Source organism: Colius striatus, chromosome Z (genome assembly GCF_028858725.1).
Source record: "Colius striatus isolate bColStr4 chromosome Z, bColStr4.1.hap1, whole genome shotgun sequence".
NCBI lineage: Eukaryota > Metazoa > Chordata > Aves > Coliiformes > Coliidae > Colius > Colius striatus.
Window position 1 is genome coordinate 49769711 of NC_084790.1, and position 203769 is coordinate 49973479.

The following is a 203769-nucleotide window of genomic DNA, read 5'->3' on the forward strand; positions in this document are numbered from 1 at the left end:
GAGAAGCAGTGCTCCAGAAAAATGAGAGTGGACTCAATTTAACTATCTGGGAATGCAGCCTCTATAGTGAGTGTAGACACTGGAACTTGACTCTGGTAGAAGTTTGTCAGAGAGAATCCCAGGTAGACCTTGACACCCTTGAACTGTATCTATTCTGCACCACATGAGCAAGAGGCAGCTATAAACCTACCTACATCCATTTACAGATACAGATACAGATATGTCTTCCCTGCTTTCTCTGGCCCCCTACAATCCAGACAGACCACCAGGGAAGCTGGTTGCAGACACACTTTAAAGACTCTGAAGCCCAAGTCACACAAGCCAGCACTGGATCGGTGAGTCCCAATGGATCCAAGGGGAGTGGTCATATTGTCTCTGCACAGCACTCCAGGCATACTTCATTAGTCTTTTTTCCATTATCTGAAGCATCTCCACCTCCTTTGGCCTAGATGACAGAGAGCTGACTATTTAGTCAGCCTGTTGTACTGGTCCTGCCAGCAAACAGTGCCTAAAGAACATTTAACTGCAAGACGACAGGTCATCCCTCTTGATGCAAAATGTAGGTAACATACTCTCCTGGCTGTTTGTTAATCAAAATGCCTACTATGTTCATATTGAATTTAACTCGGTTGACTCTGTTCAAAATGTCCATGACAGACCAAATGTATTTGTAATGAAACGTGGGTCCCAAAGGTCTGTTATGGTAGGTAATCATTATGCCACTTCATTGCCAGAACAGCTATGCATCTAGACATATGCTATATGTTTTCAGCCATCATAGCACAGTTAGCCAGACAAAACGAGTGCCAAACTTGGTGGGCCCAGATGATATTCATTGAGGACTTCTCAGAAAACTCTGGTACAAAAATAGCTGAATTAGTATCAGAAGTGTGCTACTTCTTGACAAGATTAATTTTAATACTGGGGACCAATGCTGTAATCATTAATTAAAAAGAATGTTCTGAGATGTCCAGGGAAATACAATTTTGTGAGCCTGAGCTGAGCGATTAGTGAAGAGTACAAAAAGGGTGGTCACTAAGGAACTTCTGGGCCTTTCTGTGAAGACACTATGGGTTTTGTAAAGGGAAGTCTAGGCTTAAAAACCTTGTGGAGTTCTCGGAAGAGGCCAAAGGCATGTGGAGATAAGGGTGATCCAGCAGATCCAGTCTGACTGGATTTCCAAAAGCCTTTTGTCAAAATTCCTGACCAAAGGCTTTTAAAGAAAGCTAGGTAGCTAGGGATGTAAGAGGGAAGATGCTCTTGTGAAAAAAAAAAAAAACAAAATTGATTACCAGTAAATAACTACAAGGTAGCAAAAAAATGGTTGTTTTTCACAAAGCTAGTTATTCACTTGTGGTGCTAGACCTGTACTATTCTGTACATTCATAAATAGCTCGAAAAGGGTTGAGCAGTGAGGGACAAAAGTTTGTTAATAACACAGACAAGACAATAAGGATTTAAGCATGTTGCAGAAGACTTCCAAAATAACTTTTTAAGACTGACCAAGCAATGAATTGGTGGATTGAGTATAAATAAAGTGAGGTGTATGAGGGAAAAACACCCTACTTGACACACAGAACTATGGCTTGCAAAACAACTGTAACCACTCAGGAAAGACATGTAGTTATAGCAGCTACATGAAAACACCAACTCTCAATGCTCAGGAGCAGGGGAAAAAAACCCAAACCAAACCAAACCCAGCCCAAACTTAAATACTGTGTGGAGCTTGGTGACAATGTACAGGAACAGGATTATCATGTGTTACATAGTGGCTGTGCCGCACAACTGAATTGGGCAGGACTCCTCAGCCAGAGATGTAGCTGAAAGAAAGGTGATACTGGCAAAATTGCAAGTCACTGGCCAAAACAGTGAGGGACTGGTTCACATCTCTTCTAATAACTAGAGGCCCCCAAATGAAGATAGTGGACTGTGGTTCAAAGCAAATAAAACACAGTTGATTTTCACACAACAGCTGTCACTAATTATAACAGCCAAATCAGACTTAAAACTCCCACACTGAAGAGCTTGGACATTGGGAGACTACTCAGAGGGATATGATATATGCTTGCACTGATTTTATGACAGGTAGGCACTGCTTGATTCCCAAGACAGCCACACACCCAGACACTGGTACCAGCCTGGGTGCCTGCCTGGAGCTTCTTGCTGTTATGCATGCTCTTTGAGTCACAGATAAATCCTCCTCAGCAGCAGTTTTCCAAGCAGATGTCAGTGAGCTTAGCTCCCCCAGCCTTCACTTGCCTCCTTTTTTTCTGAAGTCGACCACATTTCAGTAGTCTGAATCGCACTCACATAGTGCAAAGCAACAAACTTCCCTGTCCATATCTGTGCATCTGGTACGTTGGCCAGGCATCTTATGCAGCAGACCTATAGTATTTTGACATGTCCCTTGCCACTTTCCTGTCTCACTGACCCTCAAAGGCATCAGTGAGCAGATTACCCCAGCCAACTGGATGGACCCTTGGTCTGGACCAGAAGAGCAGTTCCTAGTGTCACAGATGAAGGCTTGCTCCCTGCTGCTTAGGTTAGGCAGAGGCTTCACAGCTCCCACGTTTCAACTTGCCTTGTGGTTGCACACTACAAGCCCATGTTGGTGGTGAAAGATGCAGTGTAACCTCTCGTCCCTATGCTGAGCCACAAGGTCATGCAGAAAACCAGTCCAATGCTGTTCCAAGGCAAAAGCAAACTTTCTTCCTTCCTCCTCCTGGTTTAACTTTAATCCAGAACTGATCCAACCCAACCCAAGGTCATGCATGCATGTGACTGTACATGGGAACAGTGCCATCGTGCAGTCAAGGTAGGGGAAAGGCTAGTCTTTCTTATTTGCAGCCACATGCTTGAGCTCTTTCTGAAACCGTGACACTGTACACATAAACTGATGCTTTCATGGATGTTGCACTGATTACTCTTGTAGCACCCAAAGCTTAACTCAGTCAGAGGTTGTTTTTTGTATCTCTTGGTGTTTGAATTGCAAAGTTGGCACTGTTCAGGAATATATTTACTGATAGCTGCAGATGACTACCTTTATACTAATCAATTCAGCTAGAGAGTACAGTCTTAAAAAAAGGCTGTCACCTCTCCACTACTGGGCTATTTATTCTTGCCCCATCACTACCTGGGCTGCAGAGGCAAGGAATTAATTAATCCATTGAACAAGTGGCCCTATTAATTGGAGCAAAATAATTCATATTAAATCCAAGATGAGGATTTGTAATGAATTCCTTGCACTTGGGGTGCAGCAAAGACACACTTGCAACATTTTATGCGTAGAAAGTACAGATTGTAAAAGTAACTTGAGGTCTGATTGAATTTCCAGTTCTCTTCTTCCCCTCCGATCCATGAAACCATTACATGCAGAAGACAGTGTCCTTCCCTATCCTCCCTAAAGACATGAACCTAGACAGTATCACTAAAAGAGCTATAAAAAAGCAAAAAGGGCAATAGTAGTCTTTGTTATGAAACAAAACTAGACTCAAATCTTTTCAGCTCCTAGAAAGCATAGTTTTGAGGAACAGCCTTCAGATGACTGAATGCTCCTTAAACAGTGTTCTCCAAAGTTGTCATACGTAGTACAATCTCTGTTTAAAATAAATCTATTAAAACTTTTTCTCAAGGAGCTTTCAACAACACTGCAGTAATGCCTAAGTTTTACGTGTGTCATTGTCAGACCTCCACTGCTGCTGCAGATAAGAGATAGTTCTTTCTTGCAACCTGCTTTGTCCACCTGCAGATGAAGAAGGCTAGAAGGGAGAAGTGGTCATAACAATCAGCACTTCCCTCCACGTAAACCATGGTGGAAGGATCTAGACAGTCCCCAACTCTAATCTCATTAACAAGAGGAAAAACAAAGAATAAGAGCACAGATACAAGCATTATTCGGTGAACTTCTGATTCATTAATAAATCAATCTTATCCTCCAAAAGACGGGCTATTTTAAGCACATTAGTTTTTCAGCAATTTACAGTCACCCATGAATCAGGAGTGCTATCTTTGTGGTATTATATAGACACATGTAGACACCTTTACGACATACCATCAGTAACCCTTGGACTCCAGGCAGAAAACAAGCAGTGCTGTAATCACATGAACCGGACAGCCTTCCTTCGTGTTATTCACTACCGTATACAAAGCAGGAAGCACACCAGGCTGCTTAGCAAAGTAAAGGACATTTTTGTCTTCTGTTTATCACACACGGATTAAGGGAAGAGTTCAGATGCAGATGTCTTCAGAAAGGAAGACACTGCAATCCCCTTCTTCCACCATTGTTCCAGTGAACTATGGCCTCTTACATACAGTTACTTTCCTGTAAGGATGCTGCATTACAACTTCTGTTTTGTAATAAGCTATTACTTCAGTGCATTTTTGTCAGGACACAGGAAGAGCAAAATGTTTATGCCTGAGAAGCACTTGTGTTCCACATCACCTAAAGAGCTGTAAACTCTCCACTCCTCAACGAGGTATTCATTAATGAAAGTTGGTATTTAGCTTGGATATCTGAACTACCATCACAAAACATTCTGTTAACATGCTAAGAGTTAGTAGAAAAGGCTGTAGCAGGTAAAATAAGTTAGAGCTTAATTAATCCTTCAGATGAGATATCAAACACATTAAACAAACGTTTAAGTCTTCGTTACATCTGAGAGGAAAAAACTTTTTACTTTCTATGCAAATTGATCTAGGTTGACCTGCTTCTAAGGTGGGGGGTGGACTAAATGATCTCTAAAGGTCCCTTGCAATCTCTACCATTCTACGATTCTATGATCTATGATACTGAAGCAGGGGGAGAATGTGGAAATCAAAGAACAAGACAAAGAGTAGACCCAGCACACAGAAAAAAAATAATTTATTATATAGATTCTTATGGCCTTTAAGATGTACAAGACTGCTCAAATTCTCAATACAGTTAAATCTATCCCCATCCTTACTCCTCATACTTGAAATGGTGAACACTTCCTGACTATGTACCATCTGTCTCAGTACTTTTTGGACAGAGGACTATATAATTTGCCTGTGTTTGTTAGTGACCTAGCTGACTAAGGCTCAGGGCACATGGATGCAAGTTCAACATACAGCTTGGTGAAACCTATCAGGATCGCAAGATTTGAAATAAATACATTTCAATCCTACCCCTAAACATATACCCAACAGCATTTCAGATTAAAAGTGATGCCACATTTCTGAGTGGCCACAAATATTCTGGGTGAAGGACAAGGGCTTAAGAAATTTCAGAAATCCCCTAGGGCTGAAGTTTGTCATCTTGTGAATGTGTTCATTTATTATTCCCCCACAGTTCTGAACCATTTGGTTTTAGTCATCTGCCAATAAGATGAGGGAAAAGTTTTGCTCTAATGACATGTAGGTAAATTTTACTTAACCCATTTAGACATTATGACTACAGTTGTCAAGATTTCTAATTCACTGTTAGGAATAATATGTTTGCTACCTGAAGCCAAGCAAGTGGAGTTACTCATCATTTTAAAAAGTGTGTAAAAGCATACATGAAAGCATCCAACTCAACTGTGTTTTTTATATATATATATAAAAATCTTATTTAGATATTTTAAAAAATACGAGACATTATATAAAAGCAAATAGCTATTCATGAAAACTTTTTTAAATCGCCCCATTTAAGTTCATGTAATGGCCAGTGTTAAGTAACAGCTCATAATCTCAACTAACATTTTATATCAGTGCTAGGTGATAAGTTGAGCTTGTCAACTAAACTGGAGAGCCTTACAGGCTTCCACCATGTTGCTATTTACAGCACAGTAACTTGGAAAACAATACAAAACTACATTACGTTAAAGACAATAAGCAGTCTACACTGCAATGGTGAAACAGATTCTCCTTTTCTCCCCTCTACAGTTTCAAATAATGTTCAGTCTAAATAGGTACACAGAGCAAGGTTCTACATACACAATCTGTTTAATACATTAAAGTCAAATAAAACAGATTTTTTTCTGTTAATTAAAACGCACTAGCAACACTACATAACATTCCAGTGACATTCTGCTTTTTACCAGCTTCAGTATGGAACAAAAATGTCTTCAACCAGAACTTGTTTCAGGTCACCAGCATTATTGCAGAGCATCTGAAATGTCATGATTTTTCTTCCTCCAATCTAGTGGTAACATTTATCTGCTTACAATGCCTTCACAGGGCAAGCAGCTGCCAGTTCTGAAATCCAGGCCTCAACGCAATTAAAAAAACAGAGATATGTGTTCAGACTCTTGTAAAAAATAACTCTCTTGTCACTTACAGCCTTTCAGTGGTAGCAGTAAAAGTTCGTTTTTCTTGGATTAAACTCAGTAGGTTGATTTAGTGGTCCCATTTGAGTTTGAAGAGTAAGAATTTGATTTCTTGGGGTATCTACCTGAAGACAGGGACACTTGCATTCTCCGTGTAGTTCGCACACTTCGGCAAAGCAGAGCATTTTTGAGGTTGTCTCGGAAGTCTTTCGAAATATAGTAGTAGACAAACGGATCGATACAACTGTTGAGCGTAGAAAGACACAGTGCAATCACGTACGAAACATAGAGGTAGCTCTGGCTGTAGGTTTTGAGGAGCAAGTAGTGTGCAACCAGCAGCACATTGCTTGGTGTAAAACAGATGAGATACATGGCCAGGACCACGACAATGAGTTTGATCGCTCTCTTTCGTTTCTTCCCAGTGCTTACATCTGTGATGGATGCATTCAGAGTCTTAATCATTAGTATGTAGGAGACAGCAGTAAGGAGAGCTGGGATTAAGAAAAGTCCAATTGCAAGTGACAGGAAATAATTGAACATGTCATGAGCCAAAACATTTTCAGGCAACACATCATGGCAGGTAGTTATGTTAAGATTTGAAATATACACAGTCTGATTAACAAGATACAATGGAATGGTGCCCAACAAAATCAGTACCCAAATGGCAAGGGAGATGCCCAAGGCAATTTCAGATTTCCTTCTTGAATGCGCTATGGGGTTCACTACAACCCAATACCGTTGCACGCTGAGACATGTCATGAAGAGAATAGAACAGTACATATTTCCATAGAAAAATCCCACAAGGACTTTGCAGAGACCTTCACCAAACAGCCAGTTATTGCCATTTACATGGTAAGCAATCTTCAGCGGGAACCAGATGACAAAAAGAAGGTCTGCCAATGCTAAGTTAACCATATAAATTACAGCTGGATGTTTCTTCTTTGTTCGGAAAAAAAAGACCCAGAGGGCCATGGCATTGCTTGGTAAACCAATGATAAAGACAATGATACACACAATGGGAAGAAAAACTGTACTCAGCTTTCCTGTGAGGGCCTTTGCTGCAAATTCATCCACTTCGTATAACTCTTCAGAGCTGTTACTTGTATTTGGAATCTTTCGGCCAGCAAAACTTCTTCCTTTAGAACTGCTGGTTCCACCACTCTCTAAAATTAGAAAAAAAAAAAAAGGTTATTTTTACTAAGTACAGAATTTTTGGCATTTTAAAAAATAATCCCAAGGTTATTTATTCTGACAAATTAAACAGGTCTCATCAACCCAAAGGTGATGACTGGTTTTCAAACACTTGATAATTTTCCTTCCCTTTGTTTTATTATCCAACAGAGATAAGATCCACCTTATATCCCTAATTCAAGAACCACCAAAATGCTTTACCATCTCATCAGTAATATAAAATAACACCTTCTTTGATGGCTGTCAGGTGCTCCTACCATCTGAACAGTTACAATAGAAACTGCTTCAGGTACTCCAGGGCATCATTATCATTCATGGGGCACTGCCAGATTACCCAAGTGCTGGAAATCATAAAACTTTGCAGCAGGCTAAAGTAGATGCAGTGGAAGTTTCCTCAGATCAGATGGCCTGAAAATCAGGTATGCAGTTAAAAAGTGCATGATACCCTCAGATGAACTAGAACCGAAACTCAGAGCACAATGCCAAAAGTTATGCACAAATGATCTCTAGGAAAAGAAAGACGTGTTATGCTGCATCTGAATTGGAACTTGAGCAGACTAACTTTGTGGAAGAAGATATGACAGAGCCAGTCATCCTGTGACCTCCTCCCAGTTCCTGACCAAGATGGTCAGACAATCTCTGCTGCTTCTACTCAGAATGCTAGATGTTAGAGCTGACAGCTATGGCTGCTTCACACAAGACAGCTATCACTTCAAGTTTTGCTCTGCCTCTGAACACAGGAACTTGCAAACTGTATGGGCAAGCCAGCTGTTCCTGATTGCTCTGTCTTGTACAAGCAGCATTCAGCCAGCTCAGTTCAGAAGCCCTCCAGACCCAATACAGTCCTCTTGCACTCCATAGAACCAACTGCACAAACAGATCCTGTCCATGAACTCGCACTACTCCAAAAAGTCAGACATTCACAAAGCTAAACTGTATGGATATGGAACTTGATTGTCTATGAGAGAATTGGTTATATCTCAGTTTCAATATTTGTGGATTATTTCAGCCACCATTCTTCCCTCTCCCCACAAATGGAGTATAAAGGTGAGTCGTCTTGAGCAAGTAGATCTGTGTACAACCCGTCACAAACAGCATGGAAGAATGGACCCTTTGTGATTTAATAAATAAAGTTTCGATACAAATTCTGAATGAAAAATGCTTAAGAAAGGAAATCTCACACAAGAATGTCTGTTTTCCTGTATAGATTCTCTAAAGTAGGACAACTTTGGACAGCTATTCCTTTCAAATTATTGCTGCAAAACTGATGTGCAGCATTGGCATTTTGTAGAGACTGTGTGACCTCCTAAAGAGGTATACATAGATAAAGCTCATAGATAAAGTGCTCTTTTTGAGTTTTGAATAAGTTACCTTAGCTCCACTTAACAAGTATTTGACAAGATCCAGGCATGGGCAGACTTCACTGGGAAACTGAGGTGTAAGAAATCATTTTGCAAGTACAATGACATGGACAAGTCTTTGCAGCACACTGCATGAAGACTTACGGCTAAACTGCACCAACAACAGTCCTAAACGAGTAAATACAGATGCTAAATAGTCATTTTGGCCTATATGTAGTGCCAGCACAACTAGTCAGAATTAAGCAAATCCAGCTCCCAGATCTTCAAGTCACATGATTATGTCAGCAATACTGTTAAAGACTGACAAGTTTACTTGTATAACAGAGAGATCAAGGTCCCTAACCTGAGCTATGAATAATAGAAGCCATAAAACCAGCTCGGAGAACATGGTTTACAGAGATATTAGATAATGTAAATGACAGTTGGCTAACCAATACCTCTTTTCTAAGGCTGGGAACCTAGCAGAGAAATATCCCAGAGATGCCTGACAGTAGATCCTTTATTCTGGCAGCAGTTCTCAGAGTACTGCAACAAGGCACAGTGTACACTGCTATGCCAAGCACCTGTCCATCAGTAACTAGATGATATTATCAAATTCCAGTCATACAATTCCAATCCAAAGACTTACATTCTTGTAGAAAACTGGAAGACTAAATATTACCACTTCATTCTTATTAATGTTTTCTCATCAGATATAAAGTAATGCTTTGCAATTGATGTTCTTAGATTGGGCTAAAAACCAAAACAAAACAACCACAAACACACACCAAAAAGCCCTAAACTGTGAGTATGACACATTACAGTAAGAGCTAAAATAAAGTGGATGACAGACATGTGAACGACAATAGCAGGAGTGGCAGAAGAGACATGGGTTTGTCTTACTCCATTTTTTAAGCTAAACGAGTGATTTCAGAAACCAAGTCTTGCTTTTATGCTGACTTTTAGTATATCCATCTCAAAAGTTCTGACTGCTGATACTGGGCAGCCCAACTGGCACCCAGATGGGAGGGCTTTTCAGTCTCTTGTTTGCAGTTAACACTCCCTCACCGAGCAACCAATCCTTTGTTAGGTATGTGCATTTTCTACATCCTTTTCTTACTCCTTGCAGCTTTCCATAACAATTGAGTTCTTTTCCAAGCCTAGTTTCACCCTGCCTGACTCATACATGGAGAATGCAGATGATTTGCTAATCTCCTACAGGAAAAGTTTCGTTGGCTTCACGAGGAAAAACATACTGTCCTCCCACAACAACACCTTTGCCATTTGTCCAGAAGATACAACCCACTGCATGCCAAAGAAAGGATTATGCCTACCTTCCAGACACAAAAGTGATAGGAGCACGGAGTATCAAAATTAACTAGCTTAGGTCAATGGTACTAATACACACACACACACATACACACAGAGGACTATGGTTAGGATCACTCTGGTTCTTGGATCTGTAGCCCAGATTCATCACAACTCCGTAAGAGTATTAGCCTGTTTGAAAACAGACATGATAAGCCCTTGGCATACAGTGCATCTCCCTCGGTTGGAATGGGATCACAACTCCAGCTCATTTCACCTCCCAAGTCCAGATCAAGCACCCCACTACAACTTTCAAGCACACTACTTCACCTCCCACTCTGAAATCCAGCAGAATTTCAAATTCCACCCCTTTGCCCTGGTTAGACAACTAAGCTACTGAGAGGCAGTTTCATTTTGGAATCTCTGCTCTGAACAACAAAGTATGAGACAGTAGCATGTACCCCTCTACAGGGCCCACCATATGCTTGGCTTCTGTATTTACAGTCTTTTGGCATAAATTTTTGTTATGTAAATAAATCCAGGACAAACAACTACTGAAGGAAGGACACAGCCTAAAACGATGCGTAAATACAGCAGCGGGGGGGGGGGGGGGGGGGGGGGGGGGGGGGGGTACTATAAAAGGAAGTGAAACATGAGCCCCAAGGCAGAGAAATGTTCACATGAATGACTGTTTCTGTTTTTTCCCCCCAAACAGCACTGATGTTCACTAAGCAGTTACATAAACTGACAGAGAAAACAATCAGGATTTTTAAAAAGTCCTAGCTTTTCAGAAGGGAAAAAAGGGTGAAGAGAGCATTTAACTTATTTTACTTTCACATGCAGCTTTTATCGAGGTTGCTAGACAAGACACAGATTAGGTACAGCTGCAATGCGAATGACGCAGGCCACGCATGCGAGCCAGCTCATGCGGAGAGCCCACGCAGGACACCTGCGCCCACTCAGGGCGTGCGGCCCTGCAGCCGTGCTCGCCGGCTCCGTGCCTCACAGAACTCAGAACCGGCTCGACGCCGCGCCCGGCTGCGTGCCCGTCGAGCTGTTCACCCCGAGCCGGCGGGGAGCCCGGCCGGCAGACAGCGTCCTCCTCGCGGGACCCGGCGGCTCCAAGGCCACCAGCTCCCGTCTTCCGAACCCACTTGACTCCGCGGAAACCTCGCCCAGCCCGCTGCGGCCTCCGCGCACCGCGACCAGGGCTCAGGCATGTGCTCTCCGGCGCAACGCGGCTCGGCCCCACCAGCCCTGCACCTGCCCGTGCGCCGTGGCCCGCCCTGCAGCCCAGAGCTCTGCCGCCGAGCAACCAGCACGGCTCCGCGGAGCACCACGAGGGCTCGGCCGGCTCCAGCTGATCCCGATAGCTTTCGCGCCCGTCAGCAACGGATCACACTCCTCCTCTCACCCGCAGGAGTAGCGGCTCCCATCAGCGCGCAGAGCAGCAGAAGCAGCAGACACAGTCTGGTGCGCGTAGCCATCGTTTCGCCGCACACCGGCCACTGCTGCCTCTCCCGCGCGCGAGACCAGCTTCACCTGATACCTGAGCTAGGAGGGAGCAGAGGAGGCGGCCCATCCCAGTACCAGCCCGGTGGCGGGCGGGGCCACACCACACCAGGCCGCATCCTCCCGCCTCGAAGGGCTGTGGGGCTGCCCCTAAAATGGCAAGGGGAGCGTCCCGGACGGCTCAACCCCGTGCGCCTTAAAATGGCGGGGCTCGCGGTGTCGCGTTTTGCCCGGCCTCATGCCTCTCCTCATACCCCGGCCCCAGCCCAGGCCCCTGCATGGCTGCTGGCTCTGAGCAGGTGCTGTAGGGCATGGCTGTCACACTCTCAAGCTCTGGCGGTTGCCAGGCTGTGTTAACTGTGCTGTTACGACCATGTAGCTGTGTGAGCACTCAGGTGTTGGGAGAAGTGGTTGTGCTTCATGCTGAACTGATGCTGGAGCAGAGCGGGCTGGTTCTGGGGCAGGAACTGAAAGGGAATTTTCTGCTGCTGACTTGTATTTCTTTGTCTGTGCTAGATTTCTTAGTTTTTGTTGTTATGTTGTTACCTGACAGGTGGGCAGGAAAATGTGTAATGGCTGCTTACCCCAAAGGCATTGATGGTGCTGTGTGGGCATGGCCCACACAGTGGTAGGAAAGCGGTTTTCACTTGTCAGCCTTGCCTAGGCTTGGAGTTGACCATTTATTTATTTGCTTGTTTATTTTAAATAAGAAATGTCAAGAACAAAATGAAGTGCAATGCAACATCAGCAAGAAAAGTTTTTAGGTTTGTAAAATCAAGCACACAACTTTTAGAAAACTCCAAAACTGAAATGAAATATTTGCCCCTGGTGTACACCTCTAGACCAGTTCTCCAATTACATAAGTAATGCACAGATGAAAAGTGGGAGTTAAGAGATTAAGGTAAAGGTCCTTGATATCAACTCCAACACCCAAAACTGCCAAGTGCATTTACCTTTATCTCCCTCTACAGAGTAGACAAAACAGCATTGCAAGTTCCTTGAGTCTTTGCTATAAGTTACTCCATACTCAAAGCCTGGCTCCTGTTCATCTTCCACCCAGCAAAGCCTGTTCACAGAGTTCTCACCTAAGTCTCAGCTTCCTTGCTAAGCACCAGGAAAGTCTCAGCCCATCCCTCCAGACTCTCTCCCTCTCTCTTTCTGTCTCACTTGGCGGTGCCATTTTGTTTACGGTACCTATGCAAACTGCTTCATAGGTACTTAATCCCCTGCTCCTAATCACCTTGTCCAGTTAGTTGTAGTCTTCTCATCTGGCTTCTTATCTAATCTCCCTTTCAAACAGGCGTGTATGTACATATTCTGGCTACCGGTCTCTACAGTGTTTTCTTCTCTGATCTCTATTACTAAGGAGTGGTCAGTCCTCCGTTCATCCGGTTCTGCTGTACCCTGTGTGTTCCTGCCAGCACTCAGTCACAGTTTTCACTGTTTGTTTTCTCTTGGCGTGTTCCATGCAGTCTGCATTTTTGTCTCAGTTACATTCAAAACAGGCAGCTCCTTACCTCTTTTCCGTGGCAACCATGGAAGGGACTGAGAAAAGCAAGGGAAAAGGATTATTTGCTGTCTCTCAACAAAATCTGCTTTAGGCTGTCCCACGGCAGGTCAGCACTGCAACTGCAGCAGTTCTGTGGCTGTGTGTAGAAGCAGGTCTCACTGCAGGTGCATCTTCTGGAAAGGCATTTTTGGACTTAGCCTCTAAATATAAGGAAACCTTGTTAACAAAGGTTTATAATTTGGTTAGGTTTTCATAGGGAGTGTCAGATACATGTAACTGACGATCAGCTGCATTCAAAATCTTATACAGAATTCATTAGATTCCAAGTTATTAAAAATGGAGCTTGTGAGAGGAAGTGTCAGGCAACTATAATACCAGAGAACACTATGAACCTGCCTTATAAGGGAAACCTTATGGTGGCTTTTCAGTACTTGCTGACTTTGGCATCTTCAAAGACCTGCCTGAAGGAATCTCGTAAGTAAAAAAATCAGGTAAAAATTCAGGTTAGAGACCTGCTTGGATGAACAAGGAACTTCTGAAATAACCCAAATAGATGAGGGGAGTCCATGGAATATGGAAAAGAGCCTGGTTTCTTGGGAAGAGTAGAGGAAAGTTGTTAGAGTATGCAGGGATGAAACGAGGAAGGGTAAAGCTTTCTTGCAATTGAATCTGGCAAAGGAGGTAAAGGAAGAAAAGAAGGGCTTCTTCAAGTACATTCATAGCAAAAGGAAGATTAGGGAGAACTGTGAGCTCACTGCTGAATTAGGTGTTTGCCCTGGTGATGCAGGGCACAGAAAAGGCAAAGCTACTGAATGCCTTCTTTCCTTCAGTTTTTACTGCTAAGGCTGGCCCTCAGGAAGCCCAGTCCCTGGAAGATAATAAGATAGTCTGGAGAAAGAAAGATCTTCCCTTAGTGGGGGAGGTTTGGGTTAGAGATCTACGAGACAAACTGAATACCCACAAATCCATGGGTCCTGATCTGATGTGCCCACAAGTGCTGAGGGATCTGACTGATGTTATTGCTAAGCCACTCTCCATCATTTTGGAATGATTGCAGAGGACAGGCGAGGTGCCTGAGGACTGGAGGAAGGCCAATGTCTTCAAAAAACTTGAGAAAGAGGACCTGGGAAACTACAGGCTGATCAGCCTCACCTCCATCCCTGGAAAGGTGATGGAATAACTCATCCTGGATGTCATCTTAAAACACATGAATGAAAAGATGGTTATCAGGGGGAGTCAACACAGATTCATCAAGAGGAAATGCTGCTTGACCAACCTGATAACCTTCTATGTTGGCGTGGCTGGCTGGCTAGGTGAGGGGAGAGCAGTGGATGTCATCTACCTTGACTTCAGCAAGGCTTTTGAAACCATTTCCCATAACATCCTCATCAGAAAGCTCAGACAGTGTGGATTGGATGAGTGGGTGGTGAGGTGGATTGAGAGCTGGCTGAATGACAGAGCCCAGAGGGTGGTGATCAATGGCACAGAATCGAATTGGAAGCCTGTGGCCAGTGGAGTTCCACAGGGATCGGTTCTGGGGCCAGTCTTGTTCAACATCATCATCAATGACCTGGATGAGGGGAGAGAGTGTACCCTCAGCAAGTTCACTGATGACACCAAACTGGGAGGACTGGCTGATTTCCCCAGAAGGCTGTGCTGCCATTCAGCGGGATCTTGACTGGCTGAGGAGTTGGGCAGAGAGGAACCTCATGAGGTTCAACAAGGACAAGTGCAGTGTCCTGCACCTGGGAAGGAACAACCCCATGCACCAGTACAGGCTGGGGATTGACCTGGTGGGGGGCAGCTCTGTGGAGAGGGATCTGGGACCTCTGCCAGACAGCAAACCGAACACGATCCAGCAATGTGTCCTTGGAGTCAAGAAGGCCAATGGCATCCTCGGTGCATTAAGAAGAGTGTGGTCAAGGAAGTTCTCCCCCCACCTCCTCTGCTCTGATGAGGCCTCATCCTATGTCCAGTTCTGGGCTCTCTAGTTCAAGAAAGACAGGAGACTTCTAGAGAGAGTCCTGTGGAGGGCCACCAAGATGATCAGGGTACTGGAGTAGTTCCACATGACTGGAACATCAAGGAAAGCCGGAGAAACCTGGAGCTCTTTAGCCTGGAGAAAACTGAGAAGTGGACTTTATTAACACTTACAGGTACCCGAAGGACAGGTATGGATTGGATGAGGCAAGCTTTTTTTTTTTTTCTGTAGTACGCATTAATGGTACAAAGGATAACAGACACAAGCTGGAACAGAGGAAGTTTCACTTGAACACAAGAGAAAACTTTTTTCGTGTGAGGGAGCCCTGGAAGGAGTTGTCCAAATGTTGTGGAGTCTGCTTCTCTGGAGGTTTTCAAAACCCACCTGGATGTGTTCCTGTGTGACCTGATCTAGATGGACCTGCGTTATCACGGAGGTAGGGCTAGAAGATCTGTGGAGGTCCCTTCCAGCTCCTACCACTCTGTGATTCTGTGAAAGGGAACGTATGAGAAAGATGGGGAGACACTTTTTACTGGGGCCTGTAGTGACAGGACATAAGCTAACATTTTGAAATTTAAAACAGTTTGAAATTCAAAAAAGGTAAATTTAGATAAGATGTAAGAAGTAAATGTCTTACTATGAGCATGGTCAGACACTGGAACAGGTTGCCCAGAGTTGTAGATGCCCCATCACTTTGTAAATGAACACAAGACAATTAGTTTCCTGTTCACACAGAACGATTTATTTGCATTAAATACAGGTGCCACGGGAGGAGTAAGTACATGACCAGAGGTACTTATTAAACCTCAGTTCTCCATTACTAATCGGTAGTTTCTTGTTTTTTCTGACATGCATCATTTTTCTGCTACAAATACATGCCTATCTCTGTGTGTGTATATATATAAAATGATCTGGAAAGGATCATCTTGCACCTTTATACAATGGCTTAAAGCGAGCTTTCAACTTCGAAGTCATTGGTTTCGGGATTATTGAAACATACCTGAAACTGACAAAAAGATAAGTGAGCATGAGCTCCTAATTCCGTGCTCTAGCAATGTTTATATGAGGCATGTTATCAGGAAAGTCTTGTGCCCCTTTGGGCAAAGGCCATAATTGGAAATGTGCTCTCTCTTGCACTTTGGACAGACAGTGAATGTGGTGTTACTAACATGGTTTAGCACAGCGGCTCCCTAAGGGGACCTTTCAGGGTATAGACCTTATGTCTTGATGAAACAGCAAAATGATGTGATCTAATCATGGAGATGTGTGACTATCAAAAATACTTGGTACACCTTTATTAAATGTGAAAGGGATGTGGTTTCATTGCAAGACACTTGTCAGTACTAGCAAAATTCATGCTAGTACAGATGAGTGGGTGTGTTTTCAATATTCAGAGCTTGGTTTGTGTGCTTAGTTTGTGGGAATTTCTGAATTCAGATGGCAAATTTGTTTACAGTGAGTGTCCTAGTATAATCACAACACATATCTGTTGTGAGAGAACGTAAGGGATGGTTGTTTGTGCCATATGTTTTGCACAAATATTTGGATGATTTTTAATTTTTTTTTTTTAAAGCAAGAAGATCTTTTTGGAAGTGAAAGGAAATAAAAATCTCCTAACTTAAAAATTATCACAGCTTGTAGATATGGGAGAACCACTTAAAATAGCCTTCAAACAATGCAGTTAGTGCAAGTCTTCAAAGAAGGAAGGTGACATTTGTTTAAAATGAAATCAGGTGAATATTTTAATTAGAAAAACTCTTTCAGTTTATTATTCAGAAGAAGCTGGTGCATCATCTTTCAGTGCTTTAGCCAGTCCTCAGGATAGCCACCTGCTATCTTAGAAACTAGGAAAGTATCTGGGTACTAGGTTACTGCAAGGTTCTGTAAGGCTCTGCTTTCACAGTGCAAGACCAGATCCCTGAGTATAATAAGCTTTTTGATAACACAATGAAGCCCCTTGTTCTTCCTCCTCCTGTTTCTCATTCTTGAAAGTCCTTGTGCCATCTTAGACAGTCTGTCTGGCTTATTTTCCTGAGTTTCTGAACAGATCTCTGTGTTTCCTGCTCAGTTCTTCCTGGCAGGCTTGTTAGGTACTACATAATGGTTGTCACTAATGTCTTTGCTCTATGTGTGTCCAGCAAGGATCCTTGGAATCCCTTGGAAACAATTATGGGAGGCAACTGTATATTGTTCTGTTTCTCCAGCAGCAAAGATCATTTTTGTTTCACTATGTATTTAGGAACTCACTTTCATTCCCTCTGTTACCCCATCTACCCCAGGATTCTTGAAGTTTTTGGAAATTCTGGACGTTGCTAATATGTACTTTATTAGGATGTTGTGCCTGTGTGCTATTGTGTTTTTACTACTTGAGCTGCCAAGTAATTGTTAATTCATGGCATTTTGGCATCACAATAGGTAGTATAGGTTGTTTAAGGTAGCCCCCTTAATGGTTATTTGAATGTAATCCTGATTTTTCTGGACTTCTGTCAGAAGAGTCCTCATGTTTGGCCTTTAACTCTTTGTGTGTTTTCACTTTTCTGAAAAGCAAGGAGATCTGGGACTTGGGTTGGAGGCATGACAAAGAAAAGTGGCAAAAGGTCTAGAACAAAATGTTAGGTATGCCCAGTGCCTGAGGGGTAGAAACATAGATGGCCCATTCTGTGACATGACTTCACACCCACATGGAAGTATGGCTGTTACTGCTGTTCACCATGACCTTGCAGTAAGAGAGGACATGCAAATTTAACAAAACGGCTTAGTCTAGGCAGAATCTAAAGCTGTGCTTCTGCACTTGTGCTGCAAATTGCTTAACTTATGCTATGTGTATCTTCAAGCATGCTTACACTTATGTGAAAGAAGACTTGTGCCAAAATCAAGCAACTAGAAATTAGGAAATGCTATAATTTTGGCTTCTTGTGCAATCTTAGTTCAACGTGCTTGAGCATTTACATTTTGAAAGGGTTTTAGTTATGACACCATATCCAGTCTTTCTGTGCATGGAGTGTGCTCATGAATAAACAGTTAATCTGTTTACACCCCTTCTTACATACATAGTTATACTCAAGATATCACCATTTAGCTGGTACTGACTTATCCTGCTGCTGTTGTAAACCAGGGAAATACCTTCTCTACATGGATAGGAATGCAGAGAAAGGGATTACTAGCAACTTGTCAGTGCAACCACTGGGTTAGTTTCTATGTCTGATGTACCAAGTGTGATTCTGTTACCAGCATTGAAGAAGCAAAGTGGTGGATCATTGTTAAGGTAGGATAAAATTAGGTAATAGTTCAACAAAATGAAACATTGTTAATGTGTTGGCATGTTTGTTAGAGCGAGTGTTACTACCTCCTTGGTAATAGCCACCTGGTCTCCAGAGCAAACCAGCTGGAAGCAGTTGATGATAAATGGAAGCTTACATCAGCACATGTAGTTTAAAATAAGGCCAGCATTACAATGGCAGAAACAAGATCATTAAAGATCTGTATGTTTAGATATACAGCCTATTTGCAGTACAAATGTAGTGGGCAAGATTGTGGTGGAAAATAAATCACAGTATTAGTTGTGATGAACCAGATGAGGATTTTTCACGTCTTCCTTTTTCAGAATCCTGTTGGTCCATGTCACATAGGAAGTTTATTGATGGCTTATCATGGTGATAACTCAGTTTGTATTGACACTATGGGACTATCCAAACATCACATTACTTTTAGGAATGGATCTTTATTAGGTAACCATTAAAAGGGATAACTGAAAATGTCGAAAGCATTCTGAAACATCTTAAAAGCCCATAACATTTCTCAGATAATGTCTACTCTTTGTATTTCTTTTAGTAGTATAAATCACACCTGTTCCATGGAATGATTTAACTTAAATTTTACAAAACCTTTACGATGCCAGGAAAAGGTTGCAAAGTCTGGTGAGTATAGTGGAATGTTAATCCTATCCAGTGAGAAAAGGTAAACAGATTTTCCTTCTGGAGATTAATTAAGTGAATATTGGGATACATTGACCTTTTTTTTTTTTTCTTTTTTCTTTTTATGCTTCTCTTTCAGCTGAGCTGCTGTTTGTATGCACTGGTTTGTAAAACTTTTGAAGGGAGTCGAAAGTTATTTTCAGTAGGAGTCTATTACAGTTCCTGTCTAGCATTTCTACATCTCACTGGAAGGAATATAGGGTGGGGTGTATAAAATAACAATTCCTCTTAAGGTAATCTGAATCATTACAGTGAATCACAAATGCAATGGGAGTCAAGAGTATATTGTCTTGCAGTAAAGAGAGTTGTTGTCTGTAATATATGTGAAGAAGTCCTTCCTTCATTCAGCACCAGGAAGTTATTTGTTGGACAGTATTTTTAATTCGGTCCATATCTTCCTTAAAGAAAACTGGACAAAGTCCAGAGAAGATGTGAACAACTGGAACAATCTGGAGAATGTTTGGAGCAACTAATTTTGGTTTGGTCTAAAGAAAATCCTGGAGAGACATGATGACACATTTTTAAGTATGTCCAAGGCTACAGCATGTTTTCTGTTTTCAATGAGTGAGCTGAAGTGCTTACAAAGTTAGATATTAGGAAAAAGGTTCTAAAATTGGCAAAACTTTTATTGAACTCTCACTTTCTAGGGAATCTGTAGGACTGCATCATTAGCAGTTTTAAAGCAGTTTAGACAAACAAATAATATAGATATGTACAGTTCACACTGTCAGGAGAAGGAGGTGATATCTTAAGTAACTCTTCCAGCCCAGCTGTTAGTGATTCTACAACAATGTTCCTGGCAGAATAAAGCCCCAGTCTTTTATTACACTGACCTCAGCGGTCTTGCTTCTGTTTGGGAGCTGAGTACCAAGTAAGATTTGAGATGGTGTTCAATATTGTGAGTCAGCCTCAGTGGTTTTACACTGGTGTACCTCTTTTCAAAAACAGATGATATCTAGGTCTCATCTTGTCTGATTCTAACTGGGAAGAGTTCACATCTTTAGGTCATGCTCATCTTTACTGAACAATCATGACTCAGGCAACAGCAAGGTCTCCTGATGTGATCCATCACATCTTTGCCTCTGGGGAGAGGAGCTTGTTCAAACCACTCTACATTCTTGATTCCGCACCACACAGAGGACAAGTTTTGCAACTAAATTAAGGCCCCTGTCTGAAAGTAGAAGCATCCAGGTACAGCACTTGGGAAGAAGAACACCAGTTAGGCTTCAGGGTGGCAGTAGATCTTTGGGAAACCTCATAGGATCCGTAATTATTTTGAACAGTGGGACAACAGTCATGGAAATGTGTGTATTATAAGCCACTATAAGGTGAATACTGGGGAAAACTGTGCTTTGTGAGTGAGATAAAGAGCATGAGGAGAGTGAAACTGAAGCACACACCTGGTCACCTTCACAAAGCAGCATGAAGAGGTGGTTGCAGAGGCTTGGGAGCTGACTAAATCACAGCCAGATTTTGGAAACTGGAGAGACACAAACCAAAATTTGGGTAGGGGGGCATGGGCAGTCAGTGCTGCCAGACATTTCAGCAGTCCTCTGATAAGGAAGAGCCTTGTAAGCCATTAATCCCATGTGCAAAACACATACAATCATAGTCATGTGTGCCTTGTTTTTCCACAGACACATAGGCAATATATTGCAAGTTAACTGTTGAAATCTTTTGTATGTATTTGCCTGTTCCACTCATGGATTTAAAACACAAAAATGTCTAAAAAATGAAGTGGTTATTAGAGCATGTAAGTGATAGTATCTCTCGTCTTCTTCTGGACAGTAAGATTAAATGCATAATTCTTCAGTTAAGCAATGCAATTCCAAAACAATCTCTAAGGATTGATACTTTTGCCTTTGTTGAGCTACTTCAGCTTGGGAGAACACCACACAAACAAAGCAGAGTATTACAGAGTTCCTGGGTTTTGTCATGACCTTTTTGAAGTGATTCCTTCTCTGCCTTGTGAGCATATGTCTCAGATTTTCAGCAATCTGTAGTAAGAGTAACACACAGGAGAAATAACTTACAGATAAGCTAATGCAGTTACCACTCTGACTTTTGACTTCCCTACTGCCTTTGTTTATTTGTCCTGTTTCTCCTGCTTCTGCCAGCCTGCATAATAGCATTACCTGCCTCATGTGTCTGGTTTCACCAGCTATTCCATGTTTCCTGTTTTAGTAGAAGCGTGTCTATTTTTCTAGTGTTGTTCTTTTACCACACCATTACTACTTCTCAGTTCCCAGAACAGTCTCAGAAAAGGACTTTTTTCCCTCAGTCTTCTAGCTCACTTCTAGGGCATGCCTATAGAAAAGGAATCCAGAAATCGAGGGGAAAAAAATCGTGATGAGTTATGGGTGGTGGCCTGCAAACACTTTTTTTTTTTTCCTTTCCCCCTCAAGAGCCCTTCATCTGTTGAGGACTTGCCAGAATTACAACATACTGTGCAATGTTTAAGTAAATCATGGAAAATCTACAGGGGAGAAAAGTGTATGTGGACATGTAAGGATGAGTGAAGGAAGAGTTGTGTGAAAGGAAGAACAGACTTCCTCAAAACAGTCTCATGAAGTTCACCAGGTTAAAGCTGTAGACTTGCTCTGATGTAACTATAGTCTATAGAAGGCAAGTTGGTGCTTTCACACACACAGAAGTGAACAGGCAATAGAATTTGAGCTGTGATTTGGCAAATGCATTCAGCCAGTCTTAGTTTCCAAAGGTATTGATTTTGATTACATCAGTTTTATTGAAATTATGTAAACATCTTGGTGTAGGGAAAACATGGGACAGCTGTATGGATGAATGAACTGTGGCTGAAAGCTGTTGATGGCTTCTGAGGAACTTAGCCTGTGCCCAAGTACCATAGAATCATAGAATCATAGAATCGTAGAATGGTGGGGCTTGGAAAGAAACTCTAGAGACCTTCCTGCAGAAGCAGGTCCACCTATATCAGGTCCCACAGGAACATGTCCAGCTGGGTCTTGAAGACTCCAAGGAAGGAGAAAGGAGACTCCACACCCTGAGCAGCCTGTGCCAGGGCTCCCTCACCCTCACGGTAAAGTAGTTTTTTCTTATGTTTAAATGGAACTTTTTGTATTCCAGCTTCATCCCATTACCCCTTGTCCTGTTGCCAGATACAATAGAAAAAAGAGATACAATAGAAAAAGGAAGGGGGGGAGGGAGGCAGGGAGTAGGGCAGGGAGTAGGGGTTTCAGTCAGTCTATGGCCAATGACTTCTGCTGTTTGTCCCTCCTCAGGACAGGTGGGCTCTGCACCCATCCTCCCTGCAAGTCAGTGGGGTACCTCACACACACGGCAGCCCTGCATGGGCTGCTCCAACGCGCACTTATTCCAAAGGCTGCAGCTCCTCTCTGCCTCTCGTGTGGGGCTGCTCTGCTGCGTGCAGGCTCTCCAGCACGGCCTGGGCTATGGCTGTCTCCCCACACAGTCCCTCGCCCGTCCGGGCTCACTCACATGGAGCTGCTGGTAACTCTCAGTCCTGCCATGGGTCTCCATAGGTTGCAGGGGTACAGCTGCATTCTCTTCACGGCTTGCAGAGGGGTCTCTGGTCTATTGCTTCTCCTTCCTTCCCCCTCTCTGGCTGAAGGGTCTGCATGGTCACCTCCATCTTGTATCACTCTTACACCTCCTGCCAGCACTTCAAATTCCCATCCCCTAAATAGTGATTGCAGAGGCGCCAGATTGGCCCAGCCGGGCTGGAGGTGGGTGTGAACCCAGGAGCCGGGGGAAAGTCCAAAAACTCTCTACTGGGTCTTCACTGCAACCCCCTCCCCCTGTTACTGAGCAAAAGCTGCTCCTTGCTAAACCAGGACACCTTCCCAGATGCAGGACTCTGTACTTGTCCTTGTTGAACCTTACGAAGTTCCTCTCTGCCCAACTCTCAAGCCAATTGAGATCCCGCTGAATGGCAGCCAGTCCTCTCAGTTTGGTGTCATCAGGGAACTTCCTGAGAGTACACTCTCTCCCCTCATCCAGGTTATTGATGAAGATATTGAACAAGACTGTCCCCAGAACGGATTCCTATGGAACTCCACTGGCCACAGGCCTCCAACTTGATTCTGTGCCATTGATCATCACCCTATGTAGTAGTAATGCCATTCTCAGTTGTGAAAGGATGCCAAGAGTCAGCATCAAAGAAATTATTTAGTGGCATTAATGAGATCCTGTTTGCACCATTAAGCATTAACTAATGCCGGGATCTATCTAATTAGAGTGTCTATTTAGATTCCAATTTTTATTTGAAAAAAACAAAATGGAAATTAATTTTGAGAGCTTCACAGAAGGTTTCTATGCCAAGCTTTTAGTTCAATTGAACAGATAGATCTGTAACGTTCGTTCACAACAGGAGCATCTGATGTAAAAGTTATATGAATGATTCCAGCACAATAAATGAGGACTTGAGAAAAAAATTTATAGATCTGAAAACCCTCTTACTCTAAATAGTATTTGTCTTTCTGATTTTGTGATTGCTTAATCAAATTTCTGGTTTTAGGACCTGTCTCTTACTATTCCTTGAAAACTGAAACTTGTAATGAACGATAGAAGTTATAACTGTTTTATTAGGTATGAAAGTCTGATTTGTTGAATCATGATATCATTTTCTTAAAAGGAAAGTGAACTTCATCTAAGGTTTGTGGTGTATCAATCCATCTTTCCTTTATGAATATGCTTTAATATGCTGCTAATCTGAATTCGTCTGTGTGTAGGAAATAGTATTTTGACTATTGTTCCTGTCTGACTGTGGAAATTTTAACAGAATCATATATTTATTAACTTCTGATCATTAATTCCATTTCAGGCATTTGACCTGGCTGTTTAACTGATCTGTTTGTATCTATGATGTGTTCTGATGTTTCATCCATGTTATATCCACATGTTCTTAATTTATAGATGGTCTAAATAAGATATGAATAATTGTAACTTTTCTAGTCATCATGATCGTAAAATTAATGCAATAGCCATCAGGTAGAAGTATGGGGAAGAAAGAGAAATAGTTGTAAGGCCATAGCTTTTTTTGTTTCCCTCACCACCTGCATGGGCCTGCACTATCCCACTCCACTCCTGTGTGCTTGCGCATGGACTGGCACAATGCCAGAAGTATCACGGGATGCTCATCCAACAAGAGGCAAAATTTAAACAGAATCTGCTCTCCAGACTAGTTGAAGGCACACCTGTGTTGATGTAAAAGAGGGAGTGTTTCAGAGACGTACACAAAAGTCCAAGGACATTGAGTGGGTCAAGCAGTTCATGTGGCAGCAGTCCTGGCCTATGATATTTAAACACTACAACAGTAGTTGGGGAATGGGCAAAGGGCAGAATGACAAGTAGAAGGAATTACAGTTTTGATAATGCCTGGTTTTATGCCAATAAATTGAAACACAGAAAGTTAAGCAACAGACACATGAATGTCTCTGAAGCTAGATATGAGTGAGATTTAAGTTAACTTTAATAGCAGGGAATAATAGGCAATGTCGTGACCTGGTCACATTGACAAGTTAAGCTCTGATAGAGTCCAACAATATATATGGCACATGATAGAAAGTGTTCAGTAACTTCTCTATGAAATCTGACTAAGCAGCTGAGGACACTTCAGTCTGTTCACATCCTCTACTACACGACTAGATGCTGGGGCCATCCACTCAAATACCAGGAGCCAGGTTCAAACATAAAAAAACACAGCACAAAGCACATGCAGCAGGTAGGAAACCTGTTGAGCTCCTTAGCAAGGGGCACTAGGGATCCAAGATGTTTCCTTAAGTTCCTGGGAAGACTGGGAAACACTTGAGAGATCCATTCAGAATTACTAAGGAGACAAACCATAACTTACTTGGGAATTTTCCCAAGCAGAATGTAGTGAAAGAGTGAGAGAGCATTGGGATATACCATTTATGTTTGTCTTTTTATTTTCTGTACATCTGCTTGTGGTCACTATTGTGGCTGGTATCCAGGCTAGTGGGCCTTCCTTTCAATAGTTTGATCATTTGCCCTGGTTATCAGGCTCTTCTGAAGTGTAGGTTAAAGCTGAGTTAGTTTGTCAGCTGCCCATATGGCCACGTGGCATTATGGATGTCATTTAGGTTTCATTGTGTGTCATCCAGTACTTTTCTGTGTTTCCTCCTGACTGCCTGGCAGAGATGCAGTTTGGTGATGGAGAGGACTGCTGGAGCTGCTCCATGATCTCCAGGGAGAGCAATATATCACGTCAACAGGACCCACAGGCTCAGCTAGGTGAGCGCAGCCGAATCCCACAGTAGCAGACTGCAGTAAAGCTCACAATTTGAAGGATGTTCTGGCACTACTTCACCTGCCTTGGCAGGGCTCCCTTTCATCGTAAGTTATCCAAGGAAGGATAGGGCAGATTTGTCCACACTACCTTGTGAAATACCTTACTGCTGGTTTGAGAGCAAATGCTAACATCTCCTGTGGCTTGGAGATGAGAGAATTAAGAAAGCTGGAGGGGAAAAGGCACCTGTGCTAGAAGTTGGTTCTCTTGCAGCTCTCTAACATGAAAGGGATGCGTCTGTCTGGCTTTGAGTATATATCATATTTTCATAGTTTCAATGTCACCTCTCTCTTGCTTAAATTAATGCTGGTTTACCATAGTTCAAGTAGTTTGCAAACTGCTTTTTTTGTGAATTCCTGCCATCATGGTCACTGAGGTGAAAGAGGACTGCCTTTGTTCTGCTTGGGGTTCATTTGTTAAAAAACACAGAGGTTGGAAAGATTTATGTGTTTGATCAGCAAGATTGTAGTCTATCTAGAAGCAGAGCCCAGTGTCCACAAAGAAATGAGTTTAGTGGAAAAAGGATACCAGTTGCCCAGGGCTCCAGAATATTATTTGGAAGCTACCCACGCTAAAGGACATGAGGAGGAGTTCCACACAGCTGTGCTGAATCACGCACTTCCCACACAGCCATCCCATCTGTTCTCACGGTGTTTATTTAGTGTGTCAGGATCCAGCCTTGTCCCCTCCCAACCTCCCAGCCCACCTCCCACGCACAGCACTGTCAGGGGAAAACCACAAACACTTTATCAGATCCATTGCTGTTATTTGGCCCAAAACTGAGACCTATTGACCCACCAGAAAAAGCTATCATGATGATCAAAAATAGTTATTTTATTCCATCATTACTTTTTGAGGAAGGACTTCTATTTGTGGAAACATTTGTGATTGAATTAATTAATTTGGAATTGGATTTGCAAATTTATTTTAATTTTTAAGTTTAATGAACAACATAGCTGTAAATATTATTCACATCTAGAAAAGAAACTTTTTTCTTCTACTTACCTGAAACTTGTCAAACATTAAGACACCAGACGCACATGTCATATCATCTAGATGCTGACTATAAAAAAGCCTAGTCAGCATGCATTTAGAAGTGAAGAGTGCTGATAGGATTTGCAAGTAACTTGCTGCACATACACAGCAGCCACTTTCACTGTTAAAGAGGTGAAAGTGAATTATTATGAAAGGTTGGGAAGGACAGAAAAAGGTGCTTCCCTCTGCCTTGCTGCATGATTTCTGTGCACAGCATGGCAATACAAGAGCCTACTGCAGACGTGGGGCTATTGCAAAGCACAGTGTCAGCAAACTTTGTTTTTCCCCGTCTTTCTGCCTAAAACTGTTCAATATCGTTGGGGCATGCACAAGGTGGGAGCAGGATTTGAATTGTTAGTCAGCCCCATTTGAATTGTTAGTCAACCCCTAACACAAGAAGCAAACAGTTAATTCCTTCAGGAGAGGTAAAATACTTTAATCTGACAGTTGGGATTATTTCAGGTGTGCTGGATAGCACCATTCCCCAGCATTTTTCAGCTCTTTTCATGGCCAGGTGACATCTACTTGCAGCAAGATGCTTTAACTCAAGTCACAGAAGTAACAATTATCAGTAAGAGCCAGTCCTTCACCTGCTTCTTTTAAGCGATAATTGGGGTTTTTTGCTCTGTCCCTCTGTTCCCAGTTTGCAGGTGATGATGTACTGAGGCAGCAGCCAGGGTCTGCTTCAGAGGCTTCAGGTCCCTGCTTCTGCCATGGTGCTGGCTCAGTGTCTGCTGTAAGACTGGGCTTGGATCCACAGGCAGGGCTCTCCCTGGATCCCTCTTTCTCCTGAACTTAAGGCCACGAGTCTCTCTCTTGCTGAGCAAGGTGCTGCTTTCCCCTTTCCCTCTCTTCTGCCCTCCCAGCTGAGCATTGCCCTGGCAGGGTGTAGTCAGAGATCTCCCACTAGTTTCACCCACAGCTAGGGGAAGCTTCTGCAGCCTTGGTTGTAAACTCACACCCACCAGCTTACTTTGATACATTTTTACAAGTAAAACCAATTATACTACAGTTGATAGCTTTACATTTAAAAAAACATGTAAAAATTACCCCTGTATTAGTGTCTTAGCAGTCAAGGAATGTCTTTTTGCAAAACTGTATAAAAGGTTGAAGTGCACAAGCAGCAGTACTTGCATTTAAATTGTGTAAAAATTCCTCGTGGTTGTTACAGGTACTCAGTGTATTAGTGATCATTACTGGGTTTGATGGCAAATTTACTAGGCGTGTTGGTGTGAGAATTAAGAAACTCTAAAAGTTCCACTAATATTTGCTCACTGAAAGCTGTATTCCTAGGGTTACAAAGGTTAATTCTCCATATTTAGCTGAACACATCACTTGATGATGACCCCAGCCTTTTTACTGTTCACTTTCTGCAAAAGAATAAGCACAATGTTTTTCTACCTATTTTTTTTTCTCTCTACTGTGGTACCAGGGATTTGAAACAAAGAAAATGTTGTATTTTTGTCCTCCCTGCTGTGTTTAGGTTTGTTTATGCTTTGGTAGAGAAGCTGGTAGATCCGGTTTTTCCAGGATGGAGTCGTTACTGTATTACCTTTCCTGACCTGGTGAAAGACTTTATTTTTTTTTTAACTTATTTTTTAACAGCATGCATATTATGCCCCACATAGAGAAATAATTGAAATATAATTAAGTTGTTTCTACTTAAAGAGATAAGTTGCACTTAAAATATGTGATTAAATACCCAGTACAGGTCATAGGAGACTATAATGAAGTGTTCTAGGAAGATTTGAAGGAGTGATTAATTAGGTGGTTCAGAGTCAAGACCTGTTCCAAAACTAAAACTTGTGGTATCTGGCTTCTGACTCCCTGTGAAGAGTGTAGCCTTGCTCCTGTCAGCCTCCTATGCTGGGCAGAAGGCAGCCCCAGTGAGCTTGCATGTGGGTAAACCGCAGATGTAGGCTGCCACTGATAGAGAAAACTAGCTTCCTTTGACCTTATTGGGAGTTACCTATAGCCTCTTGAGGTAAAGAGGTCAAAATGATTCATGTGAGTGGAGTGTAGGGAAAACATATCCTACTGTCTCTGTTCTGTAAGAGTCTGACACCACAGTAAACACCCCGATTGCAAAAAAAAACAGAGGAAAGCCACCTGTACTTTTGAGTGCAATTCCTGCAGGCACTGAGGTGGAACACCCTGGTGCCCTAAGGGCTCGGGTGGAAACTGCTGTGCAGAAGAGTGCAGCCTGCCCTATTCCTAAGACACATCAGGTGTCTTAATTCAGAAAAATTCTGTTTCTGCTTTGCCAACGGATGTGGCAAAACAAGGTTCTTCCTTTCTTTCAACCATCATCTCCTCAAAGAGGAGAAGAGGAGATTGAGGGGTGATCTTATTAACATTTATAAATATCGAAAGGGTGGGTGTGAGGAGGTTCGGACATCCCTTTTTTCTATAGTAGATAGTAACAGGACAAGGGGTAAAGGGATGAAGCTGGAACACAGTCCCGCTTAAACATAAGAAAAAAATACCGTGAGGGTGAGGGAGCAGTGGCACAGGCTGCCCAGAGGGGTTGTGGAGTCTCCTTCATTGGAGGTCTTCAAGACCCACGTGGACATGTTCCTATGCGCCCTTATCTAAGTGACCTTGCTTCTGCAGGGGAGTTGGACTAGATGATCTCTAAAGGTCCCTTCCAACCCCTACCATTCTACGAATCAATGATTCTATGAAAAGAAAATCTGAAGAGAAAAAAAAGGAAGAGGAGCTGTGCTCTTTTTTGCCCTTAAGATTTGCGAATATAGAAGATCAGTGAATTAGGGTGATTTCAAGTCATGTATCTCCTTGTCCTAAAATATAGATCCTGCTTCCAAGTTAAAAGACTGTGTGCTTGGATATTTTAATTTTCTCCTAGTGAAACTATTCCATTTTACTCAAAGTATTTAGGTGTTCATTAGCACACTAGCATCTTGCATCCTATTTATTAACAGTGACTTGGTGAGATGTGACCTAACTCAACAAAATCTTTACAAATGTGAGATAAAACCACAAAGAGACAATATCTGTGTTACTTTCCAGGTTCTCAGTGCCTAAAATAATGAAGCGTACAACTAACATGCAACAAAACTTCACAAAATTTTCAGGTTCATCCCCAAGAGCAATGAGTTCTCCTATTTCATAATTGACTTAATAATGTGATGGCAAACATGACATCCTCACCCAGGACCAGCCTTTCTTGGAGTGCTTGGTTGTGGTGCTGTAAAATAATGCTTGCATTTCATTTGGGATTTAAAGTTTATGCATTTTTAACTAGTATTTGTTTTCCTCTTTTTTAAGTCTCTCTCTTTAGTTCACAAAATATTACCACATACCAGGCAACTGGAAACAAAAAAAGTCACATCTGTTGAAAGCTAGACAGTGGTAACAGCATGTCTGTAGGCAGGAGTTAAAAAGGCGTTGATAGTCCCCACCCAGGTTCATATTACTTTGTAAAGTAAGAGCATCAGCTGCTCATTTATTGTCTGTAACTTGAGCCACTGGAATATACACAGGTTGCATTTTTAAAGGATTTTTTTTTTTTCTTCTGAGGAAGTTGGAATTTGTTTTTTGTTTTTAAATACGACCTGGATTCTCACATGACTAAGTTCAGCATTAAAATTCTCAGAAAAAAAAAGCAGTAGTTATTATAATCCTCTTAATACAGCCTCTCAGATGGTAGTTACCAGCTCTTGAGGGCAAGATTGCATAGTAGCTTACTCAGTAGGTGCACTGTTTTTGTTTGAGTTGTCTAGGTGCTATAAAAATATACATTCATCTCACCTATAAAGAAAAACCCAGCCTGAAGTGAAGAAACAAGGAGGTTACCTGGCGTGATGCCAGTGTCTGCTCCATGCCAATACTGTGTGAAGAGCTCACTGTGCACAAAAGGCAATTTGGATGGATACACATTGCCACATTTATCTTTCTGTTTTCTGTGTTCTCTTCACCCACCCATATATACGTATTGGTGGTACACTAACAAGAGTCAGGTGATTCTGTGCACTATCTCCACTTCCACAGGATACAACATCCCCTCCCCACTGGACTGTGCTAAAAAAAACCCATGTGAGGTCTCTCAGTTCACCCAGTAAGCCTGTACCTGAGTATGCTGTCTGCATCTTCTGATGATTTTCTGCAGTCAACTATGACTAAACAATATATGCTACAAGGTGAGATGGTGAGAAAGAAAACTGGCCTGCCTGAAACAGGCCAGAGGTCAGGAAAACATAAGTTTATGACTTTTGTAACAAGGGACAGGCAACTCAGGAGGACTACAAGGAGGCTCTGAGATTGTGTAAGGAGGAAATTAGAAGGGCCAAAACCCAACTACAGCTTAATATATCTACCACAGTAAAAGACCATAAAAAATATTTCTATAACTACAGTCACACCAAAGGAAGGCTAAAGAGAATCTTCATCCTTTATTGAATACACAGGGAAGCATAGTCAAAAAAGATGAGAAAAAAGACTGAGGTGCTTAATGCCTTCTTTGCTTCAGTCTTCAATAGTAAGATCCATTGTTTTCAGGGCACCCAGCCTTCTGAGCTGGAAGACAGGGACAGAGAACAGAATAAAGTCCCCTCAGTCCAAGAGGAAATGGTTTGTGATCTGTTGCTCCACCTCAACATACAAGAGTCCATGGGGCTGGATGGGATCCACCCAAGGGTGCCAAGGGAACTGGTGGGAGTGGTCACCAGCCACTCTACATCATCTACCAGCAGTCCTGGCTCACCAGGGAAGTCCCAATGGACTGGAGGATGGCAAATGTAACACCCATCACAAGAAGGGCAAGAGGGAGGATCCTGGGAACTACAGACTTTCAGCCTGACCTTGGTGCTAGAGAAGGTTAAGGAGCAGGTCACCTTGTGTGCCATTACATGGAACGTAAGGAACAACTAGGTGATCAGACCCAGTCAGCATGACTTTATCAAGGGCATATTCTACTTGACTAACCCAACCTTCTATGACGAGGTGATCCACTTATTTCATGAGGGAAAGGCTATAGATGTTGTCTACTTGGACTTTAGTAAAGCCTTTGACACTGTTTCCCATAGCATCCTCATGAAGAAACTGGCTGCTCGTGGCTTGGACAGATGCACTCTTTGTTGGGTGGAACACTGTCTGGCTGTCTAGGCCCAGAGAGTGGTGGGGAATGGAGTTAAATCCAGTTGACACATAGTCATCAATGGTGTTCCTTCCCCAGGGCTCAGTGCTGGGGTCTGTTCTGTTTAACATCTTTATCAATCATCTGGATGAGGAGATTCAGTGCATCCTCAGTAACTTTGCAGATGACATCAAGTTGGGCAGATCTACTGGAGGACAGGAAGACTCTTCAGAGAGACCTGGATAGGCTGGAGCAATGGGCTGAGGTCAATTGTATAAGGTTCAACAAGGCCAAGTGCCAGGTCATTCACTCGGGCCACAACAACCCCAGACAATGCTACAGGCTTGAGGCAGAGTGGCTGGAAAGCTGTCTGGCAGAAAAGGACCTGGAGGTGTTGGCTGACAGCTGCCTGAACATGAGACAGCCCTGTGCCCATGTGTCTGAGAAGGCCAACAGCATCCTGGACACTACTATGACCAGCAGGACTGGGGAAGTGATTGTCCCTCTGTACTGGGCACTGGTGAGGCTACACCTTGAGTGCTGTGTTCAGTTTTGGTCCACTGACTGCCAGAGGGACATTGAGGTGCTGGAGTGTGTCCAGAGATGGGCAACAAAACTGGCGAAGGGTCTGGAGCACAAGTCTGATGAGGAGCATTTGAGGGAGCTCGGTATGTTTAACCTGGAGAAGTGGAGGCTGAGGGGAAACTTTATCGTTTTCTATAACGACCCTGAAAGTCGTTGTCATGAGATCTGTGTCTGTCTCCCAAGTAACAGGGAGTAGGACAAGAGAAAACAGCATCAAGTTGTGACAGTGGTGGTTTAGATTGTATATTTGCAAGAAAAAAAAAAACCCTTCTCCAAAAGTGTTATTGAGCAGTGGCACAGGCTGCCCAGGGAAGTGGTTGAGTCACCATCCCTGGAGGTATTTGAATGACGTTTGCAAAGTGGTGTAAATGTGGAGCTTAAGGACATGGTTTAGGATTTAAATTGACCTTAAAGGTCTTTTCTAACCTAAACAATTCTACAATAGACAGTTATTTTATTTATATTTCTAAATTCTTAGATTTAAAGGAGGAATCTTTCATAGACAGTGTTATTCCTGAGAACTGGGGGGAGGGGAGTGGTCGTGGTGGTATTTTTTGTCATAACAAATGGGAGGTTCAGTAGATGTTATTGGATGGTTTCCATCAGCTGCTTTTCCTGCAGTTTATATGTTCTTCATTTGTCACAACTATGTATGAAATAGGGATTGAGAACTTGGATGGAGTTTTCCCTCTAACTTTCAAGGGATGAAAATACCACACTTGATCATTCACTGAGGTTTGCCTCTAAGTCCTTATTAATTTGGATCAAGTGGTGCACATTGTAGCTATTAACTGCTTTCAAAGGACTTGAGAATGTTCCTTTATTGTGCTTAATTGGAAGACAATTATCTCAAAGTGCTTCACAAAATAAATATACTCACTTTCAGATAATTCAGAAAAACTTTGCATTATTGAATTCTGATATAAGACATTATAAAAATTGTGGTAAAATATTTTGGGTGATTAAATTAATCTCATTTCATTATGTGCTTTACAAGAGTGGTCTGTTATGATTAGAAGTGTTTTTATAGAAAAAAAATACAAGCTTTTGCATTTGGCTGGGAGACATAAGCCTAAATATGATGCTTACAGAACAAAAGAAAAAAAAAGAAAAAGCATAAACAGTAGCTTCAGTTCATGCATCCAGACCCTGAACACTCTGTTATTGTCCAGGAAGTTCAAAGGGACATACCTCTGTCTTTAAACATATGGGCTTTTTTAATGCTTTTGAAATGTTAAAACCAAACACAGAGAGTAAGATTTTTAATTAGTCAGCTAAGATACCCTACAAGTTTTCTCACCATTTTTTTCCATTTTTATATTAAGCCTGTTGTGTGTCCAGCTTGTTTAGCATAGTGGCCATTGGAAGTAAATGTATTGTAAGAAAGCAACTCCAACAGTAGTACAGTGGTAAAAATATCTTAGTTCCAATAATACGATTCACTGTTGTCACAACAAATACAACAAGTTCTATACAGAACCAGTTCCTCCTTCATTGTGCTTCTGTGTCACTCTACGGAGAAGAGTGCGGAGGAACAAAGGCTGATTATCAGTCAGCTATATCCTGCTCTTGCAAAAAGACACACACCATATGAGTCAAGAAAAGCATAAACTGGAAAACAAACCACATCAATGAATTCAAAGTCTCAGCTGGAGTACGGTGCTAGCACCATATTTCAGGAAAGAACAAAGAATAGAACAAACTGGCCAGGGAAGGAGAATACACCATCTAGAAAACAATCTGTAAAGACAGTTTGAAAGGATGGGAATTGTTTAATCTAGAAAAGATCTTTAAATAGAAAAGAGATAATTTTAAAAATAGAAATAATTTTATTTAAAACCCAAACAAAAAAAATATCAGGAAATAAACAGGTCAGCATCAGATGCTGAGGGGAATTGTCAATTGTCCATCACTGAAGGTTTCTGGAAATGGATTACACAAGCATTGATGAGGAGTGATGTACTGTGATCGTGTCTTGAGGCAAGCCAATAGTTTTCTGAAGAGCCTTCCTTCTATCCTGTTTTTAGTGACTCCAGCACATGAACATTTGTGTTGTTCTGCACTCCAGAGTTACTGAGATGATCATAGTGCCACAAGATGCCAGAGCAGCCTTTGCGAACTTTGTCTCGTAAGTCTGTTCCTCAGTGTTTCCCATCGCCATACAGACTACAGGAATGGAACAGCTGAACCTATCCCTTTGCTATAGCAGGACTGAAGTGACTCCTGACCCTGCTCAAAGCAGGTTATCTAGCAGGGGACCCATTTGTTGTCTTGTAGGCAATTAGGCATTTCTAAAACAGCTGAGCTCCAGAACCAGGAATCAACACAGACAGAACTGGGATGACTAAGCATTTATTAGAGGAAAACGTTTTCATGGCTATTAACTTTGTTTCGCTACCATACATGTGGGTGATAGCTTTTCTGACTCATTAGGCATTATATAGTAGTCTAAGTAACTTACATTGCATGCCTTCTGAGTAACAACACTATTAGAACAGATAAGTTCATTGATATTTGGCTAGATGGTAAGATAAGGTCAGAATTGTGAATGCAGACTTGTTCCTACAGCATTTGAAGGCAGGAGAGCTTCTTAAGAAATTACTCCTGAGTGCATGGTGAAAGAGAAAGAAGGGAACAGGAGTCTCCATAACCAGTGCACCAGTGTAGGATGACAGTCAGAGGGGCTCCTCTTTTGGACAGGCGCCCTAAGGGCTGTCAGCTTCAGTTTAGGTATCTTGGTTGCTTCCAGAAACTTCCATGGGAATGTGCTAAATAATGAAACCTCTCCCATCAGTAAAGGCATGCTTAAGTCTTTTTCCTTTCACCCTGGCTATGGAGGGACTTTGAGAAGTGTGTGGAGCACTAAGCTGGCCTCTAGCTTGGTGAGAGGCCTCACAGGGTCTGTATGTTTAAGTAGAAGAAGTCTACTTGTAGTATCAATTGTTGCACGTTAGCACACGCTTAAAAGCAGAGCAGACCTTCAGCAAGTAAAAGGCTCTGTAGTCCGGGCCAAGAGTAAGAAGGGAAAAATCTCTTGAATGCAACAGTAAAAGCTAGACAAAGGGTGACAATCTCCTGGTTGTTAATGATTACCACATTCTTGATTTACAGTAAAAGAGAAATTTATTTATGAACCTGTCAAGACTGCTTCTCTCTTATCAGTTTTTCCCAGGCCTGCTTATTTGCACAGTGACAAGAAGCACAGCAAGGATAATATATGGAAGGAAGTAATCTGCAAAACAGCTTAGTATTTGGACAGTTATGAAGTCATGCTTTCTACTTGGCAGTGAATTTTATGGTAACTATTACAGAGTGAGCATTTCTGACACACTTGGCAATGCTGGTCTGCACTGTGCTGAATCTCACTGAAATTGCAGGGTGTAATAAGTTGTCTTTAATTAAAGAAACAGTTATACTTGATAGAACTGGCTGCTACACCCTACACACAAGTCCATGATTGCAAAACCAAGATCTGTGTGAAGTATGTTGGTGGTGACTCCAACAGTAACCTCAGCCACAAAGCCTAGAAAGTTTTTTTGTATTGAACACTGACCATGCAACAATGTGAGTGTGAGTAGAGAAAGGCAGCCTTGTTTTTCTCTAGATAATACATTCAATCTTTGTGCAATTAAAAATTTTAGTGTGATGAACAGAACTGCCACAGTAGATATTTACCCTTTTCCAGTTAAACTGCTTACAACTTAGGATAAGTGGTAAATGTATTATAGTGCTGAAAGCTGGCTGTAAAACCGGGACTGTCATAACAAGCTGCCCTGGTCAGAGTGCCAGTCAAGCTATCCTTACCACATTCCAGTCAAAAGGTTGTTGTCCAATACAATAAGCAAGAATAAAAAGCTCTCTAAGCAAACTCTGACACAGAAGATAGCAATGATATTTGTCCCAAAGCATTTTTTTATGAGTTTCAGGAGCTACCATCACCTGCAAGGACCCTCATATGTGGTATTTCACCTTTGCTAAAGTGAGCTCCAGATGTTTTTTCATGTTTCTTCACAGTAAACTAAATAGGAAGATTGTCCTTAAATATGTCTTCCTTTTGTTGCGTGCAGTCTCATTGCTGCAGAATGTAACTTGTGGTTTGCTAGAGAAGGCTTGGTTTTAATCTGTGGGGATGGACATCTTTATCAGTGTCATTACGAAGTGTGGTCGACTCTCTTTATGGCTCATAAAACATCTGGTTTCTGTAACTTGAGAAAGGAATACAGGAAATGCCTCTATGATGGTGCTGCAGTCACAGTTACAGCAATGGATTAAAATAAATCTCTGGTGACTAATACATATATACAAACACAGGCTGTCATTCAGCAGGATCTCAACTGTCTCTAGTGTTGGGTGGAGAGGAACCTCCTGAGGTACAACAAGGGCAATTGCAGAGTCCTGCACCTGGGGAAGAACAGCCTCATGCACCAGTACAGGCTGGAGATTGAACAGCTGGAGAGCAGCTCTGCAGAGAGAGACCTGGGAGTCCTGGTTGATAATAAACTGACCATGAGCCAGCAATCTGCCCTCGTGGCCAAGAAGGCCAATGGCATCCTGGGATGCATCAAGAAGAGTGTGGCCAGCAGGTCAAGGGGGGTTCTGCTCCCCCTCTACTCTGCCCTGGTGAGGCCTCATCTGGAGTCCTGTGTCCAGTTCTGGGCTCCTCAGCTCAAGAGGGACAGAGAACTTCTGGAGAGAGTCCAGCGCAGGGCCACCAAGATGCTCGGGGGACTGGAGCATCTTCCTTATGAGGAAAGGCTGAGGGAATTGGGGCTGTTCAGCCTGGAGGAGACGGAGTGAGGCCCTCATTAACACTCACAAGTATTTAAAGGGTGTATGTCAAGAGGATGAGGCAACACTTTTTCTGTTGTCTCTATTGTCAGGACTAGGGATAGTGGACAGAAGCTGGAACACAAGAAGTTCCACTTAAACTTAAGGAAAAACTTCTTTACCGTGAGGGTGAGGGAGCCCTGGCACAAGTTGCCCACAGAGGACGTGGAGTCTCCTTCTCTGGAAGTTTTCAAAACCAATCTGGACACATTCCTATGCAACCTGATCTAGGTGGACCTGCTTGTACAGGGAGGTTGGTCTTGATGATCTCTAAAGGTCCCTTCCAATCCCTACCATTCTATGATTCTATGTACATGTTGGCATGGGTGGGTTCCCAGTGACTGCACCTTGTGTATCAGCAGCATTTGTCAAGATTGCTCGTAACTCCACATGCCGGCAGGTCTCAGACCAGCGGAGAGGCAGTTCACCAAGCCAAGGGCAATGTCAGCCATAGCTCTGTGGTCCCACCTTCCTGCCCCATTGTAAGATCTGATGCAGGTTGCTCCTTTTAGGAGAATAAATCTGTACACTGGTCATGCAGGAAGAGGAGATGCTGAAGGAAAGAAGGAGGCAGATAGACTTTTTTCTTCACCACTGTGACCAAAATAGGTTACCTCTCAGTCAAAAATGAGTCCATCCAAGGTCACTCACATGGGCAAAATCACACAATTTAAGGCAGGAGAGGCTTATTTGCTGTCTCATATGTAAAGTCCTGTTTCCTCTCAATGGAATTGGCTAAATTTTAATGAAGACTTGTAAAATTCAAGAGCTGTGCCTTGTTTGTGGCACAGGCAAGGCTGGCACCTGCCTAGTAACGGCGACAACAAAAATGCTTGCCCTGTGTATGCTAGAGGATGCTCAGTCACTATCTGGCCCAAGGACCCTCAGGGGCAGGACATAAGCTGTCCCTGTGCTTGAGCTAGAGGTTAGGCAACCTCCCGAGCCCCAGAACAATGTGAAGCACAGGCTTGCTTGCTTGTACATTGCTGTGTGCGATAGCCCAAGCTGTAGCAGAGATCTTCAGCCACTGAGATAGAGGAAGGTAGAGGCCGCCTTTACCCTGCCTCACTCTCCTTCTCAGTTTCAGTGTACAACTGTGCTCATGATTGTTGGGCAGGTAGGTAACCAAAGGGCTGAGGCAGCACAGGTCCCAGAGGCTACTCCTCTCCACGCTGAGCTTGCGAAGGTAATACTGGGCTGAGTACACAAAGCTCTTAATGTAGCTGCTAATTGTCTGCATGCTCTGCCGAGAAACATCTCATGATTCTATAAGTTTTGCAAGAATAGGTTGGCCTTTCTGTAGTGCTTTTGAAAATCATAACAAGAAAAATTGAGATTAGATTCCAGGATCATTATCCAGTACAGATATCTGTCTCCCCTGTGGAAGCAAGGAAAAGTTTGAAAGAAAATATTGCTAATATTTTTGTACAGTTTCCCATATCTTCATTAGACAACTGTAACCCTCAACTCTGGGCAATGCTTCTACAGACCTCGGTCTACTTCCCACATCAAAAAATAGCACTAAATAGAGAAGTGGCTTCTCCTTGATGCTGCTCTTTTCTCAGTTTGATTTTTACATGCTAGTCTGGAAGGAAGGGGTGAGGAAAGACAAAAAAAAACAACAAACCCCACATCTTCTCGTTTCATTAGAGTAAAAACAGGATATACTGTGATCAAGTAAAGATAAAATATTTTGATCAAAATAGCAATAGCTCTTGAGGACTGATTTTCAAATGAAGAAACATTTTCACTGCTTCAAACACAACAGCAGTAGTTGTACAGAGCCCACCGCATTACTGATCTTAGTTTAGATACTAAGATCATAGAATCACAGAATTGTGATTGATTACTTTCAAGATCATAAAGTCCAACCAGTAACCTCACATTGCCAAACCCATCACTAAAGCATGTCCCTAAGCACTTAATCTACATGTCTTTTAGATATCTCCACAAATGGTGACTCAGCTACTTCCCTGGACAGCCCGTGTCAGTGCCTAACAACCCTCTCAGTGAAAAAGTTCTTCCTAATCTCCAAACCAAACCTCCCCTGGTGCGACTTGACCCATTTCCTCCTGTCCTATCATTTGTTATTTGGAAGAAGAAACTGACCACAGTCTCCTTTCTGGTAGTTGTAGAGGGCAATAAAGTCTCCTGTCAGCCTCCTCCAGACTAAACAACTGGAGTTCCTTCAGAAGTTCCTCATCAGACTTGTGCTCCAGACCCTTCACAGTTTTGTTGCCCATCTCTGGACACACTCCAGCACCTCAATGTCCCTCTGGCAGTCAGTGGACCAAAACTGAACACAGCACTCAAGGTGTAGCCTCACCAGTGCCCAGTACAGAGGGACAATCACTTCCCCAGTCCTGCTGGTCATAGTAGTGTCCAGGATGCTGTTGGCCTTCTCAGACACATGGGCACAGGGCTGTCTCATGTTCAGGCAGCTGTCAGCCAACACCTCCAGGTCCTTTTCTGCCAGACAGCTTTCCAGCCACTCTGCCTCAAGCCTGTAGCATTGTCTGGGGTTGTTGTGGCCCGAGTGAATGACCTGGCACTTGGCCTTGTTGAACCTTATACAATTGACCTCAGCCCATTGCTCCAGCCTATCCAGGTCTCTCTGAAGAGTCTTCCTGTCCTCCAGTAGATCTGCCCAACTTGATGTCATCTGCAAAGTTACTGAGGATGCACTGAATCTCCTCATCCAGATGATTGATAAAGATGTTAAACAGAACAGACCCCAGCACTGAGCCCTGGGGAAGGAACACCATTGATGACTATGTGTCAACTGGATTTAACTCCATTCCCCACCACTCTCTGGGCCTAGACAGCCAGAGAGTTCTCCACCAAATGCAGATTACACCCACTCAAGCCACGAGCAGCCAGTTTCTTCATGAGGATGCTGCGGAAGTCTGTGTCAAAGACTTTACTAAAATCCAGGCAGACAACATCCATGGTCTTTCGTTTATGCACTGAGAGTCACCTTGTCATAGAAGGTTAGTCAAGTAGGACCTGCCCTTGATAAAGCCACACTGAGTATGACTGATGATCTGTACATTTCATGTGATGGCACACAGGATGACCTGCTCCATAACTTTCCCCAGCACCAAGGTCAGGCTGACAGTCTGTAGTTCCCAGGATCGTCCCTCTTGCTATTCTCGTAGATGGGTGTCACATTTGCTATCCTCCAGTCCATTGGGACTTCCCTGGTGAGCCAGGACTGCTGGTAGATTATGTTTTATTGCAGTTATATTTATAGAAGCTTTTCATATTGTCTTTTACAGCGGTAGCCAGCTTAAGTTCTAATTGTGCCTTGGCCCTTCTAATTTCTTCCCTGCATAACTCAGAGCCTCCTTGTAGTTCTACTGAGTTGCCTGACCCTTCTTCCAAAGGTCACCAGTGTCTTTTTCTTCTGAGCTCCAGCAGAAGCTCCCTGTTCAGCCAGGGTGGTCTTCTGCCCTACAGGCTCACCTTCTAGCATGTGGGGACAGTTTGATCCTGCATCTTGCGTAATTTCCTTCATGCAGAATGTCCAGACTTCCTGGACTCCTTTGCTCTTCAGGACTATCTCCCAAGGGACACTGACTGCCAACTTCCTAAACAGTCTTCCCTCTGGAAATCTAAGGTGGCAGTTCTGCTGATCTCCCTCCTTGCTTCTCAGAGGATCAAGAACTCAAATCATTTCATGATGACTGTGCCCAAGATGGCCTCAAACCATTACATTTTCCACAAACAGGTCTCTGGTCACCACCACCAGGTCCAGCAAGACACCTTCCCTCGCTGTCTCACTTTCCAGCTGTGCAAGGAAGTTATCTTCCATACACTCCAGGAATTTCCTGAACTGTTTCTTCTCAAGTATGTTGAATTTCCAGTAGATGTCTGGTAAGCTGAAGAAAATAAAAAACTGGAAAACACAGAATAGTTTATGGTACCTAAAATATGGTTTGGTTTGGTTTGGTTTGGTTTGGTTTGGTTTTCCCTAGCACAATGTATCAGTTGGGTTACTAAAAGATAATACATTTTTAGACAAATCTGTCTCTCAAATATTCATAACATTTAAAATGTTATTTTGAAAGAATTTTCAGTGACAACATCCAGTATCTCTGAGATAAAAAAGGCCTAGAAATATCTAAATTTAATAATTTAATAATTCATTTAATAAAAACATCCCTATAGTCCACAAATTTACAAATATTTGTCTAGTGAGTGAAGTGCAGTAAATGCCTCCTTTCAAAATTTTTTACTAATTTTTTACACAAAAATAGGAAAAAAGAGTTAAAGCAAGTGAGAGATCTAAGCTTAATTTCAGACCTTCTGTAAATATAATTTTCAGTGGTAGGAGTACTATTTTCTTGGTCACCCTTTGCTTGTGTCTGAGTGACAGAAAGTAGAATTTTTCAGCATATATTTTCATTTCTTTGAACATCAAAGCTGTAGTAAGTAGCTAGATGTATTATATTCCTTACTGGGTAGAATTGCATGTAGCTTTTAGAGTTGGAGAAGGTGGAGACAAAAAAGTGTGAAAATAACTTGACACTGGTATGCAGGTTTATTCCTTACGTGACTTATAGGAAAAGCATGCAAAAAAAAATCTTGCAATTATTCCAAAGTAGGGAGATTTATTAACACTTGGACAGGCAGATAAAACAATGTAAAACTTTGAGAAGCAAAGTTTTTTCTCTTTCTTTCTCTCTGCTTTTCCTCATTTGGAACTGAGTTCTCAGCACAACAAGCTTTAGGCAGCTGTAATGCTTTATGCACATACATGTTATGCAATTATTCCAGTTATGCTAGTTGACCTGATTTTTTAACTTCTCGCATTTTATGGTTCCTGGAAAACACATCAGATGTGATTGATCACTTTACAAATCCACAAGTTTGCTGCAGGCAAGAGCACATCTATTTGGCTTTGCAACAATATTTATGAGCAGTGAAAAACTGGAATGGCAGTAAAAATTGTTTTAAAAGAGAAAAGAAAATAGGAGATTCACAGGAGTCACCATTTCAGAAAAGAAACAGGAAATCAATATGTTAAGCTGTCATGAGTAAAGACTAACTAGTTGACAGTAAAACCTGTGTGATTTGAAAGTAGATCCCCAAGGCATCTTGCTTTATAAATGGTGAGGAGGAGTGTGTGGGATATTGTCTTGGGTAAGAGACACTCACTGTTTAGAGAGGTTTCAGTAAACAGGACATAGAGTGGGAGGTGTAAGTGAAAGAACACACTCTCCAGAGCTTGATGCCTGTTTCCATTAAGTGCCATTCTGCAGGAAAGGAAGTAGACTCCCACTGCACATTTGGTAGTACCATTTCCGACAGTGGGTACCTCTGACTTCTGTATCACTGTATCAGGTACACAGTGTTCAAGGGAAGCTCTACACTCACTAGAGTGTAAATTGAGTAGATGCATTTTGGTGTCAGGCTGACACAGAGATTTGAAAGGTCTGGTTATTTTCCTTTTCAGGCTTCTGAAGGAAGTAAGTGTTTTGTCTGCCATCTCTAGGTGTGCTGCAGGGTGAAACAAGGCAGTGTTAGCAGGTGGCAAACCCTGCAGGAGGGTGACCTGGGAAGGCTCTGCACCTAGGCCTTGTGGCATAGCCTTCACCATGGCTTGGGCACATGCTGCCCCATCCACAAGGATGGAATAGCACACAAGAACTTCCCCTTGTCTCCAAATGCCTAACAGAAACCACAAAACAGATCAAACAAAGGCAAAGGCACTGACTTTCCCAGTCTTACTACAGAATAAAGAGGACTTGACTCAATGACATTTTTATTTCTATGAAGGAACATCATGACAGATTTTCATTGTAGTCTGACTTAGTGTCATTGTCAGGTATTGGTTTTGAGGAGAGGGGCTAATTCATGGCACTACAGGCAACACAGATGTAAGGCTGGTAGCACAAAGAGAAGAAAAAATATTCCCCAAAACTTTGCAGAACCTTTTACAGGTTTAAATAAAGTCACTCACTTTTCCAGTGCATTCCCATCCATTTTGTCTTTTCAAACCCATATGTTTGTTTAGAGGCCTAATAAGTCAGTGTGATGTTCAGAACTGCTTCATAATGGCCTCATCCCCAATAAGCCAAATTACAACAGCTATACCTAGTTATTTTAATGCTCTCTAGTGTTGACTTGGATTATAGCATGCTATGTGTTCAGCCTCTCCAGCTGTATTATCTTTCACTAAGCCATCACTGTAGCACTTGTAAAATGTGAAACACCACGAAAAAGCACTTATATGTGTCATTAATTTTAGATGTATGAAAGGTCTCACTCATTTTTTAAAATTTGCTTAGCATCTTGCAGGATCAAACTGTGGTCAGATCAAAAAAGACAAAAATAATAATAAAAAAGGCTATATGCAGGAATTTACTTAAATTTTGCAGCTGACACACCTGGGCCTTCTCATTCCTCCCCCATCTCTTGTATAGCTCTGGTACAAAGTTATAGCCAGCTCATACTCTCTTTCTGTTTCTGGATCCCATCTCAGCTAGGGAGAAATACAGTGGCCTGGTCCAGTTTGCCAGGTCCAAAACCTGGTGAACACACTTTGCAGTCACGCTCAAGTTTCTGGTTAGGAGTCATCTAAATTGGGAAACAGAGCTAACAGCCAGCAGACTATACTTTGCCTGCAGCCAAGGTCCAGGGAGAAGCTTGTACAGAACAGGAACCACACTTGTTACAAGCCTTGCTGCTACCAATAATGCCACAACATGAAGCTGGCATATCTGGAAGATTAGCAAGCTTTCTTATGCATGTTTAGTTCCTCGCCTCATCTCTTAATGTTATTTGGCACAGGTTTCTTACATGGCTTCATATGGAAAATGATGGCATTTAACCGAGACATTATGAAAAGAAACAAAGAATGAGGAGCAGAAGGTACAGATGACACAGCGTGTAGCATCCATGGGTTTCATTTCTTGTGGTCAGATTTTCACTTCTTCCCCCTGTAACATGCTTTTCATTTTCTTTCCCAGCTAGCAATGCCAGAATGCATCAAGCATGAAGAGGTGGTTAGCTTTTCCTCTTAGCTTAAGCATGTCAGGTTTTGGTTTCCTCAAAAGGATACCACAATGTGCTTTGCTGTATGGCCACCCTCGGTAGTTACAACCTGTTTTGCAAATGCTGTTTGCACCTGAGGTTGGCTCCATAAACTGCTGCTGCTTGAGCATTTCTTGCACTTCTTGACATCAAGTATGTCAGCAAAGGCAGACACTGAGAACTGTAGCAACTAACTGGTTGCACAGAAATGCCAAATTCAGTAAGAGCTGAGGTGTCATTGCCTTGGTATAAGACTCCTCCAGTCACATAGCATTATGCCTCGACAAAATACAATGAGAAAGCAGAAGTGCTTCATTTGCTATGAAAAGATGGTGTCTGCTGTATGTTTTAGCAGGTGCTATGCTGTGTGGCACGCTGACTTGTTAATCGCCTCTCCTCATGTAGCAGAAATATGCATTTGCAGGCTAGCAAGTAGCTTGCTAGAAGCACTTGAAAGCACCAGTATGACCAGGATGTCTACAGACATGTCATTCAATGGTCTGGGTTGACTTTTAAAGGTCTAATCTAACCCTCTTGCAATGAGCAGGGATGTCTTCAATTGTATCACTTCTGAGGACAGGGTACCCACAATTTCTCTGTGCCTCCTGTTCCAGTGTCTCCACCTTCATCATAAACCAATCTTCCTTATATTTGATCTTAATCTACTCTCAGTTCAGAATCGCATCCTTTGTCCTGTCACTGCAGGCCCTGGTAAAGTCTCCCTCTGTCTTTCTCTTAAGCCCCATTGAAGTATTGAAAGGCCACAACAAGGTTTTGCTGGAGTCTTCTCAGGCTCAACAATCAACAACTTGCTCAGACTGTCCTCACTGGACAGGTGCTCCAGCACTCTGATCACTTTTGTTGCCTTCTTCTGGAATCCAACAGGTCCACGTCTTTGCTGTGCTGAAGACCCCAGAACTGGGCACAGCACTGCAGGTAGCATCTCACCAGAGAGGAACAGAGGGGCAGAATCCCCTCCCCTGACCTGCTGCCCACACTGCTTTTGATGCAGCCCAGGATACAGATGGCCTTCTTGGCTTTGAACGCACATGGCTGGCTCATGACCAGTTTTTTATCCTCCAGTACCCCATGTCCTTTTTCCCTCAATCCCATCCTCCTCCAGCCTGTATTGATACAGGGGGTTGCCCCAGTCAAGGTGCAGGACCTTGCCATGGGCCTTGTGGAACCTCACAAGGTTCACATGGGCCCACTTCTCAAGCTTGTTGAATGTTGCATTTTCAAACATGCTTAGACAACATAAAAATACTTTCCAAAGGCAACTTCAGCTAGCTAACAAGAACTCTGTTTAGGTTTTATGTACAGGCTCTCCGCTCCTTGCAAAGCAGACGTGATGGTCCCTTTTGGTGACCTAAAATTAAACCACTACCGTGAACCTCTGCAATAAACTGAACTAACAATATGAAGGATTTGTCTGAAAAAAAAAGTTTATTGAAAAACACTCATCAGCTATTATTAAGAAATTGCTCTCCCCCCTCTACATTAATGTATTTACATATGCTATATATATACCTATACAGAGTTCTAATTTGAATTGTGCGTTTCTATAATGAATCCATAGAAATATGTATTGTACAACAACTTGGTTTAAGGTTTTGCACTTCTTGGAAATAATAGAGTCTATTTTGTTCCTGAATGTTAAAAAAGTTAAGCATGTGTAATATATGTTACCTCAATGCATTGCTAGTAATTTCCTGTAGACACTGTTATTCACATTAGTAGAGCATGTGGCCCTTCTACTAGTGGTGGATATCGACTGACCAGTGCTGTTACTGCTGTTAGGATCAAAAGTCTTTTTGCAATTGAAGAGACTGAAAAGTTGTCTCTGATACTGGGAAGAAGCATAGTAGTAAATGAAGGGGTCAATGCAGCAGCTAATGCTGCTGATACAAACACAGAGTAGATAGGCAAAGTAGAGATACTCTAAGCTGTTGTCGTAAGTGAAATGGATATAATGAACTAACAGGAGGATATTTGTTGGTCCGAAGCAAATAACAAAAACAGAAAAAACAGCAACACACAAGAGTAAGGCACGCGTCTTCTTGTTTTGTTTTGCAACAATGGTAGAAGAACTAAGACATCGGATGATACACACGTAGCAGACAGTAGAAATTATAAATGGCACTACAAAAAACACGCAAGAGAAGATGGAGAAGAAGTGGAGGTAATAGCCATGAAGTTCAGATTCTCTGAGCACGTCATGGCAAGTAGTTATGTTTAACTTGGGTATCTCCATTGTTTGCTCTCTGATGAGGAAAGGTATAACCCCAGTTATTGCCACAAGCCATATGACGAAACAGACCAGTGAGGCCCGTGTTAATGTGCGCCACCCGAGAGACTGCATGGGATACACCACTGCAAGGAAGCGATCAAAGCTTATGCTTGTCATCAGCATTATTGAACAGTACATGTTACAGTAGAAAGCTGCAGTGATGAAACGGCACATCTCAGGCCCAAAAACCCAGTCATTTCCAGAAAAGTGATAAGCGATCTTAAAAGGGAGCACGCTCACAAACAGGACATCTGCAAGGGCCAAATTCAGCATGTATATTACAGCTGGCTTTTCGATTTTCATTTTTTTCAGAAACACAAGTATCGCTGTGATGTTCAGAGGAAGGCTCAGCACAAGCACTAAGGTGTAAACTGAAGGAACAAAACGTGTCAGCCACGGACTAGTGAGGTATCTTGCTGTTTGCACTGACACTGTTCGCTGTTCATGTAGGAACAATCTGGTCTGATTAGGGGCTCCTGATCCAACTTCCCCGTCATTTTCAGTATCATCTTCAGTTGGTATAGGATCATCCTCGTAACTTAAAAAAGACATCACAAAAGTTCTAAGATGTGGCATGCTGTCGTTACGTGGCGAAACTGAAAAATAAGAAAGCATTAAGATCAATATGCAAATACTTACATGCTATAGGAAAGTGAAAACGTCTTTCAAGAAGGAAAGCTAGTTCAAATCAGCAACACAGACTGTCCACAGATGTTAGTCTGTCCTTTTTTACTTTAGCTTCTGTTACAAGTTTGGGTAAGACGTCCTCCTTTGTCTCCTAGCTCTTAGCTTGGAAGCTTTTTACAGTAGGGACTCTATCTCTGCCTAAGGACATAATTTCCCACTCTTGAGCTGCCTTTGCCAGACTTCACAGAGTTCGTAAGAAATTCAGTGCTGAGATAAATACTAGTATTCATACACAGAATTCCCATTAGAAGTATTTGCCACCAAAATAACAAAAAATGAAAGTGCAATTAAAACATAAAGTTATTTCTGTGTGCTCTGGAGACATCTTACTCAACCTGATGGCTGCCATCAAGAGTGATGGCCAAAGTCTGTGTGCAGTTTTCAAGGCAGATGTGGATTAACCTTTTGCTTGTATCAGACAGGCCAACACAGACTGCACAGAGATACTTCCCTAGTTCTATTTACATTACCCCACAAGAGGAATAGCTAAGGACAGCTTGTGCTGAGGACAGCGTGTGCTCAGCGTGCCCTCAGGGCACTTCTGAAACCTCCCATGAGTGTTTTCCCCATGGCATCATCTTTTGCAGCACAGTTCAGTGGCTGTGACTGAGAAGAAAAATGTCAAGACAGGGCACCTCTGTTTTTTGCATGTAGCCGTAAACAGTCTGTAATTCAGCGTTACAAAGTGTTGGATGTGTAGTATGGGTTTATTTATGTAAAAAAAGAAAAAAAATCCAAAAATCAAAATAATTATGTTAGACATTATTTTGGAAAAGTTGTTTGTATGGAGACTTATTTTGGAAGACTGTTGTTTTCAGCTTAATCTAGTTTGGCATAGGATGAGTCAAGCATATTATGCACAGGCAGAAGTCAGCTATTATTACTTAATCAATCATCTGCCCTCTTAGCCGTGCAGTCGATTCTTTATTAAATTCTAGGCAACTAAAGTAAAAATGCAGTGCTAGCTTAACTTGGAGTGATACAAGAACTAATCAGTAAAGATTGTCATGTAGGTGTTAAGAGAAATTGAGGCAAGATGCTTATTTAGTGCTCACAGGTGTAGACAGTAGAAACTGTGTGGTCAGTAGGAAGACATAAGTAAGAACTAACAGAGCTAATCCAGAAGACAGAAAGGAAGATATGGGGAGGAGGTATTAACTCAGAAAAAGATACAGTGGCTACTAACAAGATTTTTGTGAATACACCTGCAACTAACAAGGTCTTTGTGAAAAAACACTCCTTTTAAGTTGACCCATTTGGACTAACTACCTCAGGGTCAAAGAGCAGACACTCCAAAACAACCACCAGGGACCTCCGACTCAGGTCCCGGAGCATGCACAAGGTGGTGGTGGGGATATGTAAAAATTACAGGAAACTAAAATGAATATGCATGTATTTTCTGAGAAATATAATGAATATGTAACTCGCCTAACAACAAAGACAGCTGTCTTAGTGTGGTAAGACAGACACACTTCAAAGGAAATATCCTTGTGTGTCCTAATTGCTGCTGCTTTGAACAGAAGAACGTCTGCTTTCTAAAACTCCAAACTGAGTCTTAGAGACTTAGACCTGCTTTTACAGTATCAACTGAGCTGAAAGTACACGCATGTTTAATTTGTCTAAGAAGCTACTTGTTAGAAGCAATTACTTGTTCTACAGTAATTACATTGTGTGTGGGTTTTGGTTTGTTTTTTTGTTAAATGCGGATGAGAACAGCAGCATCTGATGGGGGCAGACGGCAGACAGAGAGCTGGCTGCAGCTTTAAGTGTCCAGCTTGTGCAGAAAGTGCCCTGCCCAGCTTGAATTTTGATGAAATTAAGACTTCAATGTGTGCGGAGAGATCAGAGAGCGGTAGGGAAATTTGAGGGTTTAAAAAAGCTGCTGTGCTCTATGTGTCATAGCAGCATTCTGAAAGCAGAGGCAGCAAAAGAAGGGAAAGATCTCAGATAATGGTTTCATATTCAAAGTGACTAGATTACAGGCTCTGAAAGCCAGAAGAAAAGATGCCCAATGAGAATTTCAGCCTGAGAGTGTGTTGCATAGACTACAGTAGGAGCAATGTGCTGCTGGCCAGCAATTAATACTAATTTCTGGGCATTAGTGATAACAGCTGCACCCCTACCACTGGCTTCTAACAAAAAGTTGTTATCTCGTCTTTTTATAATCCACAGTGATAATCATCTAGAATCTAAATTACTCAGTATACTCAAAAGCAGTGGAAAGCATGCCAGACACACCTATAAGCAAGATAAGACACAATCTTGTAGGACAGATGACAATTATTTACTTTTGTAAAAAAACCTCACCACATTGTGGTTAAAAAATCTTCAGCTCACATTTCTGTTGATACTATTATGTTGATTCTATTATGTCAGTAATGTGGTAACAATTTAAACACATTTTTCCCAAGTATTGTTTTTTTTGTAACAAGACGCCTGTTTCTTTTTGCTTTCCTTTCTAAATCTCTTTCACCACAGGTGCTGGCTTCAAGCAATGATAATATCTCTCTATCTGGCTATGAGTGTCCCAAGGCAGGCGCCTGGACAACTAATCTCCAAGCACTTATAGCACCAACTTGCTTAGCACCAACCTGCTGCCGATACACTGCTTTCTCACCTACCTGCAGGACCAGCACAGGTCAATAACATGACTGACTGTGGCTATTGAAGGACCAAGGAAAAAGCAGGGGACAAGCTGCAGGTGCAAGGGCAGAGCAGACCTGAGGGTACAGCACTGCATCAGTGAGACACATTAGGTACGTCATGGCAGAGATGGGGAAGGTTATCTAGGAAATACTGCAGTGGGAGGAGTATAAGGAGAAGCAGAAGAGGTTCACACAGCCAAACTTTAGTAGTTCTACTGTGCATGAACTAATTTGTTTTTATTTTTTCTTTTCATAGTGATGTCATACAGTAACTATTTCAATCATTATTTCCTAAGAAACCAGCAAATAAATGATGTGATTCGGAGTGCTATTTAGTGAAGACTTTAATTGCAAAAAGCAGGAAAAAAAGTTTGAACGTTTCCATGAGCTGCAAGAACAGCACCCAATAGTACAATATTTTTTCTAGGATTAATATGTATAGTTTGTCTTTCACACACATATCCTTTTTTTTTTCGATAAGGATATTTTAGACTTCCATCACAAACATGATTGCAATCTCTTCATTCCCACTTGCCCTTGTGCCAAAAAGTTGTTTAGCCAAAATTATCTGTCCTTTCTAATATCTTCTTCCCAGAATAATTAAACATTCACTCTCTTCCTTTTCAGCCTTCATTTTAGTAGTCCAAGTATACCACGCCTTGAAATTTTCTCTTACCTGTTCCTCTTGTGAGCCTTTTTTCTGTGTGTAAAGCTTGAACTAAGTCTTTCCAGCAGGCATCTCATGGGGCACAGTTATTTGTACAGCAGCACCATGAGCACTATGTGACTGAAAGGCATGTTGAACTGAATTTTATGGAAGAAAAAAAACATTGCTAATTTCTACATGTATAATCTTGCCCTTTGTACTGTTGCATCTCAACTGGAAACTGTGGGGTCACATGCAAGTGTGTCTTCTCTCACTTTTCTTCCCTCAGCATCTGTCTTGTGAGACAAGTTCTGAGCTAGACAGAGCCACAGTCTCACCAGCTTTTGCAGTGATGTTGCTATTAAGGCCGTTTCTAACTAAATAACCACAAAGGTCATCTACTTGGAGAGGTATTCTTAACTGTTTTGTGTTGGCAGGTGTTCCAAACTTTGCGCTGTCTACAAATTCACCCAGCATTCTATCCTCTGAAGTTGGTAATGAATGCCAAAGCCTCTTTTATAAGAAAGCCCATCTCACTAACCCCATCGCTTCTTTCCATCATAACTTGCTATTGCCAGTCTGCCTCCTTAGCTACAGGACAACTCTAACCCATTCTTCACCAATAACCTCACCTGTGGCACTGCACCTCCCTTGATCTGCGTATTTCAGATCTATGACGTCTCCTTTATTAAAAAAAGTGTACAAAAAGTATCTGCCTGCCGTTGCTTCACCCAGGGGGTTAACTTTTATGTTTCAGCCCGTTGCTGTTGCCATGAGAACAAACGTGGGCAGCGCCTCACAACGCCGGAGAAAACTCGATCCTACACTCCTACTGAAACTTCAAAGCGGGAGCCCCCTGGCCTGGCTACGCGCGTGCCAGCGATGCTGGGCGCCGATCCGTATTCCGTGGCTTCTCCATCGGGTCCCACGGCTCCGGCCTCGGCCCCTCTGCTCGCCGGGGGCCCGGCCTCCGCCTCCCGCGCGACCCTTCCCCGGCGGGGCTGGAGCATTCCCCCCGCCTTTCCTCCCTTTAGCCCCTCTCCCCCGGCAGCTGCCCCGCGGGGTCGACGACTCACCGAGGCGGGCTGCGGCGGCCGCCGGGTGCGGGCAGGCGAGGAGCGCCAGGAAGCAGAGCAGCGCGGGCAGTGCCCGCGGCCCCATGGCCACCGCGCCGCCTGGGGCAGCCGCACCGCGGGGACCTCCCTCCGCTCCCTCCGGCCGGCCAGCTCAGGGGACGCGAGTGTAGCCGAGGTACCGGTGCGCGGGCCGGCGCTGGGCCGGCCCAGGACCCGCCGAGGCTTCCTCCGGCGGCGGCGACGGGGGGCGTAGGCGCCTTCCTGCCGCGCCGCGCCAGCGGGCGGAGGCGAGGGCGGGCAGAGGGACGGAGCTCGGCCGCACCAGGGGGGAGCGGAGCTGGGCCGGGGGAGCGGATAGAGTCCAGCGGCCCCGCGGCACAGCGTCCCGTCGGACAGCGGGAAGCGCCGTGAGAAGGGGTCATGGGCTCGGGCAGGGTGAGAAGGCAGTAGGTGCAGAACAATGGGTCATTCTCGAGGAACCGTTCTAAGCTTAAGCTGCGAAATTTGGCGTGTGAAATCGAAATTGCTAATGACTCACAGCTGAAATATCTGTGTTACTCGTAACTGGAAGATCATGCTCATTCAGAAAAGCTCCTTAGCAGACAAATCTGCTTCCAATAAAGTAGACAACATCAAAGCTTGCTTGTGTTATGTGGCTTCAGTAAGTTGAACTGCTCTATAAATACGGAACACTCTCATTACCCAGCTTTGCAGTCCTGGAGTCTGTTCTTGAAAGACCCCCGAGGAACTGATGCCACTCTTGAACTCCAGAGGCACACACCCGTGGGCAGGAAAACTTGTTCTCTCCTTAGGAGCTCCTTATGAATCAACAGCTGGTTGAACAAAAGCTATATGAAACCTGTTTTCCTATAGAGGAAAATATTTTGTTAACTTTGCGGCTATTATTTAGGCTCTTCTGTTTGAAAATATTTATTCCATTGGTGGTTTGAATGCTTTGTATTTCTTAGGGCTTATAACCCCATCAAAAGCTTTACAAATGGATACTCTTTGGTTTGCTAGGGTATGCTATCCCATTGTCAACTGTATAGCCTGTTTACAGCATTACAATAAAAAAAAAACAAAACCAAAGGTGCCCCAAAAGCTGCATTTAGAATTTCCTTATATGTATGAAGTGCCATTATTACTGCAGAAGCACCCACCTTTGCTCTTAACTGAGAGTGAAACCCATGGAAAATAATCATTGATTGCAGGTACTGGTTCTCAGTAAGTTTGAAATCTCTCTGATGTTCTTCCCACAGTCACTTGCTATGTTATGACACTGTTAAGGCTAACTCCAAATCTGTAGAGTAAGGGCAAGTAATAAACACAAGTTTTACAGCTAGCCAGCCTTTCTACAGCTCTATTGTTCCAAACACACTAGGGAACACACACGAAACACCTTACACTTTATCATGAACTATTCTTATCTATTTAGAAAATGCCTTAGTCTGTTTTGGTAAGGGAAAGTGTAGCTATTCTTAGACGTTCCTGTAGTCTCACAGCTCTAGAAACATTTCTAAACCCAAAATAGAAGGGAACTTCATTAAGATAAATGTGTATCTCTAAATGTTATAGCTTTTCAAAAAAAGCATACATTGACAGTATTAGTATCCTTAAATTTCAAGAAGGCTTAATGAGTGGGCTGGTGCTTGAGAAATAAACTATTCTTCAGGGTTTGTGAAGGATATGAGAGAAAACTCAGACTTCGTCTGCAGAGGATACCTTAGTTACAGGTACAAAGAACAGTCATAGGGCTATGTCCTTTCACCTCCACGAATTGTATTGCTATAAATATAGTAAGTGAATAACAAATCCCTGTGTTTGTTACTTTTTCTGTCTGCATATGGGAACAGAAAAGAATTTAATCCACCACCAACTAAAACGTAACCATAAAACCCCAAAACATAACAAACAGAAAACAAAAGGGAGTGGTACAATGATGAAGAGCACAACCAGCCCTTTAAGACCACCTTCTCCCCACCCCTCCCTCCCCTCAGAGCCCTGATCCTGGTGTCTTTTTCTTCTCCCCCTCTGAACAGCCCAGGGGGCCAGGGAATGGGGGTTTCAGTCAGTCTATTCATGATGGCTCCTGCCATTTTTTTCTCCTCAGGGCAGGTGGGTTCCTCACTGATCCTCCCTGCTTCAGTGCAGGGTCCTTCACAGGCCGGGCAGCCCTGCACGGGCCGCCCCGACATGCTTTCATCGCAAAGGCTGCAGCTCCTCTTTGTCTTTCATGTGGGTCTGCTCTACGGTGCACAGACTCTCCAGCACAGCCTGCACCATGGCCACCCCCTCACACAGTCCCTGGCCCATCCGGGTGCACTCACCTGGAGCTGCTGGTGACTCTAAGTCCTGCCATTGCCCTCCATGAGTTTCAGGGGCTCAGCTGCGTTCTCACCCCGGGGCTGCAGAGGGGTGTCCTGTCTGGTGCTTCTCCTTTCCTTCTCTGAGTATGGGGTCCACATGGTCGCCTCCATCTTGTACCACTCCTACACCTCCTCTCAGGCACTTCAGATTCCCATCCTACTCCCCGTAACCAAGCAAAAGCAGGTCCTTGCTAAACCATGATAGCAGTTTACAGCAGCCTCCAAAATACCCTTTTTTCCCAGTTGTATTTGGTAGCTGTTAGAAGGGAGGTGGTTAGTAGGTGAAGAGAGGCTCTTCTCCCCTTCTACTCTGCCCTCATGAGACCACGTCTGGATTATTGTGTCCAGTTCTGAGCCCCTCAGTTCAAGAAGGACAGAGAGCTGGTGGAGAGACTTCAGCCAGGGCCACAGAGATGATGGACTGGAACATCTCCCTTCTGATGAAAGGTTGATTGAGCTGGGGCTCTTTAGCGTGGAGGAGACTGAGGGGTGACCTCATTAATGTTTACAAATATGTAACAGGCGGGTGTCAGGACAATGGAGCCAGGCTGTTCTCAATGTCCAATGATAGGACAAGGGGCAACAGGTATAAGCTGGAACATAAGAGGTTCCACAGAAATACAAGGAATGAGTTCCTGTGTGACCTTCTCTGGCAGGGGGTTTGGACTAGATGATCTTTCAAGGTTCCTTTGCAGCTCTTAAGATTCTGTGATTGTGTGACAGCAATAGGTGGGCGCAAGAATTACTTTGGTTATTTGCATGCTAGTTGGTACTGTCAAACTTTTATTTAGATAGGAATGTTCGCAGCCAGTCCTGTTTAGTGGGGTTCCTTGTTTGCTCAATGACAATGCCCGAACTAGTTAATTACCAAAGAAGCTTCTAAATGGGTTTAAAGAAATTAAATGGAAATTACTCTTTGATGTGCACTGGAGGAACAGGAAGCCCAAGAAATGATTGCATAAGGTGAATGCTAGCATACACACAGTACCTTTCATATATGTCATTACCTGGGAACCAAATAAGCTTTCCTAAGCTTGTGTACGTCAGGAAATAACCAAGGAACATGCTGTTTGTATTAGAACTGAGTAGTTAGTAGGTGTTTTCACCCTCCAATACAGCTATTTTAAGTGAACCAGGGTATTAATACTGCAGCATTTGTGTTATATTAAAATGGATTATACATAACTATCTAGAAGGAAAATAGAAGCATGTAGGAGCTGTTTACCTTTTACTTAGGGACAACAGCTGTTTTAAGGTAGTAAAGTATACAAATGTAATGCCATGTATGAATATTTATCTTGAAAAAAGTGTAATAATTTGTCAGCTTCTACAATACCAGGGGCCAGTATACCAACTAAACTCATAGTCTGTGTGTCTGCCACTGACTTTACACTGGCATATTCCACCTTCAGAACTAATACCCATTTAATGTTTGCTTTTAACACACATATCACAATATCGCAATGTCCATGTTTTAAAATATTTGTCATGAGAAAAGTGACAGTAGGAATATTTTATCTTGGTTTACATATTTATCACATTACCTGGTGAAAACACTTCTGCTCTGTAGATACAACTGAAAGTTAATCAGCAAGAACATCATCATAGGCCATGAAGACTTCACTGCTGAGAAACCTTCCCAAAGTGTACAGTGAGAGCAATCAAGTTAATTGGATTCAATTTTATGCAAACACTGAAGAAGTGCTTTCACTACCATCTGGGTTGATGATTTAATGACTCTTAAATGAAATTCAGGAACTAAGCCAGTTTAATTAGGTAATGTTTATTTCACATAGAACAATCTCCAAAGAATATTTAAAAAACTAATCTAAATACTGATTTTATTGCATTTGTTTTCTTACAAAAAAAAAAGACAGGCACAATTTATGTATTCAAATACTTCAAAGTGAACAACAACTGTTCACTATTCAGATTTCCCCAATGCCACTCCAAAGGCTGTGAAAGTAGAAAATGTCATCTTACATGAGGCAGTAGTGCATTTAGTAGGAATGAATCACAAAATATCTTTTTGTGCAGTAAGACGTTATTGTCACTTTATAATTACCTATAAAAAATTTTGAATTGCACAATAAGTTTGCTTTACAATTGACAACTGCCAGAAAACAGGCTTAGTATGTAACTAAATATTTGCCCAAACTATCCCCTCGAAACAAATCCAGATTTCTTTTGGTAAATACTCAAAAGTCTAATAAGAACTATATTATATATCTGAGGTAATTTTAAAATGTTTTAATAGGAAGAGATTTATATATTCAACTAAATTCAATTTCTGCCTACCTTAAAATCCATACAAATCACAATAGCAGAGCGTCCTAAACAGTATTTTGATTTGAAAGTACCAACACCAGTGAAATCTGGAACTGTTTAATCTGTTTCCTGTTTTTTTGCTTAATTATCAATGCTGAAAAGGCACTGTGTACATTCCTCTGAACATTTGGTGTTTTAGGGTTTTTTAAAGTTAAGAAGCATCCAAAAAACTTAAACCAAATATTTAAAAGCAAAAAAACATACTGAATAGACTTCCCGCTGATGGATGCAGTCCATGATATCTGAAGAAACTCATTTTCCATAGAACTTCTTATTCAACAAGAATATGAGCAGGTTCACATTCACTTTAGCTTTATCAAACATTTTCATTACAGCCACGCCTTCATACTGCATCTGAAGCAAATCCTGTAGTTAGAAATAAGATTGTTAGTCTCTGTTTGAATCCATACATTACAGCAACAATATGGGGTCATTTTCATCATGTCATAACTGTATCAAACTCCAGGACCTTCACAACTGAAACAATTACAAGCAACTATTGGGTAGGTGAAGAATAGGTAGATAGGTGTCTATTCTCTAGATCCCAAGTTGTAGACTATCAGTGATAGGAAACCAGAGGAAATGCTGTATATTTTAATTTTCTTTTGGTGTTTGCTGCTTGCCACTGAATTAATGTGGCATTTGGTTTCATGCAGTTGCCCCAATATAAACATTAACCTAATTCCAATGTGCAACATCCCACAGGAGTTACGTACTTATTGCACACATGATCTGCTGCTCTGTACTGATTCAACAGTTTATGAATACTTAAGAAAAGTTTGCAATAGTTTATACTTGGAAGAAATGCAACTGTGGCTATATAGCAAAATAACAAAATTCAAACTACCTGGAAATGGAGCTGCACTTTTTCCATCTCAACACCCAGAAATTTTGCTTTGATTTCAAAATCACCCACTTCTTCTCCAGGTGTGATATCAAACATCACGTTCTTAAACCTTGAAGGAAAGAGAAAGCTAAGTGGTTACATATGCTGTGCAGTTTTGTGTAGTCCAGAGAGTTTTGCGGAAAAATCCTACAGAACACAAACCAACTTTCACTGTACCATTGTAAATGGTGTAGAATGAACCACTCTATCCCTACTCTGCAGTGTTGTCTTTGAGACAGTCAGGTGTGCATATGGTATGGAATAAAGAGCTCTGAAGTGTTTTTATAGTGGAAAAACATGGGCTGTGGGAACTTCATGGAACAGAGATGACCAAACATCCACAGCATGGGAACAAGGTGGACAGATTTCTGTTCTATCGTGCCTGAGTGCTCCTCACAGGTGCATATCCACCCTTCTCTGATTTCAGTTTGTGGCTTCCTCTGCCTAATGAACCCACTTAAAAAAACCAAACAATTTTTTTCCATGCAAAAGATGGATGGAAGGGTACAGAGGATGGAGGACTCACTACAGTGGTCTAAAAATGGATAGATTTAAAAGCAATGCTAAACCATCACACCCATTCACACTGCAAAAAATCAGGGATTTTACTCAGTTATATGGAGCTAACTGGTCAGTAAATAAATAAAAAAATCCTCACACACTAAAACTGCTTAACAAGTCAGTCATTAGCAGTAAGTGTGCCTCTCCTCTTGTACTACTCCCATCTAAGGCAAAGCTAAAATAGGCTTATTCAAATATTTTTCCAAGGTAATCTTATAGCAGGGTACAAGGGAAAAACAAAATATGACAATTAGGCTTTATCTGAGGTAATTTGAGGTATAATAGAGGAAATTATGAAGAAGCTTTCTTTTAACAAAAGCCAGGCCCCTTAACAAGCTGTTGATTAGGGTTGTTTTATTCCATGCTTACTGGTTGGTTTGAAGATCTTCAATTTCTAGGATGACACCTTTTTCATGCAGTCTTGCAGCTGTGTACTTTAATGAGGTCTGCTTCAGTTTTTTACTTCCCTTTGCCTCTTCTTTTCCATCTAGCTTAATTGACCTCCGTGAATTTCTGGGAAGAGAACAAGAAAAATGGCTTTTATTTAATCTACTAGGTCTTTCATACTTGAGCTACTCTTCTAGCCGCATTTAGTTTTCCTTTACTCTACCTTCTGGAACAGCTATTAATAAACAGAGTTAATGTTCAAAACAAATCTAAGAATCAGAGAGATTTTTAGCACACAATGAATAGTCTAAACATTTTAGCAGTTATTCTAGAATCAAAACTTTTTAACACTTGTTTAAACTCTACTGTGAAGTGCAAGCCTGATCCAGTGATGTAGGTATTAATAAGATTGGTCATTAGAAGTCAGTGAGATATGCACTGGGAAAACACCGTTGATGTAAAACGTTTTCATTTTGACACTTCAGTGGCATTGGCAGGGGGTGCTGCTCTCAAGTAACTGCATCATCCCTGAAAAGCAAAATTCTTTGGGCACTTTTTTCCCCCTTTCCCATTCTAAAGACAAAACCTAATCCTTTTAATGAAGAAAATCAATAATTACTTCTCCAGGCTGCATGACTTCAAAGCATGCTAATGGATCTGCAAAGTAGCACCAATTAAGTATATTGAAAACATGTACACCTCAGCCAACTTTCTGTACGGCAGATTTAAATAAATGCAAGACTTCACACTTTTAAGGTTTTGACTGAAGTCAGTGACAACTCCTGTGGACTTTTTATCCCATGGATTATAAATTTATTAGAATCACAACTTCCAACTTCAGACTAACACCTGCACTCCCCTCCTGATAAAAAACACTGAAACATTAAAAGACAAGAAGACTCCACTCACTTTCTTGTTAAGTTGTCTAAACAAGTTTTTATGTAGGTGTTGTAATAATTAATTTGTTCTTCATAAAATGCCGTCTTGGAGTTCAGTGCATTCAAAGTCTGTTGGAGTTTCACCAATTCAGCTTTTCGATGATGTCTATATCTTCTTTGATTCCGGATATCCTAAATAAATTTATTAATGTAACTGATTCATTAATTCAATATTTAGAAAGTCTCAACTTATTACCAATCAAATCTGTAATTAAGCAGTCTGACTTAATTACCGGGAGAAAATATGAACTGTGATGTTAGCTCTCAGAAGCACAGTACAAGTAGTGAGTACCACAGTTTGCGTGACTGCAGGGAAGATGGCACTTGCACTACTCCTCCTATACAAGTGGTGGTATTCTCTGCTGTGAACTCTGGGGCATGATAGACACAGAAGTCATGTGGAAAACTATAAGGAAAGCTTCTATTCATAGCACAGAGACTTCTCAAAGCTAGTTTCTGGTGAGAGGCCTAAGAAATGAGATCTTGGGCTTCTATTAGATAAGAACTAGCTACTGATAGCTAAAGCTTGCATTGAAGGTAACGGTTGAGCTGAGGTACTTGAAAGTAAAATAAACCCAGCTTCTCCAGTCCTGAGGTGCATCCTAATCTTCAGATTGCCTAATGGCTCAGAACAAAGCATCTAGGATTGATTAAAAGATAAGAAATAAAAATGAATGGGCCACTAAATATACACATGTGGAACGGTTTCATCTCAAGTAGAAGTAGATGCAGACACTTGAACAGGGCTTTAAAATGGCACTTCAGAGTGGGTGCAACGTGACATAATTATATTAGAGACTTGCTCAACAGAATTATTTACTAATTAATATATCCAAATATACTTGCATCTTTAAAAAACACTTACTTTAAATAATGTAACTCATTCATGTGATCTATGAGTAATTTGCTCATGAGTAATTACAGACAATCCAATACACTAGAATTCTTACAGCCAGTATTGGCTGCAGATTTGAAACAGGATTTGCCAATTTGTATACAACAGGCCTAGTGCTTTATCAACCCCAGAATAAGCATTGCATTGGCCCACTGTTTTACTTGTGTCCTGTCCAACCACTGCAGATCAGTGTTAATACTGATCTCTAATGTTTTGAGGGTTTAAAAATTCTTTTTAAACCTTATCAAGAGTACATTAATTATTGAAACACTGGTGGGTGATCCTGTTTCCTTTTAAAATACAAAAAGCTATATGGAAGCATGCTGTACTGGAGAAGTTTAAACCATATCAATATCAAATCTGGATAACAAAATCTACAATTTTATGTCATTCCATTCAGGTAGTTATACATGGGAATACTGTCTTTCACTTATTTGCTGGTAAAAAAAGGTGATTTGTTTCTTGTGTGGATACCTCAGTGATTTAGTGTACCATTCTTTGTTGTATACCTCTAGCTGGAATGGATTTAAGAAACATGCCTAAAACCCATCAATATACATGGAAGGATGTTCCATTTACCTTAGCAATCTCATTTATGATCTCCTGATACTTGGTTGCTGAAGACACTAGTCCCGCTTGTTCCAGTGTCCGAAGATTTCTCTGAAGCTTCCTTTTCTTTTGTTCTATTGGTAGCTGCCCATCTTCAAAAATAGACTGATTGTGCTTAATTTTCTCTGGAGTTTTGGAATCTAAGATGACACGTTTTTCTACAAGTTTCAAGTGCTCAGATTCCTAAGTTAATAAAAAATATCCAGAACAGTTACTTTCCAACTCATAACAGTTAAATATTCAAGTACATTGGACTCTCAAAGGAGATTATCAAGAACCAAAGTGTAAGCTTTATTTATATCCTTTTACCATATGGGCTGACAGTACTCTGTTTACTAAGCCATTTGACTTACCTTGAGTAACTAATCACTACAGCTAGACATGCATTTCAATAAATCAAAGCATGTCTAAAAATCAGATAGACCAAGACTACACTTAGTTGTGAAAAGACTGTCCAGATCCCACACGTGTCCCTTCCATGCAAACATGCTGAGGTAACCTAAAATGTGTGCATTATTGAGCTGTAGCTATGTGTGTCAGTACCTATGGGTAAGTCTTCAACTGTGAGCTCTTCCCACTCAGTTCCCATACTGAGGATAGCAGTAGTTTTTCAGGCAGATGTTTGCCTGCATTGCTTAAGCAAATAAACTGTCAGGGAACTTGAGTTAAGATATTGAAGTTCATGAGAAAAAAACCCAACAAACTCGGATTAACCTCGGGCTATTTTATTGTATTAACATAGGAAAGACTCTATTTTCAAAAAAGGTAAAGAAAAAGTATTATTCTAGTAGTGCCAGTTGACAGAAAGACTTAATTTTTCTCTTCTTCTGGGGCCGTTGCTGATTATACAGTAAAAGAAAATACGCAAGTTTCACATTTTGAAGGCTCTCCATCTGAGTACTCTAAAAACATAAACAATGATTTCACTATTATAAAGTGGTGGAGAATGCTGTCAGAGATATTTTCAGGTTTTCAAATAGCTATAATAAAATACATATTTTTCTTCCCTACTTAGGAAGTGTCATGGCACTTACCTGTTGTGCAGTGGCTGGTGTTTCTAATATTTCTAAGAGTGTATCCCCTGGCTGTGTTCGTATCACGTCCACAATAAGTCTTTTGGTCCTTTTAAAAAGGATATATGGATATTACAAAACAATTGTCATTGGATCACTTGTGCATTTCATTTCTTCAGCAGTAAAACTAGCAAGCTCCTCTATTATGCGTACTTGGTAATGTTTACCTTCCCTAACTTTTTACGTTTCAGAGTTTCCATTAATAATGTTGAACATATGGCTTCTACACAAGTCTGACTAGAGAAACACATACCTACTTTTCCCTCTTACTTTAGAAAAGACGTGACTAACACGTGAAACAGTTGCCATTAACATAATAAAAATCCATACATCTCGCATGTGGATTTTAACTACAATCATGACAAAACAGCAAAGCCTGAGCCACACATAGTTCCATTAAGGGTCATGTTTACTGTCTGAAGAGGAAATGCACTCAAAACTGCTGAACTTCTAAAGGAATTTTACATCTGACACAGCACATTTACATACATCACTTAAGGGCAGATACTTCTTTAGTGGCAATTTCCTTGCTAAAAAAAGGAAGCTGCTACACCCTGATATGTAAACTGGTCCTTTTTTTGGTAAGAAATTATCTCAATCCTACTATCTCTTCATTAATAACACTTCCAAGAACATCCTGCTTCAAAATTCTGTTAATTTAGAGGACACCACTACAAGTGAGATGTAGCTTATTATTATTAAAAAATAACAGAAACTTAAAAATACAGCTTAATTTTCCCAGGCAAATGTCTAAGTATGATCAAGGCTTCTGTGATAAAACTTCATGACTTATTTTAAAATGATAGTTTACCTACATAAAGTTGGTGGTTTTCCTGGTGTTTTCGGGACTAGAAGTTTTCAATGAAATAGGACAAAAGATTTATTCGTATACAGGCAACGTTGTCCAAAACCACTGAATATTTGGGCGTGGTCCAAGCACCCATGGAAATGGCAGCAAGGTAAGAATGACTGACAGCACATGCAGACCAGAAGCACTGCTCATTCCATATGAAGGAGACAACTTGGAAACTAGTTTGCTCATCCAGAGATGCTGTTAATTTCACCAAGCAGCTTTAGCACATTCAACAGCTTCTGAAGGACTGCTGATAATGTGTTTTTCCTTCACGAATTCTCTTGGAATCCCTTCCAGTTTGAGAGGAAAAAACTCACCCGATCAATACCAGAAAATTTCCCTAAAATTGATTCATTTGGGCTATCTCAAAATCATTGCTGGCTTTCTCTGCCCAACATAACTTCTGTTAGTCTTTTTTGGCCACATTAACGTACAGCCTACATTAATGTGTGTAGAACAGCATTGCTTTATGCACTGCCTTAGGAACAGGTGCTGATATGGCCAGTAAGATACAACGCTTATTTCCACCTCCTCTCCCTTTGGTTTTCAAAGCTGTTCAGCTCTGTTTTCCAGGAACATCCCACTTAAGTCTGGATGTCTTCTCCCTCACCTGCCATTTGGCATGTGGAACCTGTGCACTCAAGATCACCTTAGAGACCTCTAGACAGGGGTGCCAAAAAATCTTTGGTAAGTTACAGAAAAACCCTCAGTCCCTCAGTGTTTTCTTGTTTAAAATTCAGATAAAATATGTGCAATAACAGTGGAAAAACTCCTATTCCTTTTTAGAATGAATAGTAAGAGTTTTCTTGCACTTGAAATGAGATTTTTTTCCAGACTTTAAGCAGGCACTTTTGGCTTTTATAGAAATTGCTTTACTTGCTACAGACATTATAGATAAGAAGTTTCTTTAAAACTTTGCATTTAACCTAATAAATTCTGTTTACTGGGTTTTTTTTAATTATTATTTGGAAAAAGAAATATCATAAATTAGAATTTAATTACAACCTTTATCTACACTCCTAGTGCTTACAAAGGAGTAAACTCTCTCCATGCTTGCAAAGTTGTAAACCCCCTGTCCTGTAATTCACTTCAAAGTGAACTTCTAAATTCCACACTCACAGGGTAAAAACAAGTGTAGTAGTAGAGGAGAGCATCATCCTGGTCTGTCCTTTGTTAAGGAAGCACCAGCATTTTATGAGACAATCCTTGTTCTGGATAGCTTGAAATTACTTCAAAAGACAGGTGCCAATATTTGATACTAAGTGCTTTTCTAAAAATATTTTCAACTAGAATTAGGCTACACCTCAGAGTAACAGGGTAACCATTTCTTAATTTGCTCACCAAAAAGAATTAAGGATCATTTTCTTTCCCTGAGTAAAAGCATGCACTATTCCTGCGGAAATGACACTCACATCCTGTTTGAATTCTTGATGGCAGAATGTCAGGGAAGTGTTTTCTTTTGAGAGGTGGGGGAAGGCAGCATGGTAGTGTCTGCCTCTTCCAAGACTAGACAGCTTTTCATCTCCACTGTCCCAAAGCTGTGGTATTTTAAAGCAGAATGCTTTTACAGCTTCGTGGGAAAGCATTTACGATGTTAATGACCAGTCATGCTCCAAAACACAAGTGGCAGTATCTTTATCTTTCTGTAAGCTTTTTGCAAAAACTAACAGTTTTTCAGACTTTTGCAAAAGTTTGAACAGGACTGAACACAAAATAGCTTTTACAAACTGAGTGCACTCAACATCTCAAAAGTGCACTTAGGCACGACAGCAGCATGGAAGCAACTTTTTAAAATAAATCAAGCCAATACACAAAAAGTGACACCAGAACATAAGGTTTTGAGCAAAACTTACTTTATCATCAGGCTTTTGAGATCCTGATCTTCTCCTTCTCGTAACTCGTATTTGCTTGTCAGAGACAGTGAAATCTCTGTTTTTGCAAGTTGATTCAACGTGCTTTCCCTGTTGGGGTCATTGGAATCAACAGCTCCTTCCCCTATAAAAGGAAACATCTTTTACTTCAAATTTGCCAACTTTCCCATGATTCAATGCATGAAGCAAACAAGACCCCAGATAGGTCACTGTAAATCATCAAAAATGTTAAGTCTATTAAATACCACAGCCATTCCTTCCACTTCAGAAGTGGTCTCTTTTTGAACACTGAACAATTAAAAACATAAGTCAGCTACTTGTAAACCCAGTTAGAACATTTTGGAAATACCACTAACTCTTGCTTTCAAGCTACTGTTGTGCAAGAGACTCACTTATCTTTTCAAAGAATATAAACAATTTAACATCCTTTGTCCTAACATGCAATGATAGTGAAAATGAAAGAGTAGCAGCGATGTTAAAAAGCTCTTTGCTTGACCTTATTCATTACATCTTAGCTACTTTCTAAACAATTCATGTCTTACTATAATTAAAGCAAATTAAAAGTCACTTTTATTCCTTACAACTTTCTAAAAAATGAAGTTTGAAAAATTATGCAATTTTATATTTGGATGTCATGGTTTAGCAAGGAGCAGCTTTTGCTTGGTAACAGGGGGAGGGAGTTGTAGTGAAGCCCTGGTGAAGAGTTTTTGGACTCTCCTTTGGCTCCTGGGTTCACATCCACCTCCGGCCTGGCTGGGCCAATCTGGCGCCTCTGCCATCACTAGTTAGGGATGGGAATTTGAAATGCTGTTGAGAGGTGTAAGAGTGATACAAGATGGAGGCGACCATGTGGACTCCACAGTCAGAGAAAGAGGACGAAAGGAGGAGCACCAGACCAGAGACCCCACTGTAAGCCATGGTGAGAACGCAGCTGTGCCCCTGCAACCCATGCAGGGCAATGGCAGGACTGAGAGCCAACAGCAGCTCCAGGTGAGTGAACCCAGATGGACGAGAGACCGTGAGGAGGCGGCCATGGCTCAGGCCGTGCTGGAGAGCCTGCAGGCCACGGAGCAGCCCCACACAAGAGGCAGAGAAGAGCTGCAGCCTTTGGGATGAATGCACATCAGAGTGGCCCATGCAGGGCTGCCCGGCCTGTGAGGGACCCTGCACTGGAGCAGGGAGGATCAGTGAGGAACCCACCTGCCCTGAGGAGAAACAAATGGCAGGAGCCATCATGAATAGACTGACTGAAACCCCCATTCCCTGGCCCCCTGGGCCGTTCGAGGGAGGCAGGTTGGGGGGGGGGGGGGGGGCGGGGGGGGGGTGGTGCAGGGAGGACGTAAAAACACCAGGATCAGGGCTCTGAGCCCAGGAAGAGGGGAGGAGTGGGGAGATGGTGTTCTTAAAGGGCTGATTGGACTCTTCATTGTTGTACCCTGTTGTTTTGTGTTGGTTATGTTTTGGGGTTTTATGGTTATGCTTTAGTTGATGTTGCATTAAATTATTTTCTGTTTTCCTCCCCAGGCCGAGTAGCCTGGTCTGTTTTGGCAATCCTCAGGTCTTTGGTACTTGAGGCTAATCTTGGTCTTTTGTTCCCTGATGGGCCTAAGCCAGAACATGGGGTCATTGCAAAAATAAGAAAAAAAAAACCCAGCTGCTTTAATTCCCTGCGCACATTTTGTAAGTTTCCAGCCAACATTATCAAATCTTCAGATCAGCTAATTAAAAACAACTTGTTTTCTAACTGCAATTTGTGCACAATTGAGTCATTCTCCTAAAAACATTGTTAATGTTTGGATTTTGAATCACAGCATAAACCTTTAATATGAATACTACAGTTAGAAGTTTAAATGTTACAAAAAGTGTCCAGAAAATAATTGTATATTAAACAAAAAAGCTGTCATGATCAGAGACATGAGAATATTTAAATCAAGTTCCCATTTAATTCTGCCCCTACAGTGAGGCTATCCATAAAGATAAAGAACAGCATACCAAGGAAAGACTCTACATCAGGAACAGGTCCCAGCCCTTCTAGCAATTCATTCAGCAGGTCATTGGGCTCAGTGGCAATGGCATCCTGATGTTCTAACAGTAGCTATAAATAAACACAAATGAAGTCATAGTCCCACATCCATCAACATTCCCAGTGCCTTGTTAAATAAATCAAGAGACTAAATGCTGGAAAACAGACTTGGTGTGCTCAGGATTATGGGGGACTCAAGAGGAAGAAAAACGCTCAGTTCTAGAGTTGAGAATTGCTCTTGCTGTAAAACAGCTTGCCATGCTCCTATGGAAATCGTCTCCAGAGTGACAAACATCATGGCTGAGCAGAAGTTAAGATTCACTTTAGGACCAACAAAGTATCTCACAGTAAAGGGTGATAATCCCAAGCAGAGCCTTTCAGTGCTGCATCCTGAACTATGCACAGAGAGGTATTAAGACAGTGTTTATGGTCCACAGAAAGACATTTTCTGTGTATCCGAGTAGCTTACAATAGCATCAGTGATACCAAATGTCACAGAACAGCAAGGGCTGGAAGGGACCTCTACGAATAATTCAGTCCAGTTGCCTGCTAAAGCAGGTTCACCTTGATCAGGCTGCACTGTTTCCATAGTGTATCTGTGGTTCTTTGTAGAGTTTGTGTGCTTTTTGAGGGAGTGTTGGGAGGTGTGTGGGCTTTTTAGGGGAGAGAGCAGGCAGGCAGGGGTCAGTTTGGATGTCAGGAGACAGTGATATCTCAGCTTTAGGAGAATCATGTTGTAGATGTTTAACTTGCACAATAATGACTCATACTACAGACTTCAGTTAATCTGTTCCTCAGTAATGATAAACAACTGGCAGGGTGCCACAGCTTCAGTCCCTGTAAATTGTGCATTTGCATCCAACAAAATATGACAGAGTGCTAGAGTCACAAAATACACTGAGTTTTCCTCTACTCCCAGAGTCAAAGGAGCTTCCTCAAATTGGTGTCACTTTCTTGGCCAAGACAGAGAGGCATTTTTAAGTATAAATGGAAGTATTTGTAAGTATAAATAAGTTAGAAATGTCATACTACATTAGAACATAATTGTTCCTCTCATAAAAAAATATTACATTCTACTTCTTATTCAAGATTATGCTTTTTACATGGAAGCAGTCTTCTAGGAAAAAGGCAATCTAATATTCAGTTCCAGACCATTTCAGAAATGAACTGAAGAAATTATTTTAAAAGGAAGGATTAATACTAAGACTTCCTGAGAGACAGTTTATTGCAAGCGTATAATAATCTATGGACTTTAGTCTATTGACTAGTATGTTTTCGTTGACTTACTGAATGGGTATTGATAATTTCTTCAATGGAGATATATATGACAGGTTTGCTAAGGGTCACCATGTCAGAGTATTCATCAATATTGAATTTCTCCTCTGGTTCAGGAACATCACATGCTGCTTGAAAAAAGTTCCTAAGAGAAAATGAGAAAGAATATCATTGTCTATAGGCTCACTTTAGTAAGCCTACATTAAAGAAAAAAATTAAAAAAGAAATCACAATCAAGTCATTGATGTATGTCAAAATTGTTCTTGTAATTGTCACTTAGTGTTTGAAGAGACCTTTTGGAAACAATGCATTTAACATTAATAAAAATGACAGTGTTCTGTCTTTTCTTGACAGGCGGTGGAAGATTGTTTTAAAGGTTTGGGGTTTTTTCTCCTTGTTCAACAGGAAGTGATAAGTTGGTAAATTTTAAACACTTGGAGAAGTCTATACTTAATGTTTCACAGGTTGCAAGTGGACTTCCACATTGGGAAAGGAGGTAGATGATCTCAAAAGTTTCGAAGGGTTTGGACAAATTCCTGCACAAGTTCATAAATGCATAAGACATCTAGCCACAGCTGGTAGCTTTTAACATAGCTGACACTGCAATTGCAGTTGCTGGGTGCATATGAGGGGAACAGGCAACTGACAGCAGTGGCTGTTGGTATCTAAAGAAGATTTAGTTAAAGTATGGAGTGCAGTCACTTAGTTTTGTGTAAGGTTAGCTTAATTAGGAGAGGAAGTCTTCCTATTGTAGTAATCAAAGGGCCAACTAGAGTAGGTTTTCTTTTGTTAGAATGTTATTCATACTATAGTGCTTTTTACTGTATTGTTACCTCATGCTTATATCATGCCCTTAAACGCTTCAATAAACAGAAGGCCTAAGTTGAAGTACTTTGTGTTAATGAGTACTCAGTGAAACCCATTATATGGGCAGGTACACTTGCTTTCATGAAGGGCAGACACCAAAGGTAGAAGTTCTGAAAGTGAGTTTGTCATAAGACTCAACAACATGTCAAGATAATAATAGCAATCACCCAGAAACATGGGCAATAATACAAAAGAACTTCCATCCCACAGTGTCACAAAATGTGCCCTTCCCTGTGACTGTGCAAGATCAAAGAAAAAAATCTGCATGGAATCTCTCAGCAAAGATGAAAGAATAAAACAAAAATCCACAAACTTCTCCTGACCATTTAGATTTTTCCTTAGACAAAATATACATCTGTCCTCCTGACCAAAAAATCACATTTTTCTGCTGGATATCAAATAGTGCCACACCGCTCTTACAAGCTGTGTTTGCAATAAGAAAGCCTTCCTGAAACCAAGCCAGCAGAGATGATCAGCTCTCAGAGTAATACTCAAGCAAAAATTCAACCTTGATTCCTGCATCAACTTCCTCAGCAGTGAGGTCTTCCTTATGGCAGACCACACAATATTTTTAACTCTGAGCAGCGAATTCCTATAAACAAGGAGTCTACCTGTCTTACTTATCCTAAAGGAGTGTTCTTACTGTGTAGGTATTTGTGAGCGCTCTGCATACCTGAACTTCTGGTATGTCTGAGAGAGGTAAGCGTTCATAGATGACAAATGTTCACTCTCTCCTTCAAAGAGTTTGTTAGAAGCTGCATGTTGAAGAACTTTTGCCACACAGCCTAGGTTTCTCCTCTGGTCAGGGTGTATCTGGCCCCCAGCTGTCATATCAATTATATCAAAACCATCAGGAGCAACAATGGCAGGGTTCATGTAACGGTAGTACAGGAGGTTGCCGACAATCTAAAAGAAAATAAAAAGAGATCTTCCCTTTGCACACAGTAATTACATTTTACAAAACATGAACAATCATTTCAACTTCTGAAATACACAGTAGGAAATGGTGCTAGAGGAATCCTGAAGACATATGTTTTCTGTGTGGCTAAATGAAAGAGCTTGGGGTCTTTTATCTTACAACACCTCTGTAAACATCAGCCACAAACATTTACAACTACATTTCAATTTGGTGCTGGGTTTAAGTCAGCTAATACAAAGCATTGAGTTGAACACAGAGACAAATTCAGCCCATCTTTCTTCTAGATTTTGCAAGGTTAAGCTCAAGAGGCTCATTCTCTAAAGTGCTACAGAGATCTGCCAGCATTTAATGCATTCATTGACAAGGGACCCATTGTTTCTCTTAAGGACTGCATGCAGCCCTAAAAGACTAGAGATCAGATTTTCCAAATGGCAACTTCTATAATGATGTTACAGTAACTTGTATTGTGCAGATGGTGCCTTCAAATCATTCTTGATCTCAGAAACTCACGGGATTTTTTTTAATGCATTTTTTCTAAAGTTTGTGTATAGTCAGCTGCAGAAATTCCAACTTAAAATTTTTCTACTGGTTGCCTTGTGCTCTGTTTGCTACTATTTTTTTTTCATAAGTTCAGCAATATCTTAATCTGTATTGTTGGAGTGATGCACAGAAGTATGCCACAAGTGCTACTTGCAAGGATTTAAATGCATTTTTAAAATACATAAAAGCACAATTTTTCATATGAGGCGTTTGAAGTCCTCTAGGCACCAGTATATATGGTTTGGGTTTTTTTTTTTTTTAGAAACACTGAATGGTATCTTTTTGAATAATAAGGAAATAGCATTGAAATGTATACCTTGTAATTTTAGAACCATTTAATTAAACACTAATGTAAACATCTTTATTGAAGTGCAGATATTCCAATTTGAGAGCGCTGTTGGTCTTTCAGCTGTCTGCAAGTCTCATGGAGCAATTGCCCTTTGCCCTCTGAAAGGGTGCTATGGCTGTGATGGTTTAGCAATCACCAGTGTGCCAGTACCATGCTTATCACTCACACTTTACTTTTCAATCTGTACAAATGCCACCCCTACAACTTTTACAAGTGTCTTGAGTGTTTTGTGGTAATCTACTTGCAATTCCATTTTAGAAGCTTTTGTCATTGCATTTACATTACAATATCAATACATTGTTTTTAATATGTTAACAACTTCAAGTGAGGGGAAAAAAATAATAAGACCACAACCTTAGGTCCATGAAAGGATTGCTGGTGGTAAGGACCACAGTACAAAACCAAACCCTGGGATGTTTCAGATAAATTCCAACCTTCCAAAAACAGTTACTATCCAAACCAGATTGAACACTGTCTTCCATAAGAACTGCTGAGCACTCAGATTAAGATAGCTAGGTCATGGCAATAGAGTTCCCTTCTGCTCCTCTTCCACCACCCCTTTGCAACCCAAGAAGCGTCAAATTCTTTCAAAAAATACTGGTATGCTCAGTTCCTTAGAAAGCTTAATGTCAATAAAAATGCCCTTTGGCATTAAAAGAAGCAGCTGCTGGAAATTTGCCCTCGGAAGCCTACCTTTAATAGTTCATCTTCTGTTGCATCTGGGAATTTCTCATGGAGTGAGCTCTTCAGTACTTTGGCTATATACCTCATTCCATAACTACATGTAGAACAGATGAAAAAGAAAAATATTGGAAAGTCTTAGACAAAACACAGAACAATCATTCTAGTCAGCCAAGTTACTGGCTTTCTCCTCCCAGCCACTTGAAAGATAAAATGAGATGATAACAGAAAATATAAATAGTTTCAAATACAGTGAGACATTCAGAGGGTTGCTAAAGCACAGTAGGTAGAGAACCACTCCCTCTCCTGGGAGGTCATTCAAGAGGCATATATCACAAGCCATGTAATTTGAAAGGATCTCTGTCCCTGAAGCTTTACTGTGTACATTAACTGCAGCTTGGGGAGTCCTAACCCAGCACTTACGGCATCATATTGAGAGAAGAGAATATGGATGCAAGAACTTTGTCGGTTACTGATCGCAAACTCTGAATCGATGATTCAAGTTTATTCACCACCTCTGTATGTGCTAATGCTTGTTCTGTGGTGACATCATATGGCAATTTGCTGCAAAACAAACAAATAATAGACCAGACTTAATTGTGTTTGGGAATAAAATACTACTTTGCTTCACACGGGTCATTGACGAACAGAAAAAAATGTCAGACAAATACAGATGAAGTTGTCTAGTAACAAAAGTCTCAGATGCATTAGCTTCCTTCTTTTGGAGGGAGGCAGTTTTAGATGGGAGCACATATGCTATCATGTACCTTCCCTTAATTATAAAAGCAGAATCCTAATTTAAGGCACGCATCTCCTCACCCTGGTCCTAGTATAGCTCCTCAGAAGCCTGGGATGCTATGAATGTGCTGTTATAAAACCCGGAGAGAAGTCTGTAAATTCTTCCATGGTATAGTCTGATAACTGACTTTTGAAGTGTAGTAATCTTTATAAGTTCATGACCAGGAAAGGGATCCCTTTGTTGCTCAGAAGAGGTTAAAGCATCTGTATTTCAAGCATCTTTCCTCAAAAACACTTGGGACTGCTGGAAGATAGGGAAGGGATGCATAGGCACAAGTGCAATTTGTCAGAGAAGGAAAAGGACAACAGAACTGAGGAATACCTTGAGTTTTTAAATGATACACTATGTCCAGCTTCCTCACTCACCTAGCCTCACCAGTCTGCATTTCCAACTGGTTTACCCATGACTTGTACACATCCACAGGACTAGTGTTGATTACGAGGGACTTGTCCTCCATGATCTCCTTCACCACTGGAGCCAGGAGCTGGCGCAGAGTGTTCTGTCCACGAGCACCTCGATTGAAGCTGACGACCATCTTAATGACAGTGGGGTTTCCAGTAACAATGTCCTGTATCTGGTCTACCTTAGAACTGTATAATGAACAGAAAAGTTCTTAGATCTGGCTTATGTATGTAGTTATCTATGGTTTTAAAACCCACACTTTTAAATCATCTTATTTCTATGTTCAAATGTATTTATACAGTTTATTTCTTATGCTTTCATATAAAATACAATTATAGAATCCACTCTCTGAATTCTATGTGTGTTACAATAATGTCCCTGGGACATAGCACACTGGCAGCTGCTAATATATACCTGATTCAGACCCAAATATCTGTTCAACAAATACCTGTTAAGGGCATAAGACAAGATTTTATCATTTCTGGATGAGCTACCACTCCCCACTTACAAAACATATGTTTACACAGAGAAAACAAAGATTTTCTCCACCTTTAAATACTCAAGGACAAAAGCAAGATACCCTAGTGTCTGGGTTTTTTTCAAGCTTCACTTTTATACAAAAATACCGTCTGCCATAGGAAGACTACTTTTCTGAATTGGAAGTAGCTTGAGTGAAATAAAGTTACCCTGAACACACATTCCTCTAATAACAAAAATCTGTATATAACTTTTACAGCATGTTACAGATTAACCATCGAATTTTACGTATTCATTGAACTGTGTGAAAAACAAATTAACTAAAGTCTCCTTGTGAGCACACATACTTTATCTCCTCTTCTAGAGCACTTTTGAAGAGCTTGAGAAGCAGATATTCTTCTCGTTGATTGGAAGCATAGTTGTATAGAGTGAAGATGACTGTATCCATAAACTTGGTTGATTTATTTTGTGGCATCTGGAAAATCAGCTTTGCCAGATATGTGGGATTAGTCTACAAAACAAACAAATGACTTAAATACCATCTTCTGGGACAAACTACCCCCAGTTTGGAGGAAGCCGCTCTCTACATTTCCATTAACAACAAAAGTATTTATGTTGATTCTCATATATGCTGCATTTCCACACTAGCATTAATTTTTTTTCCAAATCCTAATACATAAGAAACACTGAATACTGCACAGTTACATATCTGTGAGTAGCACCAGTGAGGATTTCAGCTGTATTCTCCAAACAGTACCTCTGTGCATCAGATCTATGTTTCTGATGACAATGACAATTTACCACATGACAACGTCTATCTACCAAGAAGACATTGCATACTACATGTCCTTTAAAGTATTACAGTGCATCTGCTCATGGAAAATCTGAAATTCTTCTAGGAAAATTTCAGTGAGATGAGAAAAAAGAACAAAAGAACAGATTCATTATATGCTGTCAGCTGCATAGCAAACAACTTCCTTTCCACCACATGTAATGCACAGTGACAGTAATTCACATGAAGGTATACAGAGAGGAAAACATTTCTCTTTGGCTCTAGTACAGAGTGAAGTTATTCAAGAAAAAAAGCACACAATCATATTTCTTGCACAGTTTAAAGACAGTAAGGATTTTCTCAATTACAGGGAATTTCAGAAGTTGCTTACAGTATTTACTGCAGTGTGCATACTACATCAAAAACAATTATAATCACTTCAACAAAGCAAGGGATACACTTCTAGTTTTTCTACAGTAATTTGCTGCCATGTTAACATTTGTTTAGGTTTACCTGTAAAAGGTAGAATAAATGTTGATATGCCTCCAGTTTTTTTCTTCTTTCTTTACTCAAGCCTTTGATGCCCTGTTTGTCAACCATAACCATCTCTTCCAGCTGACTTTTGCTCTTTTTATTAAGTTTCTTACTGTGAAGTACCACATCCTGCAGAAGATGATCAGAAGTCTAGATTTCACATTCATAAAAAAGACAAATTGGGAAACTAACATTTCCCCAACCACGTTAAATGTGATGTTCCTCCAAGGACCTCTACAGCAACTACATATTTTGCTGCTCTATTCACCATTGAGTCATAGAATCATAGAATAGTAGGGTTGGAAGGGACCTTTAGAGATCATCTAGTCCAACCCCCCTGCATAAGCAGGTCAACCTAGATCAGGTTACATAGGAACATGTCCAGAGTCTTTTCAATATCTTGATGTTGTCATCAGTATAGTTTGCCAGTAAACACTGTCTGGGAACCCTTATCTCACCTACAGAATCGTTCATCACTTAATAATTATCAAGCTCCCAAATATGTTCAGAAGTCTACTCTAACACAGAAAGATGCTTAAAATGTGCCAAGCAATTACTGTTGTCAACAAGAAACAAAACAGAGAGTGACATTCACTAGCAAACTGGCATATCACTCAGGACAACAGAACAACCTCTATCACAGAGTATTTTGATAAGATTACTGAAGACACACAAAGAATGTGCTCAATTTACTAGGAATTTTTTAACTAAGAGTGACCAGACACTGGTAGAGTTGTTGTGGAGTCTCTACCCTTGGAGGTATTCAAAACCTTCTCTGGGTGGCCCTGCTTGAGGCCAGGGAGACTGAACAGAAGTCTGCTGACCTGAAGAGTGATTCTGTTTTTCACCAGCAGTCCAATCTTTATATCCATTAAGTTCAAATCCTTCTCCAGCTGTTGATTGGATCGAATTTTTGTAACCACTTCTTCCCTTAACCTTGTTACTTCTAGTTCTTCTTGAAAGTCTAAGTCACTTTGGTCCAAGAGGTAGGCAAATTTGCGCAGAACAGTCAAGGGTGGACTTTCAGCACCGACTGTAGTTGAAGTAAATAGGCTTGTCAGTTAACATCATACTGAAAACCCTTAAACCCCTCAAGAAACCATGCATAAAATTTTGGAACTGCTAAGAGAAGTCTATGCCAGGTAGAGTTATATTTTTGTAATACTGCATAAGGACAAACATAATAAAAAAAAATCATCTGTAAAACAATTGATTTACAAACACTTGCATCTGCTTTTAACATGGAATAGGAGATTTAGAAATCCCATATGAAAGTTAAAAAAACCCAGACCAAATACCTCTAAAATATACAACATTCAACTGTTACAACTTACTTAGTGTTCTGTAGTCCTCCCTGGCTTTGTTTGCTCTGAGAAATGCTTGTATCTTCACAATTTCGTCATTCTAGAAAGGACAAAGTTTAGGGAAAAGAATCTAGTTATGACACATTTCTGCTCAGAAACACTGCAGAACCTGAACCGTTTTTCCTGAGATTCATATAACTGCCTGTGCAGCTATACTATCTGATTTTAATGCTTCACGTTCAAAGTGAAGAAAAAGGACTTACATGATCTTTGAAGTACTGTAGACGTTTCCTGTAAGCTCTCTTTGCTAGCCACATTTTGACCCATGACTGAATCTGAAAATTAAATAAAATTATGTAAAAACTTAACAGATACTTCACAAATTGTTTTGTGTGTGTTTAAGACTTGCTTCTGACAGTCTTCATGCAGACATGCGGTTCTCACATGCTTGGGGCCATCAATAACTGCACCACTGGGCTCCTACAGACCAGGGACCAAATTAATAGGCTTCAACTGAGAAAGCAAGTTGGCTTCAAGGCTCTACCACCTATGTGTAGCATTATCAGTAGAAGGCATTTCTACCTTGTAGTTTCCGCTCTTAGTTGTAAACCAGTCTCCTTCAGAGACAGCAATCTGAGATCTAGACAGTGTCATATCAGCATCTTGGGAGACTGAATACTTTTCAGAGATAGATTTGGCAGCTTACAGTGGAATGATAACACACTAACAGCTCAAATATTTTCTACTTTAGTATTGTGGAAGGGGAAGCAGAAGAAAATCTCTATTATGGGCCACTGGAGTTCAACAATGCCTGACAGATGTCTGACATAGCTTGCAAGAAGCAGTTTTCTTAAGCTGTCAAATAAAAAACTTTCACAGGACCACAGTATCATTTAGGTTGGAAAAGACCTTTAAGATCATCAAGTCCAGCCATTAGACAGAATGCAAATTTCTGGAGCATAAACTCTCTGGTTTGTGTTCCTAGTCTGATTCCCAGGTGATGGAGAACCAAGCATATTCAGGCCTCAAAGTACAGTGGGATCTTACCTTAACAACAGCAGCAACATTGTCTTGAAGCACCTTTAATCTGTCAACATAGCTTTTCCTTTGTTTGAATCCTTTCCAAAAAGCCTGTTTTGTAAAAGGCAGGAGAGCATTATTACTAACAAGAAATTAATTTTTTTTTAAATCTGCATATGTATGCTAAAATCATTAACAGTGTTTACCTTGCAGATAAAAACTGTCATTGTGGCAAAGTGATAACTGAAGTGTAAGTAAATTATCTCTATTTTTATAGTTTCCTGATATACTTAATGTTAATTTTGGTCAATCTCAGCACAAACACTATCATTAAATGACATTTCCTACTCTCCCCTGAAACAATCCTTACTCCCATCACCAATACACCTACATCTTTTAGCATCCAGGTCACCGGCTTCATCCCACACAGGGAAAACCCTGCCAGCTTTTGCCCGTAGCATTCAAATACTATCACCTATCTAGCTGAACCGTCATTGTTCTTAGCCTGGTCTCTTTCCAAGGTCTCTGGTCTTCCAGAATCACTCAGGGTCATCTTTTACCACAGACAACAACCTCCCAGTTCCCTCACTAGGCTCTCCCTTTGCTGGCTCTGAAGAAAAACTCTTGGCAAGGAACTCAATGACAGGGCTAACAAATAACCTCATTGCCTTTACCATATTTTGCCCTCCATTTCTATCTAGCCAGTGAGACCAGTCTTGTCCTCTACTTGTTTTTTTACAAGTTATTTCTACTTTAATGCCCACAGAAGAGAGAGAATCACTTTGCCTACATTCCTCCACATTTTTACACCTGTCAGCAGACCCTGAATTCCTCAAAGAACAGTACAATCCCATTACTGGGCTCAGAAACCATGCTGGAAAATGAAAAGCAGTGCCCATTGAGAGCTGCTAGTGGTAAAGTCATTTATCATTATGAATTGTTAAATTAATATCGATTAAAAATATGTTGTACATTTTTTGATAGTTTGTTGGGGTTTTTTTTTCAGGGGGAGTGGGTTGTGTGTGTCTGACTGGTTGTTTTTCAAGATTGGAATAAATTGCATCTAACAGGAGGTGGCTACTTCAGCATTTAAAATCAGTGTGCACACATTTGTTGGTGTTCACACCCTCAGCAGAAAGTTTCCTTTATACTCCTTTTGGAGTACAGAAAACTGAAGACATCCAAGAAATACTGTCAGAACCTGAGAACACCAGTGGCTGCCACTCTCTACCCAGCTATGACTTTATGAAGCAGAGGCAAACCACTTACAAGTGGGGATAGTCTAGAAAGGAATGTATTTCTCAAGTCATGCTTTGCCAAGGAATTTTTGCTTCAATACTCAACAAATATCTTCTGATCTTGCACTGTGTGAGGTTAGATATGCCATACAAAATCTAAGCACCTCAGAATAAAGACAGGGCTATGTATTTCTGAGCTTTCCTCACTGAAGTAACTAAGACTGCAAGATTTATATGATCTACTCTTTTAGAACTGGGTATTTGCTACTTGAAATCACAATTACTCCAGTGAGGACAAGAATGTATTTGCAGATGTAGAAGTTAGAACTGCTGCAAATGAAAACAGGGAGACAGACCTGTATGAGAGAATTTTATCAGCCACATCACTTGTCATGTGCACAAAGTTGCCCAAGCCATGTTATCCTCTTGTTCTAGAACAATACCTGTATTTTGATGGCAGATGGTTCCTGGTTGTGAAGGTATGCTTTCCTCTCCTGATAATATTTTCTGACTAAGAATCCTCTTGCTTGGGCTTGCAGCTGAACAATCAGATTTTCATTAGCAAGCCACAGCTGCTCTCGATTGTAATCTGCTGTAACTTGCCCAACAATGCTCTGTTAAGAGATCATGGAAAAAGATAAATTTAGAAGCAAAAAAACCTCAAGCCAAAACCATCCTGGAATTTGGTCTATGTTCTCTCCATAATCTGTACAGCTTATATTCATCCTATTCAAGCCTCTCATTTACTTCTAGGTTTTAATCAATATGAGGGAGAAGCTGCTTTGCTAACACTGAATTTTATGTGAAGGGTAAGAACCGAGCTCCTTTTAACTCTTAGTTATTCATCTAGACGTACTATTTTGAGAGCTTTTTCATACTTTGAGAGTTCTGTTTTTGTAATACTTAAGTTTTTTTGTAGAAATCAGACATTTAGAATTACTAACTGAATTGGGAAGCCTCTATAGAGAGAAACATGTACAAAAGTATTGCTGCAGTCAGAACTTCAGAAGGATCTACATGGTGACTTGAGGTTTTTGTGCAGCAAAGTAAACCTGTAACCTAGATGAGCTTCATCAGCACAAAAAAATCCCACCCCACATTGTGAAGTGGCTTGTGTGGTCTGTTTTGTCCTGAGTTGCATTTAATGACAATGCAAAACCCTTGCAATAAGGGAGTTTAAGTATCACACTCATCCCATTGAACTTGGAGATACAAGTGCTGTCATATTATTAGATTTAAACATAAAATGGTGCTTCTGCCTGCTCCGAAATATATAATGAAGTTCCTTCTCATAAGCTGATGTGAGGTCTAAAAAACATAAGAGAATAAGAAAGCAATTATGCTTTCCTCCATCACTGTATGTAGATGGACAGTAAAAGAAATGACAACTTCCAGTTAGGAAGCCTCTGAATCATTGTCAGACATCAAACAGGAGGCTGTGCTATCATCATCTGCTTAGACTTAAGTTGCTGCTATTGTCAGAAGCAGATATTGAACTGATCTGGCACAGCCTCTTCCCTTGACACTGCCATATCTTGCTGTCTGTCATGTTTATGCTATTTTTGCAATAAGAATCAAATGTTTCAGCCACCTACCTCAATTTCTTCACCAGTTAACCATGATGTTTTTGGTATGACTCCTTCAGGGGCAACACAGGTACCTTCCTCATTTTCCACATTGTAATAGTAATTATAAATGTTTTTCATTATTAGTTTAATCCATGGGCTTTCATTAGAATCTAAAAGCAATACATACCATTAGGATACATTTATGCCTTGTTAACACTGATTACAGCTCCCCTTACCCATTTTCCATCCCTACATTTGCCACAAAGCCATTTTACATGCAAAATCACTATATTTTTTTCAAAGTCATTATATATGTTCTCAAAGAATCCTGCTAGGTGAATCAGTATCATTCTCCTAGAATGAGACAGCTATGAGCTTGGTACCTATCTATTGCCAGTTCTCCAAACCCCAACATGCCAAGTTAGTGCCTGCTCCTCAAACTGTGTGTTATGTCTTCCATCACCACTCAGAGTGGTGCTTATAAAAAAAAAAATCCCTGTTGTTCTTGTCTTCTGGCCAAGTGCTGGCCTTATTGACACTTAGCTAATACAGGACATTTGCTAAATCAACATCATTGTCTTGTTAGTGCTCTGGTATACAAGGCTGTATCCTGACAGGCAGGAAAAGCCTCATTTCCTCACAGACAAAAGGCCCTATGGTAAAGCCGATAAGGTCATTTATGCAAAATGCCCTCTCAAAACTCATGTTGCAGGATGAAGCATGCCTATCTGTTTTAAGAAAGTCTAGTATGTTCACAGTAACTTTTTTCCCAATTTTTAGCTAACCTTGGTTGCATTAGCTGTGACCAACTTGCAGACAAAAAAATTCTCTTGTTTTGGTATGGGAAGATTCTAGATCCAACTTTTGCCAATTCCTGCTACTCCAGCAATGCACAAGGACCATAAATAGGATATGGACACTCTGTCAGAGCCTGGCTTGATCTTTAACTGTAACCCATATGGCTGAAGAGTAATAAACAGAGTAATGTGATTTTCTGAGAGGGCTGACTAGTCTATTGATAGTCACAAAGAAACAGCCCTACATAAATTTACTCAGAGGCTAGTTTTGTACTCTAGGAAGTCTTAGCTAGACTTTGGTCCAGATGATGCATGCAACAGTTCATCATGAAAAGCACTTGAACAAATATAATGTTTCCCAAAAGATTTAAAACCATCATCAATCTTCCTCGATTTTGCAGTGATTTTAGGTAAGCCTTCTGTGCTAGTTTTCCAGTTGCCTCAGTGATATGGTCATGTAGAACTATCCTATTCAGGAAGGTTTTTACCTTCTCCAGTTTTCAGTTTCTTGGCTTCAGAGAGGTTCCTGAAGTAGGTTTCAGCACACTCAGGAATGACTCGCAAGCCAAACTTGGACTGCAGTATCATCAGGATCTGCTGCGGATCACCCTTCTCCAAGCTTTTGTTAATCATTGATGTTCCAACAGCCACTAGGATAAAATAACAACATAGAAAATTTAAGTGCCTTATACTCTAGGCACCCACAAGTCCAGCCTCCAGCAACTTTCATAATGGACTTCTAAGGCTGGCACACACAAAGAGCATGACATACACAGCAATTCAGTGCTTCACCCATTTGCAGCCTCCTTCATGCTTGTAAGGACAAGTATTTCAGAGAATAGCAAGCTTGTTAGAGAGTGTGCACTCCACCCAGGCTGGGATGCAACCACAGCACAGCCGAAAGCAGTCTGAAGATGTAGCTGCTCCCTCATCAAGTACACACCAGATGATATGAGGTCAGGGGTTGAGAATGGCAGGTATCGCTTGACTCTGCCTGCCCTAACAGACAGGACAACATCTGCTGATCACTTGGGAGCCTTCTAGGCATGTATGAAGTCATTAGGTTACAAGCTGTAAACCTTAAGATTCACTTTTACTGTACAAAATGGGAATTAAAAAAACTATTGCCCTGAGCAAAGTTTCGCAGCACTAACAGCATCCTAGTCGGGATCCTGAAGCAACCTTTTATTATCCTTGCTCCTTGGAAGCTTGTTTAAAGCTGATGCAGCAAATTCATGCCCTTGAATTTACCAGAGATGCAGTTTTTGCTTCCAGGACACATACAAGTGTCCTGAGAGGTGATGCTGTGAAGCATGTTCAGACGTTGTATGACATTACTCATACTCTGATTCAGGACTTCCTAAGCATCCTTTGCTTTGTGCAGGTCTCACCGTCACAGAAGGAGCTGATACCACCACACCTGACAGTATGTAGCAGCACACTGCTTCCAAGTGCCTTGCACACTAGAGCTGTATGCTGCTTTTGAAACTGCTGCTCTGGTCTTTAATGGTGTTCCTTCACATCTAAATTAAGATCCATGCACAGAGGAACAAATGAGTAGACACACGGCTAGATTATATGTATTATGTACTGGCTTAACCAAATCTAGCTACCTTCGCATCCCAGAGCTGTGCTTTGTGCATTAACAGCAAACATGTTTCCTTACCTTGTGTATATCCAGATAAATACAAAAAGAGTCCTTTTCCCTACTCTGTGCTCTGTCTACATAGAACTGACACAAAAGGTGTTTAGTGTCAGGAGCCCTTGTACAGGAAAACTGCCTAAGACTGAGCTAGCAGGAAAGCATCTCAGCAAGAGAAACAGTTTTTTCTCTGTGGTTAGTTTGACTAAAGTGCAGTGGGTAGCTTTGACTAGACAGTAACAGATCAATCTCCAAATACATTGGCAGCCAGCTGAGAAACAAAGTGAACACATACCAACACCATCTGGACTTCTACCAGACAGCATCCTGCTATTTTTCTGTGCTTTGAAACAGATCCCTAGTGAGCATGCACGTGCTGCTCCCTGCAAGACTGGAGATGACTTTGAACCACAGCTATGGTATTGTGATGCCCAGGCATCTGGCCTCAGCAGCAAGGAAGCAGGAAAAACTGGAAAGCCACACATTACCAGCTTGCTGCTGCTGGCCCAGGAGGCTCAGCCCTACTCATGCACAATCCCATGTGCCTCATCACTCTGGTCACCAGTATTTTAATGCCTTTCTTCCTCCTTTCCATTCTGTAGTTCTGGATGCTGGAAGCTATTTTTATGAAGACAAAAGACCACAAAACCTAGCTAAAAATTGTTTCTTTATATCCTCTGCTGCCTGGCCTTTTGACATCTTTTGATTAATTATGCCTTTATTTTTGAAGAAAAATGCGAGAAAAATGTTTAGTAAACACCCAGTTCAACGGAAATTATTCCTTTCTGTTAAAGTGCTAGCAATTAATACTGTGGCTGATGGTCTAAAGAAGGGCTATGTAAACCCGGTAAAATAAGCTAGTTGGAGCCTAAGCTATCCCTAAGCCACAAAAGATCTGTGGGCTTTGGTTTGTTCCTATAGGAGTTCATCAACCAGATCAACATTGTGAAGGGCTCTTGCCCACACTCATGCTCCCTTCAAACAGCTACAATATACAAAGTTGCATCTGTCTGTTCTGATAAGCCTAAACTCTCAGCAACATCAAACATCAGCTTTTTCCTGTAACATGGACCTTTTCATGACAGACTTTTCCTCTGCAAGACTGAGATCACCATTGGTGTCTATTCCTCAAGGCTATATCTCTTATATTTAGCCAATCTCATTTTGTGTTCCACTTAGTTAAGGAACACCATGGTTGAACTTCAGGCAAAACAAGGCGACGCAAACTGCAGAGCAATCATAACACAGAATTAGGAAGCACATCAGCACTTCCTGAACACATCTTCCTAAAGTAAGATGCAAGACACAGAATCCTTTACTGATAGTTCCTAAAAGCTTTTAAATTTTTAATATTGTAAATAATAAAGTAATAAAACTGAAAAAAAATTAACAATTGTATAAGGCATAAAAATTAGTTTGCAAGAGATCAAGGCTATCTCAATGCAGCTTTCAGCACCTTATTTTGCTGCGTATTTTATTACCATTACTGTGGTAATGCCAAAAATATACTTTGTTCTCACCAGAAACAAGTCTTTGACTGACTTGCAAAAGTTTTGGAGTGGAACATGGGGAGTTGTTTACTTTTCAAAAATAGTGTCTCACAGATAGATAAAAATAAATGTTCATATCCATGCATGAACATAACAAGCCGACTTCCTGAGACAGGATGTGTTATAGGAAGCATCAAGTTGCTGTCGTGGGGAAATTTTAAATCTTGGATTTATAGCTGCAAAACCTTCAAGCTCTTCTGGAGTATGTGCTGCACTAACACTGCTTCCTTTCAGCCCAGAGGGCAGAGTACAAGAGATTAGCAGTTATCTCTGGAAGTGACTTCTTACACTGATAATTCTTATGAAAAGAAAGCTGTGCATTTACTGCAAACACAGATTATGTGAAAAGATTTTACTGCAACAGCTAGGTAGCAGTTGGAGCAGTGGCCATTAGCAACATTGTATGGTATGGGCATATAGTTAAATGCTGATTTCTGCAGGCCTTTTTTTTTTTTTAATGCATTCTTAATGCTTCTACAGCAGTGGACACAAACAAGGAAGTCTCCACGTTACTCTAACTGACATTTGTTTATGAGCTATACATTTCTTTCCATTCTCTGTGCTCAAACATTTTCTCATACCTCTGGGTGACACTGATGGCAAACTGATTTTGTTCACAAAAGAAAGTTTTGGCACTCCTGAATACAGGGGCTTAGTCTGGACAATGTGTCTCACTCTTTCTTAGAAAACAGAAGCCAGGTGCTTTCACCACAAATGCATGATCTACAAGAATACTTCAAGTGCATTTAGTGTATCTGACTGGTAACATTAAGACTGTATTTATTGATTAAATAAGTTCTAAAGAAATGCTAAAGCTAAAATGCTAAATTCTAAAGAAATGCTAAATGCAACATTTCAGTAGCAGAGAAAGATTTAGTAACAGCTGTTTATTTTCTTCCACTCAGAGCTTCCCAAACTACTAGCATAGCCTGCATATAAGCTGTCGCACTGTGCTAACAAGGGAGAATGCAGCCCTACAGAAATGCACCAACTTCAGCAGTTGCATTCGTAGGCTCTTAGGGTGCAAAAGAGGGAGACATTGACTCACTCAAAGACAAGTCAATCAAAAAGTGAACCACTAATCAGTGCCAAGCTAACAGCCTCCTCTGTTCTGTGATAACCCTAGGCAGACACAGGTAGGAACATCACCATGCTCTCCAGTGTGCTCCATAGACCCAGCTACACTTGCTTTTATGTTATTTGGCAAAGTATATGATGTATTATGAATATTTTTGAAAATTATTGTGTTCAATACAAACTTTCAACAGAAGGGGTTGAGTGCATCCAGCACACAATACCTCTAACTTGGTAAGCTTCATTTTTTCCCCACAGGTTTTCTCTTACAGATTGGAAGAGCACATACTTCTCCAAAAAGCCTGAGTGCTCTTTTTACACTATTTTTAAAACTAATACATTCTTAATTTCTGTTTGTTAGATGTTACAAAAGACATTATAATGAAATAGGAATAAGCAAAGCTATAAATATATAAGAATTTGCTCTTACAACGTGTATCATTTTAGTCTACATAAGCTAAATAAGCTCCTGAATGGTGTATCCCTTCCAATTTACGTATCTTCTTGTTTTACCAGCTCTGTGAAGACACACTGACACTAGAAATCTTGGTCATGATGTTAACCCATGTAACCAAATCCACTAAATTACTAGTCAAGACTTAAGGATTGCCACTTCAGATAAAACCATTCTTCTTATGTAATTAAATGGTTGCCATATTTCTCTGAAGTGGAAAGAAGTAATTACTAATTTCAGTTTTCCAAGACTAAGACAAACAAGAGCAATGCAGATTCAGTTTAAATGCTTACAGATTGCTGCTTCTTTTATATTGTTATTGGCATCACAGATTCCTTTTTGTATTTCATCCAACCACAAAAGAGCTGATTCATCTTGGGATTCCTGTAAAAAAAGAAAGAGAAAAGCCTTAAGAACACAAAATTATGAACAGAAGCTGTCTGAACATACTTAGAACACTATGATATGCAAAGTCCTTGGACGCTAAAAAGAATTTGATTGCTTAAAATCCACAATAAAACACATTAATATTCTATTTGCTGACTTGAATATGCTCCTGTTCAAAGATATGAAGGTTTTCATGTATAGAAGACATCATTTTTCTAAAGATCAATAAAAATGTTTAGCAAAGCTAGTAATGTTTTCATTTGCATGATATATAGGCAAAGTAATCTCAGTGTCAAATAAAATCACACATTACTCAACAGCACTGCAGTAGTATCCTAAAGAGCACAATGCAGAAAACTGCAGGAAGTTATCTTTCTTTCAGAATCCGTTATTTGAAAAGAATCTGCACATACACCTGAATACATATTACATTAGAAAATAACAGCAGAAACTGACATAGAAAGACAGCTCAAATTTAGTAATAATGAATGCTCAGGTGCCAAACATTTCCGGAATGAAGCAGCAGAGGATGTCTCACTCTTCCTACAGCTTAACAGTGCATGGCATTAAATCAAAGTTTAAAAAAGAAGGTACAGGAAAGCGAGCTCAGCATTCCCATCAACCAACCCTGCTCCAGCTGCCCAAGTTCACAGGTGAACCAGCACTTTAGCTGAGAAAATAGGGTTTCAGAGCTAAGATGACATTTAAAATATAATCCAGTAGGTGGGTGGAAAAACCTCATTCTAAAGAGGAAGTAGGAGTGCCAGGTCTGTAATAGACTAATGATGAGAGAAACTGGAATGTACTGATTCGATAAAGATCTAGGAGTGTATACACTCCTATATGTGTATGCACTCACATATTTCAGTAAGAAAAAACCCAAACCACAGAAACTCTCCCAAGGTAAGATAGTATGGACAAAGAATCAGTTCCACAATGAACACCTCTCCCTGGTTTTGCACCCAGTTTTAGGCCAAAAATCCACTTAATCTGTTATCTGCAGAAATTATGAAGGGAAAACAAGGTAAAAAGACACCTAAAGAAAGACTCTTCCATTTATATCACATATATAAACAAGGTAGAAGTGTACCTAAATCAAATAGTGTCAGGAGATCTCACAATAGCAGATACACACCAAAAGTTTTACTAACAAGTTAGAGTTAAGGCTTCAGACAGCATATACCAAATTGCCAAACTACAGCTGAGGATTTTGCAAAAAAGGATTGAGAAACTGAAAAGAATTCCTTATTTGGTCTCCAGCATTTACACACTAAATACAATGACTGACACAAATACTGCTCTGGAGCTAAGTACACAGCTTATGCTGAGCCTTGGCACTAGCTTAGAAGCCAGACCAAGTCTTGGGCTAGTGTTGTCTGCTGAAGCAAGCTGTTGCTTGGCATTCAAGGGAGGAACAAAGGAAGAGAAAAAAAAAAAAAGGAAGGCAGAGAAAAAAGAAGAGATCAACAAAACAGAAAATGAAATCAGGGGAAAGGTTTTCAGAGGCTGCAGGCTGTGAAGGAGTGAAACTGTCTGAACAGAGCCGGCAGTGAGGTTGAAGGAGGGCAGACAGCTACCTGTGGATAGAAGGGTAGAAGACAAAGAGAGGACAGTTTTGTCAAGGCATGTTTGTATGTGTGGTTTGCTTTCACCTTTGCTAAACAGAGATCACTACATTTCTTCAAGCATCGCTTCTTTAATGAGGATACAGAGTACAGCAACATTTTGGTCTGTGTATGAGACCTGTGAGGATTTACTAAAAATATCCTTTTTTTTTCCCCCCCAGGAAACACCAAATATCTGTGTGTACAAAATCCAGTAGAATCCCTCACATCAATTTTAGAGTTGTGGTAAATTAAGAGTTAAGTGGCTGTTGGAAAGCAATTTTATCTCTGTGTTGAGCAGAGGCTGAGACTGAGTCATGTGTGCATATTTGGATACGTCACACCCTCTTGCTGTAATAGACAAAGGACAAACTAGCTCCTTACCATAAACCTCATGCCTACAGGATGCTTCTGAAGGATGGATCAATCATTCTTTAGTCCCTCACAGAGTGGGTGAAAAAAAAAGGTCCTTGACAAAATATCTCGAGATGAACTAGAACAGCATTGTTATTTGGCTGGTTGGATTTCACCCACTACAATGAAGATACCGGTTTACACCGGACTGTTCTTTCTAACCTCCAGTCTTTTCACAACAGGTGAGTCTTCCTTTCTGTATCTATTCTGTATTTTAGACAGTAATATGGGCTTTTTGATAACGCTGGTGTCTCACCAACTTCAGTGGTTGTACACTACAGAGAACTGTGCTCAAGGAGGTCTCACTTCATAAGTGAATTTTTATTATTCCACTCCAGTGACACCCTATCTCGCCCCATCCTTTTCTAAAAGAAAAGTTACTTAAGGGATCTTTCTAAGCTTACTGGAGATGCATTTCCTACCTAGCAGTTCTGTAGTGATATGACAAATGTAAGTAAGCCTGTAAAGTCTTGTTTTCTGCTTTAAAATGTTCAACACAATAACAACTTTCACAGATGATGCTATTAGAAGGAAATGCTCAGAAAACTATTGTGACAAAAATAACCAAAGGAAATGATCAAATAAGCAGCTTAATTTTTTTCCTCACTAGAATTAAAGTTGTTTTCAAATGAAGTTCATTTTTCAAAGTTATTTTATATATGTACACAATATCTATATGGACCTGCTTGAACGTATATGTCTGAAAGAGTAGTTGAAATTCATTTTCTCAATTACCATCCAGCAAATTACTGAAAAGGTTGCAGCCTAGTAATTATAATTTCAAAACATTCCACCATAAACCTGACAGTAAGCACTGATAAGACTGTTTTCCATATTTTACTCCAATATGGAAGGGTAAAAGAAAAATCCACAAGTTTTCATCCAAGTTTCAATTTCCTTCTGAATTCTAGTTTCAAGATGCATGCTCCAAGCTTTACACTTCAAGTCTTTTTGCACTAAACACTGATAAGACTGTTAAATGACAAATTTAAACACACAGCTATTAATTTTGAAAAAGCTCTTTTTAAATACATGGTTTTAGAAAGTATTTTGAACAGCTTTGTGCTTCATCTGGAGTTGTCAATGCCTTCATACAAAGTTTACTAAGAAAAGACTGAGGAATGGGCTTTAATAAAAACGGCATCATTAGCTTTGCCAACATGCTAATGATATTTACCTAAAATTTTCCTGCTCCACAAAAAGATTTACTCATGAAAAAATTTGATCTATTTTTTTTTTTTATTTCTCAAGACTAAATGCCTTTTCTCGTATATGAGAAAGTGAAGAGATCTGGTTTGCTTTAGAAGCTGAACAGCATTAATTTGATATGAGACCAAAAAAAAAGTAGGGTTATTTAACTTTTCTAATTTGAAGGTTCCAGCCTGTGTTAGTAAAGACAGTGCTTTCTGTAGCTTTTGCAGTTGCGCATTTCATCCATGAAGTGACAAGGATAGTACTGCTTTTTGCTTTGGAAATTCTGATTAGGCCTAAACCAAGGCTGCTGCTTACGTGACAAATTACCAACATTGCTAGTTGTAGTATGTAGTACTGGCAGAAACCTTCTACAGGTGACAAATTACATAATTGTGTGGTATATTTTTTGGGAAAGATTACTAAAAACATGAAAAATGCAGAAAGATGAGCTTAACGCTGAGTTCATGCTGAATTTTCAAGGCTGGGTGTGAGATGACAGAAAGTGTATTTGTTATGAAAACCCAAAGCAAAGGAGAATGCTATCAAGTCTTTTAAGCATAGATGTGAAAAGCAATGGAGATGTTTACCTTTCTCTGTACCTGAAGGCAAATTATGTTGATAATCTGGTAGTTTGCACTTATTAACAACTTTTTTTTTTTTAAGCTTCAGAATTTTCGCTGAATGGCTCTGCAATTAAAACTGTGTCTCTCATCAAGACTTTCCGTGGAATTTCTGCAAGAGACTATGATTACATCCCTCCTTATGCAATAGAAGGGGAGACAACAACCATCCACATCAAAGAACGAAAATGCTCTTCAAAAAAGGCCAATGACTCCACTTTAACACAAGTGAACAATACCACGCTGGAGTATCTGACTAGTTCTCTGAGCACCAAGCTAATACCCACTGTCTATCTCAGTGCTGTTTTATTGGGTGTGCCTTCTAACGCTGTCATTTTGTGGATGCTGCTCTTCAAGATCCGGTCTGTGTGCACTGCCATCCTCTACACAAACTTAGCAGTTTCAGATCTGCTCTTCTGTATCATACTGCCATTTAAAATAGCATACCACCTCAATGGGAACAACTGGGTTTTTGGGGAAATGATGTGCCGAACTACCACTGCTGTGTTTTATGGCAACATGTACTGCTCCATTCTGCTGCTCACATGCATCAGTGTCAGCCGCTACATGGCTATTGTCCATCCCTTCACCTACAAGAGTCTGCCAAAACGTGCCTACGCCATCGCTGTCTGTGCCACTGTGTGGATCATCGTCTTCTTGTACATGCTCCCACTTTGCATAATGCAGCAGAGCTACTACATGAAACAACTGGACATCTATACTTGCCACGATGTGCACAACACCTGTGAAATGATATCTTCCTTCCAGTTCTACTACTATGTTTCATTAGCTGTCTTTGGGTTTTTAATACCTCTTGCAACTATCGTTTTCTGCTACGTCTCAATTATACGAACACTCAAGACTCATGAATGGTTCTGGTATGTTAAAGTCAGTGTTTTGATCCTTACCATCTTTGTTATTTGCTTTGTGCCAAGCAATATTATGCTTATTATCCATCAGGTCAACTACTACTATTACAACACAGATGGATTGTATTCTTTTTATCTAATTGCTTTATGCCTTAGCAGCTTGAACAGTTGTCTTGATCCTTTCCTTTATTTCCTGATGTCAAAAATTAGAAGTCAATCCAATATTTATCTAACAATGGTTAAAATATCCAGGGAAAAATGAAGTTAGTTCTATATTTGTCATCAGAATTATGATTTTGTATAGTATTAATCCAGACAGCAGCACACCTCAGATGCAACATTTAAACGTAAAAAAAAGTTAAGTGTTAAAAACCACAGTCTTGGTAAAATTTACTTCCTTACTACACAAGAAATATCTTCACAAATACACTTCAGCCCTACAGTTTTAATCACACATATTGCAACAACTGCTGTACCTAGGTTCAAGGAAGTGGCTCTGCACCTCTCCTTCCAAGAAGATCACTTTTATTGCCATGGAGAAGAAACCAAAGTAAATCACCATGGCTTCTGAACACCAGAAGAATCAATACCTGAATGACTCTTTGCGGCCCATTCATGATTTCCAAATGCCTCAGATTAGCCCTCAGCACACAGTCACTGCAGGAATAGTGACGTGAAAACAACTTTTTGGCCTAGGGGAAATAGGAATAAGTAAAAGCACTTCCTGTATGTCTGGGGTCTATTGAGCTTTGTGCAACTCCCTTTCACATAGCTAAAAGCAAATGCTGCCCTGAATGTTAGAAATAAAGAGTCAGAGTCCCCATAGGTTCAAGGAGCAGCATGGCCACAGAGACAGAGCCTGACACTTGGAAGGCAGCATGTCCTATGAGGCTGCTTAACCAGCTTTGCACTGGAGACTTGTTCTTCCACTTCGTCAGCACCTCCACTTCTGTAGTCCATGAGGAGCCAACCCTTATCAGTGTGAATCCAGGCATGTGTTATTCTTGCTTGGTAAGCAAAACAGGGAAGCTATTTTGTAGTATTCTCTATTTCCACATCCTCACAGGAAATATCTACAGCGTTACAAATAAAGCTAGCTCTGATTGATTGTCCATGTTAATAAAGCAAAAGGTCAGCTTTTATGTTTACAGAAACACAAAAGCTACAGACATACTAAGTTCCTATGGAATGGACTCAGTGGTGGGAGTTTCTGTTTGTAACTGCTGTGTAAGAGGATGAGAAGAAAAAAGTTTTATGTCAGTTTGGTAATAGTACTGTAAAAGACTTAAATAAAATCGTTTGCACTGGAAAATGTCTTCAATGAATTTGCAGCCTGGTAAGATTCCCCCTCTGCAATTTCTTCAGGCTCAATTTCAGTTAGTTTTAATCATGTCATAGTCTCAACATGCACAAGAACAGATTTTAAAGGTAACTTTAAAATAATTCAGATGTTATGCAGCTATTATAAACACAAAAACCTGATCCAACTGTAAAACCTGTGTGCCTATCACTCAAAAACCACAGAGTAACACAGGAACCATTTCACACAGCTATTTAACTTTTCAGGTATCTGTGATACACTTCCTAAACAAAAGATTTATCTTCCGTGGGACCTGAATGCACTTGTTTTGAAAATGCCTTAAGAACTGTTAGAAATTGTAGGTTAAGGTTTCAGGAATACCTACATTCCAGGTTTGCAGTTTCAATTTCAAGCAAGAAACAAGTAGGTGAGATTAAGACCTGTAATGGTTACTGGGAGATCCGAGTGCAGACTACATCTCCAAAGTCACCACAAACAGAGGGACGTGACAGCAGGATGGTTAGAATAAGCACACAGGTTTGACCCATATGTTTTTACAGATGCTGGGAGACACAGGAAGTTCACTATCTGATCCTTGTAAATTAAATACTTCCTTTTACCACAGCTCACTCCTAAAAACATGCTAAACGCAATTAAAGGCAGAGCTGCTTTATAAATAGGGCTCAGAAAAAGTGGAGAATAGACAGATTTTGGACATTGCAATATTTTTTAAATGTTGTTTGGATATTTAATTTTCTTTTTTCTAAGGAAAGTTTAATCTAAATCATATCTTTAGTGATATCTGTGTGACTGACCAGCATGGAGAGCAAGTCAGATTAATGTATCTGAGTATTTCCTTTGGGAGCACATATAGTACAGTGTTTTGTTCCCTTAACAGCAACAATGCTCCCTTTTACAGAGGAGATATTTTAAATAATTCTCAAAGGACTGCAAAACCAAAATGACCTCAGGAAAAACAAGTCAATAGAAGCCTCTAGGGACAAATCACGAGGTTCTCAGAGATTGCACAATTTCTGTTCCAAAAGTCAGAGACAACTATGAGTGTCCTACCAGCACATTCACACAGGGGTAGGAGTAGGTAACAGGTTTTCAGCAGCAGCCAGCAGGAACAAACAAGAACAGAGCTGGTGTGTGCAGGCACAGCGGCACTTGTGGGTAGTTAAGTGGCTGCCTTGGGGACATCAACTCACTTGATATGCGTGTGCAAAGGGTCTGACATGCCCTGAGCCACCACTGCACAGCAAGCACTCAGCACACTAATACCAACCCTGGCCCTTCCAGGACAGGTGGGGTAATCAGCATGTGACAAACTGTCTCCAGCACACACAGCAAGGGAGGCTTTTCAGGACCAAGGGCTCAGCAAATCTGGCTCTTACCTGGGAACCTAAACAAACACCTTTCAAAAGGTCTGACAATGGATTGCAGAAACACATTTTTTTTACAGAAGGTGAGGTAGCAAGATAGCAAGAAGATACTTCTACAAGCCAAAATTCAGGGACTTCCTTCACCTGAACACATCCTGAGAATTTTAAATGTCTTCTCCAAACATTAGACATTTTAAGTGCTGTGCTGGTAGCTTTAGCTAATCTTGTGTTCAGTCATATCCTGTAAGCTGTTACGCTGATCTTTGTTTATGCTTCCGTGAACTGTGAAGCTAACCAATGCACTGCTTTTGGGGAAGCAAATAGCAATATCCTGCTGAGATAGGTTTAAAATGAAGCCACATGCAAGATGGCCAGTCTGTTGTTGCATGATAAAGCCAGTACAGAACTATACACAAAACTTCACTATTATAAAACACCAGATTTAAGCAACCAGGACTCCTCAAAGTATTTCCCAGAGTTTTATTGAGGAACACCATGACTCCTTCAGCATGACTATGACTCCTTTCTGGAAAAAAACCCCCTCAATTCCCATTCATACTACAGCTACCTGTCTGGCACAATCTAGTAACCAGATCCTTACAAAAACTAATAACTATGTCAGGGCTGTTGCTGCCCATGTTTTGTAATAGCTGCAGTAGCCCAGCAGAATTAAAAATTAACAAGATTACATGAAGTTGGTAGTGATGCACATGCAGAATGTGTTAGTATTAGTATATCCAGAACAAATCCCTTTTGCCAGTCAGAATAAGTTGCAGTGGAAAACTACTTTGTGTCGGTTTGTTGTCATTGGTTTATTTACAACCTCATTGGTACAGCTAAACCAAACACTGGAGGAGCAGGGCAGGGACACACATGTAAAGTGAAAGTAATTGGCATATCAGTTCTGACAGACAGTAAGAGTCAAAACTCTAACCTTGCATTTCTGTGCTTTGGCATGGTGTAGAACATCCTGATAATGCCTTGCATTTGCTGCTCTCACATCTTGCAGCTTGGCTGTGGGCAACAGTAGGGTTCCTAGAGTTTTCTCAGGCTTTCCTTCGACAATTGCTTCATTGATTTGGCCAATTGCAATGATTCCTATGAAATGAAAATTTATTAAAGACGTAGTTATCAAAGAAAGATGCAACCGATCTGAAATTGTGTACAAACAAAGCAGTAACAGGAAGAACAGAAAAATCAAGTAACAAGAAGCAGACGCAGCAACAGCAGCTGATTTAAAATTATTTTTCTCAAATATGCATGTAAATCTACTAAACTGTACAATTTTCCTTTCTGCCACAGTTTGACTCATCTGAATCTACCTCTTCATAAAAAGCAAATTTATCCTTACTGAAGGAAAACGGTTCTCTACATTCAGGGCAGGAATACCTACATGAGGCCTATGGAGAGGCAGGGTCTCACATCTAAATATTTTCACCTATATATTGTGTTACAGTGATGAAGGAGTTATTTTCCAAGTGATTTTATACAATATTGCTTGAAACCTTGATTTGGTCATGTTTACTGACCTCCCAGATAGAGCATTACACAGCTACTTAACCTGATTTCTTTAAATTTCAGCGTTAACTGATGTGATAATGCTGACCTTATGAGAAATCATTTGACCATTCAAGACCAGTGGAACTCAGGACTTGATTCTAAGTACCACAGACCAGTGTATTTAATAAAACCTGCAATTCATTTTCTTTAGACTTGTTTCAACATATTAAAATCAGTGCTGAAATGCACTGCTTGGGGGTACTTTCTTCTTAAAGCCACCTCAGAAAAGCACCAGCCAGGAACTTCCACACCTTCTGTGAGGAACAATCATTTCTTACCCAGTCTCTTCCAGACCCACCACAGCCCAGCTAGTGGAGTCACAGATCCATGTCACCATCAGGCTTTGGGAATGAGCAGTTTTTCTGGGATGCTGTCAAAGAGGGACAGTGCAGACACGCGGGCTTGCTTGTGGCAACAGAGCCTACCCTACTTCCTCTCCTATATACCTCAGGCAACCCTGGGCAGAGACCAGTGTCACTGAAACCAAGTGCAGCTGCTTTAGTAATGATGACTGGCCCTCCTATTGCAAGACCACCTTTCTCAAGGCCTATTTCAGCTCCTAGTGACTGCAGAGATTCAGGCAAAAAGGTGGTTGTGTCGGTCAAACTGCTCAGCATCCTACCCTACCGGAGTGTAGAAATTTTGAGCAAGCTGTGAGAGTCCGCAGCAGCTGCTTGACTAGATTTGGGAAGCATCAACCCAGTTAGTTTGAGTATTTCTCTAATACAAAGTTTTTCTTACCAGTATGAAACTGTGTCATGCACAACAGTGACGATAGCATGGGAAGGGCACACACATCATGAGCCAGTGTCATCCTGGAAACAACCAGCACCTTAAGAAGGCTCTCAAACCATACGCCAAACTGCTTCCCAATTAGCAAGCAGCCTGAGAGCTGCCCTCTTCCTTTCTTTGACAGAGAAAATAGGGCATAACTTGATAGCCTCAAATCTTAAATAAATAATCGTACTTCCATACCCAGTGGAGAAGCTTTGTCCTTTGACATTTTTGAAGGACAACTGACGAGCTATTGCATTTACTGCCACCTTTTTTTAGGACATTCAGCTTAAAAGAATGAACTCCAAGCCATTTACATTAGGAAAAGTGAGCACAAGTTACTCTCTGGTAGAAATGTAAGTAGAAGAAAGCTACTCTCATGAAGGCAATCAAGAGAGCAGGACAAATAACGGCACTGCACAAGTTACCAACTCCCTTGTGGAAAATAAGGGTTGTGAACTCATTTAATGTCAAAGAACTCTATTCCACTGGACACTGCCTGTAATTTCTTCCCCAATATGCTCCTTGCTTACAATTTCTTCAAGGATATTTAAAAGCCAATAGGCATTCAAAATTATTTAACGCTCTTCTCTCTTTAAGAGTGTCTATACAAGGCCATTCAGCACAGAAATTTATGTACACTGGACCAGAATATCATCTCTGTGAGTGATGTAGAGGAATAATTACTTACTTTCATTTTCTTCTTGAATTTGCATATTAACCATGTCAATGCAGTTCTGGATATCATTCCAGCTTAAATAATCTTGGCCTTGAGATGAAGCCTCTGACTTAATAGACAATAGTGTATCAGCATAACTATAAGAAGATATAAAATACATAAGTGTATTTCATATAGACAATAAACTGCTGTAAAGAATTTGTTAGATATATCATCCATTATTTGTGCCTAGTCTTTTTTCAATTAAGGAACTGCAGGACAAACTCATATCTTGATGAGAGCTTGCCTTGGTGGCTCTATGCACTCATTTCAGGACCTGAAATAATAGCTCTGCACACTCAAGTGCTATTCTTGACAACGTGGAATGATGATAATGTGTACACTGGACATATACTTTGTTGTATGGCACTACAGATAAATTTGGGAGAAACTATGGCCATTAATTTATCTATTCCAATTTGAGATCTTACATGTTCTTGAGGAATGGCTCCCACTATTTAAATGTTTTGTGAAATGGCAGTTCCTTAGATAAATTTAAGACTTGATATTTAATAGTGTCCAAACTTTTCTAGCTCCAGTTCTTCAAAGAAAATAAACCTGAAGCTACAAGAGAAGGTAGCAGCTTTTATTAACCTTCCCTACAACACATGCACTTCTTCGAACCCATGTCTAATTTACTCTATATTCTCTCTTCTAGGAAATGCCTTCCTAACAAAAGTTCATCTCTTCTGGTCAAAAGCCCTTGAATACCATCTCTGTCACAGAACTTTTTCTAGCTCTGCTGTATTCTTTCTGGTACCATGCAATTAAAGCTTTCTGGAATATTCAACATGTGGTTGACAGCACAGATTTACACAAAGGCATAATAAAATTTTATTTCCTAGTGTTTAATTTGTGGTGAGTGGCAACTAAATGTAATTCCTTATTCCTTAATCTAATTGCCTCTTATTCCTTTTCTGACTGCTCTCCTTCCAGCTTTGTGACACCTAGCGAGATTTAGGTGCCCTGGCAGTCTGGTTAAGATATTCATCCATTTCTGTCCCTTTCATCCAGCAGCACACAAGGTTTTCACCACCCATGACAGAGGCAAGAACTGGCCCAATCCTCTATGCTGTCCTCTACATGCTGAGGGGCTCAGGTCTCACACAAATCAGTGTTGTCTGATACTTTTTGCAGATATACAAAAGAGAGTAGAGGTCACAGCTGTGTGCTGTGACAGGTCAGGTATACTGCAGTGCAAGCAGCTGGAAGCTGAGTGAAGGTTTAACTTAACATTAGGCATGCACACATGCCACAGCATTGTATGCTTCTTTAGCAAGGTAGATTGTACCACGTTTCAGAACTTCTAAATTCCCCAGCAAAAAAAAAGGATCAGATAAGATTTTAAGAGACCTCCTGGACTTTAAGTCATTAAATACTATCTCACTCCAAAGGTCTTTTAGTTTTGCAGGAACGTTACTGATTAACAGTTTTCATCTACAGTTCATATGTTTTAGCATCTGCAAAAATTCTTGTAAGTTCTCAGTGTTTTCTTTCCACGGATATTTTACCTACATCTCACACATCCTCTGTCTTCAAACTTGTGAGAGTGTGTGATTGCTTACACTTAGGGATTCAGCAGTTGTCACATTATCTCTTATTAAATTACAACACAGATGTTTATCTTGCAGCTTTTTGAACTCCACTGCTGTAACATAGAACAGCCCATCTAGTAAAATGCCTACTTATCCTTTTATAGAAGTTGGCAAGTCTCATCCAGACAGGACAAAATGAACCTTTACCGTTGAAAGTTTTCCTCTTCCAAAGCATTGAAGTCAATGCATGGGTTTCGGAGATGATTCTTTATCATTAGGATGTCCTTATTTTCCAAGGCCTGGTTTAGCAACACAACAGCTGACAACATTTCTACTGCAATATACAGTTCATCATGTGCCAGGTAGTTCTGTAGGACAATAACGTACCACAGTCAGGAAGCTATTTTATGTAAGCAGTGTAACAAATTGAGTTACACAGTCTAGATACCATCAAGGAGATGGACTCAATTAAAAAACCTGGCAATTCTCCTGGTCACAGACATGTTAGATTAAAAAACACCACTGGTGGCAGAGCTTATGGGGTTTGCTACATGTCCCTTCAGCCTTCTCTTCTTTTACCCCACAAACCCATCTGTTCTAGTCTTAGCTTCATAGCAGGGGACTACTTTTCTACACAATATATAAAACAGAGTCAGTTCTCATTTTGATGATGCAACAATTGACAAATGTCAGTTGATTTGTTGCAACACAAGAGCTCAGGTAGAGCAAAGCATGTCAAGAAACAAATTGTGATTTGACATTGCTTATTCAACCCAAATCATTCATGTAATATGTGACATCATGGCAAGAGAATTAAGTCTCATTTTACACAACAACATGCTATGTTTGTGCTCTTTCATGGTTTGACTGTGTAACATCACCGAGCAGGTCATAAGCTTTTCACTCTTACCACAGCATTCTGTTGTTGGAGGTTGAACAGCTCAGTCTGATAGATGGCAGCAGCAAATGAGTGAACAACAGGCAGCTGCGCCTCCGGTTTCATCAGTGCAACCAGTGTTTTACTAGGATCACAGTTACGAATTGCAGTATTGATATTGTCAACTGCTATAAGTTCTAGAGAATAGCAGGGAAAGAAAATCCTATTAATTTTCATATGTCATTTGCACTTTATGCCATGTAGATGACAATTAGGTTATTCCAATGAATATAATTTGCTGTCGTTAGAGATAGCCAATATTTATATGAGATTCTCCAAGACACAACCATGAATGCTTCAAAAACAGCGTCTATTCAAACTTGTACACCAAATAATTGACTGGAGGACTTCAAAGTTTCTGGACTTTTAGATATTAGAGACTGCTTATTGCTACTTTTAATCCATACCAAGGAGCTAACCCCATCCTAGCACACAGAAAGAACCAACACCTCTTAGGGGTTTGCTTGCGGCAAGTACTGCTCAGTGTGTCAGCTCCAGTGTTTCAGTCCTGCATAATCCCAACTGCTCCTTTATTTCTGGTCTGTATTTCCTCCTTTGCCACCTTCTTTCAGCAGGACCTAACTCAGCCAGCTAGAAGCAGCCCATCCTGAAACACCAAAGATGTTTTATTGTCTATTTCAGGTGGCCTGGTAGAAGTCAGACAAATATGTTGGTGGGCTGGGGTTTTCAGCAGCTGAATTGACATAAAACCACACCCTACAGCTTCTAGGACATATTCATTCCACATTTGTTCATTTGTGTGGAAGACCAGTCCTCACAAGCACTGCCATCTAGAAATTACCCCTTTCTCCACAGCTCAATTTTCAAATTAAAGAGATCATCGTGAGCTTTCTAGTACCTGAACAACTTGCCTCTTTTGTTTTTTGCCGAACAGATTTCAGCAGAGGTTTAAACCCCAGAAGTGCTGAAAAACACTTCACTTGGGCAGCTGCAGAAACCTTGCAACACTCCTTAGCTTAGTCAGACATCATCATTGCACACCTTGAGGAGCCAGCTGAAGAAACCCAGGCCAGGACACACCCAGGAACATGTTGTACAAGCAACTGCTCTGGTCTTGCACAAAGAGAAATTACTTTGAAGGTTAAAGTGCATGTGGCAAAAAGGACAGTTATGTAGATGTCATTTCCATCAGCAAAATAACCCCCATCTCCTTCACCTTATGTTTTTTCTGTGAACTACTATCCAGGGAGTGTTTTTGGTCACACCACTGCTTGTACAGACAGCCTCCACAGTTCATGTATACAGCAGTACTCAGAACTTAAACAACAACTTGGAAAACTTCTCTAAGTAACTAGGCCCACCTAAACAGGTCCCTCGCCTTTCATTTCAATTGCTCTGAAGAATGATCATATGAGGTCGTACTGTTCTTGAAAGCTCTCTCTTGGCTGTTCCTCGAGTTAGAAAAAAAGGAAGGGTCTCAGAGCTACAGCATGCTTGCTTTTAAAGAAAATGCCAAGAGAAAAGAGTTAATAGTCCACAAATGGACTAAGCCAGCTCTGCAGTCAACACGTAAGCCATTGGTTTCTGGTTCAGGAACCAAGCATGCAACTTGCAAAATGTGCTTAACATTGCTCACATTCCAGTAACAAAACTCACTATTTCGTCCTTTCCAAGCAAACTCAAGAAGTAATTTTCTCTCCAGATCTCTGTTACTGCTTTTCATACATCAGTGAGGAGCAACTCTTTTAGAGAAAGTACTGCTTGCCATGCCTAACCAAACAAAGATAAGCTGACATTTGAGGTAAGCAAGTCAAACTGCTTCTGACTAAAGCTAACCTCAGAGAAGAACCTTTAAGTCACATTACAAAAGCAATCAGTCTCAATTTAAAGCATTGGAATTAATTTCAGCAACAAAACAGCCCCTAAGCCGTGCCACGCATAGCATGAAATGACAGCATTTTAACCAAAGTTGAATTTCCTAGCAAAGAAGTTTCCAGTCAAAAGCAGCAATACATGCACTGCAAATTTAGATCCCCCTAAACTATATTTTTTTTACAAAGTGTAACTTGTGTCTTGTGACACTCTTAGCAGGCTAAGAACCGGTTAGATTTAGTTATCAATATCTGAAAGCAAGAATAATTTTCCTCTGTGATGTAATTGCAAAATATTCTTCCAAATGATTATTCTATTTTAATCTTACAAGGATGGTCATTGCACCTGAGGATTAATACTGCACTAATAAACATTTGTTCAAGCCATCAAGCCATGCATTGTTTTCAGTTTTAGCCAATATGTTTACCAGTGTCTCAAGTTACTAAAATAAAAAAATGTTAGCTACCTCAGAAAAAGGTACATCCAATGCAACACAGATTGGTGACTTGGCAACTGTGACACTGAGCAGAAAAGTTACCAAAATAAAATGCAATGCATGTCGTTTCTGTTTGAGAAACCTTATTTACGTGCAAGAAGTGCTAGATTCAATTCATCAGCTTAACATGATTAAATGGTGATGGTAAAAAATTAGTATTAAAACAGTTACTCACTAAGCTTGTGAGCCTCAGCTTCCGCATTGGCAAGACTAATTTCTTTCTGTATTTCACTTTTGTCGAGCATATTTGGAACCCCTGCTATCTAACAGATCAGAAAAAAAAGAGAGATTTAATTATGTTTTTAAGTTTAATTGAAGAAAAGGGATAAACCCATTGACTGGATGCTATGATTTGATTGCACTATCCCCTGTGCATGAAATACAATGTCAAGTAAACATAGCATCCATATTTTCTTGTGATCTCCATCTTACTAAAAATGTAGAATTTCCTCTATAAAATCCAACTGAGTCTTTTATTTGTTGTTAATGATTCATTATTGCCTTTTGTTGTACTCAAGTTTTAATACTATGTTTGCTTTGAAAATGAGTTAAGCTGCATGCTATCTCCCAATTTTTATTCTTATATCTTAGTTAATAACTTATAAGGGCATCATGCTCTTTAGAGCAAATGAGGCTACTTTGATGTCTATTAGTAAATAAATTGTTCTAAAATCTTTATGAAACTGTTTCATAAGTGATGCAGAAGACAGAGTAAAGGCAGTTTCTCTCTGGATTGTTTTTTTTTTAAAATGTAAACTGATGCATAGTACCTGTTCCATTTAATTACCTGCATCTTCTGCTCTTTAGACTCACATAATTGCAATAGGTACCATGAGGAATTTTGCGGCAGAACTTCAAGTAGGCTCAGAGCAGGATGGTTCAAACCTGCCATCAGTGCCACTTCGTCTTGCCAGTCAACAGCCTCATTCACTTGGACTAAAGCTATATGAACTGAAATGAAAATAACGCTTGTAAACAACTAATTATGCTGGGGGGGGAGGGAGGGGGGAGGAAGTGCACTGCTGTCAACATCTCATTTTTTGCAAAAGACAGCTAGGGTGACAATCTTTATATCCAACAGAGGATTATCTGTTTCAAGACCAGTCTCCTACAAAGGAATCTCTGGCTCTGTGTGAGCCCATGTGGGAGCAGTTCAGCCACTGCTAATTGGAAGCTTATGAATGAATTTCAGCTCTATATAGAAGAGGGGGTCAAAATTTACAGTATTCTGCATACAAAAGGAACTCAAACATAAGAAAACAGAGCAGACAATAAGTTTTTTGATTCTGAACTGAGGAATGCTTACAGCAGAAAAAACACACACACACAGAGACATTAACCCTCCAGAAGATTAGTAGAGAAAGAACAGCAAGAAAACTGTTGAAAACAGCCATTAGCTACTTCTGCATATTTTATAGGTTTCCACAGAAACACTTGGTTTGTTCATGTGGATTCGAGTCATGTTCAGCTGGAATCTGGAAGACTGTTACGTGCACACTTCCATAAGGATCCAGAATGGCTTACTGTTCATCTTATTGATATTGCCTTGAATCTCAGCTTGAGTAAGCAGCTCCTCGTAGACATCTCTCTCTTCTTCAGAGATTGTGCCATTCTAAAAAAACAAAATTGCTATTACACACAAAAACTTTGTGGTGAGAAAAGCTGTTAGATAGAGTCATTAAAATCTCACCAGCTGAAATATTTCCTGGATGTATTTGTAAAGGAGTTTGTTGACCAAAAGAACTAAAGAAATTAGCCTTTGTGGTTACTGTCTGGGCAATGTTTAAAGCATTTTTTGCTTCCTGTAAAAACAGCCATGTAAATATAGTGTAGCATCTTAACTATAGAAAGCATTAGCTTTCATGTAAAATATAAGGCAAATAATTTCCCATTAAAATCTGTGACAGTTTATTCTTTATGTTTAAAAGAGATATCATTATTTCTGTAACTTTTTAAACAGAAAATTTGTTTTATATAAACAGCTGATAGAGGAAAGCAGTCTTTTGCTTGTTTTAGTCCTCCTGTATTTTATCCTTTGTTCAAAGTTAAGCTACATCATACTCATAGCAATCATTCCGATAAAATTGGATATCAGCTTGTTGCATGATCATTGTTTATCTTACTTAGCTTAAAAGTAGAACTTTTTGCTAACTGCATGAATTTAAAAAATTAATTTAATTTGTGAAACAATAATGCTACAGCATGAGAAGAAACGAAAAAATATGTCTACTAGGCAAGCTAATAAAATGCTACTACCTTAAGTCTTGCATTTGATTGTTTTCTCCTTTTAGCTTCAAAGAGTTCATTCTGATAGTCCTGTGCAAGTTCCTCGTCCACATTTTGCAGCATTGCATTTGGGTTCCTCAAAGTTGCAATGGTTTGCTCAGCTATCCCCTTCTCAATAGCTTCGTTAATTGCTATTACTGCTGCATGTACTAAAAATAAAAGTATATTTAGAAATCTCACAAAGAAAACATATTCAAAACTATCACTATTCCCTTTGTTTTATTTGAAATTAATGTTTAATATATGTTAAATCTTTTACATGTTCCACTAAAGTAAAGTTTCTCCTCTACTACAGCAAGGAAAACATTCTTATGTTTGCTCAAAGGTACCCAACTACTGTCTATTAAATGCTCTCCCTTTTCCCAACTAGAGGTTACTTTTTTACTGACAGAAAGTAAAATATTAATTACATTTTGTTGTTCAAATCCTACACAGCTTACAATACAATTACATGCAGGAATTAAATGCATTTTTGTTAGTTTTTGTCTTAAAGTTACTTTAATGTCCATAAGAGACGAGATACAAGAAAGTATTGCCTAAACTAGCTATATCTGAAAGAGGCTACACAACAATAAGGAGATTCAAACTGCATGAAACTTTCTCTCCAGAAAACATTTTTTGCATTAAGTTTAACTGATGGTTCTAAACATCTGAAGTTAAAGCCTTCAGTTTCTTTCAGTATACAAGAGAAATTGAAGATGCTTGTCAATGACTTGGAAATCTGAGTTTAGAAAAACAAAGGGGTATACAAATTCAGGAAAGTAGAACAGAACAGGAGACCCGTGGAAACAGCACAGGCAAATGAAGCATGAAGCTATACATTCTCAGAGAAGGCAGTTTCTGGAGTAACTTTGCCTAGGTTTTGTTAGATCATCCATTAAATTAATGCTAGGATTAAATTAATGCTAGGATGTTGTTCTAAAATGATTTCACTCCAGTTCAGCACAGTGTCAGAAGGGAAACAAGCAGTTGGTATGACAGAAGAGAAGCAAGTAGAGAGACACCCTGGTTCCGTTGATATAAAACTTTAACAACAGTGGAAGTTCAGATTGGCATCGGGAAAAGGTTCTTCACTAAGAGGGTAAACAGTCACTGGGATAGACTCCTCATGGAAGTATTCATGGCATCATGCCTGTCAGAGTTTGAGCAGCATCTAGGTGACATTCTTACTCATATGGTTTAGTTGTAGATTGTCCTGAGAGGAGCAGAAAGTGGAAATGATCCTCATGAGTCCCTTCCAATTTGAGATATTCTATGATTCTACAATCACCCAGTTCAACTTCAAGGGATTAAGAGAAGATTGTCCTTCCCAGACGTATGTAATTACCATCCTCAATATAACAAAACACATAGGAAGGATGGAATCTCTTCTGCAGTTCTGTGAAAAGCCTCATTAACATAAGTGGAGGTAGGGAAAAGAAGCTAAAAAGATAGGTTCAAGGTCAGGAGGGATGTGAACAGGTATTTGTGGTTGTTGTGAACTCATCTACCAAGACAAAGAATGAGAAGCCTGATTGGACCTGAAAGAGGGATCCGTAGGTAGGGAATAACACAGATGGTTACTATCAGAATAAGCTCTCTTTGAAAGCATTTATTCTTTGCACACTGATTTCTGCTATTGCCAATAACACAGGAGGAGTCATCGGCAGTTGTTTCACTTCCTATCTCCTCTTGCCAACTCCATTTTAGAAGCAGAGTGGTAGACTCTTTCCTCCAGCAGGATATCCATATCCAGCCTTACTAGTGCGTAGGGGTTCCCATTGCAGATGTTTCCTGATCTGTGGCAGGGCACGTTAGTTACAGCACACTCCTTGCCTAAAAGGGCACAACCAGCACCAGGAAACCTTATTGTTCTATAGAAGACTTCAGAAGTTATAGGAAGCTCTACATGCACGATAATAAGCTTTCAGAGAAGGAAGTTGCAGCTCTTTCATCTTCAAGTTCCCGGAAAAGTGCTTGGTAGTCACTAAACCTCTGAAAATTTGCTAAAAATGGAAAGAAACTACACCCACTTACAAAGACGGTATTTTAAAAGCTAGCTTTACAGAAGCATGCACAGATTAAGCTATAGCTGGCTCCAAACTGTACATCATAGACAATGCGAATCAACATGAGGAAGTGTGGTTTAAGTTAGTGGCTGGAAATTTTAGCACTCTAGGTAACATCATGCATCAGCTTGTTTCAATTATGGTACTTCACAAAGTCTAACAGTTAGAACTTTATAATGCAGCCTTTATGCTCACCTCCCTGTCTGTAGTCTGCAGGCAGTACTGTATCAATGACCCACTGTGCCATTGATCATACGTAAGCCAGCCCTTTTGTTCTTCAGTTTGGTCTTCTGAAAAAGGCTAGGATTTTGAACTAAATAACCAGGGCTCAAGTGTGGTTTTAAGTAGACACACCCCATTTCACATCATTTAAGTGAAAGTAGTTATTTTTTTAATATATACCTTCATTACACAAAAAAACCCCCAATGGAGAAAAATAGATTTATGGATGGGTAGGCTTGGGCAGCAAAATAGCATTTAATTTTGTTTTTGAATGGAAGTTGTTCAAGATAGACTCACATGAACCATAACTATGCATCAGTCCCCTCCCTCCACTCTGCCCTCATGAGACCACATCTGGAATACTATGTCCAGTTCTAGGTCCCTCAGTTAAAGAAGGACAGGGAGCTGCTGGAGAGAGTTCAGCACAGGACACTAAGGTGATTAAAGGAGTGGAGCATCTCCCTTACGATGAAAGGCTGAGGAAGCTGGGGCTCTTTAGCTTGAAGAACAGGAGACTGAGGAGTAATCTGATTGGGTGTTATACTTAGGAAAAAGGTCTAGTGGTTGATAGGGCTAGGACAAAGGCTGGACTCAATGACCTTAAGGTATGCTCCAGCTGAAACAATTCTACGTCGGTGTTTACAAATATGTGAAAGGTGAGTGTCAGGAGGATGGAGTCAGGCTGTTCTCAGAGATGTCCAACGATAGGACAAGGGGTGACAGGTACAAGCTGGAACATAAGAAGTTCCAAAGAAACATAAGGAAAACGTCTTCACTGTGAGGGCAATATGGATGATTGGAATGGGCTGCCCAGATGGGTTGTGGAGTCTCCTTGTCTGGAGACATTCAAAACCCACCTGGACAAGTTCCTGTATGACCTATTCTAGGAGGTCCTGTTCTGGCAGTGGGATTGGACTAGATGATCTTTCAAGGTCTCTTCCAACCCTTAAGATTCTGTAATTTTGTGAAAACAGCTTATTTCAGATGAACCAGTAGGATATGCCCTCTAGCAGAGTTCCACCATGCTGTGGGTCACACTCCAGCAGAGAGATGGAAGGCTGTGATTCTTCCATATATGTGCCATGACACATGACAGTTGTCTATCTGGGACAGGGATTTGTCCTCACAGCAATTTGATCATATGTTTGAGGAAAGCTGCAAGATGCCAAGAGAAGCAGGCACAAAGACGACACTTTGTTCCCTTGGCCAGCTCCATTGTGCCCCCTACAGTACAGATGCACACACAAAGGCCAGTTCATCATTGTACAGGACTCTTAGCTACCAAAACATTAAACCCATGCAGAAGACTATGAAATCTTTGTTTCTGACACGACTTCCTAAGTTCAATGGAGATAAAAAACGCAGACTGAAAATTGGCAAGATATCTTCTGACAATGACATGGTGTGGTAGTGAAATCTTGCTTGTTTTTCTTGTTATGTATTAAGAGGTGGCACATCAGGTGAATGAAAATACAGAAAATATTTTGCTATCATTCCATTTGTTTGCAGTAGAAAACACAAGAAGAGCCATACTTACATGCAGCTTCATCCACCGATAGTTCACTGGCCAGAATCCCACCAATTTTACTAAAAGATGGCATCTGTATTCCATACTTTTCTAATTCCTTTCTCATGTTGCTGATTTCTTCCTCTGTTCAGATAAAAAAAAAAGGATATTATCAGAACAAAATCATAAGAATTTCACTATGAATCACCATACCTACAAATACAAGTACAATGTTTTTGAAAGCACTTGTAGCCAGGGCTTAGCACTTTTTCCTCCCGTTTTTGAAGGAATTTAAGGTACGACAAGTATTCCATGTAAATTCATTCCCTTCTGTCCTTCAGAGACTGACATTCATTTAAAATAGCAGCCTCCCACCTATTTAATTACGATGTGTTTAGAACACAACCTTGTGGGAGGAGAAAGACCATAATGGAAAATATGTACAATGTTAGCAGATTTACCAGGTGAAGAAATCATCTAACATATCATTAGATAAGCATTTTATTACCTGTGAAGTCTACTTTTCCCAGTAGGTCCTGGATCTGTGGTGCCAATCCTAATTTGAACAGGTATAAGCTGCAAAGAAGAAAATTAGAATTTAAAATCCCACATATGGTTGAACTGTTCACTTTCGGCACATGAGAAAAGTGCTTTTATGAAGCTTGTCCTTTCAACCTCAGCTTTCACCGCACAATATGGAATAAATTAACCCTACAGTTTTCTTTATGCCATATTTTCACGTCTTGCAGGAAGAGGTGTCTTTGACTTGACATTTCAAAGAAGCATCTGAGAGAGGCATTGTCTGTGTGTTTCAGATCACACAGGATGTATAAAAAAAGTAGAAAACCTTAGTGAAAGACAAACTCAAAAGCTAGTGTTGGGAAGGAAAAAATCAGAATGAGAATGCACTTCAGTACAGCTTATAGTTTTGGATCTATGTACTGTTTTGATTTGCATTATTACACCCCTGTAATTAATAGCTCAAGATATAAGAATCACTGACGCTCTTTTTACTAAGTGTGGAGGAACAAGGACCTGTAAATCCATCCAAGCGTATCTCAAGTATGTCATTGCCATTAGCTATTTATTTTAAGGAAAATGAAGAAAGCTTGACTAAAGATTCTATCCAGGAACTAATATTTTTGTTTCAATATAGCATGAAAATTCCTAGAGCCCTGGAACACTATCTGAAAAACAGCTGAGCATATCCATATTTTCTCAATACCTTCCAGATACAGGTCAAGTACTTATCTGCAAGATAGTGGTGTTTCTATAATTTATCAATGAAATTCAATAAACAAGTTTTGCAAGCAGGGATCAAAAAGCTTGATTTTTAAACAAGACTTACACAACATGTTCCTCTAAATGGATAATTTCACATCTCTTCTTTAAATTACTTCACTGCAATTTCATACATTGCAAATGCACATCATGGCTTGGTGGTTTTGTTACTAGAGAGACATGTTTCCCTTTTGTGTTTTATTGTTCATTTTTTTTTTCTTTATGCTTTAAGCAAAGTAAGTCTTTGTAGTTGTCAATTTATTTTGAAGCAGTCAGAACCAGTATTTTGTCTTCCATGCTACCCCAGCTACTCCTCTGCCTTGTCATAGATGAACACAACAGCACATCTCATGCAGGTTGACCGTATTTTGGCTGCCGCAGCCCCTTAAGAAACATTGCTGCTTCAGTTCTCACCTTTTAAAACAGTCTGAAATGCAAGCTAGCTATAGCAGAAGAAAACCCACATGACTATAATAATGAAAGAGATTCTTTTGTTACCTTAACCTGCCAGTCTTTCCCTGTGGGTGTTTTAAAGAGATTTTACTCAAGTTTGAGATGGGGACACAGTCCTGGCTGAAGTGCTGGCTGACATACAATCAGTTATAGAGATCAGCAGTGTCATAGGACTATGCTCGCTTGTTTTAAGGTCACCATAATAAAAGTACAGAAAAATAAAAAAGTTCTATGAACACTAGAGGCTCGTATTTTTTGCTGTTTAGCACTTCCTGAAGAATGCTGAGCTGTGTGCATGACTTTCTATGTTCCTTCGTTGGGATAAAGTCGTTAACCACCAGGTGGTGCTGCAAATGTGCTTCGAGTCCTGCAGGGTGCACAAGATACTGCTAACGTCTCGTAAGGTATAATTTCACTTGAAACAGCATGCTGAATGCTTTTATAGTGTAACTTGAACCTCAGGGAACCCACATAAAATCAAAATCAAGGGATCTTGCAGTTAAGAAAGCTAGATACAAGACAACAGAAGCAGAGGAGAAACAAAGGGAAAAGGGCAGTTCCCGGGGGAGTTTCCTTTGTATTACTTACACACAACTGCAGTTTACATCAAACTGGGGTTCTTGGGTTTTGTTTATACTTGGCTTATGTATAACATGCCATTAAAAAACAGATCTGAAAATAATGCACTTTCTTTTTTTTTTAAAGACATGTGCTTGTTATTGTACTGCTTCCTAGGAAAACAATGTTTTGAAGCTGTCCAGCTTCAGAGGGATAGTTTGTCCAGGGCATAGCAGTGATCAGCTTGCAAAGACCATTTGAAAACTAAATTTTTCATGAAGAAAAAAAACCCCTCATAAGCACTGCTATTTATGAACATCTTAATTTAAATTAAGCAGTTCTTAACCTCATTTAGTCCAGGAACAAATCCAAATAGACTTTCACAAGAAAAATGGTAGAAGAAATGAGAACTGTGCCTTTGTATTTTTCAAGTTGGGTTTTAAGTACTAATGTTTCAACAGGAAAAAAAGCAAGAAGGTACTTATATTCAACAGGAGTTTAGAAATTTTTCACTAAGTCACTCCTTCCTGGCCAGAGCTGTAATCTGCTGCTCAGACATTGGAAGTTATAAGTGCAATGGTCTTCATTTCAGACTTGAACTGGGACATATCCTAAAAATCACTTAAACTATCCTGCTTAGCCTAATTGTCTATCTGCAGGCCCTCTAGCAGCTTAAAAATCAGCAAACCCCAAATAATCAAAATACTTCCCGTATGAAATATTAACATTTCTGATGTCAAAAAGACCCTTGAGATAAATGGATTATTTTGCTCCTATTATCTACAGTTAGACTACTTCATGTTTCTTGAAGTGTTAATTTAAAACAATATTATCAATTTTGATTTGGTATGATTGACTATGCATAAATAAATTAATGTAGAAAAATTCCGAACTAAAGATTACTTCACAATTTCCAAGAATAAGAGTAAGAAAATATCCTATTTGTATTAAATTTACAAAATTGAACTGACAAGCTCACAAATCATGTTTCTTTGGAGTAATGACTCAGTAACAACTAAGATAGATTGAAAAGCAGGTGAAACCGTCACCTCTTCAAGAAAGTGCTCAGTTTTCTCAAGTTTGAGCATGTGCTACAAAATGCATTAGAAATCAGTATTTAAGCCCTATAGTGAGTCTTCGTATAGTGTTCATGTACATATGCTACAGCTGCGAAGGTGAGACGCCTGCTTGTTATTGCAATTTCTAGATGCTGTGGTGCTGGAGCAGAGCACAAAAGGGACTAGGACATTTCAAGAGTTGATGAACCCTGTATTGATTCTCTGCAGAGGATGCTCTGGTGAATCCAGACAGTAGAGTAGGTGGGGTGCATGGCATGGAGCAGGGGGGACAGATACCAGCAGGTCAGTAGTTACAATAGCAGAAGGGAAACAAAACTGAACTCCTGCAGCTTGGTGTTCCTCTGATGTCAACCCAACTAGGAACGTTCTCGAACAAGCATGTGCCTTGTCCTTAATTCTGTAGTTTCCCAAACTGCTTTCAGTGTAGATTGTGTGCCAATCAGTGCTGACACTGGAGTTTGATTTGAAAGGCTTTAATGAAGAACTTCAGCCATTAGTTTTAGGAAAAAGCATGAAAATGAACAATTTCAACAACTGTTTCTTTGATTCCTATATCCTATATATAGGCACTGGGCCCAACATTTTCATGGAAAAGCTTCATAAGCGAAAGCACTGCAAGCCTGTTCACCTTCCATGGGGAGGACACATTTGATATGAAGTCCACTTCTAAAATAATAGTTTGTTAGTACAAATTCACAGCTTTGTGTTGATACACAGCAATGAAAGCAATTTAAACAAGACAAACTTGGAAGTGAAAGCTAAGACAATACAGACTAATTTTGACATTGGTATAAGTCCTGGGACAAGTAGAGATTGAAAAGAAAAAACTCTACCATTGCAATAGTCAGTTCAAGATGAAAAGAGCTATTCCCATTGCAATGATTAAGAAGGTATTGATTGCAGACCTTAAGAAGGTATTGAACTGGTGGAATTATTGTTCATGTAGCATCCAAATCCACAGTTGACAAAGTCCTCCTCTGTACATGAAGAAGCAAACATCAGAAAACCTCTTCCACTACTTGCAAAACATCTGAGCTGGCTCATAATGTGGCCAGAAGCGTACACAGCCCAAACTAGTTTACATCAGAGCCTCCAGCATCCACTTCAAGAAATCACTTCAAGTTTACACAAAACACTTGCTGACAGAACAGATGGCACTACCAAGGTTTAGGCAACAGCTATGCTGAAAGACTCCTGGTGATATTGTCCAGTTAATATTACACCAGCCATAATAATTTAAAGTTGTAACACTTGACAAAAAACACACCAGGGCTATCAACTTTGAACATCTAGCATTTGAAAGAAATGTGATGATCTTTGGTGATATGTCCTATTTATTGTCGAGTGTACATTGTACATCATTTGAAGGATTAGACCGTAACAATTTTGCATTTCAGCATCTATTGACTAGTTCAACCTATAGTCCTGGAGCAGTTGATATGCTTGGAACACCATTAAGAACACGAAAGAGAATTTGGGGCTTAAGATAATTATATTCTCTGCAAGCCTAGTTGCAAAGAGGCAATGAAAGGAAAAAGGTCTTCCTGTGCAGGAAATTAACAAGGAGAGCCTCAAGTGGAAGGCAATGTCTGCTAGCACCACTGCCCTTCACAACAGGCACAGTGTGAGGAAAACGTTACTTTTAGTGCTAAATATCAAGAAAATCCTTAAGGCAGGACAAAAAAAAAACTAACACAACAAAACTCCACCTTCAGTGGTGTGGCTGAAGCCTTGCTGACCTTACATTTAAAATCAACTTGTTCAGAACTGTAAAATCTTGGGTTTTTTTTTCTATATTGGTAACCTCAGAATACTGTAATTATTTGCTCCTCTTTTGGGACTGAAAGATGTCAGCTCATTATCTTTCACATTCTGATCAGCACGTCTGCCCCATGGTTAAACTAATACTTTTCTTAAGTTTTTGTTCATTTATTTGTTTTCTATTGCAGTATGCATTTTTAAACACTATGTGCACTTTGTGAAGGGGGTTACTCATTGAGGATATCTGTGTTAAGTTCAACAGTCCTTCCTTTCTATTTTGAAATTTGTCCAATAGTCCGGACAAAGTTAGACTTTTGTCTGCGTTAAATTAATGAGCTTGTAAATTCTGACAGATTTTGATATACTAGTTACCCTAAATCTATTTCAAGACACAGTCTCTGAGCTTTGGCAGCTACTTGAACTTTTAGTCCAGTCACCATTTACCTTAAAGCGTGAATGCAGTATATCATCCTAGGGATGTTTTTCCTGTCGTAGACATCTGTAGTCTCTGGATAAAAGATCTAAAAATCAAAGAGCACGCAGTTTAAAGGAAGAAGACATATTACTGAATTGTAAAGTAGCTAAAACGAGCTCTCTGCAGAACCATACCTTAAACTTACAGAATTTCAGCTGGTACTTCTATACAGTTATGAATCAAGTCTCTTCTGGTCTAATTTTGACTTTAATTAGTAGTTTTCTTGTAGAAGAATTCAATAAAGTGTAAAAGCTACTTGAGAGGAAGGGAGGGAGAAGGGAATATACACAGACAGTATTTCAGCAAGATTTTTAGAAAAGGCCCTTTGGCACAAGCTCAGACAGTAAGGCTTGTCCTCTTACAGACAACCAAAACCTGGGATGTTGTTGCAATTTGCAGAGACTCATTGTGAATCAAACTACTAAGTATGGTTTAAAATCACAACACATAATTCACAGCACCTCTAACTTTGTGAATGCACCATTTACAGAATAAGATATTCAGAGAGAGGAATATTAAGCAATTCAGCCAAGAAGTCACATCATAAGTTCCAGTTCTGGTTCTACCACTAATTTGTTCCTGGCCTTGGTCCAGTCACTAAACACTGTCTCTCCACAAAAATAAAATAAAAGACTTAGCTAACCGTGAGAGTTGGCAGTGTGCTTCCAGCCCAGGCTGGGCACTTGGGACTGTATCGTCCCACAGTTAATAGGACAAGACTGAGTAAGCTGGGAGCACAGTGCCCACTTCATCATTTGCTCACAACAGCTTTGTGAGGGAGACTTGGGAAAGATTTTGGCCATGACCATGCTCTGCAACAGAAGCAAAACCTTTCAAAGGATGGATGGCATGGTGGAAATCAGTTTACTGAACAGAGGACTCAAGTTAGACAAGAAAAAAACCAAAACAGCCTGATCTTGTAAAGGCAGAATCCTTCTCATCTCTGTGACAATTCTGACAGCAGCAATTTTCTGCTTATTGGCACCTGCAGTGAGCTCACCCACAGTGACTGACCACTAGTCCTTGCAGCCCTTCAGTCAGCCATCTGAACATCCTTTTGTGCCCTGTCAGAGCACACTGGGCAGCACCACGGCTGCCCTGACCCAGGCACCCTGGGGCAGGTGTGAGCAGCTTGGGTGAGGAAGTACTCGCCCCAAGCTGTGTGCAGTTGCTGAAATCTCCAAACAAGCAAAGTAGCATTTCCACACAGCCCTTTCTTAAAGAATTTCCATCTGAAAGAGACTCACTAGTGCCCAGAAACAGCAGTGGAGAGGGGAGATGACAAGCAGAGACCCACAAGGAGGAAGATAAATATAAGATGTGACCCAAGAAAGCAGCTGGCAGAAGAGGAGCAGCAGCATAGCCACGCAGATGCACTGCAACGTGCAAGGGTAGTCTGGAAACAGGGTAGAGGCAGAGAAACTGGGACATACATTAAAAGGAAGAGGCAGCAAAAGACATGACGAGAGGCAGTAACATAAAGGAAGCAAATAATTAAGTTTTCTACTTTAAACAATTTCCCCTCTCAGGTCCCCACAGAGACTCTACTAGCAATAAGATATGGCTAAAATACTAATAGTATTCCCATTTTTCTTCCCATGGGAGAAGCACCCTGAGCATTTCCACACACAGCAGTCATCCACAGCAGCCTTAGCCCATGCACACTGGCAGCAGTACACATAACTGACACTCCAACTGCTTTCAGATTTACCTTTTCTTCAGATTTATTTCCTGAATTATCTCTTCCCCATCGACTTAGTGTAAGCAAGTATTTATGGCTCTAATAGATGAAATAATCTCAGCAAGTTAGTGTCCTGAGACAGTTTGAAAAACTTACCTTAGGCAGACCGATAGACTCCATTGCTCTTAACCACTGCACAGTGTTGTCAGTGTGTCGAAAATGAAGGCCAGATCTCTAAGGGAAACATAGACGGAAAAGAAAAAAATCCCATAAAGCATATTCTCTAATACTGATTATCCTGTTGCTTTCTAACTCTATGTCCTGAAGTCAAGTTCAGAGAGTTATACCTTCATCATGCTAATGAAGCATCCTAACATGATAGCCTCACACTTTCTGGCTCATTCTTTTATGTAAGATTTGTACCCCTCAGGGTAGACTGTAGCTCAAGTGTCCATTTGTACAGTCCTTCAGTAGTCTTTGGGACTAAAGTCTGTCTGTCAAATACCAAGAAGTACTACCTCCAAATATACGTAAGTGGTAACACTGTTCAGCTTCATTACTGTGAAGGCAAACAGGTAAAGATCTCTTAGTTACTTGTCAGATCTACTTGTCATGGTTTTGGAGGAGCCACTTTCGCCTGATAACAGGGGGAGGGGGCTGAAGTGCAGACTTGGTAAAGAGTTCTCCGACTTTCCCCCAGCTCTTGGGTTCAGACCCACCTCCAGCCTGGCTGGGCCAATCTGGCACCTCTCCTATCACTACTTAAGGACGGGATTTTGAAGTGCTTGGGAGGAGATGGAGGAGTAGTACAAGATGGAGGGCAATGGCAGGACTGAGAGCCACCAGCAGATCCAGGTGAGTGCACCTGGACAGACGAGAGACTGTGTGAGGAGGCGGCCATGGCACAGGCCGTGCTGGAGAGCCTGTGGGCCGCAGAGCAAACCCACATGAGAGGCAGAGAGGAGCTGCAGCCTTTGGGGTGAACGCACATCGGAGCAGCCCATGCAGGGCTGTCCAGCCTGTGAGGGACCCTGTGCTGGAGCAGGGAGGAGGAGCCTGTGTTGGAGCCTGCCCTGAGGAGAGACAAATGGCAGAAGCTATCAGGAATAAACTGAAGCCCCCATTCCCTCTCCCCCTGAGCCATTCAGCAGGGGAAGAGAAAAAGACACTAGGATCAGGGCTCTGAGCCCAGGAAGAGGGGAGGAGTGGGGAGAAGGTGATCTTAAGGGGCTGGTTGTGCTCTTCATCATTGTACCACTCTGTGCTGTTTTCTGTTTGTTATATTTTGAGGTTTTATGGTTATGTTTTGGCTGCTGGTGGGTTAAATTATTTTCTGTTTTCTTCCTCAAGCTGAGTAGCCTCATCTGTTTTGTCCGGGACCATAAGTGGCAATGAAGCCCTTCCTGCCCTTTAAGAATTCTCAAGTCTGTGGTACTTGAGTCTAATCATGGTCTTCCATCCCTGGATGGGCCTAAACCACAACACTACTGAATATCTGATCCTCCCTGTTACCTAAGCAAATTGCAGTTAAGAGCAAGGTTGGAAAGCTTTTTGGGACTTTCTTATTTGTTTTCAAACTCTTGAAGAGTCAGAATAATGGGGGAAAGAAGCCTGAATTCCAGTTATGGAGACTTTCAAGAGAAACATTTAAATGTAACCAGGATCCTTACCCACGGTTTTGTTACCCATATGGTTAACAGAACAGCTTAATTTGTCAACTCTCAAACAGTAACCAGTGATTATGCTTTAAAAGCATCAATTTCAAATTTTTTCTTCCCCCTCTATATGCTGAGATAATGCATTCTATAATGGGACTCTTGCATATACATATATTTTTTTCTGTATTGAGACTCCTGGAGACAGGGAATAGCTAAGCTTAATTAGCGTTTCATTTGGTAAAATAAACACACAGACCTAATGAAATAAATGTCATCCCATACAAGATGAGGAAAAATTGTAACAGATAGTAAGTACAATTAGTGAATGCGTTTGGCTCCTGTTCCTAATAATTGCATAAATGGTAAAGCCCACACTCTCCTTGGAGCCAGAAGTATAATTTGTTCAAGCTTTAAAAATACCAAGTGACGCTAACATAATGTTTCTAAGGATAAAACGTTTCTAACTTATCATACTGGCTGCTTAGTGCTGTGTGTCTTCCATCTAGTCCTGGCAGTCTTACAAAAAGGATACAGAAAGCTAAACAACCATGCTTCACTATCTTTAAGAATTAGAAAACAGATATTACAGTTTTGTCTTGTCGCTAACAGAACTAAAAAAGTTATTACCTTATAACGTGACTGCTCCACATCATAGATTTTTTTGTCTGACACCACATTAGGGGCAAAGAATTTTGCGAGCTTGGCAAGGTAAACACCATTTCTTAAGCCCTCCTCCAGCTCTGTAGTCGGGGGCAGCTCTTCTTCCAAACAGACCTCCATCCACCTATGGAGACATCATTTGAGAACCATAGTTACTTGTGATTTTAAAGGAAGTGACACCTTTCACCAAAAGTATGGCAACCATCACACTTTTAATGTCAGTACCATAACATAAGAGAAAAAGCGCATGGGCTAAGGAGAAACTTCTCACATTCATTCATTCATGTGGTAGATCAAAAGAGCTAGAGAACTATGGTTGTACTGCATGGTCATGACCTAACCCAAACAATGTGTTTTGAAGTATACATCCCTTAATGGGTCTCACTTGGATGAACAGTGCTAGAGGCTTTTAATTAGACAGTCATTTAAGCTGAAAGCAGAAGAAAACAAGAATGCTGTGTATTATTGATGTCTCTATTTCAAAAAAACCCCTCTGAAATAGCTCTACCAGATACCTATGCACCTAAAGAGCACTAAGACCAGAAATGTGATGAGTGAGGCTGGTTCCTGCAGCTGATGTACTCTCCAACCCAGGCTTCTAGTAGTGCCTGTCTCAGTACAGAGCATTACAGCAGCTCATTCTCCTTCCACAACACACAACAGCTCTCTGCAGCCCCATGGGAAACGCATGATGTCAATGCTAGAGGAAGGAATGAAGCTTTTTGTTGAAATAAAAGGTACTTTAAGCATACGAAAGCTTCCTAGCAGTGAGTTGGCCGAAACATTCACATCACCTGCCATGCAGGATAGCTTCTCAAACACTTTGCAATGTGGCAAACTACCTATGGTTTTGAGACTTACTTGTGACATATATAGCACTAGATAGAAAACAGTAATTATTCAATAAATAATCAGTTCAGAAGACCAGTAACAGACATAAAACCATTTTATGCAGCATGTTTACAGTGAATAGCCATAAGAAACTGCTACTAAAGCACTCCTGAAAAAGGTTAGCATCCTAATCATTAGACCAGAAGCTCCTTACATTGGTGGTCTAAGTGTTTCAGCCCTGTAATATTATTTCTAGCAGCTAAATCACAAGAGCTATAAATCTGGTTAGTTCTTTCCCATTTTCTTTTCTTTTCCTTTTTTTTGCAATTTCTGCTGTTAGAAGGATGTTAATAACATTACAAGTGGATAAGAACCAAGCTGAAGGCATTAGTTCACTTACTGTCACTAAGGCAGCACTGCTGTATGCTGTGTGAGACAGCATTACAAATCTTACATCACCTCCACAGGGGTGACTTCAGAACCAGAAAACTGTGATCCAAGTTGAAAGTGAGCCAGTTTTTCCCCCACTGAGGAGAATAAAAAAATCTCACTACATCATTTTGCTTCATGTTAAAACTCCAGACAAATGACCTACTCCATTACACTTTTGGATTTGTTACAGGACATATGAAAGTTGTTTCACTGAAGCACAGACTACCCAAATAGCTACTCAGGAAATCATCAGCTATAAATCTAGGACAATATCACACAAAACTGCATGGAGCAAGTGTCATTAGGAGAACTGTAGTTTACAGTATAAAAGCTGCTTTGGTGAGGATTGTTTCTTTGCCCCATTCTACATTGCCTGTTCTTGTGTTATGGGTCCCTGTCAAAGGTGCCATAAGTCATCCTAATTAATGATATTTTATAGGCTAAATAGATAAGCACATTAAGGCAAAATGTCACAACATTTGTGTTCTCCAAAACAGAGGACAAGAACAAACGAAGAATGTGTCCTCCCGGCAAATGTGGGTTTCATCTGAGCCAGATAGCTCTTCCTATAGAATTTATTTTCTAAAACATGTCTTTTAGATGAAGGAGCTTCTGCTGTACCAACAGCAGAAGGAGCTGACTGAGCCACAGGAGATTTTTGTCATGAGCTGAAGCTGACCTTGCTGTCCAATGAACCCTCCTCAGTAAGAGGAACTGTTACGTCCTCCAGAGCAACATTTGATATCTTGTACTGGATCCTTCACACTTCTAATTCTCAGTTTTCTTATGAAAGTGACTTGACATCTTCACTCCAGGACACCAAAAAATTACTTTGGAACCGTCTTTGAAGACACACACCTGTGTTTCTTGTTTCTGGTATAAAAATTTGCTGTTTGGAGGTAACTTTCCCCTGAACCAAAATCATCTTAAACTACCCATAGAAGCCACAGACAAGCCTTGCTCTCCACTATTCCACCAAGCAGATCTTCTTCAGGCTTTCCTTTGTCATATGACCAAGGATAACAGCAGAAAAAAATTCTGTCAGCACTGGCTCGGGTATTAAATTTAACAGCCTTATGGTTGAATATCCATTAGCGCTAGGAAAGAAAGGCTAATAGCAATCTTGGCATAATAGGACAAAGGAACCACAGCCTTAGAAGCAAGTCTAGTTTTAATTTATAACCCTTCAAATTACTGTTCTCATGACACAAAGAGCTTGCTATTACACAGAATCTTAAGTATTGCAATAGATCTCAAAACATCACCCAGTCCAATCCCCCTGCCAGAACAGGACCATCTATAAAAGGTCACACAGGAATCTGTCCAGGGGGGTTTTGAATGTCTCCAGAGAAGGAGACGCCACAACACATCTAGGCAGCCTGTCCAGTGCTCTGCCACCCTCACAGTGAAGAAGTCTTTCCTTATGTTTCTTTGGAAACTCTGACATTCTAGCTTGCACCCATTGCCCCTTATCCTATCACTGGACATCACTGAGAGCAGCCTAGCTCCATCCTCCTGCCACTCATCCTTTACATATTTGTAAACATTAATGAGGTCACCCCTCAGTCTCCTCCAAGCTGAAGAGCCCCAGTTCTCTCAGCCTTTCATCATAAGGGAGATGCTCCACTCCATCATCTTGGTGGCCCTACACTGAACTCTATCCCTGTTCTTCTTGAACTGAGGTGCCCAGAACTGGACACACATTCCAGATGCAGTCTCACAAGGGCAGGAGAACCTCTCTCGACCTACTGCCCACAGCCCTTCTAATACACCCCAGGGTGCCATTGGCCTTCTTGGCCACGAGGGCACATAGCTGGCTCATACTCATCTTGCTGTTCACAAAGACCCCCCAAAGGTCCCTTTCCCCTACACTACTCTATAGGAGTTCATTCCCCAGCCTGTACTGGTACATGGGGTTATTCTTTCCCAGATGCAAGACTCTATACTTGCCCTTGTTGAATTTAATCAGATTTCTCCCCACCCAACCCTCCAGTCTGTCCAGGTCTCATCAACAGGACCTGCTGCTCATGAGGAAGGACGCATAAAAGGATCCATATAAAATCAAGTAATTCCACAAACTCTAAATGAGATGCCTATCCAAGATGAAAGCCACTTCTCAACCTTTCAAACCTCCTGTTAAAATGAGCAAAACAGGTTTAGATTTTCTTTTTTCAATGCGGTCATAAGCATTTAAGATCAATCTACTGCTCTGGGTAGGGAGGTTAGCCTGCCTAGTGTGTAAATCCAATGCACTGAGGAACAAACAGGAATCAGTGTGAGGAAGAAAACAGAAAAAAAAAAGATACAATGCAGAATGCAGTTGTCTAGGTAAACGTACAAGAAACAAGTCTCCTTTTAGAAGGAGACAGTAACTCAGTTGAAAAAAAAAAACGTAACAAGAAGTAAATGGAGTAGAGCTGAAAGTTTCTTTCCATTTTTATCTAAAAGTCTGTTAAGTGATACCTATTCTAGAAAAACTCACAGGTCTGTAATAGGTCAACTGTCACAGCTTCTGGGCACCAGTTTTCAAGACTGAGAACACAATGACAGCTCTGTTACAGTTAAGACAAGTTTTACTGATGTCTGAAAGTTACAGAATTTAGTTACAACAAGATCTACTGTGAAAGGATTTACTTCATTTTGCACATTTAATCAGAGGAAGGAAAAGCCTCAGGATTTGCATGAAATCCTGCAAATATACAAATCACTTTGTAAGTTATTATACAAACAGTTGCGCAATACTGTTATTTTCTCTCCTAGTATTGAGACATCTGTAGCACTTTTCTCCCCAGTGCTTGCAATTACAGTAGTTTTGTTCCCTTTACACTGATTAAGTTGAAGGGGAATTGTGGTTTTAAGTAATGCTTTGTTCTGTTTAAAAAGTAGAATCGCACTACCTTAAAGACAATTTGGTGAGTTCATGAAAGTTATTACATAACATGGTGCTGACAGCAGCAGCAGGCTGGACTGAAAAAACAAGAAAACCTTCCACTTCTGTTTAAGTAAAACAGAGAAAACCCATCTGACAATTAGGATATGTAGTTACCTATAGAGCAATTTATTTTTTTTTTCAGGTCTAAAAAAGCAGCATTGCCTTTGGCTCACCCACTGTTTTCCTGAGCATCAGATTGAAGTCTTGTTGCAGATACTGTTCTCCATAAAAAACTAGCTAATACTGTGGCTATAGAAGAGAAACGGCCTACAACTCCATATAAGATGGCATACTTTCCTTCAGTATGAAGCTTGTGGAATAAGGCTATTGTATTTCTCAAATATGCAAGTGCATTTCTGACATTTCTTTTTCTACAATGCAATCCCACAACTAATATGATGTTTTAAACAACTTTGACTTACTGTGAAAGGATATCACGAAAAATTGCCAGTGGTGAACATGGTGGCTATCTTGGTTACTCATTATAGATAAACCCAATTCCTACTTCATGGTGGAAGGACAAGGACAATCTCAAGAAGCAGGCCAAGACATGTAATGTCCCTGAAGACTTGAGTAGCACCATCAAATATTAGACGTCATTATAACAGCCCTGAAGTTACCCATGACAGTTTTAGTCTTATCATTTTGTTTTAAACATATATAAACAGGTGTTTTCCTGAAGAGATACTTGGAATCATACATCAGCATGCATAAATACAGTATGCTTTTATTTTCATAATACTACAATAGTTGCCAGCAAAGAAACAAAAGATTTATTTAGAACAAAAACCCAGACCTGATCAATGGAAATATATCTCCAAAGCTTTAATTCCAATACATAGTACTGGAAAGCCTTCCAGGAGTATTGACGTACAATTTCCTTCTGCTTTGCTCTATTCTGTTTTGACTTTTGGCAATTTGAGGCAGAGTAGTTCAGCAGTGAATTTCTGGCAAGATAACAATGACAAGTTCTGTGCCAGGCCCACGAGCAGTAAACAGCACACTGCTCACCAAGAGATTCCAGTTTCCACATTTGACCGCACAAAACAGCAGCAGTAAAATGAGCTCAGGTTTGCATTTTTAAAGCAAAAGAAAACCCTGAGTTTCTTTCAAGGCAAGAGTCAAGAACTAGAATCACCAGCGCTGCACTATGAACTTAACCAGTTAAGAAGCTGTCATTGACAGTCTGTGTGGTCAGAAAAGCACACGTCTGTAAGGGACTGGAAATGCTGGAGTTAGCATTTGGCAGAGAAGAGAGAATATATTATATAATCCACCCAAAGGCCATCACATTTGGCATATGGTGAATATTGCAGCAAAAATTATACTTGCACTGTCCTGCCCTTTCAGATTTACATGCACCCAAGGGCAGTAGGTTCTTTCCCTCTGGGAAGCAGATTTGGACATTGGAGACAAAGTTCAGAACACTGGAGGCTGTTATGAAAAAGGTGTAGTGAAGACAAGCTAAAGATGTTTCACTCATTTACATCTTCCCTGGTTCACAACCACAGCCCTTCAGTATGGTTCAGCACTACTATGCTGTGGGGAAGTGAAACTGACTGTTGACCTAGAGATTACAATACAGACATTTCATTTCAAAGCGGGGTGAAAAAATCTTGTTGCTAGGAAATAAAAGCAGCAACAATCAGTCCCAAAGCAAGATGTTAGGCTCTAATTTCAAATGTCTGTGAATTGATGGTAATATTTTTAAGCCAAAACATTTATTTGAATATACCTAGAAATATACTACAGTCTGAAGCATGAGAACTCAACATTTAGAATTCCACATCATTATGTCTGAAGTTCCTGAAACTAAAGATTTGTTAAGAAATCTTAGCTCTTAATTCTTCATTTGCTTTTGTTTATTATTACTAAAAAGATTTTTTTTCCACACCAACAATCGCATAAATATTGCTTTGAAAAGAAGAGTGAGCAAGCTAGATGTGTTGCTTGACTGTGCAGGAATGGTGCTAATGGCATGGATTTATGTATAAGGAAAGACTATGTTTTAACTTTGGAATTTATTCTCATTAAATGGTGAGCTTTAGCATGATACATCTCTTAAAACAGAATACTTACAAATAAAGGTTGTCTCAAACTACTACAGGCAATTTCCAGAGAAAAGGCATGTAAAGCTTCCAGCCATTTCATGAAAGGAAGATACAATTTGAATACCACCACAGCAAAAGTACAAGCTGAAAAAAAAAAACCCAAAAAACTGATCTAGCTTAGAGACTCGATTTAGAAGCTGTGGAGTGCAGTGACAGAGCACACAACTCTTCAGATCTTATGCTCTCCTGTTCTGGTGTAACATGCCTTCATGGTCAAGAAGGCCCATGGCATCTTGGGGTGTTATTAGAAAGGCTGTGAGCAGTAGGTCGAGAGAGGTTCTCCTGCCCCTCTCCTCTGCCTTCATGAGACCACATCTGGAATATTGTGTCCAGTTCTCAGCCCCTCAGTTCAAGAAGGACAGGGAGTTGCTGGAGAAAGTTCAGTGCAGGGCCACCAAGATGATGGAGTGGAGCATCTCCCTTATGATGAAAGGCTGAGAGAACTGGGGCTCTTCAGCTTGGAGGAGACTAAGGGGTGGCCTCAATGTTTACAAATATGTAAAGGGTGAGTGGCAGGAGGATGGAGCTAGGCTGCTCTCAGTGATGTCCAGTGATAGGGTAAGGGGCAATGGGTGCAAGCTAGAATGTAAGAGTTTCCAAAGAAACGTAAGGAAAAACTTCTTCACTGTGAGGGTGACAGTGCTGGACAGGCTGCCTAGATGTGTTGTGGTGTCTCCTTCTCTGGAGACATTCAAAACCCAGCTGGACAAGTTCCTGTGTTACCTACTCTAGGAGGTCCTGCTCTGGAAGGGGGGATTGGACTGGGTGATCTTTGAAGATCTATTGCAATACTTAAGATTCTGTGATTCAGACTCAAATTTTCCCTATAGGAGCCTTAGCTTAAATCAGAATTGCAGCCCTCTCCTGTCAGCTTACTTGTGGAATCAGACAACCTGGAAACATTGTCTTCTAAATTTGAGGTTCTAGATTCATACTCCAGTGACAGTCTCTACCAAATCACAAGTTTTATCCACCCTAAAAACATACTTTGTCTGAAAAGTCAACATTTTCTCATCATGGGTCACTGGAGCAGTGCAGGAAAGGAAGGTGTAATGCAGGTCATTCCAGTGACCACTTCTCTTATTTTAGAAAGAAGTAGTAACAAGATGACAACATCATGGAGCAATCCCCTGAATCACTTGGCTAGACATGACCTCGGAGCTTGAGCACATACAATGAGAGTCAAATTCTTTAGTAAGAGATTTGGAATTCACTTGCAGTGATGTCTTTTTATTTCTTAAAAACTCTTCCAGAATCAGTTCAAATTGAAAGTCGTATATCTCTGGGTCTCTCAAGTCAGGATGCTGCTAAACCTAGCACTAATTTTTATGACTATGTTTTGACCAGGTAGGATACTGATTCCCAGCAAAAGCTACACTGAAATCTATAGAACATTCACGTACAGATTGTTTATGCCTGAGTGTTAAAATGTCTCTCATTGTGCATTACTGCATTCTGTTGACCTCTGCCAACCTGTGTGAAGTTTGTTACAACAAATAAACCCTTCTGATGCACTTTCTTTCAATTTAGATGAGTAGAAGCAAACAGCAGTGACGACTTAGAGCACACTAAATCAGCAATAAATCATCTCAGCAACATTTTTCCAAACCATATTTCTGCTGCCATGGCAACACTACCGTATTTACAAAATAAACTTAAAGGTGTTACCAAATTCTGCTTCACAAGATGGCAGCACAGATACTATTTGTTGTTTTAATCTGTTTTATTCTGGCCTGTCCTTATGTGGGTTAATCAGTGATTAGAGTCCACAAGGCAAGGTGCTGCTCAGAAAACACGCTCTACAGTCCCGTCATGGCCCCATGCTACAGCAAGCTGCTGGCCACCCAGCAGCAGTCAAGTTCTGTTCACTCAGCACTTCTATGGTGGGGGAAGAGAATAGTTAGAGACTCTCCAGCAACAGCCCAAGAGGCAAGAGCAGCACATGAGCCTGCATTTCACAACAGGCCCTAAGCTTTGCAACCAGAAATGCTTTTTTTTTATGTCCTCCCTGTTTGCAGCAACTTTAGGATGTAGCAACAGGTATCAACCATAAACCCTATGACTGCTCTGTGAGATATGCTGAAGGGGTAAGGGATATACAACAGAAAAAGTCCAGGCTAATGGTCACAGGGATGCCTCATCTTATCCTCCTGCTCTTGACCTGGTTTCAAGCTGTCAGGGGCCAGGGGCAAATGCTGTAGAGCATCTCTCCTGAAAGTAGTACCAGGAAGGGGAACTTACCATGCTGGTGGACGCTGAACAGCCATGGTGGATATTTCTCCCCTAGGAAACCTCACATAACTTCTCAGCAGGAAAAAAAAAAAACAACCAAAACCAAAAACACCTGTACCAAATCGGTTACCTAAACAAATGAGGTGGAAATAATTAAGTCCATGTTCAAATGTCTCAGGGAGAAAAATAATCTGGTGGAGGCGTAGTCTGAATTATCCCTTTTTAGAAGAAGAATTGTTTTTTTCTCTCTTTGAAAAGGGGAAAAAGGATGAAACAAAGCAGATCTCTCCTAAAAACCTTGCAAACTGTGTGACCAAGTTAACACAACTCAGACTGACATGCATCACCCAGCTGCAGAGTCTACACCCATTTTAACGGCCCTCTCCAACAGGCAGTAGAGACCACAGCAACAGAAAACAAGTCTTTCCTGTGTTAGTTTGGCAGTGAAGGCTTGGTGGCCCCTGGAAAGCATAATTTCAGACAGATGACAGACTCAAACCACTAATGAAATTTCAGGTACTACAAACACGAGCTCCATAGCATGTTGCACATGCAAAAACAAAGAGTCTCTCTCCAACCCTACAAATCAAATAATGCTTTTATCTGAAAAGAAGCTGAATTTGGCATGTGAATTTATCCATACTTAGTATTTTGCCAGTCTGTCCAGATACTGATTTGATAAACAAGCAGACACAGCAAGAAAAGCATTTTTATTCTATACACCATTTGTTGATGTGGAAATATTGTAAAAAGGTTACTCCCCCAAACACGCAATGTTTTCTTCAGCAAAACTCTGATTGCAGATGCCAAGACTGTAGTTTAGACTTGTACATTATACTGTCTTGCTCCATGCTATTGACTTGGCTTTGCTCTATTATGTCCTTTACAACTTTGGTATGGCAATACAGTTTAAAGAATCTTCAAGAAATTCAGCATATAGTATTACAGATTTAACAATTTAACGAGTCCTGGCTCAGCATAATCTAATAGTCCTCCAACACCCACTTGAACAGAGAGTAGCAGACAACTCATGACATTAGCAAGCCAGAAAAATATTACTGTAAAATAACCAATAATGGATTCTTCAGATAACTTTCAAATTTTTGTCATGCAATAGCCCTACTAACCTTAAATCACAGTAAGTCTTTACTTAAAATCTACACCCATTGTGGCCAAGGCAGCTAGATTACTATCCAAATCCACAGAAAACAACATTGTAGCGTCTATTTCTGAATCACAGAATCATCTTGGTTGGAAGAGAACTTTAAGATCATCAAGTCCAATCACTAACCTCACACTACCAAGCCCACTCCTAAACCATTTCCCTCAGCACCTCATCTATGTGTCTTTTACATATCTCCAGGAGCAGTGACTCCACTACCTCCCTGGGTAGTCCATTCCAATGCTTAAAAAAAGTGCAAAAAAAGAAAAAAAAAATCTTTCAAATATTCAGTCTAAACATTCCCTGGTAAAACTCTCCTCTTGTCCTATCATTAATTACTGAAGGAAAGAGACCAATCCCCACCTCATTACAACCTCCTTTCAGGTAGTGTAAAGTGTGATATCTCCTCTCAGCCTTCTCTTCTCTACGCAAAACAACCCCAGCTCTCCCAGCATAAAGACTTGTGCTCCAGACCCTTCACCAGATTCACCACCCATCTCTGGACATGCTCCAGCACCTCAACATCCTTCTTGTAGTGACAGGCCCAGAACTGAACACAGTATTTGAGGCCTGGTTTCATCAGCACTGAGGATAGGGGTATAATGGCATCCCTAGTCCTGTTGGTCACACTGCTGCTGATACATGCCAAGATGCCATTGGCCATTGACCTGGGCACACTGCTGGCTTATATTCAGCTGGCTGTTGACTAACACCGCAAGGTGCTTTTCCTCTGGGCAGCTTTCCAGCCACTCTGCTCCAAGCCCGTATTGTTGCATGGGATTGTTGTAGGCCATGTATAAGACCCAGTCTTTACCTTGTTGAACCTCAAATAACACCTCAGCCCATCAATCTAGCCTGTCCAGCTCTCTCTGAAAAGTTTTCCTGCCCTCAAGCTGATAAATGCACTCACCCAGCCTGGTGCTGTCTGCAAACTTACTGAGGGTGCACTCAATCCCTTCATCTAAATCATTGATAAAGATGTTAAACAGATCTGTCCCCAACACCAAGCCCTGGGGAACACCACTGGTGGCCAATTGCCACATGGACTTAGCTCCATTCCCCACCACTCTCTTGGCTCAGCCATCCAGTCAGTTTTCCACTCAACACAGAGTAGGTCCATCCAAGCCACGGGCATCTAGTTTCTCCAGAAAGATGCTGTGGGAGACTGTGTTGAAGACTTTACCAAACTCAGGAAGACCTTTCCCTCATGCACTGAGTCACCTTAGAGTAGAAGATGATCAGGTTACTCAAGCAGGACCTGCCCTTCATAAAGCTATGTTGGCTGGGTCTGAACCCTTGATTTGCTTGTGCTTCACAATTGCACTCAGGATGATTCCATAACCTTCCCCAGCACTGAGGTCAGACTGATAGGCCTGTAGTTCCCAGGATCCTCCTTCCAGTCTTTCTTGCAGACGGGGCCAATCTCTGGTCTGTTGGGACCTCTCTGGTGAGCCCAGACTGCTACTAACTGATAGAAAGTGGCTGGTAACTTCTGCCAGCTCCAGCCCATGAACTTGTGTGCATTGAAGAGGAGAAGCAGGTCACACACTATTTCCCCTTGGATTAAGGGGGCTTCATTCTGTCCTCTGCCCCTGTATTCCATCTCAGGGAGTCAGGTACTCAGAGAACTGAAGGTTTCACTATTAAAGGCTGAGACAAAGAAAGTATTCAGTATCTCAGGATTTTCCTTAACCTTGGTCACTATGCTTCCACCGGCATCCATTAAAGGATGAAGATTCACTTTAGCCCTCCTTTTATTGCTATTTTATTTATAGAAAGTTTTCTTACTGTCTTTTATAGCAGTGGCCATCTTAAGTTCTAACTGCAACTTGGGTCTTCTAATTTTCTCCCTACATGACCTCTCAGAATCCTTGTAGTCCTTCTGACTTGTCTGATCTTTCTTCCAATGATCATAAACTACCTTTTTCCTCCTGAGCTCCAGCATAAGCTCCCTGTTCAGTAAGGACGGTCTTCTGCCCTGCAGGCTCACCTTCTTGCATATGGGGACATCTTGATCCTGCATCTTTAAGATTCCTTCTTGAAGACCATTCAGCTGTCCTGGACTCCTTGTCCCTTCAGGACTGTCTCCCAAGGGACACTGGCACTAAGCTTCCTAAACAGGTCAAAATCTACCCTCCAGAATGTGGCAGTTCTGCTGATCCCACTCCTTACTTCTCTGAGGATCAGGAATTCAATTAATTCATAATTACTGTGCACAAGGTGGCCTTTAACCATCTCCTCCCCCACAATACCTTCTCTGTTCACAAACACTAGGTTGAGCATGATGCCTTCTCTCATTGTCTCCCTCTCCAGCTGTGTGAGGAAGTTATCTTCCACACACTCCAGGAACCTCGTGGACTGTCTTCTATCTTCTGTGTGGTATTCCCAGCAGACATTGGGCAAGTTGAAGTCCCCCATGAGGACAAGGCCAGCAATTCCAAGAATTTTCCCAGCTGCCTAAAGAATCTACCTCCTCAACCTGGTTGGATGATCTACAGCAGACTTCTACCATGACACCCCCCTTGTTTATGATAAAAATTAGGGAGAAAGACACAACCCTATCGTCATCGTCATTGAACTTCAGTCAAGATGCTACCCTTCCATCTCTCCTCTCTTGCCTATAGCTTCTGAAGAGTCTGTAGCCACTCAGTGCAGCACTCTAGTCCTGCGACACATCCCACCATGTTTCAGAAATAGCAATTATGTCACACTTTCCTTAGTACACAAGGAGCTTTCAGGTCCATCTACCCAGTGATCTATCCAATAGTGATTATGATGAAGCTACTACTGAAACTAAACCAAACCTATCCATCAGAGACCCTGCATCTTTTGTTCATCATCTCCAGGTGTGCTGTTTCTGGCAGCTGTCAAGCTAACCACACATGGAAGTATAGCTAAAGAAATATCAAAACCCCCATCATTTTTATATCAATATCTGGTATTTTAGGTGTTTGCCTATTACTACCACAACATGCCTTCCATGCAAGCATTAGTCATCAGCTATCCAGAGGGATATGCTATGATGACAGGTATAAACATTACCATCATATCTGTAGTTAACACATTTTCAAGGGTACCAAAGTGATCCAGGGAATTACCTCCAATGAAGATTCAGCATAAAAGTTTGCATGTTGTGAAAGTGTTAAAGTCAAGTCTATGATTCAAGACTAGCAACAGAAAGACCTGCAGATCTGTCGATTATAATTGATGACTGAAGCAGCTGAGCCAGCAGAAACCCTGAAAGGAGGTGTAAGCTAAAGAGCATGTCAAGGCCACACAGGAGACCTATGGCAGAGCAAGAATGTGAACTCAAGCATGACAGAATGCAGGGTGCTGCTCTAATTCCTTGTCCACTGCATAAGACTCAGGTATTTATGTTTTACTATCTAACATCTGACAAAGGTTACTTTTGAGTAAGGCACTAGTGGCAAGTATACAAGTACAGAAACCTCAGAAAAGACCCAAGAAGTACATCTACTAGACACACAGCTGGGACTGTGTGCAGGACAGCAGCCAAGTAAGAATTAAAAGACACGGATGAGAGAACAAGATGTTAAAGAACCTGAAAAGTCTGAAAGAGTCAAACTGAAAGGTTGAACTGCTGTGGAAAGCATTTAGTGTTATGTAAACACTGCAAAGCAGAAACAAGGGAGTTTGCAAAACTTAAACTTTGTCCCATGTCAAAAAAAACACAAGACAGGAACAAACTTAAAACTGCAGTATTTCAGTGAGAAACTCTATGCACAGCACTAAAGTTATCATCTTCTCTTTTCTTCCAATGGTTATGCAAGCAGTGTCAATAACTATCTATAAAGTTTTGACAAACATATGCTTACAAATCAGGACTGCAGTAGAATGAAAACATAGGCAGCAGTGTAACAGCATTCAATAAGACACAAATTAAATACCAATAAATTAATAGTATTACTTTATACTGTCAAAGATAAGAAGCCTTTCTGTAACAGAAAGCAGGAAAAAACCATCATCAGTGCTCTACAGTTTGATTTTTATCATCAGAACAATCTAAAAGTTGTTAAACAAAGCCAGTTAGCACTGATTTACACTAAGGGCAATATTAATTTGGACACAATTTGTCAGTGCAAGATGGAATTTTTATCGAAAACATAGAACTAAAAGCTGCCTATAACAGTCATGGGCATTTCAAACATTTTTCTAGAGAGTATGTAAGAGTTAGGAACAAAGTCGTTATGTTAAGGAAGCGAACATGAGAATCTGTTAGCGCTAGCTGATTTAGCTGAAAAACTCTAAAAATCTTTCCTTATATTAATGCATTTGGGTTGGAATACAACAGGGTTATAATACAACAGAGTAAAAGTGAAGCTGTAGTTTAAAGCTTGGGCTAGGAAGAAAAAAGCTAATTGCAAGCAGTACAGTAAAAATGTAACAGTTTAATTAATAGCGTCTCATGCAACAAATAGTGTCTGGTAACAGCATTTCAGGTCAAGCTTGTCAGGCACCAGACAAAATACTAGGCACTGGTATAAGTGATCTACAGGAACACCTCTTGATTCAAAGGCAACAAAGAGGTCAATGGTATATCAAGTCTGGCTTGAGGCACCTAGAACCAACGAAGAGCAACACTACCACACAACTTAAAGTACCAGTGCATAAAAATATTTCCTTCTATCCTAAAAAGTATTTTTCAATAGTGTGAATGGGCAAACCAGCTATCACCATTTACATAATTTTCTGACCCTTCAGGCAACCCCTGTGCAGTGAGAATAACTCACCTTGTAATACAATCACTGCTCTTTCACAGACAACCCAGGCTCTGCTGCCCTCTAACATCTTTACTGCTGTGATTGTCACTCAAGGCAAGCCATAAATGCCTCTGGATATTCAGTGTGATCACATCAAGCACCAGCAGAAAAGCAAAGATGCAAACGACTCCTTGCCAGTGGTATCTCGAGACAACAGTGCCATACACAGCCTCAGCCAAAATGCTATAGCCTTTACTGGTCACCCCACTTAAACACAAGATAACACATGCATAAAAGATCTTATTAAACCCACTTTTGGATGCTTAAGACTATTTATGAGAAACATCAGAGGTTTACACAACATGGCAAATGTAAAACAGTGTACTTTTGTTCCCTTGTTCATGCATGAAGAGGAAATAAAACCAGAATAAATTTAAAAGTTGACTAGTTTTAAAGACTCCTCCAAACTAGTTATATACTGCAACAACTGTGTTTCCAAAGAAATTTTAATTTCAGCTTGCTCTAACTCTCTAGCAAAGCTTTAGGTGCACAAATTCTAGAGAAATATTTGCTCATCAATTTCTACAGAAGTCATTTCTCCGAGAAGTGAGAACTGTAGAGAAGCCCAATGGAAACCAAACTGGTACACATTGCATCAAAAACCAGTGCCCTATTTGGATATACTCCTGTAACACCTCCCCAAAGATTCAAAGTACTTTCAGGCACAGGACTTAACATAAAAAAACTTCTGTATTAGAAGATGTAAGTAGCAGCAATCATTTTTCATTTTAAAATCACCTAAGTGAAACATATGACAGGCACACTGTTCTGCTTGCTTTCTTTAGGAAATTAGGCTTTAGATTGATAAAGCTCACTTTACTGTGGCTATGAAAAGTTTTCTTCGTCTTCAAAAGACAGAAGGGAGCACTATGCGTTTTCATGTTAAAACAATGACACTATTATTGTTATACTGAGACTTTCCAAGTATGCTTACTACACTTGTGTTTAGTGAAGTGGAATTTAATAAGACAAGAGGACACACATTAAAATGCTTTACAGGGGCACTCTTTACATTTCTTAATGAATAGCAGTTAACTCAGCATCTTTGATCTGCAGTCAGTCAACTATCTAACGTGAAAAAAAAACCCCTTACACCCATGAACTTGAACCAAAAAATATTTTAAGTCAATTTGCCTCACTGCCAAGCCTATTAATGACCTAGATATTTCAATCAAGTTAATCAGCAAACCATCAGAACTTAGGTCTCAGTGTTGGGCTCACAGTTAAGTGACTTACATTGTTATTTTGACCTGTAAATTTGCTCCTCATTTTTCTCTTCCTATTTCTCTGCACTTTATCCCAAGAAAGTGTGACACCTACACAGTGCTGGTTATGGAGGCTGGGAAGATGATGTTGCAGTTACAGCCAGAAGCCACACAACCCTAAAACTAGATCCCCATTTTCCCCTATCATTTGTATAGTGTGTTTTTGTGTGGTTTTAGGAGGGCTTGAGTATTTTGAGCTACTTGTAGCTGCAGTCTGCAACTGCCCATGATGGTCAAGGCAGCAGGAGTTTTCCTGCAAATGCAGACCATGGAGATGCTACCAGCTTTCATGGCACTCTCTCCTGCAGCATGCTGAAAATTTATTGAGAATATTAAAGAAACAATACAATTTACAAGTCGACCAGCCTGCAAGGTGGCAAGGCAAGATGGTATCAAAGAGCATGGACATACTAGCCATCCAGCCAGTGCTGGGAAAGCAACTGCCATTGGGGAGAGGAAGAGGAGTGCAACTGTCATCATGTCACATGGTTACTGTCAACAAGAGAAATGGGCAGGAAGAGTCAACCACAGCAACAGTCAGATAAGGGGGAGCAGCAGGATAGACATCAAGACAGCAAGTTTTACAGCCTAGTAGAAAACGTTACCAGAGGGTTGAAAGGGAGTATAGAGAGGTAGTGTCCCATAACATAGGCCAAGAACAAGGTTTAGCAGTAGCCCAAACAAAAGGAAGACTTGCCCAACTAGAAGGAATGAACAAGATCCATACACTCTGCATAACTCATGCTATTATTAAAAATACAGATATGAGCATAGGAAGAGGTGCTTGACTAAAGGATGGGAGTTGTCTGTGGTTACAGTACATTTTGCTGAAATATTGAATCTAAAATTGCTTAAGAGATTCTTACAAAAGAGAAAAGGGAAGAGCATTGGAGTTTGTGCACTGCTACACTAACAGATACAACTTGAACCTAAGGAATATACAGTTCTAATTCTGACACACAGCACCTTCTTCATCTTTAGCCATTTGCCTTCAACTAAGTTTTTTAAAGTATGTTTTGCAGGACTTCTGCACACTTCCTTTGATAACCACTCAAATGCTTAAACAGCAGATTTTACTTCAACTTTCTATATGAAGATGCAACATAACCAAAACACCTCCATCCTCTTATCTTCCTCCCTAGGAAAATGAATATGTATACTCAAGGAAACTTAACAGCATGATTGTTTCTAATTTTAAATATGAGTTTTAAAAATGCACCAACACTGCATTTCAGGAGAGCAAATGGTCTTGCAATGAAATTAAAAGCTGAGCTGAAGTCCCACATCCACAGCTACAGATTTGTCCTGTGTTGAATTTTAAGTTGTTTCTTCTCACTAGGCTATAAAAGTACACAAAGATTCTCACAACTTTCCTCTATATCAGCTGGTAAAAGGGAATGCACATAGCCCTTGCCATTCTTTCTTCCTCATAACAGAGTCTGTCACTGTGGTGGGTTGACCCTTGCTGGATATCCAGTGCCGAAAGCCACTTTACCACTCCACTCCTCAGCTGGACAGGGGACAGAACATAACAAAAGGCTCCTGGTCAAAATAACGTCAGGAAAAATCACTCAAATTATTTTCACAGGCAAAAAAAAAAGACTTCGGGAAAATTACTTTAGTTTGTTACCAATCAAATCAGAGTAGGATAATGAGAAAACACAAATCTTTAAAAAAACCATCTTCCCTTCACTTCTCTCATCTTCCTGGACTTCATGGGTACAGTCCTTCAGGAAAACACTGCTCCAGTGTGGGTCCCTCACAGGGTCACAGATCCTGACAGCAAACCTGATCATCTCTCCACAGGTTCTGCCAAGAGCTTGCTCCAGCATGAACTTCCCATGGGGTGACAGCCTTCTTTATGCATCCACCTGCCCTAGTGTGGATTCCTCCCCAGGCTGCAGGTGGATCTCTGCTGCCTTGTGGTCTCCATGGCTGCAGGCTTCGAAGAGCCTACCTCACCATGGGCTGAATGGGAATCTCTTGCTCCAGCACCTCCTCCCTCTTCTTCTACAATGGCCACTAAAGAGAGTGTCACTAAAGGTGTTACTCTCACATATTCACACTCCTGTTTGCAGCTACAGTTGCCTGGTTGTGCAGCAACATTTTCTCCTTTTTAAAGATGTTATCACAATGACAGTATCACCACAACTGATAGGCTTCACCTCAGCCAGTGACAGGTTCATCTTGGAACCATCTGGAATTTGCTCCATCAGACACAGGAGAAGCTTCTGGCAGCTTCTCACAGAAGCCACACATGTAGCTCCCCCACTACCAAAAACCTTGACATACCAACTCAATATATTCTACCTCTCACCTCTGTGAATCACATATTTTAAAATTATCATTAAAAGCCACATTCATTAGACAATCTGGATAACAACAACAAAATTTCCCCATATCAAAGTGACAATAACATAATAGCAACCTCAAAAGTGGAATATTTACACACAAAACACACTCCTTGACCCTTCAACATAATGATAACAAATTTTCCATGAGCATTCCATTCTCTAACAGTGTTCAGTCTGTGTTTTGCCCCTTACCTGTTCCAACTATTTTTCTTTATCTCCGATTTCCTCATGAGCCAGCACAGCCACTAAAACTTCAGCTCATTTTCATACCAGCTCACAAGCAGAAGACATTTCTGCAGACAGACATTTCAAAGTTGCCTAAATTGGTGGTGTACTTTCATTCTCACACTACAGTAATGGAAGTTTCTTCAAAGTATAAAAGCTGATATCCATCTAATCCTGAGCCATATCTCAAAGGCAAAGGGACCTAATCTCCCATGGCATCAAGCTCCCAGAGAAATCAAACCACTGCAACAGAATCCAAACTTGTAACTAAGCATTTAGCTACTTCCAACATATTAGCTATCAGAGGACTGAAGGTTTATCCTAGTGTCAAATATCCAGCCCTGGTGCACATGTCCTTTTTTGTACTCCCTCACCCCAACATCACATAGATTAAGCCCTACAGAGACTCTGCAGTAGCATGGTAAAATCTTGATTTTTTTTAAAAAAGCCACATTTCAGCTTTTATAGATTTGTCTGAAGTATGGTTCTCATTAATGGAAATTAATGAACATTCATACAGAAGAAAGCAAAAAACAGTGCTTCCAAAGATAACCTGAAAATCCAGTATCTAGGTATGATACTACATAGACATAGACATAGACATTTGAGGAATTCTGATGCCAACATACAAATATTTGAGTCATGACTGTCAAGCAAGGCAAGTGATCGGGCAAAGGATATACCAAGAGCTGTGCAAAACCCCAGTGTTGCTCACTCAATGACTCAGTATCTGGTCAACATCTGTGGCTCATACTGTACTTCTGCTTGGCAGTGTGTGAGGAGCAGGCAGTATGCAAGCACATGAAGGTGACAGTTTAAGGTGGGGGATAGGGGAAGCATAAGAAAGTAAACCAAAACATACATCCAACCTCATGAGTAAATGAAAAATGGGAAATAAGTAGGCCAGATGAGATGTGCACAGCTCCTACCTTAGCACCAGTTTGGTGAAGTCACTTGATAGCTGTCAGAAACCAAAGCATTTAACAGCAACTGTTTTTCAACTAATACACTTATAGCTTATGTTGTTATTCAACAAGAATAAATTAATTGTTTATGGGTGGTAATAGTGAACTTGGTTAAGAAAAATCCCAGACTAATTCTTCTCTCCATCAACTAATTGCTGGAAGTAAATAGTTTTTACTTCTTAGTCCTACTAAAAAAATAGCAGAATGTACCCAAGCATACACACAATACAAGTTCCTAACTCAAAGATATCCTCCTAACACAAAGAGCTTGGAATTATTCTTTAGATATTTCCACAAGAGTGCTTTGTATTCAGTATGGCTGGCCAGGGAAGGAGTGTAAGCATTTATCCTTCAGAAATGAGGACTCTGTCAATCAATTTTTACAAACACGTTAAGTGAAAGATAAGCTGTTCTTTCCAACACCACTCTGGTGCCAGATGTAGTCTTAAGATACAAATATCTTCCTAGCAAAATCCTAAGTAACTTAATTCCTCATTTACAAATATATATGTTGTTCTTGAATTATAGCACACTTCTTTTACATAATTTAACTTACATAAACGCTGCCTTTGCTCAATTCTGGCTTGCTTTGGAAAAAAAAAAAAAACAAAAACACTCCCCTGCTACTGCAACACTGAACAAGCACATCACATCTCAGGCTGCAGTGCTTAGAACACTGGACAGACAAAACACGGACTGTGTGAAACAAGAGTCAAGAAAACTTTTGAGAGAAATTAAACTCATTTTTAAAGGAAATGTTCAGGTTTTAGAAAACACAACACATGGAAAAACTAATTTCTTTAGCTGTATATTCTACTACTGGCAGTGTGTACTGGCAAATGGTAACTCATGTTGGGTGTTACAGTTAACTAGACTTTCCTATATGCAATTTTTCGCAATATGACTATGGAGGTACTAATCAAACAAACGATGCACAGTTAAAAAAATAAAACTAAGATACTTTCTTAATTAAGAAGCAGCACTATAGAGTGATTGCTATATAGCAGTAACCACATATCTACCTTTACTTGAGGTTTATTAGCAAATAATAGTTAGCAAAACAGAAATAGTGGCCAAACTCAAACCACAGTACTACATGCAAGAACAAAAATCAACTTGTGAAGAATTTTAGTTCTTTGGTTTAAGGAAGTCTTCTTCACTCACTACTTGGTCCTCTGTCAAAGTGACTTGATTTTCTACATCAAAATACCTTAATTGTATTTGTTTTCTTAGTTTTCAGCAATTGCCCCTGCCTTCATCTTGTATATTCTCAAAAAAAACCTTGGAAACTAGAAAAAACATCTTCTATAGTCTCAAAAAAACTAGGGATTTTTTTTAATATAGAATTTTCTACTCAGTCTATTGCTATTTTTACCAAAACTAAAAATAAATCTATATTATTATAGTAACTTCCATTAGTAGTACATATGCTTACAAGCACATATATAAGTCTGCCCAACAGCCCTGTGGTTAGCCAGTTTTGGATCCACAAGTCTTGACACAGAATAGCTCCAGTCTAACTGTTGGAATCATTTCAGCTCTGTTCAACACTTGAGAGTTTGTATGGCCAGAGTTTACACATACTATACATAGTAATCTTGTAGATGACGTCAACCTGGGTGGGAGGACTGATTTACTTGCGGATAGGGAAGTTCTACAGAGAGATCTGTATAGGCTGGATGGCTGGGCCAAGGCCAATGCCATGAGTTTCAAAAAGGCAAAGTGACAGATCCTGTATTTGGGCCACAAAAATCCCCATTAGCACTACAGGCCTGGGGAGGAGTGGCTGGAAAGCTGCCAACCAGAGAGGGACCTGGAATTGTTGATTGACAGCAGCTGAACTTGAGCCAGCAGTGTGCCCAGGTGGCCAAGAAGGCCAATGGCATCCTGGCCTGGATCAGGAACAGTGTTGTCAGCAGGAGGAGGGAGGTGATCATTCCCCTGTACTTGACTACGGCAAGGCAGCACCTCAAATACTGCCTAGTTTTGGGCCTCTCTCCACAAGGAGGACATTGAGGTGCTGGAGAAGATTCAGAGGTGGGCTACCAAGCTAGTAAAGGATTTGGAGCACATCTCATACGAGGAACAGCTGAGAGATCTGTGGCTGTTTAGACTGGAGAAAAGAAGGCTTGGGGAGACTTTATCACTCTTCAACTACCTGAAAGTTGTAACAAGGCAGGAGCTGATCTGTTCTCCCTAGTAACAAGCAATAGAACAAGACGAAATGGCCTCAAGTTGCACCAGGGGAGGTTCAAGCTGGGTACCAGGAGAAATTTCTTTACTGAAAGAGTTGTTGGGCATTGGAACAGGCTGCCCAGGGAGGTGGTGGAGTCACCGTCTCTGGAGTTGTATAAGAGATGTGTAGATGCTCTACTGAGGGAAATGGTCTAGTGATTGATAGGTCTGGGACAAAAGCTGGACTTGATCTTAAAGGTCGCTTCCAGATGAAATGATTCTGTGTCAAAAGGAAACCAGAATGTTTACTGCCACTCACAAATATATAGAAACATTGAAGTAACAAGGATGCAACCCAGGGGCAAGGCTTGACTGAGAAGGAGAATGCATTGCAACCCATTTTAGTTTTGCAGAAATTGTATCAAGTAGTTCAGTATATCTCACAATGTTTAACACACAATTTTTCCATTTAAGTTTGTTACATGTATTTGAAACCATGCACTGTGAATCTCTTGAGCAAAATTTTTCTTCAGAAGTCAGAAAAATAATCTGCATCAGAATGAACAATATCTAATGTTCAATGCTTTTTAGTTACAGGCTGATGGAAGAGTAATCTTTTCTGATGGTGTCTGTCATAAATGCATCACTGAATAAATGGGAAACCCTGCTCCAGAAGTGGACGACAGCCAAATAATAACCCCCTTCTAACTCTTTTTAAGTTAGAAGCCTAAGATGCAATCTGAGTTAAGGACAAAGGGCAAAGACCTCTTTCAAAAAGAGTTTTAAATTATGATGAATTTGAGTTTAATGTTATATTTAACTGTCTTACCAGGAACATCTGTTTGCATTCTGGTTGCCATAATCAGGGGCAGCAGGAGTAGCAAAGCACATTGTTCTAAGAGACAGAGCCAACCCTGTGTCACACAGGGAAATGAAGTGTACAGGCTGAACATGTAAACTTAGCACTGTGCTTAATACAGGTGGGTCAGTTTACACACTAGTTTTTATCCACTGCTTAGTTCTTAATACAGAACACAGAGGCAGAGATGAAGTAATAAGAAACATGCTACTCAGTTCATTTATCTTGGGGATACCATATTTCCAGGCCAGGGTCAGACATCTGAAAGTGTGATGGTTACTAGCAAATGAAATTGCACTTATATTCCCAAAGCATCGGAATTCAAGTTGATACATCTGCCAGCAGTAGGACAGGAGAAGGAAGAAAAATAGAGCTTATAAGACCATTTATTTTTTCACCAAATATTATCTGTTGGCCTCTTTTGCCTCTTCCATTTTATAAGGGAATTTATAAATTACCTATAACTTTGGTCCTACTCTTGTCTAATACAGGTTCACAGTATTTTACCTGCCTGTGCTGGTCACTGGCCAGAATCCCTATCCACTGCCTGTGAATCCCACATTGCCACAGCAGCTCAGGAGTCCTGGGGTTGGCAAGTTACTCCTCAGGGCAGCCCTTCCTGGTGTCCTACCAACAGCACAAGGGCTATCAGCAAACAATGGCTTTTCAGACTGGGGCAGCATAGGGAAGGCATCACAAAGAAGCATCTCTTATCAGTACATTACACATTTACATCTGATATCATGTCAAGCAAATCTAGTGAGGCTAAAGTCATTGTTTCAGGGTTGCCTTAAAGTACAGATAGATGGCCACTGAACTAGTTGCTTCCCCCATTCCATTCCCATTTTCTGCTACTCATTCTAGTCTGCATTTTTTCTCCGCTTTTTGGCCACACCAGTGTTCCAAGGAAGCGATCCTGCCAAAAAACAAATGCAGCACTACAAGATACATATGTCAGTGCTTGACCAGAACAATTCCCTGATCCTACAGTTTGGCTGCATGAAGTATTGCTGCCACAAGGCAGACAGCAGGAGCAGAGGATTACCCACGCTGTTGTCACCTGAAAATGTAGTTCAAGGAACACTGTAGATTTTCTTTATGACTTTTGCACTACCTATGTATTTAATAACCATATACACAATTATAATGATTTTACAGTTGAAACATGTATCTGATATGCAGCTATTCCTTTTTGTTCTTGTCAGTCCAACTTCTAAATATTCTTTGGTTTGTACATGGGATATTACATTATCCAAATTATGTCATTTTCTGGAAACTATGGCAGGCCTAGCCTGGAGTCACTTTCCAAAGAGGAAAGAGCCACACTAGGGAAGAGCACGAGTCAAAGTTTTCTACTGTTCTAGTAGAGCACGATGTCCACGTAAGTTCAGTTGCTGCTCTGTACAGAACAGAAGCTAAAAATCTCACTTCAATGAAAAGGAGCATCTATGATAAGTGAAGAAGCAGAAACTACTGCACAGTCCAAAATACTAGAGCTAAATGATCACATGCTTGCATTTACTGGTTTATTTATGGTCAATGCATAGCAGGTATGTGAGCACACATTGAGCTACAAGTTACTTGATCTCCACTTTACAGCTGTGGAAACTCTCAGCTGGCAAGAGCAGTTTCACTAATGCTTTGGACAAGGCAGGCTCACAAGCCTTCTCTACTCAACCCTGACCAATCAACCCTTCAATTAATCAGAGAAATACATGGAAAGAGACCCAAAATAGTATGGAAATATTTTTTCATTACAGACTCACTTGTGGAATAGTGTTAATTATCACAGAAGTGTTTCCAGTTCTTCAGTGAATCCAGACACTTATCCATCCCAAGAACACTATCTCTTCTTTAGTCACTCAGTGAATCTTGTTTGTCAAGCCAATCTTTGTTTCAAAGCCTGACACACTTTGGGAACCAGGATACTATGAGTGTGGAGGATTAAAATGCCTCTTCACAGCTGATAAAGACACTAGAAACATTGTACTTGCATAAAAGGATGGAGCACATTAAGATATGTTATTTCCTTTTTGCTCTTCTTTTGTAGCTTAGGTACAATCTAATGCTAGCTCTGAGGTATATTGGAAGCATCTGATCTTGCACAACTGCAATGTCTCAGTTAAAGTATTTACAAACTTTATTAACTGCATGCTGAATCAGTCACTTTAAATGTTAAGCAGTATGAATGACTGATTTATTAATTGCTTAAGTCTGGAAAGAGACGGCTACTCTAAGAGCAAACATTGCTCATTGAAGACAGTGTTGTGTACAAGAGTATGCAGGTTTGTTGTACTGATGTCTCTCCTCTTCAGACTCAAATCACCATTTCTCCCCTTCTGAAATAATGAGAATATCTGAAATCACCAGAAATGCTATGACTGAATTTTCTGCATGCATACATCTTCCAGTGACATCAAAAACTCAGGACTTTTTCCAGAAGCTGCTTCCTCTGATGACTAAAATCATAGTTTTTGTTTTATATCCAACTTATGTACTTTGCATGTGGTTCTGATCTTCACAGTGTTAATAAACTAATGCAATTATCATTCACAAAAGCCACTTCATGTTACAGTATTGTAAAGTGCACTCTACTTTCTCTTAAGTCATCTACAACATCTTTTGGACCTCTAGTGAAGAAGCTACAGCTACATTAAATTCTTTCAACTCTAGCAAAAAGCACACCCATCTTGAAGCATTTTCAGCTCCAGTTATGGAGCACATTTATTTCTCTGAGACAGTGCTAGATGACTATTCAAACACATGTACTAGATTGCCTCCATAGGACAAGAAGTTTGCAACAGAAGGGTATGGAGCAAAGCTGCTGCAGACAGCTCTGCCCTGTCCTACCTCCACCCTACTTTGAATCAGTCCACACAGGTCACTGAGACATTGTCCAGACAGTCTCAAAGTCTTCCCTCTGCTGCAGCTGTACTTCTGACAGTAGAGGAACAGCAGAAGCATTTCATTATCTTCAGACTCACATACAAAAGACCACTTGCCTGTACTAAGCTGTCAGAAGTGCAAAGCTTCCAGGCTGCAACAGGACCAGCAGGCCAACATTTCCCACTAACTACTAACACAACTTCACATGTAGTCACCGAAAGCACAAAGACCTTCATGATGTCTTGCATTTTGTATAATTTACAATTGCCAAGAAAAAACCCTTAGTTCCACCTCTTGGGTTTAACTACGCTCACAGAATGCTATACTAGCAGCACATCTTTTAAAGAACAGTCAGAAGGAAGGCTCCCCAAGCTACATTTAGGTGCTTTTTAAAGCTGTGGGTTTGATTGTTAAAAAAAAAAAATTTACTCCGTTGAACAATGATGGTGTGTTCTCAGGCAGAGGTGGAACAGATATACCAATGCACAGCATGCCTTTTAACAAAAATTTAAATGAAGATCTCTGAACAGTAATTATTTTTATGTCAAGAAATCCAATTGGTTCCTGTACATTATATCAAATTACTCAAAGCAAAATGTTTCAAAACAGACAAATTCAGGACTTGTTTTCTATTTACTTTTCTAAAATGGAAGACTACTGCTTGTGGCTACACTCCTATACACTAAAATTGCGTACTGAGTTAGAAGCAGGGAGATGGACCTTAACTTCTCAAAAAAGTGAAAAAAAAGATCTTCTCGATACCTGTGAAGGTGGCAGAAAGTGGCTCTCGAGTGGAGGAAAGGCTTTGTCCAGTTCCTCTGCTCTTTGAATCTGGGTGCAGCAATCACTTCTGCTCTTACTAGGCAGATCATGTCTTTGATTAAAGAACAATTTCTTCCCAGGCTGCTTGCTGGCTGGAGAAGGAACAGTAACCAATGACTACCTGAATCAAGTCTAATCTATCAAATCTATCCTATCTACATGAAAATTAAAACTGCAAAAGGAAATCACTATTTCAGGTGAAAAACTGGAGTTCTAGAAATGCTAATCAGTAGTAGCATTTTTGGTTTTGTCAACCAGAATAAAATGTCACACAACTTTGCACGTACTAGTTTTATACTCAAAGGTCAGTACTCAAGTCAAACCACTGGACTACTGAGATGTGTTGCCTGCTCTGTTAAATCCTCTCCACATACTACAAAAGCACTTTTTATCTGACTACATCTGAAATTGTTACTTTTAGGACTAGATTCTGATCTACTATGTGAGCAAGTATATTAATGTTTCTCTTAAGTTACTCACAGAAAGGTTTGTTGTTATCAGGCTCTCAGTATTCAAAGGTGAATATTAATCACACTTTAAAAAGCAAGTACAAGTAATGCATTTTCTTCCTGTCATCAGGATCTGGCAGGTACACCATCAGAAGACTCAAGGCAAACAGTTTAAGACCATTCCAGTCCCATATATAAAAGGTTGCCTCATTACAAAAAACAGCCTGAATATCAGAAACATGCCAGAGAATTGGAGTGACAGGTATGTAGGCTGGACAAGAGATCCTATAGCTCTATACTTTGCTTCCAACACATTCAATGCAAAAATGAGTAAATAAGTTTACTAATTCGTCTCAAAACCATTTGAGTCTCAATTTCTAGGAACTTAACCGAAAAATTCTTTTAACATGTATTTTTTTCTGAGCTTCAGAGGCCTGACTTATAATACCTATGGGCAACTTGTGGATGCAGGCATAACCTGCTATTAGCTTGAAGAAATGCAGCACATTTCTAACTAGCTTCAGTTCTGAGTACCGTTAGCCCCAGATTTGAGGTACAATACTCCAGGCTTCTTTGTACACAAACAGTATTGGACATCACTCAAACAGCTGTTAAAGAGCACAGCCATTTATTCCAATAGTTTGACTCCAAGAATACACAGGTGTGTACAGATGGTGCATGAGAAAAACAGCATTCCTAAGGACTGAAGGTTCAAAACTACTCTGTTCCTTCCAAAGACATTTAAACACAACACTTGGCGCCATGTCATGATGAAATTCAATAAATGCTTTTTTTCCCATAAATGTGTCTAGACATTTTTCTGTACATTTACATGGAATGTACAAATAACTGAGGGGGACAAGTCTAATTATCCTTAGGAGACTAAAGCTGCTGCTTGATTTTTTTTTTTTTGGCTAGTGCAACGGATGAGAACTCCAACTCCATGGAGACGAAAGGCTGTTACCAAATTATATGACATTACCTTAACATTTTGAGGATTTACATGCCTGCTCTTTTAACAAATCAGCTGTTTTACCCAATTTGAATACTTGTTCCATGTATGGCTACTATCAGCATCCCCTCTACAAACCTAGGCATTGTCATGAGACTAAGAACAGAGATACCGATGACCACCTGAAACTACTTTCTACTGTGTTCAAGGCACGAATGCCCAGAGCAAGCTAAACTGTTACGCATCTCAAGGTAAATTTACACTCTTTCCTGAATTCTTAGCCTGGGATTTATGGGTGATATCTGGATTATCAAAAAAGTGGCACTACATACACAGCATTTGAACTTGACCACTTGAACACAGCAAGTTAGATGCTACAGTTGTGTAACCCATCCACCTGTAGCAAAAGAACAAGTACTGAGGGCTCTATACCTTGTCCCTACTTCTTCAAATGACAAACACACTGACCTGCAAAGGCTGCTTTCCAGTAAAACTGTTTGAGACTGTCACTGAACACAAATATATTGCTTTTTCTATGCTTAACTCTGTATTTAAACTTTTTTTTTTGGTAACTACATGGTATTTAATTCCATCCTGGATGGGAATAATTTTAAACCAACAAGAATTATTTTCTTAAGAATCATTTAATATTGTAAAGGAGAATATGGGTGGGCTTTTTTGCTTCCCTTCAAAGTCTGAACACGACCACTTCAAGTTTTCATCTGCTCAGTACTGCTTCCACCAAGGTCTTCTCTAATATAACCATTTCATCAGAGGAAATGAATCATAGACAGAAAGGATTTTGGCAACTGTCTCTAACCAAATGCGATTACTGTATCAAACTAAGCCTAACCCATTCTGACCCAGAACAGACTACAACTGCTGCAATTCCTCCAGATCTCCACAGGTACCCTGATGGAAGCAGCAATAACGTCATCAAACAAGTGATTAGTACATAGGGAGCAACCTTGGCATCCAGTAGAAAGCTATTTTCGTAATTATTGCTTTTCCACATATAACCAACCTTTGCCTCACTACTGTCATTTCCTGTACTGCTCTTCATTGTAACAGAGATCCCCAGTAAAAGGGAAGCCAAACATCTCCTTCTACTATTTGAGGTAACATTTAAGAAAAAGAACAGCTAGGCCACAAATACTGCTACTTATTTACATGATTCCTACTTAATCATGACAACATCTTATCAATAAGTCAGTGTGATGGATATGTGGAATTAGTGTATGTGCACTGATGGGGAGATTCAGATGAGACCACAATCTAGAAATACTGATTACTAATTTGATTTCTAGATGAAATGAAAGCCATAGATAGCACTATTTTTCTTTGCTGCCCAGCACATAGACTGTGTCCCACCGCTCACCATTTCTACATCAAATGCTAAACTGAAATACCAAGTGAATTGCAATAGCTTCCATACTCAAGGATAAAAGGCAATCATTGTTTTAATCTTCATTCCACAAGTTCCAGGCATTAACCATGACTAACATCTGGCTACTATCAAGTCACCCTTTTGAGGATCAGAGAAGAATATTATCTGAAGCAAGAGTATCTGGTGTTTTGACCTTCAAGCACAGAAATTGGAAAAAAAATTGGTCATCAGTAAAACTTTCTTTCTGCTTTCCACAGTAGAGCCAAAAGGTGTCATAGGAATTTAAAACCCATGAGACAGATATAAAGGAGCGCTGAAGTAACAAAGAGCAGATGTAGTTTGACCCTGCATTTCCATTTCAGGATGACTTCCTAGCTAACAATAAATTTCAGGTAACTAGCAACAGATCTCTTTACCCTCCTCAACAAGCCTGCCCACAGCAGGAATGAGGGAAACAGGAATGGCACAAACAGAAGTGAACTTAACATGCATCTACATTGTAATGAGGAGCACATATGACTTCCACCTTCATTTTAGCAAGGGTCTCCCTTGCCAGAACATATTGCTACCACCACAGCAATAGTATCTGCCCCTCACAAAATAACAAACAGCTGTACTGTAGCCAAACCAATTCTCTTCTCCAGAGATAATGAATGCCAGGCATCAAGGACTCCATGGGAGCTGGAAGGAGAAAGTCTCTCCCAGGTTGCATCACAGCCACTGGAATTCAACTCTGAAAAAGGAGGAAAGCTCCTGAGGCCAGGGAGGCTCAGTTTGTAGCAGGTATGGTTTGGATGAAAAAAAAAAAAGTCATGCAAACAGACTATATCAAGGTGCAGACACATACTTATTAATAAATAAATTAAATATGTAGATATCTTGGAAAAATTTTGCAACTGTCTCAGTGTGAACAGCTAGTGAGAGTCAAATGATGCAGATCTGTTTTCTGTGTCATGCTTATTCTCATATAAAAAGTGTCATTCTCGACACTATGCAGTTATGGGGTAGGATGGCTTAAAAGAGCAAATATAGAACAATGATTCCTTTCAAGCACAGCATGCTGGCAAACTTCCATCCATTGCAAACAAAAAGTCTAACCTAAGAGAATGAGCTTTCCTAGAATTTAAGATCCCATTAAGATATATAGTTACTGTTTCTTATTACAGCAAAAAGCTTAAAATATGAAAACATTGCAACTTAAAATTTTCTGAGCATGCAAACAGTTTGCTACAATGCTCTAGACATCATTTACTGTCTTTGCAAAGTCAGGGAGATTATACTGATTCTGTACACTTTTGTTCCTGATGTTCTGGACAAAGATCCATACCTCTTTGAAGCAAAGGAGGGAACACCAGTAAAGGCTAGGAAACTGTTAGTTATAAGTAGATAGCAAGCCCCTTAAGCCCCCCCAAAAACAAAGGCTGAGTAAGATGCAACAAGGGGAAGAACTATGTCTGGCTATATGAGAGAATAGTAGGAAGTAAGCCCAAAGAAAAACTCCTCTTAAGTCAAAAGGAGGAGGCACACAGCAGTTAAAAACGTCAGATGGGGTTTTTTTGTTTTGTTGTTGGAGTGGGGTGTTCCATCTCAAAGTAGAAAGACGGTAGCTAGGCTTCATCTAGTGTTGGGAGCAAGATTTGTTGCAAAACCCAAGATCCACAGCCACCTTCCCTCCTGTTCAAGAGACATGCTTCTTGAAAAGGTGCTTCCCTGAGCATAAATTTGCTGATGGTTAGCCAGCAGCTTCTAAAATGCTGCTCAAACTACCCAAACAGTCCAAGATTTTCAGCTGGCTTTAAATCAGGCATTCCAATTTGAGGTAGATGGGAAAGGCAGCAGAAAGGAAAGCCTTTGAAACAGGGATACAGTAGGCAACTTGGCGCTTACAGGGGAGTAAAACTGCATCAGTAAGTTACAAGATAGAAACGAGGCTCTTGGATTTTAGGATTAGTTTAAAAACAAAAGCATAGAAAAATAGAAACAGCACAAAGAAATGCTCAATATTTTTGCACAGACTATATTTCTGCTTCACAGTGTTAAGAATGACCAATATAATCATAACAACAGGTATAATTCTGTGTTTCACCCAGGAAACATTGCTCATGTTTGCAAAAGACACAACTGCAACAAGCCAACGTTACAATAAGAAGACAAAAACCCTAGGACAAGGTTTACAACTTAACTTTCACATTTACTTCTCAGACATGACAGATGCCAAGTCAGGAGTACATTGCAAGTCAAGAAGGAGGAAATAAGTGGTAACTGAACAGTTGACTCGGGGAATACAGCACACAAGGCTTTGTCTGGGTGAATTTTCTTTTTAGACAATTCACAGGTTATGGATTTACTAGGAAAGTACAAAATACTCATTAAACAGACTTCATTCATCCCCAGAATGATCCTTATCCCAAGTTTTAATGACTCCTTAGGGTTTTGTCATCTCTCCCCCTTCAAAGACTACTTCCATAGTTTTTTTATGACTTCCTAACTGTGCTTCTATAAACCACAAGTCTCTATCTTTTAAATACTTTGTCGTGGCAATTCAGTCCTTGACTATAAGTGTAATGCACATCTTCAAAACAAAATGCGCTACCAGAGAACACATTTACATTATGTATGTTAACACTGTTTTTAACTGTTAAAATTACTATAGCAAGTTACCATTTGTTTGTCTAGTATCTTGGTTACAAAACTGATTAATCCATCATGTCTATAAGCTGTTAATCTAGGCATCAGTGCCTATCAAGTCACTCCAAGAAATGCAAGCTAGAGACATACTGTCAAGGATCAGCAGACCTTGTTCTTTCTGTAGCCAAGTCTGTTAACAAGTACATAGTTATCATCCACTTAAAACCACATAGTTGGCATAGATTTGTTGATAGTTGAAGTACATCTAAGCTGCTTTAAAAGAGCAATGAACACAGTGTGCTTCAGCAATTCATTGTTAGCTGCAAATCATTTTTTACAGTATGATTATCAAAAGTCAACACCTCAATATTTGGACGACACAGAATAAAGATCTTGTCCCTACAGAAGTGAGCACTTGTCTTAGCACTTGTTCTAAGGAAGGTTCAGTGTTCAAACTGTACTCATTCAGAATTTCTAAAACTGCAAAGAAGTGAGTTTTGTGGTCTTCTGTTGGTTTTTTGTTTCTTTTTTTTTTTTAATCAAGACTAATATCATAGTTTATAACATTACATAAACTATTCCCACCTCAGCTACTAAGCTCAGAGACAGCTCCAGTAAAACTGTTCTGGTAGCCACCAGAAACCTATCATGGGGCAAATCTGCTTCACCTGGCAGTCTTCCAGGTTGCCACCTCCCTTTGCACCACATGTTACTCTGAGTCTTTGTCTATGCCTTTCATGGCATCTCCAACCAGAACAAGTGGAAAATGATAAGTCCCACCACACCAAACTTTTCTGCCTGTTCCTGAACAGCACAACTTTGTAGTCTCGTCTATCCACTTCCTATCTGCCTTTTTAAGGCAGTGAACGAGCAATCTGTTTTCATCCTCTGATGAAGCTCCACTCCTCAACCAAAAAGCCATTCTCAGAGCCCTATTCCCTCCTTCACTGCTTTCCCAACTTCTTAAACTGCTTGACTGTGATCTTGTTTGGACAAGCTCTTGGGAGAGGCTTGCAGAATTTGCTGGACTTGTTTCTCTACTCCCTATATGGGCCACCCTTGCTCCCACACACCATCAGGCGACATGTTTGCCTCTGCTCATCTGTTTCTTCTCCTTCATGCACACACCTCAGTTTGTCTGACAATCCTGGTCTAATTTCTACCACAGAGATCATTCGCAATTTTGTCTGCTGATTTTCTCAGGACATACTGTGAGGCTAACACCTATGAACAGCAAGACAAGCTTTCTTAAAACCCAGGAAGAGGCTTAATCAGCAGTGGCTTGGGACTCTAAACTATCCCAAGTCATCAACCCCAAATGCTTAGAACAAAGACATCTGATTAAGCCTTGCACCCAGAGTAGCTCTTCATCTTTCTCTTCACTCCTCCACTGTTGATGAAACCATTTGGTTGCATTATCAGAAGGAACCTCTCACCTCTTTTTACCAATGCACATCCAGTCAGTATTGCTATCCTTCTCCAAATATCATGCTTAGACACATATAACAACAGCAGTAATCTGCACTGCATCACATTTAAAAATTTCAATCTCTGCCTGCCTAGGAGAAAGCCATGTGCATTACAGCAACACCATACTTATGGTGCAATGTCTTTTATAGATACCGAGATAGGATATTCACTGTATTCACACCTAATCTAGTAAAATAGGTCACTCAAAGTTCACCACTACCAGACAGAGTATCTGGAATACAGTACTTTCTCAAGTACTCTCAAAAAGCATGACAAAAGCAGACCTCAATGTGACTACCTATGAAAAAAAATTGATCAATGCAATAACTGTGTCAAAGTCTAAACCTTTATTCCTCCTGATGTATAGATTTATATTCCCAGTTATTTATAATGTAAATGAAGCACTTTTCTAATAGGACTTTAATTGGAGTGGAAGGAAAGAAGTGGCAGAAAAAGATTGTGAAAATCCAGTAGCTAGCATCAAGGCTGTATTAAAAATATTTTAGTCCCTCTAATACACAAGATCAGAGGTAAAGACCTGTCAGCTATAATTCTTCCACACCAGCAGAACAGATCTGCTGCAGACTTTAATAGGGCAGGCAGAGAAGAACATGTAAACAGTTACACCTAAGAGATCACATTTTTTAAGTTTTAGGGGAGAAAAAGCTATTAATGGGCTCCTTGGGTGCATATTTCTTTAGCATTCATACCATGGAGAACTGTGAAGCCTGCTGAATACATGAATAAGTCCAACAGAAAAAAAACTATTAATTCCCCCTCACATATCCCAGCAGTTTCTCAGGGCAAGAGGAAGAACAGGTTGGTTTCACTACAAAGCATCTACTGAGCTTTTCTCACAGTTTTACTAAGTGGCAGGAGTCCATCTTCAACTCAGGCAGGTATGTCAACTTTATAATTCAAAACACTTCTTCCAGTCTCAAACCTTGAAAATCCACCACCACACTCAAGCTAATTCACCTATTCTTTGCAGCTTTTAAAAGAACATTTCTGCAGATCAAGTCATAAGTCTTCAGTGTGTCTTGATAGCTTTACATCAATTAATAAATTGTAGCTGGAAGTCTTACCTTTAGCAAAACTCAGTACAGTTCATTTGTAGCACTATAAGCCAGCACAGCTACAAGAAGTGAATTACAACAAAGGCTTATTTTTATCGCCAGCTCAGCCACTTTTGACCTTTAAAACATGACCTCTATTCAAGTCAGGATTGTACTTTAAACTCATTAAGCCACTTTCTAGGACATACTGTGTCAGGGTACTTCATCCCGGTTTCTGAATGCGTGCCTTGAGAAAAACTTTCCAATAGCTGATGCAGCAGGAGAAAAAATGCCTGAGGTTATTCAGTTTTTTGGCTCCTCAGTCAGACTCCTTGGAGTAATACAGTCATCATGAAAACATTCTGCAACACTGACTCAATAGTATTTCAACATTTAAATGTCAGAAGCAGATGAAAGTGATATTGTGCAAAAGCTCTAACAACTGTTATTTTAGAAAGTGCTTTATCAGACATTATCCAAGCTGTACTTCTAAACAAAGCAGTTTTCTTGTTTTACTTGCATGGTCTAAATGTCCCCAGACAGAGGTTTTACTAATAGGCAATCACGTGAAAGGATTCACTGCTTCAAGGTGATAATCATTTTACACTAGACACATGCTTATTTTACTAGTGGCATTCAAAAAGCTGAATGCTTCATGTTAAATATTTGGAAACCTAGTTCAGCTAACAAATTCACACATCCTTTTCCCACATCCTTGATCAGCCACTCTTGAGAAGAGCAGATGTTCCTCTTCCATAGCAAGAGGAAAACCCCAGCTGCAGCTGCTTCTGCTGCTCTCCTACAGATGCTCAAGCAAACCCATGCTACCTTTGCAAGATGTCCACTCTGTTGTGCTGCTGCATGTCGAACACAATTCTCTAGCCTGAAACAAGTGGCTAGAAAAAGAAAGTGACCAGCAGAGAAAGGTAAGGAACTTTGCTTACCCACCTCTTAAAAATGAAACTGAGAAGTACAAAACCCAAAGCCAACAAGAGGAAATAATTCCTCTGCTGCTGCCTTAGTACAGACATCAGCCAAGAAGATCTGGACTGGTTTTCACACTTGTAAAAAGCACAAGAAGGTGCCATAGAATTTAGTTCACAAAAATTGTTTGTTTCCTCATTTCTTGTCACTTTCTTGATTAAAAAAAGGCAGCAGGCTATTTTGGTGTACTGTTCTTAAAGCCTTTTGGAAGATCAGAAAATTATTTTCACACCAGTTTTATTTTTATCAGTTGTAGAGCAATTAGGAAGAAAAAAGGAAGTATGACAAAAAGAATTTGCTCTTTCACTTTCTCTCAGTCCTGTTCCCCATCATTCCTGTAAGCAAGAGAAAGTTAACTCAAAAACTGGTTAATAACCTAAAAATTCTTCAAATATTGTTAGCTTTCTACTGCTGATGAACCATAAGTATTGGGTATGCTGCTGTTAGAGACTTTTTTTTTTTTAATAAGTCACCTGCTTGTTCATATCTTGGGTTACATAGAAGGCCACACAGCACATTCAGCATTAATTACCTAAACATGCTACCAAAGTACCAGCTAAGCAGGATCTTCACAGAAGATACCATTCCTCTAGTGACATAGTTCACAGACAGTAGAGAAACAGAATAATTGGAGAACCCAGAAAACTCTGCCCTGAGAAGGTGGCTTCTTTTGCAACACAGACCTTGTACATCTGTACAAGTCAGAAGCACTGCAGGCATGTTTCATTTTTGAATCTGCTGGAAACTAAGGGGTTGATGAAAATTCTACACTACAAAGGTATTAATGTTTCTAGGAAACAACAACAGTGTTCAACCCTGTATTTTGAAATATAATGAGAAGCCAGCAGAAAGGGAAAATCCTTACAAGTAAACAGGTCCAATTCTTTATGCACTAAGGGAGAATCCAAATAAACACTACATCAAACAATCTTTTGCCAACATACAGATTTCAGCAGCACTCTCAGAAAGCAGAACAAATATGAGCAACAGCTTTGCTGACCTCAGTAACTGTTCAGTACATAAGGATTTTTTTGCAGATTTCAGGTCTCAATTCAGCAGTAGCAGTCTATTGCCTCTTCCACTGCATTTCAGATTGTTAAAGGTCAGTCTTTTAAAATCCTCCAGTTTCCCTGCTTTCCTAGTCTTTTTCATTGCAATGGAAAAGTTATTTTTTATTAGATACCTTTACAAAGGTCTGAAATACTGTCTTTCCCTAAGAAATAAAATACTGTTAACATTGAAAATATAGTTGCAATCTCAGTCAGTAACCACCACACCAAATGTTGTGGCACTGAAAATTCAGACACCATATGTCTTTCTTAGCCTTCTCCAGCATCTCATAGCTTTTACAAGGATCACAGGATGCTAGAAACATATTGAGAAGTCTTGTATTCCTAGTTTCTCCTTAACATAGTAAAGGTGTATAAGCTCACAACTAAACACCATCTCTGGCATAAACTCCTGTTTTAAAGAATGTTCTTCTATTACTTCCCAATAAGGAAAACAGTATGTTCCACTAGCTATCATGTAATACCACTTTGTCCTTGAGGAAGTGGAGAAAACGTTGAAATTGGAATCACAGCAGAAGCATATTTATTTAGCAGCAAGACAGATCAAGGTCTCTCTGTGGGGACACAAAGCAGCAGTAATACTAAAAATGTATCTGCCAGCTTTTAAAATTGAACACAGAAATATATGAATACCATTGTATGCTTTACTCTTGCATTTACTAAGTATAATCTCACCCAAAGAAAGGTAGTAGCCATCCCAGTATTAAGTATTAAGCTAATCACAAGGTTACACCAGTGCTCTTCAACAGGAAAACAATGGGAAGGGAACATGAACAGGAAATGTGAAAACACTGTAAAAGCATACTAATAAAACCCCCCAAACCTGCTAACACACAGCTCTTTCCATCCTCTCTACTTTATTAAAGAAGCCCACACAACTTTTCCTCTTCTCCCAATCATCATGCTGGGAAATAAAGAAGAGTTCTGGTTTCTGTTTTTGAAAGCAGCTAAAGAAAGTGCACCTCAAAAGTTACTGAGTGTAACAAGTTGACTCTTCCCTATTCTGTAGATGTTCATCATTAAAATGGGAAGCCCTAAAACCTGACTTCAGTCACGAATCCCATGGAACTCTGTTCCAGCAAAGTGTGCAGCTGCAACCAAGGGCTGGCAATCCCCCAAACATGCTGCAAAGCAAACCCCACATGACCAAGTCTGTAGATCACATAAAAGCAGACACACTTAAGTGAAGTGCACTGTGCTTTCCTTGGGCAATGGCAAGGAAGGTAATGCAATCTGCAGCTTGCAAGCTGTCAGGAAAAGATGCCCTAGCTTTTAATGTTTACTGATGGCACATTATTTCATTGCTGTGTTTCTCACACAGAGAAAGGTTTGTCATGTGTAGAAAGATGTTTGGTGTAAATCATCATAGATACCCATTTTAGAGAAGCTTATTTTACAGACAGGCTTGAAAGGCATGCCACAGAGCACACCTTAACGCATTTGGTGCTCTGATGCTTTCCATAAGACCAGCAATACGGTGCCCTCTGCGCAAGTATGGCTGGCACACAGCATCATCCTCCAAGCACCCAGCCAGCCCACCAGCCAGGGATTGTACCCTGCATTCAATAGCCCTTTACAAATTCTTCCCACTTTTAAGCCTCCACTCTGGGGTACATTTACACAACTCCAGGGAATCATTCCCCTTTTGCTCCTTGCTTCCACTGCTTTGCACTATTACCCCCACTATGATACATACACAACACCAGTGTCCTGAGCATAACTATACCATAGCAGGGCAATTCCTGGGCAGTGATGGATGCTTGGCTCAGAAACCACTGCAACTTTTATTGCCTCCATGCATAAATTCTGCATTTGGCCCTGCAATAGGCAGACTTCTAGGAAGCATAATAATGGGTAATGAAAAGTTTTTATATTAAGGCAATTTCATTTTTTTTTCCAAGTTTCTTACATACAGTACCAAATTTTATGGTTCTCCCATCTGCTTTGAAAGCAACTACTACTTAACCAGCTTATAGTGCATTTTAGATGGCAGAAGAGCTGAAGTTGTCAGACTAGCTTTATCACTACCCTTGCAGCACACATATATCACCAATAACCCAAAAGTTTTAACAACACAGGTAGGAGCAATAAGACCCAGAATTAGAATCCAGGTTCTCATCTGCACTACACACCCAAAGCCACAGAGTGTTCCTGCACCACAAGCATTTATAGCACATTTTACAACTGCAAATTGACAAGTTCTCTTCCGAGGGCAGGGTAGCTGTTTGTCTTCTGGGTAATTGAAAAGTTATGCATGCAGTTAACCATCATCCTGTCAGAATAAATCTGTAATCAATGTCACAATAACAATCCACTTGTCAACACTTCTCAACTCATGAAAAGATGTAAGATGTTCTCCCCTTCAAGCTGTTACACTTGCAACTAGTGAAGGTCACTGCTTCCAAGCCAGAACCTGCCTAGCATTTACAGTCACTAGAGGGCATGTTAAATCCTTTCAAGCTTGAGAGCAGCTCCATTCATTCACTTGAGACGATTCATTGACAGTTCTTCCCCCAGACTCAAAATTGTCAGGCTCCAAATCCATTCATAGCTCTCAGTATCTACTTCTAAAACCAATTTCAAGCCTTAGTTGTCAAGAATGAAGCTAGCATGCAGTAAGAACAGTGGAATACATTAAGCGTTCACAGTCATGTCTGGCTGCAGCTTCAGAAACTGATAACCACCATCTCACCTCTTTAATTTGCAGCTAACACAAGGCTAATACTGAATGCAAGCACTGTGGGCAATTACAGGAAGGATATTTTCAACTACTATTTCTCCTTTTACAAACAAACAGATAACCCTATGAGTTTTCTCTTTTTCACATGCACTGTTATCTAAAAGGTTCTCTGATGACCTCATGTGATTTGGAACTGCAAAATAAAAACTTTGGAAGGGAATATTTTTTTGCTAGGTTTCTAAAGAAAACATTCCTTCACATATGCAACTGAAGTAGTTTAAGGTTGTACTAATTGAAGAATGCATGCCAGTTCCTGAACTCACTTGAAATACAGATATATCACTTACATTTCTGAAGAACAGTTTGGCTTAAAGAATCTCTTCCCCTGTCAGTGTTCAACCTGGGATTGTAGAGATTACCCTGAAATCTCTCTTCCTGTACATGACAAAATAGAGAAATATGGACAGCTGGAAACCAAGCAAACGTTGAAGCACCAAGAGCCATTTTCACAGCTCTCTAACTCAAATGGAGGTCACATAGAAGCCTGCACATACCTATCTCTACATCTATTCACAAGAAAAGCAAAAGCAATTATGGGAGGCTAACACACAAACAGCTTCAGATAACAATGACTCTAGAATATTAAGAGATCTCACAAATATCCAAGTTTCTGCAAGATGCACACATGCTCTTAGCAACTCTGTGACACTGCTATACCCCACCTCTTAATATATCATAGAATTTAAATGTTGGTAAGTAGAAGCACATCTTCTCTAAAGCTTGTGAAACACTGATACCAACAGCAAACAATAGAGTACACAGCACCCTAAAGCCCCTACTTAACCAGCTTACTTATAAGTCTGACCACATGTTGCTTTAAAAAGCATCTTCACAAGTCCTAATTGTCAGCAGGAGAGTCTCTCAGAGGGCTGTCACTTGTGTCGTGGTGGGGAACACTGTGGGTTCTGCAGGAACTGTGTCTAGTAACACGGGATTCACATGGTCTGTAGTGAACAACAGACAAAGCACTTCCTAATGTTACTCTATACCCAAAGACAGGAGGTACAGTGTCACAGTGCTCCTTCTCCAGTCAGTGGATTGGTGAGATACTTGCATCAAAAAATATTTTTTAAGGGAACGCAGACTTAAATCCCTCAGCAGCTGCCCTATCCCATGAAGTACTTGCCCAGAGCAGCTGAAAGACAGGAATCAAATGCAAAGCCACATCTACTCAGTCAGTGAGCACTGACCCCTCCACTTACTGGGTTGTTTTTCTGATCCAGAACTGGAGGTATAGCAACACATTAGTTCTTTTGCATGTCTCAGGAATTACAGGACCAGTTTTAGAGTCTCTAGTCCCAGAGTAGCAGTGAAGTCACAGGGATCTCAACATCTAACAGCCACAAAACTACAGCAAAAGCCTCTAAAAGCATGTTTCTTGTGAACACTCAATTTCATGTTTCCAATGCAGTCAGATCCCATTAGCACATTATCTGTGGGCTCCTCACTTGCAGCAGAGGTTTACACAAAGTAGTGCTATAAAGATTACCAAAGAGTAAAGTTGCTGCCTCACCTTTTCTGGTCTGTAAAAAGGCATTCATGTCTCCCCAAAGCAGTTTCTGCAAGAGCCTGAACAAACACTTCTTCCAAAGATCAACAGCTCTCCAGGACATGGCAGCTGGAAAAGGAGGATCTCAGCATGTGAAAGTACACTCCTGACAAACGAACTGTTACAAAGCATGTTTGGTCAGCCCAGGTAATTTCTTCCTCTAGTCCAAAGGCAAAAAGACACATCATTACAAAGCTTCTTGAATGCTACAGTATAGCACAATGGTATATATGCCAGGCAGAATGTACCACTTGATGCTCAACTACACCAGCAGCATGGCAGGCAATCATCACATGTGCCCTGGCCCACGTGCTGTGATTTACTCCATCATTAATACATAGGGAAGTAAAGGCCTTAGTTGCTCTCAGGTGAACATGAACTATACTCTTACTGACCAGAGTCCAAACAGCGCAGAACAACCTACACAAAGATTAATACTTCAGCCCTTCAACACTAAGCAAAGAATAAAACATTCCTTCCATTCCACCATTACAGTCATAGGTTCTTTTGAACAGCAACTTCATATGAATCCCTTAGGCAAGGTGCAAACACAAAGTCCCTCTGCTTCCTCTCATATCCACAGTTGTGTTCCTGCCTGTACAACTCAGTCTCAAGCTTTCCTTTATCATTCTTTTAGATGTGAAAGTTTAGGCAGTGATGGATAAGAATCCCCACCAGCCCCCTCCGATAGCCTGCTTTCCTGCCCCTTGGTATGCTCCATAGGGCTCTGTAATGACTCAGCTGCTATTGATACCTTAGTGAGGCCACCTCAGGTTACACTTAATATTAACTAGGAGCTGCTCAGGGTGCAGAATGAAGCTGTCAGTTTGATCTGACAAGCAGCTAATCTTACAGGTGGAGTATGAAGTCAAATAGGCTTTTGAGTCACACTACAGATAATCCAAGTGGCAAAGAGGAAAGTAAAGGAGTAATGAAAATGCTATGCACTCTCTCGGTGAAGCTGAACCTACAAACTACACCAACATGAGGACATCAGAGCATGAACTAGCTTCAAATTTGTCACTCACAATTCCTTTTACAGGAGGGTAATGCCTAAAAGAAATGGGGAAAACTATGGGAAAGAGAACTGGCCCTGAAATTACTGTACTGTTAGCTTCAATGCATGCTATGGGATAAGTGCCATGTGGTTTAGTCTCCAAAAAACAAAGGTCACATCCATCATTACTCAGAAGCATTATTCCACAACTATACACACTGAGCAATGACCCATAATGTCTGCACAAATTACCTCAACATCCCAGGGAGCAGGTCAATGCATCCTGTACAGAAACTAGCACAAAGGTTTCTTCTCTCTCCTTCAGAACTTTTCTTATGCAAATATCACTACCCAAGCAATTGTTGGATTGATTGATGTCACTGACACCTGCATAAGACAACTCTGGCCTATCTGCACAATTGTATAACTATCTAGACCAAAAACCTGTTCAACTCAATAGCTGGTAGCCCATCTGCTAGGTAAGGGCCCTCAAGGACTGTGACCTGAAACAGCAAGTATACTTGTTGATCAATACCTCTGTGAAGATAGAGCTACTTCAGGGACAGGTATATCCCAGCTAAGTAGGATCCTTCCCACAATTTCATCTCATGAAGCACCCTAACATCAAACATTTTGGCTTTAGAGAGTTACTACCAGCCACATTCACTAGTGCTGTATTAGGCTTAAGGTAGACAAAGAGGAGAGCCAATGTTCATAAGTAACAGTGTCAGAAGACTAGCACTCCCAGAATTATTTTTTGAGAAACCTATACAAACCAGCTTACCAAGAAGTACCTTAACACTTTATGCTTACAGTCAACTAGTTGTACAGTTATATTGCAGTGTTATGCATTTATGTCTAAGCACAAAGCTTCAAAGAATTTCCTGTAGTCTGAAAGAAATGGACTTAAAATAGAGCATTTAAATGGCATTAGTTCACTCATGAGCTGCCAGGACTGCATGGTCCACAACTTTGCTCGTAGAGAAACAACAGTATGAAACCTGGCAGAATTCTCATGTAGTACCAAGCATTCATAGGACCCCAAAACCCCCCAAGGAATGGAGTAAGCTCCAAAACAACCCTCCATGGTCTCGCAATCTGACAACTGGAGCCACTTGAGCTTTTTATGATGCTATAGTGCTAAAAAACTATTAGCTTTAACTGAAGCCAATTACGCACTTCAGGGTTTGACCTTTTAAGTATATTAAACCACATGTACATTTTTACACAGCAGCTGCCAACTGTGATTTTAATCAGTGACCAGTACCGAAACTAGCCATTGCAAATCAATTTAATAAAGCCCAGTACAACAAAGTAGGCAGGTTTTGGAACCTAAAGGGGATTATTTGATTTTTCTATTGCAGAGAAATTAGAAAAGAATGAGGATTTACACTTTCAAAATAAAAAGCTACCTCTCAAAAGAAATTTCCTTGATAGTTTTCCTTCACTGTGTCTTCATTGCCCCAACACTGAAAACTAAAGCTTCTGCGTTTCACACAAGTTCCTGTCCTATTGAATGGCTAAGCAAGAAGAAATAAGACAAATGCTGGCAGTCCTGGTTATGAAATTGCAGCATATACTCTGTGAAACAAGGTGTATTGCATTTCACACATGAATAGAAAAGGTTAGTACAATGAGGTCTCCAATGGCTCAAATTCAAGTTTAGTATAAGAAACCGTAATTTTCAAGAAGCTAAGAGAAATAGTGTCTGCTTAATTACGGATGATTATAATGCTAGCCAGACACAATAGATTTACTGCAAACTTGATTTGCATTATATGCCAAAACTTCAATCATGGTTTATAATCCCTCAAATCTGTATTATCAGGGGGATGTCAAATGCCCACCAAACTTGCTCTGTCACTCCCTCTCCTCAGCTGGGGACAGCTAAGAACATGTAACAAAAGGCTTATAGGTCTAAATAAGGACAGGGTCACTCACCAATTATCATTATGAGCAAAACAGGCTCAACTTTGAGAAATTATATCAGAAGAAAGAAAAATAGAGTCTTAAAACATCTTCCTCTCACCCTCCCCTTCCTATACTCCAGAGTTTTCTACTTTTTCCCCACTAGAAGCACAGGGGAAACAGGGAATGGAGGTTATAGTCAGTTCATCACAGATTGTCTCTGCTGCTCCTTCCTCCTTAGGAGGACTCCTCATACTCTTCCCCTGGTCCACCATGAGGTTCCTCACACAGGAGGCAGTCCTCCACAACTTCTCCAGGACAAGTAATTCCCACAGGCTATAGTTCTTCATAAATTTCTCAAGAGTGTGACCCTTGCATGGGCCCAGTCTTTCAGGAAAAGACTGATGCAGCATGGCTGCCCTACAGGGTCTCAAGTCCCGACAGCAAACCTGGTCCTGCATGAGGTCCTCTCTCCCCACAGGTTCACATGTGCTGCCAGAAGCCTGCAGCAGTGTGTTTTTCATATAGGGTCACAGCCTCCTTTGGGCACATCCCCCTGCTGCAGTGCAGGCTCCTCCTGGGGCCATGGGTGTATCTCTTCTCCCCCATGGCTGAAGAGGCAGGGTCTGCCTCACCATGGGCTGCACAAGAATCTCTGCTCCAGGCCTGGAGCATCTTCTCACTGCCCTCTGGACTGGCCTTGGTGTCTGCAGAGTTGTTTTTCACATTCTTATTCTCTCAAAATGCTCCTGTGCAAGTTTTTTTTTTTTACCTTTTAAAATATGTTCTCACAGAGGCACTATCACTGTTGTTGATGGGCTTGGCCTTGGCCAGTAGTGAATCCATCTTGGAGCCAGGTGGCTTTGGCTTTGTCACACATGGGGGAAGCTTCTGGTGGCTTCTCACAGAAACCACCCCACTGCTAAAACCTTGCTATGGAAAACTAGTCCATTTTTTACAGTGCAGTAATGCACATCTGCAAAGAGACAAGCAACAGCAAAAGCAAAGTTCAAGGCAGAATCTGATGTTCTAGGTATCAAACAATTGTTGGAAAGGAGGATATTAGTGTAAATTTTATCTATTAAAATTAATCTCATAAGGCATTGGGGCTTGTGACAGCTCTTCATATCCACTTTAAGTCTGTTATTGAACAGAAGAATTTCTCAAGTGGCACTGGGAAATGTATTGATGGAATATCTGGAGAGTTTCTGTTAGAGAGGACTCCATTGTTTGAAGTGAGAAAATTCCTACTCTTAATTGCTTATTCTTGAGTTTATTGTTCTCAAGAGTTCAAGGATACTGGATATTTTCCTTTTTTTTTCCTTCTTTTTTAATATGCAATAAATTTTCTTTAAAGGTAAAAGTAAGAAATCAAGCTACATAGAAGAGCAACCAAAAACTTGATTTTTCAGATGTGTGGTTTTGGGGAGAAAAGGGTCAGCAGTCTAAGAGAACAAAATGTTTTTTTCTTCAAAATCAAATATAACACCCTATTCAAACATCACTGGTCTCAGCTGATACTACCAGTCTTTTCATTGTGTTTAAAAACCAATTTCCTGTGCTGCATACATATAACAGATACTGTTCCTAGCACAGAAGGCATTTGCAGAAGCAAAAGCTACCAGCAATAAGATTCTTCTTTCATATTAAACTTGGAAAGTTTTTATTAAAGCCGGGCTAGCGGAAGTAAGTGTGCAAACAGTGGTCTGAACAGCAGCTGAAAGTACACATTCTTCAACCATTTAATTAACTCTGGCATTTAAAAATGCAGAGCTGCTATAAAATATTATTTTGATAACAAATACAGTAAGGAAAAAAAATAAGTCCTGCTGTTGTACTGTCACAGCCATGCTCTACCCCTATCATTTGTTATTTATTACTTATTTCAGTGTTTCTCTTCAATATGGGCTAAAATACATTGTATTTGCATGCTACCGATTAGCTGAAATGGTATTTGCTGTCATTTCTGCAGCAGTCAATTGAATGGAAAAACTCACCTTGCTTTACCTTTTTCACTCTATTTATTGTCATTATTATTCAGTGTCCTGTACACTAAAGAGTCTTCTCTATTCATTCAGGTTTCATAGAAGAAAAAAATCTTGCAACTGTAAACAGAAGTCACATGTGTCAGAGAAGCAGTTCTTACCTCCAGGACATGAGACACTACTGAGAGAAAGCAGTCAGCAGCCACAGCTCTGGGACATTTCGCAACCAGCTGCTGCACCTGGGGTCAACATAACCAGTCTCATCTCTTCCCATCCAGCCTCACTACCACAAACACGTAGCCAGAAAGGATGTCCTGTGCATCCCACAGGGACTACCCCAGCACTAGGGAACCCAGATAGAACCCCTCCACTCAGCAGCAGGAAAAGCTGATCCATCAGTTGCTGCGTCCTGTGGAACTGCACCCCCAGTTCAGCTGAAGGGCAGAACACACCATGTGCTGTTGAGGCAGCCTGTGCCTGACACCTAAGCCTCATCAATTTGCACTGGTCTTATTTTGACACAGTTGAATTATGACCCCGTTGCTCCCTACAAGGCTATCTATATCACTTTCCTGATTAATTAGTTTTGTTCTGGCTCTCTTGTGACAAAGAAAATGCTATAACTGTGCAAGTGCAAAATAGACACTGCATGTCAATCACAAAATGGTAGTGACTGGAAGAGACCTCTAAAGATCTAGTCCAATCCCCCTGCTAAAGCAGGTCCACACAGGAGCACATCCAGGCAGGTTTTGAAAACTCCACAACCTCCCAGGGCAGCCTGTCCCAGGGCTCCCTCAGACTCATAGTAAAGAAGTTTTTCCTCAAGTTTAAAGGGAACTTTTTGTTCCAGCTTTTGTCTGTTACCCCTAGCACTATCACTGGACAATAGGGAAAAAAGTGTTGCCCCATCCTCTTCACACACACCTTTCAAATACTTGAAAAGTATTAATAAGGTCCCCCCTCAATCTCTTCTCAAGTTGGAAGGGTCCCAGATCCTGCAGCCTTTCCTCATAAGAAAAATGTACCAAGTCCTTTGATCATCTTGGTGGTCCTGCACCAGACTCTCTCCAGAAGTTCTCTGTCCCTTTTGAGCTGGGGAGCCCAGAACTGGACACAGGACTCTAGATGAGGTCTCACCAGGGCAGAGTAGAGGGGGAGCAGAACCTTCCTCAACCTACTGGCCACACTCTTGATGCATCCCAGGATGCCACTGGCCTTCTTGGCCACGAGGGCACATTGCTGGCTCATAGTTTATTGCCACCCAGTACTCCCAGGTCTTTCTGCAGAGCTGCTCTCCAGCAGGTCAACACCAGCCTGTACTAGAGAATGGGGCTGTTCTTCCCAAGTCAACATGTTTAACCCCTAATCAAGTACACAAACAGGGCAATGAGGATATACATTTTCTCATTCTGGTGTTTCAACAGGTCAGTGCTGAGAAGAACACAGCCATACACCTTTGCCATCTCAGCCTATCCCTGCCTCTGTCTTGGCCTCCCACATGGCATTGTTCACTTTCTGTGGAAGCAGGACTAGGGGCTACACAGTCAGGAGACAGATGTTTCTGCTCGTTGCTGCAAGTTTATTTTGTATATGTTCAGTGTCAGGCTGTTTTCACATTAAAAGAGTCCATCTCAAGGTGCAGCTGAATTATTCCAACAGTTCTCAGTAAAGGGAGAATTCTTCTTCTTCTCTTTTTTTTCATAGCAGCTCTGTCTACCTGAAAGCACACACAGAGCCTCTGCCATTCCTCACTATTACCATCCTCTTATCCCTAACAAGCATTGGGGCCAGGGCACCGAGACAACAAGAGAAGGGCCCAGCAGCATCAGTTTGCCACATTGACTCCAATCACGTTAACCTAACCCTTTGTCAGGGAAGCACATCTTACATCATCTTTAGTCATCCACACCTCATGCAGTTGCAAGCATTGGCCGTGAATGTTACCAGTAAAATTCCAGCTTTGCAAATAAAGATTCAGAAGTGCTTCAAGGTACCTAACAGCCCTGGGAGTGACTGTTGTGGCTGCCAAGTTCCATCATCTGCTGGCAGACCTAAAGAAGGATTTCTTGTAGCAAATCATTAATGGCATGAACCCACACGAAAAAAAATACAAGGAAGAAGGATATTACTCATAGCAGATAATAATTTAAGTCATTAATCATAGAATCATAGAAGGGACATTTAGAGATCATCCCGTTCAACCGCCCTGCTAAAGCAGATTCACCTACATCAGGTTGCACAGTGACATGTCCAGGCAGGCTTTGAAGACCTCCAAAGAAGGATACTCCACATCCTCCCTGGGCAGCCTGTGCCAGGGCTCCCTCACCTGAACAGTAAACAAGTTTTTCCTTATGTTTAAATGGAACTCTTTGTTTCAGCTTCTTTCCATTACCCTTTGTCCTATACCGAGATACAACAGAAAAAAAAGGAATGCCCCAACCTCCTGACATCACCATTTAGATATTTGTAAATACTAATGGGATTCAGCCCCCTCAGTCTCCTCCAGGCTGAACAGCCCCAGTTCCTGCAGCCTTTCCTCCTAAGGAAGATGTTCCAGTCCCCTGATCATCTTGGTGTCCCTGCACCGGACTCTCTCCAGAAGTTCTCTGTCCCTCTTGAGCTGGAGAGCCCAAAACTGGATACGGTACCTCACCAGGCCTCACCAGGGCAGAGTAGAGTGGGAGAACCCCCCTCAACCTGCTGGCCACAGTCTTAATACATCCCAGGATGCCATTGGCCTTCTTGGCTATGAGGGCACATTGCTGGCTCATGGTTAGTTTACTATCACCCAGGACTCCCAGGTCTCTCTCTGCAGAGCTGCAATCTAGCAGGTCAACCCCCAGGCTGTATTGGTGCACAGGATTGTTCCTCCCCAGGTACAGGATTCTGCATTTGTCATTGTTGAACCACATGAGGCTCCTCTCCACCCAGCTCTCAATTAATTGTAAAAATAACTTTGTATTTCCTTATGTCAAGGAATAAACTAGAGGACTAGAGTTCAAAGTGACAAGTAGCTCTGGGAAGGAAGGGTTTTAAAATAAGCCAAGACAATTAATTACAAATAATAAAAGAAAAAATGTTAGATTTTTAGACATTGTTATGCCAGAAGCCAGCAGGTAGGTGAATTGCAACAAACCAAGGAAAACCTTGAGTAGAATCAAATCTTGACTCACTGAGGTTTCCTCAGATGAATGGGCTCAGTGAGCAAGATGGAGATCTTGCTCTCTTCCCTCTGTGTGGCTGCATCCCATTCCCTTTCTTTTGTCAGCACTGACCCCTTGATCACACCAGTCAGCACCCTCAGCCATCATAAGATTAACTCGGCAAAAGAGCTACAACTTTTCTGCCAGCATAGCAAGCTGACTCAGCTGACCAAGGACAATCTCTTGCAACTGTGCTATGGAGGCAATAGGACTGTGTGGAGCAGGATAGTCCTCTCTGGCAGCAGTAAGACACTTGCTGTCTCAAATATATAAATGAGGAACTACTCTGCACTGGAAAGAGGAAGAAAGAGCAAAGGAAACAATACAACAGTATAATGAATAGAAAGTAAGAATGGTCGATTTTTTTAACAATGCCTCTAGGACAAGATCATTGGCAGCTAGCTGCCCCACAACTGCTAAATAAGTAACCATCACTGCCATGCAGTGATGACAAGCAAAATAGTGAGGAAACAAAGCCCAGGGGAATGTGTTACAGTTGATTACTGGCTGAAGTGTGCTAGGTTACTCCATTTTAAAGATCCTATGGTTTGTCATCACACTGGAGATTCCCAGCTTGCGCTACTGATCAGAGTTCACATGTCTCTAGAGAGTTCCCTAGGAAAGCCATCCAACTAAAGTTTAGGACAAAAAACTTCATCATCAACAAGCACATAATAGAAATACAACACTTAGTGGTGCCTAGGGCAATACATTAAGTAGAACAGGCATCTTTGAAGTGCTGCTATTAACATGATGTAAAAACATTTTATGTTCAGTCTGGTCAGAATTTTTCAAACTACTCCAAAAGGACAACGATGTTGCACCCTGTTTTCTTGCTCTGCAAATATGAAAATATTTTGTAATATTTGTTTTGAGAGTGAAGTGCATAGTACAGTACATTTGCACCAAGGTGATAAAATTCCTGTGCATTTGCAGATCACTGCTTGACTCAGGCTGTCGCTTCAAGAGATGAGTACTCATGGCCAATGAGCTAGAGGAACTGAAGAAAGATCAAAGTCCAAGTAATCTTATTGCCCTGCCTGCACTTGCCACTGAAACACTAGGATGATACAGATCATTAACCCGGTAGGAGCCCAGGTGATTTTTTTTGTCATCTTAGCAACCTGAGTCACTCTACAAGTAGTAGCACCAAGAAGGGAGCCCAACAATACAGCCAGGAACAAAAGACTTTCCCCAGTTAGTTACATAAGCCTGACTCAGGTTCTCACAGAATGAAAGTCTTAGGTTTTAGAATGTAGCCCTTACTTTCATTGAAAATGGTCACCACTGGAACTCTGAGAAGATTGTTTTGATTATTTCTATATCCTTTTTTGGTTAAACTTTTCACATCAGGCATTAGCTTCTCATACTGACTGCTATAAAATTCGAATATTGATTCAAGTAATTCAAGAAGTTGAATTCAAAGTTACAATGCTCAAGAACACAACAAACCTGAACTTCTATATTTAAAAGCCAGATATAAGTGTTCCTTCATTTGCTTACCTTTTTGCTTCTTCTAAGTGGCACAGATACTCATAAGCAATGTTCTGACGCCTTCTCTCATCCATTTCCTCTGCTGAAAGCCTTTCATCGTCCACAATAGCTGCAAACAGAAACCCATATCAACTTACACATTAGGGGTAATTCTTAAAGAGATTTTACTGAGAAGCTAGGCAAAGTGCTACAGAAGAGAAATTTAAATAGTCATCCCTTCTCCTCAAAAGAGACCCTTTATAATATGATGCACAAAGATATTTAGATCAACAAGAAGATGCCATTCTCCATGAATTCTTCAAGTTTCACTTGTTCAAAACCAAGGGTGCATTTCTCTCTGTCAAGCACCTGGCCTGGGGGAAGGATGTAGGATTCAAATATATGGGGCTAAAGTTGGGAGCCAGCAGAGTTTCAGCTTACACTTCCTCATAGAAGTCTGAGGACTCTCATGTGGAAGCTCAAAGAAGCAGTGGATAGAGCAGCACCATGCTATGCAGAGCTTCAGCAGAGACAAAGACAACAACACACTACACACATTATCTCAAGAGCAACTTGGAAACCAGATGCATCTTCAGGAACTTATGATACTATGACAAACTCAGCTGCCTCCCACCAATTGGGGTGATGAGGGCTGTAAAAGCTGTGGTATTCACACCCCTACTTACTGCTGCAAACACATCACCTCCCATTGAAGCACTCTCCCAGTCTGTTAAGGATAACTCTGCCCATCTCCACCTGCAAACAACCCTGATTAGTGTCTACTATTCCACAAGCCATCTCCTTCACTTTGCACCATACAGAGGGTCTTCCTGATCAGATCTGCAATTCTTCCAGCAAAGAGTTTGAAGGCCCATACAATAGTGCTGACTTCTGGCTGAATATCAGTCATAGCATGCAAGGCTTTTAGAAACAGCCTTCACCATAAACCAGTTACCAAAATGACTCATTAGTGTCAGTGGCTGACAGAAGAGCTAGCCCTGCCTTCCCTCATGCTTCTCAGCTGTGTACTGCCATCACCTCTCACATCAGTGCTGGCAGTCCTGTGGCTGCATCAGTGAAGCAGAGTAAGGGGCAGCCCTCACCAAAGAATGATAGCTATAAAGAGACCTGCTTCTAGGAAGATCAGGTCCCTGGTCTGAGCCCCTGCACACCTGCAGGCAGCTGGTGCAGGAACAGGGAGGGGACGGAAATGCAGGGCTGGGCCAGACTCTTTCTGTGGCAGCCCACAAGTCAGTTAGCAGAGAACATCAAGATATCCTGAGTAAGAAAAAAACAACCAAAACTGAAACACACAGGGCCCCTCTCCTCTTCCAGGGCACCATGAAATACTTTGCTAGTTCAACCGCCACACAGATGGCACACGTCACAAGCAAGTTTTCAGTGTTTACCCAGTGCAGCTACCTCACGTGGTAGGTAAATACTTTCTGGTAGCCAATATAAGCAACTCAGGTAAAAGGCACTATAATAAAGTAAGAAGCTAGGCTTTACAAGTACAAACATACATGCAAGGCTGTACCTCAAAAAAATCAACACAGAAATGATTCCATGTGCATTTTCCGAGGACACAAATGACACTGCTCACCTACATTTTGTATTAATGCCACCTTACATTTGTTAACACATCATGTAGTTGCTTTCAGCCTTGTAGTTTCAATTTTAATCACCACAAGCATTGCTATCTCCCATCTTCATTTGCTTGTAAAATGGCTCTTCCTAGTTACCCATAAGTATCATGCACTGATAAAACAGATTCTTGTCTTGCTCCGAGTCCCTTTCAAGGCTGGTAGCTCCAATAAGCATGACTCAGTCTAAAATGAGCTCTCAAATACTATAATCAAGTCATCACTTGCTATGAACCAAAACATCACTTTGGAGGCAAACACAACATGCAGGTAGTAACATCCTGGCAAACTGGTCATGGAGTCTGCTCTACTGCTGCTGCTGCCTATGCTACCACCACATCCAGAATGGACTGCTCCCACTCCCAAACACAACTCCTCTGCTACAGATGGGTTCTGACTTCCCAGAGCAAGTGAAATGTGATGATGAGCTACTTTGCAGAAATTTAATATATATCACTTTATTACTTGTGACATTGAGCTCTAGGGATACTTTTCAAACATCATAGCTCCCCCTCAGCTACCAAAGCCCCACAGGTGAAGACAAACACCATCAGAGGAGCCCAGCTGATCATCCTAGTGGGCTAAGGCCCCGTCAGTCGAGATGGGACAGCCTACACCAGACAAAGTGTTCATCCCCATGACACAGCTCCAATACCCTGTTCCTCTTACCTCATTAAAAAGCCATTTACTTCTATCTCCAAACGCAACTCACCATAGCCATACGCAAAGGAGCAAAAAAGGAAGGTCGCCTGAAAGTAAGAAAACCACACAACCCACCTGATAAGTATCAGTCTAGGAGTTTACCTGAATAACACTAATACTTTACAACCTGGATCTATACATCCAGGAGTCATTCCAACCCTCGACAAGGTTATCCCAGATCAAGCAGCCCTGGACAGCCTCAAATCCCTAATTAAAATCATTTGCAAAGTTTGATTCAGATGGTAGATGAAGACACTGACAGATATTGAGGGACTGTAATACTTGTTCTGCTTTGAAACTCCTCCAATAATGAGGAGAAAGGGCAAGAGGTGAGAACAAGTAGCTTATAGTCATTGAAAAGTGAAAAATCTAGGTGCTTTCTAGAAAGATACTGTATCAGCAGCTCTCAGGTAGAAAACTGGATTTCTTTCCTGCCAAGGACAAAGTGACTGTTTCTGGGCTGAATACTTGAGCACCAAAAAGGAAGAGCAAAGGGAGTGCCAACACCTATAATGATTATACTGGGAGGAGTGTCTCTTGCAACAATAGCTTCTGATAAGATCAGTTACAGGTTTTACCCTCCCAGCACATACAGGCTTCAAAGCAGCAGTGCAATCACATCAAATAAGCAGTTACAGACACTTGTAGAAACAATGACAACCTGCAGGATAGAGGTAGCCCCAGGACCGGTCTGCAGAAGAATCTACTTTGAAGACTTTAAAGTCTAGTCTAGTCTAGTATATTTGACTGAGGCTTCAGTCTTTGACTAGAGTCCTGCATACAGCTTACCATAACTTTAGACAAATACCCTATAAGTATGTCCATCAGTCCAGCCGCACCAAGTCCAACACATAAACAAGCTTGGTCTGAAGACAGAAAGCTCAGTCTTGCCTAACAGGGCACATATTAGAAGACTGGAAAGACTGATGAAAAAAGTAAGCACATTTCTACTATATCAATAACTTCTTCACAATTGCACAAGGGAAGAGAGAGCTACAATAAAGTATGTTACAGGACCAAGAAAGCAGGACTAAGCTTCACCCAAAGGCCTCCAGAGCACTGGATTAGGCCAAGTAAGATCCAGAAAGTCATAAAATGTTGCAACTGAAAAGATGAACATACATCCCCTGAAGGATAAAAAAAAGGGAAAAAAGGCATCTAAAATAGCATCTCAACATCCAATTAAATTTTGTGACTTCCAATTTGGAATTAAGAGGAAAAAATCAAATATTCCCTCAAAGAGAAATGTTAAGATTATGTCTAGTCTACTTACAAGTAGTAATAAAAATGCCAGGGCAGTTAGCCTAAATGTTCTCCATTTCAATTAATTTCAGATCTTGCCACCCTGTTAGCCAGTGGTCAATACATACACAGCATGTGTGCTAGATCACTAAATTCCTTCATTATACATAGAAAAAAAACCACTAAGGGAAGATCGTGTATAAAACACTACATGGAGCAGTGCATAGTACAAAAGCTTCAATTGCCATACCTAATTGCAAACAAACATGAGAGAAGACTTATACTAGCATTCAATACGATGCAACAACTGTGGAAGTAAATTTTTCCCACAATTGACTGAATGGAAGTAAAGTCACATTCTACTAGCAACTGCCTACATATTCTCATTCCACATATTTCTCACAAAAGTCTGTTTACCAGGGAGTGTTCAAAAGTTGAGACTTGAGCATCTTCCATCAGCTGAAATGTTGCACTTATATCCACTCTCACCTTTGGCTGAAATATTTGTCCTGGGTACCACCATCACAGAAGCAGCAAAAGAATAGGCATGGCAGTACCTAGGGCTAGTTTGGGGTTTAGTTATAGACTGCAAAAACTCTGATGCTCTTTAATCCAAAGATAGCTGCTCCAGTTGTTGGCAAATACCTTCAAGTGTGTGAGCTGCTGACCACAGATGCCAACACAACCCAAGGCACTGCCTACACCTACAGTTAACATGGAACAAGCAGCATTTACTGAGTGACTCACATTAGTAGATAACAATGACAGTATTCCAACCTTCTGGATGTAAGTTCTCAAAAATAGGACTACCACTTCAGAAGCTGCAATATAATTACTGAAGCTAGCAAACAGTCCAGGTGTGCAAAAGCCATTGGAGCCATGACCTGACTAACAGTGTCTGGAAAGAGATTCAGAACTTCACATTCACATATGATATATTCCATTTACACAATGGTTTTAAGAACAAGTTCTGGCTGTGTAAACGTTACCCAAGTTACTCCTTGTATTACAACCATTGTAAATATTTTGGGAATCCCAGGGTCACAAAGTTAATTGACATCAATACTGAGCTTACTGGATCTGTCTCATTAGTATGCTCATACTTGGGATAGTATTAAGTAACGTTTTATAACTCTAATTTGCAAGTTTTCGACTGAGCCCATAGATCCATGGATTGTACTTTTAAATCAAGCTGAACTTGAAACTTCTATAATATGTAATCAAAGAGCATAAAAGGAAAAGTAGCATTTGTTTTAAAACTGAACGTAAGTTTGTAGAACATTTTGCAAGCCATAATTCTAAGTTATTCAAGGATAACAATTCCCCAAAACCTACAGCAGCATTTAGGGCTTCCTGGTCATTCATTTCCACTCAGATATCACTATCTATAATAATTTAAGAACAGCACATGACTGTTTCTAGAAAGTAGACCCTTTAATAAGACTTTTGCCACAGACATACCAAAAGACTTCTTATATGCAAGATGGTAAAGAAAGGAACAGAGGGTTTTATTTCCCATGGCTAATCTCCCTCAATTTCCTGTCACCATAGACTTTTTCCCATGGCAAGTGAGACGTGAGCAAGGAGGAGGATTCCTTTGGCACTGCAACAGGGAAGCTCAATACACAGAACATAAGACAGAACAAAATCCTGTCATGGTGACAGAAGAGAATTTGTGAGGTCAGGATTGAGGCATAAGAAGAGAGATACATGAATGAATACTGTAAAATGCTGGAATAGGAGTTTTTCACCAGAGCATCTGAATTAAACATTAGCTAAAGCTCACTTGGTGGTCCCAGCTGTATACAGCCCTGGCCATGCAATAGGCAGGGCAGTGCTCCAGTCCACTGGTGAGCAATTCTGTAAATTTTAGGTATCCCCCTTCACACCTTCCTGCCTCCCCACAAGACCATCCCCAGTATTAGCACACTGAAAAGCACTTAACAGAGCCATGTTGTAACAACTGAAAACACAGTAACAAAAGCCAATATTATTTCTCACAAAAACTCCTGACTGAAACTGTGCTGGCCACAGCCAGCCCCAGTGAAAGCAGAGCTGAGTACAACAGGCTGGAGGCAACATCTCATTTACGTCTACCTGTACCATGAGGACAAGCTGCCAACAAGCAGCATTTGCCAAACTTGTGCTGTAATTTCAAGAAAAAGATAGTTGCATTTTGGACAGTCAAAATGACTTAAGACCTTAGGCTACATGAGAGCATATCATGATTTCATCCTAGTGCAAAAGAGGCCAATAAATTCAGCACCATCTTTTTAGTCATAGTAACACTTGTACTTTAAAGCACCCAGCAGCCCTGGACTGCCTGCCTAGGACACTTAAGTTCTGCGGTTGCTTCTAGGTCAGCAATTGAGGAGCTGCTACTGCATCAACACAGCATCAGCTGACTCCTATAGCCAGAGGAGGTCTGAGCTAGTGATGTCAAGTCAGGCATATTGCTACCTGAGCTGCCCTCAATACAGTCAAGCAAGGAGCTTACAGCACTGCCAGACAGTTGGAAAACATATGGACAAGATTGCTTGTTAAAAATGGACAAAGCTACGAAAGCAGAATGAGTTCCTTTCTGAGCCTGCAATCAATATTGACTTGCAAGTATCTAATGCAACAGTTCATTAAATATGCCAACTTTAATTATCTTAGTAGCATATTGAATGATCTCTGTTAAGGAAAAAATTGGCTTTACAGCATCAAATATCTATTATAGGTGTTTTTTTGTTAAGGTATTTAATATCTATATGTCTATTGTTATGTTGGAAAACATTTATCTTTGGATGAAAAATGTAAAGTTCTGATCAAAACAGGTTTCTATAGGCTTTCGCTGTCAAAGAACACGGTCATAACCATCTAGCTCATGTCGCACAACAATAAAGCCAGATGGCCTGAGCCTTTTTCTGTTTCTCTAGTGAAGGAAATTGAGTCCATTCCCTCTGAACACTTGGCTGCAAGAAAGCGCTCTGAACAAAGGCAATTGCAAGCACACAAAATCCTACCACAGATGTGAACTTGGAGGGCAGATTCACTTGAGATAGCAGACTCATTCACTTTATTATATTATGAGACTCCTCAATATGGCATTTTTCAATTATTTCTAACATCAAACTACTCCCCTTCTCCCTTAAAAAAGTGACTATATGTCTCCTAATCTAGTTATCTCAGTGTTTGACATATGCAGGCTCACATTTTTGTACAGACAAACGCATACATCTTCTGGCCAACATACATACAGACATTATCCACTCTCACAAACTGTGTCACACAGGATCTACAGGGCCACTGTTCTGGACCAGATCTCACTGCCAGACACTGCACAAGGCTGAAAAACAAACAAACACCATTGCACAGGAGTGTTGACAACAGCAAGCCAGTAAAAACTAGAAATGTTTGCTAAACCAGGCTTTCCCTTGAGCTTTCTTATAGAGCCTCCTGCCTATGCATTCACTTTCCCAAGACCTCCTCCCTCAACTTCCTTGATAAAGGGAGGCAGCAATTTCAGCTTGTACTTGCTATCCCAAGTCTGACCACATCTGTTTACAGAGACTGAGCAATACTTATGTAATACACATGAGCCTTAGGACTATCATACCAAGGTGGCAATGGTGCAACAGCAACCACAGCCTGTGCTCTTGAAGCCAAGTATCAAAATTGCATGGTTTCCCAGTCTGCCAAGTGCCAATGCTGGCAGAAGGCTGTGGGACTCCTTAGACAACTGAAGATACTTGAATTCCCATGGAACTTAAAAGGCTCATTTACCCACATAGACACAAGATAAATTTGACATTCCGCGAGTAACTACATGTGTTGCCTGAACATTTAACATTAATCTTTCTGCTTACAGGTAAACACATTCTTTACTTTTAAACCTCAGACTTTCTACAGTATCATCAAGTAAGACTTTAGCAAAGGCAATATATTGAAAGACATAAAGCAGTTCTAATGTTACCTTACTGTATAATACCAGAACATAGCCATGTCTTTTCTAGTAGGGTCCTTTAACCTGGTGCAGAAAAAAAATAACATGGTTCATTTTATGTCAACTAATTGTTCTGTGTGTTTGGAAGAAGGAGAGAGAATAATAGAACTGAAAGAAGTATATCTGGGAGTTCTGGTGGACAGCAAACTAAACATGAGACAGCAAGATACCCTCATGGCCAAGGTGGCCAATGGCATCCTGGGGTGCATTACGAATACAGGAACAAGGAAGGTTTTCCTTCCTCTCTAGTGCACCCTGGTAAGACCACATCTGAAGTACTGCCTCCACTTCTGGATTCCCAAGCTAAAGAGACAGTGACCTGGAGAGAATTCAGTGGAGGGCTACCAAGATGATTAAGATACAGAAAAGGCTGCAAGACCTGGGGCTATTTAGTCTAGAGAAGACTGAGGGGAGGGCCTCATCAACACTTAAAAATACTTAAAGGGTAGGTGTTAAGCTGATGGGGTTAGTCTTTTTCTGTAGTGCCCATTGACAGGAAAAGAGGTCATCTATTGTCTCCAGCAATATTTCACATATCTCCTCAATAAATTTTTGTTTATCCTGAAATACTTGGATAGATGGCCTCCTCAAGGTGCAACAGGTTTCCCCGAGATTTAAGTGTTAAAAGAACATCTTTAAAGCTCCTTTCTACAAACTACCCAGTTGACCTTAAAACTCTTTGCTATTAAATCCTCCAGCCATATTCCTGAAAAAGTTGCAAGCTTAAGAGCAAAAGCTCAGACTGACAGATCTTGAGGAGGCAGTGAATACAAACTACAAGTTATTTATTTCCCTTACAGGCCATCCTATCTCTACCTCCCTAGTCCAAAAGCCATGAAACACAGCTAAGCTTGAAGGAAGCTTGGAAAAGGCTATACTAGTAAGCAGCTGGTCTGATTGGATGACTCAATTTCCACACATTTACAACACAAACTACATTTTTAATGTGGGCTTTAAAAAAAGCAATTTTTTAAAAACAGTTTTGTTGATCACATTAGCACATCACTGGAGGCTCAAGGCATTCAAAACAATATTTCACACTGAGAAATTTCCAACATGTTTCCCTTCTCCAGATGTTAATTCATGAGGAAACAAACAGCAAAGTGTGAAAGGTTCCTCTGTCAGCTTTATACTTTTGCTGCTTTCTTTAAAAAATAAATTGTGATTTGAATTCCATGTATTCTGATACATTTATTATTTGCTCTGTTCATTTCACTGGAATTACTTTCACCTGTTTGCATTTTATTAGTAATATGCATTAACAATCCTCAATAAAAGCACCAAAACTTTACCATATGGATTCCACTTCCTTACATTTTACCTACTTTGACCTCACCTCAACTTAACACAAGGAGAATGTAAACGAAATACTAAAAAGGACAGTTTAACATTTCCAGGCTGGTGAAAAACACTATTCAACTATGAAAGACATAGAAAACTGTTAGCGTCTTACAGCACTTGTAAGTTGGTTTAATCAGAGGAGAAACGTGAAGTCTCTTGCCTACAAATGCCATTAAGTTTATTGCTAGCATTAGAAATTTTATATTTTGAAGTTTTTATTTCACATTTCTCTGGAAAGAATTGCAGGTATACAAGTCAAATACAAACACACCTATGTAAAAGCAGTGACTTGTGGAGAGTAAAATATTTTGAAGATTATCTAAGGAGGCTGAAAAGCTCATCTGTAAGGCATTCACCTCTTCACAAGGAGGTGCAAAGCAGAGGCATTAGAAGTTAATAGCAAAAGATAAGCCTCCAGCCTTCTGCTGAACCTCAAATGCAACTTTCATATGTAGTCACACCAACAGTGGCCACAACCCCACCCATAAACATTTGTGGTTCAAGCACAAGGCAGAAAGCCACTGCAGAAGCAGAGTGGGAGAACAGGAAAGAGGGGCTGGAGACCATAGGGAGAAAGGGCAGGGCACAGATTGAACACGTAAGTGACAGCAAGAAACCCAAATTCAAGTTTGTCCACCTCTCATCTGTTCAGAGACACTCACATCTCTAACTACACCCCTACTTCTGCCATTTCAGATGCTCTGCTTTGCAAACAGCAGCTAAGATGGCCGTAATTAAGTTTTGAGGCCTCTTAGCCAACACATAGAACCAGAATAAAGTATGAGGCTTACCATGGCAAAGGGGGACCCTAGGGACTGAAGAAGCTAAGCATGACCAAGAAGAGCTACTGATGCTCCACCAAAAGGCAAACCAGTTGAAGTCCACAAGAAAGAGCATAATTTGAAGCTTTTCAATCACTGTCATTTTTTTGTAGAAATCCAAAAGACTGAGAGCCATTTAAATAGGAGCCAATTAAGACAATGCCTTGCAAGTGCTGCACAGGTTTTTTGGTTAAATCAGAACAATGTCCAATTTCTACTTCAAAAGAAAGTATCAAAAAGTTCACATGCATTACAGTCTGAGACCACAACAATGATTTATAGATTCACTTGCAGTAAAGCTAGCAAGATGTCATGGTTTGACATGACAGCCTTTTCTGGTAAGGGGCTGTAAAGATGGCTTCTGTAAGAAGTTGCTCGCAACTCTCCCCAGCTCTGAGCCAGATCCACTTCTGGGGCTGAGGCAATTACATGCCTCCACCATCACTTTTTAAGAAGCCAGAAGAGGAGGTTTCTTCCTCCATCTTCTTCTGTCCTTTTTTTTCTTGTGGTTGGGGTGGTGCAAGGAGTAGGAACAGTGAGAGAAACAACCATGGGGATTCCAAGGTCAGTGATGAAAGAGAGGAGGAGGTGTGCTGTAGCAGAGACTCCCCTGCATTCTATGGAGAGAACTGATGAGGCTGAGATTTATTTTCATTTCTTTAAAGACCCCGCATCAGCGGTACAGACTCATTTTGATAAAGAGCCCGCATCAGGGGCAGAGACTCATTTTGCTAAAGCTGGCCCCAGACCAGGGGCAGCGATTCACTTCATTAAAGGCCCCAAGCCAGGGACAGTAACTATGGCTGGAGGAGGCCGTGTCCCATGGTGGGGACCCAACCACTTCACTGCAGACCCTGAGCCAGGGGCAGTGATTTGCTTCAAAACTATGGGCGGAAGAGGCCATGTCCCTTTATCACTATGGCCAGAGCAGGCTGTGTCCCAAGGAGGGCACCCAATATCCACAGCTGTAACTGTGGGGAGGAACCCATGACAAAGCAGCTCATTAAACTTATGCCCAGAAGAGGCCTTGTCCCGAGAGAGGGACCCTGTAACTGCAGAAACTGCAGCCGTGGCGAAGAATCCATCCCTGAGATATTCCCCAAGGACTGTGTCCCGTGTGAGGGACCCTGTATCAGCAGAAGCTGCAGCTGCTGGGAACAACCCACACCAAAGAAGTTCGTTAAGGACTGTGTCCCTGGGGGAGGAACCCCATGTTGGAGCAGGGGAAGAATGTCAACAGTCATCCTCATCTGAGAAGACAGAAGCGGCAGAGCCCATCTGTGAGAGACTGACCACATCCCCCATTCCCTGCCCCCCTGAGCAGCTGGGAGGGGGAGGAGGAGGTAGAGATATCAGGAGCAGTGAGCTGGGCCCAGGAAGAAAGGAGGGATGGGGGAGGGAGATCTTAAAGTGCTGGTTGTCATTTTCTCATCATCCTACTCTGTTTGCTTTTATTCCATTCTGTTTCTTGTAGAATAAACTTTCCTACTCTCCTCTCTAAGTTGAGTACTGGAGTCTGTTTTGCCCAGAACCATAATTGGCAGAGAGCCCTCCCTGCCCTTGTCTCAATCCACAACAACCTTGCTTATCTTTTTACTCCCATTTTGCTGGGGCCTCTGCCATCCTAACAAGGGTGGAGGTGAATGGGGGCACTGAGCGAGAGACTGTCATGGTGCTGCTGTGCTAGCTGGGCCAAACCACAACACAAGAGGACAAGGGGTAATGGGATGAAACTGGAACCCAAAGTACCATTTAAATATAAGTAAAACCTACTTATATGGTAGGGTGAGGGAGCCCTGGCACAAGCTGCCCAGCGAGGGTGTGGAGTCTCTTTCCTTGGAGGTCTTCAAGACCTGCCTGGACATGTTCCTATGTGACCTGATCTAGGTGGACCTGCTTCTGTAAGGGATTGGACTAGATGATCTCTAAAGGTCTCTTCCAACCCTAGCATCCTATGATTCTATGAAATCCCTGCTACCTGGAAGCTGGTTAAGGAGAGACTACTCTTGGCTGTGAGAAAGAAGGAAGACAAGAACAACAGGGACAGGGTGAGCAAGAGAGAGTGGAACGGAAGAGTCCCTCACACACACTGCCCTCATTTCCAGCTTACACTTAATGGTCGGCCTCATTATAAGACAGCTGCTACAGGGAGCACAGCAATGTGGAAAAAACAGCTTCTCTACCACCAGTATCTTGCTGAGGTGAGTCTGCCATTGCTGTTCTATACGGGAGCTATTTTTGCAGAGACTTAGTGTCACAACAAGTTGTTCATCAGCAGTACTTCCGCTGCTCTTGGCCCACGAACTAAAGGCTAACAAGAGTGAGTACAAGTTAAATGACTTTAATTACTAACAGTTTTCATGCAAGTGGTCAAGTTCCAAGGAAGTCTGTACAACTTTAGCAAATTAAACTGAAATAACTGTCACATATACAAACTTGCATATCAAGAAGCTAGTGAAGACTAGATTCTGCTGCTGCCATAGGAGACCAAAAAAAAAAAATCTCAACTGCTCAGAGTCCACATAGGGCTGTCAAGAGGCAGCGTTTGCAGCCTGGACAGAAGCAGCCTACCAATCAGCACTCTCTCACTGCAGTTTTCAGAAAAATGGTACAGATGAATGTTACTGAAATCCACTTCTCTATCAAAAGCCTCTGTAAAAAAAATAACTGCTCTGTAAATGTTTAAGTGTGGCAAATAGAAAGGGGAAACTACTGAGCGTTATTGCCATGGTTCACTGTTATAGGAAACACCAGCCCTTGTTTTGCCTGTTACTACCCACAATACTAAGAAATTTGATTCATTCTTTTCTAAAATAGCTCACATCAGTGAAATTTTCAACAAAGCCATGTGACCTTCTCGTGATCAGTTTGAAGACAAATTGCAACACAAGCAAAGAGCTTGCTTTACATGTGATAAGTTGTCTATTTTCAAAAGCATTCTAACCCATTTATTAAACATTATTATCATAGTTAGAGGTGACAAATTCTAAGTGGCAAGCAGTCATGTCCAATTCTTGCAGGTAAACTGTATACCTATGTTCAGTGGTCAGCTGCCATGAAGCTTCAAACCAAGGCTGATTCATCTCCCAGCCTCCACTAAATCAAAGTGAAGAAATCTATGCTCTGCTGTGGTCTGAAAAGCAGTACTCAAAACAACTTCTGAGTTAAGGTGTAGTGAAATTCCATTTATTGTGAGCCGATTTCATAGAAGCATATCACTATTTTTCCTCAGTAAAAGCTCTGTCCCAGATTCATCTAAACATAATTCCAGCTCTCCCCAGGACTCCTTTAGGTTCCTTTTCAGTTACACCACTGCATATCCATGTGGTCATCTCCAAGCGGTATTTATTCCACTATACTGTATTAAGAACATATGGAATTTAAGACGTGTTTACCATTGAACAGAGGCCAGATAGATATCGACTGGGTAAGTCAGTTAAAAGACCTAAAAACCTCAGAAATAAGCAGCATATACACATAATATATAATAATATACATATTTTCTATATAAGATATAATACATAATATATAAGTCATATCTCATTCCTACAGTTTTTGTGGCCCTGCAAGTCAAGAGTACTTTTACCAGTAGAAAAGGGTTGGAAAAGCATCTTAAATATTACTTTATGTACAAAAAGCATTGGCTTTTCTTTCTTGTTCAAGTAGTTTCATATTTAGACAACTTCCTTCAATTTTCTTACTACCATTGTATCTCCTGCCAAACACTGCCATGGCTGCATTGACACAGATCTATGAAGCTACGGTGCTATTGACAAAATTCCCTCAAAACAACTTCCATGACTCAAAACTGCCCTGGCAGTAGGAGATCTAAGAGCAAGCCCCAGCCCTGTCAGGCAGGCAGAAAACCAGACTAGCAGCAGCATGGGAGCAGAAGCAGCCCCGCAGGGGAAGACCATGGTGACAATGCACGCTGCTCCTTCTCATGTGCCTCAGATCATGTTTTGTTTGCTACCTGCACATTCTGCTGCCCCACAGCATACATGCTTTCCAGATCTTTATGTGCAGCAGGGACAGAGCTTAAATGAACTTGACCTGCATTCCCCTAGTCTCCTGAGCTCATCCCTGCTCCAGCTACTACATCATGTTGGCAGATTTGCCTGTAGGTTTGTGCTGCAAGCTAGACCAGTAACCTAATCCAGCCAAAATCAATACTGTAGAAGGACTCAAGGTTGCTTCCTCCTCCAACAGAGCCATCTGAAAACACATACAAAGCCACAGCTTCAGGGTGCAGTTCCAGAGCAATTTAAATAAATTTAAATTCTGGCTACAGTCCCACCTGGCCAGAAACTTCTCCCTGCTTCTGGCTAGCAGGCACAGCTGGGAGATCTGCAACCAGCCACTGCAAAGGCTGAAGTGGCTGCAAATCCAGCGATGCAAGGAGAGATTAGCTTCTTGACAGATTAGGTCTCCTCACCATCATAGGGGTGCTGGCAAGAGGAAGTCCACAGCAGCCTGACAGAGCAGCTGAAGGGACCTCAGCAAGTTCAGGCCGCTGAAACCTCACCGGTTGCAGCAATCTGCAGCTAGGTGGGAGCTGGGATCCCAATGTAAATAACACCAGTTAAAAACAGCAACATCTCTTGTGAAAGATTATTACCCTGAAATGAGAATCATGTTTTCGGCAAAGCAAATCTGTGTCTTCATTTAGTTTTCAAGCTTTTTACCTTGTTTCTAATCACTTCAACCAGACTACTAGACACAGATATCCCCTGTACTCACCTGATCCCCAAAACAGTGTAGCTGCTTCAGCAGGGGGATTGGACTAGATGATCTCTACAGGTTTGACATTAGAACCTTATGAAAGAGTGGTTGCCTTCATGAAGCACATTTGTCTGCAGGGTGCAGACACTTGCCATCCCAAATGTCTCAGGATTAACCTGTGCTGTGCTCCTAGAAATTAAGAGACTCTAATCTTGCCAAAATAACCAGTGTAGAGACCAGCTTTACAAACCTGGCAAAAATTGCAGGAGGATACTCTTAATTTTCAGAAGAAATAGCCAGTAGAGGATGGATAGGATGCACATCTACATATTTCCTTTCAGACATTTTAGCCTGTTAAGAATTGGTTTAAATACCTTGCTACGTGCCACAAAAGCTTTTACAACACTTCCAAATTGGCATGTCACAGTCCACAAGGGAAGGACTGGCAGAGACAACATCCTTCATCCCTCATTCTAGCTGGAGGCACAGACTGCTTAGGATGATACACCCAAGCCAAGAGAAAGATCTGGGATGGAGACAGTAGTTTCTGCCAGCTTTGGATTCTGGCCTGCAGGTAGGACAGGCACCATACCTTGAGGCAGCAAATCCTTTGGGACTAGCAGAAGTTTGTCAGCAATTGTGAGTCAGAGCTCTAAGGTGTTCCTCGAATCTGGCTACTGAAGGATTTACACCTGGCCAACCTCTTATTTGGGCAATAAGTGATAACAAAAAACTGACATAATACCTCCAGGTAAGTGCTTCTTTCTAGTGCACACTCATTTGAACAAAACATTAATTTAACACTGAAATTGACCACCAGAGCAAGTTCTTAGTGCATCCTTTTTCTCCACTTCTTTGAGAGGACCATGGCCCCATTCCCTGCCTCTCCTGCCATGTGGCCCAGCTCAACACTCTGCTGAGTCCTTTAGTCAGCACTGCCTGCCCCACCAGCACCACAGCCCATGGTATCCTTGACTGGTGTCACAGTAGCTGGCAAAACACAACTGAAGTAGTGCCATGGGCAGGGTGTTGGCCACCAGCACAAACTTTCCCTGTATCAGCTGCTCCTTAGCCAGGTTCTGCCCCCAGCTGTGTATGTCCTGCAGCCTTCTTCAAAGCCCAGCTGGCACCAAGATCAAGGAGACACCATTGTTCTCTGAATGTGAATAGAAGCACCAAGGTGCAGGAAGTATTGACCCATGAATGAGCTGTATAGGTTTCAGCCCCATCTCCTACACGATCAGCAAACGACATGCCTGCACTCCTCCCCATTTTCTTCCCCTTCCCATGGTGGGGGGCACCCAGCCTCTGCCCTCCCTGGTTGTACTCCCTAGGCCAGAGTGACCACCACTTCTGCCCTTTCCAGCACCTGTTCTTTCATTCCAAGCAGCAGTTCAAGGATACTTGTTCCCAAAAACCACAAAAACAACCTGAACAAGTGAAGCAAACAGCAGGTTAATCATTTCCTGCAAGGAGTGGAACACAGGAGAACACACTTGCTTATCACCCCACTGAAATGTGACCCACCTATAACTGCCAGACTTTTTTTTTTTCCCTCAGCCTACATGTAAGATTGTTCCTGGTAAATCATAGTCAGCTTGAATCAGCAACGGTATAAAGTGAGTCTTGAACTACAAGTATTTAAACTGAAATTTCACTTAACAGAAGAGGTGCAAAGTTCCTATCCCCTCTCTCAAGCATTGGCCTTGATCTAGCATACTCACTGCTATAAATCCCATTTCCAGAACAAAATTAGTATTTCCTGTTTCAACAGTATTCAAGTATCTTAAAGCATGCTGTAACATAGCTCTGTTCTTTCTTTACCAAGAGACTTCAGGGAAGATGAGCCTGCTTGGTACAAAAAGCACACAGAGAACCACTCCTACCAAATGAATTATGTGCACTTGGTTAAACAAAGCAGTTAAACTTTTCAAGTTCTCATTCAGTAGATTAATTATTAGCAATCTACAAAAGAAAGGAAGAGATAAACAGTATGTTTGGTTGCCAAATTACACCCATCAATAAAAAAGAAAAGTGTTTTCATAAAATATAGTACTACAAGAAAGAATACACCTAAAAGAAAATATATGTATAAGATACAGGGTATTTTTAAGATTAAAAAATAAAAATCCATCTGTTTTCACTCAGAAATATCCTATGGAATGTTTACAAATATATTTTTTTCCCCTCTTAAATTGAAAAATAGCCATTTGTTTATCTGCACTTAGTAGACATGCAGACAAATTTATAGTTCTAAAGTTAAACACTTTTCAAAAATCCTGAAAAAGAAAGAAGCTAAGTGCAGCTTCACAGAGGTGTAGGCTGTGTTTCACTTTAGGTTTGCCCTGCCTGGGGATACAGGCAGGGCAGTTCTGCCTCATAAGGCTTCATGCTACTTATTTGTTTCACATTCTGTCTTCTAGTGCCAAAGAGAAGCAGTCCTGGGAGCCAGTACCAGCAGCACAGGAAACACTCTCATCACTGTATATCAAAGTCAGGTTTCCCTTGCATTTGCCAGACAATGGCTAGTGAAGTTGGCTTTCAGGCTTCAGCAGTACAGATGAAGGCTTCTTTAGCTGCTTGTCTCCAACACATGGGTTTGATGAGACTGAGGCATCTAGTTTCTCTGCCACTGAGTGTACAGGGAACTGAGGCACACATTAATTGAGCTACTCTGAGCATAGAAATGCCTGAAATCACTGCAAATCCAGACACTGCTGGCCTCACTCACTACGGCTTTATTACATTCCTTGAAGTACGGCGAAGCCATTCAGACATTTCTTAAAAACTTAAGTGCTTGTTTCATCACACACTTTTTTCAGTGAGAACTATAAAGGACCTAAGAGTGCTAGGGAAAAAAAGCATTCTTATACACTGCTGCATGCTTTGTTACCTGCCTGTGTTCAAAACTTCACAATTCATCTGCAAGGCACATCCAAGATTTATACGTTTGTCCCTCAAAATCATGAGCAGCAAATATTTTTGTTGTAAAAATGGCTCCTACCTTCAGTTGTAATACAAGCCCCAATTCCCTGCAGTTCTGTGAACCTCTGCATCTGATTGCACAGAGATTGAGAAATAAACCAGGCAACAGCTGTGGCCAGGCTGGAAAACAGCTACATAAATTCAGTTGCAGTGTGCCTGTTAACACAGTTTCTGCTGCATAAGCTGCTTCCTGGTGCTTGTATGATCTCACTGGAGTTGGTGCTGGACATGAATATCTGAAAGATTCAATGGAGTACCAGCAGAAACCTTTCCCACATCTCTTTTAAGCTATTGACAGCATGCAGAGTTGGAAGCACCTTTCAGTAAGTGATCCAGGAAGCCACAGGCTTTGGCCCTAAGAGAATGACAAAATGCTTAAGACTTTGCTCTAAGCTCCTATTTCTCCCATGAACTGTGTGCATCCTGAACTAGCATCCACCCAGAAAGCAATCCTCTTGTTTGGTTTTATTCAACTATTTCCTGACTCAAAGATGAAAATGATCAGCTCTAAGAACTATTTCAAGGTGCTTGTCCTTGAGTCACTACATCAGTACAACTTGCAATGCAAAGCTAGTTTATAAGTTAGGGCTATGACTTCCCCGTTACTCAACTTTGTGCTACAAAGCTTTATGCTTAGGGACACCTTTTCCTCCCAGTGGTATTCATCAGGCTACAAACTACAGCCAAGATCTGCATATATCTTCCTCTCAAATTATGAAAAGCTACTGATAACTATTCACTATTTCACATATCTCCTAGCAGAGAATTACCATAATAAAATACCGTTGCTTCCTCAGTGCACCATACTAATTCTGCCAGGAGCTTGAAGCCGAAGTCAAAAGTCCAAGTTAAGTTAAATGTTTATAACAGTACGAAGTTGCTAAAGCAAGGAGTCTTAGCAATTTGATAGCCTAACTTGAACAACTTATTAACTCCTCTGGCATATCTAGCATAGATGTGATGTTCAACATAGGGAACAGTTTGCCAGTGATCAAAGTGCAGTTTTAGTTACACAGGAAACTTACAACTTCTGGTGTCCTTCATAACAGTTCAGATAACGTTGGTATGAGTTCTCATGAGTTTGGAAGACTTTTGTCCTTTTTTTTTGGGGGGGGGAGAGGTGGGGGATGGGGCTTTTTAATATGCTGTTTCCCTCCTCATCTCAAAATGAGAGGAAAATAGATAAAGCATTTTTGATTTCTTAGCCACAGGCTGAAAAAAACAAAAATGCACCCATACTTGTGACATCACTACAGATAAGGCTACAGTTTACTCTGTAGTGTATTGCATTGTCAATGGAGTTCTCTGGTGTATTTTTAAAAACATAGGCATTGGCATGACATTTGAGAAGCCCTTGCCCAATTTCTTGAAAGCAACATTTTCTCAAAGGTTCCTACAGAAAAAAAAAAAAAAAAAAAGTCCTAAAAAAAAAGGAGGCCACAGCAGCCACAGTCTGTGTGTCAGGGAAAGGCAGAACAGCCACTGGAGCCTGAGCAACCTGGCAGCATCAGAAAAGTCAATGAGATGCTCTCATTTACTTCCATCTCTGAGACAGCAGACCAAACACTAGAAAAGTGACTACAGCTCAAAAATTAATGTTTCCCTGGTCAGCAAAAAATCAAAAGCTCTAAACTATCATAGTGAAGCTTTAATACTGAGAGAGCAGACCACATCTTCAAAACAATATTCAGCATCTTTAATGTGATTGTGCTTTCCCTACAGTAGATAGGACCTGAAATTCTTAAATACTCTGAGTAGCTCTGGCAATAAGGTAAGCCATCCTCAGCCCCCTCAGGCAGGTACCAAGGCACAAAGGATGACACCTTTGCTTTAAGTCAAAGTCTAAGTCAAAACGGTATCTTTGATTATGTTGGACTTTATGGTAGACTAGCAAATGCCACCATGCACAGACTCGCATGTTTTAGCACCAACCAGACCAGAATTGCACAGCAAAGCCCCTGGTGCTGAGGGCCTAATGGACACACCACTACATTTGAGGCTTCTGTGTGTCAGGCAAGTGGACGAAGAGGCAGCCTGGGGCCGGAGCACCATGCAGTACTGCCTGGACACTGTGTTGCAACGTAGGCAGTGGCACAGTGAGCCCAGATGACTGGAAGGCTGGCTTCACGAGTGAAATATTCCCCTTTGCTAACCTGCTACCACGGGCATGCACCTTACATCTGTAGCAACCACTGAAAAAATGTTATCTGTGCCGACAAATCTTATCAGTGCTGACAACCGTGAGTACACCTTCAAAAGTCTCTCATCTGCCTACAAGGCAGTGCAAATGAAAAATGAAACCTACAGGCAGGTTCCAAAGACTGCCCCAACTGGCAGGCATCAGTAGAGGAAAATGCACTGTAAAGTACCACATCCTCCAAGCTTAAGGTCCCTGTGTCAAGCACCATCTTTTCTGCCTGCCCTAGGTGGAAATGAGGTGACTCCTGACACTGCCAAGAGTTTTTGTGTGTCTTTGAAGAAAGATATTTCAAAACTGGTTTTAAACAAAACTGCTCCTCAGACCACAGGATGCCAGGGTTGTTGTCAGCTTTGCAAATAATTGGCATGCCCACACTTTGCAATGCCTGAAATATCAGAGGCAGTTCTTACAGCTTTGGCAAAGCCAAAGGCTCACACTACTTTGCCCACAGAAACAGGGAGAAAGCACCGCCTGGTGTGGGACCCCAGCACGGCACAGCACTCTTGAGAGACCCTGCAGCAAAAGAAGGGAAAGTGCTTTTCTTAAATGCAGGTTTGGGAAGTACGTACACCTCTGAAGAGAGATGTCTGGTACTTGCACTGCCTCTCGCCTTGCCCTGGTTATTATTTAGAGTTACAAAGTACTAAGCCGCACTTATAAAAGAAAAAAAGCAAAGTTTCAATTTTATAACCCGAAATTCCGAAGTGATAATCCAAAGGTTAGAAAGTTACAACCCGAAGCTACAGTCACACTCTGTCTCAAGCCATAAAGATACGAGCCACGGGGATACCTATAACACCGAATTAACAACGTTAAAACCCGAAGCTCCAACTCTAAACCCAAGTACCGAGGTTGCAACGCGGAATTACAGCTATACTCCACTAGGAAAGTTTCGGAACAAAACACAGCCGCACGAAAACCTGTTCCAAACTCATCCGGAGCTCGCTCCGAGGGACCTTACAACAAGCGGGAGCGCTGCACCGAGAGCCTGTGGTGGGAGGTTTCTTTTCTCTCAAGTCCCTCTTTTCGTGCTAAACCCAGAAAGTCGGCAAGGGAAGGGGAGGTGAGCAAGAAGGGCAGGGGGAGCAGAGGCCCATAGCCCGCCCCGGGCCCCGTCCCCACTCACAGCCGTAGCGGGGCCGCTGCAAGGGCGCCGGCTCCTCATGGTACATCCTGACCCGCCGCTGCCGCTGCTGGGAGGGCGGAATCGCTGCCGCCCGCCCTTCTTATCCTCGGCCCGGGCTCCGCTGATTTGCTGCCGCCGTCGCCGCCACCGCCCCGCGCGGGGCCGGGGCCACCCGGGGCGGCTCCGCGCGGGGCCGGGGGCGCCGCGGCCGGCCGAGGGGCACGGCCGCGTAGGGAACGGAAAGAGAGCGGCGGAAAACAAAGGGAGAAAGAAAAATAAACAAACAAACAAAAAAAAACCAACAAAACGAAAGAAAAAGCAAAAAGAACGTCTCCCCCCTCAAAAAAAAAATTCCAAAAAATCAAAACGTAGAAAAAGAAGGACCAAATGATAAAAACAAATAAAAACAAAAGCAAAAATAAATATATAAAGAACCCACAGAGTGCCAAAAAAACAAAAAAAGAAAAAATTTGAAAAATCCCCAAAGAAAAGGGAAAAAAAAGAAAATAAAATGCACAGAGTCCCAAAACAAACAAACAAACAAAAAAAGTCCCATGAAAATCTGAAAACAAACAAAGGGAAAAAATCCACAGAGTCTCAACAAAACAACAACAACAAAAAAACCCATGAAAAGTCCCAAAGCAAGGGACTCCACAAAAAGTTTCCCACCTAAAAAAAAAGAAAAAACCCAACCCTTCTCCCCCACAAATTTAAAACAAAAGAGACCCACTAAACAAGAAAAAGCACCTAAAAAAACCCACACACACACAAAAATTAAAACCTCCAATTGCACAATGTGAAAGGCCAAGATACCTCTCTTCCTGCATTTTGTCAGTGTGATGAAGGTTGAAAAAGGAAGCCCAAGGCTACCTCTTGGAGTTTTGCTTTTTTGAAAAACTTTTGCCCTGCACAAGCAGGCCTGTCCATGCTGGTGCCACACTGAGGAATTTTGCCAGGGAGCAGGGTAGGTGCCTGTGTTTGTAGCTTCCCAGGAGGGCATCCCTGGTATCCTCAGAGTAGGCTTGATTTCGGACAGCAAAGCAACAAATCCATGGGTCTAAGTGTCATGTTGTGTGGTCACAGGCTCGCAGGTGACATCTGAAATGCATCTGGAGATAGGCAAAGTCAGGCATTTCTTAAATGAAGGTGTATTATTGGACAGGAATGTATCTTCCTGGCAATCTTTAAGCCCGTGGCACACCATGCATCTGAGCATGCTTGAGATTTAATGCATACCCAGGTGCCAGGTAGCTCTCTATGGATTTTTGCAGATTGAAAGATTACAGTAATTTCTGTTTCAAAAATAAAACAATGGTGGATCTACAGAGTCCTTGGTTGTTTACTACTGGTTTCAAGACATCTGCATGTTTGCAGGACCTTTGTTTTGCTCATTCCCTGTCTCTGGCTTTGCTGGTTGTGGCTCACAGGTTGAAAATGTGATGGGGTGGGGGGGAGACACTCCCAGTAGTAATTAAAACATGGATTATTCAAAAGAAAAGGATCAAAAGAGTACAGGAGAATAATTATATCCAACAGGAAACACTGTTACTTCTCTTGTAGTCATTTTTATTTTTGCTGCTCCCTTTTTATCTATCACCCAGGGAGGATGACTTGCTGCAAAGATGTGATGCAGGCACCATTAAAGTTGGCTTTCTGAATGTTTCCTTGAATTTTAGTCACTCATTTACTCACTTCTCGAGATGCCATGAAAATATTGAAGTACACTTTCTCCCTCTATTTCTCTTATTCTTTAGTCAAAATCAGACACTTGAAAGTTTTCTTAAAGACATATTTTGCTGACTAAAACTGAGTGGCCTTGCCCCCCTGAAAAGCTTATTTTTTACAAAACTCCATCACATTTTCAATGGCAATGCTTTTCTCTTGAAAAGCACTCATTCCGTTCTGTGATGTGCATAGATGAAGTGTGACGGGGCGGGGGTGGGGGGGATAACTCTCTCCTGGAGGGCCCTGGAGAGTCTCCGAGAGATGGTGCCAGTCTCTGGTGCGTTCACTTGCGCCCTCACTCACTGTGGTCAGAAAGACAAGGGTATGGGCAGCTGTGGCATCATATGCACGTATGTTGACACTGCTGCTGAGAAAATATTCATCCTCATCTCTCAGCCTCTGTAACTGCAACATGTCCTCTCACTCCTCTATCCCATGACTCCCCTTGCCCTAAGCTGGCACCAGCATTTTTTTCACTGCATGAGGAGTCAGCAAATTGATCCAGATGAAAAACTTTCTTACGCTGGTATTTCCTCCATCACTTTCACACAGCTGCCTCTTGAATTCCAGTGCCAGCAAAAAGCAGGGGGCAGCATGGTGGGAGAAATGAAAGGCCAAGGTAGGGAGAAGTGAGAGTGTTTTCTTGGCAGTGGTAACCTCCTTTGTGCTTGCAGAACAACATGCACGACAGGAACAAAATTATCTCAGTGGGAAACAAGACAGGTAAAAGAATATTGGAGTAACGAGCAGCAGCCAGACGGGTCTGCTCATGACCTGTTGTGTTGGATTTTTTAATCCCTGGTTTTCTGAATTGAAAGCCAAACTCCATTGGCTGCTCATGACATGAAGATTTAGACAGGATCCAGGTGGAGGGGTTGCAGCCTGCCCCTGCAAGCTGCTGGATGCTGCACATCACTAAGGGGAGCAACCCCCAAGGCTCTCTCTCTTTTCTCCTCTTCTTTCCCTTCCAAAGTGCCATTGCAGCTGTGGCCAGAATCTGCTCAGCTGGCCAAAAAGTTTCCCTGTAAGAAAGGCAGCACACTGTGTGTTGTCCCACTGCCTTACAGGAATCTGATTGCAGTACGTGGTATAAAATCAACTAGACTTAGTCAGCCAACACCAGACCTGAGACTATGGACCATATTCTCCTTTAAGTACTCAAGCACTCTGCTTGTACAGTTAGTAAGCAGCACACACTTAAGAAATCAGTACAGTCAGCTATCTAGAGTAAATGTTTAATTGTGAACATTTCCTTTTCACACTCTGGGTTCTTTCATGAAGTTTAAGATCAATGTCCTCACCATATTATCAAGGACATCATGCTAACATGTTTCCCATTGCATTCTTGCTAACAATCCAGCTCCAGCTGCTGCAATTGCCCATGAGCAAAGCAACACAGAGAGAGAGCATAGGAGCAAGCTTGGTGTGAATGGGCTGTAATTACATACACCAATTGTATTTTCAGAGGCAGTTTATGGACTGCTATGGATCAGGGAAACAGGCTGACAGAAAACTAAGAGGAGGAAGGGGTGAAAATGTACCCTTCCTGCCTCTCATGACCTGCACTTGGACCATAAAAACCTGCAGAGGCCTCTGCTGCTTCATGTTTCCTGACACTCCTGTTGTGTACAGAGGGATTTTATATGGAGAAGGATATTGATATTTGAAATTCTTGAGTGGCTTATGTAGCAGTGACGCAAATACATGCAGGTAATTAGAGACACTAGGCTTTTTGTTGGAAATAGCAGCTTTAATATCACTTTTTTTGTGACAATACCTTTATTTTATTGTTCTATTTTATACCTTAGCTGGCTGCATTTGTCCTACATAAAGGAAAACTGCATTTCCTTATTTAAAAGTGGGGGTTTTTTGGTTTGGGTTTTTTTTTTTCCTATTAGATATTGTAGACCATATCCTTTTTAGTCTCGCAGGAGAGAAAGCCTAGGCTGGAGAGATCGTCCTGGTAAGCCATAGCAGGGAGCTATTCCTTGAGTAGGCCAGTTTGAATCTGTTCTGCACAGTACAGAAGATTGGTTCCAGGCAGGTTCTCAGTTACCACAGGACCATTTCAATTGTTTCTTTTGAACAGCTAATTAAAGGCTGACAAGATCAAGCTGGACTTGCCACACTGGCACTTCTTCAGCCCCAATAGCAGCCTGTTGTAACCAAAAACATCGAGTCAGCCATTACACTCCCCGTGCAGCCAGCAGATCTTTCCCTGCATGGTGGGACAGACCCTAGGTGCCTCAGCATAATGGGAGGGCCCCCTCAGCCCTTCCACACATCAGAGGTGACAGAGTTGGTCCCCCCAAAGCTGATGAGGACTTCAGCAGGAACACCAGGTGAATCCAGATAAATATTTTTTTTATAAATTGCAGTGAAAAGTCTGCAACTGCTGGGTTTATGAATCCAGTCCAAAGGTCAAGAGGCATACAAGGTAAGATTAGGAAACACAACATTGGGAAGTGTCCCTGCAGCACGGCTGCCTCTGTGATCTGCTGTGGGTCGTACAAGTGAGCGCCTCCACAGAAAAGGGGATCAGCTGCGAGGATCAGGTCTGGGAACTGGGATGGCTTACAGCCTCCTACTCAGCATGGCATTTGTGTTATGCATTATTTATTGTCATGAGGTAAGTAAACAAATAAGTCATCCCATAACTGGCCACAGAGATCCCTGAAAAAACAGCTAGTGTCAGCAGGAAGGCTGTAACTCTGCTGCTTGGGAAGAGCATGTAAAGGACGTTTGCCTCTGCTCCCTGCCTTGTGGACCCACAAACAAGAGGCAATGCTGCAATCCAGTGCTTCCCTTCCCCAGGCCCTCCCTCAGCTCTTCTCTGAGTGAGAGTCTGCAGTCACAGCAGAAACCGTAATTTAAAAAGTATACTAAGCTCAAGATAGACTGGAGCTATGTCAGTCAAAGCATCCTAAAGGAATGTGAGTTTTCACAGATTCAAGATAGAATGGGTGAGTAAAATGGAGATCTGGTACAGAAGTAGTGAAGTGCTTTTCTCTCTCAATAGCAATGACTCCTTTCCATAGAGGAAGTGATTTAAACTTCTGAACTGTCCTTGTGTACAGTCAGAGGCAACACTGAATACCAAAACTCAGTGGCTAGAGGAACATGTTCCTCAGATTTTATAACAGCTGCTAATGTGGGCCAAGATGGTTGGAAATATGCTCTGTTGGGCACCAACCTAAATTAAAAAAATAATAATTACATTGTTATTTATCTTGAACTTGAAAAACCAGTTTCTAAAAGCAAAATGAAATGGTTTATGGGATGGAGGGGAAACAAACATATGAGTAACTTTAAGCCAAACTTTTAGAGAAAGAAACCAGAAGAGGTATATTAAAATGTGCACAAAAGGGTATTTTTTTATAGTACTGACACCAAAAAAAGAGCAGAATTGGAGAAATATCTTCAGTGTCAGAAGTCACCTTGCTACCACTTGCTAGGCTCATATTGTTTGCCTTAAAGCTGCAACTACCAAAGTAAGTTGATGCTTTAGCACATGCACTTAAGTTGTTCTGAGGAAAAAAGCCTTTTGAGACATTGTGTTTTGAGGTAAGACCTGCAAATACAGTCTTGAAAATACAAAAAGCCATATATTCCCCAACAATTTTGTCGGTAAAATCTCTTTATTTCCAAGTTAGTGCTGTGAATCCAAGGATGTTGATTGCAAACACTGCTCCCCTGTCAACAGCAATGCTGTGGCTCTGCAGTGACTTTTTCCCGGGTCAGAATTGCATGTTAAGAATGGGAGAAGCTGCACTCATGCTGATGCTGTTGTGTTTGAGGGGCTAGCTGTAGAACCACACTATTGTCTCAGTCAAGGGATTCAATTGTCTTAACATTCCTCTTCCCTGCCCATAAGGTGTGATTTTTTTTTCTTTCTTTTTCCAGAGGCTGGCTCAGCTCCTAAAGAACTGCTTAAGTATAATAGAGGGGTTAGTGAGGTGTCCTGTGTTGAAAGTGAGAAGTAATCGTGGGGTGGAAATATCCAATTATACCATAACTTACTGCATCTACCTCTAATTGCTTTATGTTATGCATCATAGCCTTACCTAAGGTGCATTTCTAAGGTATGGCTTGGACCTAAGGTACAATATGTCCTTTCCTATCAGGTGAGAATTCCCTCCACTTGTCCTATCCTGGCAAGACTTAATTAAATCCTACCTGTTAAAGTACCTCAGAAACCAGTTTCTCTGCTTGAACAGGTTTTGGTTTGTTTTTCTTTTTAAAAAATAAGTATTTGTTAAAAAATGTCTTGGACCAATGGCCTGGTTCATGCAAAAGTGGCAAGAGTTTTGCAAGGCAGAGGTGGAAATCTTCCTGCAAAAACTCTGTCAGAAAAGAACTTTTTCCATTTGTCTGTTGAAATAAATATTTATTCATTTAACTGAGTGCTTCAGAGTGGAGTGACCCTCCTTGTCTAGACATAATGAATGACCATAAAAATGAATTCAGAACTGTTTGAAAGCCGGGGACATCTGTGCCCGGCTGCAGCTTGCAGATTCAGCAGAAAAATGTTCTCAATCGGGTCGGATGTAGCAAAAGTAAAACCTTGATTGTTTCCTCACATGTTATCCACAAGCTATAAGTGGTCTGCATGTGGCAGTGTTTCTTGGGCGGGCGGGGGAGTTGGGGGGTTTTGGAGTGATTTTTTTTTTTTTTTGGTTTGTAATACAGCATCTGTGTGTTTCTTTGTGACTGCATGCGCTTAGCAACATTTCCACTCCACTAAAAGTCTATGCATTATTCACTCATTAATGTATTATTTATTTATCACTCTTGAGGCAAAGCAGTAGGAGCTTTGCATTTACAGCATACCGAGTGACAGCTAAGACAGCCCTACAACTATTTCTTGCCTGCTAACAGTTGCCCGACAGATAAAGCACATGGTGAACTCCCATGGATTTCTACTAGACTAATTCTGGTCTTATTTCCACTAGTTTTCCACTGGCATGGCTCCAGCCTTTTGAAAAGCTCCTCGTTATTCACATTAGTGTAAAAAAAAATGAAGAACATGTCTGAAAGACTGACAAATTCACGCTCTAGAAGGCTCATTGAGAAGAGCTAATTCCAGCATCCAGGACCCTTCACAGGGAACACAGTGTCAGTAGCCTCCTCTGATTTAAATTAAAATGGCTTCAGTTTGAATTACACTCTTGGAAACAGTTTGGCTGGTTTTCTAAGGGAAAAAAGGGTATTCCTCAGATAATCAGATGCCAAATCAGCAGTGGCTGTAGCATTAAAATCAGTATGGGAAATTCCAGGTAAAAAAAAAAACTAGAAGCCTGCATAGATTCAGGAGTGCTGGGATCTTGATGCCAGTTCATTAGGTTATGACAGTATTACTTGCAGAAGAGCCCAAAGCCACTCTCTACTTGAGACTTGCCCCACCAAAACATGGGGCAGAGGTGAGCCAGTCTCTGGCTCGGGACACTTTGCTCACCCGTCTCACAGGGCACACAGTACCCAGGCAGAGGTTTTACGCGCAAATGAAGGCTCTCAGCCTGCTACTGGGCAACGACAGCTGAACCTCTGTGAGGGCTTTATAGTAATGACATGTTTCCACATTCTGACTCTGACTTTTCCTACTCCACCTGTAGGTCAGATTGGCAATTGCACTGTTTACAGGTGGGCCAGTTTATTTTCTGTAACTATATTGCTTGCAGTGAAATACGATCCCCTGGCACAGTTAGTATTAATGTTGACACATAAGGAGGGTCCTGTGTTGTTGTGAACAGATCTTTCTCCTTGATTTCAACATTTGTGTAACAGTAATGATGCAAAGTAACATATTTAATTAGAGATGACTTCTTAAACAGCTGTATGCTCCTATCCACTTTTATATTTTCCTTTACGTTTATGATCAGTCAGTAGTTTTGACATGCTTTTGCTTGGCAAAGTCCAGAGTCTTCCCTTGGGAACTGGGCTCTATATGCCAATATGATTCAGTCTTCAACAATTATTTCATATATACTTTAGCTCACAAAACACAGTAGGACAGCCCTACCAAAGACTATTTCAACACTAGATGTGTAATACTGATATTGCTGTAACTCAACAGTATAGCACTATCTTACTGTTCCCTGGTCCTGCTCCAGCACCTTTTCTGATAGCTAGTGATCTCCCCCTCCCCTCCCCTCCCCTCCCCTCCCCTCCCCTCCCCTCCCCTCCCCTCCCCTCCCCTCCCCTCCCCTCCCCTCCCCTCCCCTCCCCTCCCCTCCCCTCCCCTCCCCTCCCCTCCCCTCCTCTCTCCCCTCCCCTGATATCACATGAGCTTCATATATCATGTCCATAACTTTATAATCGCAATGGATTACCTAATAATAATGGCCTAGTTGGCATCCTAACAGAAAGCAAAGCATGTGGAGAATGCACATAATCTTATATTTGGCCTCAGGTATACACAGTGCCAGATATCATTAAATGCCTTCTCTCACATTGCACCCACAGTTTCTCTCTCTACTTGTCTCATACAATACGAAAACACACACAACCACACACAGTACTTATGAAGTATTACCTTTCTCTGAGTGTAACTGTGTCAGCCAGGAGCATAGACACATGTTTGCAAAATTCTTTGGAGAAATGCAGTCTAGCAAGCCAAAGTGACCTTTTTGCATGATGATGTGCTTCAACACGGGATTGCCTGCTACTGAAGGTTTTCTGGTGGTTAGGTGAAGTTTCTGAAAGGTAGCTACAAAAAATACACTCAAATCTTCTCCCACATTCCCTTTTGGATTGCTACCTTACACATACAAGAATGTGCTTTCTTTTCAGAATGAGACTAGGAGACACAAACATAAAAGCTTCACCTTCACTAAAGGACAAGAGCAGTGCAACTGTATTACCAATCCCCTTCAAATGCAGGTAGATGAGGGCAAACATCCAAGGGAACTTCAAATACTGATCAGTATTTCTGTTGATTTTACTTAATAAATGGCGAAAGTGTTTTCTGTACTGTACCACAAAAAAAAAAGAAACACTCTAGCTGCCAAAGGACCGTCACAAAATCATATATGTCCTCAGTTTTGAGTTTTGCCGATGATGCTCTTGCATGTGCTGAAAAATACTTCAATTCACATGTAACTTTTCTGTATTAGTGACACAGCTGAAGATGCTCATGTGTTTTAGTCCATCATCTGTTTGGAATACCCTATATTTGGAAATGTATTTCTAATCCAGCCATGGAGATGACAGAATATAAATAACTCAGCAGTTTTTTGTTATTTTAAAGCTACCACATTTCATCTGTTGAAGTTTTTTGGAGGCCCTTTGTGCAAAAATGCAATGGAGAACAAGTACTGTTGTAGTGCTACTTTGCAGGTTTTTGGGGTTTGGGTTTTTTTTTTTGTTTGAATTTTTTTTTCTTTAGTGAATATCAAGTTATCACAGAACCATAGTTTATTGTATAAATTCCCATTGGACTTTCAAATGCATGCATCATCATACCTTGTAGCAGTACACTTTTCACATAGATTAGATCCTTTGGGTGATAACATGCCCCTGCAGTGCAGTTATGTATTGAAAGGCCAGATGTCTATTCCATGCCATTATGTATCATAAAAATACAAAGCCCAGATGGTTAATTAAAGAAGTCTGTCTCTTGCAACCATAGTATCAACTTCTACTCTGTCTTATTTTAATATATATATTAATTTACATTTCTTTAACTTCATTAACATTTTATTTTAGTGTTCAATCTCAATTACAGGCACTAAAGACAGGATACAGAGAGAGTCTTTGTCAAATAATTAATTAAGGTAAACCAACCATTTTCAGCATATTGAGCGCAGTGAAAAAAGATCTTCTGGTTAGCATCACACCTGATATGTATTCATTGCAGAGAACAAATCTTTATTTGAATATACTGGAGCAAAAAATACCCCTTTATTCATATGATGTACACTAAATAACTTTGCATTTGTTACATGGATGATAAATATTTGGCAGATAAATTTATAAACACTTCCACATTTTATAGATTTATACTGTACACAGCCATCCTACATAAAGCATGCCTTTTCACAAGTATACAGACAGCTTTCCTCAGGGGATTTAATCAAAACACGTCATCAAACATTTTGGAAGTTGGCAATCTGACACAGAAGAGCACACTGGAAAGATGAGTTCACAATTGTACCAGCTGGACTTGAAATGAAAAATTCTGAACTCCTGAAGTGGGAGTTTATCAAGACACACATGCAAACATATATATATATATACACAATAATGATGACTGTAACCTGCTTTACAGGAGATCACACGCAGCAGTAAAGAAAACAAAGAAAGAAAGAAAGAGGTCAGAACCATTGCCAAGATCTTGTTCCAGATTAGCAAATCTGGAAGTAAACATGTATAAATGGGAATTTGACCTACGTCATTACATACATTATGTACATGTTTCCTCACATTAAGAAATGAAGACTGTCAGAAATGGTTATGATTTTCTTGACAACATATGCACACTAACACACCTGCGCTTTTGTACACTGAAGGCAATTTGGAAAACTGTACTCCCAGTTGGCTCAGAGCAGTTGGCAATCTGAGCGGAAGTTTAGCAGGAAGAACTGGGAGCAGAAAATAGCTCATGAAAAACTAGGAAAGAATATATGGGTTTTTTTCTGTTGCTCAGAACTAGAAAATGCTAACAAGTTTTTAAGAAAATCAGTAACTTAACAATGACAATAAATTATACTGAAAGCAGAGAGTTCTACCTTCAGTACCTTTTCCTTGATATCTGACTCTGTACGTATGTTATTACACTGCAAATGAAATTGTCCACTTAGCAAAAATCTCACTATGTATTGCACATTGTCACATACACATGAGGCTGAGTACAAGATAAAATTTAGTTGTCACAATGTTATGCAGCTGAGGGTAATGCAGTCTTCTTTTTAATTTTTTTTTTTTTAAAGTTGCAAATGTGGTTTTTAAGACAATATTCTATAGAAAACGGCTAAAGTAAGCTGTCAATTCAATAGGCTTGCAGGATAGGATGCTATTAAAAATGCTTTCTCTGTTTGGCAAATGTTACATTCATAGGAAAAAGCCAGACTAAAATTATTTGTGTAAAAAATAACAGCTAAAATACACATTTCTCTCACAACAGCAATTCCAGCATGACAGTATATACAATGTATTTAATATCTTTGAAAGATAATATCCCCATGTTGCAAATTGCTATTAAGTCAAGCAGGCATCAGTTTACATACACAATACTAGTTCAGTGTAACACTGTAGAATACTAAACCACTAGGAAGACAACAAATGTAGCAGTAGCAGCTTGGTGCATTTTTTTAAACTCTTTATAAATGAGCTAGCTTTCCTACAGTGCATATCTGCTCTCATTTTCTTTTTTGTTGCAAATGTCAGTAAAAACTTTCATTTCTCTAGTGAAGCATTAATGAAATCAGTCACCATATCAGAAGAGATCTGTGGCAAGAACAGACAGGAAAGAGCTGTAAGATTTCTTCAAAAGAGCTGGTGAGAAGTCTCCAAATTTTGATATTTTCTTTTCCCTTTAAACTATTGCTTTAAATCTATGTTTACAACTTTCCAAATAGAAGGCAGACTTCTGTACTGCTACTTTGAATTGAGTGGCAATTTTCTACTTAAAACTGTCTATTCATGATCACAGTAAGAAACTATATGGCACAGTCTCACTCAGCGATTACGTTCTCCTTTTGCAAACACTCAGTGCTTTCCCGAAGTACTCTCACATGAGCATTGCCACTCTTTCATAATCTCCTCCCAAAGGTTTGGTATAGACTGGCATTCCATTTACCAACTCATGGGAAAATAAAATAATTGCAAAGTTGTTTAGGTTTGCTTGTTCATTTGTTTGTTTTAACCTTAGTGTAAAGCTGGCTTTCCTATAGCAAATATACATTGTTGAGTCCTGTGGCAAGAATACACCCTTTCTTTTGCTGCTTTCTTAGCTCTGTAGCATGTGTGCATGACCCCTACCAGAGGAAGCAGACTGCAAAGAGTGAACGTCCTGCGAAGAGGGAAAGAGAAATGTAGCTGATGACAGATCTCCTAAAAGAGATCTCTCCACTCTCACTGTTCTGTTTGCATGTGCTGATATTTTCAACCTGGCTTTGCTCAAATTATAGCCACAATTACTTTATACGGCATTAATCACTGTAGAAGATCTTTGTGGGTGTTAATGATTAATCAAGAGACACCCCGGCAATGGCTCTGTTTCAGGCTGGTCAAAGATTACTGATAAGAACAGCAGCCAAACATTGTTTAGCCACATTACAAGAACTACAGCAGCTACATATACAGAAACAATGAAAAACATATAATACAGGAAGACACAAACATTTTCTCATACATTATGCAGAAGTTAACATGTTGAAATCTACATGGGACACTTTGAAAGACTCACAGCTAAATAAGAAAAAAAAATCATAGCTTGTAGGGTCTTACATATCTGAGAGTGCTGTGTCTCCTAGTCACTGGAACATGACCAGTACCTTTGCACAATGTGCTGTTTGGCACTGTGTGATGAGTAGAGAAGGCTACAGCTAAGTCAGAGCCCATTTTCCAGAATACTTCGTGTTCTGGAAAATAATCCCTTCCAATAATCAAAAGCTAATGGCCAGCTAAGATGAATCTTGGCATCCCAACGTTTCTGTGCATGAATAAATAAAGGGCTCTGCACAAGGAACAGGACAAGACGTTATTTGTGTTCAAAGCATAATGTGCAATGCAGAAACCAACGCTCAGTGTCACCAATAATGAGATGGGAATATGGTTTGCAAGCCTTAACTCTATGTTATAGGGAGGGGGGGTTGTATATAGATATGCATATATTCACCCACATGTATGTCTGTATATATATTCACCTCTAATTGTGTAATAATTCTTTACAATATATAGTATTCCACAGCTGCAGGCTAGGATTTAAGGAAATGAGTTGGCAAAAATAAAAGCAACTGAACCCTAGGCCCTGAAATCTTACTGTTTATGGTTTGCATTTAGTTCACTTTCATTTAATTATTTTTCCTGATCCTCTTATTTTGAAGGATTGCATTTTAGCTGGGTAAGATGGGCCTACATGAGATTTTTAAACAACATTTATCACATAGACAGAGAACAGGCATGTATTTACAATACAGACATTGAAAGGATAGAAGATGTGTCTAACAGGTTAGAAAATATGCACTATTATCAGAGTGAAATGCCAGGAGACAAGTTTAGCTTGAGACAATAGACAGAACTGGATCAATACGCAAGACATAAAACTCTTGCACAGTACTGAACCTGTGATGAGTTTTGAGTGCTGCTCATTAACAGCAAGCAGCTTCAACTTGCTTGGTCAGGATGATTAGTGAAAACAGAGTGGTAGATGGTATATGTCCAAAATTAAGAAGCAGGAGGTTGAGTAAAAAAGCAGATTTAGTATTCAAATAAAGGAGCTTAGGTGGCTATCTGTGAAGAGAATGATGAAAGCCAGCCTGCCAGCAATTTCTCTCTCTCACTTGCAGAGTGATGTGTCTGACTACAGCTCAGAAGTGCTGATGGCCAGAGTAGGGACAAGTTGTGTTACAAATCTTCTTGGTTATGTGGGATTAAAATGTATATACATTAATACCCTGTGTGGAAATGACAATACTTTCATGTTGGGTGATTCTCATCCAAATACCTTTGTTGTTAGGTAATCTTCAATCTTTATTGGATTATGTACTGGCCAGAAGTAAGTAATATATTCTAGATCTTTGTCAAGCAGGGAAGATGCTTTACCCTAGAAAGCTATTAGCCCTGTATTTTCTCCTATTTTTTTTCTTAAGTATTTTGGTCCTATCAAACAGAGCATTTGTGTAAGTTGTGGAGAAAACTGACAAAAATTACTACTTTATTCATTTTCAGTTGGACAGGACATACTCTGAGGGAGAGAATGCATGGCTATGTACTGCTTAATATAAAATAAGAAAAGTAAATCAATCAGACCCAGTTTGTCTTCTTCCTGTTTCTGACATGCTAAGCCACTGCATCAAAGGAAGGTCTTGCATGTGGATGAAGTTATATCTAATAATCTTACATATCTAGAGTGGGACTAAATATTGAGAGATTTTTCCTTTGCAGGAAGAAGTAGAGTATTCACCTCTGCAACAAAAATAAAGAATGGAGATAACAATGGACCAAAACATATTTTGCATCACTTGTTTGAAATTATCAATATCAGAAAAAAGCAAATGTGGCTGATTTCAGCATAAAGACTGGTTGCAGACTGGATAAGTGTAGGTGAAAGTACAGGAGACTTGCAAGTAGCATTATAAATTGGTGCCTTCTACTTAATTCAGGTTCTGAACTGAGTTGCAGATTTTCTGTCTAACATATCTCTGCTAATTCCACATCACTGCCTGATCCCCATCTTGCCTCCAAACTACAGGCAAAAGCCTACATTTTCAAGCTATGTTTCCTGAGCTCTAGCAGCATTGGAAAGTAGTAATTCAGGCAAATACCTCATATTTTATAGTAAGTTTAATGAACAAGTAGGCAGGAAATGCAGAGGAAAAGAAGTCTCTCAGACATGTTTTCTTCTGGAATATGATTACTGAACACGTGTTTTTCTTTCAAGACTCCAGAGGAAGTAGAGCATTTCTGTTTCCACTTCTTTTGTCTTTGACCCTTTGAGTGAAAGGATTCATTTTTTAACACTGTGATTAAAATTTCAATTACATTTATGAAACAGGAAACATGGCTTGTAGGTTGTATTAACGTGACATCATCTTGTTTAGGTAAAGAGGTGCAACTGGATGTAAACATCTTTCTCTGACTAACGGAGACGGTTTTAAAACTTGCAGTGGGGAAGATAGCTAAAGGCTAGCACACAAATGCTGTCTGCATGAGGAGCTGAGGACTATATTACCTTGCTGAGAACTGGAATCAGCAGTTGTGCCTCGAGAGCAGTCACAGGAAGAGAAGCCATCATAGTGGTAGAAAAATAAAACAAGAACAGTATTTCCTGAAAATGGAACTGAGCTAGGTGCACGGACAAGAAATTTCCCCCATATCTGCATTCACAGCAGAAGGGGCCGGACAAATGCCATTGTGAAAGCAGGCTCCTCCTCCTACTAGTTTAGCGTTCTGGATCTGCAGGAAATAGTCTGGCTGTCTTAAAAAGGTAAGACTGTCAGAAGGATTTTTGACCTTGCTTTCTCTCTTGGTTTAAAAAGGTATGTTTGAATTGTGAAAGATATGTGTCAAACCATCTTACTGAATGTTACTATGAAGTCAGAAACAAATGAGAGCAGAAACAGCAAGTTTTTACTTTCCTTAAGGTTGGCCCTCTATTAAGAAAAGCAATTGGGATGGAATGAATGAAATGGCATGACAAGAAAGAGCAGAACTTGAGTTAGCAGTCTTACTTTACCCCACTTGATGAGGGACAAGGAGTAGACTACTGTCAGAAATGACTAACACCTTGTCACCTGTGTCAAAGTTTTGTAGGACATGAATCTGAAAGGGCACTGGCTAAAATCAAGCATATAGGAAAAAGGCATCCCAGTACATCATTTGTTAGCAATCCCTTCCAGCACTCCAGAAATTATTAAAACCTAATCCTGACCAAATGCTATTAGTCAGCTCAGTCTTCAGAGGCCATTGCACTTTTTCATCATTGCTGTCCTTCAGATGAGCCTTTCAGCTTTACAGGAGAAGAGCAATAGATCTCATATCATGCTTCAATCTAAATGAAAAGATGTTTCCAAATAGCGGCCATCAGTTCAGTGACCAAAACTGGCAAATAAGCAGTTTTGATGTTTGATGGCTGTTTATGTATGATAGCTCTGATACACAAATGCTATCAAGCTCAGTTCTCTGTGATGTATCAGGGATCTAACCAGGCCAAGAAGCGATTCTTTGTGTGAGATATAACTGAATAGATACAGAGGGGAAGTACAGTTTCTACTGTCAAACATTAATTACCTGAGTTTACTTTGAACTGAAAAAAAATCCAAACCAACCAAATTCATTAAAGAACAGCCAAATCAGCTTCACTTATAATGTAAGTTCCTATGGACTGTAAGTATCTAACCAAGTATTAATAGCTTGAAATAGCATTCACTTATTTTGTCTTCATTAGATAAATCTTTACTGCATGCAAATCCAAATGATTGTTCAAACAGCTTTTATGCTGATTTGCATGCTAGTTCAAATCCGTTGAGCCAACTGACTCACCAACTAGGGAAATTTTGGCTTTAGGTTTTAATATATTGGAAATGTTTATAGATTTTTCCCCTTGTTCATCTCTTTCACTTATTTTTCCTTCCCTTTCCTATCCATCATTCTTTTTCCCTCTTCCCAGCTGAGAGCATTCACTCTAATTCTAGACCATGCAAGGTAGTTGGGAATTTTGTTACAACTTCTGTGTAGTTGGGAATTTTTTTCATATTTCTGAATTCCTGTTATTGCAGTATTTCCTTTGCCCAGACTTCATCAGGTACTTAAGAAGTAGTCAGCATTTACAATAAGAAACAGCACTGAAACCAGCATAATTTTACGTGTGATGAGATTTTAGTGTGTTTGCCTTGAACTGCAGCACTCCAAAGTTGAACCTGATTTTTCAGTGGCCCATTTCCTCCACACTGGTCAGGTGGCATGATGTGTTGGATCTGGATGTTTTTTAGAATTACATATAGAGATGGACAGAATATAACAGTTCAAGCAGACAGTGCAGAGCAAGACAATGTAATATTTTCCCACTGCTGTTGATGTTTACCCCAAATATGTACAGAGGCTTCAGATTTCAAGTAAGTTGTACAGTAAGTACAAGGAGGTGGATACTTGCTACTGACGAATACCAGAGAGAAATACATCTCAAATATACTTCTCATTGGAGAAAACAGCTCTTTTTTTTTTTTTTAAACATGGCTTTGAAATTAAAAAAGGCAAGTTTAAGTCAGATTTAAATAAAAAATATTTAATCTCAAATACCTTGACTATTTATACTGAAAAATAAATGCAGTTCCTAAACTTTGTTTCTAACTATATCATATTTCAATTGTTAACATCAAAAAAATGCCCGCTAGTTTTCCATATTCATATTCAAACTTTTTTATTTCAGCCACTATTTTCATTTGTTAATAGCAGAAAACAAAACCTTGGGCTAACATTTTGGTTCTACAATGTGTAGCACAGGCATTTCTAAGTAACTGAAAAATGTAGTTTCTAGGATCAGCAAATTAAATGGTGAACTTCATAACGAATGATCTTCATATGTCTTTCAGTATGACCAAGGCAATGACTGACAGAGAATGCAGTGACAGGTATTACTACCTAAAGCTAAGTTCACATATGTGAGAAAATCTAATTTTAAAAAAAAATCTATTTCGCTACAAGATGACCTTATCTGTGAACCTAATTTTTTTGATAATGGTTCAATCAACTAATAAATGTTATTAGACATAATTAGAAAAAATACTGATAATTTTTTCCTTTAAGTGTTATACCAAATTTGTTCTTTGAAACTTGGACCTACAGATAGTCATCAGCTGATACAAGTTGTCTTAGCTCTACTGAAAGCAATGCCAGTTTCTGCTATCAGAGGATCTGCCCTTTTTATCTGCTAATTTTAGAAATTTATTGCATTTTTAATGTTAACATGTGAAAGAGATCTCATAGCCTTTTGCATACCAGTAGGACTGGTAGGGAACTCTTCAGTGTAATGCAGAATTACTCCACAACACATCACTAATAAAAATACTACCACTC

General features: G+C 40.7%; 4 protein-coding genes across 7 annotated transcripts; 1 reads left to right on the top strand and 3 right to left on the bottom strand.

Moving 5' to 3' along the window:
• Positions 1 to 4871: 4871 nt before the first annotated feature.
• Positions 4872 to 11671, bottom strand: F2RL1 (F2R like trypsin receptor 1). The gene is made up of 2 exons (XM_062018497.1): positions 11520 to 11671; positions 4872 to 7429 (listed from the first exon to the last, which is right to left on the bottom strand). Exons 1-2 carry the CDS (start codon positions 11590 to 11592, stop codon positions 6324 to 6326), a joined length of 1179 nt encoding a protein of 392 aa, XP_061874481.1. The 5' UTR covers positions 11593 to 11671; the 3' UTR covers positions 4872 to 6323.
• A 33638-nt stretch (positions 11672 to 45309) lies between these two features.
• Positions 45310 to 51549, bottom strand: F2R (coagulation factor II thrombin receptor). 2 transcript variants are annotated; one of them, XM_062018056.1, is made up of 2 exons: positions 50265 to 51220; positions 45310 to 46852 (listed from the first exon to the last, which is right to left on the bottom strand). In XM_062018056.1, exon 2 carries the CDS (start codon positions 46830 to 46832, stop codon positions 45657 to 45659), a length of 1176 nt encoding a protein of 391 aa, XP_061874040.1. In that variant the 5' UTR covers positions 46833 to 46852; positions 50265 to 51220; the 3' UTR covers positions 45310 to 45656. The 2 variants fall into 2 exon arrangements, with proteins under 2 accessions (XP_061874040.1, XP_061874037.1); XM_062018053.1 differs by lacking the exon at positions 50265 to 51220 and adding an exon at positions 51311 to 51549 and having other exon boundaries at positions 45311 to 46852.
• A 3894-nt stretch (positions 51550 to 55443) lies between these two features.
• On the bottom strand, positions 55444 to 186370 carry IQGAP2 (IQ motif containing GTPase activating protein 2). 3 transcript variants are annotated; one of them, XM_062017742.1, is made up of 38 exons: positions 186310 to 186370; positions 165570 to 165669; positions 115625 to 115781; positions 113496 to 113573; positions 111628 to 111704; positions 106560 to 106627; positions 106082 to 106195; positions 102245 to 102423; positions 101513 to 101600; positions 100776 to 100939; positions 100164 to 100251; positions 97633 to 97796; positions 96930 to 97090; positions 95161 to 95285; positions 93070 to 93233; positions 84656 to 84746; positions 80131 to 80292; positions 78873 to 79015; positions 77721 to 77891; positions 76067 to 76150; positions 75283 to 75354; positions 75050 to 75119; positions 74540 to 74748; positions 73695 to 73844; positions 72757 to 72920; positions 71896 to 72120; positions 71155 to 71295; positions 70744 to 70828; positions 68916 to 69148; positions 67388 to 67520; positions 66070 to 66172; positions 64060 to 64201; positions 61315 to 61402; positions 60251 to 60463; positions 58748 to 58908; positions 57821 to 57964; positions 56852 to 56960; positions 55444 to 56370 (listed from the first exon to the last, which is right to left on the bottom strand). In XM_062017742.1, exons 1-38 carry the CDS (start codon positions 186353 to 186355, stop codon positions 56257 to 56259), a joined length of 4980 nt encoding a protein of 1659 aa, XP_061873726.1. In that variant the 5' UTR covers positions 186356 to 186370; the 3' UTR covers positions 55444 to 56256. The 3 variants fall into 3 exon arrangements, with proteins under 3 accessions (XP_061873726.1, XP_061873723.1, XP_061873725.1); XM_062017739.1 differs by lacking the exons at positions 100164 to 100251; positions 100776 to 100939; XM_062017741.1 differs by lacking the exons at positions 95161 to 95285; positions 96930 to 97090; positions 97633 to 97796; positions 100164 to 100251; positions 100776 to 100939.
• F2RL2 (coagulation factor II thrombin receptor like 2) lies at positions 86725 to 90762 on the top strand. The gene is made up of 2 exons (XM_062017743.1): positions 86725 to 86949; positions 88625 to 90762. The coding sequence occupies exons 1-2, from the start codon at positions 86892 to 86894 to the stop codon at positions 89710 to 89712; spliced, it is 1146 nt and encodes a 381-aa protein (XP_061873727.1). The 5' UTR covers positions 86725 to 86891; the 3' UTR covers positions 89713 to 90762.
• Positions 186371 to 203769: the final 17399 nt, after the last annotated feature.

Bases quoted from the DNA above. Each gene is read 5' to 3' on its own strand.
- F2RL1 (XM_062018497.1), bottom strand. From the start codon at position 11,592: ATGGCTACGCGCACCAGACTGTGTCTGCTGCTTCTGCTGCTCTGCGCG. The intron at 7,430-11,519 runs GTGAGAGGAGGA...TTCTAATTTTAG, and splicing joins GGGAGCCGCTACTCCTGCGG to AGAGTGGTGGAACCAGCAGT.
- F2R (XM_062018053.1), bottom strand. From the start codon at position 51,395: ATGGGGCCGCGGGCACTGCCCGCGCTGCTCTGCTTCCTGGCGCTCCTC. The intron at 46,853-51,310 runs GTGAGTCGTCGA...CTTATTTTTCAG, and splicing joins GGCCGCCGCAGCCCGCCTCG to TTTCGCCACGTAACGACAGC.
- F2RL2 (XM_062017743.1), top strand. From the start codon at position 86,892: ATGAAGATACCGGTTTACACCGGACTGTTCTTTCTAACCTCCAGTCTT. The intron at 86,950-88,624 runs GTGAGTCTTCCT...TTTTTTTTTAAG, and splicing joins CTCCAGTCTTTTCACAACAG to CTTCAGAATTTTCGCTGAAT.
- IQGAP2 (XM_062017742.1), bottom strand. From the start codon at position 186,355: ATGTACCATGAGGAGCCGGCGCCCTTGCAGCGGCCCCGCTACGGCT. The intron at 165,670-186,309 runs GTGAGTGGGGAC...TTCTGTTTGCAG, and splicing joins GCAGCGGCCCCGCTACGGCT to CTATTGTGGACGATGAAAGG. The intron at 58,909-60,250 runs GTAAATGGAACA...AAATTTATTTAG, and splicing joins TCATAAATGAGATTGCTAAG to GATATCCGGAATCAAAGAAG.